The sequence below is a fragment of the Sminthopsis crassicaudata genome, chromosome 2 (genome assembly GCF_048593235.1).
Source record: "Sminthopsis crassicaudata isolate SCR6 chromosome 2, ASM4859323v1, whole genome shotgun sequence".
Lineage (NCBI taxonomy): Eukaryota > Metazoa > Chordata > Mammalia > Dasyuromorphia > Dasyuridae > Sminthopsis > Sminthopsis crassicaudata.
In genome coordinates this window covers 337,455,441-337,692,554 of record NC_133618.1, presented here as the reverse complement: position 1 = coordinate 337,692,554, position 237,114 = coordinate 337,455,441, and the positions used below count along the sequence as shown (strand labels likewise).

The following is a 237,114-nucleotide window of genomic DNA, read 5'->3' as shown; positions in this document are numbered from 1 at the left end:
TCATGGTGAATAGCTTCAATTTTTTTCTGTAAAATAAGAGGCAAGGTTCTCAACCTAGACAGTAAAGGGGAGAGGAACCATAATAAAAAGGCTTGGGGAAAAAAAGGTTTTGGAAGAGTTGCTGTGAAGAATGAGATAGTGAGTTGATAAGGGAAGAGAAAAGATATACAAAGATCACCAGTAGTAATCAAATAGATGTGCAAAAACCAGAAAGAGACAAAATAAACAAAACAATTAAACAAAAAAACCCATCATCATTGCTCTTAGTGTATCATGAGCTCAGAAGACTGAGGTGCAGCAAGGCTAAAGCTGATTTGGTATCCTCAAGAGTCCTGCACCAATTTAGGTGAGACTCTGGAGCAAAAAGTGCTCAAAAAAGTGGGGTTATATGTTGCCTGCCTAACTGTCTATGAAGGGGCCCAGGCCAAAAAAAAAAAAGAGAAGGAAAAAACTTCTATGCTGATCAGCAAGGAGATCATACCATAGGGAAGCCCAGTTTTCAAAAGAAAGAGAGAATAATTGAGGGAAGAGGAGAGAAGGAGAAGGAGAGAGAAGGGGATGGAAGGAAAGAAGAAGGAAGGGGAAAGGATAGGAAGAGAGAACTTTGGAACGTTTTAAAAACTATGATCCTTGCAACGAACAGTCATGACTACAGAAGATCATTGAATCAAGCATACTTCATCTTGAATGCAACGATAGTTTCAGACAAGAAAAAACAAAAAGATTGTGGATAATTGTACAAGCTGCCATGCCAATTTTGTGGCTTGTTGCCACAGAATGATGAAATGAAGGGCACAGGCAGAAGTGTGTAGCAGTAAAACTAGAGCAGCGACAAATGAATTGTTAAGTGGATCCTAGAGCACAAACTCATGGGGGGTCCTTGTGCCTCCCAACCACATTGTAATGATTAGTAGAGGAGGGAGTTCTGACTGAATGTGTTAGGGATTAGTTTTCTCTGATGTTAATTCATTCCAGTTTTTGAAGTCTTAGTCTAAGGAAAAAGCTGTATGTAATTGCTTCACCTCTTGCATATACTTTTTACTTTGGGGAGTTTCAGGTAGTCATGAGAATTGGAGAAAATGACCATCTTGATGATCATGTGACTTGAACATCCATTAACAAATTTTAATTTGACTTGGTGCTTTATACATGAGATCATTGTCAGATGATCAGTGAATTTACATTTTTTATTTCAATTTTATTTTTTTCCAATTACATGTAAAGATAGTTTTTAACATTTATTTTTGTAAGATTATGAGTTCTGAATTTTTTTCTCCCTCTCTTCCAAGATAGCAAGCAATCTAATATACATGTGTAATCCTTTTAAACATATTTTTGCATTAATTAGTCAAGAAAAATTAGAACAAAAGGGGAAAAAATGAGAAAGAAAAAGCAAGCAAACAAAAAAGCTTTTTTTTTTTTTTTTAAATTAAAGCTTTTTATTAACAAAACATATGCATGGGTAATTTTTCAACACTGACCCTTGCAAAACGTTCTGTTCCAAATTATCCCCTCCTTCCTCCCATTTGTCCTCTAGATGGCAGGTAGTGCAATACATGTTAAATATGTTAAAATATATGTTAAATCCAATATATATATATATACAGTTAACTTGCTGCACAAGAAAAATTGGATCAAGAAGGGAAAAAAACCTGAGAAAGAAAACAAAATCAAACAACAACAGAAGGAGTGAGAATGCTATGTTGTGGTCCACACTCAGTTCCCATGGTTCTCTCTCGGGGTGTAGTTGGCTCTCTCCATCATTGAACACCCGGAATTGGTTTGAATCATTTCATTGTTGAAGAGAGCCACGTTCATCAGAATTGATCATCATGTAGTCTTGTTGTTGCCATGCATAATCTGGTTCTGCTCATTTTATTTAGTATCAGTTCATGTAAGTCTCTCCAGGCTTCACTGAAATCATCCTAAAAAAGCTTTTTTGAAAATGGTGTGCTTCTCATTTGTAATGGAGACAAACTAGAACCATTCCTAATAAGATCAGGAGTGAAATGAGGCTGCCCATTATCACTATTACTATTTAATATTTTATTAGAAATGTTAGCATTGGCTATAAGAGAAGAAAAAGAGATGAAAGGAATTAAGAGTAGGTAATGAGGAAACCAGATTATCATTCTTTGCAGATGATTTGATGGTATTCCCAGAGAACCCTAGAAAATCAGCTAAAAACTACTAGAAACAATTCACAACTTTAGCAAAGTTACAGGATACAAAATAAATCCACATAAATCATCTGCATTTATTATCAATGAAGTCCAGCAGCAAGAGATACAAAGAGAAATTTCATTCAAAATAACTCTTGATAGTATAAAATATTTAGGAATCTATCTGCCAAGGGAAAACCAGGAACTATATGAACACAACTCCAAACATTTTCCATACCAAGTCAGATCTAATCAGTTGGAAAAATATCAAGTGCTCACGGGTAGGCCAAACAAATATAATAAAAATGACAATACTACCTAAATTAATCTACTTATTTAGTGCCATGCCCATCAAACTCCCAAGAAATTATATTACAGATCTAGAAAAAATAATAGCAAAGTTCATCTTGAAAAACAAAAGATCAAGAATTTCAATTAATTAATGAAAAAAAAAATGCCATTGAAAGTGGCCTACCTGTGCCAGACTTTAAACTATATTATAAAGCAGCAATTATCAAAATCATTTGATAGAGTAATCAATCCGTGAAATAGGTTAGGTTCACAGGACAAAATAGTCAATAACTATGCAATATAGTGTTTGACAAACCCAAAGACTCCAGCTTTTGGGATAAGAACTCACTATTTGACAAAAACTGCTGGGAAAATTGGAAACTAATATGGCAGAAACTCGATTGATTCATACCTAAAACCATATACCAAGATAAGATCAAAATGGGTTCATGATTTAGACATAGAGATAAGCAAATTAGAATAACATAGGATAGTTTACCTCTCATATCTGTGGAGAAGGAAGGAATTTGTGACCAAAGAAGAACTAGAGTTCATTATTGATCACAAAGTAGAAAACTTTGATTATATCAAATTGAAAAGTTTTTGTACAAACAAAACGAATGCGGATAAAATTAGAAGGGAAACAATAAACTGGGAAAACATTTTTACATTTAAGGGTTCTGATAAAGATCTCATTTCTAAAATATATAGAGAATTGACTCAAATTTATAAGAATTCAAGCCATTCTCCAATTGATAAATGGTCAAAGGATATAAACAGACAATTTTCAGATGAAACTAAAATCATTTCTAGTCATATGAAAAAGTGCTCTAAATCACTATTGATCAGAGAAATGCAAATTAAGACAACTCTGAGATACTACTACACACCTCTCAGATTGGCTAAGATGACAGGAAAAGATAAAGATGAATGTTGGAGGGAATGTGGGAAAAGAGAGACATTAATACATTGATGGAATTGTAAATGGAACCAGCCATTCTGGAGAGCAACTTGGAACTATGCTCAAAAAATTATCAAACTGTGATATCAAAACTTTGATTCAGCAGTGTTTCTATTGGGCTTGTATCCCAAAGAAATCTTAAAGGAGGGAAAGGGACCTACATGTGCAAAAATGTTTGTGGCAGCCCTTTTTGTAGTGGCAAGAAACTGGAAATTGAGTAAATGCCCATTAGTTGGAGAATGGCTGAATAAGTTATAATATATGAATGTTATAGACTATTACTGTTCTATAAGAAATGATCAGCAGGATGATTTTAGAGAGGCCTGGAGAGACTTACATGAACTGATGCTAAGTGGATTGAGCAGAACCAGAAGATCAGTGTACATGGCAACAATATTATACGATGATCAATTCTGATGGATGTGGCTCTTTCCAACAATGAGATGATAGAGGCCAGTTTCAATGATCTTGTGATGTAGAGAACCATCTACACCTAGAGAGAGGACTGTGGGAACTGAGTGTGGATCAAACATTCTTATTCTTTTTTTTTGTTGTTCGTTTGCATTTTATTTTCTTGTTCATTTTCTTTTCTTTTTGATCTGATCTTTCTTGTGCAGCAAGATAATTGTACAAATATATTTACATATATTGGATTACTTGACATCTAGGAAAGGGAGTGGGGGGAAAGTAGGGAAAAATTTGGAACACAAGGCTATGCAAGGATCAATGTTGAAAAATTATCCATGCATGTGTTTTGAAATTAAAAAGCTTTAATTTTAAAAAAAGAAAGAAAATGGTGTGCTTTAATTCACATTTAGTCTTTATAGTTCTTTCTTTGGATGCAGATGGCATTTTCTATCCAACGCTATTGAAATTGTTTTGGATCACCATATTGCTGAGAAGAACTAAGTCTATCATTGATCCTTACAATAAAAAGAGCAAATGTCTTGATTAAAAAAGAAAAGAAAAGCTTTGATTTCATAATATAGGCCTGTGAGTTTAACTTTGATTCTTGGTAGAATTATAAAATTTCTTGTTAAAAGTTTTATTAAAAGGATGATTAATGAACATCTAGGAAAGTAAGGTATTCACAGTCAGCATGCTTTCATCATCATGATGTCAGATTCATCTCATTTTCTTTTTTGGATATATTTACTTAATTGAAAAATCTAAGGGCATGTTATAAATATCATTTGCCTGGATTTCCGTGGAAAATATTTTTTCACATTATCACAGATTATTTAGCCCTATATTTTGATGTACTCTTGTTAAAACTATTCTCAGCAAAACAAATGCCATTCCATAGAAAAAGAGAGTGATGTGAAGTAGGTGAAAACATAGGTGAATTGGGAGCTGATTGAATGACTGGCTCCAATGTTGTAATCAAAGAATATTAAAAGAGAGGGGGGGGGGGAGAAATCTTAGTGATCACGAGGCAAAGAAGAGTAACGGGTCCTTTCACATTGCATTTCAATTCCTTTTTCCCAACTCATGGAACTTTATGCTTTCCCCAGAGCCCTGGGCAATGAGGTAGGTAATCCAGACGGAATTTGCCCTTCTAGGTAATACTTTATTCCCTGCCTTTTTTTCCCTCCTAAACTTACAATAGAAAGAGGACTATTTCTGGAGTCAAAGGGCTTGGGTTCCAATTTTGTTTCTATAATCTTGAGTAAGTCATTTATCTTCCCTGAGCCTGTTTCCTAATCTGTAAAATGAAGAGGATCTTGATGGCCCAAGTACCTTAAAGTATAAACCCATGAGTCTGTTAACTAACTTTTTCAATAGTTTTTCCTTCTCAAAATGTTTTGGTTTTTTTCCTTTTCAAAATTACTTTGTGTCTATATGCTTCACATTTACTTACCTATGTATACATTGTTTCCCCCTAGGATGATACAAGCTAAGTTAAATTGATTGTTTTATTTTTATGAATTTATTGCTAGCCCTTAGCACAGTGTCTTGAATATTTTGATTTGCACCCAGCAGGTGATTTCATTGGTATGGGGAACTTCTACCAATGCAGTTTATCAACTTCTCTGCATCTTAGTCTGGGAGGGGTTTATTAAAGACGCCATGCAGGTAAATGGCTTTTTCAGGATGACACATGTAATTGGTATCAGAAATGGGATTTAAACCTGGTTCCTTTGACTATAGAGGCAGTGCTCTTTCTACTAGAGTCTTAAAAAAAGGTCCAGAAGGCAGAGTCAGTGGCTAGGATCAGGGACCTGGAATAAGGGAGATCTGTTCAAATATAGCCTTAGATCATAGCTGTGTGACTAGGCAAAGCACTTACTGTTAGTTTCCTTATCTGTAAAACAGAAATAATATGGCACCTACCTCTAAGTTGTTCTCAGGATAGAATGAAATAATATTTGGCTTTGCAAAACAAAGTAGTATATAAATTTTAGCTATTTTCATTATTGTTTCTTCCCAGAAGGGCAAGTATAAGTAGGGTGTACCACCAATTTTTCTTCCTTGGCCATCTAGCATTGTGTATATGATTACTAAGGTTCTTCCTATCTCTTAACATTCTTTGAATCCATAATTCAGTGGCAATTCTTTGTGCTACTCTCCCACCCCTCCCAATTAGCATTAGCATTCTTGGAATTGGTTCTGTGATTAATTCAAAGAATTTTCATTCCAAAATTATCACTTGAACTAAGATCTTCCTGTATATAGTAAAGTGCTTAAAATTTTTTTGTTAAATTGAATTATAAGAGCTTGCTCTTAGCTAATTTGCCATTGAAAAAATCAGTCTGCTATACAAATTTATTCAGAGGTGTCAGTAATAGAAAACATCTTGTATGTGATTTATATTTTAAAAGGGTTCTGGGCAGAAACTAAGAAATCAACTTTGAGTGGTGGAATTTCTGTCCTTGGGACTGACTAGATAGGCGGGGCACCTTTCAAATCATTTTGAAAATTCTTTTGTAATGGAGGGATTGGTCACTGAGAACGAATCTTAAAGTAGGCCTATTACATATCCTTGTGGAGGTTTGGTGAACCTCTTTTCAGAAGTGTATGATGGAGTTGTCATTTTTTGTTCCCACTTCAGAGAATGATTAATTTTTTTTTTTCTGACTGTTTCCTCTTGGCTTGCTGCATGTTGATGAAAAGACTATTTACTGGAGATCCAGAAATAAATAAATGTATTTTTATATGTTTACATATATACACAGGTAGTAACTCATCTAGGTTTTTCAGCTAAAGGAGAAGATAGAAATAGAATGAAGCTCTACAGTCTCCTGTACAATGGAGTCATAACTAACTAGTGAAAAATTGATGAAATAGAGACATTTCAGAGCCATTGGGGAACAAGTAACAGGGAGAAACTAGATACCCAACTACACAGACTACTTACCTGTAAGAAACTGTACACCATGAAAGACCAAAAAAAGAACAAGACCACAAGAGTAGTATGATGACATTACCAGAGGATATTAGTTTCCCTGCAATATCAGAACTCTCTCACGGATATGGGGCTGGGCCATTGGTGTCTCTTATGTGTGCATTACAACATATATTTTTCTTATACATCTTCTTGCTGATGGTGTGTGGTAAAGGCCTTATTCAGGCATCTACAAACTTACCATGTCCTATCCAATGTAAGTATATTGCTAGCTGTCCAGCTGTAGCATTTGTGGACCCTTCCTGTTTTTCTTTAACATCTGAAAATCTCTGTAATTGCAACTAAACTGGGGTTCTGTCCTGGGGGCTGACCTGTGTACTCAGTGTGAATGAATGAAAGTGTATCTAGCAGGATTCAGACAATTTCCCACTTCCAATCCAGCCATCTATCTGACTTTAGACTTTCTCAGTATAGGCATCTCGTGACCTAACTTGCTGCTTTTGTTTCTTTTATAGAATTCCTTTGCCTTTAACTAATTATATTCTTACTAGGACAAATTAAAAAAAAAAAATTGGTTGCATGAGCTATGATTTTGAGTATTCATCAGCAGATCCATAGAGTTCTCACTTTGTATGGGGTACTCACTCACTCTCTGAGTTGGGTGGGTTCTCCAAACTACATATAGATTCCACATTTCTTGTTTCTCAATTACAAAATTAGAAATAACTTGAGTGGGAGAGAAAAAGGACTTCCATTTCCCTGAGTTTTGCAAAAAAAAAAAAAAAAAAAAGAAGTCATCTAATCCAATACAAAACTGTGAATTAGTTGAAGATACCCAGGAATGTTTTGTTTGTAGAAGAAAAATCTTAATAGGAATATGACAACAAGAAAATGGAGTAAGTGTAAGAGCAAATGGACATTATTTTCTTTGTGGCTAGGACCATAGAGAAGAAAATTCCATGATTATATTGTTTTATTTAGGGGTGATATGGAAAAGTGAGAAGGGGAGCTAAGGAAGTTAGTAAATTTATAGAATTTAGAGCTATCTTGCAATTAAACTAATGCTAACAGATATTAAATGACCAGTCTAAGCCCACACAGCAAGTTTGTAACAGAAATGAGACTAGAATCCAGGCAGGGATGTGTTGGTAAATGTTTAACAACCAATTCTGTGAAAAGCATCTATGCACTTTTATTTTTTTTCCCCCCAAGATAATTGGGGTCAATTGACTTGCCCAGGGTCACACAGCTAGGAAGTGTTAAGTGCCTGAGATTAGATTTGAACTCAGGTCCTCCTTCAGGGCTAGTGTTATCCACTTCACCATCTAGCTGCCCCTGCACTTTTAATTTTAACCTGCATTTTTAACATTTTCTCCAACTCTTTTTAAAGTTTAGACAATCAACAAAACAATAAATCACCCTCATTTGTAGTTTCCTGGTTTTTTAGGATTTAACAATCAGTTCTCCCCAGCTGTTCAAACTGGATTTAGCCCATGCCTGAATGCAGCCCCCCTAACTTTGCATTTTTCCTCATTAAATTTATTTTATTACAAATCCAAAGGACGTATAATGAATAAGGCTATCTACCTCCAGAGAAAGAACTGATGGAATCTGAATGTAGATTGAAGCATACTGGGTTTCTTTTGTGTGTGTGTGTGTGTGTGTGTGTGTGTGTGTTTTGGGGGGGGGTTGGTCTTTTATAGCCTGATTAACTTGGAAATGCTTTGTATGATTATACATATATAACCTACATAAAACAGCTTGGGTAGGATAGGAATGAGGAAAAGAATTTGGAACTCAAAATTTTAAAAAAGAAATGTTAAAAATTAAGACCTAGAAGAGATTAGAGACTGTCAAATTTAGCTCCCTCATATTACAAATGAGGAAACTGAAGTTTAGAGAATGCTTTGCTCATAGAAATGGAAATTCAAGCCAGGTCTTCCTAGTTCCAACTTCAATTTGTTATTCAGGGTGCCTTTGCCTCTTTGCCTAACTGTTTTGTCATCTAGCTCACTTCATCAACACTGTCCTCAAAGATAGTGTGTCTGACACAAAAACAGAACCTCATTAGTTTGCTTGCTGGATGCAATTCTATAAATAATATTCAATAGTAGTACCCTGGAGAGACTGTGGAACATTTGTGGATATTTTCTAAATGATTCCTGTCAGCTAATCATGTTTTGAAGAAGGTACTATTTGTCTGTAGAGGAATTTTATTTATTTATTTATCTATTCTTTTAATAATTTTTTTTTCACAGTATATATGCATGAGTAATTTTTTAAAATAATATTATCCCTTGTATTCATTTTTCCAAATTATCCCCCCCCTCCCTCTACTCCCTCCCCTTGATGACAGGCAATCCCATACATTTTACATATGTTATAATATAACCTAGATACAATATATGTGTGTAAATACCATTTTCTTGTTGCACATAAAGTATTAGATTCCGAAGGTATAAGTAACCTGGGTAGATAGACAGTAGTGCTAACAATTTACATTTACTTCCCAGTGTTCCTTCTCTGGGTGTAGTTATTTCTGTCCATCATTGATCAACTGGAAGTGAGTTGGATCTTCTTTATGTTGAAGATATCCACTTCCATCAGAATATATCTTCATACAACATTGCGGTGTACAGCGATCTTCTGGTTCTATTCATTTCACTCAGCATCAGTTGATGTAAGTCTCTCCAAGCCTCTCTCTATTCCTCCTGCTGGTCATTTATAGAGGAATTTTTAAAAAAGCTTATCAGTTTTAGTCACTTTCTCTTGGACTCATTCCATGGTTTATTTGATTATGGCATCTAGTGAGAGACAGTGCTGTAAAGGAGTAGTGGTGAGGTCTTTTCCCATCTGAAGTCATATGGCCTGTGAATGAGTCCTGGTCGTAGACTTTGTCATTTGTTTTTTGACTCTGAGATATTGTGAGTTTGGAAACATTCAGAGAATATGTTGGAATTCCAGCATTTAAAAGAGAGGATGCTTCAGTGTTCCAGAGTTTCAAGTTCACCTTATAGCCTTAGCACTAATGCGCAGAGAAAGGAGCTGCCTTCAGAAATGACTTTCTGGACCAAGGCCAACAGAAACTTAGAAACTTAGATGAAGATTCATCCAGTGGTCATACTATATCTTTCTCCCTCTCCCCCCCGTAAATCTGGTTTGTTGTTTGCTGTGAGACAATTTTACTGACTTGTTGCTGCTGTATTATTATTATAGCTTTTTATTCACAAAACATATGCATGGGTAATTTTTCAACATTGACCCTTGCAAAAGCTTCTGTTCCAACTTTTCCCCTCTTTCCCTCCACCCCATTCCCTAGATGGCAGGTAGTCCCATACATATTAAATATGTTAAAGTATATGCTAAATACAGTTGTCTTGCTACAGAAGAAAAATTGGATTTAGAAAGAAGGTAAAAATAACCTGGGAAGAAAAATAAAAATGCAATCAAACAATAACAGAAAGAGTGTAAATGCTATGTTGTGGTCCACACTCATTTCCCAGTGTTCTTTCTCTGGGTGTAGCTTTCTCTGTTCATTACTGATCAATTGGAATTGATTTGGATCCTCTCATTGTTGAAGATAGCCACTTCCATCAGAATTGATCCTCATATAATATTGTTGAAGTGTATAATGATTTCTCATTCTGCTCATTTCACATAGTATCAGTTCATGTAAGTCTCTTGTCCAAGCCTCTCTGTATTCATCCTGCTGGTCATTTCTTACAGAACAATAATATTCCATAGTATTCATATACCACAATTTATGGGCATTCATTCAATTTCCAGTTTCTAGTCACTACAAAAAGGGCTGCCACAAACATTTTTGTACATATGGGTCCCTTTCCTTTCTTTAATATCTCTTTGGGATATAAGCCCAGTAGTGACACTGCTGGATCAAAGGATATGCACAGTTTAACATCTTTTTGAATATAGTTCCAAATTGATCTCCAGAATGGTTGGATCAGTTCACAACTCCACCAACAGTGCACCAGTGTCCCAGTTTCTCCATACCCCCTCCAATATTTGTCATTCTTTTTTCTGTCATCTTAGCCAATCTGAGAGGTGTGTAATGGTATCTCAGGATTGTCTTAATTTGCATTTCTCTGATCAATAATGGCTTGGAACACTCTTTCATATGGGTAGAATTAGTTTCAATTTCATCATCTTAAAATTGTCTGTTCAATATGAAACATTTATCAATTGGAGAATGGCTTAATTTCTTATAAAATTGAGTCAATTCTCTATATAGTTTGGAAATGAGGCCTCTATCAGAACCCTTAACTATAAAGATGTTTTCCCGGTTTATTGCTTCCCTTCTAATCTTGTCTGCATTAGTTTTGTTTGTGTAAAAGCTTTTTAACTTGATATAATCAAAATTTTCTGTTTTGTGATCAATAATGATTTCTAGTTCTTCTTTGGTCACAGATTACTTCCTCCTCCACAGGTCTTAGAGGTGAACTGTCCTATGTTCTTCTAATTTATTTATAATCTCATTCTTAATGCCTAGATCATGGACCCATTTTGATCTTATTTTGATGTACGTAGGAACCAAGTTAAATATTCAATCTACTCCTTTAATTCACTCATCTAAAGGGGGCAAAGAGAAGGTTATATCTTCATACTATCAGGGGAAAATGTAGTTTGTTCTTGCCTTTGAAGTAAATATCATTTTGTAAAAGCTAATTATTGTTAAATAGTTAAATGGAATTGGGGTTCTATCTATTAGTGCCTGTCAATGGAAGTGTGTGGGAAATAGCCCTGGGGCTTAGGCCTGTGGGGGTAGAGAGATACCTCATCTCAAACCTTCAGGGTACCATAGTTATAGCAGCCTGACTCTGAGAGAGGGAGCTAAGACTGACTTATTCAATATTTTGCTGAGATACAAATCTAGCACCCATTGTAATAGCTGCTCACAAATTATAAGCATTTTCTCTGAATTTTCTGTTAATTTGCCAATGAAAGAGAGAAATGAGTGTGAGAAAAGTGGTTGGCTAACATAAAGAACCCAAATCCTTGAAACTTGGATGTGCTTTATTATTTGGTTAAAGCTTTATCATTATTTCTTCTTCCAATTCTTTTGTTGAGACCTTTTATTTCAGTTTTGTTTTTTTTTTAATTCATGTTTCATTTATTCTATGTGAATATTCTAGTAGACCTTGTGGGAAATCCATTTTTTCCTTTGAGTCTCTATTTGTTAGTCAGTAAATATTTATTAACCCCCCTAAAGTGAGCCAGAGACTGTGCTAAATGCTAGGGACACAAACAAATAAAAACAAAGTTCCTGCTTTAGAGGAACTTACTATATAAAGGAGAAAGACTAGGGGAAGCTTAAATGGGTGGAGGGTGCAGGGAAAGTACACAGCTTAGGGGCATATTAGAAAACTTCAGAAAAGCTGTGTGGCTTGTGGGAAATAGGGAGAAACAGTGTCAATTTCCTTTTTAAATGGAAGACCTGATAAAATGTCAGTATTATGCAGATTTAGAGTCAGCCTTGCAGCATGATGAGATTCTCCAATGATGAGTTTCCTGGATAGAGAGTCTCAGAAAAGTTTAAAAACAGTGTTGGTGGGAAGTGAAATTATTTTCTCCTTCTAGAGGACTCTCTAGATTTACAGTAATTTTTGATACTAGTCAGTGTTGTATTTGGTTTATTCACTCTAGTTGGGCTCTGCTTGGTCTTACTCTGTATTGATCTCCATTCCTAGGCATAACCTCTGTAACGTGCTCTCCTGGCAGTTACAATTACTAGCTTAATAACCGGTAGCGCACTCAAGAACAACCACGTGTAATCTTAAAAGCCTTTATTATACCTACTCACATAATGCCCTAACTGATGCCCTGACTTGTTGGCTCCCGAGTGAACACCTGGTCAGAAGACCCATGTGTTCACTACCAAAACCCTTACCTCTTTTGGCTATCCATCTTGGCTTGGCCACCCAGGCTAGGAAGCCAAGGTGAAGAACGCCAGGTTAAAGAGAGGGCGATTGCTGCCTGCAGTGGGCTTACATAGGGCCTGTGAGGTCACACACACAGCCAATCAGCGAGAGAGCCACCCATTACGAAGCTATCTCAATATGGCCAGGATCCCGCCCAAGGGCAGTCCTAATATCCACAGAAATTACTTCCGGGCCTCAATCTCCCGATGCGTTGTGGCACCCATTTAAAGGCCCCTTACATACCTCATCCTCAAAATCTTTGAAAGTCAGAAGGCTGAATCTTTTTGGCATCTCAGTGATGTGGCTGATGCAGATACCAGATGATGGTAATAGGCACCAAATATTGAGGTTCAGTTATGTGAAGAATTCACAATGGCTGTTCTCTTTGGAGAAGAGGTTACTGACAAAATGAAGAAATACAATAGACATCAGGAATGGTAAATATGAAATAGAGTTGGGAGAGCATAGAAAGGGGTTTTATGGAAAAGACAAGTTCCCAAGTAGAACTTGACATTTACCAGGAAAAAAGAAACACCTCATGAGGTTGGGGCATGCTCTTAACTGGCAGGCTAAATCTTGAAAGAGATTTGTCATCCTAAAAGAGTTAAGTTAGCTATAATGAAGAGAAGTGGGATCAAGAGACAAGAGACACCATAAAGCATAATGGGGTTAGAATAGGCACTACATGGAATGGGAGAAGTGTGAAGTCTGGGCTAGCTCCCTGGAGGCATCAGGAATAGCCAGAGTGTGGAGAAGTAAAAATCCTTGGTCTTCAGGGGGAGAAGTGCAGGAGACAGATAAACTGCCACAAGCTCAATACCAACCTCCCTTCTCCTGATCTTGCTGTCAAGTGAAGTTCTCTTGCCTCTTTCACTTTACCCCCTAATCCTTTCCTACAATTCTCTTAACCCCAAACATTGAGCCAGCATTAACTGAAAGAAGAGAAATTCCAAACATATGCTAATAGTCATTGTCCAATAGGTAATTAGCCTTAAGTGTTCAGTTGCTAGTGCATCTATTCAGAGTTTCATCCCTTTACAGAGAGGGGTAAAGGAAAAGATAACATGAGGCAGAGTGTCTTAGTAGACTAACTCAAAGGAGTTCTGTAAACATGGCATGAGCCATAGGGAGATTTAGAGGGAAAATTTAATCACATGTACTTGACATAATTTGGATTTCTGAATAGATTACTTCCACAGAGGGTGGAACCACAGAACTAAACTGAGACTTCTTCCTGCCTGCTCCAGAGAACAACTTTTATCAATGCTTCAGTTTCTTTCTGCCTACCACACCCACCATTCAGGACCCCATCATTATGACAGAGGACTAGGAATGGAGACCCTTAAGAACCTGGGTTGTCTTATTGTGACGAGATTGAAGTCTTGCAACTGGCAATGGGGTTCAGCATCAAATAATAGGGTTCACTAACCTTTTATATGTGAAGAACTCACAGGGGCTTTCTTGTTGCCAAAAGGTACATTTATTTATGATAAGAGGTTATAGACAAAATGAAGATATAAAATGGATACCAGGAGTGGAAAACATGAAATAGATTTGGGAGATCATACACTTAGCATGGAAAGGGGTTTTAACAATTAACAATGGGAGACAATTTCCCCAGTGGAATTCACATTTAACCAGGAGAAAGGGAATATACTTTGAGGGGAGAATATACTATCAGGCTAAATCCATAGGGGAGTTTAGTATCCTAAAGAATCAGCTACAACAAGGAGAAAGACACCATCAGGCATGGGGAAGGAGGGTAAGGAGAAAAACACTACGAGGCAGAACACCATGGCAGGATAACCCAAAAAGGATTTAGCAAAAATGGCATAGACCATGGACAGATTTATAGGGGAAATTAAACTTTAGGAGTTTGACTTATAATTTGGCTTTCTAATTGGACCTCTACAAGGGATGAGAAGGTTGAACTGATGCCCATCAGTGCCCTTTCCTGATTGCCTCCAGGAGGAATCTTATTAGTAATTTAGGCTTTCCCTGTCAGTCCCACCTAATTACCCAGGACCTCATCAAGTATTCCCACTATACAATTCATGATAAATTTCAAATCATCACAAGTATGATGAGCAATGTACAAACTAGAAATTTGAATAATATTTCATGTCCTTTTCCTCCTATCATTAATATAACCGTCTCTTTTCCCTGTCCATTGTAGAATTTTATTATCATAATGTTTATTCACCCAAACCATAAATCTTTACATGATTTTCATGTAATTTTCATACTGATTTTTTTCTTTTCACTCACTGTATGTCTCTTGGCATGGGCAATATCCACTAGTCCATGTAGATTAGGATAGCTTTCCCCTAAAAAGGCAATGAAAGTGTCCTTGAGACCTAATTAGTTTAGTGGACTAACACTTAAACCAGAACTTTCTAGTTGACTTAAGGCAAATGAGTAGTTCATGCTCCTCAGCCTTGGCAGACTCCTTGCTGCTATAGAAGTTCACAAAATCCTTCTGAGCAGATGCATTACCATGTAAAATATAGGAATGTAGGAAGCTATGACCACCTGAATCAATGCTATGTTTATGCTGCATATCCTTTCCATACTATTGTTAAGTAAACTTATTTTTGTTAAGTGTTAAATGGTCTATGCATTTTGTTCCAATTCTGAGCCTGTACCATCAGAGTATGAGAAATAACTTGGGAGAGGTAAAGTTTAAAAAAGTCTTTAATTGTGCAACAGCAGAGGTGCTATAGAATAAGAATGTTTGAAATCAATTCTCTCTCTCTCTCTCTCTCTCTCTCTCTCTCTCTCTCTCTCTCTCTCTCTCTCTCTCTCTCTCTCTCTCATCTTCTCTCTTCGTTCCCCATTGGCTGAGTACCAACAGAGATCCAACCTAACGGGCTGCATAGTCACCCCATATGAGTATGAATTTACTTCTGATTACATCATTACTTCTCCTTTAGAATGTTTTCTAAAATTCTAAAAAATAAGAACCTTATTGAAATGCAATTCAGTCCTTCTCTGATTCCCTATTGGCTGATTCCCTATTTGAATAATCTAATTCCCTCCACATGAGTCAGTCTCCTCCTCTGATCATATCACTCCACCTTAAAATCCCCACCTCTAATTATATTTTACAGTGTGTTTTTTATTCTAAATCCATTTTGCAAGTCTATAGGGCACATAGCAAAAACTAAGTGTTTGAAGAATACATATAATGGGCAGTCCAAATTACCCATAATACACATCTATTAAATTTGTCCATTAACACACGTATCTTGGGCAGGCATTCACTTAGACAGTGAACTGAACCAAGAATTCAAAAGGAGAACAAATGAAAATTTGTGTAGTACTTAAATCCTAGGCCACTTCTGGCATCAACTCCCATTTTTCTTAATGACATAGGCAGTGTAGATGGGTTTGGAGTCTGGACTTTCAAATCCTAGACTTCTCATTATGTAATTATGAGCAAGTCACTTAATTTCTCTTAGTTTCCTCAAGTATAAAATGGAGATAATGAGAGCATCTACCTCATAAGAATTGTAAGGTATTTAAGGTACTTTGTAAGTCTTAAAGTGCTATAAAAATATTCTCTATTAAGATCAAATTTCTCCTGGTGCTATGTGGTTACAATTCATGGAACATAACAGGTTGATTTTTTCTTTTCTTTTTTATTCAGAACAAAAATTGCATGTAACTTAAAGGACAACAAAAAGATGATTGGTGTGTGGGTTGCAGCATATCAAAAATAACTTAAGTCCAAGGAGTAGCATCAGACATTTCTTCCAGGACACACATGAGTCAGTCATGCCCCCAAAAAAGGATGAGTGTAGAGGGTCACAGTCAGTGGGGAAACTCTGGGTAAAGTATAAGATCCTTCAGCCCAGAGGGAACCTGCTAACAATATCTGATTTGATTCCCCATCTCCCCCAAGGGCTCTTTGTCTTCCTGAGAAGTCAGGGCAGGATGACAGACAGGTGTGTGGAGATTGAGGCAGAATGATACCAGGTGGCAAACTACATACAATAGCAAGTTGTTTATATAGTCCCATGTGCTCAGTGTTGTTTTTGTTACATTATAAAAAGGGAGAAAGCCCTTGAAATAAATGGACTCCATTTTTCCACCATCCTCAGGAGTCCCTCATCACTTCTTCATTAGGAAGGTATATCTTAATCACCCCGGTGTGGGGGCTCTAGAAAGCAATGGTATGTTTTGTTATCCCAACTTGTGGGGCTCTAGAAAGCAGGACACAACATTTGGTGCCCATATTCGGGGCTCTAGGGGAGGTCCTATACAAATCAGCTCAACTGACACGATTGGCCCAGTTCAATGGAGAAGTCCCCAGGAAAGGTAAGTATAGAAAAAGGCAAGCAGGAAGAATTGGTATGGGCTAATTTAGTCACTTTCTTTTTTTAACCGATATGAGGCAAATACTAAGAAATGAGCCTCCCTACTGAGGGAAGTATGAAGTAGGCTTAGGTTAGAAGTAAGGTTTGTTGGTAACTTGAAGGCAGATTGAAGAGGATAAAGTGGATAGCCCAGTATGCAAATGATTAACAAAGTCTTACATCCTCCTGAGAAATCCCTTTCTTATACAAACTTCAAAGGATTTACAGCCTCCTGAGAAACTCCTTTAATATACAAACTTCTCTATATCCTAGGGAAGCAGAAAAGTCTTTTGTAAATACAAATTCTGTTTTATGATCCTGTTTGTGTGTAAAATGAAGCTCCAAAATTCTATTCTTTGCAAATGGGCTTTTCTCCTGGAAGCCTATTGCCCACCTGTGGTGTCCCTATCCTAATCAATAAAGGTTTTGTTTTAACACAGCATTGAGTAGGTGAATTCGTTAGCTATAGATCAGGCCATGGCACTTTGGAGGGAGGAGGAGAGAGAGAGAGAGACAGACAGGCAGAAAGAAACCACTGACCCATCTCTGCCTAGTTTCCCACCCTCTTCAAGATCACTGTGTTCTCAGATGCTCTGGAGTGCACATCTCTGTGGCTTTGTAAGAAGGAGAATTTGGAGCCAGAGATGTGGAAGTTAGTGAGAGAATAACTGAATACAATGGAATAAAATTGGGTTTTAAAGAAAACAAGGAAAAGTTTTAACTTGGGTAGTCAAACCAGTTAGTATGAAGAGAAAAACAAGCAGAAGGTTGGGGCTTGTAGCCCTGGAGGGTACAGCACCTAGGGCAGAGCTAAGGAAGCTTTTTAAAAAGCATTTTACTGATTTCACTTGCCAAAGATTACAGCCTATATGTCTGGCATAGGAGGATCAATAGCAGCTGAATTTGGTGTTGCCAAGTTTGGGATGGAGGTTTGGGGATGGAGCTGGAGATTTTGCTCCTTTTTTAGTGTATATATAAAAAAAAAAGGATCCCAATCTATCTATGGGGAAGAGACATTTTACAACAGTTAGGAAACAATTAAGTACTTCTGCTTTTTAGGCTGGGCTGCTGTAGAAGGCCTGCCAGCACACACCTGTTCCGATTCAATGGAAAATTGGTATACCAGCACGGGTGGAACAGTGTTGTTTGATCAGTGAAAAAATTCAGGTTTACTGATACACTCCTTAAATGCAATTTGGGGTATCTATCCAGATTTTGACTGCCAACAACAGAATCCAGGATCAAGACGCTCCTCCAAAAATAAGAGAGAAGGAGGCACAGATAACCCTAGAGAACTTATAAATTTAACTTTATGTATTTTTTTTTGATCTTTGATGGAGATTCACTGGCTCCAGCAGACAGGCTTCATAACATGCTGGAAGGGCAGTGTCCAATGTGAGCAGATCCACTATCTTTAGATGATCACCAAGTGATGTGGAGAGAAAATGGTGAATGGAAGGGATCAGATAGGTTAACTTTTTGGGGGAGAGGGTTTGCTTGTGTCTCTACAGATGGAGAAAGATGGGTTTCAATGAGCCATGTCCGCCTTGTTCATCAGAGAGAGACAGAAAGGGACAGGACCCTGGGGGTGAAGAAGAGGATCCGGGAGGCATCAGGTGTTTCCATTGCTGACTGTGCCCACCACTGAAGAAGCCTGGCAGTTAACTCTTTGTGTACTCATGAACATCAAAAATAATTCTCAATAAGACTGATGTAGGACTTCAAAACCTGCAGGAATCATTGGATTCCCTGACACTTGAAGTGATAGACAATAAATAGATTGCTTTTGGACTATCTCTTGGCTGCTGAAGGAGGTGTATGTGTAATTGTGAATTTATTTTTTATACCTTCCTTCTGGGACTCATGGAAATCTTTATAGTATTTTGGTTATTCATATTGTTCATTATGTTACTACTTGCTTGTATGATATTATAACTTGCCTGAGTGATTCCTCCCATGGTAATAGATTTAACCACTGGTATATACCTGCTTCAATTAAAACAAAAGAAAGTTAGGAGCATGTAAATTTTTGTTTTTGTCTTTGTATCCCAAATATCTCACAAAATATTTTGCTTATGGTAAGCACATATTTAAAATATCTTATGATTGAATTTCTCTTGTAAGAGAACTCTTGAAAAATTAGAAAAACACAGAGTTTTGAGTGCCACAAATTTAACACCTCTAGCCATCTCTGACATCAGAGGTTTGACACATATGATAATGTCATCAATTATATTTATGACTGAAAAGGTGACCTTTTCATGGAGCTCAAGTGGGACATAACCAAAGAACAGCCTATATTCTCCACTGATATTCTTTTTTTTAAAAAATATTTTATTTTCCTCTTAATTACATTTAAGACTATTTTAAATATTTTTCTTGAATTTTGAGTCCCAGATTTTCTCCCTTCACTTCTCCATCCCTGAAATGGAAAGCAATTTGATATAGGTTGTGCAATCATGTGCAATCATGCACAATATTTGACCATATTGGTCACAATCATAGTGATCCTACTAATTATTAGTAGCTAATTAATACTAAATATCTGGTAGCAGGAAGCAATCCTAAAGTGTCTTTAAATGACTAAAAACTGAGTAATCTTCTCACTTCTTAGTCTTCATCACCACCCTTCCAAATAAATCACTTTGTATATATATATTTTAAATGGACTAATCTTTAGGAAGACATGCTTTCTCAGGACACCAGAAGCCTAGTGCTGATTGAGTAGCTCTAAACTGCTTAGAAGGCACATAATGTTTGGTTCTATTCTGAAACCTATTTAGGCATTGGAAAAATGTCTATAGAATGACTAAAGGAAAAGCTATTTCTCTGTGCAGGTTTAGTGTGTATGGCAGGCCCCTGTAGCTGTTAGGTATTCAGTCTGCACTTGAACTTGTTGACTGTGTGATACAGTGTCAAAAGCATTAAATTTGGAATCAGAAGAAAACACTAGCTCTGCTATTTACTACATACAAAATGATTACATCAATGTAAATGGAAAGAACAACTACAAAACCCCTCTTCCTTATTGCCACCACTTTGTAGATCTTCAAGTAAAGAATATTGCATATAAATATAATCAGATTTTTTTCAATGTATTGCTAAGTCTTGTTGGAAGGTTTTCTTTTCCTTAAAAAAAACAACATATAAACCAATGTTCTTTAGGAGGGAGATGGGGGATGGCATGGGGTAAATTAAGTATTGTAAGAACTAAAGATACCAATAAAAAATTTTACTTCTAATATTAAAGGCTGCTAAACTTATGGAATCATGCTAGGGATTTTCTTCAAGAATTTTTCTTGCTCCAGCGTTCTTTCACCTAATCAAGTGATTTTCTAAAAGAGAAATGAATAATAATACCCGTTTCCTGTGCACAAGCTTAATTTTAGTAAGTCTAGCCAGCCAGCTTTCATTAGTTTCCCTGCAAGCTAGTCAAGTGGCATTCCATCTCCTACACTCCAAACTAGGCATGCTGTCCCCTTGTCTAACACTAGGTGTCACTAGATATCTCTGTTCCCAGGCTTTCAGCATTCATTACTCCCAATTCCTTTATTACACTACCAATGTCACTCAATCTTGGTTTGTAAGGAGTGTCAAGTGGAAGAATCTCTAAAAAATTCTAGCATCCATTCCTAAATTCTGAATCTAAGAGGAGTAGAAGCAAAAGCTGAAAAGCAAGTTTTAATTATCATGGGGGGGGGAAGAAGGGGGGGAAAGGGGAGGAGAGGGCACATCTTTTGTGTATCTTTTGTTCCAGAAAGAAATGGCATCCCCCAAGCCTCATTTTCTGCCTTGGCTTTTTTCTTTTGCTCTCTCACTTGCTTCCCAGGGTTGTCACAGGGCAACTTTTCTGCTGTATTCTTTCTTATTTTCAGGGGTATCTGGCAAGTTTGAAAACAGCTTGGCAATCAAAGTGTCATTCATTTGAGCTTGTATTTGGAAGGATGTATTGAAACAGGACTTGGGGGATGACATGATGGTATACTTAGAGAACCCCAAAGACTCTGCTAAAAAGCTATTAGAAATAATTCAGAATTTTAGCAAAGTCGCAGGATACAAAATAAATCCACACAAATCCTCAGGGTTTTTATACATTACCAACACAATCCAACAGCAAGAGATACAAAGAGAAATTCCATTCAAAATAACAGTCGATAGTATCAAATATTTGGGAATATATCTACCAAAGGAGAGTCAGGAATTATATGAGCAAAATTACAAAACACTTGCCACAAAAATAAAGTCAGATTTAAATAATTGGAAAGACATTCAGTGTTCTTGGATAGGCCGAGCGAATATAATAAAGATGACAATACTCCCCAAACTAATCTATTTATTTAGTGCTATACCAATCAGACTCCCAAGAAACTATTTTAATGACCTAGAAAAAATAACAACAAAATTCATATGGAAGAATAAAAGGTCGAGAATTGCAAGGGAACTAATGAAAAAAAAGTCAGAGGAAGGTGGTCTAAGTGTACCTGATTTAAAGCTATATTATAAAGCAACAGTCACCAAAACCATTTGGTATTGGCTAAGAAATAGACTAGTTGATCAGTGGCATAGGTTAGGTTCACAGGGCAAGATAGTGAATAAAAATAGCAATCTAGTGTTTGACAAACCCAAAGATCCCAAATTTTGGGATAAGAATTCATTATTTGACAAAAACTGCTGGGAAAACTGGAAATTAGTATGGCAGAAACTAGGCATGGACCCACATTTAACACCACATACCAAAATTAGATCAAAATGGGTCCAAGATTTAGGCATAAAGAACGAAATCATAAATAAATTGGAGGAACATGGGATGGTTTACCTCTCAGACTTGTGGAGGAGGAAGGAGTTTGTGTCCAAGGGAGAACTAGAGACCATTATTGATCACAAAATAGAACATTTTGATTACACCAAATTAAAAAGTTTCTGCACAAACAAAACTAATGCAAACAAGATTAGAAGGGAAGTAACAAATTGGGAAAAAATTTTTACAGTTAAAGGTTCTGATAAAGGCCTCATCTCCAAAATATACAGAGAATTGACTTTAATTTATAAGAAATCAAGCCATTCTCCAATTGATAAATGGTCAAAGGATATGAACAGACAATTTTCAGATGATGAAATTAAAACTATTTCCACTCATATGAAAGAGTGTTCCAAATTACTATTGATCAGAGAAATGCAAATTAAGACAACTCTGAGGTATCATTACACACCTGTCAGATTGGCTAAGATGACAGGAACAAATAACGATGAATGTTGGAGGGGCTGTGGAAAAACTGGGACACTGATGCATTGTTGGTGGAGTTGTGAAAGAATCCAACCATTCTGGAGAGCAATCTGGAATTATGCCCAAAAAGTTATCAAAATATGCATACCCTTTGACCCAGCCATACTACTGCTGGGCTTATACCCCAAGGAACTACTAAAGAAGGGAAAGGGACCTGTATGTGCCAAAATGTTTGTGGCAGCCCTTTTCATAGTGGCTAGAAGCTGGAAGATGAATGGATGTCCATCAATTGGAGAATGGTTGGGTAAACTATGGTATATGAATGTTATGGAATATTATTGTTCTATAAGAAATGACCAACAGGAGAAATACAGAGAGGCTTGGAGAGACTTACATCAACTGATGCTGAGTGAAACGAGCAGAACCAGAAGATCATTATACAATTCAACAATGATACTGTACGAGGATGATGGAAGTGGATTTCTTCAACATAGAGAAGAGCTAATCCAATTCCAATTGATTAATGATGGACAGAACCAGCTACATCCAGAAAAGGAACACTGGGAAATGAATGTAAACTGTTATTTTTACCTTCTGAATCCAATTCTTCCTGTGCAACAAAAAATTCGGTTCTACACACATATATTGTATCTAAATTATACTGTAATATATTTAACATATATAAGACTGCTTGCCATCTGGGGGAGGGGGTTGGGGGAGGAAGGGAAAAAATCTCAATAGAAGTAAGTGCAAGGGATAATGTTGTAAAAAATTACCCATGCATATATACTGTCAAAAAATGTTATAATTATAAAATAAAATAAAAAATTTTAAAAAAAAAAAAAAGAAACAGGACTTGGGGGATATTGGAGCTCACACTTCTAACCAGGTTGAGAAATAGCCAAAAGATAAAGATTTCTAATTATCCATAGCAATGTTTGCTCTGAGACAATTAAGGGAAGCTTCCTTAATAGAATGACGAAGTCGGTATCAATTTTCTTTGACACTTTAATGGAGGGCCCAGACATTTTTCTTCAGATCAATAACACTGATGAAGGTATGGTAGCTAAATTTGCAGAGGACAGAAAGCTAAGAGGTTTAATTCACATAACATTCATAGCTAGAACTTACATAGCACTTCAATGTTTACAAAACACTTTACAAATATTATCTCATTTTATCTTCATAACAATCCTGGGAAATAGATGCTATTATTATCCCTGTTTTACATTGAGGAAACCAATGCAGGTAGAGCTTAAATAACTTATTCAGGTTCACATTGTTAATAAATGTTGGAGATTGGATTTGAACTCAAATCTTTCCAACTTTAGGTCCTGTTCTTTCTCCACAGATCCACTTAGCTGTCAATATGATAAATGAAAATCTAATATGAAGAAACTAAGAATAAGTGTAATTATTCTAATTGGTTTAAAAATTTTTAATGTAGGAAATTGGCTTTAGAAAATTTCCTCAGAACAGGTTGGAGACACCCCCCCTCAAAAAAAAAAAAAAAAAAGGAGATCTGGGAGTTTTAGTGGAATATAAGCCCATTATAAGTCAATAGTGTGACATGGAAACAAAAAAAGCTAACAGGATCTTGTATTGAGTTAATAAAATTGTGACAGCCTTGATGTGGGCTAGGTATGCACTGGGCAGGTGAAACTGAGACAGGTTTATCAGGGCAGTTCCTACCCAGCTCTTGTCCTGTTTTCTGTTAGTCACTCACTTTGGAGTTGAAAGATTGAGGTCCCACTTCTGAAACAAGGTTATTTATGTGACCTTGGTCAAGTCACTTAACAGGGATTCTTTTCAGCACAAAATATATGGTCCTAGGAAAATTAAATAATGAGGGAGATCCTCCTCATATGCTTGTACAAATATTTCTATTTAGTGGATTTATATCAAGCTTTCTTCAAACTGCTGAAGAAGACGTAGCTCTCCATGAATTGGGTTCAATATTGCTCCAAAGATAATATGAAATTAATCTTTAAATTATTGGAGAATTAGTGGAAACTCATGGGATCTGCTCTACTTCCTTGAAATTTTCTAGCTCATTCTGATCCTCTGTATTAATATAGCACAGAAAATTGACTTTTCTATAATCACGTGGCTTATTGGACATAAATAAAATTTCTTTTTTTTTTTTTTTTAGGTTGGGCTTAAGTGACTTGCCCAGGGTCACACAGCTAGGACGCTTGTCTGAGATCAAATTTGAACTCAGTCCTCCTGAATTCAGAGCTGGTGCTCTATCCACTGCGCCACCTAGCTGCCCCCGATAAATAAAATTTCAAAGAAAAGATCAATAGTTCCACTCTTATACAGTGCATGAGAACAGATGGTATGAGACTGGCCTTAGGAAGCCCAAAGAAATGTGAAGGTAAACAGGAGGATGTTGGGGAGAATTGAATGATGCATTGATCATACTGTATATAATCAGGTGAAATAGTCTAGAAAAGTAGAAAGGGTTGGTTTCCAAGTGTCTGGGGGCCTGTAGATTACACTTGGGTGATACTTAGCCAGAAGTAGGAGCAATGGATAGTAGTTACAGAAAGGGAAATTTAGACTTGATGTCAGGAAAAACTCACTAAGAATTAAAACTGCCCTAAAAGTGGAATATGCTGCCTTTGAAGGTGGGTTCCCTTTCATTAGAGATCTTTAAATAGAGGGTGAATAAACATTTGCTGGGAATGTTTTAGAGAGACTTCTTAGTCAAGTACAACTTGTACTTGGTAAGACACCAAATACAAGTTGTACTTGACTAAGAAGTCTGAGGTACCTAAACAACTTTTGGATGCTGTATTGATAAATTACTTATTATTGGAGTATTCTGCATGTTGTTCATCTCTGGATTGCCCAATAGATGTGCTGCCCTTCTGCCCAAAGCCACATCCACTCTGGGTAAGTATTGTCTCTTCAGGAGATCCTGAAAAAGGGCAAGCACCCTTTTCCCCAACAGTCTATGGTGCTAGGGACTTAGCTAGAGACTTAGAGTTCCCTCCTCTTCTCTTACAAAGAGGAGAAGGAAGTGTGTCCACTAGAAAGAGGAAGAAGTGTGCCCTGGGTCAGTGGTACTCCTTATTTACAAGCCTGGGATATAGATTATTCAAGGAGGACTAGTACTTCTGGTATGATGGCTTGCAAGCCCTTTTCAGTGTTGTTCAACCACTTTTGATGTCCACCTATTACCTAACTCTTACATATGGCTCCAAGAAACTGTAGTCATGTGTAGAGGCCACTCCAAAGTAAACTATCTTGGTAGGTTAAACCAGGTTGAGGGTAACCAACATACTTCAAACCTATTGGTGATGAGTACCCCAAGCATGGGAAGATTTATCCCTATGGAATGGGTGGATGAGAACAATATGTTCCAATAGCCATGAAGGCAGTTGAAGCAGGTACTATCAAGTGCTTAGACCTTGGTCAGATTTCAAAGACACCAAGGTCTTCCACTGCATTCTGGGGATCATCAGTAGTCATCTTGCCACTGGATTTCAGTGACTATGGAGAACAGAGGCAACTCTGTTTTAAATCCAATTCTCTCAAAAGTCAAAATATCTATGATGTCATTGGTCCTCTTTGAAAACAAAGTATACAAGAACAGAGCTCTGGTTGTGATTAGGCATTTTTAGACTTGTAGCAGATTTATATTCCTTTGTACACTCAAATTTGCCCCTGATATTTAATTCCAGCCACCACTTATTATGTTAAGTGGTGGCTGGAAACACCACTAGTGTTTTAACCAGTAGTTTAAACTTTGTTTAACCAATATTGGCATGCTGTTAGTAAGATCTAGTTTTTATACCACTTGACACATAGCTCTCCAAGGAACATAGTCAACAAACATTTATTAAATATCTATTTTGTGCCAGGTACTTGTGCTGAGTGATAGAAAGGCAAAAAAAAAATGCCCTCAGAAAGCTCTCATTCTTTTTTTTTTTTTTTCTGAGACCATTGGTGTTAAGTGACTTGCCCAGGGTCACACAGCTAGGAAGTGTTAAGTGTCTGAGCCCAGATTTAAACTCAGGTCCTTCTGACTTCAGGGCTGGTGCTCTATCCACTGTGCCAACTAGCTGCCCCAGAGAGCTCACATTCTAATGGAGGATACAACATGTAAATAATTATATACAAGATAGTGGATCAAAGGTTATATAAGAAGGGATGGCATTAGCAACTGGTGAGGGGCTGGAAAATAACTTCTTGGAAGAAGTATGATTTGAGCTGTGTTGAAAAAGATCTGGAAAACTAAGAGGTGAAGTTGAGGAGAAAGAGCATTCTTAGCATGGAGGATGGATGGTCAGTATGAAGGCACAGAGTGAAAGAGTTTGTATAAAAAACAGCAAGTAGACGATGATTGTAGATATCATGGAGGGGAGTAAACAATGAGACTGGAAAGGCAGGAAGAACCCAGATGGTGAACGGCATTAAATACCACAGGGAACTTTCTTTTTGAGGCTGGAGTAATAGGGAGAAGCGGGAGTTTCCTGACCAGAGGGATGATGCCTGTGCTTTAGGAAAATCACTATGGCAGCTGAATGGAGAATGAAGTGGAGTGGCTGAATCTGTGGGGAGAAAGTGAGATGCAGTGAAGATATTGTGAAGGTATAAACAAGATTTGGCAATAGAGTAGACATACCAGGTGACTAAAAGAAAGAAAGTTCTGAATGACACCAGAGTGGTAAGCTTTTATGATGGAAAAAATAGGAAGTGGCTCAACAGAAATGGGGAAGTTCAGGAGAGGGGAAGCATTTTAGGGAAAGAAGATGAGATCTGTTTAGGACATGTTGATTTTGAAATGTCTATAGGAATCCAGCTTGAGATGTTCAAAAGGCAATTGGTGATGTGGAACTAACGGTCAAAAGAGAAACTAGAGCTGAACATAATGATTTGAGAATCATCTACATGAGATGATAACTGAATCCAAGGAACTAATGAGATCACCACATGAGGCTTTTTAGAGGGAGAAGAAAAAAGAGGGCCTAGGACAGAGCTTTAGGAGATACCTAAAGTTAAGTGGGAATTACAAGGAAGAAGATCCAGCAAAGTAAATTGAGGAAGGGTAGAAGAACCAGGAGAAAGTGTTATAAAAACCTGAGTATAGAGTGTCCAGGAGGAGAGATTGATTGTATAAAGAGAAGTCAAAAAGGATGAGGTTTGAGAAAAGGCCATTGAATTTGGCAATCAGATCACCAGTATGTTTAGAGAGCAATTTCAACTGAATGATGAAATTTGAAGCCAGCCATATCTCTAGCTTTGCTACCTTGGGACTGAAAGTTTGAGTTTCCCAAATCAGTATGCTTAGGACATTTCCATGTTGTGAAACTATCCACTGTACTGTACTGACTGAATACATGCTATACTGAAGCTACATAAACACTCAGAATAGGGAGGTGGTTAGCACAGAACTGGGGAAATTACATTTTTTTTTTTTCCCAAGGAAATTTAGTTGCTCAGGCAATTAAATCCAAGGGCTCAGGCAAGCAAAGTAAATAAGACGAAGAGAGATGAAGTGACAAGTTAAAATGTTATACTGATGTGAATGATGTAGTAAATGATGTGGCACCAGATGATGTGCTTCAGGAGAAGCACCAAATGTTGAGGTTCAGTTTTGTGAAGAATTCACAATGGCCATTCTCTTTGGCAAAAGGTAGGTTTATTTAGAAGAAGAAGTTATAGATAAAATGAAGGGATACAATAGACATTAGGAATAGTAAATATGAAATAGAGTAGTGTAATGTTTGGGCTAGCTTTGGTCTCAGCACGATAGACACCACAAGAATGGACAAGAATAGAGTCCAAAGTCAATAAAGACAATAAAGACTGTGTCTCTTAGACAGTCTGTGTCTCTCTTAGTCTGACCCAGTCTCCCTCAGCAGTCTGCCGGTCTGTCAGTCTGACTTCCTGTCCCCAGTTACCCTATTACAATTACATCATTACAGCATATTGAATATGTGTGAACTAAAGAAGTATTACATTACCATGCTAAGTACTAAGTATATGTAAACTAGAGAACCATTGTCTCATCTATTCCACTGAGTTAACACCTTGTTTCAAGTATACTTCTTTCAAGTATATATTTCTACAGAGTAGGAGAGCATATAGTTAGTAAGGAGTTTTAACAATGATGGAAATGGCAAATTCACTACAGGGACCCATAATTAGCCAGGAGAAAGGAAACACTCCATGAGATTGGGGCATGCCCTGAGCTGGCTTATTATAGTATTGAGGAAATAATAGTTTTGTATGAACTTTGAGGGGTGCTCTTTTGATCTTAGGCCTATATTAAAAGGTCTAGTGGCATGTTATGAAATAGTACATTTTGGATAATACTGTCCTTTGAAAAAACCAACAACTTTTAAACCTTAAGAACAATTTAAATTACTTTATTTTGTGTTTTCAACGGGAAGAGGAAAGGGGGAAAGAACAATCCACAGTTCTAACTACAGATTTAGCTAACAAAACAGAACTCTGGGAACAAGAAAAGAGGCAGTTCACATAGCTGTCATCTGAGATATCTGTGAGCAGAACTCATAGTTCTTTCTCTGGATATAGACAGTATTTTCCAATCCAAGTGTTTTGGAATTGTCTTAGATAATTATATTGAAGACGTGTGAGAAATTTGCAATTTCTAAGAAACTCTCAGGCTATCCAACCTTAAGAGTACCACAGTGTTGGCCAATCTGTTGGTCCATTAAACTGTAGAACTCACCCCTGTAGTTACTCAATTGTACATCTAAGCCATAATATTATATCAACCTAATCTTTGTTTCTTTTCCTATAAAATTATCTCCTTGATTCACTTTGCTAAATTCCTTTGGAATTAGCCTGCTGTCAAACAGCACAATAAATCTTTGCCCCTTAACTAAGAGACAAATTGAGTGTGTGAATTCTTTCTCCAAATACTGATCAGGGAACCCTAATCTTGTTGGAGTGTCTTCTGCTTCAGCAATATTTCTGAGAACTAAGTCAGTCATAATTGATCATCCCACAATGTTGCTGTTACTGTGCACAATGTTCTGGTTCTACTCACTTCACTCAGCATCAGTTCATGTTTTAAGTCTTTCCAGGTTTGCACCAACTCCTTTCTGCCTGAGATTAGGATTAACCATAGGTCTAAGATGGTTAAGTCATGGTTTTTCAAGCATGGTGATGGAGGAATCCGGGAAAGTCAATCCAGAAAACATTCTGACACTTGTCCAAATAGCATACAGAGTAGCTAAATTTTTAAAGAATAAAGTAGAGGTGGAGGGCAGAGTTGCTGGTAAGCAGATATATGCCTTGAATTTACTGCCCTGCTCTTTAGCATCTTCCTATTGGTACTATGGTTCAATATGATAAGAAAAATTTCCCTAGCCTCTTTTCTCTCCACACTGAAACCTGTAGTGGATAAAAATAACATAAGCCTTGGTTGAGGAATTGGTATGAGGACAGGTTTGGCCTGGTTTATTTTGATTCCAAACTTTGACTGGAGTCAAACACTAGAGCATTTACATGCCTCTTCTATATAGTTTAGCTATGTCTTATCATTCCTCCCTAAGCCTTCCAAGGAATTTGGGCCCACCCAGACTTGAACTCTGCAAGATCAACAAGAACAGACAAGAACATTGAAAATTAGAGCAGGTGTTTTCCCAGAAGGGGACTTAACTCTTGCCTGGGGATTCTTCAGAAAAATTAGAAGTGAGAGCAAAAGAAGATGTGTGTATGGGGGGAGGAAATTGGGAGATGGGGATTTTATAAGGAGGAGGTATGGAAAAAAGAGAGGAAGAAATGGAGAGAAGGGAAAAAGGCAGTGGAAAATGCAAGGGAATGCCACAAATTGAACTGAAAACAAAGTTACCGGAAATGAAAGGATTTATGAATTAATTATGAGCAGCAAGATACTCTATCCTATTTTACTCCTTTTGGTTCTCTCTCCTCCACCGGTTCTCCATTGTCTAACACATCTGCATAGTCGAGCTTTAATCAATAAATATTAGTGACTAGGAAATGGATCCCCCAAATCACACATTGAATAATAATACATGCTATGGAATTTAGAAATGCCTTCTTTTACATGTGTTAGTTTCTATCTATACTCAAAACAAATTAGTTAATCTCACAATGAAGGACATCTCTGAAAGAGTGAGAGATATTGCTGAGAAGCCTTTTCCAGGTCCAGGCTGCTATCACTTTTTTTTTTTTTTCCTTTGGCAAATTGGGGGTAAGTGACTTGCCCAGGGTCAGAAAGCTAGTGTTAAATGTCTGAGACCAGATTTGAACTCAGATCCTCCTGAATTCAGGGGTGGTACTGTATCTCCTGCACCAACTAGCTGCCCTGCTATCATTTCTAAAATCATTTTCCATCAGGTTTCATACCAAAGTGAGCATGGATAAATCTCATGGTAGATTGGAAGCAGACAAGGAAAATCTGCATTTGCTCTGTGTAAATCACTGAGCAGGCTATATCTCAGCTTCTAAGTCCCAGGATTTCTTAGCCAGTCCCTCCATTACATGAACATTTAAAGAAGATAAAGTTGGTGTTTCTGGACAGTATGCATTAGAGCAGGATGACTGACAGGGAGGGTACCTACAAGGTAGTGTGATACAGGAAAGAGCATTGGCCTTAAGAGTTCCAGGCCCTGGCCTTGAATTTTGCTTTGCTACTTGCTTCTCGTGTGACGTTAGACAAATCGCTCTCACTTGGCCTGTTTCCTCATCTATATAATAAGTCTTTTCTAGCCCCAATATTCTCTGACTCTTATAGTTATTTAGACATCTGGGGGGGGGCAGGAACTAACCAGAACCATTTGTTTGAGTGGGAAATTAGAGAGGGAAGGGATTTGAAACCTTAAGATTCCTTCTTTTTCTAAGACCAAATTAGACATTAGACTTCTTGGATTCTCTACCTGGGGTTATACAATTAATATGCTATAGGATTTAGAAATGCTTTTTACATGTTTTACTTTTTCATCTATCCCTATGAAAAATAGATAATTCTTTTTCACAGTGAAAGGCATCTTTGAGAGGCTGAGAGTTAAGGAGATAAGGAGAGCTGAAGCCTTTTCCCCGTCCAGGCTATCATCACTTCTTAAATCCTTTTTGATGGGAGTTCACAGCAATGTGATCATGAATAAATCACTTCTCTGGGCTCTAGGTCCCTTAAGTGTAAAATGAGAACCAGACAACCTTGGGTTTTCCTTATAGTTCTAAATTGCAAGATTCTCTGACTAGATCAGGAAAATTCAGCCTCCTGTAATTTTTGAATATTTTTGCACAACATAAGTAAAGGGGTTATGCAAAGATGGAATTTGTTGACTAGAGAAGTAACAAAGTCAGACGTGCTTTAGAAAAATCATTTTGGCAATTTCCTAAAGCATGGCAAAAGATTTGCATGAGGGAGACCAGTTAGGAGGCAATTCCAATAGCCCAGGCAAGAGGGAATGAGGACCTGAACTAGAGTAAGGATTATATGATTTGGAGAGAAGGGGGTGAATGCAGAACCTTTGGGGATTTAAAGACAAGTTTCATTGATAGATTAGATATATGGGAGAATGATTAGTTGAGTACCAAGGTTGTGAACCTGGGTGAGGGAAAGATGATGCCCTTGAACAGTAATAGGGAAATCCAAGAGTGAGTTTTAGTGGAATTATCGTGTAATGATAACTTCAATGTAGATCAAAACTCATCCAGACCTAATCCTCTGCCATTTGTGTTCATATTAAAATGAATAAGGGGGAAATGGGGCTCCTAGTCACTGGATTGCAAAGTCCACCTTGTCTCTGAGGGCCACCTACCACAGCCCTCAAGATGATGGGGGTGGAGGAATGTAGAGCTGGTTAGGCAGGGGTGTGTGTGAATTTTCCCAATAGCACCTGTGCAACTTTTGTTCTAAATGCTGGAACATCAGAGCAACTAGAAAAAAACCTCAGCAATGAATTAGTGCAGGAGTCCAATGTTTTTGTGTGAGGAACCCCATTCTAAGAATGTCGTATGCCCATATTCATAATGAAAAGAAATGCTGGATTTCAGTTAAAAAGGTGGGGAAAAACCGGCATATCCACCATGGTCCCCTTGTTAAGCATCTCTAAGTTCTTCACATTACCTTTTGATTGTATCCTGTGGCTGATTCCTTCAGTTGTTTACCAGGAGGCCAATAAAGTCAAGGTCAAATTTATGACTTCCCTGTAAGCCATTCAGCTTAATTATTTCAAGGCCCTACACTGCACTCTTCAGTCTGATTATCCCACAATGCATGATAGTGTCCACCGTCTGCCCATCCTGCGTCACATATTTGCAGCTCCTTTACAATCTTTGCTAGAAATGCCTTGCGGGTTCTAGTCCACTTCCTTGGTCTATTGAATTTCAAAGCATTACAAAACTCAATTCAAGTACCTCCTCTTTTAGGAAGCTTGCCCTAATTCCCCAATCTTACCACTGTAGCACCACAAGTAGCTCAGGGTTTACCTTTTGCTTCCCATGTATAGTGTCAATTCTATCTATTCTCCTGATAATATAAGCTCTGTGATCATAGGGACTGTGTTTGATCCTCCAGCACTCAGTAGTGCTCTGTACAGGTAGTATAAAGTAAATTGGATGGATATCTCTGACAATCCTGTAAATACTTAGCTAAAATCATCTTCACTCTAGCTCATTCATTAACCATGAATTGCATATCAAACTTTTAGCAAAAAATTTCTGGAAAGATCATTCTGCTTGTTCATTTTAAAATAACTTGCTTTTATTATTATTTAGAAATGCAGTTATATACATAGAACAATTAAAATTAAATTAAACTTTGTACAAATATTAAAATACTATCTTCACACCCTTTCAATGTACAGGATATATGTTTATAAAATAAAGCAAAAAAAGGATATCCTGCACATCAATTACATATCTATTGTCTTAAGTCCCACATTATAAATGAGTACCATTCTGCAAAGGATTCCATAGTGGTGCAATTTGGATAAGAACTGAAGAAATTCATGGAAGGCCACCAAGTCTGACAACTCAGTTCCCACACTGTCCCTCCCTGACTCCCTTCCTCTGCTTGGCAGAGGGCTCAGTGAGTCTTTTGGGCCTTTCATTTGAAAACTTCAAGTTTAAGCTGAAAATAAAACACACATTGTTTCCTAGTAAAGTCCAATCTATTCTTTCCTTCTTTTCATGGAAACTATCAGGTACAGTGCTCAACCAAAACTCTGTCTAAAGCTCTCCCCTCTCCCCACCAAAAAAAGTGATATTTGATTCTTTTCCAGCCAACAGGCAATGAAAAGAAGCCAAATGGTTCCTGTGGGAAAGGCAGTTTTGTCATCTCCAACCCACATCTGGAACCTAACTGTAGAGCCTGTATTTTTTCTTTCTTAAGCCAAGACATACTTATGGCATATTCCATTCTCTGTGCTCACATGCTTCCGTAAAAATGGAGGAAGCAGAGGTATGCAAGCAAAGAACTTGAAAGCTAAGCTAGGAGGCAGGAAAACTATACCTTTGTCTTGCTAGGTAGCTTCTCATTAGTAGGAAGGAGACAGGTAAATTCAAAGTATGAAAGCAGAAAAGGATATTAGTTTAGATTTTGTTTTTAAACAAGATTTATAGAATGTACAGTGAGATGCTATATCTAACAAAATCTACTTAGTAGGAAGTAGAATTAGAAGTTTTCCTGGGCAATGCTGGAATCCCAATTCAGAACTAGGGAGAACGGACAGCACAGAACCAAAGTGGTCAAGTTTACACCAGGTGCAATGGGAGGTTGGAAAAGTAAACTGCAGAGATGGCAAAATATTAAACTAAGGCATTGCAAAGAACAGGTATTACTTTAAAAGGAGTTTTCCCTGTATACTGGTTCTCTTTGAAGTAATTATGATGGTGCAAGTCAACAGGACATAAACTTGCACTGAGGCAGACAGAATATTTCTGTGCAAAAAAAAAAAAAAAAGGAAAATTCAAAAACTTAGTCCTTTGGTGCTGTTCATTATCTTCCTAAGACTTGAAAAGCTGACAAATGCTTTTTACTTATTTCACCTACAGTGTTTTGCCACATAGTTTGTCTCATTCCCATCCAAAGAGGGCTCCCTTAGGTACACTTTTTTCCTAGGGACCACCAACAATCAGTCTAGTTGCTCTATTCAATAAAGCATGTCTTTGTTTCTGAGCCAGGACCCACCTCAAAGCAGCTGTGAAACTCCCTGAATCCCTTTGCAGTTGTCAAAGTAAAGCCTATGAGTCCTGGAAACAGTACTAAGGAGGTAAATGCAGGGTGTTTTCCTGCTAAGGATTCATTAAAAGGTTGTTTTGGGGGAGGGAAGGAATTACTCTATTTGAAGCTGTTCTGGTTATTAGCAGCTAACATGTAACCCCAATTCCAGCAGTACAAAATGGGCTGTTTAACAAAAGTCATCTAATTTAATCCAATACAGAGTTCTCAACAACTCTGCCATTATTTTATATTCTGGTATCCAAAGCAGGTGGGGAGAAAGGACTCCTGGATTTATTTTCCTCCTCACTTTTTCCTCCTAACATGGCAGCATGTCTGGACAGGTAGTCAAATGCCTGGGTAGGTTAATGTGTCTGAGCAAGACCAGTGGAAAGGAGATCCAGAAATGGAAGCTTTTCTTTTTCCCTTTTTAAAGGGCCAGCAAAAAGTCCACATGCTCTGTGGTAAGCACAGGGTCCTGGATTGTGTTCTCTGAGGAGAAGATCACTCTAACAAAAAAACAAGATAAAAAACTTCTCTTTATTTCTGGTATCCTGAGCCAGAGGTACATGCAGATATTCAAACAAGCTGAAAGCTTGGCAAGAAGTCAGGATTGTTTCTCTCTCAACTGTTTTTATTTTTCATCATTTTAGGAAGACTGAGAGGAAGGATTTGGGCTCACTCTACTTGTGGCCAGACAGCAGTGATCATGAGGGACTCTCCCTCCCTTCTTCCTGGGAACCAGAAGCTGCCTGCAATTCTAGATAATAAAAGTGACTGTGGAGACAGGGGGTCACTTGATAACCATTCTACTTCATGGCAGGAAGCCTTCTCCTGGCTTTAATTTCATCTTTGAAGCAGCAGTGTCTGGTATGAGAGTCTTCTTACCTGGCCTCTCCCCAATTTTCCATCAATTCACATGGCTTTGGGTAAAAGTTATGTGGGTATGGTGGTAGGGGACAAAGGAGAAGAAAGTAAATGGGGCATATAACAGGCACTTCACTTACAAAATGCTTTGCAAACCTTAAAGCATCATATAAATGTCAGCTACTCAAGGAGGAGACAAAACTGCTTCTTGTTGCTGAAACAATGACAATGCAATAAAGTGCAGTGTATAAGGATGTGTAAGGTTGTTTAAGGGGAGAGGCAGCCACACTGCTGGTTGATAGAAGCTTCTCTTTCTAGTTGTTCTTTGTGGTTATTCCCATTGTCTAAGATAGCTAGAGGTAGTCCCTAAGGCTTTGCTGAGCAGGTTACATAATAGTTGGAAGTTATTACTATCATCCTGACAAGAAAGCTAGGGGAGAAAAATAAAAGATGGTTATCTTCCAAGTCTTCTGCCCCAGCGCTTCTAAAATATTCCCAAGCCTTGATACCTTTTATCCAATGTCTTTCTGAGGTCTCACAATGATCAAATGAAGAGTGTCATTAAATTGCTTTGTAAGCACAACATCAGGGAAGCTGTCTTTGGGAGGCTTTGTCATGCAATTTATAAACAGCCTAAATGCTTGGACTCTGGTCTTTCCTCTAGGAAACCAATGGCTCTGGAGAATGGTGTCTGTACCCCAAACACACATGGCTTTTCTAGAGTACCCTTCTCCCCCTCTCCCTCAACCTAATTGCCTCAGTAGCAGAATATTCACCTACAACAAGGCGTCTGGCTACTGGAATAAGGGTGGTAGCTCAGGCTCTTTCTTAGCCCTTCTTCCTGAGCTCCAAGGAAGACAAGAAAGTCATTTGTCTGCTGTGACAAAGGGGAAAGAGAGGAGGGTGGGGGAAGGAGAGGAAAGGGTCAAGTGGGAAAAGCAGCAGCACTAAGTAGCAGGGTGCTTCTTGGGGACAGTTACTAAGGCACGTGACTGTGTTGACAGGAATGCTCAGGACCCAGGGTTCAGGCTGCCTACAGCCACACCCAAGGCACTGTGAGTGGGAGAGGGGAGGGCACACGAGTTCCTCCAACTCCATAATATCACCACACACCCAGAAAGATGCAACTTGCCCAAAATGCTAGTTGCAAGCCTGGGAAAACAGCATGTGCAGGGGAGGGAATGATGATAGATACTAGATGGCTTCTGACTTTTCTTCCTCTTTCTACAGATGATGGAACACTGCCACAGGGGCCTGAGAAAAAGAAAACAAACCCAGGAGGCCATACATTGCTTTCCATTAGAATCTAGGGAATGGAGGAGAGATAAAAGTCATGGCTGAGAAAGCCAGGACCAGTAAGTGGGGTCTTGCATATTAAAAAGATAAGAGTTGCTGCATCCATGTATTCTCCCTCCCCTCTGAGCTCTTTCCCAGGTACCCCCCTAAAAATGTCAATTAAAGAGGGGTCAACATTGCTGGCCCCTGGACTGATCAACACAGAATTGCTGAAAACTGGCATGATTCTCAATAATCCCTCTATTAAATAGTTAAAGAAGTCACAAATATGTTATCCAAATATACAGCTACTCTTCATGAGGCAGCCACTGGGAGGTTAATACCCCTCTTCTTCATCTCCAATCTCCCCATAATAACTGCCCCTACCCAGCAGCCTTTCCTCACCAGCATGCTCTCAATCTCGAGCTTACTGCTGCCAACAGCAATGGAGGGGGCACTGACCCCATAGACCTTTTGCATCCTGTGCAGCAATAGCAGCAGCAATAGCGCAACCACTCAGGCCAGTGTTGAGCCAACGGCCTGGGGGCCGGGGGAAGGCACAAGAAGACAGCCGCGTTATGGCCTGTGGGGGCCAATGCTAAACAGCTGGCTGAGGGGAGGGCTGAAGAGGCCCAAGGAGGTTGTGAGGGAGAAAAGAAGGGCCCAATCTCAGCTCACTCAAATAAGTTTCAGACAGAGAGAGGCAGGAGAGGCCAAATATGGGACCAGCCCTGTTGGCTGCCCAACAAGGTTTCCTTTGGATGTTTGGCCAGGAGAGACCTTGGGCAGCTGCTCTAATCACCAGGGCAGAGGGGTGTAAGATGGGGGATGGAGGCTGCACAGAGTGCTCAGAACCCAAAGGAAAATGAGGAGGGGGCAGACAGGAATAACATAAGGGGGAAGGAGGCCACATGAAGACAGCAGCAGCAAACTTCATGCTTCTTTCAACAATGGAATATCTAAAAGAGATGCAAGAAAAAAATTGGTTAACACTCTTTGCTTCAATCCATTGTCAAGATTACAGAGTTCTCCATATATAGAGTCTTCTGTCTAAAAGTTTAAGTCACAAAAATAAAATACCCAGGAAGTCCTCTTACTTATACTTCTAGGGAACCAGAGAAGGTATGGAAAAGGACAGCTGAGGATAATCTCACATTTTCCCCATTGTCCACAAGACAAAGTCCAATGTCCAACATTCTACAGAATGTAGAATATAGTCCACCACCCTCTTCCCTAAACTCTCATGTTCTCTTGATATTGCCCTTCAGCTCTCCTTATTGCTCTGGGAACATGCCAATCTCCTTCCCAGGCCTAGAATTTCGTTCTTGCAGTTTCCTTCATCAAAAAGCCAGACTATCTCCCAAAATCCAGCTTCCAAGGCTGTATTTTCACAGTCCACATAGACTACTGAGCTGCTTCTTTCTTAGGACTCAGTACTTGGGGCACTTATTCATATACAACTTTAAAATAACTGTTTCCTCTGTTTTCACAACTATTGTGAGCTCAGGGAAAGAGGCCACATTTTATATTTCTTTTAGTTTTATGTGGCGCATAAAAAGTTTGTTGAATTAAATTCCTGAATGTCTTGGGCACAGACACAAGGGGAGATGAAATAGGGGTCAACCAGAACTACTTCAGTGCCCTATGCAGTAGAGTGACAATAAAACTATAGAAGTTGAAGATACATGCCATATTTCATAACCAGACAACTCTTGAGATGTAATTTATGCAATCTCACTTCAGAGAGTAGGTGTGAGAATCTGATTTCACTTAAGTTTTTCTGGGAAAAGCAATCCATGTCTTAAAAAAAAGCAACAAAAAAAAAATCCAAACAGTAGCTGCAACAAAAATAACTTAAGCCACTGCTACCTGCCTCTTTCCACATATGGAAGCTGTTCTATTTATAAAGAGAGTTTTGGAAATTCATGTTTAAAATACAGGGCAATTTTTAAAGGGCCTTTACTACCTTTCTATCCAATTAGGAGGGACTGGGTAGAACTGAACTGTACCCTTGCAATATTTCACAAATAACTTCACAATTCTTGACTCAGCATTTTTAAGTTTAGAGATGAGAAGCTCTCCCTTCCCAGCTATCTTTTTTTCTTTATGTCAAAATATAAAATGAAAATAAGTTGAATCTATGGCATTGGAGAAACTGAAGGAAAACAAGAAATCTTTTTGTTGATTCTACAGTGAAAGTCCTGAGCAGTCATTTGATCAGTTAGACCACTCACCATCTGTATATTCCTCAGAAGTGAGAGATAAAAGGCTTTGTATATCACTGTTTTCTGAGTCTGGGGCGTCTTTGTGTGCAGGATGGCTGTTTCCTGTGCCAGCCACCCAGGAGGAAGTGGTGGCCTGGTGCACCATCACAGTCTCTGAGCGCTGAGCATTTCGGACCTCACTTAGGCCAGAGTGTCCCGGGGTATCGTCCTCTGCCCCTGAGGAAGAGCAGATGTGGCCTCCTTGGTCTTGCTGCTGCACCTCCCTTGCACTGCTTGGATCAGCTCCTTCAGACAGTACAATTTGTATTCGGGAATTAGAAGGCAGCACAGAGTTCCCAGAGCTGCCATACACAGCTTCTTCATATGACGGTAAGGCCACCTGAACACCATCCACCATGATAGAGATCTGGTCGCCAGATACTCCTTGGTCACGCCTGCAATTCAGGGTGGAAAAGGGAGGAGGGAAAGCAACAATGGTTAGATTTGAGTACTTTACCATCTGTTCATTTATAAATTTAAAAGCTGCAAGAAAACTGTGCCATCTACTTGCCAAAGCCAGACAAGAGAGGGAGGGATGGGACGGAGTCTAGTAAATTGGGTGCGCTGGTCAGGGAGTCAAGAAACTTTAGCTCTTCCCATGATTATACCTCTGACATTTGGTGTCAGCTCTCAGTTCTCTCACTTTACCCATCAGTAAATATAATCCTTCCTGCCATCCTCCCTCATCACAAGGAAAGCTGTGAATATTGACATGGCATCTGTAAAATATTTAGCAATCTTTGAAAGAAAGGGAAATTGTTATAAAAGGGGGCACAGAAAGCACAGCACAATCTATGTAAGCATGAAATGTCATTCATTAAAAGATGGCTCATTAATCTGGAATTATGTCCAAAAAGCTATCAAACTGTGCATACCCTTTGACCCAGCAGCGCTACTACTGGGCTTATATCCCAAAGAAATACTAAAGAGCGGAAAGAGACATATATGTGCCAAAATGTTTGTGGCAGCTCTTTTTGTTGTAGCTAGAAACTGGAAGATGAATGGATGTCCATCAGTTGGAGAATGGTTGGGTAAATTATGGTATAGGAAGGTTATGGAATATTATTGCTCTGTAAGAAATGACCAGCAGGAAGAATACAGAGAGGCCTGGAGAGACTTAAATCAACTGATGCTGAGTGAAATGAGCAGAACCAGAAGATCACTGTACACTTCAACAACAATACTGTATGAGGATGTATTCTGATGGAAGTGGAAATCTTCAACATAAAGAAAAGCCAACTCACTTCCAGTTGATCAATGATGGACAGAGGTAGCTACACCCAGAGAAGAAACACTGGGAAGTGAATGTAAATTGTTAGCACTAATATCTGTCTGCCCAGGTTGCATGTACCTTCGGAATCTAATGCTTATTGTGCAACAAGAAAATGATATTCACACACATGTATTGTATCTAGGCTATATTGTAACACATGTAAAATGTATGGGATTGCCTGTCATCGGGGGGAGGGATAATTTGGAAAAATGAATACAAGGGATAATATTATAAAAAATATATATATAATAAAAAATTATTAATTAAAAAAAAAAGATGGCTCATTTCTTGCACTAGATTTTATGTTAACTACAGCAAAAGGGCACTAATTATGATTAACTGGGAGAAAGTTTGAATGTAGAACTGGTTTTATTTTCAAGTACATAGTTATTCATTTAGTCTAACAAAGTACTAGCTGGTCAATATAATTTGGATTATCTACTTTACTGGAGAGAGAGCCAACCTTGAAACCAGCATGTACTGAGTTTAAGTGCTCCCTCTGACCTATTGGCTGTGTGACTTTAAGAAGTTACTCAATTTTTCAGTGTTCTCACTAAGCAATCCTATGGGTTGAGGGGAAGGTATCAACTTATCCTGATGGTAGGAGTTCCCCTCCAGGGAATTTTCTATACCAAAGAAGTAACAGGTCCAGTCTCTAGCCCTTTTGTATGTTTAAATATTTGGAAATTGTTTCTGCTGTGATGATCAACTATGACATACTTGGCTCTTCTTAGCAATGCAATGATCTAACACAATTCCAATGGACTTTGGATAGTAAAAGTCATCCATAACCAGAGAGAGAACTATGCAAACTGAATGAGGATCAAAGCATATACTATCTTCACCTTTTTTTTCCCCCTTGTGATTTTTTGCCCTTTGCTCTGATTTTTCTTTTTCAACATGACTCACACGGAAATATGTTAAAAATGATTGTCTATGTATAATCTAGATCAGATTACTTCATGTCTTGGGGGGGGGGGAGGTAAGAGAGGAAAAGAAAAAAATTTGGAACTCAAAATTTTGCCAAATTGAATGTTGAAATCTATCTTTATATATAATTGAAAAAAATAAAGTATTTTTTAAATGGCACAATTCTAGGCAGTGAGGTGACAAAGTACACTGGCCCTGGAATCAGGGGGATCTAAATTCAAATCTAGACCCAGACACTTATTAGCTATGTTACCCTAGAAAATAGCTTAACCCTAATTGCCATGTCTCCCCACTCCCCCACACCAAAATGCAATTCTTCCTTAGAAGCTTGTTTTACACTTATTGATATGGTCAACAACTTTTTCTTTTAAACAACAGAAATTCAATCTCAAAAACAATCTCACCTAGATACATAAAGGTGAAATTTATTCTTATCTTGAAGCTCAATGAATGTTGACTTATTTTCTTATTTCATACCAGATGGTGAATTACTGACTGAGGAAAAGAATGAGAGGAGTTGAACTGAGTAAGTGAAAGAAGTGTGTGAAGGGACTTGTTTATTTTGCTTTAGACTGAGAAGCTTCTTAAACATCTTATCAGATCAGAAAAAGCTCTGTAGCCACAGGTAGATTCTGCCGTGAGAAATCACCATTAAATAAATGAGTGAGTTTCAGAATCCTCCTGGAGGGCAGAGACTTTCATTTTGTGCTTCTTGTTCCTGTCTCCTAGCATAGTCTGATTTGGGCAAAATTCCAAGGCAGCTTTGAGTCAGAGCTGACCAATGCCCCCTCAAGGGGAAACCCTGACAGTCTGAAATACTGGCACCTAAAACTATAGGAAGAGATGCACTGTGACAAAGACAGACAGGAAAAGCAGCTTCCCCTTCTATGCTTCTAACCCAGTGGAGCCTCAAAATCAATCAGACTTGAGCAGTCATTTTGAGTAAATATTGTCCTCTTGAACTTTTGGAAATGGAAAGGAAAAATAAGCTTGGGTGAGTTTAGGGCTTTTCTAAAGTTGCATTGGTGAATTCCAACTGTCAATTTTTTCTGAGACACCTACCAATCTCCCCATCCCCACCTTCTATCCCAGCCATGCAGCTCACCTGCTATGATGGAAGGACTTCAATTTTGGCTGCAGCAAAACAAAGAGCACAACTAGAAGAAGAATGAGTGCTACTGAACTTGCAGTGGAGGCCACTATTGACAAGGTGGGCACACCAATCGTTGTGTGAAGGTCTTTGTCTGCAGAAACAAGTACCCATTAGTAGCAGTACATACCCACAAAATCCAATCTATCAGCCCAAATATAAGATGTGTCACCAATAATAAATGTCAATCTCTGAGACAGATGTCAGCCTGTGCATGTTCCACCCCTCAAAATTCACTGCAAACTTTCTTCATCTTGATTCCTAAATATCCAATTATCCTTGCTTTTGACTCCCTATATACCTAAATACTCCGTATACTACTACTGTTAAGTCAGCAGATCTATTCAAATTACCTTCCTCTTTGATAGCAAAAGGAAATTTTAAAATGAATTTTGAACTTTTCCTATATAATAACAACAGTCTATGACAATTGAATTGGGAATGATCCAATGTTCCCTAGCTTCTGTAATAAACACTCACTTTTCTTTACTCCTCAGCATTTCCCCTAAGGTTTCATGGGTTAAACATGGTTTGGGATTAGAAATCCATACATGAAGCACAAAGAGGGATGTATGACACACATATTCCTACAGGCTTCATGTGATTTCCTGTTATGTGAAACACAAGGGGAGAGAGATCTCTCCAATTAAAAGTGCTATTCACATTAAAAAAAAAGTCAATTTCCACTGAAAGGATGGAGTAGGGAAAGAAGTAGAGAACAATAACCACTGTGTCCAGCAGATGAATCTCAAAGGTCACCAGCAGTTGGCTAAGAAAATAAAAGACTTTGAGAATCAAGAGTCTCTAGATCACGGAAATATTTTGGCAAATTATCAAGCATCTTGAAGGTCACACTTCAATTACATGCGGTGGCATGTGTACTAGTCACAGATGTTTTTCAGAAAAGTAGGGTTTACAATGAGAAGAAGGATAATAATATCCTAGGACTGGGATCTTAGATACAGATAGCCTATGTACAGATTATACTTAGGCCAATCCTTAGCATGCCAAGAGGAGCATTGGAATAAGTAAATATGATTTCCCACTTCAAAAAGAGAATTGGAGTTTGTCTGTCATATCTGGGCTGGGCTGACCTTGGCTGTGATGGCAGCTGATCTCCATAGCTGGGTTCCATTCCCCATCTTTACATGTCAAGTATTTGTAATCTCCTTTCAGCATGTAGCCTTCATCACATAGATACTCAATGACACTGCCTGCTGCCAAGGGATCTTTACAGGGGGTTGGGTGGCAGATGAAGCCACCATTTTCTGGTGCTGGTGGTCGAGGACACACTAAAAAGAAAAAAACCCAGAAGAAGCATATAAATAAAGAAATTATCTTAGAAAATTTCAGCTAAATAATACAGCAAGAAGACTAATATCCTGATCTCCAAGAAGTAGAAAACCTTAGGAACTAAGGCCTAAAATTTTGGTGACTGCTATAAGAATAAAGATGCCAAAGTTAAAAAGAGAGATAGCCTGATAACTGGAGAAGTTTAGCTACATTTTTACCTCTACTTTTCCCCATCTTGCATTAAGTTCATAAAATCAAGTAATGAAAGAACAACTATAATATATATCATTAAAACATATCTCACTACTACATTGATTTGGACATAATTACGTTATGCCAGATATAAGTTAATATAGAGGGAAGATATTAATTCTATTCTTCATCACCCATGTTATGAAGGAGTTTCATAGTCTAATCAAAATTCAAAAGGTCAAAACAGAGACCTAGATTTGTGCTTTAGAGGGTTTAAACTATTTTTAATTTTTGAAGTTCTGGTTTCTTTTACCTTTGAGCCAAGAGCTTAGTGGCTGCATTAACCTTTAAGATTGTTCAATGCTCCCTTACCTCAAAACAGACCTGTTAACTGTAGGTTCAGGTTTTAGTATAGTGTGGAAACCTGAGGCCAATGAAAGAAGCAACAAGACATACTGAACAACCAACTGGCAGTTGGAAAGGGAGGAAAGATATGAGAGAACTCTAACAACTTTCTAAAATAGATGAACAGACGCACAATTCATGGTGCAGACACTTTAATGCATGTCCTTTCAGAGAAGGGAAACAGTGAAAAAGAGAAAGAAGCCTCCTCCCCTATGTTTCCTGTTCCTTCTAATCCTCCCTCTTTCCCTGCCTCAGATGGCAGGATACCAGCTAGGAATTCATACACTCCTTTTTTGTAAGGCTTACAAATTTCTTCAAGACATTTTGTTTCTCAAGAGAATTATTTCCAGTACAAGTGAGCTTCTCCCCCTCAAGTTTTTATTTTCCTGAATATCACAGGTGTCATTTGTCTAAAAGATGGCATCTGTCACTTCATGATTTTATCATTCTCTCTTTGGGTAATCGATCTTTGTTGTGACTGTGATAGCTTCCCTTGTATAGAGGACCACACATATGCACACACATTCAGAGACACAGATGGCAGCATACAGTGGAAAAGTGAGGTTGCATTTGGAGCACAGACTGGTGTGAATGTTTGCTCTACTATTGAACAAGTTATTGAACCTCTTTAGACCTCAAATCACCTTCAACTAAACAACAAATGCAATAATTGTTACGTATTGTTATGTTATTGTCATCGTCAAAGAATTTATGATCTAGTTGTGGGGACAGTCATGATTACATAAAAAAATAGAAGGCGGCAAAATAGAAGAAGAAAATAAGAAGGCACATATGGTAACATCAAATGAATAATAGGTATATAAAGGTGCTATAGGCAAGGAAACTAAAATCTAAACTAGATGATCTCTAAGAATCTTCTAGCTCTTAATCCCATGATCCTAAAGGTCACCAGATAGTTCAGAAAAGGAAGAGGTCATCCTGGGCTTGTGTAAGCAGGGAAGTAAAGAGATAGCTTTTGAAAAATAGGTAGGAATTAGGAAGAAAGATTGGGTATATATACAGGGTCATTTCTATTGTTAAAGCCCTCATATTCTGAAAGGAAATAAGCCACAATTCAATTTACTCTTTGGTTTTCTTGAAGTTCTATCATCCAGGCTCCAGTTATTCCACAGAATATGAATACCTTGACAAAGAGCACTCTTAATTCAGTAAAGCAAAACCAGCATGACAAGATCATCAAGCTTAACAAGGTTAGAAAAAGGAAAACAAATTAGGCGACCTTAGACTTGGAATTCCAGAAGCTGTCACCAGTCCAAAGCAGGAAATATGGGCAATTTAAAAAGCCTTATTACTTTAGGACACACCAGGGGCAAAAGAAACAATCTATCATTGCTGCTGACTACCGATACTGAGTCAAGGCCTTGGAGTCCCAGTGGAATTCAATCATTTCTGATGGAGACTCTAAGCTATTATCTTCTAATGGCTGTTTGGAGTGGGTAAGGATAAGGGAACATCAAAAACCAACAGTAATGAATCAGCCCAAACTGTAGGTATAAGGAGTCACCATTTCCGGACTTTATCCATCAGACTGTGTACATGACAATGAACATGTCTGACTGTCATACTGCAAAAGTGAAAGGGAGTGAGGAAGGGGAAAAAAGATCCTGAAGACTGGGAGAAATGAATTTATCTCCCCTTTCTGATTTTCCATTATTGCCCTCAGTCATGTACAACTACTTGCATCTAGTTTAGGGGGAGGGATAAAATAAATGAATCAGATGACCATTCAAGGAATTGTTACTATGGCCTATAGTTACATAATTTGCCTGAGTTCACATGGCTTTTTCAATGACAGAGTGTAGGCTAAAATTCTGGACTGCTTTTGCATAAATCTATGTTTACATCTAGTCATACTAGTGACTTTATTTTTTATAGAGAATCCTAACTATTGTCATCATCTTGCAGCCACGGAAACTGAGGCAGAAAGACAAGTAAGAGATTCATCTAAGGCCACACAGTAAGTCTCTTAAGGCTGTATTTGAACTCAGTTCTTCCCGATTACATGTCCAATCTCAATCTACTTTACCATCTTCAATTCCTCATTTATAAAATGAAGAAGTTGGACTAAATGACTTCTGAGATACTTTATAGTTCTAAATTTATGATCCTAAGGTAATAGTGGTAAAAAATAACTACATTTACATAGTGCCTTTAAAAAAAAAACCTGCAGAACACAAAAGGAGAATTATATGAAACAGGGAATCTCCATTTCATACTATTGCAAAAGCAATAGAAAATAACCCATGTTATTCTCAAAACTACCCTGCTTATGTGTGCTTCTCTTTGAACTTCCTTTTGTTCATTTAAAAAATGTTTTAATAGCTCACTTAAAAAAAAAAAAAAAGATTTCTTAAAATAAAGTATCTAAGTTTAAAAAAAATGATAATTTTCATGGAGCTCAAGGATTCTTAAAATCTCTCCTTGACTTTCTTTCCATTTCAGTTATTTTTGGAAACAGATATTTTATTTTTTCTTCCATTTTTTCACTCTTTTAACTTTATTCTAATATTTCTTGCTCTGTCATTTGATTTCCATTTGGCCCATTCAGTTTTTATTACCTGAGTAGGTCTATTATTTGCTTCTCTAAGCTATTTTATTTTTTACAATTCTCCCCTCAAGAGCTTTTAGTTCATTTTTTAAAAAATCTATTGCTTCATTTCTTCTAGGCATTCAAGTAATTTTTGTGGAAAACCCACTTTTCCCCCTTTAAGTCTCTGTAGTTATTATGTAAGCATTCCCTCTTATTAGCTAGCTGGGTATCTCTGAATTCATTGTAAATTTCTTATACTAGTCTACATATTTTTGTTTTATTTCTCTTTATTTGTCCTGAATTGGGACATTGCATCAAATTTAGTTGTCACCATTTGCTGAGCTTTTTGGGTGGGATGTTTACCTTTTTAGCCTTAATGTGGATCACCTGGGTTGGTTCTCCACCTCAAAGTAGTAGTTTTACCCTGGATCTCTGAAATCTCAAAATGCTAGATCTTCAGGATCCTCTATGGCAGGGTCTTTATCCTGTATTCCATGAACTTGTTTTAAAAATATATTGATAACAATAGTTTTCAACATTTTTTTTAAAATTTGAGTTCCAAATTCCCCCCTTCTTTTATAAAATAAAAATTACTTGCTCCCCAAGATAGCAAGTAATCTGATATAGGTTGTACATGTATAATAATTTTCAATATATTTCTATATTATTCATAGTGAAAGAAAAATCAGAACACAAGGGAAAAACCATGAGAAAGAAATAACAACAAAGTAAAAATAGTATGCTTAGACCAGAATTCTCCATAGAAGTTTCCATAGTTCTTTTTCTGAATGCAGATGGCATTTTCCATCCCAAGTCTGTTGGAATTGTTTAATTGATCATCATAGTATCTCGTTAACAACATTGTTAACTCTGTACAATATTTTGCTGGTTCTGCTCACTCAATATCAGTTCATGTAAGTCTTTCCAGGCTTTTTTGAAATCAGCTTGCTCATTTTTTTTTATTTTCCTTTTCCATATGACTTATATATTCCATATTACATATATGCCTTTTTTTTTTTTTTTAAACTTAACAGCACTTTTTTCTCCATTATAAATAAAGGTTGTTTTCAACATTCATCACTGTAAGATTGTGAGTTCCAATTTTTTCCTTCTCTCATGATCTGTTTGGATCTCATGTCCCAGTAATGACACTGCTGGATCAAAGCATATGAAGCTTGATAGCCTTTTGGACATAGTTAAATTGCTCTCTAGCATGGCTGGATCAGTTCACAACTTTACCAACAATGCAATCCCTTACATTTATCTTTTTTTTTTTCCCCCCTGAGTCTGGGGTTAAGTGACTTGCCCAGGGTCACACAGCTAGGAAGTGTTAAGTGTTTGAGGTCACATTTGAACTCCGGTGCTCCTGAATTCAGAGCTGGTGCTTTATCCACTGAGCCACCTACCTGCTCCCCCTTACATTTATCATTACTGGGGCAGCTAGGTGGTGCAGTCGATAGAGCACCAGCCCTGAAGTCAGGAGGACCAGAGTTCAAATCTGGCCTCAGACACTTAACACTTCCTAGTTATGTGACCCTGGCAAGTCACTTAACCCCAAATGCCTCAGCAAAAGAAAAAAAACAAAACAAAACATTTATCATTACCTTTATTTCTTAGCCAATCTGATAGGTGTGAAGTGGCACCTCAGAGTTGTTTTAATTTGCATTTCTCCAATCAATAGTGATTTAGAATATTTTTTATATAACTACAAATGGCTTTAATTTCTTTATCTGAAAATTTTCTGTGTGTATCCTTTGACCATTTATCAATTGGGGAATGATTTGTTTTCTTATAAATTAGGGCCACTTCTCTATATAGTTTAGAAATGAGGCCTTCATTAGAACAGTGGCTGTGAAAATGGTTTCCCAGCTTTCTGCTTTGTCCCTAAGTCTTGGTTGCATTGGTTTTGTTTATGCAAAAATCTTTTAATTTAATGTAATCAAAATTATCCATTTTGCATTTCCTAATGTTCTCTTTCTTGTTTGGTCAAAAATTCTGCAAAGACCTAAGAGGTTTTGCTTCTAGTATTACCCTTTATATCTATGTCATGAACTTGTTTCGAACTTTATTTTGGTATATAATGTGATATGTTGGTCTATGCTTAGTTTCTACCATACTATTTTTAGTTTTGTCAACAATTTTTGTCAGATAGTGACTTCTTATCCCAAAAGCTGGAGTCTTTGGGTTTATCAGACAGCAGATTATTATAGTCTTTGACTTGTGTCTTATGTACCTAACCTGTTCTACCCTATTTCTTAGACAGTACCAAATGATTTTTAATACAGTTTTAGGTCTGGTATGGCTGGGCCACCTTCCTTTGTACCTTCCCCCCTCTTCCTCCAATTAAATCCCTTGATATTCTTGACTTTTTGTTCTTCCAGATGAATTGTATGATCATTATATTTTGATGTAATTGGTTTCCTTTAAAATTCTATGCATTATATTTTAATCATCAAAAAGATTGTTTCTCTGGAAACTGAGTGGATGTCCATCAGTTGAAGAATGGACAGTTATGGTATATGAATGTTATGGATTATTATTGTTCTACAAGAAATAATCAGAAGGATGATTTTATTTATTTTTTTCCTCACTACTCAAAATTTTTTCTTTATTATTTATTTGGTTGGTTTTAAAAAATGTAACCATGAAGCTTTTTATTTACAAAGCAATGCATGGGTAATTTTTCCAACACTGACCCCTGCATAATCTTTTGTTGCAAAATTTTCTCTCTTTCTCTCCACCTCTAGCTGGCAGATAATCCAATACATGTTAATTATGCTGAAATACATGTTAGATCCAATATATGTATACATATTTATACAATTATCTTGGTGTGCAAGAAAAATCAGATCAAGAAGGAAGAAAAAGAAAACACAATGCAAGCAAATAACAGAGAGAATGAGAATGATATGTTGCGTTCCCACGGTTCTCTCTCTGGGTGTTGCACAAGTGAAACTGATTTGAATCATCTCATTATTGAAGAGCCACTTCCATCAGAATTATCATTGTATAGTCTTGTTGTTGCCATGTATAATGATCTCCTGGTTCTGCTCATTTCACTCAGCATCAGTTCATGCCAGTCTCTCCAGGCTTCCCTAAAAACATCCTTCTGGTCGTTTCTTACAGAATAATAGTATTCCATAACATTCATATACCACAGTTTATTCAGCCATTCTCCAACTGATAGGCATCCACTCAGTTTTCAGTTTCTTGCCACTACAAAGAGAGCTGCCATAAACATTTTTGCACATACGGGTCCTTTTCCCTCCTTTAGGATCTCTCTGGGAATATAAGCCCAGTAATAACACTGCTGATTCAAGGGGTATGAAGTTTGATAATTTTTTGAGCATAGTTCCAAACTGCTCTCCAGAATGGTTGGATCCGTTCACAGTTCCACCAACAATATATCAGTGTCCCAGTTTTTCCCTTCCAACATTCATCATTATCTTTTCCTGTCATCTTAGCCAATCTGACAAGTGTTTAAATTTCTCTGATCAACAGTGATTTGGAGCACCTTTTCATGTGGCTATAAATAGTTTCAATTTCTTCATCTGAAAATTGTTCATATTCTTTGACCGTTTATCAATTGGAGAATGGATTGAACTATTATAAATTTGAGGCAATTCTCTATATAGTTTAGAAATGAGGCCTTTATCTGATGCCAGAAGGATGATTTCAGAGAGACTTACATGTACTGATGTTAAGAGAAATTAGCAGAACCAGAAAATCATTGTAAATGGCAACATCAATATTATACAATGATCAATTCTGATGAATGTAAATTTTTCCAATGAGACTACTGATGCCAGTTCCAATGATCTTGTGATGAAGAGAGTCATCTACATTCAGAGAGGGATTTGAATCACAACATAACATTCTCACTCCTTTTGTTGTTGTTCGCTTGCATTGTTTTCTTACTCATTTACTATTTTTTAAATCTGATTTTTCTTCTGCAGCAAGAGAATTATATAAATATGTTCATATATATTGGTTTTAACATATATTTTACTGGATTGCTTGCTATGTAGAGAAGGGGGTTTTACCAGGAAGGAGGAGAAAATCTGAAACTTACTAGTTGTGTGACACTGAGCAAATGACTTCTCTGTACCTAAGTTTTCTCCTTTATAAAATAATAATAGCAGCACATACTTCCTAGGTGATTGTGAGACTCAAATAAGGCTTTGCAAACCTTAAAGCACGGTATAAATGCTTAGCTATGCTTTGGTGTCCTTTCCACGGCAACATGTCTCCGAATAAACTTTTTCTAGCTTTTCTAGTTTATTATTCCAAATTATCTGGCTGAGCCCTGTATTCTTTCTTTCTCTTCCCCTTTCTCCTTTGCTTTCTTCCTTCATTCTCTCCCTCCATTCTTTCCATCCTCTTTCCCATTTTTATTTGGTACATTGGCTGGGAGTTCAAAGATGAGAAGAAGCATATTTGACCAAAGAAATGGGTTTCTCAGGCTTCTTCCCACCCCAAATTAGTAAAAGCTTTTATTCCTGTTACTCTGTTTCTCATTGAATCAGCTAATTTTTATTAAATGTGGAAATTCTGCTCTGAGGGTGTGTTAAGTTCTGTTTTGCTTTGGTCTAGTAAAGGAGAGTATATTTAATTACCTTCACTTAACCACTGTGGAAGAGTTTAAATGAATTTTTTGCATTTTCTGTTTTTAGGAGTATATATATATACATATATAAGATATATATATATATATCTTATTGACTAACTCATTCTTTTTCTGTGTCTCTTCAATTTGTTTTGTAGATACTTGACATCTACTTTAGGAGAGACTTTTTTTTAATGTCAACATGGCAAACTTGGCCCATGTGAGCTGGGAAAAAGAGAAGCCCTAAATAAACCACTCTCTATCTTTCCCCTTATGTTGTGATGGAATCAAGTTAAGAGTTTCCCATAAAAGAATTATTTTCTTAGGCTTTGTAAATACTATTTAAGAGAAATTAAAAGTAGAGATTAACTGGTGCTCCAAAGTGTGCATAGCTATTTTTTAAACCCCTGGAGATAATTAAACCCTATGGGTCAGTATTTATTCATATTTGCCTTAAATATAAAACTGACTCTTATGTGGAAAAGAGGGGGGAAAAAAGAGTAATCTTTCTTTGACTACCACAGAGACTTCTGAAGGAAAAAAAAAAGCCTAGAATTTTGAAATAGAGTTTTATTTGTTTGAATATGTGGAAGCTAGCAAACGTATTTATTTTCAATTTTTCCTATTAAATTATGTAAGATGGGACCATTTAAATTAAATTAAATTGGGAGTCAGCTTTGTTTTCAAAGATCAATTTTTAAGTTTTTAAACTCTCGTAATTTAATCTATTCTCTTGACTTTAAAGGAGCTACCAGAATTAAAGATAAGACAGTGACAGAAAAGTATAAAGAAAAGACCTCGAATGGATACTGCATACGGAATTCATAAGATTTTAGAAACTAGTTCAGAATCTGTTTAAGAGACTTAAGAGAGCCAAGTTTAAAGTTAGACTCTTCCTTGGGAAAATTTATGTCCATGTTAACTATGTAGCTTCAATTATTTCTATTTCTTTTCTTTTTTCTGTCATCTTTAAAACCAGGCAAGGATTCCTTTTTCTTCAGTTTACATTTTTATTGTGTTTGCAAGCACAAGAGTTGGAGAAAAAATGGGTCCTGTATTTTCTCACTTTTACACAGTGATTCCATTTTAGATCTAGCCTCCATTACTATATAAATTGAACAAGCCTTAGTGTTTGAGTTTCCCCCAAACCAGTCAGTTCTGCAAAGGTAGGTATAGGAAAAGAGAAGTTTCTCTAGATACCCATAGAACAAGATGTTTTGCCATATATATAAAGCTAACTTTGGAGAAAACAAGTCACTTTGTTCTGTTTTTAAGGACAGTTATAGAGAGTAATCAAAAGGGGAAAAATTATTTCTCTTACGGCATAAAAGTTCTGCCACATATCTTATTTGAAATGAGGAACTTTTCCATAGTTTCCTTCCCAAAGGTATGACTATGATGAGTGAAAGGGACTTTGGGAGTAGATTCAGTCTATTTAGCTCAGCAGAAGGGGGAGAACTTTTAAAAACTCTTGTTCTTGTGTTCTCCCCCTTGTGTTCTCTTTAGTGTGTTTTTACCATGACAAAAATAAAAATCAGATACTACAAAGGGCAAGCAATTCTTAAAGAGGAAGTGAACCAGCATAAAAGTGGTTGTCAAGAGTCAGATTATGGATTCTGTATCAAATGGTGGGGAGGAAAAAAGGCGAGTTTCTGATAGTGGGTCTTAATTTCAGAAATGTCTTTTAGGACACAGAAAAATGGTACATCCATATGTTCATGTTCTCTCTTCTCCCACATTCCAACAAGGAAAAAGTGTGTATTGTAAGTTCTGATTTTGGCCCCAATCCTGCCACTAGATGGCTGTGTGATCTTAGACTGGATATTTGATCTGAGCTGTCGTTCACTTGTCTATAAAATGAGGGAGCTTGGATGAATGATCTATAAAATCCCTAATGGGTCTAGAATCCTATGCATATGATTAGATAGATGGTGTTTCTATTGATTTTAGTACTATCTCTTAAAGTGTGTTGTCTCACCTTTATTTTTTTCTGAGAGAAATGATACATGATATAAAGAAACATTTATGTCAATACAATTATCCTCATTTCTGTAGATCCCTGAAGACTGGCTTTAGATTAGAGAAGAGAGGAAGGCGCATAGGGCTCTCCATGCATTCACAGGGCTGTGTTTAAATTTTACTTTCTTAAGGGATAACATAGACATTTCTTTTTTTTCCTCCTCTTCTTTTTGCTGGCCAAGCAAATATCAGAGAATCTTATAGAATCACTTCTAACTCTTTATATAATTCAGACCCACTAAATCGGAGAATCCTGCCTAATATTTCATTTTAGGTAGATAAAGCAGCTAAATTTGAAATATAACTGAATATAATAGAAGGAAAAAAATTTCTCATGCCATTTGTAACCTCTTTCTCATATGAAATAAATCTTCCCAGCAGTCAGACAGGAAGCTCATTGTCCAGCCTTAGATTTCTATTTTCTCACGAAAACTTCCCAGATGATGGGGGCAGGGAAGAGAATCAGCCTGTCAATTCCTTTAGCTGGGGCATGGTGTCAGTGCACAAGATGGACAAAGGGGAAGGAGAAACTATTCTGAGGTCTTATAGCCTTATTTGAACACTTAAATTCCTCTTTAATCTTTTATTGGCTAGACACTGGCTTTCTGGTTTCAGAACTCCTTGGTGGGATGGATAACCAAGAACTCTTCCTCTTCTGCCAACTTTATTCTTATGTCTCCAACTTCTACTCAAAAGAACTATAAGAAAAGTCACTAGATAAAGCCCAAATAAATGTGAGTTGTGACTGTAGGAAGATCTGAATTGTATGGCCATGAGCATTTAAATCTTCTTAGGCCTCAATTTCTTGATCTGGGAACTAAATTAATTGCATATCCTATTAAATTCTTTTCAGGTTTAGATCCTTTAATGTTAAGTTATTCTTTTTAAGTGATTATGCATCCCTTTTAGGAGAAAAGGACTATCATGTCAAGGAGATTTAGTCTTAAATATTTCATCTCTTTCACACCCTAATCCCATAAACACTTCCTAATATAAAAAGTCTTGTCACAAGGGGGAATATATATAGGCAGGACAATCAAATACTGTGCAGAGATACAAATATTCTGTGTCTCTTCTGTGACCTGTTTTCTCTTTTTATATCTGGTAAAACAGCTTGGAAGAACTTTAAGGTAAAAATAAAAGTTTAAAAAATTCCTATCAGTAGACTAAACATTCCCAATGAAAACAAAGAATTTAGATTTCACAAGCACCAAAACCACTAAAAGAAGCAAACTGGCTAAACTAAAACTGGTTCACTGACAAAACAATGCTGAATCTCTGATTTGTGAAGATTTAAATCTGAATATCAAAATGTCTTCTACCCAATGATAAATTATTTTGCATAATAAATTATTGTACATCAGGAAGTCAATATAATTTATTATATTAATATATGTAATATATATGTTTAATATATAATTTATGATATTATGACTTGAATATGTGAAAGATTCTGTCAATGTGGAAAACTCAAGGTGTCGGGAACTCCTTTCATCAATGCCCCAAAAGCCATAACTAGATAATTCTTAGGAAGGCAGCTTATTGAGGTATCTAAAAGTTAAGTGACTTGGTAAAAGCCAGCCAGTGTGAGAGCCAGCATCTGAAGCTAGATCTTCTTGATTCAAAGTTCAACATTTCTGATTAATATGCAAGATTGTCCTTGTTGGAAGACACAATTTTCAGGTAAAGTAATACTTAAACTCTAAGAACTCCAGGTTTTAAGAAATTTCCATGTAAGAATTACAGAGTGTTCCATTCAATATATTCAGACAATTTACTTTGCTCTATTTTCAAAGGCATTAGGACCCATAATGGGCCCATTCTACACAGAACAATAATCGCCCTCCCTCAGTCAGAATGACTCATTCACTACGGTAAAAATCTAAAAATCTATCCAAAGAGCACATAAGCTAAAAATTCTCCCTCTTGAAATAACTCTGTTATTGGGAAAAAGTTAAAAAGAGGAAGCAAAAAGAGATGCTTTGGTGAAGGGAAGTAGTGGTGGAGATGAGATTGGAAAAAGAATCATTTATTACAACCTCTTGCTTTCCATTCCCCTCAAATTTGTAAGAAGTCAGTCCCTTTGCTCCTTCCTAATAGCAGAATATTCTTGCTTTTGCTGGTTGATCAATAAGCCCCCATATAACCTGTCACCCTTTCAGCTTCTGACATTTTCACACTGGTGACTCAAAAAGCCTTAAGGGAACAGAATGCCATCTGGGGATATCTTTCCCCACCCCTCTGTCATTGTTGTGGTGGGGGTGGAGGTGGAAGAAAGGCAGAAGGAAAGAAGAGTCTCATCCATCCTCCATTTTCTAATTGTAAGCACTGCCCTGAACACAACTTCTCATCCTGCAGCAACTTGGATAACCCTATACCCAGTTGCTTTGTGAGAGCCATTATTTGCTGGTTGGTACAGTTGACAGAGGGTTGGAAATCTAGTCTCTTTTCGGGGTTAATATTAACAAAGGCCTAGATATATGTTTTATCTTGGAAAACAACAATGTTGCCTTTGAGATTTGCATTTGCTGTCCCTGGGACAGTGGAAGTAGATGGGATAAGAAATCACCAATGCAAATATTTTTGGACTGTGACCAGCACTTTTTCTTGGCGGATTCTTCATAACAATTTCTTCTTCAACTTGCTATGCTACACAACTCACCAGCTCAAGTATCATCTCTTCTACAAAATCCTCCTAAATCCCTTAGCTGTTAGTGTTTAGTGCTCAAACACATGTGCTTAGCTGTATTTCTGCTGTATCCCCTCCTGTGAGAATGTAAATTCATTAAGAGCAGTATTGGTCCTGTTTTATCTCTATCCCTAGTACCTAAACAGTACCTTGCATATACTTGATGCCACAGACACAAGAGTTGCCAGTAAAATTAGGTACAAGAGGAATTTGATGTTCAGGACATCAGCATTTCTTTCATGAATGACCAAAGGGAGTGATGCAATTGATAAACATGTTGGGAAAACAAATATAAAGAATGAAACTATCTCCACTCTCAAAAATCTTACATTCTAATAGGGAGACAAGTACATATATAAGTACAGAATAAGTGAAAACTAAAACAAAGTAGTTCCAAATATGATAGTTACAGAAAGAGGATTCCCCCACTGTTAGTTAAGGGATTAGGGACAGCTTCACGAAAAAATGGGTGCTTGAGTTTCATTTTGAAGAAATTTATGATGGAGAAAAGAATTGCCTTTTAGACATGGAAGTTAGCTAGTTCAAAGGCACTAGCTAACGTCTTGAGTGAGGAAGAGGCCAGCTGGTCTGGATCATAGTGCACTTGAGGGAGAGATAAAATTTAGCTAAGTGACATAATGGATAGAACATTGAGTCAGAATCAGGAAAACTCATCTTTCTGAGATGAAATACTACCTCATACATTTACTAGATTGCCCTGTTTTCTCATGTAAAATGAACTAGAGAAAAGAAATGGCAAACTATTCTAGTATTTTTGCCAAGAAAACTCCAAATGAGGTTACAAAGAGTTGGATACAGATGAAAAACAAATGAACTTCACTGTGAAGGCTTTAAAGGCAAAACAGAAGAGTTAGTATTTTAACCTAGAGGCAATAGAGAGCCATTGTAATTTATGGCATAGAGAAGTGATATGGTTAGAGCTGTGCTTAAGGAGAATCACTTTAGTAGCTATGAGGTCGACTGATTACAAATCAAAAATATCACCTTCTGTAAGCTGCCCAGGATACTGAAAGCTATCAAAATAAGTCTATTCTGAAAATATAAAATAAATAATCATGGTGGTTGTGTTGGGCAGAGAGAAACTGAAGAACTGATCCCTGAGGCAGGGAGGGAGAAGATACTGATTAGTTTATCTCCATGGTTCTATCTTCTGGAGAAGTTGTCCAGTCTGAAATCTAAGCTATGTCAAACCCCTGAAACCCAAGCTCTGTAGGGGTCTTGAGCAGCCTCATCTTGCCATGTCCTGTCAGAAATCCCAGTCATACACGAGAAAAAATAGAAATTTTATATAGAATGCAAGTCACACTGAAAATGCTGATTGTCTTCTTTGGCAAAAATAAAATAAAATGTGAAAAACAAAAAACAAAAAAACAAAAAACAAAAAGAAATCCCAGTCATATCCCTGAGATTAATTTTTTCCTATTAAGTCTACTTATAGTTATGCTATATTCACTGCCTTCCTTTGAGTTAGTCTGCCACGACACTCTGCCTCATGGTATCTTTTCTTTTACCTCTCTTCTCCCATGCTACATGGTCTCTCTTAACCCTGCCATGTCTTGTGGTGTCTCTTCTGATCCTACTTTTCCTCCTTATAGCTAACTAACTTTTATGAAGGGTTAAGACTCTTTTAGGACTTAGCCTGCCAGCTAAGGGCATGCCCCAACTTCATGGGGTATTTCCTTTCTCCTGGTAAATGGTAAGTCCCACTGCAGAACTTGCCTTTTTTATCATTAACTATTAAAATCCCTTTCTATACTCTCCTACTCTATTTCATATTTACAATTTTTAGTATCTACTGTATTCCATCATTTTGTCTGTAACTTCTTCCCTAAATAAATCTTCCTCTTTGCCAAAGAGAAAAGCCACTGTTAATCTGCTTCCGGGGGTGGAACCAAGATGGCAGAATGAAGCTAGAAAGCTACTTGAGCTCTCCCAGTTTCCCTCAAAAACCACATGAAACCAAGCCTCTGAACAGTCTGATGGAATGAAACCAGATCAAGACTGACCTTTCTTGTAGTTTTTCCAGTTTGTCTTACTGGGGTGAAAAGAGTGTTCAGGGCAGCTCAGATAGATTTTGGGAAAGCTGGTGAGAGGGTCTTAACCATAGCAAATCAGCAAGTAAGACCCTCAGTTCTAGCTCAACAGAGAAGCAAATCACTGGGGCAGTTTCCAGTTCCAGCTCAGAAAGCAAATTCTGGGAAACCAGGCTATTTCCTGAAAAGAGCAGGCAAAGTCACTTCCTGCAAACACAAGGGACTCCTGTGCTCAAAGCCAAGGCTCAGAGCTGCACAGGAAGCCTGAGTGTGTGCCCACTTTACTCCAGGAGCAGAATTCAACTATAAAAGTAAAATAAGAGGAAATAACAAAAGAAATGGAAAGAAAATGGAGCAAAAAACAGAAAAGAATGTTGACCATAGAAAAAATGTTGACCTCTGTCAATGGTGACAGGCAGATCAAAACACAAATTCAGATGAGAACAGAATGTGCCCATAAGAAATCTCAAAGAATAATATGAATTGGGCTCAAGCCCAAAGAGGCTTCGCAGAGTGCTCATAAAAGACTTTAAAAGGCAAATAAGAGAAGGAGAAGAAAAAAATGAGGAAGAAAATGAAAGGTATGCATGAGAGAGTCAATAGCTTAGAAAAGGAGAATGGCTATTGTGAATTATTCACATGATCGAACCCCAATATTTGGTGCTTACCATCATCTGGTGTCTATATCAGTCACATCAATCATTGTATACCTTTATAATGTGTTCCCAAATGTGGATAAGTATAGTTTTTCTTTCTTTTGGTTTCTTTCTTCCATCTCTTGAAATCTGTCCCCATTACTTTATTTTTTGAAAGAAGAGTACAATACAGTACCAAATACATTTTTAACCATTTTGTGACACAAATTTTTATCTTTCTTTCTCTAAACTGGTGGTGTGAAATCAAAGAGAAATGGAAGCCATTAAACATATAAAATCCCTCTGTATCAAATACTGACTTAGAAAACCATATATTAACACTGTAATATACTGAATTTTGTTACTTTAATCTGGTTTAGGCAAGAGAGTAGAGGGCTTTATATTTGATATTTCTGTTCTGAACCCTTTCTGAGCCTTCTTTTTTCTAAGGAAACCTTGCCTAAGTTACTTGAAACTTCAAAAAACCCTCCTAAACTTATGGCGCAATCTAAGAGACTGTATTCTCCTTTTACTGTAATCTGTATCTTGCCTGCCCTTTGAATTTAAAGACTACATATATAATTTTTATTCACTAACAAGCATGTGGCCATCCCCTTCCTCTATTATATGTGTATGTATATATATCAACATCAAAACTGAGATTATCAAAGTTTAAGACTACTAAGACATCAGCAGATAGAAGGGAATCTAGGATAAAGTCCCATTTAATGTTTTCATTTGTTCTGCAGAGGCCAAAATGACTTCCTTTTATTAAGGCCTTCAGTTATTCTCAAACACAAAAGCCCTGAATCTAGTTGTTTGTTTTTTTTTTTTTTTTTTTTTTTGTTTATATTCTTTAATATAGCAATAATCTGTTGCTATTCCAGAGAAGCACAGACACATAGTATAGCATGGAAGCAGGGAAAGAATACTCTCTCTATACTGCAGAGCGCTTGCCCCAACATCCCAACCCAGACCTTTAGGAAAGAATACAAGATACAAAGTTGAATAGCTCTCACTGCAAAGAAGCATTTAAAAATAAAATCGAGTTATGTTAATATGAGTTTTATGGAAGTTAACAATACCAACAAAGCCACAAGCACTCCCTAAAAATCTTTTCACCAGAGATGGAATATACAGGAGGTGCTTTTATTGTGTTGTTGATTTGGGGAGGGAAGGAGTACTGAGGAGAAACTATCAAGTTCCTTCTCTTTTTCACCAAGTTTTAAGTCACTCAGGTAAACCAGGCTGAAAAGAATAGGGGAAAAAAAGGGAAGAAAATAAATTTCTGTAACCTTCTTTGATATTCTTTTTCAAGTTTCTTTTCATACAGGGAAGCAGATGGCCCTATCCCTCAGAGGTTTGAATCCTAGAATGCAGCTGCTACCAGGTCCCAATTCCAGCAGCTGGGGTTAAAGAAGCTCACTGCAGGAGGTAAACATCAGAAAAATAATGGCTACTATTGTGCATAAATGTATGCACACTGAGTCCCAATTTCACTGCTTTCCTAGAACTTGGGGTAAAGGGAAAGATGTTAAAAGCTTTTTTTAAGGAAATCTGTAACTAGAGTTTTAAATTAACAGAAAAGTACAATATGATGAAACACAATTTTATTTAGTTTATTTTGACTTTGGAAGATTACTGGCATAATATGTCTTTGGGGGAGCAAGTGAAGAGGGGAAGGAGGCAAATAATGGTGGCATAAATAAAAGAGCACAAAATATCTTTTGTTATTATCTGTTATCTTAAGCAATTATCTGTTGCTTCCTCCTTTTTACCTTACACTCTAATCCAATGCAGTCTAATTAAATCACAGAGTAAAAAAGAGGTTAGATTTTCATGCATGGACTATAAAAGGGGTTGACATTCATAAAACATAAAAGGCTATGCTGTGTGTATACACATAGATGAGTATAACTATATGATTACATAATTAGGTACATCAAACTATTTATGCTAAATAGAGTAAAAACCCCTACTCATTATCATTTCAAAATTGAAAGGGGAAAAGAAAATAGAAAATGAAGCATCTAATTGCAATCTTCCACAAAGCCAGCCATGCCCAGCTGGTGCCACAGTTAGATTCTTTTAATTAACAGACTGCAAAAGCAAAAAAGACTGTGTGCCTATCATCTACAAACTGGGGCCAACCAAGCATAGCAAAAGTTCGGTAGCATTTTCACAGTTAGAGATAATTTTCTCATTTCCTTAAGTGAATTTAATTGTGTTGTTTATATTAAAAATATCCTTTCTGCTCACTCAGTCACCATCTTAGTTCAGGTCTTCACCATCTCCTCTCTGGAGTACAGCACCATTATCCTTGCTTTCAGTCTTTCCCTCTCCTTACAATGCACACAAAACCCAGACTCTACCAGTTATATACTCTCTAGATACCTCAGGTTTCTTATGAAGCCTAGCTGAAAGTTTAAAATACATTCTTTAATCTGTCTACCTACACCAAACAAAGGCTTTCAAGGCAACGTGGCTTTCTAAAAGTCCAGCTGATGGCTTAAAATACTGAGTTAAGAATACTCTATGAGGGTAAACAAAGGGGACAGAGAAATGAACATAAACATGAATAATATGCAGAAAAAGTACAATGATGATGCTGGACCCAATTGGCATGAGGAAGATTGAGGTCTGAATCTTTCCTGTTATACTTATTAGCTGTATGACAATGGAAAGACAAACTATTTAACCTCTAAATCACTTTCCTCATTTGTGAAATGGGAATACTAATACGTGTAGCAATAGGTTGTTGTGATACTCAAATAAGAAAATGTGCATGAAACATAAAAATACTCTCAAAAGCATTTGTTCTCATCAATAATCTATAATCAACTAAACTAAGCTGTAACCAGTAACTAGCTAAGTTTGTCTTAGGACAAGAATATAAAATTATTATTCCTTGTTCTCAGGGTGTGTGTGAATATATATATATTTGTGTGTGTGTGTGTATAAGAAAATTTATAAGATTGATCCTTGTCCAGTTGATATCAATATAATACACATATTGGGGGCAGCTAGGTAGCGCAGTGGAGAGAGCACCAGCCCTGAATTCAGGAGGACCCCAGTTCAAATCTGGTCTCAGACACTTAACACTTCCTAGCTGTGTGACCCTGGGCAAGTCACTTAACCCCAGCCTTAAAAAAAAAAAATACATACACACATATATATATATAAATAAATATAAATATAAATATATATATATATAAATACACATATTGAATTGGAATAAGGCAAAATCAATCAAGGAGCAAGGACCTAATGAGACTTGCTGACTTTTGTCAATTGTTTAATGATGGCAATCCAGTCTTCAATCAGCATGGGGAGGCAGCTTAAATTTTATTGAAACAACTTGCCTTTGAAAATCCTAATGCCAATTGTAAGAAAACATTAGCTTGGGGTCAAATCAAAAATGTTTTTAGTAGAAATGATTCAAAGGTGTCAGAATATTGGAACTTCTATTTTTCAAGCAGCAGTAATGGCTGCTGCATTAAATCAGGAAAATTTATGATTTAAAACATTTTCAAATTCTTGTAGATGATATAATTGTGGACAATTGGCTCATGTAAGAAAAAATTGTACTACTCAAAAAGTTGCACTTCATCAGATAAACCTTTGACTTTAAGTCCAAAATTCAGGAAGGGCAAACATTGGGCTTCTGAATATCACTCTCAGAATGATAGGGAAGGTAATTTGACTTCTGAAAACTATTCAATAGGAGCTTCACTTTCCCTTATTTCCCCCCTCAAGCAGTGCCTGCAAACAGTACCTTAAATCCAACTTAGTGACAGTAAAGATTTAATGCAAGTTACCCCTGGAAGTGCTGCTTGTCCCTTTCTTTGACACACCAAATTACTGACAATATGGGAATATGTTCTCTCCCCACTGGAGACCCACTTAGGTACTTTTCCTTCTGGTATGCTAGGTCTCATTTTAGGATGCAGTTCACAGGTGTTTAGGATGCAGTTCACTAGGGTTTAAGGTTATGCCTGGAGTAGCAGATTCTGGTTTTTTTGGAAAATATGTATTCTTTGCTATGCCACTACTTGCCACACAGTTATTAATAATACCTTACAAAAAAATTAGGAAAAGCATAAAATTAAGTTAAATTTTTTAAAAGTGGTGAAGATTATGGAGGTACAGTGTTAGGATTACTAAGTGAGAACTCAGGTTGTCTGGACAGTGACAAGGTGAGAATTCACTTAGTAATAATTAGTCACTAATAAGGACAGTACAGGAAAAGAGGCATTCTGGATGCAACCTATTGCAGATTCTAGACCACTTTTAAAATAGAAATTTAAAGGAATAATTTAGTTAATTCTAAAGGGTTATCAAAAATTGTTGAGGCATACTAATTGGATTAAGCTATATTTGAATTTGGGAATACATAAGTTGACAAAAGTATTCAAAATTTTAAGAGGATATTCTAACCTTAATTCAAAAAGAAGTCCGAGGATCAGCTGCAAGCAGTATTTACAGATGCTATTACTAAACAATTAGCTTCTTATATTATATATATATATCCCACTTACTACTAAATATATTTCTAACAACCTTTTTGGCTATACACAGCAGAATGAGTTATATGCAGTTATTACTGCACTGTATACTGCTCAAGAACCTCTTAATATTTTTTCAGATAGCAAACATGCTGTTTATGTGGTTAACACATAACAACACAGAAAAAGCTCCAGCCTGGACATCCTGCTGGTTAAATGAGATTCCTTTGACATTAATTATTTCTATTGTTTAAAAGAATGATTTGTGTTTGCATGATGTTAATAACTGAATAGTCTTTATTTTTCAAGTTTATGACCTTTGACAAAGCTGGAACACTTCTTCCATGTGATTTTTGTCTGTGTCTGTGTCATATTTATTCGGAGAGCTAGATTTTGTTACCTGAAAAGATTTCTTAACATCTTCAATTCCCATTTAAAAAAAAAGGAAATAGACTAATTTTTTCCTGTGGATCCCAGTTCTGGCCAAACTTAGGGCTGCAGAAAATAAGTTAGCTAATCAAAATTATAAAGCTTCAAAAATGACAGCAGATTCTCAAGGTTTTGAAAAAAATTGATTAAGGAATTTGGCAAATAGTCAAAACAACTAGGAAAATAACAACTTTTTGTTAACCCCTTTTTGACTTCCATCTTGTCTGAAGTATCCTTCTCTGCTCTACTCCCTAGAGTTCTGAATGTATATGAATTCCTAAGATCATTAAATGTAGTCCAAATCTCTCTGATAACTTCTCTCATCTCAGATCGGATTATGAAAAGAGAATATTAAAGTACTGTAGAGGAAGCAACAACAGCTGTGGGACCCCACATAACCTTGCCCAAACATCTCCCCAATTTAGCTTGGGGAAATGGGGAAAAGAGTGGAGGTCAGGTTCCATGGCCAGCATTCCCTGAGTGCTGGCACCTGAAGCTGACATCAAAGGGAAATCCTGGCACCAGTTACTCCAGTCTTCATCAAATTCTGTCCAGCAACTGCTTGGGAAGAATCTAGATGCCCCTGGCAGCACCCCAGTAGGGCAGTGTGAGGTAAGAATGCCACTCTACCTCTGTTTTTTTGGTAAACTCACCATGCTCTTTTTCAGTTACAGAAATGTATTAGCTATATAATTTATGACAAATTATTTTATCTCTGCCCAGTTTTCTGATTTGTAAAGATAACTAATAATGATTGTTGTTGTGAAGGTCACATGATTGCAAAAGTGTTTAGCATAAAACAAATGCTATATGAATGCTGCTTTATTGGATAAAATTGCTTTATATTTTATAAGTTCACATAAGTTTTTAGATGTGAATAACATATAATGCCAATGTTGAGGTAAATAATTTTGGGATGTGTGTAAATTAAATTAAGTAAATTCAACTAAATTAAGTCCTTACATGAAGGAAAATACTGCATAGAATCTTTTTCTCTTTCTTCTTTCTTCCTTCCTTCCCTGACTGAAGGAAGGGGTAAGAGAGAGAGAAGAAGAAAATATACATAATCTAAAAGTGTTAACTATGCTCTTTGGAGCTATTGTCATTATGTTAAGCCTAAATCTAATAATTACTGTATATAGAACAAGGAGGAGGAGTGAAAGCCTTACCAGTTCGACTTCAAGTATGAAGGTATCAAACAACAGCCCATAAAAACACTAAGAAGGGTTAGGGTGGGCAATAACAAGCTCAGCCTTTTCCCTGGGGCTTCTGTCAGCTCCCCTTAATTTGTAAACTTGGCAGGTTTCCTGAAACCTTCAGAATAAGCCAGGTTATCAGCCTGTTTAGGAGATATAGTAATACATATAACAAGAAAGTATCTACTAAAAATCTATAAGCTCACATACTGACTAATCCTTTGCACCAGGATGAGTTTAAACATATAAAACAAAGTTAAATAATCTCCTATGTGTCTAAGTTTGGGTAAACTTTTAAAAATTTATCTACTCCTAAGCTGTGATTAGTAGAATTTGCTATTACAGATAAAATCTCTTGGGTCTGTAACTGAAATAAGGGTTGAACAATTTGAGGCATTGGCTCACTGTTTCCCTTAAAACAATTTTTGAAAGACATACTCAGGATAAATTTAGAATAATCTTGATGTAGAATGCAAGTGACAGAAATAAGTCATCACAACTATGTTATTTACATATGACAAATGTTTGCTATTGATAATTTTTGTTATTTGCAACTCTGTTTTCACAAATGCCTTTGTCATTGATAATTTCTGTTATTGATGACCCTGTTACAATAGATATCTTGTTTATTGCTACTTAAGGTGAATTGAAATGTCAAAGTATGTTCTATGCATTAACCCTGAAAGCTATACAGCGTCATCTGGAGGTAACTGTTGTTAATGACACTAGTTTAAAGTGTATATAAATCCTGGAGCTCAAATGAATAGAGAGTGCAAAGCATATCTTCTGCCTGGCCTTGGTTATTCATTCACACTCTCTGTATTCACTGGACCTGGACTCCAACAGTGGGGGGGTTGACTTTGGCAAAGAAAAGGGGCTACCTCTTCTTGTGACACTGGGGTGAAGGAAGAGATGGTGGCAGATGGCATGTGGGCAAAGGGAAATGAGAAAAGAGAGCACTTAGTTTCACTTTTTTCAGTGAAATATCTGGCAAGGTTCTTAGCTGAGTAGAGAGTGGGAAGATGTGACAAGTTAGATGAGGAATATAAAGGTTTGTAAAAATCACTGTGGTGAGTAGGATGGCAAATTTATTAGGGAAATATAAATGGGATGTCTTGTCATAATGAGGACTCAGTTGATATTATATAACATAAATTTGTAGAGGACCTATTCAGCACAAGTTTGTAATTTTCTTAAAAAAAAAAAATTGGATAACAAAATTCCAACATTGCTCTGCTTGTTTGTCTCCTGAATTTCCTTCTGCTCCCTTTTTGTTTATTTTATTTAATGATTCACTGACCTTCTCTTCTTTTCTTTTTTGGTATTGCCATCACCATTATCTCATTACCTCCTCAACTCTAGCCTCTGAATAAATAAAAGTAAAAGCCCTTCCTTCATGCAAACTAAATTTACACATTAGTTGCACCATACACATCTCATTCTGCATCTCTAGTGCATCATTTCTCTGCCAAAAGGTAGTTTAATTTAGTCATTTCTTACTGTTTTTGACTCCATTTAAGCTTTTCTTGGTAAAGATAATAGAGTAGTTTAGCATTTCCTTTTCCAGATCATTTTATAAATGAAGAGACTAAAGTAAACAAGATTAAGTGACTTGGTCAGTATCTCACAGCCAGTAGATAGATGTCTGAGACAGAATTTGAACTCTGGAAAAGGAGTCTTCCTTGTTGAGACCATGGATCTCTTAGAATCAGCCAGAGTCAGGATAATTAAAAGTCTTTATTCTTGGTCTTTTGCTGTCGTGGTCAAGGGATTAGATCTAGCAGTCTCAACACCTCCTTCCCTCTCTCTCCACCGCCAGGAGAATGGATCAATTTCCTCCTCCTACTCCACCCACTGATCTCACTTCCCCTTCTTTGTCCACACCCACCAATTGAGCCAGCACAGAATAGTTGGGGAGGGTCATCCTCCAAACATATGGCAATAGAGAATTGTCCAATTGGTGTTTAGCCTCATGTGCTAGATTACCTTGCATCAGCTCAGTTCTAGCCCTCTACACTTCCTGACTTGGGGCCCAAGCCCAGACTCTATCCACTGTTTCGAAACCTAGCTACTCCCAAGAGGTGGTAAATATGATTATCAGTTTCCTGGACTTGTGACTAATTACCACAATTATCACATTTCTTAAGTCGTTCACAGCTGCTTTTCTTTACAGTCATATTCACTGTATAAATAATTGCCCTAGCTATGCTTGTTTCAAGTGCTCCCAGATTTCTCTGTTTCCTTTTACCATTTATCAGATTTTTTTTTTACCATTTACCAGATAAATTTTACCATTTATCTGTTTTCATTACATTCATATACTGTAATTTATTTAATCTTTCCCCTAATTGATGAACTGTATTCAGTTCCATATTACAACACAAAGTGCTACTATAACAATTTTTGTATCCTATTGAGATCTTTTCTCTTTCTCTTTTTCTTTGATTTCTTTAGGGTAGGAAAGTCAATAGCAGTATTCCTGAGTCAAAAGATATGCTCAGTTTAGTGGCCTTCCTGAGTACAGTTGCAAATTCATTCTCCGAATTGTTGAATCAAATTCACAGCTTTCTGCATAGGCCCCTGGCACTGGTACTCAGATTTGTTGATCTAGCCCTGTCTTTTGCTCTCAGGGGTATATAGTTAGAATCTGTCTCTCTTCTAAATGGCCTGTGAGGGCTAGTTCTGTACTCTGCTTCTCTTCTGACAAGTCAGAGATGGGATCTAGTTTCTGGCACCTGTGGCAGAAGCAATATCCTAAAGTCTCATAGCAAGAGTACCTTTTCCTTTAAAAAAAAAAAAAAAAAAACACTGAACTATTTATAAATTTCAACTGGAGCAGGAGACTAAGACTCAGTCTACTGACAGAACTTGGTTATTTGAATTAAAATAGCCATATGAATTCCAACTGGGCCTGATCAACCGGGCAACAAAAGCAGGTGAGCAGTACTCAGCTGAATCAGTGCAATATCCTTGTTGAATATCCTTGTTAAATATTCTTTTACTATGGCTAAGTCAATCTCTTTTGGCCCTATGTCATATCTTTAAATGTTTTATTTTGTCCAACACTAAATCCCAACTTAGGGGATCAACTACCTTCATGGTAGTTTACATCTCCTCTGTTCAGAGTTCTAGCTGGCTTAGATTATTTTTAGAAGCTCATACTGGCTTTCCTAAACACTTCCTTCTGCTTTCATATATACCAGAATTCATCTCCTAGTACAACCCTCCTAAAACTTTCTACTGTCTTTTTCTGCAGTTCTATGACCTTTTACATCACCATCTTCAAAGGAAAATCTGCATTTGCATTTAAGAAATACAACCTGTCACTTAAATGCTATTCTTAATCCAAGAAAAAATATAGGAAACTAATTAAAGTGAATATGGAATATACATTCTCATAATCCCAAGAAAATGATTTTTAACTCTTTAATGCCCTATCAAAGAAAAGCAAAATAAGAACTTAGAATTGGAAGCTCAAGTTCACATATGGTCCCCAACTCTTACTTCTTAAATCAATAAACTTCTCTGGACCTTAGATTCCTCATGTGTAAAATGAAAAAAAATATCTTTATTATTTCCACAGGATTGTTTTTACAAAACTTTTTAAAATTTAAATCAGTAGAAAAAAAAGTTATTGACATTACTGTTATTCTTTTACTCAAGAAATTTCCATTGCCTCATATAGTATTAGAACGTAACTCTAAAATTCTATGCAAGACTGATTGCATTTAGAAACAGGCCCCACATAAAGGTTATTTTGTTAAGTGTTACACAGATGAGGCAAGTTCAATAGGAATCAACTGATAATATCAGTAAGGACAGCACAGACAATTTATCTAATAGAAATCAGGAATGGAACACCTGGAGTACCACAATGCACTGTCAGTCACTGTTTTCAACGGAAGGGGAAAGTGCCAACACCTTGAGTACTAACCTGAAATGAAAGCAGTTTATTTCAGTGCACATATTTGCACATGAAAGGATATGAATGATTCCTCTCTTCTTTCTTAGGTCCTAAACCAGTCCCAACATGTAAGAGAGTACAATGATGACAGAAGAAAAAGAACTCTTTCTTTGTTTTTCCCTTCTAATGGCCTTCTAAGCCAGTTTGGGAGATTTTATTTTTCATCCACTCTGTAGGCAGCACATGCTAGATAAGACTGATTCAATGACCCTCTGCTCAGCAGAGAGTGGGATGGAAACCATCAGGGATACTCCCTCAAAAAAAAAGCTGTTTTCTACACTGGGCTGAATAAAAGATCCTTCTGGAACTTTTCAGCCAGGAAATCAGGGAATAAAGAATAATTGCCTATAAGTTTAGCCAAAGTACATGCTAGCTAACATGAAAAACTCAAAGAGAAGGACCATTCCTTTAGACCTTGATGAAATGAGAACAAATGATCATAGCACACTGGAGGTGGGTACTTTTGCCTGGTTCTCAAAGGAAAAGCATGTAGAACCTCAAACTGTTTGATTAAAGAACAAAAAAGCACCAGTTTTTCCCAGTGACACAATTTTATTAAAAAGTTGACTTTCCAAAATTACACTTGTTCACTGAAGAGGAATGCTAGGTGTGTACTAAACTTTTTGCTTAGTTCATCTCATTTTTTAGTTGAGTCATTTTGAACCTATTCAAATATTTTTCTTTAAAGAAAGGGAACTTCAGAGGATCATAGATTTAGAACTAGAGGAGATAAGAGTGATCATCTAATTTATCTTCCTCATTTTACAAGGAGGAAACTCAGTTTAGGGAGGTTAACTAATTTGCCCAACGTTACAGAAACAACGATCCAGAATTCAAACCCAGGTCCTCTGACTTCAAATTCAATTGTACATGAGAATGCAGAAATCATTTTGTTAAGAGTGGAAAATCAAAATTATTGTTTTCAACCCAAATAGGCTTTACAGGAGGAAGGTGATTCACTTAATGATGGGCAGTGAAAGTGAGATGCTAGAGGAAATATCACTCTATGCCATTCATTATATATAATGTTGTTTGATGTATATATCCTTAGATTAGTCTTATCTTCCCTATGAATAATCTATTAGTTCCTGGGGGGTAGAGAGGGTCCCTATCTTCTATTTTTTTTTTTTTTCTTTAATTCCCATGAGGCAAGAAGGCATGTACAAAATTGGATTTGAAGTCAGAGGATCTCGATTCTGATTCTAAATCTTTTAGTTACTATCTGTGAATTGGGGCAAGTTATGTAAAATTTGGACTTTAGTTTCTTTATCTCTAAAAGGAGAGTAGGAGAGGAGGAGTTGGTCTCAATTTCAGTTTCAGCTCTAAATGAGAGTTTTTGGTTTTTTTTTTTTTAAGAGAAAGAAAAACCATGTCAGGCCTCTACCTAAACTCAAGTCTAGATTTTTCTGATTCCTTTAAGAAATTCTTGTTTCCAGGCCGATTTCAGAGAGGCCTGGAGAGACTTGCATGAACTGATATTAACTGAAATGAGCAGAACCAGGTGATCACTGTGCATGGCAATAGCAAGATTATAGGATGATCAATGAGATGATTCAGACCAGTTCCAATGGTCCTGTGATCAAAAGAGCCACTATACCCAAAGAGAAGATTATAGGATCTGAGTGTGAATCACAACATAGCATTCTCACTCTCTTTTTTGTTGTTTGATTACATTTTATTTTCTTCATCATTTTCTTTTTTGGTTTAATTTGATTTTTCTTGTATAGCAAGATAATTGTATAATTATGTATGCATATTAGATTTAACATATATTTCTACTATGTTTAATATATATTGGACTACTTGCCATCTAGGGGAGGGAGGGAAAAACTGGAACACAAGGTTTTGCAAGGGCTAATGTTGCAGAATTATCTATTCATATGTTTTGAAAAATAAAAAGCTTTAATAAAAAAAGAAAGAAAATAAAGAGTAAGCCTTGAAGTCATGAAGAATTGGGTTCAACTACATAAAATTGATTACCATCTTTAGGGGAAAGATTAGGAGAGAGAAAATTTCAGAATTTTATATTAAAATAATGTTAAAAATTGTCTTTACATGTGCTTGGGGGAAAAAAGATAAATTAGATTTAAAAAGAAAGAAAGAAAAAAATTCTTGTTTCCAATATCCCATTTATGATATATGCCTGCCACCTTTTATCTGGGAATAGAGCAGAATATCTGCCTCTGCCTGCCTGCCTCCCTCCCTCCCTCCCTCCCTCCCTCCTTCTCTTTCTCTCCCTCCCCCCCCTCTCCCTCACCTCTCTCCCTCACACCTCCCTCTCTCTCTCTCTCTCTCTCTCTCACATACACACACACACACACACACACACACACACACACACACACACACACCCCCCCAGTAGACAACAGATTTCACAATTTCCTCTTCAGAGTCTAAAACCTGTCAGAGGAACAATGTTTAGCAATGTTCTTTGTAAATTTTCGAGAAATAACAAAGCTACTTCCCAAAAGAGAAGGAAAAAAAAATTCCCCAAATAAAATAAGGTCTTCTGGAAAACAAACAGAAGATCAGCTTTTCCTGCCAGGACACGATAGAAAGTATTTAATGTGTTCATGCTTTTTCAGTTCTGGCAAGGAACCCAGTTTGTAAGAAACAGGGTAGCCAAAAAAAAAAAAAAGGCAGAGATTTAAGAGGCAGCAGCAGTGTCTCCACTGCCACCCTTTACAGGACCACTGGAACAGCAGTCAGTTTGAGACCTTGTTTCACTTTCTGTCCTATCTGTCTCAAGAATGATAATCTCAGTTTACAAAATAAAACATCTGAAGAGAAGACCTGGACTTAGACCCTACAGTTACTAAAGAGCCTGCAAAAGTTACATCTTTTTGTTTTTTATTTTTGGGAGCTTAAATCTTAATTACTTTTTTGTATTTATTCTGCTACACATTTGTATGATTTGGGATAAGTCCTTTTATCTTTTGACCTCAGTTTCCTGATCTGCAAATGAAAGTAATATAGTAATAATAATAATAACTAGATTTATATAGATAAACCTAAGGTTTCCAGTTCTAAACTTGTGTCTGCTAGGATCATATCAGTCTCCACTTAACATGAAGTCACAAGAGGCTTGGACAGACATAGGAGATACCAGAATATCAAGCAAAAAAGTGAATATGTAGACAAATGTTTTGTCATTAATTACCTGTGTGTCTGGATAAGTAATATTAAAGCTGGATATTTTGATGTCTTAGTTCCTCTATGATAGGATATTCTGATAAATTAACAAAATGTCTCTAATTGCTGCAATTTAATATCAGAGACACTTGTAAATGCTACATATTAAGACATCAATGATTCAGAGAAGCTTCATAAGGTCAAAGATTCTGCTTGGTTGTGAAATAATAGCAAAAGCTCTTGAATTTTGTCAGAGGTTCAAATCCTAATTGTGCTACTCATTAAGCTTTGGAATGACTGATAAAAATGAGGGGGCTTGGACTAGATAGAGAATATATATCCAGTATTAAGGACTATGAATCCATGAAATTCTTCTTCAAAAACTACACCCACCAGTCACCATTACCCAGGCCATTTATTCCAGACTCTCAAGTACACAAATCCTTCTCTACTTTACCTATTTGGATGGAAGAGCTTTAAACATAGAGCTCTTCTCAAAATAAAAAAAAAAAAAAAGTTCATTTGCCCAATTTTCATCTATGTTCCATTTCCAGATTTCATGAGTTTTGGGGGAAATGGGAAAAAGAGGAAAAGTTGGTACTCGAAGCAGGGGGGGGGAGGGGGGGAACAGTATAACTGGAAAGGATTATATAGGGGCCAAAGCAGAAAGTTGTAAGACTTCTTAATATTTCTCCTCTTTCACTTGGGCCTTTCTTTTTAGATGACAGGGCTAAAACTTCCATTCCATTCCTGCAACAATGCTTTACTAGAACAAAGATCCTAAACCAAGAACCAATGTTGTTTTCTGATAAAGATAACAGCTACTGGGTGAAGCAAGCCCAATCTTTTAATAGACTCTGTTGTTAGGGAAGGAGCCCATGAGAAAAGGGAAGAAATGCAATTCTTTCTCTTTTACAAAGTTAACATGTGAACAACTAACAAAAATTAAGCTTGTTTTTTTTTTTTTTTTTAATATCTTTGCTTTAATTAAAGAAATAATAGGATGGAGTCATAAGTTGTAAAATGAGCTCTAAATGAGTTATTTACTTTTGTTATTGTTACTATTGTTATTTTTAAAAATTATTTTTAAGTTGTTCTGAATCTGTCAAACAATAAACATGAATATTTTCATGTACAAAGAACATGAAAATAAGGACTACCAAGAAAATCTGTTTTTCAAGAGGCAGGAAGCATAATTCAGCAATCTAGCGTTGTGATTGGTCCTTGCATTGATCATACAAAATTCTTAAATCTTTCAAAGTTATATTCATGCTACAACTTGTTCTGGTTCTGCCCATTTTACTTTGGTTTAATGGTTCCAGGTTTCTCTGAAACTAATCCTTTTTGCTATTTTTAATTGTGCACTAATATTACATTAATTTGGTCAATGATTCTTCAATTTATAGGCAACCTCTCTTTACTAACAATTAAAAAAAACTACTATGAATACTTCTGCATATAGGGATACCCTCTCCTTTGCTATGATCTTTTTGGGGTTTGTGCCTAGTAGCAGATTAGCAATTATTTTCACTAATCTGATGGATAGGTATGAGGCAAAAATCACAAAGGCTTTAAAAATTTTTTTTAAAAATATTTTTCATTACTCTTATTATTAGTAATGTAAAGTATTATTTCATATGGTTGTACATAGTTTTTGAGAACTGTTTCTGAGACTGAGCAGAGGTCAAGAAGGCTATTATATTTGGCAATGAAAAGAAGCATATCTGTTACATTGTATCTTTTGGTAGAAAGCAGGGGTTGTTAACTGGGATCTGAGGACTCTTTTTTATAATGTTTTGATAACTATTTCAATAAAACTGACCTCCTTTATAATCTTATGCATATTATTAAAATAAAACACATTAAATAAAATACATGCATTTAAAAAGATTACAATGTGAAGAATCCATATGTTTCACCAGACGGCCAAAAGTCTATGACACAAAAAAAGTTAAATACCCTTAAGTTAGAAGTCCAGAATCTGAAAAATTCTTAGATATAATCAATATATTGATTTGCTTTGCTTAACTACACATTAGAAGAATCAGCTTCTTCTTGGCCATAGGCAGTGATAATTAAAAAAAAAAAAAAAAAAGGTTAAATAAGGCATTTTAAAAGTTAAAAAATAAAAAATAAGACAGTAAAAATGCATTTGAATCTTTCTCAATTGGAACACCTTGGGATGCATCTCTAAGAAGCCACCTTTACCAAATGAGAGGAACTAAGCATGAATTAACAGAAACCTGAGAAATCCTCATAAAAGCTAACTACTTAGATGTTAAGGAAAATAGGGCAAGGGTTTCTACTTGCTTAGTGGGTGATAGTTCTATCCAAGCCAGAAGTTCTTAAACCTGCCAACACAAACACAGGCAGCTTCAGACCATGAAGTAGAGGCTCAAAACAGGATGTCAAATTTGGTTTAATGAACAACTCCCCCAGAACAGTGAAGCCATTCTGTACAACCTAGACACAACTCCAGAGGGGAGGGAAGGGGGAATGGGAGGGTTTCTGGATAATCCCCTTTTTGAAATGCTAATGTCATTACTACCACATAGCCAAAAGACAAGTGGCAGAGTCCAGTTGACAGAAGCTCAGGCAGTGTGCCCTTACACAGATGGCTTAAATAGCATCTTTTGTCACTTCTCTATCTTTCTCCTCCCCCAACTAAGTCTGATATACCTCTAATCACAGGATTCACAGCAGCTGGTTGGCAATTCCCTCAAAGAGCTGATGGCACTGAGAAAGCTGCTTCAACATTTGAAAGTCCATGTGAAGGGAAAAAAACTGTACTCTGTGATATCAGATTATATCTTAAGGATCAGTGATTCCTTTGGTGTAGATCTCCTCCCCTCTGCTGAATGGGATAAAGATAGAGGAAGAGGAATTATGAGCCTGAGATTCACCTCTTGGTGAGCCTCTCTGAACTTAATTAGCTTTGACATAGCTAACTTAGTTGGTTATCTAGGCTGGTTATTGGATGACTGAAAAGGAATACACACTCGGATTGTTAATACTGGTCAGAGGAGACATAGCTTTATTAATATTATTATTTATATTTTTGCAGAAGCAATTGGAGTTAAGTGACTTGCCAGGATCACACAGCTGGGAAGTGTTAAGTGTCTGAGACCAGATTTGAACTCGGATCCTCCTGACTTCAGGGCTGGTGCTCTATCCACTGCCACCTAGCTGCCCCAAGGCATAGCTTTTAAGAAGCTGTATGAAATAACAGACAAGAATTTTAGGGATAAGCCTTGGCATATATGGCATTTAAAATCCTGAGTTTCCTGAAAAAACAAATTGGTAAGCATGCTGAGTATACAATATCAAGGGTGAAGAACTAATAATCATAGCAATAATAATAGCATTACATAGTGCTTTAAGGTTTTCAAAAATGCTTGATAAAATATTTTATTTGTTACCCACAACCACCCTGAGAGACAGGTGCATTAATTATTTCCATTTTATAGATGAAAAAAATGGAGGCAGAGATTAAGTGACTTGCTCAGGGTCACATAGCTAGAGAGTACATGTAGTAGAATTTGAACTTGGTCTTTTTAATATCAGCTCCAATGCTCTGTCTGAAGAAGGGACCCTGAAACTCTCTAAAACTCCTTGAAGGAGAGATTTTCCTAGGACCCTGCATGTGTAGGACCCCTCCCGAGGGAAATAAGATAAACAGTTTCATTCTGTTATCTAGGTGGGGTTGGTTCAGTCTTAAATTGAAGAATTCCAATCCTATTCAATTCTTTTTTCCCCCCCTGAGGCTGGGGTTAAGTGACTTGCCCAGGGTCACACAGCTAGGAAGTGTTAAGTGTCTGAGACCAGATTTGAACTCGGGTCCTCCTGAATTCAAGGCTGGTGCTCTATCCACTGTGCCACCTACCTGCCCCCAACCCTATTCAATTCTAAAATTTTCTCAATTCCAGCTCAAACTGAAATCCAGCTTGTGGATATGAAAAGCCAATTGGGACTCCACCCACGGGCCCTTGGAGTACTCTCTTGGCAGAGGTTCCAATCATGCCAGCCTTACACCTGGCATGCCAAGGGATCTCTGCTCATTGGAACACTGTTTCTGGTGCACTCTTATGAGTACCTTCACCTTTTACTAGTAGATTTTAATTTCATTTAGGTACCCCAAATCTAGACCTCATCATTTGGTTCCCCGACCAAATCCCCAAAACCTAGACATAATTTGGCGACCAAACAGAACCTCAACCTTTTCAGGGCACTCAGAGCCAATCTAGGTTTTGAGCTGTTCATGCAGTATTCTCCCAGGAAGAATATCTGCAGTCCTTCTTTCTTCTGACCCTATCTCTTAAGGTAGTGGGCACCCAGACTGGGTCTGGGCTGTGGGCAGTATTTTCACAAGTAGAGTATTTGCATTTCAGGCAAAAGAGGCCTCTTTTTGTCACACTCTATTTTTAGAGATAGGACCAGGAAATCCGGAACTTTGGACAAGGTAAAAAAGTTTTTTCTTTCCCTATCCTGCAGTGGACACCCAAGCCACTTGGGTCAGGCTTGGGTCATTGTTAGAGCTCTACGCTCATGCACAATTCTTTACAAATTGCTGTGGAGAGACAAAAGGCCTCCTTTTGTCTCTCTATCTCTAGAGATACGAGTGAAGCTGCAAAAATTTGGGAAAACTAAAAGTTTTAACCTGTCTGTAAAGTCCGGGCTAGCTCCCTGAAGGGCTCAGAATCAGCCAGAGTCAGGATAAGCAAAAGTCCTTGCCCTACATTGAGCGCCAAAATGTAACATTTTGTTTCTCTAAGTTATAATCCTTCTGCCTTGGCTTTAGTTCCTGTCGTAATGTCTCCAGCCCACTTCAGTCTCTAGCTCTCTCCGAATCCAAAGCCTCCAGCCAGCACCAAGGTAGAAGTGGGAATGAAATCTTGACTCTGCCTCCAAGAGTGTGGGATTGTGGGTTTCCCAGAATTGTTAAGTACCAGACAACCAATTTAGCACCTAGTAATAATCCTAACACCTGTCCACAATCTAGACACATCTGTCTCTAAAATCCTTCCTCGAGCAGATGCTTGACTTGAGGAAACTCCAAATCCTTCCAGAGACAAAGGCCCTTCTTTTGTATCTCAAGGAATTTCTAATCCTTTTTTTTTTTTTTTTTTTTTTTTTTGGTCTCACTAGAAAACCCTGCACTCAGGCAGCAACTCCGAGACACAAGAGGAAGTGTCTCTTTAACACTTTCCCCCCAGACCAGGAGACACATGACTGTTCTGGGGACCCCCCCCCTCTAGGGGCCCAGGCCAGCACTCTCTTTGATCTGTTCTGGGGAGATAACCAGAGAAACTTAAGAGGAGCTGTGTTTGGAGCTTTCTCCTTCTCCACTTATAAATACAATGGAGTCTGTAATGGTCAGGCTGTAGCCACGAGGAAGACAGGTCACTGAATTGGGGTGAGCTTGGAGATATGTCTCTACCCACAGCTGCTACTCCCTGGACAAGGTTGAGAAGTCTCTCCTTTCAGATCTTGCTCTCCCAGCAAGATTTGAGGGCTTAGATGAGCTACCCCGTCCTCAAATTCCAGTGTGAAATCACAAGAGAAGCACTCGCCATTCGGGATGCACTGGATAAGATGGCATCTCTTTCTCCCCCATCCTTGCTCAGGCCATTCCTCCCTCTCCCCCAGGGAGTGGGGATCACAGAACTTAAGGCCTTTTTAAGACCTCTCCCATATGGCCTGGCAACCTGCCATTTAAATTCTCCTATCCTGTCCCCTTCTTGGGGTATTATACAGTGGGGAGATTGGGGACTCAATCTTAATCTCAGATTTCTGGAAAAGTTTTCACCAACTTTTAAAACAGAACTTTGCCATTCCTCACCTGCTCGTGGAGAGCTAACCTAGTTAAACCAGGCTATGTCTATCTGTCTCTGTCTCTCTCTCTCACTTTCCTACCTAACTTTACAGGTGGGAACTTTGCTCCTAATTTTCTCAAGTCCCAAGACCTTTTGCTGTTAGCACACTCTGTCCTATTTTTCTATACTGGCATTCTATGCCCCTCCATACAATTAAAGGTTTCTTTTCTAAGCTCCAACCCTGGCCAGGTTGCAGCTTCAAGAAAGACCTTTGGAATGATAGCTGGGGAATTAAATTCCAAATCAAGGCAAATTAAAAATCTTTCTTTTCTGTTCTCATTCTCTGACTGCAACAGGAAATGAAGTAGAAGGAAAGATAGAACCTATTTTCAAAACTCCTTAACTTCAATTTGGTGAACGCTTTTAAGAAAAGAGATCTGTCTTTCCTGTTGTCTTCAGTCTATAGTGGGGGACAGTTCAAATTCCCTAGGGGATCACTGGTGGAACTGTTCCCGAGAGTCTTGACCTCATCATGGGTCATCAGTGGTGGTCCTCCCACGAAACAAAGCTCAGGTTTGGATTTGTCAGGCACTGGGGATGTCTGGGGAGACAAATTCCTGCAGGTCAACAAAGTTTCTTTGTCTCACCTTCCTAAAGTCTAGAAAGGTTGCGATAGAAAAGGAAAAGTTTTTGGGCTTGTGGCAAAGGTGGGTCAGCTTCCCTCCTCCATGCCTAGAGATTCTCCTTTAAGCTGTCTCTCTCTTTTTTTTTTTTAATTTTTTTTTTAATAATATTATCCCTTGTATTCAGTTTTCCAAATTATCACCCCCCTCCTTCCACTCCCTCCCCCCAATGACAGGCAATCCGATACATTTTACATGTGTTACAATATAACCTAGATACAATACATGTGTGTAAATACCATTTTCTTGTTGCACAATAAGCATTAGATTCCGAAGGTACAAGTAACCTGGGCAGACAGACAGTAGTGCTAACAATTTACATTCACTTTCCAGTGTTCCTTCTCTGGGTGTAGCTACCTCTGTCCATCATTGATCAACTGGAAGTGAGTTGGATCTTCTTTATGTTGAAGATTTCTACTTCCATCAGAATACATCCCCATACAGTATTGTAGTTGAAGTGTATAGTGATCTTCTGGTTCTGCTCATTTCACTCAGCATCAGTTGATGTAAGTCTCTCCAAGCCTCTCTGTATTCCTCCTGCTGGTCATTTCTTACAGAGCAATAATATTCCATAACCTTCCTATACCATAATTTACCCAACCATTCTCCAACTGATGGACATCCATTCATCTTCCAGTTTCTAGCTACAACAAAAAGAGCTGCCACAAACATTTTGGCACATACAGGTCCCTTTCCCCTCCTCAGTATTTCTTTGGGATATAATCCCAATAGCAGCAATGCTGGGTCAAAGGGTATGTACAGTTTGATAACTTTTTGGGCATAGTTTCAAATTGCTCTCCAGAATGGCTGGATTCTTTCACAACTCCACCAGCAATGTATTAAGTGTCCCAGTTTTCCCACATCCCCTCCAACATTCATCATTATTTGTTCCTGTCATCTTAGCCAATCTGACAGGTGTGTAGTGGTATCTCAGAGTTGTCTTAATTTGCATTTCTCTGATCAGTAGTGATTTGGAACACTCATATGAGTGGATATAGTTTCAATTTCATCATCTGAAAATTGTCTGTTCATATCCTTTGACCATTTATCAATTGGAGAATGGTTTAGTTTCTTATAAATTAGGGTCAGTTCTCTATATATTTTGGAAATGAGACCTTTGTCAGAATCTTTAACTTTAAAAATATTTTCCCAATTTGTTACTTCCCTTCTAATCTTGTTTGCATTAGTATTGTTTGTACAGAAACTTTTTAGTTTGATGTAATCAAAATCTTCTATTTTGTAATCAATAATGATCTCTAGTTCTCCTCTGGTCATAAATTCCTTCCTCCTCTACAGGTCTGAGAGGTAGACTATTTTCTGTTTCTCTAATCTATTTATTATCTCATTCTTTATGCCTAAATCATGGACCCATTTTGATCTTATTTTGGTATATGGTGTTAAGTGTGGATCCATATCTAATTTCTGCCATACTAATTTCCAGTTTTCCTAACAGTTTTTTCCAAATAATGAATTTTTTCCCCTAATGTTGGTATCTTTGGGTTTGTCAAAGATTAGATTGCTATAGATGTACCCTTTTTTGTCCTTTGTATCTAATCTGTTCCAGTGATCTACCGGTCTATTTCTTAGCCAATACCAAATGGTTTTGGTGACTGCTGCTATATAATATAGCTTTAGATCAGGTACACTTAGATCACCTTCCTCTGACTTTTTTTTTTCATTAGTTCCCTTGAAATTCTCGACCTTTTATTCTTCCATATGAATTTTGTTATTTTTTCTAGGTCATTAAAATAGTTTCTTGGGAGTCTGATTGGTATAGCACTAAATAAATAGATTAGTTTGGGGAGTATTGTCATCTTTATTATATTCGCTCGGCCTATCCAAGAGCAATGAATGTCTTTCCAATTATTTAAATCTGACTTTATTTTTGTGGCAAGTGTTTTGTAGTTTTCCTCATATAATTCCTGACTTTTCTTTGGTAGATGGATTCCCAAATACTTTATACTCTCAACATTTGTTTGGAATGGAATTTCTCTTTGTATCTCTTGCTGTTGCATTTTGTTGGTGATATATAACAATGCTGAGGATTTATGTGGATTTATTTTGTATCCTGCCACTTTGCTGAAATTCTGAATTATTTCTAATAGCTTTTTAGCAGAGTCTTTGGGGTTCTCTAAGTATACCATCATGTCATCTGCAAAGAGTGATAGTTTGATTTCCTCATTTCCTACTCTAATTCCTTGAATCTCTTTCTCGGCTCTTATTGCCGAGGCTAGAGTTTCTAGTACTATATTGAATAGTAATGGTGATAGTGGGCAACCTTGTTTCACTCCTGATCTTACTGGGAAAGGTTGCAGTTTATTTCTATTACACATTATGCTTACTGACGGTCTTAAATATATGCTCCTGATTATTCTAAGGAATAGTCCATTTATTCCTATACTTTCAAGAGTTTTTAGTAGGAATGGATGTTGGATTTTGTCAAATGCTTTTTCTGCATCTATTGAGATGATCATATGGTTTTTATTAATTTGATTATTAATATGGTCAATTATATTAATAGTTTTCCTAATATTAAACCAGCCCTGCATTCCTGGTATAAATCCTACTTGATCATAGTGTATTATCCTGGAGATGATTTTCTGAAGTCTTTTTCCTAATATCTTATTTAAGATTTTAGCATCAATATTCATTAGGGATATTGGTCTATAATTTTCTTTCTCAGTTTTCCATCGACCTGGTTTAGGTATCAGTACCATGTCTGTGTCATAAAAGGAGTTTGGTAGGACTCCTTCATCCCCTATTTTTTCAAATAGTTTATATAGCATTGGGGCTAATTGTTCTTTAAATGTTTGGTAGAATTCACATGTGAATCCATCTGGTCCTGGGGATTTTTTCCTGGGGAGTTGATTAATAGCTTGTTCTATTTCTTTTTCTGAAATGGGACTATTTAAGCAATTTATTTCCTCCTCTGTTAATCTAGGAAGCCTATATTTTTGGAGGAAGTCATCCATTTCACTTAAGTTATCAAATTTATTGGCATAAAGTTGGGCAAAGTAACTCCTTATTATTTCTCTAATTTCCTCTTCATTGGTGGAAAGATCCCCCTTTTCATTTGTAAGACTAACAATTTGATTTTCCTCTTTCTTTTTTCTGATCAGATTTACCAAAGGTTTATCTATTTTATGGGCTTTTTCATAAAACCAACTCTTGGTTTTATTTATTAATTCAATAGTTTTTTTACTTTCAATATTATTGATTTCTCCTTTTAATTTTTGTATTTCAAGTTTAATTTTTGTTTGGGGGTTTAAGCTGTCTCTTAATGCATAGACACACTAGGCTTGAGAAAAATGCCTCAATCTCAAACCTAAACTCTGAATAAATTAGCTGAATTCCAATCTCTCTCTCTCTCTCTCTCTCCATCCACCAACTCTCTGGACAAGTCCATCTTTAAAAGTACTTTTTTTCAGGGCAGCTAGGTGGCGCAGTAGATGGAGCACTAGCCCTGAATTCAGGAGGGCCAGAGTTCAATCTGGCCTCAGACAATTAACACTTCCTAGCTGTGTGACCTTGGGCAAGTCACTTAACCCCAGCCTCAAGGGTGGGGAAGTACTTTTTTTCTTTCAAATCCTGGGACTGATTAAAACTTCTGCCCTCAGGCAAAGAGTGGGAGCCAAAACACATCCAACACACTAGTCTCTTTCAAAGCTGAAAAACTCAGCCTAATGAGACCTGGGACCCACCCATCCCCTCAACTTTTTTTCAGGGATCCAAGACCAAGCCAAGACTAGAGGAGCCCATTCTGAGCCCTTGATGTTTCTCTTCCACTCTGCTGCTAACACCTGTGGGTTTCCCTTTAACTCTCTAACCTGAGACTCTCAGCTCACCTCAGGGCAACTTCTACCTCTTGGAAAAAACCACTCAGAATGGAGGTGCCCTTTTAATACAAATCTCTCCCAGACTTAGGCCTGTAGGTGCCACAAAAACTGTCAGAGGAGACCCCAGTCTCTGTCCTGAGTTCAAGCAGGAGGAAAACTGGAGAAACTATGTCAGGGAACATTACAGGGGCTGAACTGGCCCCCCAGCATCCTGCTCCCTGGTAGTAAATTGAGGTGTGGCCCTGTTTCCTCTTTTATCCCAGAACAGCCTCAACACCTCAGGGGCTGGTAAGCTGGGTAGGCAATACTAATGCTTGGCACTCGTCCTCAGACCCCTTCCACCCCTCCCCCCATAAGAGTGGGGAAAGTAGGAGGGAAGGCTCAGGATCTTTGCTTATTGAGGAACCAATTCTTTTTTTTTTTTTTTTTTTTTAAAGAAATGCAGCACAATTAAAAGATTTCTAAGAGCTTAAACAGAATTCTTATCTTGACTAGAAATCAAGGTCTGCAGCCTTCCCCACACTTCCAGAGTCCACACCCTTTAATCCCAACCCCAGGAGAAATTTGCTTTCCGGTAAATTAAGAGTGAAAGGCTACTTAACATCTTTTACTAATCTTTTGCTCTTAGCATTTTCTCCTACTTCTCTTTGATAGTTAGATGGGCCATCAGCATTCTTATAGGCAGCCCACAGAAGGGACCAGATACATTTCTGCAACCATCTCCACCCGGGATGACAGCCCACTTTTAATCAGCTACCCAGATATTTTCTCTAGGCTTCAAACTTTGGATTCTCAACTGCCCTTTAGCCTGGAGAACATGGGACGACTGACTGGGACAAACACCCCTAGATGCTCTGCTGCCATCCCCAAACCCCATACCTCACACCTCACCTCCTGACATGAACCCCAAATCTCTATAACCCTTGTCAGCAGTTAAGAGGAGATCATCGCCCCTTTTATCCCATATGCATTTGGAGGTGATCCTGGAACTCGGAAAATCCTTGAAAGAGAAAATCTTCAATTTTGCCTCAATAAGAGACTCTGTCCCAAGTCTTTTTTTTTTTTTTTTCCCCTTTTCTCTTAAATGAATTTAAGTTTTAACTGCTTGGGGGGGAGGGGGGAGATGATGTGTGTTGTAGTCCCTTTAAGAAACTAATTCTTTCAGATTGATTTATTCCTTTCTGATTCCCAACCCCTCCTAGCTAATGCATTACCAATTCAAGAAGCAAGGACCTTTGATTCACAAATTCTGGTTAAAGCACCCCTTTGAATTCCAATAGGAGATCTGGGCTCTCCCAGCCCCCATCAGTTGGCTCAAGCCAACTTGGGCTGTCCCAGACCAAGATTGTCCCAAGATTCTAATGATCTGCTCAGGTTTCCCAACCCTCACCAAGCAAATTCTAGCCTTCACTGAAACCCATTGAGGAGCCAGGGACTCCACACATGGTTCCCTTTAGCTAAATCTCTTATTATAAAAGAGCCAAGCTGGAGTTCTCTCTTACCAGAGGTTCCAATCATGCCAGCCTTACGCCTGGCATGCCAAGGATCTTTGCCCACTGTGACACTGTTTCCGGTGTCCTTTTATCTCTATCTTCACCTTTTACTAACTAGACTTTAATTTCATTTAAATACCCCAAATCTAGACCTCATCAATACTGACTAGGCAACAGAGATAACACAATATGAGAAGAGATTTAACCTTCAGTTTCTACAAATAATTCTTAAATACAGACTTTGTGCTAAATACTGGGTGAGATAACAAAGGTGGTATTTATACTCTACTAGGAGCACAATTGATATACATAAATGGCTAAAATGCAAACTAATACATAATAAACCCAAAAGAGAAGTGCAAAGAAAGTAAGTACTATCCCTGGTGTGATGAAGAAAGGTATGTTAATTAGGGAGGGAATGAGACTCCTGAAAAGCAGATTCTTGGCCTTATTAGGAATAGATAGTACTAAAAGGGAAAGTGGTTATAGAGCTGGATTCTTCCAGATTGGTTTTGACTTGAGTGAACTCTGTAAAAATTGTGTAAAATAATCACTGAAACTATGTCCCTTTTGATCTGAAAAATCAGGAAATTCTAAAATCTTCAATTTTCATTCAAGTGAGAAATCCTCCTCTTATTATCAATTCAAACTACCCCAGATTTGCTCATAAAAGTGGGTCTTTACCAGTCATTCTCTGCAAAATTGGAGAATGGTTGGGTAAATTATGGTATATGAATGTCATGGAATATTATTGCTCTGTAAGAAATGACCAGCAGGAGGAATACAGAGAGGCTTGGAGAGACTTACATCAGCTGATGCTGAGTGAAATGAGCAGAACCAGGAGATCATTATACACTTCAACAACGATACTGTATGAAGATGTATTCTGATTGAAGTGGGTATCTTCAACATAGAGAAGATCTAATTCAGCTCCAGTTGATCAAGGATGGACAGAATCAGCTACATCCAGAGAAGGAACCCTGGGAATTGAGTGTAAACTGTTTGCACTATTGTCTTTCTACCCAGGTTACTTTTACCTTCTGAATCCAATTCTTACTGTGCAACAAGAAATTCGGTTTTACACATATATTGTATCTAGAATATACTGTAACACATTTAACATGTATGGGATTGCCTGTCATCTAGGGGAGGGGATAGAGGGAGGGAGGGGAAAATTTGGAAAAGAAGTTTAGTACAAGGGATAATGCTATAAAAAAAAATTACCCATGTATATGTACTGTCAAAAAAATCATTATAATTATAAAATTTAAAAAAAACATAAGGAAGGAGAGTAAGAATTTGGAACTCAAAATTTAAAAATAAAAGAATGCAATAAATAAAAAAATAAGTTAAAATATATATTTAAAAAAAGAAAAAAAAAAAAAAAAAGAAAATATGCCCACTAAGGGAAAGCCTCAGTGAAAAATAAAACCTCCTCATTTTTGCCACAGACCTTGGGGTTACTTTCATTTCCAAACCAGAGTCTCCGAGCAGAAGGGATCTCATTCATTCACACACATCATCAGTTTCAATTCTTATGCTTCTATAGAGTACTGTGGTTGGAACAATCCAAAATCTGGATCCCTCATTCTGCACAAATTCACAAGAGTCCCGGTCTGAAGCATCCACTGATCTTTGGAGAGATGGGTGGGGTAAGTGAATTGGTAATAATTAATGTTAACTTATTTTAGGGGGATACGTGAAGGAATGTCCACACAAGAGAAAACAACAGGAATTCAGGAACTTTATAAAGTAACTCAATAGCTGTAAATAATAACAACCTAGCAAGTGATTAGAAAAGAGGATAAGAGTTTGAAGTAATACACACAAACCTTGGATGCTGCTCTGCAAACTTTTCACCATGGCAGAATCTTATACAGAAAACAATACTTTCTGAGAGGAAGGGTCTGTGATAGTCTAATTGGTACTATTGCTTTAAACTCAATAAATAGGGCAACACCCCTAAATAAAACTGTGAAGTAGGTAAATTCAGTCTTTGGAAATCTCACCCCATTCCCACCTTTTAGCCTCTATCTCTCAATACTAATGTAGATTCAAACTCTCTCTCCACCCCTTAAACATTCTCTATCAAGCCCTTAACAAAACTCAAAGTGACTAGACAAAGTAGCAAAAATATTCATTTACTCTAAGGTATAAATGGATATGACTTCTCTTAAAAATATCTGCATTGTAACTGGAACAAAGGAGTGAATTTCTAATTGCTAAATTTCAGGCAGGTATAAATTAGGGGCAGGGACCTTTCCTTGACTTGAAATTATGCCACATGTGCAGGCTTTCTTAGAGCTCACAGGATTTATAACTAGAGATTTAAAGATCATTCTTTGCTACTTGTTCTCTGATTTTGGAAGTAATGATTTAACAGACATCTGTTAAATTAATGATTTGTCATCAGATGATTTCCTAAGGCCTTTCCAGCCTAATATTCTTTCACTAATGGAAAAGACAGTAAGAACACTCAGATTTGGGTCTTATCATTAACCTAAGTTTTACCATTGGTACAATGAACCAGACACTCTGAAGATGAGATGTTAATCTGAAGATAACATCTATAATAGGATGATTCCTACAGCTAAATTTGCATCAATATTAGTAATGAATTAGAAATTACTTAATAGAGAATATTTTTAATAGCAGGAAGAAAGAACTGAATAGTCAGATGTGGAAAAACAAGATGGGAAGAACACCTCTTTTTTTTTTTTTTCTTTTTTCCAATTATTTTTATTTATTTGTTTTTTCAGTACCTCTTTTCTTGATGGTATTCTAAATACCCAGCACTTAACATCCCATTTAGAATCATGACTCAGAAATATCCTAAAGTCTATTTAAAAAAGGAAGTAACTTCACAACAAATACAAAAAGAGCCTAACAGGAAAAAAGAAAGAAATGAATCAATTTATTTTTTAACTTAAAAAAAAATTTTAATGCTACAACAAAACTAAAAGATTGAAAAAAAAAGGAGCAGGGAGAATGTAAAATACAGTCACTCTTCTTTCACTACTTCAAGCATCACCTTAATTTTATTAGTAACCTCACTTTCACTTTCATGCTGGTAACAATGCACATTCTGGTCATGCACAGTAAAGAAAAAAATGAGAGGTAAAATGTGTGTAAATTAGTAGAGCAGTTAATATTCTTCTACTAGGTGCTTCACTGGTGAGGTTCCCTGTGAATTCACTGGAGATCTTCATTGTTTGCTTTTAAAACTTAAGTTTCACAATCTCCAGTAACAATTAAAGGCCTCCAGCAACCTCTTCTTGAATTTTCAGAGGGTCATGGCAGGGAGGTTTACAACAATATAGTACACACTACAACAGCCTCACCTGCAATTTTATTATTTCTCTCTAGGATGCAATTCATTCTGAAGCTTTACCCCAGCTCTGGAATTCACATATTGGAAGTACCTCCTTTTGGAATCCTACCAGAACCTTCATTTAAGGAGAGTTTCCAGGTGAGCCAGGTATCATTCATCCCCTGGCAATACTTCAAGACAATCTCTATCATGCCCTCACAAACTGCTACCTAAATAACCCCCTCCCCACTTCCCACTTCAGCTTCCTTTTATGTGTTTTCCCCCAATTAGAAAATAAGCTCCTTGAGGGCAGTAGCTGGTCCTCTACTTTTATTTATATTCCTAATTCATAGCACTGTGTGCTATGTGTGCTGAGCACACAGTAAATACTTGATAAATGGTAGCTGACATTTAATTTACTGGCTTCAGAGAGCTTTCTAGTCTGTCAATAAGTTTTCAGGTGGGGAAATAGGTACAAATTTTCTTTGTATTTTTGCACCCCCAGAATGCTTAAAAAAGTGTTCTTCATAGAATAGCTGCTCAATAAATGTTTATGGGAATTTTTAGATGATGACTGAAACTTTATCTCTTAAATTTAGCCAAATTTTCTACTGCCTTTTGCCACCCCAGACAATTAAATTTTATATGATACAAATTTAAACCAGTAATAAGAACTTAAATCCTTTTCTCCACATAAAGCATCCAGAGCAGACCAGAGTGACCAACTCATGGGAGGATAGAGACAAAAGTTGTACAGATCCAGCAGGCATGGATAGAGCAAAAATTATGCATCCTTTGGAGGGAGTACCTGCATTGATGAGACCATGTTTACCAATAATAATACTCCATGTTAAAATAAGCAGCTGGGGAATATTATGGTGAAACTGCTAATCCTTGAGTATCCTGACATCCTGGGATTAGATGCTAGTTCCTCCACTGTAGAAAAGGGGGAGAGAGAGGGACCATAGAAAAAAGAACAACACCCAGAGCATGCTGATCTTACAAAATCTGCAAGGGCTAAATCATAGCAGATTTAGTGGATTAATTTCTAAGGAGGCAAAATATATGTTTAATTATGTAATCTGGTAGAGAAGATGTGTGATACAGGTTTTGCCTTTTCTTGGTTAGAAAATTTTAAGGCAAAATAATTCTATGTGATAATAAATAAACATTTGTTAAGCACCTTCTGTTCCCACTGCATCTAGGGTCATCCAGTAATCCTAATTTATATCTGGCCACTGAACTAAGATGACTCTAGAGGAGAAAATGAGGTTGGTGACCTTTCACATATTTCCCTCATTCAAATCCAATGTATATGCATACTGTGGTCATCTTTAAAATAAACAAAACCAAAAACATTCCATTTATTTATATATTTATTTATTTATTTGTTGGGGGGTGGTGAGATAGTTGGGGTTAAGTGATTTGGCTAGGGACACACAGCTGGTAAATTTGTTTAGCGTCTGAGACTAGATTTGAACTCAAGTCCTCATGACTCCAGGACCAGTGCTCTATCCAAGAATAAAGTATAAACAACAAGCACTCACATGCCAAGCACCAAGGATGACCAAAAAAAAAAAAAAAAAGAAAGAAAAAAGAAAATAAAAGAAGACACTTGTTTAAAGAGCTCTGTCTAATAGAGGAGACAACATGCAAACAATTATGTAAAACTAAGATAGATATCTGACAAACTGAAGATAATAAAACTGAGAGAAAGCATTAAAATTAAGGGAGAATGTAGAAAGTTTCCTTGATAGAATTTTAGATGGAACTTGAAGATAGGGAAAACCTGAGGCTCAGAGGAGGGGGAAGAGAATTCACTAGTTTACAGAAAAGTAGTTTCTCACTCTTTTTTCCTGATGCCTAGATACCAAAAGCTCAAAAATGATCCATCCAAACTCTCATCCAAGTCCTCAGTCTTTTTATAGACACAGGTAATTATGCCACAAAGAGATTACATCACTCATGTCAGCAGTGTTTGCAGCTGACAGGAAGATGTTCATGGGATGTTGTGGGGACTACACCCTCAATTAGCAAACAATCTACTAATCTGCTAAAGGCTCTATTGTCTTTCCAAAAATAGAATTGCCTAGATAAACCTCTTCAACTAAAACTAGGAAGCAAACAACCATAAGAGATCATCGAAGGGGAGACTAAAAATAATAAGAAAGGGACACTGGGAGAAAGAAACTTGGCAACTATAAAAGAATTGCTTAAAAAAAAAAAAAAAAAAAAAAAGTAGGGGCAGCTAGATGGCTCAGTGGATAGAACACCAATCCTGGATTCAAGAGCATTTGAGTTCAAATCCAGTCTCAGACACATACTAGCTGCATGACTTTGGGCAAGTCACTTAGCTTGCCTTCAAAAACAACAATCATCCAAAAAATAAACCAAAACCAATGAACACCTGTGATGACCACATTAGCACCCTAGATACCTTAGAATCAGCTGGAGTCAGGATAAGCAAAAGTCCTTAGTCTTTATTCTTGATCTTTAGCAGTAGAAGTGAAGGATCTCCTCGACCTCACCCTCTTCTGCCCAAAAATGACCCTGGCTAGTCTTACTCCACCCTCCCAGTCCCTCCTATTCTTTGTATACACCAAATGATTGGTCGAGCAGAAAATAGTGGGAAGGGCCATTTTCTTTCTAAGCATATTCTTATAGAGTATTGGTAATTAGCCTTTAAGTGCTTGGTTGTCCGACCTCAGTGCATTAACTCAAGAGTTTCAGCCCTTTACACACACCAACCCCCCCCCCTTCCTCCTTGAGACAATAATTTTAAAAGATTTTACTTTCTTCCTCAGAATAATCTCCTAAAAGGATGGCCTGTCATCTCTAATGGAAACCTAGGGAATGGAAGAGAAGCCCTAACACAATAGTGTCACAACCTTCAATATTGTCTCTGCATCCTGGTGGGACGTGGTAGGATCAACTGAGATTCTTTAGCCAACATTATTCTACTAGAGACCTAGTAAATCCAAATCAAGCAAACTCAAACAGTCTAACTCATGTTAATAGGTAAAACCATATGTGTGTCTGTTTTGTGTGTCATATTTAAAATGCTGACATGATTTAATTTTTTAAAATACCCTTTCACAACAGGTAAGAGCTGGAACCTTAGAGACCACCTGGTCTAATCCCCTAATTTTAACAGAGGAAAGGAACATCAAGAGAGCTGAAGTGAGTTGTGGAAAGGTACCTAACAAGTTAATGATGAATCTGGGAACAGAAACTAGGTATTTTAATTCATGGTCCAAAGTTCTCCCTTACTGAGCTTCCCAAATGGTCAAGAATAAAATTCAGTTTGTGATTCATCCCAAGAAAATTACTTCTGAAAACATGAAAGGACAGGGGTGGAAATGAATGTATGGGTATCAGTAAGCCAAATAGCTATGACAGTGTCTACATTTGTTTTGTATGATACCATAAGAGGCACAGTCTACTAATATTTAAACAGTAGCATCAATTAGTATCATGCTTTAAACAAATAGCCTTTGTCAATGGCTAAGTAAATGCTTAAGTATTAAACATGAGCCTAAGCTCAAAAATCAAAGAATAAAGTTTGATCTCCCCTACAAAAGATGATTTGTATCTTCATTTTTCAGCTTTTAACAAATACACAAGATGGCAGAGAGGACACACGCTCCCTACTACCCTCAGTATTGATTACAAAATTCAGCCTCTGAAATAGTGCTTGACTAGAAGAATCCACGAATATTAGAGTACAAATTATCAGCAGAAGATAATTTGGAAGATAGAAAAGGTCTGTCTTGATTGGGCAGATCACGGAGGCCAGCACATGCTGAGTGGACTGGGAGAGAGGTGCAGTCTGGGGGAGAATTTGCAGGAAGATCTCTACCACAGTGTTGGCTGCTCTGCTTTGGTTGCAAAACAGTAGATCAGCAGAGAAGTTACACAAACGCAAAAGGTAGAGTGTACCCCAAAAAGCCAGTTTCACAGGACCTGGCCATACCCACTCAGCACTGGAAGTGACTCAGCCCGATCACAGTGCAGCCACTCTCTGCAGCCTGTTTGCAGGACAGCCACTGTCTGTCCCTGTTCTATAGAGGAAGCTTGGAACCTCCTTGCCCTAAAGACAGACCCCAAGAGTTGTTTTGTTTTTTTTTTTTAATTGAGTAAAAAAGCAGAGTGAGACCTAACTATAGGTAGCTTCTATACTGAAAGAGAACTTCCAACCCTGAAAAAAAATTTCCAACCCTGAGGAGATTAATAGCAGACAGTCTCCAGACAAAACCCCAAAGGGGAATATAATCTGATCTCCACCATACAAAGCTCTCCTAGAAGAAATTTAAGATCTTAAATGAGAGCTAGAAGAAAAAGAGTATGGAAAAGACATATAACTCATTAAAAGAAAGATTTGAAAAAGAAAATAATTCCCTGAAATGTGAAATGGAGAAGGTAAAGAACTCCAGGGAAACAGAATTTATGAATTGGAAAAGATAAAGAACTCCCAGGAAAGCAGGATTTGTGAATTTGAAAAAGAAAATAACTCAGTTAAAAAAAAAAAAATTCTGAAATGGAAAAAAAATTCCATAGAACAAAACAACTCATTTAAAAACTCAATTGGACATATAGAAAAAGAATTTTAAAAAAGTAAATGAAGAAAATAGCTCATTAAAAATCAGAACTGAACAAATGAAAACGAATGACTCAATGAAACATCAAGAATCAGTCAAGCAAAACCAAAAAAATGAAAAAACAGGAAAAAATGTTAAATATCTACTTGGAAAAATCACATACCTGGAAAATAGATCTAGGAGAGATAATCTAGGGATTATTGGGCTCCTTGAAAATCATGATAAAAAAAGAGCCTAGACACTATTTTTCAGGAAACTGCTCAGATGTCATAGAATCAGAAGGTAAAATAGCCATTGAAAGAATTCATCGAACATTTTCTGAGAGCCCCCAAAATAAAAACTCCAAGGAATATTGTGGCTAAATTGCAGCACTATTAGACTAAGGAAAAAATATTACATGCAGCCAGAAAAAAACAATTTAAATACCAAGGAGCCACAATAAGAATCACTCAGGATCTAGCAGCTTCCACATTAAAGGATCAAAGGGCCTTGAATCTGATATTCTGAAAGGCAAAGGAACTTGGAATGCAGCCAAGAATAAATTACCCAGCTAAGCTGAGAATTTTCTTCCAGGGAAGAAGATGGACATAACAGGGGAATTCTATTTATTTCTAATGAAAAAAACCAGAGCTAAACAAAAAATTTGACCTCCAAATATAGGACTCAAGAGAAGCATAAAAAGATAAAAAGAACTCTTGAAAACTGTATTTCTGTTACGGGCATACATAAAGAGTTCATGTATAATTTGATTTTACTATTATAATATTTTAAAAAAGTGGAAAGGGAATTGTATCAGAAAAAGGGAAAAATGGAGGTAAAAAGAGGGAAATTACATCTCACAAAGAAGCAAAGGAAACCTATCGTATCTGAGGGAATTAAGGGAGGGGGAGGAACATTGTGTGACTCTTATTCACAGATTTGGCTATATCTTGCTAAAGAGTAGCAAAGATAATGAAGCAACATCAGTAGTAAACATATATGCACCAAGTGATATAGCATCTAAATTCCTAAAGGAGAAGTTAAGAGAGTTTCAAGAAGAAATAGATAGCAAAACTATAATAGTAGGAGATCTCAACCTTGCACTCTCAGAATTAAGATAAATCAAATCACAAAACAAATAAGAAAGATGTTAAAGAGGTAAATAGAATATTAGAAAAGTTAGGTATGATAGATCTTTGGAGAAAACCAAATGGAAATACAAAGAAGTACCCTTTCTTCTCAATAGTTCATGGAACCTATATAAAAAATAACCATATAATTAGGACATAAAGACTTCAAAATTAAATGCAAAAAGGCAGAAATAGTAAATGTATTCTTTTCATATCACGATGTAATAAAAACTTCATTCAACAAAAAGCCAGGGGAAAATAGAACCAAAAGTAGTGGGAAACTAAATAATCTCATCCTAAAGAATGAATGAGTGAAGCAGTAAATTATAGACACAATTAATAATTTCACCCAAGCGAATGACAACAATGAGAGAATATACCACTGGGATGCAGCCAAGGTGGTAATAAAGGGAAATTTTATATCTCTAGAGGCATTTATGCATTATTGCATAAAACAGATAAAGAGAAGGTCAATGAATTGGGCCTGCAACTAAAAAAGCTAGAAAAAGAGCAAATTTAAAAACCCCAATCAAATACTAAACTTGAAATTCTAAAATTAAAAGGAGAAATTAATAAAACTGAAAGTAAAAAAAATATTGAATTAATGAGACTAAGAGTTGGTTTTATGAAAAAAAAAAAACCAACAAAATAAATAAACCTTTGGTAAATTTGAAAAAGGAAAGAGGAAAATCAAATTGTTATTCTTAAAAATGAAAAGGGAGAACTCTCCACTAATGAAGAGGACATTAGAGCAATAATTAGGAGTTACTTTGCCCAACTTTATGCCAATAAATTTGATAACCTAAGTGAAATGGATGATTACCTTTAAAATATAGGCTGCCCAGCTTAACAGAGGAGGAAGTAAATAGAACAAGCTATTAATCAACTCCCTAAGAAAAAATACCCAGGACCAGATGGACTTACATGTGAATTATACAAAACATTTAAAGAATAATTAACTCCAATGTTATATAAACTATTTGAAAAAATAGAGATTGAAGGACTCCTATCAAATTCCTTTTATGACACAAGCATGGTACTGATACGTAAACCACATAGGATGAAAACAGAAAAAGAAAATTATAGACCTACATCTCTAATGAATATTGATGCAAAAATCTTAAATAAAATATTAGCAAAAAGATTACAGAAAATCATCTCCAGGATAATACATTATGACCAAGTAGAATTTATACCAGGAATGCAGGGCTGGTTCAATATTAAGAAAACTATTAGCATAATTGACTAAATAAATAATCAAATTAACAAAAACCATATGATCATCTCAATAGATGCAGAAAAAGCATTTGATAAAATCCAACATCTATTCCTATTAAAAACACCAGCAAGTATAGGAATAAATGGGCTTTTCCTTAAAATAGTTAGTAGCATCTATTAAAAACTTCTGTAAGCCTCATAGGTAATGGGGATAAACTGGAACCATTTCCATTAAGATCAGGAGTGAAACAAGGTTGCCCACTATCACCATTACTATTCAATATTGTATTAGAAACGCTAGCTTCAGCAATAAGAGATTAGAAAAAACTTAAAGCAATTAGAGTAGGTAATGAGGAAACCAAATTATCCCTCTTTGCAGATGATATGATGATATACTTAGAGATCCCCAGAGATTCTACTAAAAAGATATTAGAAATAATCCACAACTTTAGCAAAGTTGCAGGATACAAAATAAATCCATATAAATCATCAGCATTCTTAAATATCACTAACAAAATCCAACAGCTAGAGATACAAAGAGAAATTCCATTTAAAATAACTGCCAATAGTATAAAATATTTAGGAATCTATCTGCCAACGGAACGTCAGGAACTATATGAGCAAAACTACAAAACACTTTCCCTACAAATAAAGGCAGATCAAACCAATTGGAAAAATATTAAGTGCTCTTGGATAAGTTGAGCGAATATAATAAAGATGACAATACTACCTAAATTTATTTATTTAGTACTATACCAACCAAGACTCCCAAAAAACTATTTTAATGATCTAGAAAAAATAACAACAAAATTCATCTGAAAGAACAAAAGATCAAGACTTTCAAGGGAACTAATTGGAAAAAAAAAAAAAATCAAATGAAGGTGGTCTAGCTGTACCGGATCTAAAACTATATTATAAAGCAAGAGTCACCAAAATCATTTGGTATTGGCTAAGAAAGACTAGTTGTTCAGTGGAATAAGTTATGTTCCCAGGGCAAAATAGTCAATAAATAACTATAATAATCTAGTATGACAAACCCAAAGACCCTAGCTTTGGGGATAAGAATTCACTGTTTGACAAAAACTGCTGGGAAAACTGGAAATTAGTATGGCAGAAACTAGGCACTGACCCACACTTAACACTGTATACCAAGATAAGGTCAAAATGGGTTCATGATCTCTATACATATATTGTATTTAATTTATACTTTAACATATTTAACATGTATTGGTCAACTTGCCATTGTGGGGGAGGGGAAAAATTAGAACAAAAGGTTTGGCAATTGTCAATGTTGTAAAATTGCCCATGCATATATCTGGTAAATAAAAAAAAAAGTTCATGATCTAGGCATAAAGAATGAGATTACAAATAAATTAGAAGGACATAGGCTAGTTTATCTCTCAGACCTGTGGAGGAGGAAGGAATTTGTGACCAAAATAGTAGATCATGATTGTTCACAAAATAGAAAATTTTGATTACATCAAGTTAAACAAAACTAATGCACACAAGATTAGAAGGGAAGCAATAAACTGGGAAAACATTTTTACAGTCAAAGGTTCTGATAAGGGCCTTATTTCCAAAATATATAGAGAACTGACTCTAATTTATAAGAAATCAAGCCATTCTCCAACTGATAAAATGGTCAAAGGATATGAACATTTCTAGCCATATGAAAAGATGCTTCAAATCATTATTGATCAGAGAAATGAAAATTAAGACCACTCATGAGATACTACTACAAATCTCTCAGATTGGCTAGGATAATAGGAAAAGATAATGCTGAATGTTGGAGGGGATGTGGGAAAACTGGGGCACTGATACACTGTTGGTGGAATTGTGAATGCATCCAACCATTCTGGAGAGCAATTTGGAACTATGCTCAAAAAGTTATCAAACTGTGCAGTGTTACTACTGGCTTATATCCCAAAGAGATATGAAGGAAGGGAAAGGACCTGTATGTGCAAAAATGTTTGTAGCAGCCCTTTTTGTAGTGGCTAGCAACTGAAAATTGAATGGATGCTCATCAATTGGAGAATGGCTGAATAAACTGTGGTATATGAATGTTATGGAATATTATTGCTCTGTAAGAAATGACCAGCAGGATGATTTTAGAAAAGCCTGGAGAGACTTACATGAACTCATGTTAAGTGAAATGAGCAGAATTAGGAGATTATTATATACTTCAACAACAATACTATATGATGATTAATTCTGATGGACGTGGGGCTCTCTTCAAAAATGAGATGAACCAAATCAGTTCCAATTATTCAGAAATGAAGAGAACCAGCTACACTCAGCACAAAAACTATGGGAAATGAGTATGGACGACAACATAGCATTTCCAGTCCTTCTGTTATTGTTTTCTTGGATTTATGTTTTCCTTCTCAGATTATTTTTACCTTATATCTAAATCCGATTTTTCTTGTGCAGCAAGATAACTATATAAATATGTGTACATATATTGCATTTAACATATTCAACACATATTAGTATACCTGCCATTTAGGGGAGAGGATGGGGGGATGGAGGGTAAAAGTTGGAACAGAAAGTTTTGCAAGGGTCAATGCTAAAAAATTATCCATGCATGTCTTGTAAAAAAAAAAAAAAAGCTATTTTAAAAAATCCACAGGGGAAAAGAAAACTTTTGGAATTGGTTATCATTTCATCAAGCATAAGTAAAAGTAAATTCTGGCACAAAATACAAAATATTGGATTTATTGAATCTAAAAATATATATCCAAAATGGATTACTTCTGGTTGCAGCCTATGAAATAAATGGAATGCAAGAATAGAATAAATCCCCTCCATGGGTTATATTAAGCTTAAACTCAGCCAAAAATATATTGAAAGTATTGAACAACAACAACAACAAAAAAAGACAATTATTCTGTAAGGAAAGCTGTATCTGTACCATCCAGCATCAGTAAATTGATAGTTTAAAAGTACTGCCAATGCTGCTGCTGCTGTTTAAGATTTACATCGTCTTTTTAGTTACCAGATATCTTCCACCAATTTTTATTAGTTGGTTAATCATAATATCACCTTTAAGGAACCTAAGGATTGTTATTTCCATTTTATAGACAGCAATACATAGAAGCAAAGGATCAGTCCTAGTCCTTTTAACATTGAATAGAGAGATGGTTGGAGAGATGGAAGAAGAAATTGGGGATGTGGGAATTGTCACTCCTCACCTTAGTTAGAAGAGAGAGTACATCTTGCTGGTATCTTTTGTTTTTATATAAATTTCATTTTAAAATATCTCTTTCCATCTTTCTCTACCCAGCAGGTTTTTCTCTATAAAAATAATTTTAAAAAGAACAAAAAGCTCTTCAGTAAAACCAACTAAAACATCAACTAAGACAGAGAGTACGTGGAATATCCTATTGTAAAAGTACAGTCCTCCAGTCTTGGAAAAGAGGGAAAAACATAGGTTTTGGACATTTTTTTTTTTTTTTTAACATAGCCTAAATGATTTTCTAGTGGTTTCAAATTCACATAGAAATGGATCCCTGCAGCCCCATACTGACTTAGAAAACCACAAATTAATGTTATCTAAATTGCATTATATTTTTATTATTTTGTTCAACATTTCCAATTACATTTTAATCAAGAGTTTTATAGGCTGAAGCAATCCTTAGTCAGTTTGATATCTCATTTCGTAAAACTTAAGAAATGAAACAAATATTTTCTTCCTTTCCATAATTTCCAAGATCAAGTTTTCTAAATATTCCTATATATGTCTGGTAAAAGGTCTGCTCAGTAATAAGCTAAACAATAATACTAATAGCTAATATTTCAATTATTATAATTCTAATGCCCAGGAAAGATAGCCTTATATAAAGAGAAGATGGTAAAATGAAAATATTTCTGTAACTTGGGAGACAACAATCCTATCCTCTTCTAATGTAGCTTACACATTCCAATCTTTAGGTGTCAAATTTCTAAGTATAGTAATTGCTAAAGTGTGTGTTCCTGAAGAAAATTCTCTCATGGAACCATCATAACTAAATACCTGCTTAACTATATAAGGCATGCTTTACACACATATGAAATGTGTAAGCAAGTAAATGCACTGTTTATATTTTAAACTAGGGCTATTGAAACTAAGACAGGGCACTCTATCTTTTAAACTGTACCATTACAGAAATGGAAATGGGAGGAAAAGGAAAGTAAAGTGGAGAAGAAAGGAGCTTTTTCTAATGAAATTGTTTTTTCTCAAAAGTTTGCACATCTGGATCTCAGTTTCTCTGAAACTCTCTTGGCCGTGTTCCTCATGGAAGGCATGTCACTACAGGTGTCTCTCCTAGACTTAGGGCAAGGAATTAATTCTCTCTTCTACCCTAGAATAATCTCCTTCTGGGTGTATAAGGTGTTGGGTGTTGGATAAAGGAAAGAGGACTGGCAGCAAAACGGTAGTTCTGAAAAGCAGTGAAATTCCTCGCTTCAAAGACATTCTGTTCTGCCATGTTGTCTAGATATCTGTCTGTGTGTGAGTGTGTGTGCTTATATTTGTATTCTGGGAAGGACAGGGAGGAGGAGAGAGGAAAATGGGGAGGGAGGGAAGAGAGAGAGGGTGGGAGAGAGAAAAGGAGGATGAGAGACACCCAGAGAAACTGAGAGACGGAAAACAGAGGAAAGATAAAGGGACAAGGGGAGAGGAGAGCTGGGGGAGGGAGGAACTGAGGACTAAGAACTGAGGAAGGTAAAATTTGAAGTTTTTCTTTTTTTTCTTCCCCCCTCCCTCTCTCTGTCTCCCTCCCTTCCTCATTGGTCTAGAGCTCTGAGTCTTTCAGACTTCAAGAAGAAAGTGAATAGTGAGTAAAGTGGGGTGAAGTCAAGATTGGAGGGGATAGCCAGGGGAAAGATCAGATGAGTCACAGACAAAGCCTGCCTGGCAGCTGAGCAGAGGGAGAGGACTGCCCAGTGCTGGTAATACTCAGTAATGCTGGGAACATGCCCAGACAAGTCTCCCATACTGAGGTTAGGGAAAAAAAAAACCAGTACGACAATGATTTAATTTTATTTTACTAGGCTTGTGATTTCACTGATATAGAGAACTTCTGATTAAAACTACAATAACCAAAAAACAAAACAAACAAACAAAAAAAAAAAAACCCTAAAATTAAGCCAGGCCATCTTGGCTCAGGAGAGAAGTGGTAGAGAAGTGGGAATTAAGGATGCTGAATGCTGCATACACTGTCAGATGAGACCATTCATTGGTTGATTTTGCCCAATTATTTGTTTTTCTTTGTTACATGGGAAAGGTCACCTGGTCGTAGTAATATATCTGGAAATGAGATGATTAAAGCTAGCAATAAAATTTATTTTGAACAACAAAAAAAGGCAATTTGGTCTAGAAGGAAAATTCAGTCAATCAACAAGCATCTATTATGTACCTATTATATGTCAGGTACTGTGTTAGGTGAGAGAGATGCAAGTAAACAAGTAACCCAAATCTTTGTCCTCAAGAATCTTACATTCTATTGGGTAGGGAGAAGAATAGATATTTATAGATAAGTAAATATGGGATACATATAAATAAAATAAACACAGTGATTGGGAATGAGGTACTAACAACTAGAGTAAAAGCCTCTAGAAAGAGATTGCACTTGTACCTTTAAAGATTCTAAGGGGCAAAAGTCACAAAAAGCACATTCCACACATGGAAGATAAACTGCAAAAGCTCAAAGGTAAGACAGAGAGAATGTAGTTTGGTCAGAGCAGGGTGTGTGAGGGTGAGAAGTGCATAATAAGCCTAGAAAGGTATCTGCCAGGAGCCAGATAATGAAGGGATTTAAATACCAAACAGGAAGAGTATTTTATCCTATGGGGAAGTGGAAAGTGGGGGTTGGGCATTGAAAATTCTTGGGCAGGAGAATGACAGTCAGATGTAAGCTTTGGGGATATCTATCCAGCAGCTGGGAGGGGTATCCGAGTTCTAATTCTGACTTCATCTTTCATTTACCTGGATGACCTTAGACAAGTCACCCCTTTAAGTTTTAGTTTTCTTATCTGTAAAATAAGAAGGTTTGACTACATGATTGTTAGGCCTTCAAGCTCTAAAAATTTAGGATTTCATAAATCCTGAACTTCTCAGAGGTCTGGTTCTAAAATATAGCACTAGTTTTAGATCCAAAATTAAAGGTTTTTGTATTGAAATATGTTTCCAAAATATTATTCTAATCCTTATGAAAATTCTGTGCTTTGTTTACCAAACAATTTGATTTTCATGAGGTTAGCAGGATCAGTTTTCCTTCTACACCCTAAGTATTCCATAATATTATAGAAACATGGAACACAGTGGAGTCAACTCTTCCAGAAACAAATATATTAGGTATTCTTCATATCTGGATCAAACACAAACATGGAGAAAATAGGTGGCTCAGAGAGAGGTATGGCAAATGTTGGACACTGAAGGAAGAAATGCTGAGAGACAAGACCTCTCTGATAACTCTGGACTAAAATCTGACAACGTATGATGTGAATGTGGGAGAAGAGATGTTCCAGGACAACATTAAGCAGCCCAAATGAGTAGGATACGTGGGCATTGGGCCTTCTCCTCCGCTACTTATTCCTAATAAGTACATCTTTCTTTTCATAAATAGAAAGAACATTTTATTTCCCTCATAAGAAACTGTGTGTGTATAGATGCCTGATAATTCAAAAATTGTTGTCTAAGGTCTATATTCCTCATTCATATTTTCATTATTCTGCCCTATTTCTAGTCTCTTAAATCCTTGGCACTGTTATCTTACCTATTGACATCATCTAAGGACCCCAGGGCTACAAGGCCTAAGTACCCTTAGGACCTCTGGGCTTTTCCATCAATCTTACATTAAGGCTTTTATATACTGTCTCTTTCAATTAGAGTATGAGAACTTTGAAAGCAGGGACTGTCTAGCTTGTTCTATTTGTGTCCCTGGCCACACCAGAATGATTCATACTGAAATTATTCAATACAAACTTCTAACTTTATAATTTAGGAAACTGAAGCTCAAAGCAATTAAGATATTTGCCAAAGTCACAGAGATAATAGCAAATCTGAGGCAAGAACTGTCTATTGAGGTAGAAAGTGAGGGAAAACAAGAAAAAGGCATGAGTTGCAGCATCTCCATCAGGAAGAGAGACATGGAGGAGGTACTCCCCAAACAGTCTAGCTTTCTGTTAATCTTCTCTGCTTATACATTCATGGTCAAAGAACAAGAATGGATAGTTCTCAAACTTTTTGGTCTCAGGAAGCTTTTGATTCTCTAAAGCAGTGGTCCTCAAACTTTTAAAATAGGGGTCCAGTTCACTGTCCCTCAGACTGTGGAAGGGCCGGACAATAGTAAAAACAAAACCTCACACTCTGTCTTCACCCCTCAGCCCATTTGCCATAACCTGTCAGGCTGCACATCTGGTCCATGAGAACTCCTGCTCTAAGAGTTTTTGTTGATATAGGTTATATATCTAGTGATATTTACTATGTTAGAAGTTTAAATATTTTAGTATTGTTATAAAAACAAATCTCAGAGGTTAAATGCCTAAAAAGATCTTGGGGACACCTAGACAACATGATTTGAGAATCATAAAATTAGAGAAACTTCTCTTTGCCATGACAAGGGGGATGACTAAAAACCTTTAAAATCTTTTCCAGCTCTAAATCTATAATGCCATGATATGACCTTCCAAAAATCATATTCCCAGGACACTACAAAAGGAACACACTCTAATAATCTGCTGCTCGTAGGGGATGATGAGTCTTCTACTCATCTGCAACCACCTAGTATTCTGTCTGACATTATATCTTCTCAGGATACTGGAAACAATCAAAAGAGAGGTACTTACCTGAAGCAATTCCATTTCCAAGGCAAGTGCTAATAATTATGAATGGAAGAAATAATCCATGTCCTAAGGAGGTAAATGGTGAGGCTGAGCTGCTCTTTGGTGTTATCCTGCCATAGCACATCTTTTATCCGTCCAAGTTTGAAAGAAAAAGGGGAAATAAACCTGCCAGCCAGGTACAAATCCACCTACAAAAAAATGCATAAAAAACTTCAGGAAAGGACCAAAGAGAAACTCTTTATTAACTTGATTAATTAAGCAATCCTATCAACTAGATTCACCTCTTTCAATGTAAGGAAAGTAATATCTAGCTTCTCTTTGGCTTGAGGGGAGGGCAGCATGCCAAAAGCCTCCAGCACACATAGCCAGATTTTTGAAAAAGGATAGTGAAGCAGGAATTATCTCACCTTGAAATCTCTCAAACAGAGTTGAGCTTTGAGGAAAGATCCAATTTTGTCTCACAAGTCATGGAGGCTCTGGGCGAAGAAGGGAAGAAGCAGTTGATGACAAGAAGACTGATGTCTGAATCAGTGAGTCAAGTTTTTCCTTTGCCACGTGCACACTGTATGAGTTCAACTTAGGGAAGAAAAAAAGGAACAAATTTAATGGGAATAAAAGCAATTCCAGAAATACTGTCTTGAAAAGAAATATATCCCTGAGATGCTTGAACAAACCTAGTCACTCACAGTTCTGACTGCATCTGTGAATTTCAAAAATGAAACAATGAACAAATTCATCATACACACCTGCAACCCAGGAAATTATACCAGTCACATGTGTTGACACACCTTCCTAAAAAACAAACAAACAAACAAAAAACCAAAACCCAGCAATTCACTTTAAGCAAAATAGTTAAGATGCTCTCAAATAGAGGAAGTTAACACACAAAAAGAAGATGAAAAGGTAGGGAGTGGGTGCCTTTCTGTAAGTGTGGGGGGTGGATGTAGGAATTCTCCACTATTATCTTCTATCCCAAATACCCTCCAAAGTTCCCTTTCTCAAAAAACTTTAATAGAATCCCACTAGCAATTTTTATTTTTAAATTAATTTAGTGATTTTTAAACAGAATTTAAAACAACTTTTAGAAATCAGGGTGGGGGTGGGGGAGGAGGAGTTATTCATATTGGGAAAGAGTCCAAAACTAAATTTAGTGCTCAAGAGGACTCCCGGGTCTAACAAATCAATAAGTGTGTTGTGTAGTTTTTCTGTCGAAGGTCATAGCTTTAGAATTAGAAAAGATCTCAGGAGCCATTTGGTCTAATCGCTACCCCTCATTTTACAAATAAGGAAACTGAGGTCAAGTGTTATGTTGTTGTTTACTCAAGTATATAATGTAAAAAATTATATGATTCAGACAATTTACAATAATAAAGTCTTCATATAGGACTTTTATATTTCCCCCTTTAATTCAAACTCAGTTCTATGGGCTTCTCAACACTGCCAGTCACTGAAATACAAAGACTAGATACTCTGCTGGGAATACTAACTCAGACTTGATTTGAAACTGATATATAACACTATCAGATCTTAAATTATACTAAAAGCAATAATCATCAAAACCAATCATAACTATTTGATACTTCTTAAAAAGGAAAAACAAAAACACAGATCACTGGAACAGATTAGGCAAAGAAATCCCAGAAGAAACAGGAATAATAGGAATAGAGCAGTGTTCAATAAATAAACTCAAGAATTCTAACCATTTCATAAGGACTCACTATTCAATAAAAACTATTTTAGAAATTAGGCTTAGGCCAATAGCTCATATCATCTACCACAATCCAAGGATCTAGCTTTTAAAGGCCCTATGAACAAATTAGAGGAAGAGAAAAAGGAAATACCTTTTGCAACTACGTATAGAGGAAGTTTTGTTGACGAGAAAAGGGATAAGGAAAATCAGATGAGATATCAACAATATAAAATTGAAAAGGATTTTCACAAACAAAATCAATGTAGTTAAAGAATTAGAAGGAAAACAGCTGAGGAGAGAATGAGGAAGGAGAAATCTCTGCCGCACATTTCTCTTGGATAAAGATCTGATATGCAAGATAGAGAAAATTGATACATTGAAAAGATAATTGATAGGAACAAAAGCCATTTGAACAGACCTGTGTTTTTCAAAAGAAGAAAGGCAAATTATTAGCAAATTAACAAAAATGCTCCAAATCACTAATAAGAAGAAAAATTAAAATTAAAACAGCTGTGAGGTTTTGTCTCATATCCATTAGGTTGGTAAAGAAAAATGACAATTGTTGGAAGACAATGCATTATTTGTGGAGTCAACCTTTCTGGAACTGCACACAAAGAAGTCACTAAAATGAATGTATACCCTTTGACACAATGATACTTCTACCAGGCTTATGTCTGGGAAAGAGGGAAAGAATCCATATCACAAAAATATTCATAGAAGCACTTTTTGCTGTAGCAAAGAACTGGAAATAAAATGGCTGCCCATCAATTGGGAAATAATTTGTAGCATATGAATGAAATAGAAAATTTCTGAACTCTAAGAAATAACAAAAGGGACAGATTCTAAGAAACCTGGGAGGATTCGTAGGAACTTATTCAGAGTAAAGTAAAAACCAGAAAAGTTTATAAATACAACACTGTAGAAGAAAATAACTAAGAAAGATAAATAATCAATGAAAAAACAATTATAACTATAGAAAATTGATAACTGATCATGCTTTCTACCTCTTGGTAGATGAACTAAAGTTGCAGAATGAAATACACATTTTCTTAAATAGCCAATATATTTGATTATATTTGGAGGGTTTTTTAAGGAGGAAAAAAGGAGATAGGGACACAGTAATAATAATATCAAAAAAAAATTAGAAAAAAAAGGTATCAATTATATATTTAAGAAATGCATAGAAGAAAGCAAAGGGAAGTTCCCAATAATACAAAGGCAAGCCAGGTAGTGCTGGATCTATCATTTTATATATATATTCAATACTATACATATATACAATACTACATTGTATTGGGAAGAGAGATGCAGAAGACTGAGAACTGACGGACTGTGGTCTTTTGAGGAATACATATACATATATATATATATGTATGTATGTATTCCTCTTTTTCTGTTTTGTCATATGTTTATGCTTGTCAAATTGATAATAACATTTTTTAAATTAGGGAAGGAGAGGTTGGACTAGATTATCTATCAGGTCTCCTCCAGATTTAAATCTATGATTTATATTTTCTCCTCCCTCCCTTCCTTAGTCACCAAGTCTATTGAGAAAAGAACTTTGTAAATTGCAAAACACCATATGATATGTCTGTTGTTGTTATGAGATCAAGGTTAACCTGCTTTTTTTTTTAATGTTCCTGTTTTTTAACTTCCAGATTAGCCAGTTTTGCTTTAATGTAAAGGACAGTATCAGTCTCAAACTCATAAGTAGAACTTCATCATTGTGCTTTGGCAGTCTTCAGGGCTATCGTTTTCTAAAACCAACTTCTCCTCTTCTCCACAACACAAAGATTTATCTACCATTAAATATTTCCCAAGTGGATGCCCTCAGATACTATAGGGGGTATAGGTTATGGGCAGATTAGAACTAAAGTTTTGCTTCAGTTGTGAGTGGGTATTGTAACTGAACAGAGGGTAATCACATTACTTATTTTTTTCTGAATAGGGAAGAAGGTTCCCTCATTGTCAAGGCCTGAAAGGCCTATACAAATAACTATATACAAGTTAGGATGTAGCAAGTATATATAGGGTCTTCGTGCAGTTTTAAGCTATTAAGTTTTTTTAAAAGCTTAGTAGCTATTTAAGCTTTTATGGGTTTGAGACATCACCTTGCTGACAAAGGTCATATGGTCAAAGGACTATATAATCAAAACTATAGTATTTCCAGTAGCAATATATGGCTGTGTGAGTAGAATTAAAAGAAAATCTGATACAGAACCAGCACTATTGAACTGTGTTGCGAGAGAAGACTTTTGAGAGTCTCTTAGAAACTGAAGCTTAAATAACTTGGCTACATAATGAGAAGATGGGACTCATTGGAAAAGACCCCGATGTTGGAAAAGATTGAAGGTAAAAGGAAAAGGTGCCAGATGATGAGATGAATAGAGTGTCATGGAAGCAATGAGCATAAGTTTGGATAAACTTTGGGATATAGTGGAGGATAGAAGAGCCTGGTATACTATGGTCCATAAAGTCACAAAATAGAATACAGAACAAGGACAAGAGCTTTTGAGATACTTGGGTAGCAGTACAAAGTGCAATTGAAAAAGCTCACTCTCAGAGATAAAATCCAGATAGTATGGTAGAATGTTGAGCATCTAGGTGGAGCAATTCATAGAGTTCAATGGACAGAATTCAAATTTGGCCTCAGACACTTACTAGTTGTGTGATCTAGGATAATTCATTTAACCCAGGGGTCCTTAAACTACAGCCCGAGGGCTAGATGCGGCCCACTGAGGACGTTTCTGCGGGCCCACCAGGTTATGGCACAATCAGACCGGAAGTGAAGTTCAACCTAAACTCGCGTTAGCAACACGCACTTCTAGCACTGGGCTGAGGCGGCGGAGACAGTGTGATATGATACCGAGATGAGGTGAGTTCTCAGGCCGGGGTGTATGGTGTGGGGAAGAGAGAGAGATGCAGAAGACTGAGAACTGACGGACTGTGGTCTTGTAAAGTAACGGAAGCCACCACAACAGACAGGCGCAAGGTGCATGCTGCACATGTCATGGCTGCTGCAGGGGGAATATATGGGCTGTGTCTGCTGCGCAGGTATAGTAACAGTTAGTACTACAAGTCCCAGCTTGACTCTTACCATTGTCATCATGCTTTAATGACAATGTAACGGCTTCCTCTCTAGTACATGTTGCGGTACTGACTGCTACTGTTGCCCAGAGTGAGGCTCCTGGTACCTGGCTGTGCCCCTGTATCCATAGTGACCTCATATCTGGCTGTTGTGGTCATCAGTTATATCATTGTGTGTATGTTCTGTAGTTTCATAAAGAGATGGAATGTTGCTAACATATGTCATCACCTTATAATCACTGGGGGTCTGACCTTAGTGCCCCCCCACTTATCCTGAGTATGAAGGGGTGCAGAGCTGGTGTACTCTTCATCCCCCTCCAAATTCTTAAGGTCCCCATACACTTGTGCAGCTTCAAGTCATATGATGACCCAATATATGATTTGTCACTGAAGCTCATTCTGCACATACAATATATGGCGCAGTTATATACATATATGCACAGTCTTGCCTGCGATTATGATAAATTACGAGTGCAGCATGTATGATTATACAGCACTGGATCATGAGAATTGATCCCAGGATTCAGAAGAAGCAGGGCATTTGGGAGCCACCTGAGCGGTGACTTGTGTGCAGGGAAGGTCTGAAGCAGAAGAGAGAGTGAGGGAAATGGAGGCATCACAGCACAAAGGCAGCTTGGAGGAAGTTGGGCCTTGCAATCTGTATGTCTCTGTGTGGGCAAAGTTATTGCTGGTATATTATTTTTGTAGCGCTGTATATATATGATGGTATTTTACTAATCGCAACTTGGAATCCCTTAGAAATAATGATATCAAGAAAAAAGAAAAATTGGAGTGTAGGATATTCAAAGAAACAGTGGACTTATGATTACTTTTTCATGCAGTACAAGGAAAGAGTTGTATGTCTCATATGCCAGAATATAGTGTCTGTGTTCAAAGAATATAATTTGCATCAACACTATGAAACTCAACATAAAGATAAATATGATTGTTTGGTTGGAGAAGTGAGAAAAGATAAAATATTAAAACTGAAAAATATATTGACAACTCAGCAAAATATTTTTGTGAAGAAAAACAGCTAAATATTTCATCACTGCGAGCAAGTTTTCAAGTTGCCAAGCTAATAGAACACACTGGCAGACCATTCGTGGAGGGAGAATTTGTTAAAGAATGCCTTATTTCTGTTGCCAAAGAGATGTGTCCAGAGAAGGCCAATTTATTTAGTACAATGACTCTTTCAGGACCTACAATTACATGGAGTATTGAAGAAATGGGAGACAATCTGCATCAGCATTTGCAAAACTCTACAAAAAAAATTTCATATTTTTCCTTGGCACTCAACGAAAGCAATGATGTTCGTGATTCTGCACAATTTATAATTTTTATTCCTGGGACGAATGATTATTTTGAAGTCATAGAAGAGCTTGCTGCACTGCAAAGCATCAAAGGAACAAAGGAGAGGATATCTATGAAAAGGTTTGCCAAACTATGAATGTTTGGAGCTGGACTGGGCTAAACTAGCCAGTGTGACAACTGATGGTGCCCCTAGCATGGAAGGGTCTAAGAAAGGAGTAATTGCTTGTATTAACCAAGAGATGGACAAAGATAACCATTCTCATCCAATAGCCATACACTGCCTCAACCACCAACAAGCACTGCGTAGTAAATCACTGAAGTGGGACTCTGTTATGAAAATTGTGATATTTTGTGTTAACTTCATTAGAGCTAATGCAATAAATCACAGACAATTTCAGGAATTTCTATCTGACTTAAATGTTGAGTATGAAGATGTTCTATATCACACAGAAGTCCATTGGCTGAGTTTGAGGGAGAGTTTTGAAACATTTCTATGACTTACTTCCACAGCTTACAACTTTTCTGCTTTCAAAAAACAAAGAAGTATCAGAGCTCAATGATGCAGAATGGAAATGGCACCTTGCCTTTCTGACAGGTGTAACAGAGCTACTCAACAATTTCAATATGCAACTTCAAGTAAAGGGGAAACTCATCTGTGATATGCAATCACATGTCAAAGCATTTGAAGTAAAATTAGGCCTCCTCATCAAACAAGTGAAGGAAAAAACTTCTTCCATCTCCCCACAACTCAAAATCTGTTAGCAGAAAAACTGCTGATTGCATTCCCAAACAAAACAAGTGTGGATTCATTGGAAAAATTGTAAAAGGAGTTCCAATTAAGATTTAAAGAGCTTCATCTCCATGAACAGGACATACAGCTTTTCCGTAACCCATTTTCTATTGACATTGAAAATGTGGATACAATTTACCAAATGGAACTGGCTGAACTGCAGAATTGTGACTCTCTGAAAGACACATTCAAGTCAAGCAGCCTTCATAATTTCTATGCATCTCTCCCCTCTGAGACACATCCTCATCTCAGGAACCATGCACTCAAAATGGCAACCATCTTTGGAGCACTTATATCTGTGAACAGACTTTTTCTAGAATGAAACATTTGAAATCTCCAACCAGATCAAGACTAAAGGATGCACACTTGCATCACGTGTTACGACTAGCAGTGACAAATATGGAACCAGACATTGGTCATCTCATTAGCCAAAAGCAGGCCCATAGTTCCCATTGAAACACTGGTAAGTTTGTTGATTTAACTTTACTTTATTTTAAATATTTTATTTGTTCCCGTTTTGCTTCTTCACTTCAAAATAAGATATATGCAGCGTACATAGAAATTGTTCATAGTTTTTGTTTTTACTATAGTCTGGCCCTCCAACAGTCTGAGGGACAGTGAACTGGCCCCCTATTTTAAAAAGTTTGAGGACCACTGATTTAACTCCTAATCTATGAAATGATCTGGAGAAGGAAACGGCGAACCACTGCAATATCTTTGTCAATACCTCAATAAATTATAGTCAGACCTAACTGAAATGACATGTACACCATCACCACAATGAAAAAAATAGAAAGAATATTAGACTTGGGTTTAAATCTCAGACATACATCCATGTGATCAGGGACAAATCACTTCAACTCTATAAACCTCAGTTTTCCCAGCTGTAAACTGAGGGCATGCAGGAGTATATCATTTATAAAGTCCCTTACAGCTTTAAATTTTATGATCTATGATCAGGCAAGGCTTCATGGAACAGATAGCATCTGAACTGGTTCTCAAAGGAATGCAACAATATTTCAACCTTGAGGGAAGGGGCCTACACTGAGAGGGGTAGGAGTAAAGAACAAAGGTGCAGAGTTGGTAGGGGAAAGGCAGTCTGAGAATAAATCATAATCCAGTTGAGTTAACATGTAGGCTGCTGATTAAAGGAAAGAACTCTGGGAAGATAAGTTGAAATGAGATCACCTGTAAGTCTGGAGTTGGATTTTCCCTTAGCATGTTCTGGTCTAGAACCATATTGTTATTATTTTTTAACTTCCATCTTTCTCTTCAACTTCAACTTGTGGAAGAGTTGAAAGCCTTCACCTACATGTCGAGATTTTTTCTGGCTCTAATACAGACTCTGCCACTAATTCTGGCTATGTGTATTTGTTTTTTGTTTGTTTGTTTGTTTTTTAATTTTATAATTATAACATTTTTTTTGACAGTACATATGCATGGGTAATTTTTTACAACATTATCCCTTGCACTCCCTTCTGTTCCAAATTTTCCCCTTCTTCCCTCCAACCCCCTCCCCTAGATGGCAGGCATTCTCATACATGTTAAATATGTTATAGTATATTCTAGATACAATATATGTGTGCAGAACTGAATTTTTTTTGTTGTTGTTGCACAGGAAGAATTGGATTCAGAAGGTAAAAATAACCTGGGAAGAGAAACAAAAATGCAAACAGTTTACACTCATTTCCCAGTGTTCCTTCTCTGGATGTAGCTGATTCTGTCCATCATTGATCAATTGAATCTGAATTAGATCTTCTCTCTGTTGAAGATATCCACTTCCATCAGACATCCTCATACAGTATTGTTGTTGAGGATCTCCTGGTTCTGCTCATTTCACTCAGCATCAGTTCATGTAGGTCTCTTCAAGTCTCTCTGTATTCATCCTGCTGGTTATTTCTTACAGAGCAATAATATTCCATAACATTCATGTACCATAGTTTACCCAACCATTTTCCAGTTTCTAGCCGCTACACAAAGGGCTGCCACAAACATTTTGGCACATACAGGTCCCTTTCCCTTCTTTAGTATTTCCTTGGGATATAATCCCAGTAGTTGGCTATGTGTATTTGAACGAATCACTTGACCTCTTAAAATAAGAGATCTCTGAGGACAACTGGCAAAGTGAAGATATGTTAGAGAATGGAAGATCTAGGTTCCAGTCCTACCTGTCATTACTAGCCATGGGCAAAACACTTAGCATCTCACAGCTTAAAGTTTCCTCATTCAGAAAAATGGGTATTTTTTGATAAGTATTATTAAGCTTATCAAAGTCATAATAACTAAGGATGTCAAAGTCACAATAATTAAGGTATATGATGAACACTCTGGCCTAAGGAAATGAAAGTAGACCAGTCTTTTGAACTTCCCAGCAGTGGCCTTTAGGGTGTCCAGAGAACTTCATTAACAACCTTCCAAGTGAATTGGTGTGCATTTTTTGCTCACTCGTATAATTATAAAAAGAAACTCAAATAAAAATCTACATAATGCACTTTGTAAATCTTCAAGCATTATTATAAATATTATTTTTATTACATGTATAACCCAGACAATAGGAATGCTTAAAAAGTATTTTTCCTGAAATTTTAACAATATGACTGGAAGAAGGAAGAACAAATTTATTTTCTTTGTTTTGAGAAATGTAAATACCATATTCAGGAAATCCCATCCTAATATCTTTACATCTGAATGAAACAACTTCTAGAGGCCTCACTTTCCTAAAGTATAAACGCACTTGAATAAGATCCTCCCTATGGAGTATTCCTCAAATGCTTTCCAAAATTAGCACCTATATAACAACAAAAAACTCACATGTATATTTATTTAGGTTCATCCATAGCTGTTACCTTTTCCTCTCTCCCTCACCCATAAACTTGGGAAGCCCTGGAGAGAATGAAAGGAAATTAAGGGGTAGTGAAAAGGAAAAAGAAAAAAAAGAAAAAAAAAAGAAAAAAAAAAAACAGGGAGAGAAAAGAACCATTAAGTGGTTGAATGAAATTTGTCTATTAAAATATTTTTTAAAAATTGAGAATATTATCCAGACTTTTGAAACATTAGCTACAGAAATGCAGAAAATAATCCCAAACCCAGATTAAAAGATGTGCTCCAGCCCCAAATCTGCCATGGTCTAAAATAAACCACACTTTTCAGGGTTATGGTTCCTCACATGTAAAGTGAGTAGGATATCTGTGACTCTGTAGAGTAGAAAGAACACTGAATTTTAAAAGATTTGAATTCTCTACCTATTGTATTATCTATGTGACCTTAGTATGTAATGTTCTCTTCTCTAAAAATATAATTGTTCTCTTGGAGCAGATTTCTTGGGATGCTTCAGGAGGCAGCCTTAGTTTTAGTTCAGTTCAATAATCCCACATACAGCCAGGAGTTAAAGTCCAAATCCTTTACTGTCTCTTTCCAAATCTTATTTCCTTCACTTGGGGCTCTGCTAGTTTTCTGGATGCCTTGCAGATCTTGGTTTCAGTGTTCTCCTCAGGACAGCTTGCCACCACTTCTCTGTCTTCCTTCATTTTGCCCGACTTATGAATCTCCTCCACTGAATCCAGACTCTGAATCTCCCTAAGTCCCTTTGGCCCTGAGCGCTTCCTGCTTATATGCTGCACACTGAACACACACCAATCATTACATCACTAGGAAACCATTATTTGTTGTAGGATTAAATCAATGCTAAATTAGATTTAACCATCGTCTCCTCAATTCCACTTAGTATCTTGTTTCAAGTTCTGGCCCATAACATCTCCTTGTAGGATCAGATCAATCAACTGAACCATGCTAAATTAGATAATTATTGTCTCTATCCATTCCAGTGACTTAGCACCTTGTAAGAATCCTAACATTGGTGAAATTATAACTTCTCTAAGCCTTCAGTTTGGGATCCTGGACATTTTCAGAACCATACTATTGTAATGAGGCAAAGGAAAAAAAATATTAAAAAGAGATATGCAACATTTCTATGAGCAGTAAAATTTATAGAGCAGCTAATAAGACTATGAGGTGCTTCACTGGTCTTGTCCACAATACCATAGTAGGGTAAAGAGCTCCCTGTGTATTTCTTATATATTTTCATTGCCTTTAAAACTCAAGTTCTATGTTGCAATTATTTCCCTAGAAGGGTCTGCAGCTGTTGTCTGGCAAAGGACTAGAGTTTTGTGGGTCATTAAACCCCTATTTCCAGGGGGTTTAATACATCAATATTCAAGTTTATTGTTTAAACATTTGTGCCAGTTTCTAGTTATGTTTCCCCTCAAAAGTTGAGGACTGATCGATCAATCAAGGATTGACACTAGCAGAATGGATCCAAATGGGAAAATTTTTGTTTATACTCTTTTTCCGACCACTCAAATCCTTCTTGTTGAGTTTTCAGTCTCGCCTGACTCTTTGTGACATTTGGGATTTTCTTGGCAGAGATACTGCAACGACTTGCCACTTAATTGAAAGAAAAGTTATGGGGGCAGCTAGGTGGCACAATGGATTCAGAGCACCTGCTCTGAAGTCAGGAAAACCCGAGTTCAAATGTGGCCTCAGACACTTAACACTTCCTAGCTGTGAGACTGGGCAAGTCACTTAACCCCAAATGCCTCAAGAAAAAAAAAAAAATTCTCTTAAAGCAAGAACTTCTTTACATTCCCAAAAAGTGTCTATCCCTTCTAGCCCCTTTTCTCTTCTTGGCCAAATATTTATCAATTGAGGAAGAAAAGAAAATGAACTTCAAATATGTTACTTTTGGGGACAATAAGAAAGTCACACTGGATGGGGGAGATTCTGAAATTTTTTAGTTGCCAAAAAATCCTATATATTGGCTTCAGAGACAGAAGACTGAAGATCCAGCTTTGAGAAAGATAATTAGGAAAGTGATCTTGGGTCTCAGCTTCCTCATCCTTAATATGAGGGCATTAGATTAGATAATCTCCAAGATTTCTTCCAATTCTCCTTGTGTCAAGGAGATATTTGAATCTATCTTTTGTTACACCTACCAAAGTTATGTACCAAAAGTGAAAGTCTGGCCACTTCTCTCCCTATTCAAACTCCTAATCACCTTTATGAACAACTATAGATTTCTAGCTTTTAAAGATCTTTATAACTTCCTCCAACTTGCCTTTTCAGCCTTATCATATACTTCTTACTTTCCTATACTTCTATTTCTCCTTCTTGGAATATATTCCTTCTCTTTCCATCTTTCAAGATCCATACTCTTCTTCAAGAACAAATTCAACAACTTAAGTTGTGACATATGATTATAATAGACTACAACTTTGCTATCAGAAATGATGAACAGGATGCTTTCAGAAAAACCTGGAAGTACTTAGATGAACTGATGCAAAGTGAAAAAAGTAGAAAAAGGAGAACACCATACACAATAACAGCAATATTTTAAGATTTTCAATTGTGAATGACATAGCTATAGCTATTCTTAGCAATACAAAAATCTGAGACAATTCTGAAGGGCTTAAGAAGAAAAATTCTATTCCTCCACAAAAAAAGAACTTATGGAGTCTGAATACAGATTGAAGAAACTGGAAATCTAGGTCTGGGGGCAGTGACAACATTGCATTCAACTGAAATTTCAGTCCCAGATTTCCTATTTAAAGGGCAATTTGGGGGCTCATTTCTGGGGGGGAAGGGGATCTGGGAAAGATCTCCTAAAAAAGATTTGAGCGAGTGCTAAAGAAACCCAGGGATTCTAAATGGAGTTGAAGAGTCAGGGAAGACAAGGTATAAGGTCAGCTAGTACACAGGGGATAACAGAACAAACAGAAGAACAGTATTTTTGGACTACAGAATGCATGAAAAGTTAATATGTAAGAAATAGAAAATTAGAAAGGAGTCAGGATGTAGATAGCTTAAAATATCAGAGAATTTTTTATTTTGTCCTAGAGGTAATAGGGAGCCATTGGAGTTTACTGAGTGGTGATGGAAGGGTAGTGATGTATCCAGACTAGTGCTTCAGGCAAATTAGTTCTGTCAGCTGTGTAAAAGATGGATTGATATGGAGAAAGTAAATCTAACAGGATAGTCTACCAATTAAACTAAGAGCTAATGAGGACCTAAACTAAGAGAAGTGTACAACACAGGTTATGGAGATAGAAATATCAAGATTTAGCAAATTAATTAGATAACATTTAGGATTTATACTCTAAATGCCTCCTGATTATAACCCTAACCATGAAACCTTATATTTAAAGAGTTGAGAATGACACTAAAAGTTGACAACCTGGATGATAAGAGTTCTTAGGAGTGACGTGAACTCTAACCACTGTCAACCTTATCACATACAAAGGGAGACCATATTGTTGGGACTGTTATCTTGTGACATGACTAAAGCTTGCTCAAACCATCAAATCAATAAAGATTCTACAAATAAGGTCTTCCCTAGAGCACCCTCATTATCCTATATCAGCATATCTTACCTCCTATGTTACCAGCATGCAATTGTTGACAAAGATATAATATATATGCAAGTTCATTCTCAACTAGGACCCTCCTTAACTCTCTATACCATCCTCATTTCCTCTTTCCCTCTGACCTTTAAATGCCACCCTGCACTCACAGATCATTTTGATTAGTCTGTGTGTCTTTGATGGGGGAAAAAAAAAAAGAGGAAGGGGATTCCTTATGGCTACAATAATGCCTTTTCTGAGTTTCTTTCATTCCACACCACTCTCCAAGAACCTGGTACTTAATTAGTTGGAAGGATAGGGATGCCCTTGACAGTATTAGCAAAGTTTAAAAGAGCCAAATCTAATGTAATAAGTTCTGTTTTGGACATACTAAGTTTGAGATGCATAAGGGACACTAAATTGGAAAAGTTCAATAGGTGAACATTCCAAGCTCAGATTGGTCTGACCAACAAGGCAGTCAGATACATTGTAACAACTCTAATGTAATGATTTTGATCCTTTTCAAGAATGAAGAACAACAACGATGGGACTGGAAGTCTTCATTTCTCTGCAGGAAGCACTGATTCTCCTGATCTTTCTCTACTATGCCATAGTAACCTGTTCACTCTAGACGTTCACTTAATCCAGGGGTTCTCAAACTACAGCCCTCAGGCCAGAGGCTGCCTGCAGAGGACAGTTATGTGGCTGCCGGTTTATGGCAAATAGGCTGAGGGGCGGAGACAGTGTGAGGTTCTGTTTTTACTATAGTCCAGCCCTCCAGAAATCTGAGGGACAGTGAACTGGCCCCTATATAAAAAGTTTGACTTAATCCTTAAACTTCTAACACTGAAGAACCCTCTGCCCTTGTGGCCCCTTTCTCATTCTCTCTAATTAGCTGGCTCCTCTCAGCTCTTCTATTTAAAGATGTCCAAGCCAACAATTGATGTAATATAGTTTCTAGGGGAGACAATAATAATTTGAGGTCCCCTGACTTTATGGGACTTCTGTTCTAACAATAAGTCAGTGATTTTAAGTCCTCTGGCTTTAGAGTTTGGCCCTGGGAACTCCCATACCCAATCTATTCTAAAGTTTTCTGGCCTCAGGATAGTGACTAGACTACTCCTCAGTACATTGCTGATTGTCAGATAATCTGTAGGTCAGTGAGAACCAAATTCCAGAGACCACTCCAGAGACCATCTCTGGGCCATAAAATTAGCATATCGACAACATGAAGAACTAGCTTACATGTGCCTCCTTCAGTTTCTTTGATAATTCTCTTGGAATTTAGTCTGCTTCAAGGGCATTACAATTACAATAAACTTTGCCCCTAGCCTTGGAAAACATTCAAGCCTACAAATTCTTGTGAGACACCTCTGATACTGGTCAGTGACCCCAACCTTTTGGGATCCTTATTTCTTTCCAGGGCTGCACTTTCTGGATATTCTCTATCATATTCCTACCCAAGTGTCTTCATATCTCTCCTTTCATCTTTTTAGTTTCCCTTTCAGAATGTAAAGGGACTGCCTTTCTTCTTGTATTTTTACTCCTAACATTTAGTACAATGTCTGGACCATAATAAGGAATTCAGTGAGGATTTTTTTTTAAAAGATGGGGAAAGACTTAAGTTGTTTATATATAACAGAGAAAACCAGTAAACAAGGAGAGATGATTAGTAGGAGAATGAAAGTGGGGCAATATACTAAAAAAGAGAAGGAGATGAGGTGAATGTTAGGAAATAAAAATGGCTTTAATTTTTTCAGTTAAGTTTGAAGCAAAGTACGAGACCTGAGAAAAAAAATTTTGAAAAGGCTGCTGTGGTGAGCGGTATAGAGAATCATTTAGGAAAGAAGACTGCCTTTGTATTAGATAATAGTGGACCATACCCTCATAATGAACTCTTTTGCTTAATTGTGAGCACTACTTGAGATTCATAGCTTGCCCCTTTCACTATCAGTAGTGTGAAGTGTTGAAAAAAGGTATCATTAGCCTTCACAATATTATTTTCTATATAAGAGAAATAAAATATTTCCAGAAGCTTCATTTTAAGGATATGATCAAGGTAGCCATGTTCACTCCTTCACTGCTCCCCCAGTTCACTCCTGACTCTCTGGATTTCTCCACAATGTCATCCTTCCTCCCCTTCAACTTACTTCTTACTTTAGAATGTAAGCTTCTTGAAGGCAGGGACTTTTTTTTTTTAAAATTAATATTCCTAGGCTTAAAGCAGAGTTTCTAGAGCAAGGAAAGTATTTAACAAATGTTTGTTGACTTAATTAAATCTTAGAAATGCCAAAACAGAGTTTCTCCTTTCCATCTCCCCTCCCCAAAACACATACAGGCAAGTATGCCCAACCAGCTGGTGAGCAATCACAAAACATTTATGAAGGGCCTGCTATATGTTAGGCACTGAGGTAACACAGAAATACAAACACAAAAGCAGTTGAGCATTATGAGATCAGTTATGGGCAAAGGTACAGAGGAGAGAAGTGAAGCATCATGAACACAGAGTAGAAAATAAGCAGTTTGGTCAAAATACAGAGTATATGGGGAAATATTATTTAAGCAGGCCAAAAAATAAGATGGAGTCAAGATTGTGAAGGATTTCCAATGCCAAACAAGAATTCTAGTGTATCTTGAAGGAAATAAGGCATTTATGCTCACTGCTAAAGCTTCTTGAGTAGGGGAGTGCCATGGCCAGACCTACACTTGAAAGTCAGTTTGATAATGTCTATATCTATGGAATGTATGGCTAGGGAAGACAGAGATTAAGTCCATATCCTAATCTTAATATACAGCATTCTGAATTCCAGTGCTTTCCAGTTTTATAGTCCCCAAAATATTTTTTAATCCACAGAAGTCTCTCCAATGTTTTCCTGAATGCTATCTCCTTGAAACTGCACTAATATGCAGTGTCCATTAATAAGATTGGCTAACTTGTAGCTTTGAATTCTGAAACCAAGCCCATACAACAGACTTTCAGGGAGGCAGTGTTGAGGGGGCCTGGGAAGTGTTAGATTGATTCACTTACTCCTCTGGTGGCTAAAAAGCAATGTTGGGCCAAATATACAAATGGAGCCTGTTTACTGAATTCTTTTGCATCTATGAGAAAACTATGAAATCTCTGAATTGCAAAAATGGATATATGCTTCTGGAGACTTCTATCAAAACAAAAAAATCCTTATTCACCAAACTCTAATTTGCATTTCTGAAAGCAAATCAATTTTAAAATTTCAAAACCTCAAAGACTTTCTCTCTCTCTCTCCTTTCTCTTTCCATTTCTTCCTTCCCCTAAACATAACATACCCTCCCCCCATATTCCCCAAGGAATAAAACAGTTGTAAATTCAAAAGAGTGGGTAGCATTACATTCTAGAAAAATCATTAAACTGCTTTATTGGGAAATCATAAAAGGAAAAACATACATCAACACAATAAAATGCATAATTTCATTGAAGGTATATTATAACCAAGATTTTTCTGACAATATTTTTATGCCATAATCAAGTTTTACAAGCTTCCTCTATTCTATACTGACCATCCAATATATGTAATAGCAATTAAATATTCCTATTTTTGATATAGGAGAGGCATATGATACAGTGGAAAGAACACTGGATTTGGAAGTAAAGGAGCTGGATTACAAATATCACTTATATACCTAAAACTATATTATAGTCATCAAAACCATTTGGTACTGACTAAGAAATAGATAAGCTAATCAGTAGAATAGGTTAGGTTCACAGGACAAAATAGCCAATGAATGAAGCAATCTAGTGTTTGACAATCCCAAAGACCCCAGCTTTTGGGAGAAGAACTCATTATTTGGTAAAAACTGCTGGGAAAATTGGAAACTAATATGGTCAAAACTAAGCATTGTCCCACACTTAACACCATACCAAGATAAATGGGGTCATGATTCAGACATAAAGAATGATATTATACAGGCTATCAACACCATTGAAGTGTCAATACTTATAGGAAACAGTTATATAGGAACTGATAGGAGCCAATTATAGCTTATTAAAATACTAGTAAGATACTATGGGAAGCTGTTCCCAATCTGTTTTAATTCTAGTGCCTTCTGTCTCTTGTTTTCTATTTATCCTGAATACAAAATTATTTTAAAATAAAATAAAAAAACAAAACAAAACAAAACAAAACAAAAAAAAAAACATGTTACCTCTCTTTAATAAAACATATTTTTCGTAATTTCTTTTAATATTCTACATATTTTGTTCCTTCAACTGAATTTTGTTTTTTATTTTATCTTGATAGTTTGAATGATGTAACACTAAACCAGTGAATTAGTTTTAGTAGATGTTATTTTTATCATATTAATACAGCATAGCCATGAGCATTGAGGAATATTATTGCAGGTACTATTATAGTTACTCTTATTTTTTTACAGAGTACATTGTAATGAAATTTATATAAGTATTTTGTATGTTTTACTAGATTGAACCCCAAATATTGTTTGTCTTTTATACTTATTTCAATCAGAAATTTTTTTCTGTTATTGTCTCTTGAATTGTTTCTATTATACAGAAATTCTATTGATTTGGGGGATAAATTTTCTAACCTGCATATACAATGAAGTTAATTGTCTCAGTTTCTTTGCTGATTGCCTTAGAATTTCTAAGTAAAGCATTGTATCAACAGAAAAAAAAAAAAAGAATGATATTATAAGCAAATTAAAAGAACCTCTTAAATCTTAAATCTGTGGAGAGGGAGGGAGTAACCAAAAAATGACTGGAACTCATTACTGAACACCAAATAGATAATTTTGATTGTATTGGGCTGAAAAGTTATTGTACAAACAAAACTAATACAGACAGGATTGGATTGGAGGGAAGGCGATGAATTGGGAAAACATTTTTGCATTTAAGAGTTCTGATGAAGGCCTAATTTCTGAAGTTTATAGAGAATTGACTCAAGTTTATAAGAATTCAAGCTATTCTCCAATTGACAAATGGAGATGTGAACAATTTTGAGATGAAGAAATTAAAACCATTTCTGGTCATATGAAGGGGTGCTCTGAGTCACTATTGATCAGAAAGGTGCAAGTTAAGATAGCTCTGAGATACCACTACATACCTCTCAGATTGGCTAAGATGATAGGAAAGGATGATGGCAAATGTTGGAGGGGATGTGGGAAAACTGGGACACTGATGCATTGTTGGTGGAGTTGTGAACGGATTTGGAACTATGTTCAAAAGGTTATCAAACTGTGTATACCCCTTTGGTCCAGCAATATTTCTACTGGGCTTATATCCCAAAGTCTGTGTCTTAATTCACTCTTTGGTCAAGTCCTGTTTGATCTTGGGCTGATTTCCTGAGCTCCTGCTTTTGGCTTCCATTTTCCCTACTTTTTTGCTGTCAAGATTTCTGGTAGCTTTTAGAAGCTCTTTCCTCCCTCTCCCACACCCACTTCCATACTGCTGTAGTTATGATTTCCCGAAATCCTCACTTGCTTGTAAGAGAAAAGGGGCAACATTGACTAGCCTTGCAGTCATCATGCCCTACTTGTCCTCAATAGCCAAAATGAAGACTTTTCACTTCAAAGAAAAAAATACTTCAAATTGTTCAATTACTAGGGAAATAAAATCAGTACCACATAAGATCTGGAATTATCTATCATAAAAAAAAGAGAAGACTTGGGATAAAATACTCCAAAAGCCAAGTGAAATAGGCTCATAATTAAGAATAAATCATCATGAAAAAATTGAATTAATTCTAGAGTGAAAAAATGAACTTTTAATGAATTAAGAGGATTTTCTAGTATTTCCTGATGAAAAGTTCAAAGCTAAACAGGAACTCTGAAATACAAACACATAAGTCCAAAGAAACCTAGAAAGGTAAGTTTAAGAAGAAGAGACTGTATAATGTTGTAGGGAGAAGTAACATGTAACCTTAAGAATCATAATATCTTTAAAGAGTATTGAGGGAATAAGATGAGAAAAAGACCTGGAGTGAATTGGTTCCATTCTGAAGTTTTGAGCAGAGAAAAGAGAAAGGAGGATAATAAAAGTACATTAGTGCTGAAAGGAGGAAGAAGGAAGCAGAACTTGGCTGTTTTTCATAACTGGATTCCCTGAACTATGCAGAAAGAAGGGGAAGGAATGGGCATCAGATGCACCTCATCTTTATCTGAACAAAACAAAGAAGGGTTAGAGATATAGCTGAACAAAATATGACATGTGAATAAAATGTACTATCATTGTTAAGATGATAAAAGCAATTATTTCAGAGATTCCTCAATAGTTCAAACTAATTTTAATGAAAGTGCAAAACCTGGAAAACAATTTATTCAAGGCAACGTTTTAAAGAAAAAACAATTTTGAATGACATAAAAATTCAGAACAAAACAGCAATGTCTCCAGATGACTGATGATGAAGCATATTAGTAACCATATCCTGAGAGGCAAAGGAAACAAGATGTACCAAATGGCATGCATGCCACTATAAAGATTCTTTTTTACTTAATGATGCTTACTTACTATAAGGCCTTTTTCTTTCAACTTTTAATTGAAGGGGATTGGGGTAGGTTAGCAATAGTGAAGCAAGAAAAGGGAGAGCAGTGACATTTTTTTAAAAAACACTGAAGGGAACAAAAGTTCAGAAGGAAACAGATATGTAAAGTAGCTTTGAAAATAATGTGGGATATATTTTACATTCTTTTTAAAAAGTAAAAAGTAAAGTGGTATCAAATGAAGATTCAACTTCATATTCACTATCTTTGTGTTTTACTATTTATAGGAATATGTTTTTAGTTATGGTTCAGAATTTAAAAGAAGAAATCTTTGATTAATTCAATTAATTTCAATTATCTTTTGAGTTCACCTTTGACTAAGCTTAAAGAAATTATTCTTGGAGAGAGTAATTAAAGAGGGATTGAATGATTTTAGTAAACTGATTCTCCATGATTCACCAAAAGATATGATTAATTTTCTGTTTGCTGAACCTAAACTATTAACCTTACTTTGAAATTTTGTTTCTTGTTTGGCATTGCCACAAATTATAGGGAGAAATTACTTATATCAGAGAGCTTTTCAAAGGGAGTAGAAATTCTGTCCCTTTGTAATTTTTCCCTTTTTAAGTACAGAACATTTACAATTATAATTAATAAATTATTCTCTGCATATTTTTCTAAAATGCGGAATGAAATTTTTTTCTTCCACACTAACTACACATATCCTCCTTAAAGCTATTCATTTCTACATCTGTAAATAGGGCATGATACTGTACTATCATATCTACCAGAGAGGGATAGGTGAAGAAACTGCCATATAAACTTTAAAGTGCTACAAAAATGTAAACCACAATGAAAATGTGAAAACATCTGTTATAATCAATAATTTTTTCCCTTGGGTATAAATTTCATTTTGTTACAGGTAGAAGACAGTTATGTTACAGAACATATGGTAGCATATCAGTATTATTAGGAAAGGGGTATTTTGATATCCTTTAGAAGGTAGGGACAACTCCCCCTCCCTCCCACTTTATCCCACTCTGTTTTACTTTTTTTTTAAATATAGCAGACCCTATTACAACAGAACATGTTACTTATATCACACACTATTCCAACTTTTTGACAAGCAAATTAAAATCTTCCCCTATCTGCTCCCTATCACTACCTAAGGGAATCATAGAATCAATAGCTCCCCTCCCAGAAGTCTTTTACAACTCTTCTGGGAAGGGGCAGGAAGTCATCAATACAAAGGTCTACCCTAATTTCCTTTCTCCCCTCTAACCCCCTCTTCTCTTTCTCTTCCTCTCCTTCTCCCTTATCCTTTCTTCTTCCCCTCCCAAGATTCCAAGAGAGGATTCCAAGAGAGAGGTTCCTAAAGGCTCCATCTTCTTTAAGTTAAGAATTTTCTAATTTCCCCCAGTGGAATACATTTGACTCCCCTCACCATCCTGGGTCACTCCTTTGCCTCTAAACACAAGCTTTAGTTTCTCAACATCCCTCCTAAAATGTAATATCAAAGAATGAAACAATATTCCAAATGTGAATTCCTAATTTTATGTCACTACTTATCCAAGTACAGGTTTTTCCTACAAAATCAAGTGCAGCTTAAGTACTACCTAAATTACAATGTTCTCTCCTTCCTTTGTGCTTTTAGCATACATCTAATGATGACAATGATGTTAAATTAAAGTATATTGTATCTCCACAACTAGGCTATAATCAGAGGCGATAGCTAATCTGTCTTTTTTACTTTGTCTTTATTATCCCCTACAATGACAGGTATCCGATAATGAACTGGTCTGTATCAGAAGAGAAGCAAAACTTGTTGCTTATGATAATAAGTTTAAATGAAGCTAGTTTAATCAGTCCTGACTTTTTTTTTTTTTTTCTCATACAAGTATTTTTGTTAGGCTTTAAAGCTTTAAGTCTTTTTTTTTTTTTTTAAACAAAAATATTGGGCTAATAACTCTTTAGGATCATAGGATTTAGAGCTAGTTAAAAGGCATTTCAAAAGTAGAAGAATATTAGATTTGGAGTCTGGAAACCTATGTTTAGGAAGCAAAATAATTTTTACATAAATCCAAACTAAAATGGGAAGAAAAATTCGCAAAACTTAAAGACTATCTGTTATTGACAATCCAAACTGCTGCTCTTTCTTTTGTGTTATTAATTTTAGGATTTGGCTACCCTCATAAAAGAATTAGGCGGGTCAAAATCAATCAGATTAGGATTTCTGGCCACCTAAAAGTGAACACTTAAAAAAGTGAAGGACAGGTTAGTCTCATCATCCTGACTCTAACTGAACCTTTATCCTTAGCTACAAAGTAATGCTGAATGCCTACTCTCTTTCTAGAAAATCTGTATTTAAATTAAGAAAATTGTAAATTGTATTGTGGAGGCAATCAAAGGTCACACTGAAGTGAGAACACAGTCCTAGCACCTCTCAAGCAGCAGTCAATTAGAATAATATAACAGAGTATCATCCAGGCCCCATCTCTTTGTCAAAAGGGAATTTGAATTTGCAGCATTTTAAAGAGAGTTTAATGGTTTATTCTACTGGAAGGCAACTTTCCCTTCCAGTAAAGTGAAGGCCAATTTAAAAATACCTATAGATTAAAAGGCCAATAGGCTTCCTGCTGGGTAATATTTGCTACCTGCCAAAATAATGAGAAGAGTTAAGGAATCATCTTTTAAGGAAAAGGGACTCAAAAATAAGCCCAAAGTGTCTTTCCCTTTTTGAAAATGCTTCCCTGGAATTACTGTCATAATAATTTCTATCAAAGCCTTTCCTCTTCCTCTTCTACTTTTTAATAAAAAGGCTTCCTCTTCTCAGTAGGCAAGTGCATGCAGCACTTGATGACAAATATACACATTAATATTTATCATCTACCACAGTCCAGGGAAATCAATCAAAAACATTTATTAATCATTTATGATGTGCTGAGCACTGTGCTAAGTGCTGGATACAATAAAAGGTAAAAATAGTTCCTTCCCTCAAGAGGATCACATTCAAATGTGGTGTACATATAAATAAATAATTGTTGTTCAGTCATGACTGACTCTTCATGATTTCATCTGGAGTTTTCTTGGCAAAGATACTGGAACAGTTTTCCATTTTCTTTTCCAATTCATTTTACAGATGAGGAAACAGAGGTAAACAGGGCTAAGTGACTTATCCAGGGTCACAAAACTAGTGAATGACTGAGGCTGGATTTGAACTCAATTTTCCTGATTCTAGGCACAACATACCACCTATTTGCCCATGTAAATAAACAATAACACAATATATTTACCAAGTAGATAAGACATGCAATCTCAGAAGAGAAGTCACTGTGGTGGGTTAGAGAAGATCTGTCTGAGGAACAGAATAGAAGAGATATTAGAAAAGGCCTCCAAAACATAGGAGGAATTTGAGCTTAGACTTGAAAGAAAAATAAGAATCTAAAAGGCAGAGGTGAAGTGAAAGAACTAAGCATGGAGGTCAACCAATGCAAAGAGATATCAAGAACCAGTAAAGTATTATACAGATTAGTAAAGTATAAATAGACTATAAGGTAGAAAGAGATAGGTTTTTAAAGAGCTTTAAATGCTATACAGAGGATTTTATATTTGATCCTGGGGGCATTAGGGAGCCACTGGAAATTATTGAGTAGGGAATTGACATTTTCATAGCTATCCCTAAGGGTAGGTGGCTTAGTAGCCATTTTGGTGGCTTTGTAGAGGATTGATTAGAGAGAAGGAAATTTTGAGGCCAGGAGAAAATTTAGAAAGCTATTTATAAGAGTCAAGGCAAATAGAATTACACACACACACACACACTCCTCACATACTCACATATATTTTTAAAGAGTCAAGGCAAGAGGCGATAAAGATCTTAAGATGATGTTGGACATACTGAGTTTGAGACCAAGGAATATCTAATTCAAGATGTCTGAAAGGCAATGAGATGGACATCATTGTAATCTTGGAGCTCAGAAAAGCACATGCAATAAGTGTACCCCAGATGGAAGCCACATCTGCAATGGAGGAAATAAGTATAAAGAGAGACTCGAGACTCTAAGAGGTATGAAGTACCCATTGACCTCAGTTGAAAACTCTCTAAAAACAGATCATTTCAATTAAAATCCAAAATTTTGAATTAATTTTGTATGAACATCTGCTAGCTAGTTTTACCAGAAACTGATAAGAAACAGAAAATGGGTTCCACTCAATAATATCTATTTTAAAAAACACAAAAATGGTCAAAGTTACTTTTCCAGAAAAAGAAATTCTAAAGGCTTTTCTCTTCTGAAATCTCCAACCAGCTGATTAGGTCTTAAATCAACCAAGGATTTTAACTTTATTTTAATTATCTTTGCTTTAATAATTTACTTTAATTAATGGAATATTTAATTTTCTACCCCCCATATTGTCAAAGTTAGCACTTTTAATTTAAGCTGATATTACCTTAGAAGTCAAACTACTTCCTCTATATAGCATTTGTTATAAAGCACTTTCTAGAAAGTTTAATACAATGAAGAGACTTCCACAGTTGTCTATTCATCATCTCGAATTGTAGACTGAATTTTAATGATTTATGATTCTTTTAGAATGTAGAGTATTACAGGAATCCGTGAGACTATCTACTCCAACTTATTCATTTTGCAAATGAAATAAAGAATCAGGAAAAGAAAATGAAGTATCATAAGTAGTGATTCAAAGAAAAGACTTGTTAGTGGCCGTGGCAAAGACTCAGGTATCCAGATGTCCTATACACTATTCTTTCCGTTTCAGAAAAATATTTCCATGATCTTCTTTCCTATAATTTAAACATACATATTAAGCCAAAAATAAATTCAGAAAACAGAGTTTCAACAGAAGACTGGCTTTAAATTAAAAATTCAATTTACCAAATATTTCTTGAGTACATGGGTATCCAGCACAGTGGTGCTAGGGGATATATGTACCTATACCACAGAAAAATGATCCCAAAGTACTCTGATCCACTCTGAGTCTCAAGGGGATTATGTTCTCATTGAGGTGGATTCTTTATTTTGCAATTAACAAATGATAAAAAGGGTTCTTTTGGTAAGTAACTTTTAAAATCTTCTAGAAGAATTGTCTGACAGATGCTAACACTCTGAAGGAAGAAGCCATTGTGCTATTCACAAATAAATCCTGAGAGACCCATTGCCAATGGTCAACCAATTGTATTGTGGAATTTGGTCAAATGTCTGTAGAGGAGACAACATATGGCTGAGACTGAATCTTTAAAAAGGTAGATTGCCTCATCTGTTTCTGATTCCAAGATTAAAACAAATTTGACATGATTAACTCTGACACCCTATGACAAGGAGTTCTCAGAAGCAATGAATAATAAATATAAATAAGGTATTGGTTTTAAATAAGCCTATCACAAGTTCTGTTATTGTAATGAAATCTGGAAAAATGAACAGTAATATACACATAAAACTAAAACTAAATCCAAATGAAAAATTAATCCTTCATTCACCTGTATTCATATTGCTTTCCTGCAAAACAAAAGCATGAAGGCAAGGTTGGGGAGTGGAAGAGGAGAGAGAAGAGAAGGGGGGGAGGGAGAGGGGGAAAAGGCAGAGGATAGGAGAGAACTTAACAATACTCTGTCCTAAAAGTCCACATCCTCCTGTCCCTTCATGATCACATTGAAAACATGAACAAGGTGAAGGCAAGGGAAACTGATAAGGAGATATTAAAAGGACAAAGATGAGAAGAGAATGTGATTTTAATGTTGGAAGTAAAGTTGAGTTGGTTTTGTACTTAGGTATAGTTTTAGTATTAAAGTCCATCAGTATGCCATTTCTCTCTACTAAAACTGTTTCACGAAGTCAAGAAGCATGTCTTATACACACTTCATACTCAAGTCATTGAGTGTGCAATCTGAATAACTTTTTCTTTAAGAAGAACATTTATTGATTACTAAATCATAAAGGATATTTTAAACCATTAACAACTAAAGAAATTAAAACTATCTAACCTTGATTTCTTAAAAACTTAAGTATACTTTACATTTAAAATGATGCACAAGCTAGAAACTGGAAAATGAATGGATGCCCATCAACTGGAGAATGGTTGGGTAAACTATGGTATATGAATGTTATGGAATATTATTGTTCTGTAAGAAATGACCAGCAGGATGAAGACAGAGAGGCTTGGAGAGAGTTACATGAACTGATGCTGAGTGAAATGAGCAGAACCAGGAGATCATTATACACTTCAACAATACTACATGTGGATGTAATCTGATGGAAGTGGATATCTTCGACAAAGAGAAGATCTAATTCAGATCCAATTGATCAATGATGGACAGAATCAGCTGCACCCAGAAAAGGAACATTGGGAAATGAGTGTAAACTGTTTGCATTTTTGTTTCTCTTCCAAGGTTATTTTTACCTTCTGAGTCCAATTCTGTGCAACAACAACAAAAAAATTTGGTTCTGCACACATATATTGTATCTAGGTTATAGTATAACATATTTAACATGTATGAGAATGTCTGTCATCTAGGGGAGGGGGTGGAGGGAAGGAGGGGAAAATTAGGCACAGAAGGGAGTGCAAGGGATAATGTTGTAAAAAATTAACCATGCATATGTACTGTCAAAAAAAAAAAAAAGTTAAAAAATAAATAAATAAAAATAAAATAAAATTATGCACAAAATACTAAAAATACAGAGACACTAGGGAGGGTACCTGGGCATATCCATCAGTATTATTCTCGAACCTATGCTAATCTTTGTATCTTACCCAACTATCTAGCATAACAGAATTGGAGCTTGATAAGTATTTAAAGAATTGAGTTAAATCTGTCTCTCTGGAGACACTATTGACTAATAACTTTTGATCTGTCTAAGGCATTTCCCTTCTATGAATTTAGACATATTGATTATTTCACAATCTAAGCCAGATCATAATACCAGTTTCATTCCAGGACTAGTTAGTTTCAGTTCAACAATTTAACAAATGTTCTTTTAAGAGGTAGGTCTAACACTCACTCATTAAACATCTAAAATATGACCAGCACTATGCTAGGGGTCAATGAGATAGAGAAAAGAAAGCATATATGGTCCATAGTCTATGGTCCATGCTTAAAATTTTACTGGAAAGATGATATAGACCCCTGATATAATTAGTAAATACAAAATAGGTCATCATCAGTGCTTGATTAGAAATGCAAATAGCTGGTCAAACTATGGCAAGGTTGACATCTTAGTAAGCATCTAAAGAGTCATCATGAAAGGGGATTTGAGCTAGATTTGGATGGAGCTGAATCCACAGGTGAGCAAGGCTTGAGCCAACTGTAAACTTATACTACTAAGACTTGAAGAATCAGGTTGGAATTAAATAAGTAGTAGGACTACAAAGGAACTTCATATCTTTCTCATCTGTTATTACCACTTCCTCTCACTATCAGTCTAAAGGAGAATATTTATAGCATTGTTTAGGGCATCATTAGATTTAAGGTTAGGAAGTCAAGATTGTAGGTCTTGCTTGCTAGCTTACTCTATAAGTTTATGTAACACATAACCACACTACAATTCAGTTTCTCCAACTATAAAATGGGCATAGTAAATGGGCACAGTACCTATCTTACCCACTTTTTAGGGTTGTGATAGCATAAAATGATATCACAAATGGAACATATCTTCAAAAATTTTAAAAGTACCAAACAACATAAGATATTAATGTCTTCTCTTTACAAGAAAGCATTCTACTCAGCACAAACCTAAGGCTGTGGTTAGCCCCAGAGGCCTATACTTTTCATATGGAAGGGGAAAGAAACATTTTAGGTGGAATCTAATCCCAGTTGTATTCCCCTACCTTTCCAAATGAGTAGAAAGCAAACACAGGCATCTCTGTTTCCAAATCCTTCTGTCATAGGATTTAGCATTTTTATGTTGATTGCTCCAAGCTGCCATCTTTTTGTCTCCCCATCAAACATGTCACACTGCACACAAATACTTAATAAATGTTTGTTGTTTAAAAAGATGTGCTTTTTTTTTTCTACTTGAAGCTATTTGAAGTCACATAGTCTCAAAGATAACCATTTTGATACAGAAGCACTTCCCTCAAAGATACTTGTCACATACAGACACAAACTCAGTCATTTCAATATATTTTATAATACAAAAGTATATTCCACCTAAGTCCTATTCTGATGCCATATTTTGGCATGGAGATAACTCTAAACTAGCAGGGCACAACTTTTTAGCAAGCCTTACCAAATTGTAAAGGCTTTGATAGATTGTGCTTTTTAAAGAGCTCTCACATGTCCTAGCTCTTCAAGTATTAAAGCAGGAATAGCATCTTCCCAGCCCTCAGGAAATGGGGGCTAAGTGACTTGCCCAGGGTCACCCAGCTAGGAAGCGTTACCACATTTGAACTCAGGTCCTCCTGACTTCAGGGCTGGTGCTCTATCCACTGGACCACCTAGCTGTCCCCAAGCAGGGGACAAAAATTCAAAAATTCTCATTTATACAAAGATAGCTAAACAAGCTATCATAAGTCCTCATAAGAATTCTGATTGAAACAGCATAGTAGAGTGGAGAATATCTAGATTTGAAAAATCAGAAGACCTAAGTTTGAATCTACCTGTCCCACTAATACCTATATAATTTTGTTCAAAATCTTTAGCATTTCTGAGCGTAGGTAGATAAGCTATAAAATGTAGGGAATAAATTATATAGTCTCCTAGGTCTCTTCTAGCTCTAAGACTAAAATTTAACATTTCTAGGTGAAATTGTTAAATTTGACACTTTATGAGAGGCAGAATTATTAGTAGGCCTTTGGTGTATTTGAAAGATCTGGGTTCAAATTCTGCCTCAAGCATGTATTTGTATGATCATGGATAAATCACTTAACCTCTCTGGACTTCTTAACTGTAAAATAAAGAGGGTTGGGCCTAAAGAATGCTAAAGTCCTTTCTAATTCTAAATTTATTTCTAGTTCTAAATTTATGATTTTATAATCCGGATGGGATTCAAGAAAAGAAAGGCCACATAGGCAACAGATCAAAAGCTTGATTTCAGAGAGTAACTGATACATTCTGAGAACCTTAAAGGCTAAGAAAAGACTTCTGCAAAAACAGGCAGCCTAAAGAGGGAAAAAAAAAAATCTGAATTGCATAAGAATTTTAGACAATCTGAATATTTAACTCTAGGACACCTTCTTCTGCTACTGTGACAGTCTATACTCCACTGACTTTACTTCATAATTATATGTGGTTTTTCATTCAAACTAGATGTCTTTCAGCCCTCACTTTTTACCATGCAAGATTTCACTATTACTCCCAGTCACTCAGGCCTGAAACTCCAAAGTGAAAGGAGTCCTAGAATTTGGAACTTCTGGCATACTGCACAGCTCTCATTACATTATTTTTGACTTTCATTTTTTATCCTCTATCTAGTCACCAAATACTGTTTTTCTACTATTCTTTTGAAATGTCTCTGAGATTCTGTTCCTTTTTTCTTCTTCACTGACATTACCTTAAGGTGCCAATAATTTGCCATGTTATCACCTGATTTACACCTCTAGGTTACAAGTTTTCATGACTTTAACATGAAGAGATTTAATATTTTTAATGCTTTATCTCCCTCCAATATGTTAGTTTCCTGAGGAAATGAGACTATTTTTGTATTTTGTCTTTGTATCTTTTAGCCTAGCACAGTGCTAGATGCTAAACACATGGGTGCTTAATAAATTGGATTCCAACTCTAAAAATTCTGGATTTTTATTACCTTGTGCATACATCTCTTAATACTACAGCATGGGACTCTAGCCTCGGCAATAAGAGCCGAGAAAGAGATTCAAGGAATTAAGAGTAGGAAATGAAGAAATCAAATTATCACTTTTTGCAGATGACATGATGGTATACTTAGAGAACCCCAAAGACTCTGCTAAAAGGCTATTAGAAATAATTCAGAATTTTAGCAAAGTCGCAGGATACAAAATAAATCCACATAAATCCTCAGGATTTTTATACATTACCAACACAATCCAACAGCAAGAGATAAAAGAGAAATTCCATTCAAAATAACAGTCGATAGTATAAAATATGTGGGAATATATCTACCAAAGGAGAGTCAGGAATTATATGAGCAAAATTACAAAACACTTGCCACAAAAATAAAGTCAGATTTAAATAATTGGAAAGACATTCAGTGTTCTTGGATAGACCAAGCGAATATAATAAAGATGACAATACTCCCCAAACTAATCTATTTATTTAGTGCTATACCAATCACACTCCCAAGAAACTATTTTAATGACCTAAAAAAAAAACAACAAAATTCATATGGAAGAATAAAAGGTCGAGAATTGCAAGGGAACTAATGAAAAAAAAGTCAGAGGAAGGTGGTCTCAGTGTACCTGATTTAAAGCTATATTATAAAGCAACAGTCACCAAAACCATTTGGTATTGGCTAAGAAATAGACTAGTTGATCAGTGGCATAGGTTAGGTTCACAGGGCAAGATAGTGAATAAAAATAGCAATCTAATCTTTGACAAACCCAAAGATCCCAACTTTTGGGATAAGAATTCATTATTTGACAAAAACTGCTGGGAAAACTGGAAATTAGTATGGCAGAAACTAGGCATGGACCCACATTTAACACCACATACTAAGATTAGATCAAAATGGGTCCAAGATTTAGGCATAAAGAACGAAATCATAAATAAATTGGAGGAACATGGGATGGTTTACCTCTCAGACTCGTGGAGGAGGAAGGAGTTTGTGTCCAAGGGAGAACTAGAGACCATTATTGATCACAAAATAGAACATTTTGATTACACCAAATTAAAAAGTTTCTGCACAAACAAAACTAATGCAAACAAGATTAGAAGGGAAGTAACAAATTGGGAAAACATTTTTATAGTTAAAGGTTCTGATAAAGGCCTCATCTCCAAAATATACAGAGAATTGACTTTAATTTATAAGAAATCAAGCTATTCTCCAATTGATAAATGGTCAAAGGATATGAACAGACAATTTTCAGATGATGAAATTAAAACTATTTCCACTCATATGAAAGAGTGTTCCAAATCACTATTGATCAGAGAAATGCAAATTAAGACAACTCTGAGGTATCATTACACACCTGTCAGATTGGCTAAGATGACAGGAACAAATAACGATGAATGTTGGAGGGGCTGTGGGAAAACTGGGACACTGATGCATTGTTGGTGGAGTTGTGAAAGAATCCAACCATTCTGGAGAGCAATCTGGAATTATGCCCAAAAAGTTATCAAAATGTGCATACCCTTTGACCCAGCCATACTACTACTGGGCTTATACACCAAGGAACTACTAAAGAAGGGAAAGGGACCTGTATGTGCCAAAATGTTTGTGGCAGCCCTTTTCATAGTGGCTAGAAGCTGGAAGATGAATGGATGTCCATCAATTAGAGAATGGTTGGGTAAACTATGGTATATGAATGTTATGGAATATTATTGTTCTATAAGAAATGACCAACAGGAGAAATACAGAGAGGCTTGGAGAGACTTACATCAATTGATGCTGAGTGAAACTAGCAGAACAAGAAGATCATTATACACTTCAACAATGATACTGTACGAGGATGTATGCTGATGGAAGTGGATTTCTTCAACATAGAGAAGAGCTAATCCAATTCCAATTGATTAATGATGGACAGAATCAGCTACATCCAGAAAAGGAACACTGGGAAATGAGTGTAAACTGTTATTTTTACCTTCTGAATCCAATTCTTCCTGTGCAACAAAAAATTCGGTTCTACACACATATATTGTATCTAGAATATACAGTAATATATTTAACATATATAAGACTGCTTGCCATCTGGGGGAGGGGGTTGGGGGAGGAAGGGAAAAAATCTGAATAGAATTAAGTGCAAGGGATAATGTTGTAAAAAATTACCCATGCATATGTACTGTCAAAAAAAAAGTTATAATTATAAAATAAAATTAAAAAAAAAATAATTAAAAAAAAATACTACAGCATGGGAGTAATGGCTAGAGAGCCAGACATTTAAATTCTGCTCCTGTCACACTTTAAACAAACCATATAACCTTTCAATGACCCAGGCAACTCTCTTTTTTTTTAAATTAAATTCAATTTTGGAGGCAACTGGGATTAAGTGACTTGTACAGGGTCACACGATTAGCACTAACTTTTGAGTTCACTTTTGGGAGTTCACACACTCCAATTCTTGGAGTGGTTAAAGCTGGTTTGTATGGTTTTGAGAAAATGATACTCCAGGGTATGCTGAAAATTCAGTGACTATCATTATGTATGATGAAATAAAATATTAACTGAACTTTCACCTCAAGACTATAACTACAATTTTATTTTATTGTGGAATTTTCTCATTTGTCTGGGAATAATACAAACTCTAACTCAAAAGTGGCTTGTATTAGAAAGGACTTTTCAAAGGCAAAGGAATATACCTTCAGGAATTCCTGTGCAGCAATTTGGAACTATCAAACTGCATATCTTTTGATCTAGCAATCTCTTTACTAGGTCTGTATCCCAAAGAGATCAAAAAAAGGGAAAAGGACTAACATGTGCAAAAATATTTGTAGCAGCCCTTGTTGTAGCACAACAACTAGTGGCAAGGTACTGGAAACTGAGTAGCTGCCCATCAGTTGGGGAATGGCTGTATAAGTTAAAGTACATGAATGTAATGGAATATTATGTTCTATAAGAAACGATCAGCAGGATAATTTCAGAAAAGTGTGCAGAGACTTACATGAACTGATGCTAAGTGAAATGAGTGGAATCAAGAGAACATTGTACACAGCAACAACTATGTGAAAATCAACTGTGATGAAGTTGGCTCTTTTCAGCAAAGAGTTGATTCAGGCCAATTTCGATAGACTTGTGATGGAGAGAGCCATCTGCATCCAGAGAGAGGACTATGGGGAATGAATGTGTATCACAACATAGTATTTTCACTTTTTTTGTTGTTGTTTGTTTGCTTGTGTTTTTCTTTCTCATTTTTTCCTCCTTTTGATCTGATTTTTTTGTTTGTAGCATGCTAAATATGGAAATATGTTTAAAAGAATTGCACATGTTCAGAATGTTTGTGGCAGCCCTCTTTGTGGTGGCCAGAAACTGGAAACTACATGGATGCCCATCAACTGGAGATTGGCTGAATAACTTGTGGTATATGGAATATTATTGTTCTGTAAGAAATGACCAACAGGATGATTTCAGAAAGACCTGGAGAGACTTGCATTAACTGATGCTGAGTGAAATGAGCAGGACCAGGAAACTATTATATACTTCAACAACAATACTATATGATGATCAATTCTAATGGATGTGGCCATTTTGAACAATGAGACAAATCAGTTCCAATAGAGCAGTAATGAAATGAACCAGCTACACCCAGCAAAAGAACTCTAGGAGATGATTATGAACCGCTACATAGAATTCCCAATCCCTCTAATTTTGTCCGATTCTTTTTGTACAGCAAAACAACTGTCTGGACGTGTATACATATATTGTATTTAATTTATACTCTAACATATTTAACATTGGTCAACCTGCCATCTGGGGGTAGGGGAAGGAGGGGAAAAATTAGAACAAAAGGTTTGGTGATTGTCAATGTTGTAAAATTACCCATACATATATCTGGTAAATAAAGACTATTAAAAAATTAAAATAAATAAATAAATATGTTTAAAAAAAAAAAAGAAAAGAATTGCACATGTTCAACCAATATTGGGTTACTTGCTGCTTAGGAGATGAAAGAGGTAGAGAGAAAAATTTTGGAACACAAGGTTTTGCAAGGGTGAATGTTGGAAACTATCTTTGCGTGTATGTTGAAAAATAAAAAGCTATTATTACATAAAATAAAAAAGAGAAAAAAAGAATTCCTATGAAGCTCAAAATAAATGTCTGTAAAGTACACTTGTAAACTTTAATATACCATATCCTCAGCTATGATTATTACTGAGCAACAGATTAAGGATGGAAGTTAATCATGTATTATAAGGACCTTAACTCAGAAGCATCATAGATATATATATATATATGTATATATATATATATATATATATAGGAAGGAAGAAAACAACACAGACAATTCACAAAATGACTCAACCTAACCAAAAATCAATTCTTCAGAGGTTTGCTTCCTGAGATCTGTTCTTTAAGTATGGCCCATTTTGTACTTTCACTTTTGGCATCCACATTGACATGTAGAGCAGAATATGAAGTCTTTGTTTTTGGATAGTCATATTTTCCAACAGTAAAATTCTTACAAAGGCACTGTGGTCTAGTGAATTAGGAATCGTAAGACTTGGCTTCTGTCATTAAGCGTGTGACCTTGAGAACAGAAATTTGTTAGCACCTATTAAGTATTGCTAAGAACACCCTGCTACTTAGCATCAGAGGAATTTGTGGGGTTGAAAGACATTAAGAAGGCATCTAAGACTGTGGTTTATTCAGTAAAGGGAATTTACTCATAGAAATTCTTTTCACCAAAGCATATTTCATTAAGTCAACAATTATTTATTAAGCATATACTCTGTGCCTGACACTATGCTAAGTGCTGGAGATATAGAATTAGGTGAACAGTCCCTTCCTTCATTTAAATGTACATGCAAATAAATGAAAAATAAAATAAACTGGAGGCAATCTCAGAGGAAAGGCACTAACAGTGATGAAGACAAGATTTGAGCTGAGATCTGAAGGAAACTAGGGAAGCAAGGAAGAGGATGAAAAAGGAGATTTTCCAGGAAAGAGGATCTAGCCAGTGAAAAGACAGAGTGGGATGTTTAAAGAACAGCAAGAAAGCCAGTATCAAGAGAAGGAAGTACTATATGAGAAGGCTAGAGAAGGTAGTAGAGAACATGTTAGGAGAGTTATGTTAATTTACAGTTTTAGAGAGTTGCCTGGAACACAGAGAGATCAAATGATTTACTGATGGATGGTACAATTTATGTGGACTTGAAACCCAGGTCTTTCAGTATCAAGTTCATCTCTCCAATCATTATATAGTGCTGTCTTTCATTAATGCTCTCAGGAAATTAAAAATTAATGGGGGGGGGGGGAAGAAGAAATATGTGATTCCTGATTACTTTCCACGCTAATATTCTATGATTCTATACGACACATCAAATGTTAAGACTACAGTAGTAAGAAGTTCTGTCTTCTATCTTGTTTGAAAGTGAAAGCAAGATCTACATCCAGAGAAAGAACTATGGAGTTTAAATGCAGATCAGAATATGCTATTTTCACATTTTTTTGGTTGTGTGGCTCTTCCCTTTTGTTCTGGTTCTTCTTTTACAACATGACTAAAGTGAAAATATGTTTACATGATTACACATGTATAACCTATATCAGCTTGCTTGCAATCTTGGGATGAGAGGGAGAAGAAAAAAACCTGAAACTCAAAATCTTATTTAAAAAAAAAAAAAAAAAAAAAAGAATGTTTCAAACTATCTTTACATGTAATTGGAAACAACAATGATGCTGTTTACCAGAGAGAGAAAGAAAAGAATCTTCAAATTATATCTTTTTGAATGCTTAGATTTTTAGGCTATGAGCCATAGCACCAATAGCCATATCAAATGAACAGATAAAGACTTTTGCCTTGCTCCTAGATTTGAAGTATTGGTGGGATTTGAAGGTAGAACTTCTTCTCCTCATAAAAATTAGTGGGTTGGACAACATGTTTTAAAAATCAACTGATGATTTGATGATTCTAACTCAGATCCTCTTAAACTCCCAAACAGGAAATTGCAAGCAACTTAACTCAGAAATGGGGAGTGTCATAATTTTCCTCCTCTCTGCCCTGTAACTAAAAGGACTTCCCATAAGAATTGATGGGAACAAACTGCAGGAAATAGAACGTAAAAAGTAATTAAAGTTGTCAGTCTTAATTTGCTCAGTCAAGGGGTATGCTCTCTAAATGACAGCATAGAAAACACTGTATTTCATTCTCAGAGCCATTAATGTAATCTATACTCCAGAAAAGGAAAGAATTACTATATGCTGTCAAATTATATCAAATAAATGGAGATGAATAGTGGAAAAATACTCACTGTTCAGTGCCATAGTTATTTAGAATAGAATATTAGAGTTGGAAAGTATTTTAGAGATCATCTAAGTCAGAGCTTTTATTTTACAGGTAAAGAAAATGAAGCCCAGAGGAGTTTATTAATTTACTCAAAGTCATAAATGAGTTGGTGGCAGAGTGAGGCCTCTAATCTCCCAGATGGGTACAAATCTCTCAAGGAGAGTCATCATAGGAACTAACATGAATAACACATCATCATCTGCTATGGTTAAGATAACCTTTGTAAACTAAGGTTAAAGGAGCCTCCCCTGTAATATATGGATATGTTAACCAGTTACTTTTTTATAAGGGCTTTTAAGGGTACAAATGTAACTAAGCACAAAACATATTCACTGACTTTTATAAAGAAAATTCTTCAAAAGATTGTAAAGTTTAATTTACTCCCCTGAACAAAGGGAGTTTTTTTTTTATTAAGTAGGCTTTAGTTCATGCTAAATGTTTCCTTATAAATGGCAAATTATTAATATTCATATTTGAGTTTCCATGTTAAATATTTAACTAAAAATCAGGTAACAGTGCTTAGACAGAGATATAGTAATGACAAGATATATGGAAAGGAAACATACTAAACTAGGTAGGAATCAGGAGATATCTGGGTCCTTCATTTGCCACCAATAAATTGAATTTGATAAACTCACAGTAGTAAGAACAAACTTTTTTTGACCTAAGACTTTTATGTCCAGTTTTCATGAGCTGGATCATAGGGCAAAAAAATCTGACTCATTTTTGTACCACAGCAGATCCTCTTTTATTGTAGGAGTTGCCAATCAGCATTTTTGCTGACTGCAAATATATTGAAAGCCTATTATGTACCTCACAAAGCTGCAAGGTGATTACCCATCTCACACATCAAATAACAAAGTCCTGCCCAAATTACAGAATGAAAAGAGAGTTTAAAATTCTATTGATGCAAGATTTTAGTATCTAACAACATAAGATATATCTGTTTCTGTCTGAGAAAATCTTGTTCAATACCAACCTGTTTATTGAATGTAGAATGAGATATTGGCTGGCTACTATCTGATATTTTCATGTTTATCTTGTGTTCTTTGAGGGATGGGGGGAAAACCTATTATAACAAAATAGCAGGTGATAGGTAGCTTCCAAATGTCAGATCTGATAGTTCTAGCTATTCTTGCAGTACTTCCTTGAAGTTGAAATAAACCTTTCTCTATCTGAGCTGCTTCAGCCTTGTACTCAATATGGTATGTATTACAATAGAGATTCAAGCAGAGCAAAGTCTAGTTTTGGTAACAGAGTTACCAATGGCTTGGTGATTTTAAGACACTTTCCATCCTCTCCCAGTAAAGGCTACTAAACTATATAGACTTTTATCTCTTAGGAAAAGAACACTAAAAATACATTTGCAGTTCTATCAAATTAGGAAAGAAAAACAAAACAAAATTATAATGAAGATATGTGATGGTACCAAGTTTCCTAAAACCCAAGATTTTTAGATGATACTATTTTCTCTGAATCCTCAAATTTTTCAGATTAAAACTATCTACCAATTTATATCAGCAACTCTTCTGAAATTAATATCTTAGAGAACTGCCTCTCTCCCCTCTCCCATCACCCATCTCTTCAGCCTCCTGAATCCAAGGCACTGCTTTTCTTTTTCTAAGTTGCCTCTCTGTTTATACTGTACTATGATGTTCAATAATTAAATTATAGCTATACCAGCAGATGCACCCAATACTAATTACATTATTATTAATAAAAACATTTCCTTCTGACAATAAAAATAATAACCTTAAAATCTAATTGCAAATGATGTTTGTGGCAGCCCTTTTTGTAATGGCTAGAAACTGGAAACTGGATGCCCATAAATTGGAAAATAGTTGAATAAATTATGGTACATGAATGTTATGGAATATTATTGCTCTGTAAGAAACAACCAACAAGATGATTTCAGAAAGGCCTGGAGAGGCTTACATGAACTGATCTAAGTGAAATAAGCAGAACCAGGAGATCATTATACATGTCAACAACATGATTATACGATAATAAATTCTGATGGACATGGCTCTCTTCCACAATGAGATGATTCAAACCAGTTCCAATGGTTCAGTGATGAAGAGAGCCATCTACACCCAGAGAGAGGCCTATGGGAACTGAGTGTGTGTGGACCACAACACAGCATTTTCATGCTTTCTGTTGATGTTTGCTTGCATTTTGGTTTCCTTCTCAGGTTTTTTTTTTTTTTTTTTTTTTTTTTTTAAATTTCTAGATCTGATTTTTCTTGTGCAGCAAGATAACTGTATAAATATGTATACATATGTTGGATTTAACATACATTTTAGGGGCAGCTAGGTGGCGCAGTGGATAGAGCACCAGCCTTGAAATCAGGAAGACCTGAGTTCAAATCTGGTCTCAGACACTTAACACTTCCTAACTATGTGATCTTGGGCAAGTTACTTAACCCCAAATGCCCCTTTTAAAAGATTAGAAACATATAATTTAACACGTAGTAGACTATCTGCCATCTAGGGGAGGGGGTAGGGAAGGAGAGAAAAATTGGAACAGAAAGTTTTGCAAGGGTCAATGTTGAAAAAGTATATGTTTTATAAATAAAAAGCTTTACAGTAATGAACTGAACCAGCTACACCCAGCAAAAGAACTCTAGGAGATGATTATGAACCGCTACATAGAATTCCCAATCCCTCTAATTTTGTCCGCCTGTATTTTGGATTTCCTTCACAGGCTCATTGTACACTATTTCAAAGTCCGATTCTTTTTGTACAGCAAAATAACTGTATGGCCAAGTATACATATATTGTATTTAATTTATACTCTAACATATTTAACATGTATTGGTCAACCTGCCATCTGGGGGAAGGGGAAGGAGGGGAAAAATTAGAACAAAAGGTTTGGCAATTGTCAATGTTGTAAAATTAGCCATGCATATATCTGGTAAATAAAAACTATTAAAATAAAATTTAAAAAATAAATAAATGAAAAGCTTTAACAGTAGTAATAATAATAATAATAAAAACCTAATTGCAAGTCTGGGGTTAGTGAGAATCTCTCAAAAACAAAACAAACAAACAAACAAAAACACGCAAATAAGCCAAGGAAAATGATTTCATCAGATACTAATAAACCTGCAGATATTTAAGGCTAGAAGTGAGGTATGACTATCCAGTCAGCAGCTGTTCAGTGGATTCTCCTGTGCTTGTGGAAGAACTGGAGAGTAAGACGAACTGTCCTTCTTTGGGCTTTCTTCACTGTCCCAAGTAAATTTAGCCTTGGAGACTACCTTCCTTTTTTTTTCAATTCTGTCACTAGAGTGAGGAAACTAACATGTAAACAGTATTTAAAGAAAAGAATATTCTGAGTTGACAAGAAGATATGGTCAGAAGTATTACTAAAAAGTTACAGATGGCGCTAAGGGGTAATTTTTTCAATAAGGAAGTTGAATTTGAAAATAGAACTATAATCTATCAAACACTTATCAAGTCATTATTAATAGGCTGAACACTGGGAGGTACAAAGAAGTGAAACAGTTATCAAGAAATTTATATTGTATATGGTGAGACAAAATACGAAGTACACATAAAGAAACATACTAAAGATATACAAGAGGATACAAAAGGAGGAACTAGATACATGGGAGGAAAAGGGACATCTGAAAAAGCTTCATGTTAGACCTAAAGCCTCTTTTATTTGAAGGATAAAAGTAATTCTTCAGTTCTGTAACACTTCAATAAACTCAGAGATGGAAAACTTCATTTCCTGGCCTGTGGTGGGATCTGGAAATGGAATTTCTAGAACAAATAGATGAGCATCTATGCATTATATATTAGATGGAAGTTTTCCATATACACATATACAAGGTGTCCTAAAAGTGTCAGGGTACTTTAAAATCTTTTGGGATCCAAGTATGCAGTTTTTAGTCTAACAGGAGAAGGGAAAACAGAGGATTATTAAATGTAAAAAGACACTTCCTATTGTAGAAGAACCAAGGGCTTTTAACCTTAGGCAGTGGTTCTTAAACTCAGATATAGCTCAAGACTAAACAAAATCACATCAAATTTTCCAAAAGGACCTTCAAACTGGCTTCCCTGAAACCGCTGCACTTTTTAGTAATCTTGTCCCCAACTTCTAATTCCATAACATACTTCCACTTGATATTCCTCTATTCACAGGTTTTTTTCCTGTTTCAGACATGGCAGCCACCCTGTGAAGGATAACCCAATTGTACCCATTCATATCTCGAACTGCAAAAAAAACCAAGATTATGGTTTTTTTCCCCTCTTCAGAGTCTCAAAAAACAGGAAGTGATTTTATCGAGACACTAAGATAATAAAAAAGTTTTCAAGACTGAAGCGTGAGATATTGACAGCTTCCTCTTACCATTACAAGGTTTCCTCAGGAAATCCTCAGTACAATTAAATCAAACTGCTCGCAACCATAGACCAAAACTGAAGCAGGATCTAAAACGCATTAATCAGGTCCACTGAGGGGGGGCATAGGTGAGAGCGGTGCCAAAGGAGCCGGAAAGGCTTCTCCAACAACTTCTTACATAGAAGGTTTCTTGTATTCACTTGGAGGACCCAGACAAGCCCGAGTCGCTAGTTCTCAGTTCAAACCTCAGACTCTATTAGAGATCTATAATAGAAGTGCTTTTTGGGTTTTATTTTGTTTGCTTTTCTCGGTATCTCCGGGGCTCGAGCCTGGTACACAATAGATGCTCGCTGATTTTAGAGGACTTTTTGTCCTCTCCCCCCACTCCACCTCCAGCTTTGTACTCCTCGGTCTGGTGCAGCCCTTGGGTTCCCAGGTCTTGTTGTGACATTTTGCCCCGGACGCCTCTTCCTCCAATGCCCCGGCTCCCGTGCTGCGCAGAGGCTCCCTCTCTCCGAGAGAAGCTCCCAGGAATTCCCCGGCCTTGGGTTGCATGTCCCCCCCACCCATCCCATCTAGTGACAGCTGAGACAGAGTCTGAGGAGGAGCCCAGAACCAAGTTCTCCCACCCACCTGCCTCCTTCTCCCGAGGGAAATATGCATCCGGTGCCCAGGACAGGCCTTCACCAGCCGCGTAGCACCCAGCCCAGGAGACTACCCCCGGACAAGCAAGGAAGGTAAGGAGGAGACGGTGCCGCCTCCGGCAGCTCCGGGGCCGCTTAAGGGACACAAAGCCCCCCTCCCCCCCACCCCGGTCCCAGTCATCTCGGATTTCCCTTCCCGGCAGTGACAACTCACCCGGGAGCAAGGAGGCAAAGAGCAGGCGCGGCGCCCTCCGGCCAGATGTCGGCTGGTCCAGGCTGCCCGCCTGCCTGCCTGTCCGCCCGCCGCCGCCACCGCCGGTTCCGCAGCCCAGGCTCCGCGTGCCCTTGTCCGTACGTCTAGCGCAGGCTGTAGCTGCGGGAAGGAGGGGGAGGGGCAAGAGCGTGAGGGGGAGGGGGAAGGGAACTTGTCGCAGGGCTCAGAGAATGGAAGGTGGCGGAGGCAGCCGCGTCACCGCCCCAGCTGAGCAGTACTGGGCTGGGGGCGGGGAAGGGCCTTTCGGGAGAAAAGCCGGGAGGGCGGGGTCCGAGCCGGGAGTGGAGGGGGAGTGGGCCGCGACGCAGACTGAGCAAAGAGAAGGAAGGCCAAGTGGGGGGCGGAGCACCAAAAGGGACGTAACAACTGCAGAACGTTTGGGCTCCAGCAGCCAACCAGGGTGAGACTCCGCTCCGGCTCCTCCTCCGCCGCCTGCACGCACGCACTGCTGAAAGACGCACACGCTGTCAGAAATGGGGAAGGCCTTGTGGCGCCTGCTCTCTCGGCAGTCTGGGGTGGGCGAGTTAACTAGGTTTGGGTGAAATAATTAAATTAATCGGCATATACAATAAACTTTGCATCTTTAAAAAAAACAAATCTAACATGCAGTATATCTTTTTGCTGCTATATTTGAGTTTTGGATTTATGAGATTTGGACAAATTTTTAATTTTTCTCGAAACCATGTTTTTATCATGTATATTAAGTGCACCTTTGACAAGCGTTTTTTTTTCCAAATATATCTTTAATAATAATATCTATGTTACATCTATGTCACTATGTTACATATTACTAATATATAAATACGTATCATTGTCTGTGATAGTAGAATAGAATGTGTTTCCAAGAGAGAAAGGTTTGCAAAGTACTTCACAAATATCTTACTTTATCCTCACACACTCTGGAGAAGTGGATGCCATTTTACCGATAAGGAAATTCATGAAAATAGGAGGTAAAAGGGCAGCTAGGCGGCGCAGTGGATGGAGCACCAGCCCTGAATTCAGGAGGATCAGAGTTCAAATCTGGTCTCAGACACTTAACACTTCCTAGCTGTGTGACCCTGGGCAAGTCACTTAACCCCAGCCTCAGGAAAAAAAAAAAGAAAAGAAAGTGACACCCAAGATGACTCAGTGTCTAAGGTGGATTTTGTCCCTTAGCAAACTTTATAGTTTAGTTATACATGACAAAAATTCACTATTTTATTTCACTATTTTATTTTAGATCAGGCTGGTTTCTAAACTTTTGAAGAATCTTTATCTTGATTTCTTGGATAAGTTTTTAATCTTTCTTGATATGTGACCTGGCAAAAGATTATATAGCTGTATACCATTTCCATTTGGGATTTTAATTCCAGAACAATTCTAGTATATTTGTCGCAGTTTATCATTCCCTCAAAAGACAACACTTTGAGAAAGTAAAAAAATATATATCCAATTTATTTTAGGGGTAAAAAATGAAAGTTTTCAGGCTCACTTGGACTTATAATAGTTTGTAGAGTGTTAAATGAAAAAACATGTTTCCTCAATAAAATTTATTTACAGTAAATAGTAAATAAATCCTTCCTGCTACCCAAATCTCTCTAGAATTATTTTCTTATTTTCTGAAGATTCATTAAAATATTTTGTAACAGTAGCTTGACAGCTTTTGTTATTTATTTTTAGTCATATTTAACATTGTGCTTTGGTTTAACTAAATCCTTTTTCATTGTGGGTTTGATTGTTGAAATGGTATACTTCCTCCCACTAATAATCCCATATCTTTGAAAGTCACTGAAGTGTGATCTTTAAGAGGTACAACACGTGTATGTTTCCTTACAGTAGGAATCATTTTTTAAAACAATTAAAAACATGAAAAAAGAACAACGAAATACCTGTGTATGATTTGAAATCCAGCACTTAACTGACAGATTACTAAAGAAAAGTAGGGAAACCAGCTGGACTACTCTGTTCAAGATTAGATGTTCTGAGTCAGTCTACAGTCAGAAGTAGCATAAACAATGGCCACTGCTGTCATAAAATGAAATAAGGCAATTTGCATGCCCATATTTCTACCAAATTCCTGTGAAGAATTCTTTGTTTCTTAATCATTACATCCCTCAACTACAGAGAATTAAATTAACTTAAACCTGCAGGTTTATTTTACAGAAATGATTTATTACTCGGTTTTTGCGTCTCATTTTTTATTTTATAAGGTATTATATGTTGGCACTGTTATTTCCAAGTGTATTTCATTGAACAAATAGTATTAAGTGGCTCTAAATTTCAAAGTATAATATTAGGTGCTGTAGGCAGTTTGAAATAAGGCATTGTAGTCCTAGATTTTTAGTTTTAAGTGAGAAAAAAAGATGAATTAATAATAACTCAGATTCATATATATATATAATCTTGTTCCCACCCAAGCTGAGGGATGGAAAGAAAGGCACTCCCATGCATATGACAGTGTACATGGAAGGAGACATGACTCCAAATGGTGGAGAGAATGCTAACCTGTTGCTTCAGACCTATGTAAAGGGAAGAGTTAATGTCATAACTTTTTGGGGACAGATGTTCCAACATGGACTCTCTTTAGGAGACACATGGAAATATTTTGGAAATTGCAGGTATGTTGACAAACCAACTTTCCATATTTTTAGCACTAACATTTTTTTCGCAGGTACCCAGTATTGCTACAAATCATGAATATCATACTCTCTAAAGAATCAAATTAATTGATGATCCAAAGAATAACGGGCAGCCTATGATGGGTATAAATAGACTGCCATCTGTTATAACATCAATAGCTTACACAAAGGTTGGGACATAAAAGAAATCTTGTAAGAGATATATAACAATAAAAGGAAGCAGGTGGTTTTTTAGTGAGATGGGGGAGATAATAGGCACACAGGTCAAAGATTTTACTGGTATACACTTGATGCTGAAAGTCATAGTGGGAAGTCTTTAGTCAGTTGAGTAGATCCTTCATAAAGAGTTTGTGAGAGGACGATTGTAGTTTAGGATGAGAAGATTTGGATGGATTGGGGCTGGGAGCAGTTTGAGCTGGAATCAGAATAGGGTTAGGAGTGGTCCTGGACTCAACCTGTAATGTTCTCTTCTCTAAAGTATAATGTTCTCTGGGAGCAGGTTTCTTGGGGGGCTTCTGGGAGCAGTTTCAGTTTAGATTAATAATCCCATATGCAGTAGGGATTGAAGTCCAGATCCTTTCCTGTCTCTTAACGATGAGAAGAAAAACTGAGGCTCCAAGGGGAAGACAGTTCAATGCTTTCTTCTCCTCCAAAGTACCCAAGGGGGGGGTCCACTTAACGAAGGAATTCGATACTCAATGCTGTGTTAAAACAAAGTCTTTATTGATAGTAAAGGGATAGACAGGCATTTGGCCTCTAGGTTGAGAAAGGCCAAACTGCCTGGAAAGGGGACAACAGAACCAAAATTGGCAGACACAAGGCAAGGAGACCAAGTGCAAGAAATATAATTATAGAGATTCATTTTATACATAACCAGAATCATAAAATAAAGTTTGTATAGAGATGTTATCCAAGAGGTTCTGGAGAGATTTGTAAATAAGACAGGAATTTCTCTTAAGGATATAAAATTCTATTAATCATTTGTGTCTCAAGTTATTTCCTTTAACCTCTTCTAAGAGGTTAATTTCCTGTTAATTATTTGTATCTTGGGCTATCTCCTTTTATCCTCTTCATTATCTCCTTCATTTGGGGCTCCACTAGTTTTCTGGAGGCCTTCCGGATCTTGGTTTCAGTGTTCTCCTGCCACCACTTCTCTGTCTTCCTTTTTTCTGCCCCACTTGTGAATCTCCTCGACTGAATCCTGGCTCTGAATCTCCCGAAGTCCCCAGCCAGCACAAAGGTGGAAGTTGGAAATGACTCCTCCTCCAAGAGTGGGGTTGTGGGCTTCTGTCCTTTGATTTGTGAATCTCCCAAAATCCATCCTAGTTGAGGCTCCTAGCTTATATATGCTCTCTCAAGATGTGAATGTGTGAATTAATGTGTGAACTCCTTTAAAGGTGTGAACAAGTACATAAGCATTAGCACCTTGTTTCAAGTTCTGGCCTATAACACAACTAGTCTCACCCAGATAATAGAATGAAAACACTTAATCTTGATTCCCTAGGGCGGGTCTCTCAGGGAGATCTTAGCATTCCCCCCAAAGTCAGAGAGAGAGAAAGAGAAGAAGTTTTGGGGCTTCCCTCATCAATATAACAACATGTTGAAATAATGAAGTAGTTAATGATTTAGGGCAAAATGCAAGTATTATTGTTGTTTAAGACAAAAGATTAAAAAAAAAAACCTTGTATTTGTAAAGCACTTTATACTTTGAAAATAACTCCTATTTATATAACCTTTTAAGGGATATAAAGAGTTTTCCTCATCACAACTTTGTGAGAATGCCAACTCCTCAAATTATTCCCATTTGCAGATGAAGAAATAGACTTAGGTGCAATATCTTATTTTCATATGAATTTTGCCTCTTAATTCTCACTACAACACTGTAAAAAAAATGTCAACAGTATCCCCATTTTACGAAAGAAGAAACTGTAACTAGGAAAATTAAGTAATTTGTCCATGATCACCCAGCAAGCAACTATTCTATTTATCTGAAGCCCACTATGAGTTTTAGAGTGGGGAAGAGAGGCGAAGAATGGGAGGAAGAGTTTGATTGCTTTTCACTTCAATAATAAGAATCCCCCAGTAAAGGATGAGCAGGTTAGTCTGGCAACAGCTGTCTTCCAGCTCACTTGCTTCATCTCTATCCACTACATGAGTTTCCTTTTGGCCATCTATGACTTGATTCAGTACCTAAGAATGTTCTTTTAGGTTAAAAAAATGAGATAAAATTTAGTTCTGGTGAGCCAATAACTATAAGGTCTGGGTGCTCAGACCTTTGCATAAGTACTGTAGGGTCTTCTATGGCTTGGGGGTCCTCAGGTCACAAACTGTGGATTCATTAGACATCTACAATTCAGTTAAGGGTCTTATAGACTTACAGAATCTAGGTACCCTATTTGTTTATTAGTGTATATAATATTTGTAATAAATTTTGTATCCCCACAGGGACTTGCCTATAATAGGCAGTTAATAAATGTTTATTGACTTGTGAGCATTCATTATAAAGATATTGCTTTTCTTTAGTGCTCCTCATATGTCATTAACAAGATTCTTTACAATTGTTTTTATGAATCATTCTTCACAATGTGAGGTGAATGAGTAATGGGGGTGGGGGAGAAGAAGATTGGGAGACACATACTTATTAAGTGCCTATTATGTGACACACACTATGCTTAGTACTTTACAATCATTATCTTATTTGATCCAAACAACAATCCTGAGACTATTCTTAGTCCCACTTGGAAATTGAAGCAAACAGAAGTTAAGTGGTTTGACCCAGGTCACACAGCTAGTAAGTATCTGAGGTTGGATTTGAACTCAGGTCTTCCTGACTCTAGATCTATTGCTTCAGCCAATGTCACCAGCTATCTAGTAGCTCTGTTTTATATACAAAGAAACTAAGGACAACCAATACAAATTTGTAGAGCAAATCAACTGTATACAGTTAGGATAAGAATCCTAGAAAGAGAAGAGGGGAATTATATGGGTAAAGATTAGCAGAAGAATTATTCCCATCTTACATTTGAGGAAATTGAGCCTCTGGGAAATGAAGCATAGTAAGTAGCTTAGCCCTGACTCCAATCTATTATATTTCAATCAGAATGAATATCCTACTTCTTTTCCCTTGATCTTTTCTCTTCTTTTATTGAAGTCTGAGCAATGGACTCAAGGAGATGCAACCAGAAAGAGAAGATGGCTATGATGATAATATGGAATCCCCAAAGACTCTTCTAAAACAATTACTCCAGAAGATGCTCTCCTCCCAACCCTCCTTTTCCTTCCCCTTTCCCATCAATCAACAAACTTATTAAATTTAAAAAATTCTTACTCTGCCCAAGTATTGTTTGAGGGGCTGAAGACAGAAATAAGAAAATGAAACAGTCTCTTTCTTCAAAAAAGTCAGTCAGGATCTAGAGTCAGGAAGACTTAAGCTTAAGTTCTCCATCAGATACTTACTAGTTGTGTGATCCTGTTCATTAAATCACTATCTACCTCACTGTTCTCAATTGTAAAATGGGAATAACAATAGCACCTATCTCTCAGGGTTGTTGTGAAGATCAAAAGAGATGATATTTTTAAAGCACTTAGCACAGTGCCTGTTAAATAATAGGCACTTTAAAAAATGGCTTCCCAAAAGTCCTCAAACCTTTGCAAATCTTCAATATAATAATAAGAAGTTCAATATAAATACTAGGTATTATTAATTTATTTGAGGAATATAACATGTTCAAGAGAAGCAAATATAGGACACATACAAACTAGATACAAGGTAATTTGGGAGGAGGCGCTAACAACTGGGAGAAACTGTATACATAATTCTTAAAACTGTGCCATCCAGAACTTGAACCACTATCCTGCCATTTTGTAGATATAACTTTACCTTCATATTCTATCCAGTCAAACCATCTTGCCATCTGCCTGTTCCTGGATATATATCGCCCCTATTTCCCGCCCCTATCTTTTGTTTTAAGAAAATTACTTCTGGAAAGGATAGATCAGTTGATTGCCTTGAGAATCTACTTACTATCCTTATTTATACAAAAAATAAAAATTCTCTTTCCTGGACACCTACTCTTCTATAAGTTTTATTTTCCCCTATTATAATGTATGCTCCTTCAGAAAAGGACCAGGATTGTCATAATTTTTGAATTTGTATCCTCAGTGCTAAGCATAGTCTCTGGCACATATATAAAGTACTTAATAAATGCTTTTCATTTATTCATTCAGTATTTCAGATCCCATTAGCTTTTTTGGCTGTGAAATCACACAGCTGAATCATATTGATCTTGCAATCCACAAAATTCCCAAGGTTTTTCTAAACTTTCACCTGACAATGCCACCCCCATCCTGTACATGTGAAGTTGATTTTTGAAGCCAAGCATTAAGACTTTACATTTATCCCTATAAAACTTCCTCTTAAAATTGAGTCTAATCTTCTAGCCTGTCAAGATTGGTTCCCAACCCCTCCTGAATACCAATTGTTACCCAGTTGTGTTAACTATCTTTCTTACCTTTTTAAACAAAGGAAATTGAATAGGACAGGTAGAATATGCTATCAAGGACTAGAGACTGAATCAAAATGGAAAGCTGTTTTCAAGGTCAGTAGAACAAGGTGGGGGGTGAGGGGGGGATTGGAAAGGGGGCACAGTTTGCAGCAAACATCTGGCCTCAGATCAGGTTTCCCTCTTAGCCAGTTGGGGACCATGGCACACTTTGCTTCCTTTGCCCTGCCTTAGATTTGGAGATTGTTGGCAATATTCTAACACAATTCAACAAAGAATATGTTCATCCAACAAACTAGTCAAAAGTTTCAAATAAATTGAACTCCATAAGCATTTATTATCTATAATTTTTAAGGTTAGTTGTTAGGGATACAAAAACATCCTTGACATCAAGAAGCTTACACTCCAGGCAGCTAGAGCACCAGCCCGGAAGTCAAGAGGACCTCAATTTAGATGTGACCTCAGACACTTCATACTTCCTGGCTGTGTGACCCTGGGCAAATCACTTAACCCCAGTTGCCTCAGCAACTATCATGCTATTTCATCTTGATTTCAAGAACTTTGTGATTCACATTACTCCCAGTCCCTCCTGCCTGATGCATTATCAATTCAAGAAGCTAGGACCTTTGATTCACAAATCCTGGTTAAAAGCACCCTTTTGAATTCCAATAGGAGATCTAGGCTTGTCAAAGCTCCCACTAGAACTGAGCCAACTTGGTCTCTCACAGCCCCCATTGGATCTGAGCCAACTTGGGACTCCACCCACGGGCCCCCTTTAGCTAAATCTCTCATTATAAAAAAAGGCAGCCTCTCTTTGCAGAGGTTCCAAACATGCCAGCCCTCTTGGCACCCCTAGGAGCTTCTGCCCACTGGAATACTGTTTCTAGTGCCAACCTCTCTTTACTCTCATCCCTTTCTTACCTAGACTTTAACTTTACTTCCAATCCCCATGATAAACCTCTTTTTATCAATCTAGGTTTTCAGGTCTGTAAATTCTTTTACAAGGGACTCTTGCGCCGCCATTAAACCTCATTTAACTCCCTATCCTTGTGCCGAATCCTGAGGGGTGGCAGGGGAGCTCCATTTGATTCCCTGAACCCCAAACTTGCCACTAGACTTCATTTACCAGAAACCCTAATTTCATTTGGGTACCGTAAATCTAAATCTCATCATGGTGATGGAGTGTTGTCTAGTTCAAGAAACAGCAAGACCAGTGTTATTGGATCCAAGAGTATGTAGTCAAAAAGAGATTGGCTGAATAAATTGTGGTATATGAATAGTATAAGATATTATTGTTCTGTAAGAAATGACCAGCAAGATGACTTCAGAAAGGCCTGGAGAGACTTACATGAACTGATGCTGAGTGAGATGAGCAGGACCAAGAGATCATTGTATACTTCAACAACAATACTATATAATGATCAATTCTGATGGACGTGGCCCTCTCCAACAATGAGATGAACCAAAGCAGTTCCAATAGAGCAGTAATGAACTGAACCAGCTACAACCAGTGAAAGAATTCTGGAAGATGACTATGAACCACTATGTAGTATTTCCAATCCCTCTAATTTTGTTCACCTGCGTTTTGGATTTCCTTCACAGGCTAATTGTACACTATTTCAAAGTCTGATTCTTTTTGTTCAGCAAAACAACTGTTTGGTCATGTATACATATATTGTATTTAATTTATACTCTAACATATTTAACATGTATTGGTCAATCTGCCATCTGGGGGGCTGGGAAAGGAGGGGAAAAATTGGAAAAAAAAAAGTTTTGGTAATTGTCAACGTTATAAAATTACCCATGCAAATATCTGGTAAATAAAAACTATTATTATTTAAAAAAAAAAGAGATTGATTTTTTTCTTAGTTGGTGGTATTTTATGAATATTTGTTTTGTTACATTATCCTGAATGTCTTTCCAACAACATCTTGCATAGTTTCATCATGGACTACTGATTCCATCCTCAGTCAGAATCAGTTCTACCTTTGGAGAGATTGTCATTACTTATCAAGACCTTATCTTGAATTTATTTATTATTGTTAGTCTTTATAGGCAGCCAAATGTTTCAGGTCCTTTGAAAGCCAATAATTACAACCCATGTTTGTTGTGGCATAGTTCTTTTCTAATTGTTCTGACTCAGTTTCTCTAATTGGTTCTGCCTCAGTTTCCTTAATTGTTCTGCCTCAATCCCCTTACTTGCAAGTCCACCCCACCCCCCTCCCATGCATTAAGACTGGTATAACTCAAAGGTTATAAATTGTTAATGTCTAAACTAAAAAAGGGGGAATCCAGACATTCTGTCTTTAGCCGGACACTTTCTTACTTACCAGTTAGTAAGAATTTATGGTCCTACCTCCAACCTGTCAGAACCGAATTGATGGTTCCTGCCTGGAGATTCCTGCTCACCAGAGTTGGACTCCCCTGTTGCTGTGTATAAATATGTCATGGAGAACTCACATTGGCTGCTGGATGCTGGCTGGATGCTGGATTCTTAAAGACAATAGTCTCATTTAGCCCTGGGACCAAACCATGGATCCATTTCGTCCCAGTAAATCTCTCCCTTTCAAATAAAATGTTAAAAACTTTCTAATCTTTATCTTGCCTCAGTTTCTCAGGTATTGCATGTTGAGTGATTAGAGCTGAAAAGAATCTTTAGTATTCAACACTATCTTACAGAAATTGTGAAGATACTTTAGTGGCAATGAAGGAGTATAGCTTCAAGAGAAATATAGTGGTGATTTTGGGGGGCTTCTGATTCCAAAATCCTCTGGCTTTGTTCCCCCCCCCCAACCTAGGAATGTTATTGTTCTGACAATCTAATTCTGAATAGACCACTCCTCAATTCATTGCTAATTGATAATCTGTTCATTGAGAACCAAATTCCAAAGACCACTCCTCTGGGCCATAGAATTACCGTGTCATTAGCTGGATAAATGTGTCTCCTTGCTTCTGTTTTTCTGCTGAATACTCTTGGAATCTAGTCCACTTGTAAATGGCATTACAATTACAATAAATTTTGACCCTTGACAAGGAAATATGATTCAAGCTTGCAAATCTTTTAAGACACTTTGTGATATTGGTCTGTGACCCCAAACTTTTGGGGTCCCCTTCCCCTTCCCAACCTCAATATTTGGTGGCCTGCTACAGGGAGAATCTGGCTTGCTCTGGCTTGATTCCCTCCTTGTCAAGGTAAGGCCCCCATTTTTTTCTCCTACAATTCTATAGTGGGATACTCCAAGCCACTGGGAGAAAGCTTATCTGGGTAGTCATGACCTCCATGCTCAGCAAGTTTTCCTTGACTAGAGAGGAAACTATATTGGGAAATTCTTGGAATTTTCAGCAAATTTAACTTTGTCACCCTTTCACCTTCTTTTGGCAAAGATGGCAAAGAGGGGACCTTCTTCTTCTGAAAATCCTTGAAAGAGAAAATCTCCTTCAACTCTGCCTCAATAAGGAACCCTGCCCCAAGGGAGAAACATTTATCTGGGTGGGGTCAGCTCAGTCCTGAAACTCATTGAATTCAATTCAAATTCTAGGTCTAGCTGAAACCCAGTGAGGAGCCAACTTGGGACTCCACCCATGGGCTCCCTTCAGATAAAGCTCTCATTATAAAAAGAGCCAAACTAAAACCCTCTCTTTGCAGAGGTTCCAAACATGCTAGCTCTATGCTTAGCATCCCAAAGAGCTTCTGTCCACTGGAATATTCTTTTTCCAGTGCCATCTTCTCTTTATCCTCACCTATTTCCTAACCAGACTTTATGCCTTTCTGTCAGGAATTCCAACCTTACTTTCAATCCCCATAACAAACCTCTTTTATCAATCTAGGTTTTCGGGTCTGTAAATTCTTTTACAGAGAGCCACTGTGCCACCAGAAGGGAGTCCCCAAAATTCCCTACCCTTGCGCCGAATCCCAAGGGGTTTTAGGGAAGCCAAAACTCTCCATTTGGTTCCCTGAATCTACTAGACCTTATCATTTAACTCCCTGACCACCAGAAATGCTAATTTCATTTTGGTTCCCTAAATCTAAACCTTATCAATGGGATAATTCTCTTTCTTATCATTTTGTCTGTGTCTACATCTCTGTGCAGAACGTCTATGCCATCTTTGTTCTGTGAGCTAGATTTTGTTACCTAGAAAGATTTAAAACACAACCAGCAAGGAGATTAATAGTTAGAATGTTGGGAAATTTTCCTAAAAAGCCTCTTTTCTATGGACTTCAGCTCTGACCAAGCTTGGGGCACAAAAAAGTTAGCTAGTTAAAATTAAAATAATATCTTAGATGCTCAAAATTTTGAAAACAATGATTAAGAAGTTTGGCAATTAGTGATTTTAAGATTGCAAGAAAAATTCCTGAAACATTGAGGTCCAGGAATTTGCCCCATTTTGAAAGAAAAGAAAAGGAAAAAAAAAAACAGGTAAATATCAACTTTTTGTTAACCTTTCCTTGACTGGAGTCCCCATTTTCCTTTGGGAAAGCACTCCAGAAAGTATTAAGGAAACCTCATATAGCCCAAAGCTCTCTGTTTTCTAACCCCTTATCTTAGATCAGATTGAAATTCACATTCTGCCTCCCCTGTAGAAATAGGGGAAGCAGCTGTGGGGACTCCACACAACCTTGACCAAACACTTTCCCAACCCAGTTTTAGGGGAATGTGGGTAAAGCCCAATGGTCAACATTCCCTGAGATTTAGCACCTGAAACTACCCTCAAAGGGATATCCTGGCACCACCAAGCATGGCAGTGTGAGGTGAGAAAGTCCCTCAGCCTCTGCATTTGGTAAGATTCTCTGTTTCAATTATGGATATGTATTAGCTATGTAACTTATGGCAAATTATTTTATCTCTGCCCAGTTTTCTGATTTGTAAATAAAAAGAACTGTTGTTATGAAGACCACATGATTACAAAAGTGCTTAGCATAAAACGTGCTATATTAATGTTAAAACTGCTTTATCAAATATAATTGCTTCATATTTGATAACTTTATGGGTTTGTTTTTTTTTAATGTGACCAACAGATAAATGATTCCTGTGTGTGTGTAAAGTAATTTGGATATGATAGTAAAAGCAATTTTAAAGGAGCTCTAATTAAACACCACTAAAAAGATCTATTTGCACTGATAGTGTTAACAGAAGAATTTGGGAATTTTAGGAAAACAGAAAAGCAATTTGCTACTCCTTTAAAAACTCTAGTTATTTAGAATCATACTTCTGAGGGCCCTGTTAGAAACTGACACCTTTTCTGGCTCACAAAAGAGAAATGATTTGCGTATCTTGGAAAATAACCGAATTGAAATTTAGTCTGCCTAGAACTAATCAGAATCTAAACTAAAGTTAAGTCAGTTTTAAAATCTGTTTTATCTCAATTTTAAGAATTTTTTTGTTTTCTACCTAAACCAAAAAGGAAACTTATTTAAGGGAATAGAAACTACAGCTAAGAATATTTGTTAGTCTTGTCAGTTCACCTCCATGTATGAGGTGTGCAACATCTTTCCCTCTTCACAGAGCGGGGGTATCCAACAGCACAGACCATGAAAACACTAAGAATAGTTGGGGTGGGCAATAGCAAGCATAGCCCCTTCTCTGGGGTCTCTGTCAATTCCCCTTAATTTGTAAGCTTGGCAGTTTTCTTGAAACCATCAAGGTAAGCAAGGTCATCAACCTTGAGAAATAAGCCCTGTTTAGGACTTATAGTTTCTAAACAAGGAATGTATTTACTAAGAAACTATAAGCTTGTATAATGATTGATCCTTTGCACCAGGATAAGTTTAAACATATAAAACATGAGTTTAAGTCTTGGTAAACTTTTAAAATAATGTATCTAGCCCTAAATTGCAATTAGTAGAATTTGCTATTAGGAATAAAATCTCTTGGGACTGTAACTGATATTCTTTTGAGTTCTGAATTTGATTGCCTGATCATTTAGTCAGTAGCCCACCATTTCAAGAAAAATGCCATAAATTACACATAGAATGCCTTCCTGAAATGTCTAGGTGAACTTCTTGTCTAGATTAAGAGTTAGAAAGACAACCTTAACCTCTGCTTAAGGTGGGATCCTTCTGACTCAGTTTCCCAGTTCTGTTTCTTTGTTTCCCATCTGCTTATTCCTGAGTCTGGCTATGAGATGAAGTTATTATTGCATGATCAGTTGTCAAATAGATATAATTAAGGATGATTTATCCCATCATGTATGTGCTCTCAGGCTTCAGCCTGAAGGACCTGTTTTGATGCTATTATAATTATGTCCCTGCTTTTTCCTCTTATAGCAAATTTCTATAATCAGAGCAAATAGTCAGTAGAAGCCATAAGCAACCCAAGAGACAAAATGGTTCTCTGTTCTAGATCTTAAAGATGATTTCTTTTGTATACCATTGCATAAAGACTCATAATTTATTTTTGCCCTTAAAGGAGCAAATCCAGGGGAACATAACTCCCCACCAACAGCCAGTATGGATTAGATGGTATCTTGATCTGCAGGCCCACCTGAGAGGCTTCTCTGACTACAGCCATACAAACCCTTAACTTCCAGTCCCTCTCCCTTCCACACAGGGCTATGAAGTTTTTGGGTATTTGCTGGGGGGGTGGGGAGTCTAAAGGCTCACATAGTCTTATCAGTTTGCTAAAACTCTGAAAGCTAAAACTGATCTCTTGCTCCAACCTTAGCCCTACCTACCTTTTACTCTGTATGGTGATGAAAGGGGAGGACAGGCCCTAGGGGCCTTGACTCCAGCTCTTCAACCCTATCCCAGATACCTTGCTTACTTCTCAAAGAAACTTGGCCTGCCTCAAAGCTAGCTGCCACAGCTCTTCTAATTGAGGAAGCCATTAAGCTCATCCTAGGCAACCATTGGAGGTTCTAACCCCCTCCCCCACACTGGGTTCAGACCATTTTGCCTTCCTAAGAGTTTTAGAATTGGGGAAAGGAATGAGTGAACATCTATATACACTCCAAATATGCCTTTCATATTTTGCAAGGAGATTATATGAAAAAAAAGGGGGGACTTTTGACAGCAAAAAGTTCTATTAAATATACAAGGGAGATAGGCTTGCAGATTCAGCTTCCTGTGTTGCTGCCCATTGGCTCTTGACCATGGTACTAAAATCTAGCTCCTTCTACCCCTTATATATAACTCCTTGCTAAAGAAAGGGGACACACCCTTTTTCCTTTGGGTGGTTTCAAACACTCTCAGGCCAGCTTCTAATCACAGAAATAAGCCAGTAGTAACTTCTTTCTGTCCTGCCCAGTTCTTTGCAGAGCAACATAGGCCCAGCCTTCACTTCTCAAATAACTTAAAAGGTGGCTGAGGCACTTAAGATCAGCTTTCTTTTTAGTTCTTGCTATTTTCCACTTTTTCCAGGCGTACTTTTAATTATACCTTGAGGATGAGAGCTTTGCTCTTAGTATTTTCTTATCAGCTCTCTCTGTGTCATTCTGTGGGCCCCTGCCAATGGGGAGATAACTCCTTGGTCAGGCTAGTGAATTCCACAGGGAGTGGGGCATTCAGGATTGTTGGCTGTGCCCTCAGTATCCTCCAGGCAGCTCCCATAAGCAACCTGAGGCATTATTTGCAAAGGCCCCATTTCCAAATGTCACCATTCCTACCCTGGGTGCCACCCCATTTGCACTACCTCCCCCGTAGGGGAATAACTTTAACCTGTTTTCTTTTTAACCTCTTTTCTTTTCAGAAAGGTACTCTTACCCACATAATAACTATAGGATATCCATTCCAAAATTATTCTGGCAAACTGGCTCATAAATGCTTCTACACCACCTTCCTTGAAGCTTCTTTATGACTTCCTGAGAACTAACATTGCGATTCAGATAATAATGTCATGTAATTATAATCATCCTTGGGGACAACTAACTAGAAAGCTACTGCAAAACTTGACCAAAAGTACCGTCTGTGCAGCTAAGAGATATGCTTTTCTTTATAAAATGTAAAATCTACTTCAATGATTCTGAGGGACCTGTTATGGTGCTTGCACTCCAAGTCATCTGAGGACTCCTTTGCCTGTGTATAATGCCACTGCTTCAGACATTGGCCCCATCCCTTCGAGGAGACAAAAGCAAGGATTCTTTGGTATTTATCCTAGGAAAAGCTGTTTGGATGGGAGGCTTTCATGATAACCTCATCACCCTCCCTGATGAGGTTTTGGTTTTGGGGTTCCCTTTCAGGGGCCCAAATAATGATGTCTAGATTTAGGGAACCAAAAGGAGATTAGGGTTTCTGGTGGTCAGGAAGTTAAATGATGTAGTCTAGTGGCAGATTCGGAGTTCAGGGAACCAAAATGGAGAGGTTTGGCTCCCCTACACTCCCTTGGGATTTGGCACAAGAGTAGGGAGTTTTGGAGAACCCCCTTCTGGCAGTGCAGCGATTCTCTGTAAAGGAATTTACAACCCCCAAAAGACTAGATTGATAAAAAGAGGTTTATTATTGGCATTGGAAGTCAGCAAGAATAGAAAGGCTGAATTCCTCAGTGGAGGAGTTCTGGCAGAGAAGTGAAGTTTAGAAAAATCCCAACAGAGGGGCATAAAGTCTCGTTAGGGAAATAGGTGAGGAAGATAGAGAGGGTAACACTGGAAAAGAATATTATTCCAGTGGGCAGAGGCCTCCTTGTCATAGTAAGCATGGAATAGCCGTCAAGTCAGGATCTCTGCAAGGAATTGTTTCAGGAATTGGCTCTTTTTATCTACAAGCTGGGTTTCAGCTATAGCTGGAATTTGAATAGAATTGAATGAGTTTCTTTAATTCAGTAGGGTTGGAATTCTTTTGCTCAGGACTGAACCAAACCCACCTAGATAAACCACTTTATCTGATTCCTTGGGATGGTCTTCTGACTGAGGCAGAATTGAAGGAGATATTCTCCATCAAGGAGTTTTAGAGTTTTAGGGGTCCCTTCTTCATCCCCAGTCTTTGTCTGGATGGGGTTCTTGGCTATTGTCTCTACTAACTCTGATTATAATTATTTTTTTGCTCATATTTGGCCCTTGCATTTTTAACCTACTAGTGAGATTTGTTTCCTCCAGGCTCCAAGGTATGAACTTCCACTATTTGTTTACCCTGAATACCTTTGACTGATTCTGATGCCCAGCACCCCTCTGAATGCTGCTGCCTCCATCTTCAAATCAAATGCCCCACTAAGCAGGAACAGCTCTACTCACCCTATCAGCATGGAAGCAGTTCCAGAAGATGAAACTTCCATTCCTTTGACCCAAATGAATTTGAGGGTTCAAACTGCTCAAAAGGGGAAATGAAAGACTAGGAAAAATAAATAGGGAAATAAACCGATGATTTTGGGGGGCTTCTGTTCCAACACTCTGATTCCGTCCTCTGGCTTGGCCTCCCACACCAACCTAGTAATGCTATTATTCTGAAAGTCTGGTTCTGAATAGATCACACCTCAATTCAGTGACTGATAATGACTGATAATCTGGTCAGCAAGAAACAAATTCTGGAGACCACTCCTCTGGGCCATAGAATTAGCATGTCAATGATAGAAAGCTAGATAAATGTGTTTCCTTGCTTCTGTTTTTCTGCTGAATAATCTTGGAATTTAGTCTACTTGTAAATGGTGTTACAATTACAATAAACTTTGCACCTTGACAAGGAAATAGGTTCAAGCCTGCAAATTCTTTTGAGACACCTTGAGACACTGGTGTATGACCCCAAATTTTGGGGATTCCCCCTTCCCAATCTCAACAGCAAGGAGACACCTTTGGTTAAGGTATTAATTTTTACAAACCAAAGCCTCTGAACTCAAAAGAGATTTATTAAAGAATAGTATTTAGAGTCCCCTGAATTATAAGAATGGATAATGTGGGCTCCAAATCTTTATTCAGGCAATAACAGTGTGGCAACTACAAAGACAAATGTTTAGCTTTTCCTTTTTGTATATAACAAGTCCCATTTCTGACACATGTTAAAAATCTTCTCTGTAAAAATTAATGACCAAACAAGAGATAGAATGAATTATGGAATATAAAATAGATAATTTTGATATTACATTAAAAATTTATTGTACAAACAAAACTAATGCAACTAAGATTAAAAGGAAAGCAAAAAGATGGGAAATTATCCTCAGATATGTTTACTGTAAAGTCTTCATTTCTCAAATGAATACAGAAATGAGTCAAATTTATAAGAATACAAGCCATTCCCCAATTGATAATCAGACTATGATTAGGCAGTTTTTGGATGAAGAAATCAAAGCTATCTATACTCATGTGAAGAAGTGCCCTAAATTACTTTTGATTAGAGAAATGCAAATTAAAGCAACTCTGAGGTACCACACCATACTTAATTAAAGTGGCTTATATAAAAATGATCAATGTTGGAAAATTGGAACACTAATGCACTCTTGTTAGAGTTATGAACTGATCCAAACATTCTGGAGAGCAATTTGGAATTATGCCCAAAGGGTAATCAAACTGTGCATCCTCTTTGATCAAGCAGTACCACTATTAGTTGGTATCTACTTCTCTGCCACTAGTCTTTCTTCCTACAGCCAAACTTCTCCTGCTTTCCATGTTATAAGATCTCCCAAGAAGATCACAAAAAAAAAGCAAAAAGGACTGACGTGCAAAAAATATTTATAGCTGCCCTTTTGATGATGGTAAAATATTAGAAAATGAGGGGTGGGGTACATGTAACTATTGTGTGATAAGAAGCTATGAACAGGCAGATTTATCAGCAACATTTCATGATGATCAACTATGAATAACTCAGCTCATCTCAGTAATACATTGATTCAAGACAAGTACAAGGGAAAATATTAGCCATATTAAGCTAAAGCTCTGATAGAATCTGAATGCAGATCAAAGCATATTTTTTTTCACTTTGTTCTTTATTGTATGTTTTTTTCCCTTTTGATTCGTTTCTTCTTTCATAACTGTGACTAATATGGAACTTTATTTTATACGATAAAATATATAACCTAGATCAAATTTCCTATCTTTTTTGTAAGAGGAGAGAGAGAAAAAAAATTTGGAACTCAAAATCTTATAAAAATGAATTATCTTGATATGTAATTGGGGGGAAAATAAATACTATTTTTAAAAAATCTTCCCAGCATGGTTATTTATATAGAATAAGATATTAATTGCTTCCTTCACTTCCAGATCTATACTTTGGAATCTTTGACTGTAGTAATTGACTGAGAGAGACAAGAATATATGATTGCAATGTTTTCCTATTTACTCAAAGATTAGTAATATGGGAAATATGGAAGATACAGTGTTATTCATGGCACAAATTGTGGAGCCTTTTGGATTTGGGAAAAGCAAAAAGGTGCCATACCATTTACTTTCTTCCCAACCCTATATCTCCATGTTGGATCCCCTGGAAATTACCTCTCTGAGTTTAAGGTGTTTATTTTGTAGGTCCTCCTTCCTAGAACTATAGCTCATAAGACCCCATGAAAGGGAGTAAGACTGAACTCTGGAATAGATAAGGTTTCTTCAAATTATTACCAATATAATACTCTGTGATTAATAGACAAATCCTCAGGAAGGACTTTAGAAGATGAAAGTGGTGAAGTATTGGGAGGTGTCTTGCTTTCTAGATAAGAGAGAGGTGAAATTGCACCCAGAGATAACAAGATAAGACATATTTATTTAGCATTTACTGGTACCATGCTGATATTGCTAGATACTATGGTAAGTGCTAGAGATATAATACAAGCAAGGAGAAAAGATTCTACCTGCCCTCAAGAAGCTTATATTCTGATGAGACAATACACCAACCACACAAAAGACAACTGAAAAGGAATCAGATGGGATTGATGGGGACTCCTGAAATTCAAAAGCAGAGGCAGAAGGAGACTAAAACATGGTATGAGTCTATCCCCAAATTGGATATTTGGAGAAAAGTCCACCAATAAGAGAAGGGAGTAGGAGAAGACAACAATAGTTCCAAGGAAAGAAGGTACTTGATTCTGAGAGGAAGTTCCAGGATAAAGGTAGTTGAGGCATGGTAGTGAAGTTGTAAGAGTCAAAGGCAGAGCTAGGAGGGGAATAGACATGGCCTAACAGTCTAAACTCTTTTTTACACTTCATTTGAGATCTTAATCCCTGTTGTCTCTGTTTTCTACTCCTTATTTTCTGTGATTTTGTTAATTTGGCTGGGGAAGAAATCCAATTCTTTAGCAGTACCCTTATCAATACCCCTCAAGAATATAAGGAAGAATGACAGTTATAGGATACTAGCTAACTGATGCAGGCATGAGTTTAGGAGGAGGGCTAGATAGGATGGCTTAGATATGTAAGGAACTTGGATATGTACAACAAAGAAGCATTCCCCGAAAGATAAATAGTAAAAGGAGGGGGCAGCTAGGTGGTGCAGTGGATAGAGCACTAGTCCTGAATTCAGGAGGACCCTAGTTCAAATCTGGTCTCAGACACTTAACACTTCCTAGCTGTGTGATCCTGGGCAAGTCACTTAACCCCAGCCTCTGGGGGGGGGGGAAAATAGTAAAAGGACATAAATAGGCAATTTTCAAAGGAAGAAATTCAAACTAACAATAGCCAATTTTTAAAATTGCTAATAATTAGAGAATTCAAATTAAAGTCAACCTGAGGTTCCCCTCCCATAATCATCAAACTGATAAAGATGACAAAAACCAAAATGACAAAATTTGGAAAGGCTTTTGGAACCTGACAATACTAGTACAAGTGGAGCTTGTGGTGGAGCTGCACATATCCAATAATTCTGGGAAACATTTTTTTTTTATTATAGCTTTTTTATTTACAAGATATATGCATGGGTAAATTTTTCAGCATTGACAGTTGCAAAACCTTTTGTTCCAATTTTTCCCCTCCTTCCCCCCATCCCCTCCCCCAGATGGCAGGTTGACCAATACATGTTAAATATGTCAAAGTATAAATTAAATACAATATATGTATACATTTTTTTTTTTTGCTGTACAAAAAGAACCAGACTTTGAAATAGTGTACAATTAGCTTGTGAAGGAAATCCAAAATGCAGGTGGATAAAAACAGAGGGATTGGGAATTCTATGTAGTGGTTCATAGTCATCTCCCAGAGTTCTTTTGCTGGGTGTAGCTGCTTCAGTTCATTACTGCTCTATTGGAACAGATTTGGTTCATCTCATTGTTGAAAATGGCCACATCCATCAGAATTGATCATCATATAGTATTGTTGTTGAAGTATATAATGATCTCCTGGTCCTGCTCATTTCACTCAGCATCAGTTCATGTAAGTCTCTCCAGACCTTTCTAAAATCATCCTGTTAGTCATTTCTCACAGAACAATAATATTTCACAATTTATTCAGCCATTTTCCAATTGATGAGCATCCACTCAGTTTTATGGGAAACATTTTAGAACTATAGTCCCAAAGTTACTAAACTGTGCCTTCTCTTAGATCTAGTTATCTCATTATTAGGCTTATATTCCAAAGAGAACAAAGCAAGAGGAAAAGACTTACATGTTAAAAAATATTTATAGCATTATTTTTCATAGTAGCCTTATAGAGGGCTGAAACTCCAAAAAGATATGCTTGAATCAGACAACAGCACTTAAGGCTAATTACCTATTTGATATGAGACAGTGACTCTATTAGCATATGTCTGGATAAATGACTTTTCTCACCATTAGTGCTGGGCTGAATGTTTGGTGTTAAGATAATCATACACAAGAATTGGAGGGCAGAGGGAGAGGGGCCAGAGAGGCACTTGGCGGCAGGACGAGGAGAGAATTGGTGACTCTGGACTATTGAATCCAGGATTTTGCTTGCCTGCCTCTTTCACTTCTCCCTCTAAAGACCAAGGACTTTAATTTTTCCTGACTCTGGCTGACCCCGAGGCCCTCCAGGGAGAAAGCCCATTCCTTACATAGCCCCAAACTAGAAACTAAACCATTTACTGAGGAGGAACTAAACAAATTATGGTATATGACTATTATTGTGTCATAAAAAATGGTAAAATGTATAGTTTCAGAGGAAAGTTTTAGAACTCTGATCAATATAAAGATAAACCAGGAGACCAGAGGACTGAAGATGAAACACATCACCTACTTCCTATCACAGAAATGAAGGACTGAAAATGAAGACTGAAACATGCATTTTTTGGAAATTTGTTTCCGGAAATATGTGTATTTGTTGAGTTTTAATTTTATTTCTAAATTGTTCTATGGGGAAGAAAGGACAGTGAGAGGTAGAGAGACAAAAAGATTGCTTTAAAAGAAAGAGAATGGCCTTGGCTTTTTCTCTCAATTGAGGAATCCATAGCTTTAGAGAAGAACTTTCTCTCTTAGGATTTTATATATCAGTGCTAATTTAGACTCCACATGAGAAGGTTGAATAAATTACTAATAAATAAAGATGCTAATAAGGCCTAACTTATAGTTAGTTATAAATGGATATGTCTATTTTTATTCTATAGTAAGCAATATCAATTTATTTATATTTCCCAGGTCAGAGAAAGATAACACTTGAGTTACAAAAATCTAAAAAGTGAAACCATATCCATATATATTATTGATAGGAGCATTGAATTATAACCCCTTCTACATCACTGCTTTTTTGTGACTGAGGGAATTATATAACTCAATGAAACAATGAGCTATGCCATGCAGGGTTACCCCAAGACAAATCATAACAGAGAGTTCTTATAAAAGGTGAAGAAGAAAATGAAGAAGAAAATGTCAAACCACTCCAGTGTCTTTGCTAAGCAAACCCCATGGACAAAATTAGAATGATAAATGATGTGACACTAGAAGATAACTTAGGTCAGAAGGTGTCCAATATGTTACTGGTGAAGAATAGAAGACAACTAAAAGTAGCTCTATAACAAATAAGGCAAATGGGCCAAAACCAATTGGAAAGTCAGCTGTGGATGTGTCTGATGACAAAAGAAAAGTCCAATATTGTAAAGATCGGTATTGCATAGGAACATAGAACATAAGATTTACAAACCAAAGTAAGTTGGATGTCATGAGACAGAAGACGAAATGATAAAACATTTTAAGTGTCAGTCAACTTAAATGATGAGAAGGAGTGAATTTAATTCAGGTGACCATTATATATATATATATTATTGTGGATAAGAAAAGGAGTAACTTTCATTGTCAATAAAAGGGTGAGAAAAGCAGTACTGGGCTATAATCTCAAAAGTGACAATGATGTCTATTTGAATCTAACATCTTTAAAAAATAACACCAAAAATATCATATAATATAAAAATATGTTTAACAGATTACACTTACTTAACCTTTATCAGATAGCTTTCTGTCTGGGGGAGGGGGAAGGTAAGTGAAGAAGACTGAAAAATTTGGAATACAAAGTCTTACAAAAATTAATGTTGAAAACGATCTTTACATGTATTTGGAAAAATAAAATATTGTTGAGAAAAAAGATGTCATAGTCATCATAGGGATTAGAGTGATAAAGTAAGAAATTTAAAAATAATTGTAATAACAGGCAAGATTGGTTTTAGTGTACAAAATGAAGTATGTCAGAGACTAATAGAATTTTGTTAAGATAACTCATTTATCGAACCAACTACACCCAGCAAAAGAACTCTAGGAGATGACTATGAACCACTACATAGAATTCCCAATCCCTCTAATTTTGTTCACCTGCATTTTGGATTTCCTTCACAGGCCAATTGTACACTATTTCAAAGTCTGATTCTTTTTTTTTTTTTTTTTTTACAGAAAAACAACTGTTTGGACATGTATACATATATCATATTTAATTTATACTTTAACATATTTAACCTGCTATGGGGGGGGGGGGGAAGGAGGGGAAAAATTAGAACAAAAGGTTTGGCAATTGTCAATATTGTAAAATTACCCATGCATATATCTGGTAAATAAAAACTATTAAAATAAAAAAGAAAGAAAGAAAGAAAAAGATAACTCATTTATCATAGCAAATATTTTTTCAACAATTCAAAAAAATTCAAAAACTGGACATCATCAAATGGTCAATATTGAAATCAGAATGATGATATTCTTTGTAGTCAAAGGTGAAGAAGCTCTATACGGTCAATAAAAACAAGATCTGGAGCTAACTGTAGCTCAGACCATGAGCTTTTTATTACAAAATTCAGACTTAAATTTTTAAAAGTAGGTATAATCATCAAACTGTATAGATATGACCTAAATATCACCCTTATGAATATGAAGTGGAAGTGATGATAAGGTTTATGGGATTATATCTGGTAGACAGAAGGCATGAAGAACAAAGAACAATATTGTGCAGGAGACAGCAACAAAAAATATTCCAAAGAAAAAAGAAGAGCAAGAAAAAAAAATAGTTGTCTGATAAAGCTTTACAAATAGCAGAGGGGAGGAAAGTGAAATGTAAAGGAAAAAGGAAAAGATATACCCAATTGAATGTAGAATTCCAGATAACAGCAAAAAGGGAAAACCTTCTGGTTTTCTTTTTTCTTTTTAAAAATTATTTATTTATTTTTAACAAATCATTTTTAAAATTGAAACTTATTTTCAAAACATATGCAAGGATAATTTTTCAATATTGACCCTTGCAAAACTTTGTGTTCCAATTTCCATCCCCTTTCCTCCTTCCCTCCCCTAGAGGATAAGTAATCCAATATATGTTAAACATGATAAAAATATATATAAATTAAATATAGGCATACGTATTTATACAATTACTTTGTTGCACAAGGAAAATCTGATCAAAAAGAAAGAAAGATGAGAAAGAAAGAAAAATTTAAGCAAACAACAACAAAAGAAGTGAAAATGCTAAATTGTGATCCACACTCAGTTTCCACAGTCCTCTCTCTGGGTGTAAATGGTTCTAATCATCACAAGATCATTGGAACTGGTCTGAATCATTTCATTGTTGAAATTGATCATTGTATAATCTTACTGTTGGTGTGTACAATGATCTCCTGGTTCTGCTCATTTCACTTAGCATCAGTTCTTGTGAATCTTTCCAGGCCTCTCTGAAATCATCCTGCTGAATGCTTCTTCTAGAACAATAATATTCCATAGCATTCATATAACAACTTATTCAGCCATTCTTCAATAGGCCTACACTCAGTTTCCAGTTTCTTGCCACTACAAAAAGGGCTGCCACAAACATTTTTGCACATGTGGGTTCTGAAGGATTTCTTAAATGAGCAATGCAATCATCATCACCAATGCAAAGAAATAGAAGAAAATAATAGAATTGGAAAGACATGAAATCTCTTTGAGAAATATCAAGAGAATATAGAGATGTCAAGGAAATACTTTATACAATGGGCCACAGATAGTGGGGAAACTCTGGGTTAAGATATAAGATCCTTCAGCCCAGAGGAAACCTGATGACAATATCTGGTTTAGTTCCCCACCTCCCTTTGGTACCCACCTATCTTCCTGAGAAGTCAGGGAGGACGTGATCACTTCCCTTTGGTGTCCTCACCTTTTCCTGAGAAGTCAAGGAGTGTGTGACCACCTGTGTTCTACTTGAAGCAAGGGATACTTACAGCAAGAGGTATTTTACATATCAGTGTGCTTATAGTTAGCACATATGCAGGGTGATTGATGAGATAATGGTTCTCTAGTTTCCACATACTTAGTGTGCTGTAATGATGTAATCATACTGAGCTATTTAAGGGCTGAGAGGACTGGAAATGAGACATTCTATCTTTGACCATCCTCTTGGTGGCTCTCCTGCCTCATGCACTCCTACACTGACACCAAGACCATTCTGGAGGTTCTCCAGAAAGCTAGCCTGAACATTACTATAAGGACTTTTTTTTTTTTTAATTTTCCTGTTTTTTGCTTTTTTTAATTTCTTTTCTTTTCTTTTTTTGGCTGAGGCAATTGGGGTTAAGTGACTTGCCCAAAGTCACACAGCCAGGAAGTGTTAAGTGTCTGAGACCAGATTTGAACTTAGGTCCTCCTGACTTCAGGGCTGCTGCTCTATCCACTGAACCATCTAGCTGCCCCCAACTATAAGGACTTAAAAGAAGTGGAAGAGGTGGTAAGAATGCACAAAAGAACTACATAAAAAATATCTTAATATCATCAATAATATGCAAGCTGGAGAATGAAGTGAAATGATCCTTAAGAGGCATGGCTAACAATAAGGTTGGTGGAGATTATGGAATCCTAACCACGCTATTTAAAATTCTAAAAGATGATGCTATTAAAGTGTTATACTCAATATGCCAGCAAATTTGGAAAATTCAATACTGGCCACTGAATTGGAAAAGAACAAGTTTATGTCCCAATCCTAAAGGAGGCAATGCCAAAGAACATTCAAATAGCCTGATAATTTGTTCTCATTTCACAAGCCAACAAGATTATGTTTGAGATTCTACAAGCTACCCTTCAATAATATGTGAACTAAGAATTGCCAGGAGAATTAATCTCTCACATCTCTCAGATTGGCTAAGATGACAGGAAAGGATAATGATAAATGTTGGAGAGGATGTAGGAAAACTGGGACACTAATGCATTGTTGGAATTGATCCAATTGGAGTTGTGAAATGATCCAGCCATTCTGGAATGCAATCTGGAACTATGTCCAAAGAGCTATCAAACTACTGGGTATGTATCCCAAGGAAATCATAAAGGAGGGAAAAGGACCCACATGTACAAAAATGTTTGTAGCAGCTCTTTTTGTAGGAGAAAAGAATTGGAAAAGGAATGGATGCCCATCAATTGGGGAATGGCTGAACAAGTTGTGGTACATGAAGGTAATGGAATATTATTATTCTTTAAAAAATGATGAATAAGCTGATTATAAAAAGACCTGAAAAGATTTATATGAGCTGATGCTGAGTAAAACAAGCAGAATCATTGTACACAATACATTGTACACAATAACAGCAAGAATGTATGATGAGCACCTATGAAAAACTTGGTTCTTCTCAGCAATTCAGTGATCCAAAACAATCCCAAGAGATTTGGACAGAAAATGTCATCTGCATCCAGAAAAATAACTAAGGAGACTGAATGAATATCAACACATTTTTTGTTTTTTGTCTTTTGTCTTTTTTTTTTTATTTCTCCCATGGTTTTCCCCTTTTGCTCTGATTTTTCTTTCCCAACATAATTCATAAAACAATGTGTATTAAAAATAAATAAAAAAAATTTAAGAGAATTACCAGAGGAGCAGGCTAGTTTTCAAAAAGGCAAAGGAACTAGAGAATAAATTACCAAAATCCACTGGATTATAGAGAAAGTAAGAGAATTTCAGAAAAACAACTACTTCTGCTTTGTTGATAACACAAAATCTTTGATTGTGGGGGAGCAAGATGTGGGAAGTCCTTAAAAATATGGGAGTATCTGATTGTCTTACTTGACACCTGAGAAACCTGTGGATGGGTCAAAAGCAACATTTCAGGTCACACATGGAATAACTGGTTTAAGAATGGGAAAGGAGTAGGACAAAGTGAATATTATCACCTTACTTATTTATCTCATATGCAGAATACATCATCTGAAATGACAGGCTGAATGAATCAAAAGCTGGAGTAAAGATTTTTAAGAAGAATATCAACAATCTCAGATATGGAGATGATACCACTCATGGCAAAAAGGTGAAGAATTAAGAAGCCTCTTGATGAAGGTGAAAGAGAAGAATATAAAAGCTGATTTGAAGTTTAGTAGTAAAATAAACAAAACAAAACAAAACAAAAAACAAAAACAACTAAGATCTTGGCAACTGGTCTTATCTTTGGCTAATAGAGAAAAAATGGAAGCAATATCAGATTTTATTTTCAAAGATACAGATAGTTATTGTAGCCTTTAAATTAAAACAAAACAAAACAAAATATAACACCAACAATAACAACAAAACACTCCTTGGAAGGAAAGCTTTGGCAAATCTAGACAGCATACTAAAAAGCAGAGACATCACTTTACTACAAAAAAAGACCCTGATATCAGGAAAGATTGAAGATGAAAGGAAAGGGGATAGCAGAACATGAGACAGATAGTGTCACAAACAGTTGAACTTAAAATAACAGAATTAGAGACCAGATAATATAGAAAACACAAAAGCATTTAAACTTTTTGTAGTCTGTGATGTTCTGTTTCTCTAAATTGTAATCATTCTCTTGGGGGCAGGATTCTTGGGGGGCTTCTGGAGGCAGCCTTAGTTTCAGGTCAGAATAATACTCCAAAATCCAGGCAGGAGTTAAAATCCAGATCGTTTATTCAAAATCCTGAATCTTTTCCTGGGGCCTGCTTAGTAGAGGCCTATCTCTCTTCTTGGTTCCCTGAAAGCTCTTGTCAGAATGTCTCCAGCCAGCCCGAACATCGAAGTGGGAATGAATCAGATTCCACCTCCGAAAGTGTGGGATTGTGGGTTTCTGTCTTGTGAATCTCCCGGAAGTCCATGAACAGGCTTTTCCTTTAGACTTGTGAATCTCCTGGACTTGCTCTGAATCTCCTCGAGCTTCCCTGTTCTCCCCTTCATTCCCTCCTGACTCCCAGAGAGTGGGCTTTTATATGCTCTCTAAAGGTGTGAGTCTAATGTGTGGACCAATGAGCGAACTCCTTTAAAGGTTTGAACTCCTTTAAGGTGTGAACCAAGTACATTAGCTTGTCTCAAGTTCTGGCCCATAACATCTATAAGAATCCTAACAGTAGTCCTGCATTTAAACTTTTTTTCTTTAAATCCTGTAATAATCTTACAATATTGTGAGAAAAATACTTTCTAAATCTTAAAACCTTTTACAAAAGTAAACTAATTTTAATGCAAGCTATGACTAATGTGAGCACTAGAAGAAAGAACCTCAAAAAATGATTTAAAGAGAGCATATTCCAGAAACTGGAAACTGCGTGGAAGCCCATCAATTGAGAATGGCTGAATAAATTGTGGTATATGAATGTTATGGAATATTATTGTTCTGTAAGAAATGACCAGCAGGATGATTTCAGAAAGGCCTGGAGAGGCTTACATGATCTGATGCTGAGTGAAATGAGCAGGACCAGGATATTGTTGTATACTTCAACAACAATACTGTATGATGATCAATTCTGATGGACATGGCTCTCTTCAACAATGAGATGAACCAAATCAGTTCCAGTAGAGCAGTAATGAACTGAACCAGCTACACCCAGCAGAAGAACTCTGGGAGATAGCTATGAATTCCCCATCCCTCTATTTTTGTCCGCCTGCATTTTTTACTTCCTTCATAGGCTACTTGTACATTGTTTCAAAGTCCGATGCTTTTTGTACAACAAAATAACTTTGAACATGTATACATATATTATATTTAACTTATACTTTCACAGATTTAACATGTATTGATTGGTTAACCTGCCATCTGGGGGAAGTGGTGGGGGGAAGGAGAGGAAAAGTTGAAACAAAAAGTTTTGCAATTGTTAATGCTGGAAAATTATCTATGCATAAAATTTTTGTAAAAATAAAAAATTTTTTTTAAAAAACAGCATATTGTAAAGCTTCAAGTGATTTGTTGATTAATAATCATTTCTCTTTCCCTAACGTTGTGTGACTGTGTTGTGTAATGCCACTTGGCATCTTTGGGCCTCAATTTCCTTATCTTTAAAATTAAAGAGATAAATTAGACCCTTCCACTTCTGAAGATTCTTGATTTTTAATGCCAAAGAAAGGAATTATTTGTTCAATTTTCTGATAAGTAGGTGCCCTCTGGTGGATAAAAAGAGAACATAGGTCTGTTCACCAGGTACTTCAGAATTTCTCACCTTTAGCTGTGGGTAAAAATAAATTCCTTTGTCTTATTTATACATATATATATATATACACTTATTTATATACTTATATATATATTTATTTATAATTTATACATATTAAATTATAAATAAATTTATAATTTATTTATATATGTATATATATTTATATACTTATATATATACTTATTTATACTTATTTATATTTATACACCGTAGTGTTAGGCTACTTCCTAACAGGGTGGTACTCTTCCTTATCAAGGACTCTTCGAACATCTCCGGATATACGGAACGAGATAGTCAGTCACCACACCCAATGAAGGTACATCAGGCACACTTTATTTGGTACAGCTCATGAAGTCTCTCTTTCTCCCTTGTCCCTTATATCTTCTCCCCAGATTTCCTCCGTTTACCCCAGGCCACATGCCTCAGCGACAGTCCTTACAGTGGAGGGGAGTGCTTGCCCTGCTCTTGGCACATACTCTATGCATGACTGTTTGTGACTTATTTCTCTTGCTGGAACACCAAGTGCACACCTGTCAGCAGAATACACACCTGGGTGCCTCAACCCAATTCTGGTTTGTAGTGTTAGCCAAGGCATTGTGTTATAGGGGTCATGGAAAACAGGTGGGGTAGAAGGTTTCAGGGCCCAAGACAGTGTTTGGTAAGGTCTGTAGCACAGCAGAACTCTTCAATATGAGAAGCAGAAAATCAGATATGATAACTAGGATGGGAGTTAGAATAAGAAAGTTTTGAGGGTACTGAGAGAAAGATGCGTGGCAGGAATCCTATGGGACAGTCATTTAGGCACTTTGTTAGCCTTGAGACAGAATGTATGCAGGAGAGAATTCATAAGTTGATGAAAAACCTTGGAATGACAGTAAAAATTGACAAGAAGAAATATAGTGTATGTTGGCAAATGTTTAACAATTGGTTCTCTGAAAAAAACAAAAACTTTTAAGTTTAATTTAGTAGAGAATTTTGGGAAATGGGTGAATAGGTCAGAAAATTCTGGGCTCTCCAAATTTCCTTCATAAACAAGACAAAACATCTCCTTAAAGTGAAGAGTAAAACAGTTGTCTTCCCAAGACTGTGAAAAGATCTCAGGAAAGACTCAACTAATTCTGTCTAGAGTAAAGTACAAACACCTCCAGATAAATAATGCTGAATCAACAAACAACAAGTCTTGCTGTTTTGTCTTGGGGACAGTTGGGTAGCTAGTAGCCTCAGCCTCAGGAAAACTTACCTCATAGACAATGTGGGAAACAAACTTCAGAGCAGGGAGGATTGAAAGATGCTCCACTGTTGCTGGATGCCAGGCCCAGCTGTGCTGACTACATGTAATACTGGGGCTGTGGCTGTGGGCAAGAAGGAGCAAAGTGCAGTAGCAAAGGGAGCAAAGATTCTGTTGGCTGTGAGTTCTAGGGCAGAAGGAAGATCTGAAATTTCCAGCTGTAGAAAGGACTGAAGGGAGCAATAGATGGCACTTGTGGGGATGGCCCAACTCAGGGCTCTAGTTATAGCTTAGGCTATAACTGAGGCCTGGGGCACCATTCCTCATACCACAGGATTAGAACCTAATTACAACAATAAGCTGCTAAAATTAAAATAAAACAAAATTTGAATAAAAAACTCAATAATCAAAGGAGGAAAACCCAACAATAGACAGTTACTCTTGAGAATAAAGAAGATCTAGGTTCATATTTAGAAGAAGAAAGGAAAATTTTTAAAAATCACTCCTACTTCAAAGAGAAACATCAAAAGATCACAAGCCCGAAAAGAGTTCTTGGAAGAACTTTAAAAAGACATCAAAAATAAAATAAGAGAGATCAAAGAAAATATGGGGGAAGGGGGAGAGAAAGCAATCCAAGGAAATCAAGGAAATTATGAAAAGAAAGTAAACCAATTGAAAAAAGAGATCCAAAAACTTAAGGAAGAAAATTAGAATTGGGCAAAGGGGAAGCAAATGACACATACGATTCAAAGAAATAATCAAATAAAAGGAAAAAGAATGACAAAATAGAAGAGAATGTGAAACATTTCATTAGAAAAACAACTGATCTGAGACAAGATAGAGGAGAGACAACATAAGAATTGTTGGACTACTGAAAATTATAATCAAAAAATGGATCTTGATAGAATATTACAAGAATTTATTAAGGAAAATTGCCCTGAAATTCTAGAAGAGGGGGATAAAGTAGAAATAGGAAAAAAAAAAAAATCTACTGATTAATACCTGAAAGAGAACCCAGAAGAAAAACTTGCAGGAATATCAAGTTGTTGTTTTTTGCCTTTGTTGTCTAGGAGGGCCTTGACATCAAAGAGTTAATACCATGACATGAATATGAATTGAATTGAAGAGAGGGAAATCTGTACACAATTATCAGCCTCACTTTCTCCTCTAGAGCACAGAAGAGAATAAAAGAAAATGTAAAAAGAGATTTGAAAATGACATGTAGTACTTTTTATATAGAGGTTTTTTTGTTTGTTTGTTTTTAAGTAAACAGTATGAAATGTAAAGTCGTGGTTTTATAGTAAATCTTTTTAGGTTGGGCTGTGTACATGGAAATATTTGGTTTTTGTATTTAAATTTAAGATGAATAAAAAAGGTCCTTAATATGCATTATTGCTATTTTTTTCAATTTCCTAAGTATAGGCAATTTGAAAAAACAATAAATCAAGCCCTAATTTGTAGTGTTTGCCAACTTTCTAAGTATTGGGGAAACAAATCTCTTTACTCAAAAAGGAAAGGGCAACATGAACATAAAATATTCCAAAAAACTAAGACTTTTGAAATGCCTTTTAGAAGTAAATACAAAATAAAATCAAAATAAATAAGTTTTCTGCGGGGGGGGGGGGGGGGAAGCATGGTTGCTGGGGAGGAAGAACACTAGAAATTTTGGGAATCAGGATAGATGTTCGTGCTTGAGCTGTGCCTAGAAGAAAGACAGGAATTCTATGAAGACTTGTGAGTAGGGAATGCACTCCAGGTATGTGAGGTCTCTAGTGCACAGAGATTGGAAATATGAGGAATAGAGAGAAGGCCAGTTTGCAATGATTGTAGTGTTCAGGAATGGAGCTAACAATGGAGTCTGCAAAGACTGATGGAAGTAATCTTCTGTGAAGAGCTTTAAAAATTAAAGAGAGAAGTTTATTTTTATTTTAGAGGCAATAGGAAGCCACTGAAGTTTATTGCGTAGAGGAATAACATGGTAAAATAAATACTTAAAGAAAATCCCTCTGGCAGCTGTGTAAAAGATAGATTAGTGTGGAGAGAGATTCAAGGCAAGATAGAACAATTAAGAGCCTTGTGGCAATAATCTATCTGAGAAGTGCAATGGCCAGAAATAAGATGATGGCTGTGTGGTAGAGAGAATAGATTGGATTTGGGAGATGTGGTAGAGGTAAGAATAGGAAGATTTAGTTACCAATCGTATGTACTGTGAAAATGAGAAGTCTAAGACACTTATCCCTCCATTGAAACTGTTATCTCCAAAGCTGCCTATTATCTTTTAATGAACAAATCTGACTCCTCCCCTTCCCACTCCTGGCATATATATTTCTTTTTTTTTTTTTTTAATTATTATTATTATTACTATTTTTTGGCAAACACATTTTTAAATTCATCTTTCTTAACTTCTCTGATGCTTTTGACATTGTTAAGCATCTCTCTTCCTGAATACTCTCTGCTCTCTGAGTTGTGATGACATTACTCTATCCCACTGTTCTATTTCTTTTCAATCTTCTTTACTGATTTATCGTCTATATCCTACTTCCTAACATGGATTTCCCCTAAAGTTCCATACTGGATTTTCTTATCTTTTTTCTCTCTCTATTTTCTTGATGATCTCATCATCTCCCAAGAGTTTAATTATCATCACTAAGCAGATGACTCATGGATTTATATTTCCAGGGCAAATCTCTCCCCTGAGTTTCAGACTTGCATTATCAATAGCCAGTTGAACATTTCCAAAAAGATGTCTTGGAGTCATATAAAACTCAACATGTACAAAACAGAATTTGTTTTCTTTCTCCTTACCTCTTCTCTGAATTTCTCTATTTCTCTGAGGGGCACCATCATCCTTTCAATCTTGCAAGTTCATTACCTTGACATCCTAGTATTTTCTCTCTCACCTTATGTATCCAATCAGTTACATAGTTCTCTTCTCCATATCCTCTATAATACAGCCAGACTGGATTTCTCTTTGTTATGCATAGACAGAACTCCATCTCTCATTCCTGGAATGCTCTTTTTCCTCGGCTCAGTCTTATGGAATCCCTCTCTTCTTTTAAGAGATTGTTTGAATATCTTTTCTGATCCCCTTTTTCTGATCTCTGAACTGTAAGTGCCTTTCTACTAATTATTTTGTATTGAATTTATATTGAATGATAATGCTGGTATGTTGTTTGGGGTCTGAAGAGGAAAACCAGGTGCTCCCCCTCTCTGATTCCCTTTTTCCTGTAGATAGAACCATTTTATTCCATCTTCATATGATGACATGGATGTGACTTTACCCTTAGAATTATTCAATACAGTTCATGCTTCATCATTGCCAGAATAGCCCTGGCTACTTACTGTTCCCTGCTGCTCAGTTGTATAATCTGGGGAAAGAATAGAATCCAGGATCCAATTTTGATCTCTGCTTATGGGGACATTAATAATATGTATATCAATAAAATATTATTTGGTTTTTTTCAAGCCCCAGCCAGTACAAATTGCAGCAATTGAATTAGAAAGAATTGAAAGAAAATGGAAAGGAAACCTTTCCTCTATGGCTACATCCCAGGCATTCATAGCCTCCTGCTTATCTACTTTTAATTTTTCTCTAAGGACACAGATGCAGACAATGAATGTGATCTCCTTTTTTGAGAACATCTAGCAAATATATAAAGTGCTCAATTTATTAAAGGAATGAAGAATGGGATATACAGGATCAATGAGAGAGAGCCATAGTGAGGTACAAGATAGAGAGCTCAAAGTTTCACAAATGTCATTCTTAACAAATATGGGAAGCTAGAATCTCTTCCCTATATCTCTCCATAACACCCTACCCATTAACAATAGAAGTAGCACTATCCTTGGGATCATTCTACTTTCATCTTCTCTTGTTCCCCTTCTAGTTGCGCTTAAAATTGAAGCTCTTGGGGCAGCTAGGTGGCGTAGTGGATAGAGCACCAGCCCTGAATTCAGGAGGACCCAAGTTCAAATCTGGTCTCAGACACTTAACACTTCCTAGCTGTGTGACCCTGGGCAAGTCACTTAACCCCAGCCTCAGGAAAAAAAAAAAAAATTAAAGCTCTTGAGTATGGAGACTGTGGCTTCATCTACTGTGTTTGAAGTTGCTTGAGTCAGTAATATGTAGCAAGCACCCTGCTTCCATACTATATCCACAGGTTCCTGGCCAACCCTTAGCTTGCACTTTATTTAATGTTATTGCTTCTGGATAGACATCTTCTCTTTTTTGTTGGGGAGACCTTTCAGTCATAATATTAAAACTCTCCAAGACTCAAATAGATAAACATTGATGAGCTCCTGATTGCATTCATATATTTATTCTGTATTTATTGTATTTATTGTAATACTGTATTCTGTACATAGGAGACTAACACATGAAGATGAAGGAAAAAACATTTAAGAAGTACCTATTATGTGCAAAAGTATTTTACAATATTACCTCATGATCCTCAGAACAATCCTGAGAGGAAATTACTATTATTATCAACCCCCATTTCACAACTGAGAGAAAATTGAGTTGACCAAGGACACACAGATAGTAAATGTCTGATGCAGGATCTGAACTCAGATCTTGTCTCCAGACCCAGTGCTCTATTCCATGCTATCTCACTTCCCATGAGCAAAAAACTTTTAAACAAACTTCTTATTTGAAGAGAGTTTGAGCCTGTTTATAAGAAAGCCATGATGACCTATAATGGAAGGTTTTTGAAGAAACATTGGAGAATAAATAGACATTCTGTAACTAATTCCAGTCTGTGCTAAGCTATGGGACTCTACCGAGAGGGAGTAGTGAGTACTTGACCTTTTGTGCACAATAAGTTTTCTGCCATGTTGTTGAGAAAAGAATAATGATTTGTGATTATGGGAATGAGTGTTGAGCTGGAGAGTCACAGCTAGTAGCTTGTAAACAGGGATGCCTTGACAAGGCCTCTTGCCTGTGAGAGAGTTGCTAAATTGCTGGATTGGCTCCTGTTCACATGCTGATCACACTTGCAAAAATGTATATCTACAAGGCTGTATGGCATAATAAACTGGAGCTCTTTTCAACTCTATTAGTTTCCCACCTCATTCACCTTTGAGATCAAAGGGCTTATATACTTTGAGCTCTTAAAAGATGGCCGCAACAATTATACTTGTGGCAAACCAGGACACTTTAAGAAAGACTGTCTTTCCTAAAGAAAGAAAGCAGATAATAGGAGTGGACTTAAAACACCATGTCCAAAATGCAGAACAATGGGACATTGGGCTTCAGAATGCATGCCCCCAAGGGACCCCAAAACCAACCTGGGGAATGACTGTGAAGTCCAGACTAACTCCCTAGAGGCCTCAGGGTCAGCCAGAGTCAGGATAAGCAAAAGTCCTTGGTCTTTAGGGGGAGAAGTGAAGGAAATGGACAAAACTTCCAGGAGTTTTGCCAAGGATCCCTCCTTGATTCTAGTCAGAATCTCCACACTTTTCTCCTCACCATCCTGTGGCCAAGTAAAGTTCTCTTGCCTCTCTCACTCTACTCCCTAATCCTTACCTACAATTCTCTCAACCCCAAGCATTGAGCCAGCATTAACTGAGAGAAGAGAAATTCCAAACATACTAATAGAGTTATTGTCCAATAGGTAATTAGCCTTAAGGGCTCAGTTGTCTGATTCAAGCACACCTTTTAAGAGTTTCAGCCCTTTACATCTCCTGCTTGCTTTTGTTCTAGAACAGAGGTGTCATGGCCCCCTGACTTCTCAGGAAGGGAAGTGATTGGCTAAGATGACAGGAACAAATAACGATGAATGTTGGAGGGGCTGTGGGAAAACTGGGACACTGATGCATTGTTGGTGGAGTTGTGAAAGAATCCAGCCATTCTGGAGAGCAATCTGGAATTATGCCCAAAAAGTTATCAAAATGTGCATACCCTTTGACCCAGCATTGCTGCTATTGGGATTATATCCCAAGGAACTACTAAAGAAGGGAAAGGGACCTGTATGTGCCAAAATGTTTGTGGCAGCCCTTTTCATAGTGGCTAGAAGCTGGAAGATGAATGGATGTCCATCAATTGGAGAATGGTTGGGTAAATCATGGTATATGAATGTTATGGAATATTATTGTTCAGTAAGAAATGACCAACAGGAGAAATACAGAGAGGCTTGGAGAGACTTACATCAACTGATGCTGAGTGAAACGAGCAGAACCAGAAGATCATTATACACTTCAACAATGATACTGTACGAGGATGTATGCTGATGGAAGTGGATTTCTTCAACATAGAGAAGAGCTAATCCAATTCCAATTGATTAATGATGGACAGAATCAGATACATCCAGAAAAGGAACACTGGGAAATGAGTGTAAACTGTTATTTTTACCTTCTGAATCCAATTCTTCCTGTGCAACAAAAAATTCGGTTCTACACACATATATTGTATCTAGAATATACTGTAATATATTTAACATATATAAGACTGCTTACCATCTGGGGGAGGGGGTTGGGGGAGGAAGGGAAAAAAATCTGAATAGAAATAAGTGCAAGGGATAATGTTGTAAAAAATTACCCATGCATATGTACTGTCAAAAAAAAAAAGTTATAATTATAAAATAAAATAAAAATTTAAAAAAAAATTAAAAAAATAAAATTAAATTAAAAAAAAAAAAAAAAAAAAAAAAAAAAAAGGAAATGATCACACCCTCCCTGACTTCTCAGGAATAGAGATGAAAAACACCAATGGGAAGTGGGGAGTCAAGCCAGATATTGTTAGTGGGTTTCTTGGCTGAAGGGTCTTACTAGAAACAGGTATACACAACCCATCAGCATGGGGAGTACTATACAAGGACATAGCAATAAACATATTAGCATATGTTTGGGAAAGTGGCCCTTCTCACAGTTGATGCTGGCTCAATGTTTGGAGTATACAGATAATTGTAGGCAAGTATTAGAGGGTGGAGTGAGACAAACCTGACTCACTTGGTGACAGGATGAGGAGGAGAAAGGTGGAGATTCTGGACTCCAGAGTTGAAAAGAGATCTTTGGGTAAACTCTTGGCAGTTTAGTTTGCCTGCTTCTCCCCCTAAACACCAAGGACTTTTACTTGTTCTGACTCTGGCTGATCCTGAGGCCTCCAGGAAGCTAGTCCAGACTTAACACAATTCTATTGTAATTGCCTTTAATCACCTTTGTTGAAAAGAGCCATCATGATAGTTTATAATCATATAACCTTGTATTACTGTGTACAATGTTCTCTTGTTTCTACTCACTTCACTTAGTATCAGTTCATATAAGTCTTTCCAGACTTTTATGAAATCAGCCTACTTATCATTTCTCACAGTCATTTAGACTTTGGTGTGAATAGAAGCTAACCCCATGAGTACAAAGGAAGTAAAAAGGGAATAGTCTGATCAGTGTAAGAGGCTCTTTGGTCAATGCTAAAAAAAGTTATATAATCAGCAAAATTTATAGTAACATACATACAGGCTAGTATGGACACTTATTTTAAAAAGATTTTTGATTACCACAATTTTTTAAAAATTAGAAGATCAAAGCATAATGGGGTTAGTTATATTTTTGTATATATTCAGTGATATCATGAATAAAATACTTAAATATTTATGGGGGAAGGAAATAGCAATTGTCAGATACTCTGTGCACTCCTTGTGTCTACACTATCAATATTCAATTCAATTTAACAAAGGGAATCCTGTGACCTATGAAGGGAATCAGTCTTTTTATTAGCCATACTAGAAGAGGAAAGGAAGGAGGATGACTACCTAGCACTTTCTGGTCAACATTCAGTTATTCTGGATTTTTTTAAACTGCCAGCACCTAGACTGTCTACAAAGGGATTTAGCTGTAGAGGGTTGGAACTTTGGAGAAGCATACTTGAAACAAGGTGTTAACTCAGTAGAATTGATGAGAAGATGATTCTCTAAGTTCATATGTATACTTAGTACTTAGTATGGTGATGTAATGGTTCTTTAGTTCACACATACTCAGTATACTGGAATGATGTAATAAGGTATTTAAACTGGGGACAAAGTCAGATTCAAGGGGAGACTGATTGAGACTGGCAGACTGGCAGACTGCTGGAGAAGACTGGCTCAGACTGAGACCGGGTCAGACTATGACAGAAAGCTAGCCCAAACATTACATTTGACCCCAACCAAAGTAGTCATTGCTGAGTAGCATGTTGGTGGGAGGGGAGAGGAAACCAGATAGGAAACAAATCTATTTCAACCTCACAAAATCCATCTTTCCTGTTGCTAAAGTTCCTTTTAACTCTAAATATATGATACTATCAATGTTAACTTTTTGGTTTCCAGGTTGTTGCCTAGAGAGCACCGACAAAGCTCATTCTTTGGAAACAACCAAAATAGATTCTATTTAAGAAGTTACTAAGGGAAAGCTATATGGCAGTTATATGGTTAGCATATTGGCTTTGAAGTCAGGAGGGCCTGAGTTTAAATCCTGACTCAGATACCTAACACTTACTAGCTGTATGATCCTAGAGGTCACCAAACTAGTGACCATTTTTTCTCAACTTGACTTTGGGACCTGCCTGAAAAAGAAGTCAAAACATCATTCTTTACAGATGCATCTGGTTCCTGGATGCCTACACTGCTGCTCCCATTCTTTAGGATTCTGAAGGGCTGAAGCTATAGGACATAAGCACTTGGGACTGCAGGATACTTGCTACTGACCTCAGCCTTCTCATAGCTCCATATGGAAGGAGAGATAGAATGCTGACACTCTCAGGTTCTAGCCAAAAATGGCCAGGGTTTATGGCATTTATCTCTGTGTGCAAGACCCTTTTTCTAAACTAACTAATCAGAGACATCTTCAGGTACAAAGAGAAGGCATTTCTTTTATCCCTTCAGGGAGAGGCCCAGCATACCCAGGAGGGATCCTAGCTCTCATCATGCTCTGGACCCCACCAGTAGGAAGTAGAACACCCAGTTAAATAGGAAAAGACCCAAGTCTTTTTATTGGATAGACTAAAAGGACATAACCATCCTTGACCAATGGTCACCAATGTTGCCTGCTTCCTGTGGGTCATGTCACTGACTTGGGTCGGACCTTTAGACCTTTAGAGACTTATGTAACTTCCTGAAACCTGAGGTGCTGGACCTCATCTTCTGACTCTAGGAATAGGAATCATGTGACTTAATCTCAAACTGAGAAAACTTCATTCAATCAATCCTAATCATCTCAATATCATATTATTTCCTACCTCCACTAAGGTCCACACCTCTAATTGTAAAGCAAGGTTCTTAATCTGGGGGTCTCTGAATTTAGTGTTTTTTTAAAAATCATTTTGATAATTATATTGCATTATAATTGACTTCCTTTGTATCCTATGCATTTTATTTTAGGCATTTAAAAGCAATATCTGAAAATTAGTACATAGGCTTCATTGAGTAGGATGGAAGACTTAAGTAGAAAAGCAGATATTCCTGCTGAACCTAAGACCCCTGAGAACTCCTGAGTCTGGGGTTTGCCTCTATATTGTATAAGGGCTGCCTGGGCATGGGAGGAGCTGAAAACACGTACTCAATAGGTAATAATATATATTTGGTTTATTCCTTTCCTTTCTGTTGGTGCAAGTAAAGATTATATGTACAATTAAACCATTCTCATGCAATTAAGTACATTACCATGTTCATGTGATTTATGGTCCATTGAAATGCAGTAAAAAAGGAAGAACAGAATTTTCTCAGTGGAGGTGGGGGAGAGAGAGTCAAGAGAATAACTGAATAAATACCATAGACAGCTAATTGTCAAGTGGATAAAGTGCTAGGCCTGGAGTTAGACTCATCTTCCTGTTCTCAGACACTTACTACTTATGAGACCTAGGCAAGTCAGTTATCTCTGTTTGCCTCAGTTTCCTCATCTGTAAAATGAGCTGGAGAAGGAAATGTCAAACCATTCCAGTATCTTTGCCAAGAAAACCTCAAATGGGGTCATGAAGAGTTGGACAGGACTGAACAACATTAACAATACAGACTAAATCCACAGTGTAATGAGATAAGCATTGATATCCACAATGCCCCATCAAAGGGTCAGGGCCAGAGGATAAGAGGTCACCAGATTTTGATAACCATAGAAAACTTGGTGTTTCTCCTGAATGTCTTTTGCTGTAATGTAGATCAAATAACATCATGGGATTAGCAATCTCTGGACTTCATCTACAAATAGGTTCAGATAACTGGGAAGCAATACCCACTAGTAGTTTTGATGCTGTCCTAGTGGCAGTACAGAGAGTTGTGGGAATCCTCTTCTTGGTCAGAGGTACATGTGTCCCATGTAAAAAGAATTCACGAACCCAAAAAGTTTGGATTGAAAAAAAGGGAAGCTTATTGACACTGAGAAGTCAGCTTTGCTAGGAAGGCAGACGTCTGAGTGGCAAAGTCCTGTTAGGGAAATGGAGAAGAGAATGTCTTCACAGCAGGCAAAGTCCTGGTAGGCAGCTATGCCAAGAGGAGAGAGAGGTCCCTGGGCAGAAGCATAATTCCTGCTTTGGACTATTGCAAAGATAGAGAGTTTAGAATTGTCCTTTATAGAAATCTGAGGCTAAAGTTCCCAGTTGAAAAGAGCCAATGCCCCCAGGCCTAGATACTTATCTTGGAGTTTCAGCCACTCAATATCAGGCCCAGATCTCCAATTGAATTAAAATCACTTTGAAGGCTTCCTAAATGGGGATCAGGCTACCCAGAGGATCTATGGAGGGGGGGGAGAAGGGGGAGAGTGATTTGCCTTAGAAAAAGCCCAGTCTGGAAAATATGCCTTCATCTATACTCTCTGGAGTCTGGAAGATCCCAAATCAAAGGGGATACAACTTCAGAGTGATTATTTTACAGATTAAAGAGGGCACAATTTCAACCCCATCAGTTTAACTAGGTTATCAATTCAATGCTTTAAGAAAGCTAGCCAAAAGATGACAGGAACAAATAATGATGAATGTTGGAGGGGATGTGGGAAAACTGGGACACTGATACATTGTTGGTGGAGTTGTGAAAGAATCCAACCATTCTGGAGAGCAATTTGGAATTATGCCCCAAAAGTTATCAAACTGTGCATACCCTTTGAACCAGCATTGCTGCTATTGGGCTTATATCCCAAAGAAATACTGAGGAGGGGAAAGGGACCTGTGTGTGCCAAAATGTTTGTGGCAGCTCTTTTCGTAGTGACTAGAAACTGGAAGATGAATGGATGTCCATCAATTGGAGAATGGTTGGGTAAATTATGGCATATGAATGTTATGGAATATTATTGCTCTGTAAGAAATGACCAGCAGGAGGAATACAGAGAGGCTTGGAGAGACTTACATCAACTGATGCTGAGTGAAATGAATAGAAGATCGCTGTGCACTTCAATGTTGTATGAAGATGTATTCTGATGGAAGTGGATATCTTCAACATAGAGGAAGATCCAACTCACTTCCAGTTGATCAATGATGAACAGAAATAACTACACCCAGAGAAGGAACACTGGGAAGTGAATGTAAACTGTTAGCACTGCTGTCTATCTACCCAGGTTACTTATACCTTTGGAATCTAATACTTAATGTGCAACAAGAAAATGGTATTTACACACATATATATGTAAAATGTATGGGATTGCCTGTCATCAAGGAGAGGGAGTAGAGGGAGGGGATAATCTGGAAAAATGAATACAAGGGATAATGTTATTTAAAAAATTACTCATGCATGTATACTGTGAAAAAAAATTATAAATAAATAAAATTTTAAAAAAAGAAAGCTAGCCAACACCTATGACTAACATAGCTATTATTGTTGTTGTTACTTCATACTTCTCATCTTTATTATCAATTATGTTCAGAGAGTAGTTTGATCATGGGACAACTTGATATCTTAACATTGTTTCTTTAAATCTATTATTTAGTGAGCAAATAACTCATTTTTTATAAAATGAAATTCAGGGACATAAACTCATGTTCTGTAAACTCAAGAAAAGCATCTGGGAAACAACTTCACCAGCAGACAGCACAACAGGGATGATATATATTTCTTCTTGTTCTCGCAATTTTGAATTCTTTCATTAGGTCTCTATATTTCAATAGCTTTTTATACCATATAGTTTGGAGGTTATGAATGGCATAACAATATCTCTTTTTAAAAAACTATTTAAAAATAATTAGCCAACATAATTAAGGCTTTGAAGGAGTTAAAAAAAAAAAAAACCTTGGTTTTAAAATAAAGCAATATTTTGCATCTACAAAATACATATTGGATATTCATAGTCCTTTAAAATATAACTTTAACTTTCTTGTCCAACAAGATATTAAACTTTCCTTTTTTAAATAATAGGTTTTTATTTTCATAATACATGCTAAGATAGTTTTCAACATTTGTCCTGCAAAACCTTATGTTCCAAATTTTTCTCCCTCCTTTCCACCTTCCCCAGACAGAAAGTAATCTAATACAGGTTAAATATATAATGCAATTCTTCTAAACATATTTCCACATCTTATACTGTACAAAAAAAAAGATCAAAAAGAGAAAAAAATAGCAAGCAAACAACAACAAAAAAGGTCCCCATAATCCTCTCTCTGGATGCAAATGGTTCTCCATCACCATCTCATTTTTGAAAAGGGCCACATCCATCACAGTTGATCATCTCATAATCTTGTTGTTGTTGTGTACAATGCTTTCTTGGTTCTATGCTGGAACTCTGTCTTCCCAGAAATCAGCTGGAGTCAGGATCACTAAATGTCTTTATTCTTGATCTTTTACAGTCAAGGTCAGAGGCTTAGGCCTAGCAACCTCACACACAACCTTCCTCCCTCAAACACCTGGAGAGACTGACTCAGTGTCTGAGTCTCAATTCCTCTTCCTCCTCCTACTCCTCCCACACTTCCCCCTCCTTGTCCCACCAATCAAGTCAGCACAGAACAGCTGGGAAGGGTCAACCTTCAAACAAGTTAATAGGGAACTGTCCAATTGGCAATTAGTCTCATGTGCTTCATTATACAAGTGCATTGCTCAGTTCTAGCCCTTTACAATTCTACTTACTTAATTTAGCATCAGTTCATGTAAGTCTCTCCAGGCCTTTCTGAAATCATGCTGCTGATCATTTCTTATGGAACAATAATATTTCATTACATTCATATACCATAACTTATTCAACCATTCCCCAATTGATGTGCATCTGATGGGGGTTGAGGTCCCTTTAAGATTCCTTTCTAATTGCCCAACCCATGGCTGACCTTGATTCACAATCCTGGTCAAAGGCACCCTTTGAATATCTGGGCTCAGCCCCATTATCAGCTCAGCTTCCCCCAGCCCTTACCTGATCTGAGTTAACTGAAAAGCCCACCAAGAACTTGGGGGGTATCGCCCATCATCTTCTAGGTATAAAAGAAAGGAGCTGGAGCGCTCTTTTTTCAGGAGCCCTCCCAGCCAACACATGGTACCCTTCTAGCCATGTAAGGGTTCCTGCCCGCCCAGCGGCCACCTCTGGCCCTGGCGTCTTTCTAACTGAGCTTTACTTCCAAATTTCTACAATAAACTTTTTATCTAGGTTTTTGGACCTGTAAATTCATTTACAAGGAACACTGAGCCTCATGGAATTATCTTACTATCTATGAGCTGAGAAATGGGGTTCCCCCTTTTCTTTCCCTCATTACATCCACTCAGTTTCTAGTTCCTTGCCACTACAAAAAGGGTTCCTATAAACATTTTTGCACATGTGGGTCTTTTTTTTTAATTATATCTTTGGGATAGAGATCTAGTAGACACATTGCTGGATCAAAGGATATACACAGTTTGATAGTCCTTTGGGCATAGTTCCAAATTACTCTCCAGAATGGTTGGATCCATTCAGTTACATCAACAATGTATTAGTGTCCCAATTTTCCCACATCCCCTTCAACATTCGAGATTATTTTTTCCTGTCATCTTAACCAATCTGAGATATATGTAGTGGCATCTCAGAGTTGTCTTAATTTGCACAAAATATTAAAGTCTCTCCTTCAAGTATTCTAAGTTCTAGACAATTTGTCTTCTATTTCTATCCTTAAATTATGACTTGCCTCATACCTGGAATGGCTATACCTTTCCTCTTTCCCTCAGCAACTATATTCCTGTCTTCTTTAAAAACAAAACTTAGGTGTTATCCTCTCCACCCTTCCAAGCCCTTAGTTGTAATGTTCTTTCTCTAAAATATAATGATCTCTGAGAGCAGGTTTCGTGGGGCCTTCTGGAGGCAGCCTTAGTTTCAGGTCTGTGTAATAATCACCCCAAATTCAGCCAGGAGTTAAAATCCAAATCCTTTATTGTTCCTTTTAATTCTTGTCTTTTCCTGGGGCTCGGTTAGCTTTAAAAGAAGCCTATCTCTCTCCTTGGTTCCAAGAGCTCCCTCTGAACATCTACAAATCTAAAGGTTTGTTCTTCAGCCTCCAGCCAGCACAAAGGTGGAAAATAGAATGAATCTGACTCCGCCTCCAAGAGAGTGGGCTTGTGGGCTTCTAGGAGTTCCTCCTTATATATGTTCTCTTAAAAGTGTGAGTCTTGGAGAACTCTAGTAAGTACATGATTATTGTCTCTATCAATTCCACTGTCTTAGCACCTTGTAAGAATTCTAACACTTAGTACAACGAATGACACTTAGTAAACACTTAATACATGCTTGGTTATTCATTCACACCATTTTCTTATATATAATAGTTGTGTGTGTGTGTGTGTTCATTCTGTTCCCCTATGAGTAAGATTCCTGGCTCAAAAATCCACTCTGAGATCAGAAAATCAGAGAAATGTTACAAAAAATCTTTGACATTGTCTCCACCCACAGTGTCCCTTAGAAACATTAGAATTTGATCCTTTTTGCACTCAGGCTTTCCCCTGACAATATCAAAACTTAACTTGTGTTTTGTTTCACAGTGCTCATGCTAGCATTCTAGCTAATAAGATAGACTTTATTTAAACTGACAAAAATGAAAAGGGATAGTTCTGAAGTCCCTGTTAAGCTTCACTTTGCTCAGGGACTTCATACTCATAGTGTTACACTAACCATCTTCCCCCAAAGGGGAGACACTTGAGATTTTTTGTCCAATTGTCCCTTCTGATGAGCCCTATCTTCCTCTGAGAGACTATATAGTTTCACTAGATTTGTGGAGCCTCCACTGACGTTGAACACCAATACCCAAGTGGAGAACAAGCTCGAAGATGAGACATTTAAGCTTCCCTACTTCTATCCATCTGGAAATCTGCAGAATCCACATAACTTACAATAACAATAAAGGCAGGGGTAGCTAGGTGGCGCAATGGATAGAGCACTAGCCCTGAATTCAGTAGGACCAGAGTTCAAATCTGGTCTCAGACACTTAACACGTCCTAGCTGTGTGACCCTGGGCAAGTCACTTAACCCCAGCCTTAGGGGAAAAAAAACCAAAAAACAATAAAGGTTTGTTTATAGCTTTTTATCTCTTTTCCTTTAGTCAAAATGATTCCTGGTTTAAGAGATATTTGACTTGGCCCCAGGAATTCCTTGCTGCTTCAATGCCACCTTTGTCCATTACCATCCCTGGAGTCACTTGGTTCTCTGCAGAGCCTTGGTTCTTCCCAAGAAGAAGGAATTCTATGGATGTACAGGTTTCCTTCTAGGAAATTCAGTCCTTTTTTCATATAAATATGTGTGTGTGTGTGTGTAAAAAAAAAAAAATATATATATATATATATATGTATGTGTGTGTGTATATACATATATATATATATATGTATGTATGTATGTATAATGGGATGTCTGTGAAATTATGATTTATTATCAGTAAATCAGTATATCTATTTTATATACTTGAGATCACCTAAAAACTTCTCTGGCAAAAAAGAGTGGTCAGTGGAAAATGTTTGAAAAACCCTGTGGAATTGAAAGAGTTCAAAGCATATTACTGGTATTATTTCATACCTTTTGAGAAGATCTGGGAAAGAGGGGAAGAGTTGATTACTCTTAATTTTAGGAAAAAACTACCACAGATACTTAGTAAATTATCCAATCACATAGTAAATTAGGGTGTAATTGATTACAACTTAGATCTGTTGATACTAGTCACAAGGGTATAACACCGTTTACAAATCAAGGCCCATAAGCTGCCAAATCCTCTTTTTCCTCACAATGCAGTTGCAGCTTGAAAAGGAAAAGTTGTCTTATCTGAAAATAACATCCTTCATAAAACAGCACTCCAGAATTTTTATAGCTTGGAACAATCCTACAGAAAATACCTTACATCAACATTCACAGTTGCATCTTTTGCCACAGCCCATCTGAGGACTGACCAGGCTTCGAATATTTTCAATATTTCTTTACTAAAAAAGGGGATAGGGGTAGAATCAGACAGGGTCTCACGACTTAGTTGGGGCCAGCCCCCATCTGGCAAGCAGAGGTTGACTAATCGATATGGCCAACAAGGTTTCACTTGACAATACTTGACAGTTTCTAGATGATGCTTTTTCCTTTTCTTTCCTTTTTCCCCTTGAGAAAACTCATCACGGCACTCCTCCTGGAGAAGCTGGGGGCGGTAGAGAACAGACCTGTGCAGACGTAGGGTTTTTGTTTTAATTAGGGGCCGAAAGATGCATTCGAGATAGAGCTGTTCTTCCTTTTTTGAAAAGTGGTGTGAAGGGGGGGAAGGAAAAAACTGTTATTTTAAGGAGGAATTCTAGCACTCCCCCTCCCGCGTGTAGGTCGTGTGTGCGCAAGGTTTGCTGGGAGCCATGGAGAGGTTTCTGATGCTATTGCTATTGCCGCCGCCGCTACCGCTAGTGTTGAGGCAGCTGCCTCTGGTAACCTGATCCTGCTACCAAACAGATTGCTGGATGGGCTGAAGCCAAATCAAGGGACCAGGGAACAAAAGCCGTAAGGGCTTCCTCCAGTGCCCGGGAAAGTGCAGTAAGTAAATCGCGTTTGGGATTAGGCTGCATAGTCACTATTTTAGGCTGCATAGGATCCCATCCCCCGAGTACCTTTTGATCGTCTCCTTTGGAATTCTTGATTGGGGTGTGGGTGGAGAAGGAGGCAGCATTTGGGGATTTGTGTAGTGTGGTCGGGTCCACCGGTTGCCGTGCTGTGGGTTTCAATTAGGCGGTTCCTAGGTAGTGTGCGCATGGAAGGGTGGGAGAGATTTCTCAGGGCTCCTGCAGTGATCATGAGATGCCTAGGAAACAGAAGGGCCGCCTGCCTAGAAGGTCGCTTTGTAGCAAATGTCCGCTGCATCAGTTGCAGGGGGGACTGGGGGTCCCCTTCTCCACCTCCAAGAAAGAACCTGAGCTGATTTGAAATACATTTTGAAGATTTGTAGGTTCCTAAAGTGTCGAGTCACATTCATTAGCTATTCCCACCCTAGCCTTCCTTCCTTAGGCTCTTTCTAGTCCTAGAAGACATCTGTAAACTTTTTCTTCAAATAGGGTAAGGCAGGGCATTCTTGCATAAATGCACTTTCTTGATCTGAAAGAGATTATTTATATATTTATTTATTTTTGTGAAGCTGCAGCCTCTTTGCATTTTAGCCATCAGATTTAAGCCCTAAAATAAATACTGTTAATCCTCCGGAGAATCCTCTATCCCTTGGGGGTGGAGGTAGTGGTGGTGGCGGAATAGCTTCACCTTTTCTCCAGTCATGATTTAGCAACTTGCAACTAGGAAGGAAATTATATTCAGTGAACCCCTCACTGCTACTGACTGCTCCTTGAATTCTGGCATTGTAGGATCCCAGGCCTTGAGAGATAGAGATTCTGGATGGAAGGGTGTTGGGAGATGCTTTTTGCCTTTCTCTTTCCTCCTCTCCTTCCCCTCTTCCAGTTTAGTTTGCCAGGATACCACTATTCATATATCCTTTCTGCTAGTCTGCAATATAATCCATTATCGGATTAATGGTAGTGGGGGTGGAGTGAGGGTAGAGATGGAGTTGAATGGAGTAAAAGAGGGGCAGGGAATGCATTTAAGCACATTTCTCTTTCAACAAACAATTATTGAAAAGACTGAAATGTTGAAAGTGGACTGAATGTCCACTCTAATAAAGGTCTATCCTGAGGCTTTAGAGGTTTCCTTCTACACTGTCTTGGTCACACTACATCTGTATACAGTAGCACATTTTAGAAAAGACATCAACAAACTAGAATAAAGGTTGGGGTGTGCATTTTTATGGTTATTCAGTCCTGACTCTTCATGCCCCATTTAGTGTTTTCTTGGCAAAATACTGGAGTGGTTTGCCATTTCCTTCTCCAGTTCATTTTACAGATGAGGAAACTGAGGCAAATAGGGACTTGCCCAGGGTCACATATCCGGTCTGAGGCTGGATCTGAACTCAGGTCTTTCTGACTCCAAGCCTGGAGCTTTATGTACTGTGCCTCTTAGCTGCTGGAGGCGTACAGAAATGTAACTAGAAGAATCTGGGTTGACTACAGGATCTAGAGCTGGAAGAAACCTTAAAGATCAGTTTCTTCAATCCTTGATGGAAAATTAAAAACAAACAAACAGACAAAAAACTTGTTTGCAAAAGAGGAAAGTAACTTGTTTAAGGAAAAGTCAGTAAGTAGTAAAATAGGGAGTTGAAATAGGATTCTCTGGCTCCTAATTATATGCTATTATACCAGGTTGTTTCTACTTTTATACCTCTCTTCAAATATTTGAAAGGTTATACAGTAGAAGAGGGATTAATTTTTTTTCTGTTTGGCCCCAGAGATCAAAACTAGACACAAGAAGAGGTTATGGGTAAGAAAATTTTAGCTTAACAAAAGGAAACACTTCCTTCCAATTTAGTTGTCTTAAAAAGGAATGAAAGCCTAGAGTTCTCCCATAACTAGAGGTCTTTAAAAGGAGATAAATGATAGATTGTCTAGTAGTTTGTAATCCTGTAGGATTCAAGTTATGGTCAGAGATTGCACTAGGTAAACTTTGACATTCCTTCTAATTCTTCAGTTTGGGGAGACATTGCTTTCTGTGAATACGTCCGAATTGTTAAAAAGGACTTTTCCTCCTTTTCCACAGCTGCTCCATAAACTGGACAGGGTTGAACCATGGTGGACCCTGTGCCGGAGGAGGAGGAGGAAAAGGCAGAAGCCTCAGCTTCAAGTAGAGCTGGAGAAGATGGAGCAGCTGCACCTGCATCCTCCATCCCTACTGATGCCCGGCAACTGTTCACTTCAACATCTTCTGCCCTCCAGAGTGTACCCAGCAAAGCTGAGGGCCTGGCAAGCCAGAGAGAAGGTCAGCAGCGGGAACAGTCGCCTATGCTGCACCTTGATCTGTTCAACTTTGACTGTCCAGAAGCAGAGGGCAGCCGCTACGTGCTCACCAGTCCCCGTTCTTTGGAGGCCTGTGCCAGATGTACAGTTAAGCCTGTGGAGCTGCTGCCTCGGGCTTTAGCTGATTTGGTTCGAGAGGCACCAGGCCGCTCAATGCGAGTAGCTACGGGGCTTTACGAAGTATATGAAGCCGAGCGCCTAGTCAAGCTACAGCAGTGTCGTGCTGAACGTGAGCGCATCATCAAAGAGGAAAAACGGCGTCTCTTCACACCTCTGGGCTCCACCACCACAGTCCCGCCTGCGGGCTCGGTCCAGACTGCAGTAGCAGGCAGCAGTAGTAGCTGCAGCAGCAGTGCCAGCCTCCCAGCTTCACCTGCTCCTCGTGCCCCTCGTGCTCCTCGTGCCCCTCGTGCTCCTCAAGCTCCTCGTGCTAACCAAGCTCCCCGTGCTCCCCGCAAATCCTCTTCCTCACCCGCCCGGGCTCGGACCAAGCCTCCTCCAGCTGGTTCCCGTTCGGGCAAAAAGAGCCACTCACTAGATTCCCTGTCATGCAGGCGAGAAGGTGCCCTAAGCTCGGAATCTGGGGCCTCCTCCTCCTCCTACAGTGGTGATAGTCTAAGGGAGCACTGGCTGCTTCGAAGCCCCGCCGCTGGTGGCCTCATGGCAGGCTCTGCCGCTTCGGCCCCCAATCCCCAGACTCGGCCATCTGCCCTCACCTTGACGCCTCTGTCTGGTCGCAGCTTCAGCTTGAGCGATCTATGCCATTCGCCACAGACTGCCCGCCATGTGGAGAGAATTGTGCGCCAGGTGCGGGAGGAGAAGGGCCTCCGTGGGTTACCAGAGCGTGACCGCAAGATTGCTGCCCTTATGCTGGCCCGGCACCAGGAAGAAGAGCTGCTGCGGGAACAGCAAGCGTTTGCCCATAGCCAGTGGGAGCTGCAGCGGAAGAAAGCCTTGCAGCAGCGGGAAAAAGAAGAAAAGGAGAAGCAGCGGGTCCTCGCGCAATGCCGCCAGGCCTGGACCGCACAAGTAGAAGAGCGCCTGGGGAGGCTGGGCCACAAGGAGCGGAAGGCTGCCCGGCGGCTGCAGATCCAGTACGCAAGGGATGAGGAACAGCGGCTTGAACTCGTGGAGAGGCAAGGTCAGCTTCGGCTGGAGCGAGCTCAGAGGGCAGCCTTGGAAGACAGGATGCGTAAGCTGCAACAAGAGCACAACCTCAAACTGTGGGAGGAGGGTCGGCAGAAAGAGCGAGAACGGGTTGAGCACGCCCGGCGGGAGAGGGCAGAGAGAGCAGCCCAGACCAAGCGGAGACAGGACACTCACTTACAGAGGGAGAAGCAGCAGCTCAGTAGAGCTGAACGGGCTCATCACGAGGCACTGCTGCAGGGCCTGGCCCGGAAAGAGCGGAAGGAACAAGAAGGGCTGCGGTTGTCCCTGGAAGCGAGCCTGGAAAGGGCTCAGGAGAACTACGAGCAGCTGGTGGAACAGCGAAGCCGCCATTTGCGAGAAAGAGCACGCAAGGAAGAGCTGCAAGGCAGGCGGGCCAAGGAGGTAGCCGAGCGCAAGGGGAGAGAGCATCAAGAACACCTGGAAGCGCTGGCCAAAGCTGGGGAACAGCGGATGCAGCACGCCACGCAGGTGGTGTCGGAAGCGGTGCAGCTGAAAGCTCGTCGAATAGGGCAGAGTCGGCTGGAGAAGGAGCGGGCCCAGCGGGCCAACAAGGAAAAGGTGGACCGCGAAGAGGACAGCCGCAGGCGGGAGCTACAACAGGCCATTGAGCGCAAGTGGGAGCGGAGCGAGCGCCTGTCCCGAGAGAGGCGCAGCGCGCTGGAGAACGCCCGCTCCACCGCCCGAGCTTCTTTCCACGTGCGAGAAAAGGTGCGTGAGGAAATTAACACGCGTACGTTTGACCGCATGGCGTTGGAAGCCAAACTCCACGCCAAGATGGGCAGGAAATGAGGTAACTTTAGATGAATGACTCTTCCGGGCACCCTTTCACTCCGCCGGCAATGCCTTTGGCCGAGTCTAAAGAGCACTGAGAGAAGGGAGCACAGCGCGAGGCTTCTCACCGTCTCTCTGAGGCAGCCTTCCACCAGGAAGAACGCATCAAACTTTCCACGGAGTTCCCCCTTACTTTCTAAGGGGCTCCGGGAGCTAGGGCTCAGCACACGACCACCCTCATGGAGCTGTATCTTCCTTTGTGCTTCCGAGGGGATTCTTGCTAATCAGCAGGGAGGAACTGGGGAGAAAGGGTATCCTAGCAATCGATGTTCCCAGTTTCTCCATCACTTCCCAGGTAATAGCACAAAAAACCACTACCGCCCCGCCCTTCCTTTCTGTGGCAGCTACTCTCTTTGTAAACAGGGTTTTGATTTAAGTGCTGTGACTGTCATTGAAAAGGACTCTTTCTAGCCCTCTTCTCATCTGAAACAAGAAAAGTACGGGAACAGTGTTCGGGATACTCAGGAAGGAAAGCACTACTAGAAATTTCAGTGCCACACAAAGTTACACGGGAGGCTGCATTCGTTTTTTCTTTTCTCTTTTTCACTGTAGACGTGCAGGACCTCGGAGGACTCCCGTTCTCAGAGACCTGCTGGGCTCTATCCTGATGAAGCATTCCAGTGAAGAGTGCTAGTGGTCAGGGATCTGTTGAGAGACCACCCAATGTGGAACATGGAAAGAACTTGTAACCAAGTTACTTTAATACCACCGGAGAGCAGTCATGCCTTAAATAACACAGCCGTCCTCGTGGGCTGCCTTAGCTCCTCCCTGACCGTTCTTTACTGCTCCGCCCTCAGAATATCAGCTCCTAGGCGGCCGGGAATTTGGTCTCTGTGGGAGAACTTGAACTCCCTGCATATCTGTTGGCGAGGTAGTACTCTGGCACCACGTGTACCACTTCAAATCCGGAATTGCTTGTCTGCAAAGCGGGACATTCAGACCTATTTTTTAACCCATTTACTGATATTTCTTTCCCTTCCTATGGTTTATGGGGGGGTGGGGGATTAGGATTGTCTGTCAACCAGACACTTCTGCATAGGCACTCCTTTTCCCTTCCCCCACTAACAAAAAGAGTTTTGTTATCATTATAATAGGAGTGCCCAAACTCTTCTTAGCTTAACATCTCTGGTTCCCTTGAAGTTATTTATCCAGTTTTCCTATTTCATTCTTTCCATCTGCCAAATGGAGAGAGTGGTACTTGTTTTCTAGCACCTCCAGGGCTCGAGGATTAGAGGCACAGCACTACTATTAACTATCAGTATTTTTAGTGCTTTTTTTCTGTAGCTAAGGAGGTACAGAAGCAGGAGAAGCTGTGTCACCCTAAGTAATGTTGGGGATTGGATCTGATAACATTGATAGAGGGAAGTCCTAGATAAAGAAATTCCCTCTACAAATGCCAGTCAGCATCTTTTCTACACCTGGTTTTAGAGAATTTCCTAAAGCATCAAGAGGTTAAGTGAGCTGCCCAGGTTAACACAACTATCATGTATCAGAGGAGAGATTTAAACCCAGGTTTTCATGGCTCTGAGGCTTTTTATTCCATTTACCAGGGCTGCTTCACATCATCCTAATTCTTTGCTGAGAATAGAGATATCACAGAGTCCTAGAGATAGAAGGAAAGGAAATCTGATTCAGGAAGCTCTTCTGCAAGATGATAGTTCATTATCTGGCCTCTGCTTGAACATTTGGTTTTAAAACTATTTATATATTGTGTCTTTACATTCCTTTCATTTGAATATGTTACTTCTTTCTTGCCCAATGAGCCATCAGTTGTAATACATACAAAAAAAGAGGGGAAAAGGCAGTTTAGCAAAATTAATGCCAACTTGACATTACTCGAAGTCTGCAAAGAAGGAAGATAGCATACAATACTTTTATAGGCAGATTATTCCATTGTTAAGAAGTATTGAATAAAAATTTGCTCCCCTTTGAAAAACATTGGTCCTTGTTCCATCTTCCTCACAGAAGGAATATGGGAAAGTATTATTCTTCACATTTAAAAAAAAATCAGGAAAAATGCATCCATTGCATTTCGGATAAAGTAATCAGCATGGGTCAGAATAGAACATGCTGGACTGAGATTCAGGGTTCAAATCCCACTTTTGACACTTTAGCTGGGATACTGGATAAGTCACATTTAACTAAGATTTATCATAATGAATTGCGATCTGCCTCAGTGGAGGGAGTTCTTCTGGGGAGGCAGAGTGCTTCCCACTAATGAAATCACAGATGCTTCAAAAATATAGTAGGTAGACCTGTTTCTAGAAGGTTTTAGAAAAGTGCTGACATCTATTGACAATATATGTAGGAGAAAATTATCTTTTCATGCTGAACTTAAGACCTTGTTGAAATGAGGGAATATATCAGTGTTCCCAACTTTGTTCTGGAAAAGGATTCCATGGAATTTTTCCTTATTGGAAAGCTTTAACTAAAAGATTCTAATGCAGTTGTCGCTATTTACCTTCTTTTCCTTTACTGAATGTTAAAAGGTTTTCCAAACTTTAATGAAAAAATTAACTCAAGATTTATTTTTCCTTAGGTACACCTCTTTCTGTCTCTTTCTTTCTGTCTCGTTCTCTTTTTGTGTGTATATATGTATGTATATACATATATTCATACATACATATACACACATGTCTATATGTATGTATATTCCTATATGTATTCAAAATTGAAAATTGAAACAAGGTTTGTGGGTAGAGCAATAATAGAAAGATAATATGATCTAGGTTCAGTCCAAGGTTGTCTTTATTTACTTACAATGTAACATTGGACACATCACCTCTGTGTGCCTCAGTTTAGCTACCTATAAAACAAGGATAATGATGCCTGTCTCTCACCTATTTCACAGGGACATGAATGAGAATTTAAGTTGTACTCCATTCTTCCTATTCCCCAATTATATTCTGACACAGTATTTGAAATCACTATTCATTCCTCCTGGGCATCTAGGTGATGCAGTGGATAGAACACCAGTTCAAATATGTCCCCAGACACTTAGTATCTATGTGACTCTTGGCAAGTCACTTAACTTTATTTGCTTCAGTTTCCTTATCTCTAAAATGAGCTAGAGAAGGAAATGACAAGAAAACTCAAATGGGATCATGAAGAGTCAGATGTGACAGAAACAACTGAACACCATTCACTCCCCAATGAGCTACATAACTACTATAATATTTTATGGAGCTTATTTGTTTTATGTGAATATTCTGATATGATAATTTTTTAGTTAGGTGTCTCAAAAACATATATCTTCAGTTTGATTCACATATATCTGGAGAACTACCAACTGAATGTCACTTAATTAGGTGATGAGTTTAGAGCCCTAAACTTAGAAAAAGGTCATAAATAAGTGCAAAAGTATTGGGTTTCTTAAGAATAAAAATAATTGCCCAGCATGATTACAATGAGCAAAAGATAAAGTCCAAATTTAGTAATAGTAAAGCTCTGCCAAGTTTATTGTTGACTATCACAAAGGAGACTTGTGTGGTGTTGTAAGAAGAGGATTGAACTTTGAAACTGAAGACCTAGACTTAAAATTATAGCTCTGACACTTCCAAGCTGTGTGACCAAGGGCAAGTAATTTTAACCTTACCAAGCCTCAGTTTTCCCATCTGTAAAATCAATGATAATAATGTTTGTCACACGTCCCTCATAGGGTTTAGCCAATTTTTACAGCAGCCCAGCTTGGGTATCAGCCATTGAAATTAATGGTCAAGCTGCTCTCTGGGTGAGGAGGTAGATAGTCCAAGGAGGTACAATTCATTTACAAGCTCTCTCATTTTATAGGTGAGGATACAGAGACTTAGATATACAGGATATAGAGAGATTGTGATATAAAAGGGTGAAAGTACTTGTTTTCTTCATGGGCCAAAGGGAATATGGAGAATTAATATGGAAATTCTAAAAGAGCAATAAATAGAAAGAATGGGAAAACAGGTCCTCCTGGCATATAAGCCCCAGAGGATTCCAAAATGTTACCATTCCCAGTTGGAAGATTTGTTCCCATGGAAGAGAGGTTATGAAAAGGATCGAGGGAAAAGAGGTTTGCCTCTATTGGAACTTGAGGTCACGTCTTTAGTTTCAAAACCCAGTGCTCTGCATGTGAACTTGCAGTCCTAGATTGAAAAGAAAAGCTTATGATATGTCCTGAACATGACAAAAACCTAATATCATAAGAGGGTAGAAAGGAGAAAACTTTCTCCTGAATGTACAAAGACTATAATTCTGCACAGTTTTATGGTTTGGCAAGTATTATGGAATCATAAATTTAGGGATTAATCAAAGGTTTCCCATCATAAGGACCAAATGGGAGAGAATTTGACTTGGCTTTTTTTATAATTTTTTTTCATATGAAGAAATGAAATATGATATAATGGGGAAAAGGCACTGGATTCAGAATTATAAGAGCTGCATTTGTGACCTGGTTCTGCTACTCACAACTGTGCCTGCCTTGCCTACCTCACAGGGTTGTTGTGAGGATCAAAAGGAAATTGTATATATGGAAAGGCTTTGTAAGGTATAAGATATTCTATAAAAGTTAAGTGTATAATAACTGTAGTAATGTTTACTCTGCCTCCTCCCTCCCCCAATTCCCTACCCTGTGTTTTTTTAAATGATAGTAGAAATTGTAAGTACTTCTATACAAGATATGTTCTAAGAAGTAAACAGCAAAGAGACACCAAAATTTAACAGATGGACAGAACTAGAGCACTTTGATTTAGAACTCAGTGTGACAAGTCAATAATTTTCTAGAGTTGATGAAAAAGTTGATCTTTTAATAAAATAACTAGTATTGGGCTTAGCTACCATATGACACTCAGGAATGGCAAAGAGAGAAGGAATCATAATAGTAATGATAGCTGATATTGATATAATATTCTAAGATTTACAATGTATATATGTATAGGTGTATACATATGCATATGTATACATTTGTATATATATATATGTATATACTTGCATATATATATATATATATCATTGTAGTTTGATCACTTCTATTTCCCTTCATCCTAACACTGATTTATTTCCTCTATGGGTTGCATAATTTAAATATTGTCTATGCTTTAGGAAATAGTTTAAAAGGATCTGTAATTCTTTTTATCCTTTTGTTAGCTCTGAGCCCCCAGTCAGGGAAATTACTTTCACAAAAAAACAAACACCCCAGTATTATTTCTGTGCTTAAATTTTCTATTTTCTTAACATTAAGGGTTCTTCATTAGAAAATCATAGCTTTGAGTAGAAAGTATATGAAGAAAATGAAGATACTTCAGAGGAAAGCAAGAAAAATGATGAAAAGAATGTGGAACAAGACCTATGGACAAATATTAAAAGACTTAAAGGATATTTTTTTTCCTAGAGAAGAGAATGTTGATCCATATCTGTTCTCAAATGTAAAGAAAGATAGTGACCAGAGAGGGAGTAGGATTTTTGCTAAACTCCAAATATAGTAGAGCAAAACAAAAAATAGACATAAATTACAGCAGAAGAGAATTGTGTCATCTATAAAGAATTTTTGGACAATGAAGTTTTTAGACACAGCAAGATACATTCTAGTATGAAGACAGGGAGGTAGGCTAGATGATCTCTTACAGGTGATTTCTGCTCAGTATATTTGTGGTTCTGTGATTTTCATTTCATTTCCGGGCAGCAGAAAGGAATGAGAAAGTTGCCAAGGAACAGGATAGAACCAAAATAATTATCGTACTGGTGAGGCACATTATTTCAATCTGTTTCTTATAATAGTTATCTCCAAAACATATACCTCATAATGATGCAGTGCTAGTGGTGTGAGAATTGAGGTGGGGAATCCTCTCTGGTCGGAGACACAGGTCCAATGTGAAAGAATTCGCAAACCCGAAAATCTGAAGCAAAAGAGAATTTTATTGGCGCTGAGAAACCAGCTTTGTTAAGAAGACAGGCTTCTTAGTGACAAGATCCTGTCAGGGAAAATAACAAAGGTTAACACTGAGAAGAGAGTATCTTCACAACGGGCAGGAGTCCTGGCAGGCAGTCTTGCCTAGAAGAGAGCTTCATTGGCAAAGCAAATTTCTGTTTCAGACTTCTGTGGAGATTTGGAGTTCAGAAGTATCTTTCCTTCTAGATCTGAGGCTTGGGCTTCCTTTCAAAACTGACTAGATTTTGAGTTGAAAAGAGTCTTGGAGTTTCAAGTCACTCAAAAGGAATATCAGGTTGAGATCTCCAACTGAATGAGACTACTTAAGAGGGTGTAGTCTGGGAGAGTTATGCTTTTCTCAGGGGAGAGCTTGAGAGCCCAATCACCCTTCTTTTACAGATTAAAAAGGAAACCTTTTCAAGGTTCACCCCCGTCAGTAACAATCATAAATAGAATACCTACTAGTCCAGGATAAGTAATTTAATTTATTGTTCTCCTTAAGTATTTCTATTTACTAGAGTAAGTCTGACATCTAAGCTTAATGCAGAAAAACAAATTTCCCTGCTCAATATAGAATAATCATTGAGATCCAATTGAGGTTTAATGAAAAGATCCAAAATATATATATACATACTGCTTTTACTGCCTCTTTGCCTCCTTGTTACCACCCTAAACAAAGAAAACCAAAGGGAAACACATGTTTTCCAATTTTGCTTCTGTGGGGTATTCCTATACATAATCATTAAGGTAAGAGATTGTAGCAGGCCCTGAAATAGAATACTGGCAACTCATTATAGAAAAGATTTATAAGGGGCAGATTTACATAAGCAAAAGAAAGTTCAGTTTCTGATTGATTGCAAAGGATAAAACTAAATCTGAGATACTTGAGAGTGGGTATAGCCAAATCTTAATCAATAGAGGAGGAACCAGTTGCCAGAACTTTGAGTTGTATGGTCCTTAGGCCATGATCAAGTTTGGAGATACATTTGAAGCATTTGAATTTATGACATATAAGGATTAGTTAAATGAAATGGACATATTTAGCTTAGAAAGAAGACTCAGAGAAGACATAACTGTTTCCAGCTATCTGAAGGTTGTCACATGGAGGAAAGGTTAGATTTGTCTTTTTTGACTCCACAGGAGCAATGGGTTAACAGTTACAAAAAGGCAAGTTTAGGATTGAAGCTATTGAATACCTATTGGAGCTATTGAAGAGTAGAATGGACTGCCTTGAGAAGAGGATAAATTCCTCTCCTTAGAAGACTTTAAGTGGCGGCTGTTGGGTATGTAATAGTAGGGATTCTTTTTGTGCATGAGTTGAACTCATGGTTGGAAGAGTCCCTTCCAGTACTCAAATTCTGTGATTTTGTGATCAGTGCTTCAGGCAGTCTACTCTTATTTAATTAAGTCTTAATTAACTCTTTTTTTTTTTTTTTTTTTTTTTTTCCCTGAGGCTGGGGTTAAGTGACTTGCCCAGAGTCACACAGCTAGGAAGTGTTAAGTGTCTGAGACAAGATTTGAACTCAGGTCCTCCTGACTTCAAGGCTGGTGCTCTAGCTGCCCCCTTAATTAACTCTTAATTAAATTGACTCAATACTTTGTTACTCATGAGGTTTCTCAGAGATAGAAATTTTTTTCCTCTAAAAATTTCCTTAATACTATCCCCCAACTTTTGGTATATTGTCTCGTTGTTAACATCTTTAATGAATTGTTTAGGATTAAATTATTTAGTATCTAATTAATTTTTTATTCTATCAACAACTCTAATTTTTATCTCTTTGTGGTCAGTTGAAGAAAGAGTTGGACTGGTAGGAGCTTTTCAAAATGTATAACTGCTTCAGGGAGTGTAAGGGCTAATTTGTGAGAAAAGAGTAAACAATCTAAACCCATAAAAATTCAGTAACAAGGAAGGTAATGGAATGGTCAGAGGCTAGAAAGGAAGGAAAGTTACAAAAGTAGAAAAAGAGGTTATGCGCTAGCCTTGGCAATAAGAGTCGAGAAAGAGATTAAAGGAATTAGAGTAGGTAATGAGGAAACCAAACTATCACTCTATGCAGTTGATATGATGTTATACTTAGAGAACACCAGGGATTCTAATAAAAAGCTATTAGAAATAATCCACAACTTTAGCAAAGTTGCAGGATACAAAATAAATCCACATAAATACTCATCATTTTTATACATCACCAACAAAATCCAACAGCAAGAGATACAAAGAGAAATTCCATTCAAAATAACTGTCGATAGTATAAAATATTTGGGTATCTATCTACCAAAGGAAATTCAGGAATTATATGAGCAAAATTACAAAACACTTGCCACAAAAATAAAGTCAGATTTAAATAATTGGAAAGACATTAAGTGCTCTTGGATAGGCCGAGCCAATAGAATAAAGATGACAATACTCCCTAATCTATTTATTTAATGTTATACCAATCAGACTCCCAAGAAACTATTTTAATGACCTAGAAAAAAATAACAACAAAATTTATATGGAAGAACAAAAGGTCGAGAATTTCAAGGGTATTAATGAAAAAAAAATCACATGAAGGTGGCCTATCTCTACCTGATCTAGAACTATATTATAAAGCAACACTCACCAAAACCATTTGGTACTGGCTAAGAAATAGACTAGTTTATCAATGGAATAGGTTATATTCACAGGACAAAATAGTCAATAACTATAGCAATCTAGTGTTTGACAAACTCAAAGATCCCAACTTTTGGAATAAGAATTCATTATTTGACAAAAACTGCTGAGAAAACTGGAAATTAGTATGGCAGAAATTAGGCATGGACCCACACTTAACACCACATATCAAGATAAGATCAAAATGGATCCATGATTTAGGCATAAAGAGCAAGATCATAAATAAATTAGAAAAACATAGGATAGTTTACCTCTCAGATTTGTGGAAGAGGAAGGAATTTGTGACCAAAGGAGAACTAGAGATCATTATTGGTCACAAAATATAAAATTTTGATTACATCAAATTAAAAAGCTTTTGTACAAATAAAACTAATGCAAACAAGATTAGAAGGGAAGCAACAAAGTAGGAAAATATTTTACGGTAAAAAGTTCTGATAAAGGCCTCATTTCCAAAATATATGACTCTAATTTATTTTAAAAAAACTGACTCTAATTTATAAGAAATCAAGCCAGTCTCCAAGTGATAAATGGTCAAAGGATATGAATAGACAATTTTCAGATGATGAAATTGAAACTATATCCACTCATATGAAAGAGTGCTCCAAATCACTATCGATCAGAGAAATTCAAATTAAGACAACTCTGAGATACCACTATACACCTGTCAGATTGGCTAAGATGACAGGAAAAAATAATGATGAATTTTGGAGGGGCTGTGGGAAAACTGGGACACTGATATATTGTTGGTGGAATTGTGAAAGAAACCAACCATTCTGGAGAGCAATCTGGAATTATGCCCAAAAAGTTATCAAACTGTGCATACCCTTTGATCCAGCAGTGCTACTACTGGGCTTATATCCCAAAGAAATACTAAAGAAGGAAAAGGGACCTGTATGTGCCAAAATGTTTGTGGCAGCTTTTTTTGTAGTGGCTAGAAACTGGAAAATGAATATCAATTGGAGAATGGTTGGGTAAATTATGGTATATGAATGTTATGAAATATTATTGTTCTGTAAGAAATGACCAACAGGATGAATACAGAGAGGTTTGGAGAGACTTACATCAACTGATGCTGAGTGAAACGAGCAGAACCAGAAGATCATTATACACTTCAACAGTGATACTGTATGAGAATGTATTCTGATGGAAGTAGATGTCTTCAACAAAGAAAAGATCTAATTCACTTCCAGTTGATCAATGATGGACAGAATCAGCTACACCCAGAGAAGGAACACTGGGAAATGAATGTAAACTGTTTACATTTTTGTTTTTCTTCCCAGGTTATTTTTACCTTCTGAATCTAATTTTTCCTGTGCAACAAGAAATTCGGTTGTGCCCATATATATTATATCTAGGATATACTATAACACATTTAACATGTATGGGACTGCCTGCCATCTAGGGGAGGGGTGGAAGGAAGGAGGGGAAAATTCGGAGTAGAAGTGAGTGCAAGGGATAATGTTGTAAAAAATTACCCATGCATATGTAGTGTCAAAAAAAAAGTTATAATTATAAAATTAATAAAAAAAAGAAAAGGGGTTATGGTTTAATGGAGAAAACAGAAAAATGTCAAGAGCAAGTAAAGACTTGCCCTTGGACTGAAGCTGTTTCTTTGACATTTGAGAGTGGTTGGATTATCAAGTAGCCTTCAGAATAAAGGAAGCTCATCAGTCAAATTTTTAAAGCCAGTTTCCCCCCTAGGGAATTAGATGATACACTTAAAAGTGTTGAACTTATAATCAGGAAGATTTATTTTCAAATCATACTGTAGACACACTGTCAATTTCTCTCAACTCCAGTTTTCATCTGTAAAATGGGGATAAAAATCACCTACCTTAAAGGTTCAAACGAAATAGTAAATGTAAAACATTTTGTAAACTTACAAGGGTTATTACATAGTACTGAGAGTAATAAGGAAAAAGGAGTTAGTTTCTATAAATATTCAGGACTTTGGAGAGCTTTGCTTTTTTTTTTTTTTTTTTTTTGGTTGATTGAAACCCAGCCATTGTTTATATGATGCAGATGTGGCAGGCCCTGAGGAGAGAATGGTATAGCCATACAGGCAGGCAATCCAACTTAAACATCTCAAACAATAAGTGCCCCATACACTGAAGTCTAAAATTAGTATAACTGTGAAATTGCTTGCAAATTTCACATGAAAAACAAAATTATGAAATGCATTAAAAAATACTTGTAAGACATTCTGCCTTTAGAATTTGACTTGACAAAAGGAAAAATCCTGAATAAGAAAGCAATACAAATTCCCAGTGAGTAAGGAATTTCTTTCTCTGCTTAATTGAAATCAAAGCCAACAATACTGACTTTTAAGTCATTTTCTTCATTTCTTCATATTTGTTCATATGCTGGACTTATTTGTAAATGGTCAGTTTCTATTGTATTTTCATGGGATCAGAACTATAGATCTGGAAGAGACTTCAGAGTTCAATGAGTTAAACTTCCTAATTTTATGGATGAGGAGTCTGAATGATGAGGTTCGGCACAGGTCAGGGAGTTGTGGGAACTTCCTTCTGGAGGTGCAGGGCCTTCGTAAATGAATTTATAAACCCGAAAAGTTAAACTGGCAAAAAAAGTTTATTATTAGAACTGAGAAGTCAGCTTTTGCAGGCTGAAAGTTTCTAGCAGAGAAATCCTGACAGAGAGGTAAAAAGGAGTAGGGTCCTGTTAGGGAAATAAGTGGGAGAGATAAAGAGGGGGCTTTGTGCAGTTTGAATTGGAATCAGAATAGAGAATTTTGGAATTGAATGAGTGTCCCCTGACTTATCTTCAACTCAATGGAGTTGGATAGAAATCTGGATCTCCAGCTCCTGCTAAGTAGGAGTGGTCCTGAACTCAATTAGTTCCACTCAGATAACAGAATGAAACCACTTTATCTTGATTTCCTGGGGCAGGTCTCTCAGGGAAGACCTTCTCTTTCCCAAGTTTTCCCCCAAATTCCTAGAGAAAGAGTGAAAGAGTTTCCTTCTAGCTCTACCAACTCCTAGGTGTGTTTGCTGCCTCTTTGCTTCTTGGGTACTCAGTTCTTAGTCCTCAACTACCTCATGAGCCGCCTCTTTTGCTACCTCTTAGAATAGGAAGGCTAATTTACTGATGTCTAATCAGCTCACTCCGGGGTCTGGGGAAACTCCATGGGGGCTGGAGAGATTTCTACCCTACATTAACATCTTCAACATCTTTTACACCTTTATTCTTTTACTTGAATGGATCTGAGGGGTTGACCACCCTGCCAGAACTCCTTGAATAGAAAAATAGAATTTTCCCCATATTAGTGACTTTTTTCTATAGTTGTTGTTATTCAGGCCTAATTCTTCATGATCCCAATTTGGGTTTTTTTTTTTGGCAAAAATACTAGAGTGGATTGCCTTCCTTTTCTAGCTCGTTTTACAGATGAGAAAACTGAGGCAAATAGGTTTAAGTGACTTAGCCAGAATCTCATAGCTAATAAGTGTCTGAGGCCATAATTGAATTCAGATCTCCCTGATTCCAGGTCCACACTGTATCCATTGAGGTTTGTAGTTGTTCCTTAATGCAGAAAATGTTGCTTTAGAATGCATATTTTGTGCATACCAAAGGATCCACAACGAATCAACAGATCTTTTCTGTTGAGAATATCAAATGTCAATCAGTATAGTTTCTCTAATTATGATTAGTTTTCTATTTAATGTGTGCATGCATATGTGCATGTTTCCTAGATTTGCTTGTTTCTATTCTACAACAAAGAAATGAAACAAAACAAAAATAATAAAATGTATCATCTCAGAGCTCATCAGTACTCAGATTTTTCTCCATGACAACCAGGGTGGTGAGATGGGCTGCCAGTTCAGAGTCAGTCTAGCATAGGACAAAGATATTTTCAGTAATACCCTCCCTTAGTGAGAAGTGAGGAGATGGATAAAATGAGCTTTTATTGATCAATAAAGGGTTATTGACCTTTTAAGTAAAAATGTTTGGGAGAAAAAAAGGACTTTTTTAAGATCATGAATAATTATGTTTCTCAATGAAGATGCAGTTATGTTTGATTTGGTTACATGGTTCTCTCTTCCTTCAAAGTCAGCAAGTCATATTGCCAAAAGGCAAGGTTATCCTAGACTAAGTAGGATCTTGGGTAAAATTTTTGCAGTGGGGTGAGCCAATCTATATAAACAATTTGATTTAAAATGTAATATAAATTATTATTAAAATATATTACAAATTTCATGGATCCATGTAAAGTATACTGATTTGCTGATGATGATTTAGAAAATAGGTAGAGAATATACTTATTGTATTTGTTTATTGATTTAGTGAATGTAAAGATTCTTCCTAGTGGATGGGTAGAGCTTCAAGCTGCTTGTGGGGGGACAAGGGGAAGAAGAAATGAAGGCAATTTCAACAAGATGACAATGGTATTCTTTAGGGTATTTGGTCTTATATCCTTGATCTTCCTCAATGGGTGGGCAAGGCGACTGTGGCTCCCAGAGCAATGTTGAGATCTTCAGGTTGATGCAGTTGATCTGCACCTCCCCTGAGAATAGGGCATATGAAAGACAGAAGTCAGCACAGACCCCGCAGGCAATACTAAGACCATCTCCTTAGGTCCAAGCCAAAAGACCCAAGGCAGTCCGGGGAGTTAGGGTTCAAGTTAGGCACCAGATTCCAGACAAAGGTCTAAAATGGAGGATTGGTGGTGATATCCTTGCTTCGGATTAGGCCAGATTCTCATTGACAGCAGGTCAGAGTCACTAGGGCTCTGAGTTGTCTTCTAAAGGGATCACCCCTTTGAGTCAGAAAACTGGGGACCCTTTGCCTGATTCTAAGAAAGGTATTGTTGAAAGGTACCCTAGAACTACTAAATCAGGGAAAGATAATTAAAAGGAATAGGCTTTTCTAGAAATCATCTTTTTTTAAGTGACTTGTCCAGGGTCACATAGCTACTGTCTACGGTTGGAGTAGGCATTTCTAAACAGACTTGAGATATTAAATAGGCAAATTAATAAATACTTTGGGTAGGATCTGTTTCTCTCAAGCCTAGTGTTAAAATGATCCAAGGCTTAATGAATCAATCCATTACCTGGCATTGATTAAGGTAGGGAGAGGGAATAAGCATTTCTAGAGCATTTGGAGTCAGGAAGACCTGAGTTCAAATCCCGACTCAGACACTGACCCTGGACAAGTCACTTAATCTCTATTTCTATGTTTCCTCAACTGTAAGATAGGGAGAATAATATCATGTATTTCCCAAAGTCATTATAAGAATAAAATGAGATAATAATTGAAAGTGCCTAGAGTATAATAACTGCTATATAATTTTTAGCTATTCTATGTGCCAGGTACTGTACTCAAAAAAACTTTCATTCTATTTTAAGGAAGAAGTGAGGACAGAGGTTTGTCATGGAAAGAAAAGTAGGGATGTGAGATTATGTAAAACTTGAAAGTTTGGGTATACATATATGGTTCCCCATAGCGAGGCTTGGGATTTTGCTGAATGACAGAGACATACTACAGGCAGGGATCAGTCCTGCCAAAGTGAACTTTCATAAGTGCAGACCTGACTCTGTTACTCCCCTCCCCAATAAATTCCAATGCCCTCTATTGCCTCCAAATTAAAAAAATTTAACCTAGAGTCTATAGATAAATTTGTCTCTATCTCAGGTGAATATATCCAGGTTTCCTGGATAGATTTCAGGAAGTTTGTGAGCGTGGATAAGAAAAAAGGATACCAGTAGGTCTCAGAGGCAGGACTCAGAGAAACCAAATCATCTTGACTCTGAGACTGGATCTTTATCCATTATTGCATAGTGCTATTTGGATAAATATGTAGTTTATAACTTACTGGGTCCCAGAGAGATTGAAGCACTCAATTTCTTACTCTCCTACTGAGGGGTCCCTGGTTTTAGAACCATGGACATAGACTAGGTTCAGTTCTAGGGAAGCCTTGCTTTTGAAGAAAACTCAGTCAAACTGAGATCTGTTGAAGAACTCAGCTTTAAAAGGCCAAAGCCTTCCATTGTACATAGGCCACCTCCAGTCGCCCTGATCTATATCTGGTCACTGATCCCAGATGACTCTGGAGGGAAAAGTAAGGCAGGTGACCTTGCACAGTTCTCCTTCACTTAAATCAAATTCACTTGCATGTCATGGCATCACCTTCCTGATGTCATGGTCCTCTTTGAGAATGAAAGACAAACAACTTTACATTCCAGCTTGGATTCCTAGGGAAAATCACTTCAAGCTTAAGTTGCTGGCTCATGCCTAGAATCTCCCCGCAAATGGGGATAGGACAGCTATTTATTCTACTACCCAAGTGAAATGCTTAACACATGACTCTTTTTTAAAATTTTTTTTTTATTTTAATAGTTTTTATTTACCAGATATATGCATGAGTAAATTTTACAACACTGACAATTGCCAAACCTTTGTTCTAATTTTTCCCTCCCCCCTCCCCCAGATGGCAGGTTGACCAATACATTTAACACATGACTCTTAAAGCACATAGAGGAAAAAACTTAAAGGAGGAGGAATTTATAACTTTTATTGCACTCTTCTAATAGATCGATATTTCAAAGCAATAAAACAACTTTTAGGACTCGTGAATAGGCATTTCAAATTCACCTTTGACCATCATTATTTCCCTAAAGGTTTATGTACATTGGCAAGTAAGGCAGGAAATTGAAATTATTCTTCTTTTCGGGTTCATCTCCTTCAAGAAATGATGTAGGAATTGTAAGAACTACCTCCCATTGTGCATCTGGCATTGTTTAAAAGAGAAGATCTCAATACCGTGAGCTCATAAGATTGCTTCTGAAGGCAGATATAAGCATCTCAGAATTGTTACACAAAGCAGAAGAGGCAGGGAGATCTTGGACTCAGCGGTAAGCTCATCTAAGACTAGCACATGTGCTACTGCTTTGTTCTATGAGTTAGTTATCATTTTTGCATGCCCTTCCTGAATTCAAATTTTACCTCAGACACTTAACAACACTTACTGTGTGACTCTGGGCAAGTCATTTAACCCTATTTGCCTCAGTTCCTCAATTATAAAATGAAAAGGAAACTAGTATCTTTGCCAAGAAAAATCCTAAATGGGGTCATGAAGAATCAGACACATCTAAATTGACATAACTGTTTTGAGTATTACTAGAACAGAATCAATTATTTAGTGCTGCTAAGTGAATCAAATTTGACCTTCTCTCTAAGTAAACTCTCTTTTACATAGATGTTGAGTCCCTACTATTAGACACTGCTGCTTCAATGGGTGTCACTGTGACCACAGGTTAACTCTGTGATGGTACCTCCACTGGAACCTCTAGATCAGGGGTTCTCAAATTATGGCCCATGAGCCAGATGCGGCCGGCTGAGGATGTTTATGTGGCACAAGGGGTTATGGTAAATGGGCTGAGGGGCGGAGACAGAGTGTGAGGTTTTGTTTTTACTATAGTCCGGCTCTCCAACAGTCTGAGGGACAGTGAACTGGCCCCCTATTTAAAAAGTTTGAAGACCACTGCTCTAGATCTTTGGAATTCACAAGGCTTCAGGACACGTCTCTCTAAGTATTTACTCAGGATATGATATGAAGAAAGAGCAAACACAAATTGAGGTAAAGTTGGCCAAGAACCCCTTGTACAAATTCAAATGATCTCTGTCATATAAGTGATACTGATATGATTTGCTCTTCTCCTGTCAGGAAGAAGCCCAGATCCAGTTTATATAAAGTAATGTGAAGTCAGAGTCTGTCCTTCATTCATCCATCTCTAATCTAATTAGCATCTTTTAAGACATTCCCAACAACCTTTGAGACAATCTTGATGACAACTTTAGCTTTTCCAGATTATCTAGGAAGGAACTCTTTTTTTTTTTTAATTTTTTTATGATAGCTTTTAATTTTTCAAATACATGCAACGATGGTTTTCAGCATTCATCCTTGCAAAATTTTGTGTTCCAATTTTTTCCCTTCCTTCCTTCATCCTCCTCTCCTGACTGCAAATAATCCAATGTATGTTAAACATCTGCAACTCTTCTATACATATTTCCACATTATCATGCTGCACAAGAAAAATCAGATCAAAAAGAAAAAAAAGAAAAAGAAAAGAAACAACAACAAAAAAAGATGAAAATACTATGTTGTGATCTATATTCAGTTCCCACAGTCCTCTTTCTGAATGCAGATGAAATGGATTGACATGAGATAGACAGCTCGGACCAGATTATTCAATTTAAAGCATCATTTATTAGCCGGCCAGCGACTGACCCCACTAGACAGGCTAGTAGAGATCAGCCCCAAATCTTTAGTGAGGTACACTTTTAAGCCTGTTTGCCACATCCTGGTACAGCCTTGCGGTTACAAATTTCGGAAATCACCGACATAGTTTCTCGTTTACAATGGGGAAATGTCTGGATGTGTCTGGAACCTGTCGACATGTTTTGCAATGTTGTCCTGACTCTGTTAGACACACACTTCTTGAAAAGTCTAGGGTCTCATGAACCAGGGGATAGGACCCAGACTGAACATAACACTTCCCTTAATTTAGTTTAAGCAACATTTTCCTATAAGCCTGAAGCCCCTTGACCCAGGGATGAGGGGGCCAGTCTTTTGTCCATTTCACAGATAGCTCTCTCCATCACAAGCTTATTGGAATTGGCTTGAATCATCTCATTATTGAAAGGAGCTATGTCCATCAGAATTGATTGTTGTATAATTTTGTTGTTGCTGTGTACAATGTTCTCTTAGTTCTCCTCACTTCACTTAGCATCAGATCATGTAAGTCTCTCAAGGCCTCTCTAAAATCATCCTGGTAATTGTTTATTATAGAACAATAATATTCTATAACATGATTCATATACCATATGGTTTAATTTATTCCATATAATGTAGTTATTTAGCCATTCTCCAATTGATGGGCATCCACTCAGTTTCCAGTTTCTAGCCACTACAAAAAGGTCTGCCACAAACACTTTTGTACATATGGTTCCCTTTTTCATGATCTCTTTGGGATACAGACTCAGTAGAGACATTGCTGAATCAAAGGGTACGTATGCACAATCTGATAGCCCTTTGAGCATAGTTCCAAATTGCTCTCTAGAATGGTTGGATCAATTCATAACTCCACCAACAATAGATTCTTCCAAATTCCTTTCCTTTCTAACCTTATGTCCTCCCAGTTCTATTTCATATTTGCCACTCTTGGTATTTATTGTATCACCTCATTTTGTCTGTAATCTATTCCTCTAAATAAATCTACCTTTTGTCAAGGAAAAAGGGCATTGTGAATTTGTACATGATGAGGTTTGGTGCCGGGCAGAGAGTTGTGGGAACCCCCACTGGTTGGTACAGCTCCTTTGTAAATAAATTTATGAACCTGAAAAATTAAACTGACAAAAGAAGTTTACTGGCACTGGGAAGTCAGCTTTTGCAGGCTGACTTCCTTAGTGGCAAGGTTCCAACAGAGAAGTAAAGGTCTAGGAGAGATATCCTGACAGAGAGTAAAGAGGGGTATAGTCCTATTAGGGAAATGTATGAGAGACAAAGAGAGGTTAATGCTGAAAAGAGAATGTATTTTCAGTGGGCAGAGAGTCCCTCTTAAGTAGCTATGCCAAGAGAGTTCCCTTCCCCTGGCATGATTCTTGCTTTTAGGTCCTCTGCAAAGAATGATCCCCGAGTTGCCTCTTTTTGTAATTGAAACTTTGGCTAGAGGCTGTGGGGCAGTTTGAGTTGAAATCAGACAGAGATTTTCGGAATTGAATAGAAATTTTCCATTTGAATGAGTGTCCCTGGACTAATCTCCAACTCAATAAAGTTGGATAGAAATCTAGATCTCCAGCTCAGGCTAAGTAGGAGTGGTCCTGGACTCAACTAGTCCCACCCACGTAACAGAATGAAAACACTTTATCTTGATTCCCTGGGCAGGTATCTCAGGGAAGAGCTTTTCTGAGGGAATTTCTTAAGCATTCCCCACAAAGTCCAAGAGAAAGGGTGAGAATTTCTGGGCTTCCCTTGTTAATATGTTTATTTTTGAACTAGATATTACTATCCCAACCACATCAATATCATCATCACACTGGGATGGATAGGAAGGACAGTGTTCTTTATGTGATGATGGATTGATGTCACATCTGACTTACCTTGAGAGCTGAAGTGTCAGCACTTCCTTTAACAGATTTTCTGAGTGATCAGCTTTTCCGGTTCAGCAGCTAATTAGGGGACTCTAAGCAATGAGTCCTATAGGACCAGAATCCAGTCCGACAGAGCTCCCACATGGTTCCACCAAAAGCAAGCAGAAAATTGCATGCTCTGTACAAACCCCAAATTCCACCAGTATTCTACTTAGCTGAAGGTAGCTGAACAGGCAGTTTAGAAAATTCCTTAGGGATCAACAAACTTCAACTAAGAATTATACCAAGAATACATTGAAAGTGTTTCCAATTCTTCCTGTGCTCAAATGATTGGGACTTTGCCTTGGGTCAATTCATGGCTGAGTGTGAATGGTGCATTAAATTCAATGCCAAGAGTCCAGTCTTAGAGGGTAGAAATGCAAGGAAGTAGCAAGATAACTCTCTTATAACTTGGAACACACATTGGTATCCACTTCCTACAGAGATAATTTCTTTTGAGAATATGAGAAAAGGCAGAATTCACAAGAAGGCTGGATGCCTGCCAGAGCCCTTTCTAAGGCTGTTGCCAAAGTCTTAGAGCATTGGATAGTGTTCTTTCCACCCAGGAACTATTATTCTGATCCACTCAGACTATGTCCAAAATTATTAACCAAAAGCAAGACACTCCTGATAAAAAGAAAGAAAAGAAAGTTTATACAGTCTTTTCCAATTAAATTTGATGTTTGTATTATTTTCACCCATAAGCATTTCTGAATTTTGTCTGACTCCTGAGAAGCAAGAAAACCTCCTGAAGGTACCACCTGTCCTCCTTATCTTCTGATATTTGCTCTTATTAACTTATTTATAAAATCCTTAATTTGTACCAATCATATGTGGTGGTGGTGGAGAGAGACAAAAACATAAAAAATCATTGCTGTAAGGATGAATGTTAAAAACTATCTTTGCATATATTTTGAAAAATAAAAAGCTGCTTTAAAAAAAAAATTTTTTTTTGAGGCTAGAGTTAAGTGACTTGCCCAGGGTCACACAGCTAGGATGTGTTAAGTGTCTGAGACCAGATTTGAACTCTGGTCCTGCTGAATTCAAGGCTGATGCTCTATCCACTGGGCCACCTAGCTGCCCCTATTTTTAAAAATTTTAAAAATCATTGCTATAAAAGAATTAATTTGGTTTTCAGTGGTTTCCTATACACAAGGGGAAAATACCTTGAATGTACAAGTAGTTCTCATAGTCAGGTTCTCCAACCAAATTCAGTATGGCTGACTAATTTATTTTCTTAAAAATGGATTGAAAAGACAAAAGAATAATTTGAAGTGATATGAAATTGAAAAACTGGAGAAATATAATGCTGTAATTGGGTAATACAAAGTAAGGAGACTGATTGTTAGTAGGACACAGCAACCTAATTAGGATTAGAACATTCTGTGAATTTAGTGTTCAAGCTGATCATCTGTTTGATCTTATCCTGCCTAGGGGCAGCATTTTTTCCTATAGAAATATATTTCCTACAGTTCTGGGGTTTTTTTTCCCAGTTAGTAATTCCTAAGATACCCACAGGCAACAGTGATACCAGTTACCCGCAATGACTTATCCACAGTGATGCCAGTCTCTCTAGAAACACTACTAAGACATACTTTCTGAGACCTGATAGATCTTGAGAATCTGAGAATTATCAGCATAGAAGAGATAATCATTGAATCCTTGACAGCTGATGAAATTGTAAGAATTGTACAAAGGTCTAGTTTCCACAGAGTTATATGAAAAAAAAAAAAATCAGAGAAATAAAACTGAAACCTAAATCAGGATTATGTGAAATAAAGAAAGCAAAATGTATACAGGGAAGCTATTAATTGGATTAAGACACATGCTATTAAATGCAGAAGGGGTATATATACACTCAAATAAGAATAAAAGAAAATAAGGGTTAGGGTTGCTGAAATGTGGGGAATGAGAAATGTAATCAGGGATATGGACTTATACTTACATGAGATAATTAGATGCTCTGGACAGACTGTAACTTCTGTAGTATCCAGCCAATGGAGAATACGGGAAAGGACTTGTGTTTGGGGGACATTGTATGAAAAATCATATTTAGTGGATTTTAAGGTTTTCCTGCTTTCAGATATCTGGTCTTGTAAGATTGTGAATAAAAATCTTTTCCGGGCTAAAGAATTCTTGGTAAGATGCTTGTCTCTTATAAGATCACTAAGTAAAATGTTATAGAGGGAAAAAAGAATAGAGCTCAGGATAGACTTGTCAGATGCCCATGATTAGCAAGAATAACCTGGATGAAGATCCAAAACAAAAGAAACCAAGGAGGAGTCAACCAAGTAAGAGAACCAGGAGGGAGCAGTATGATGAAAACTTAAAGAGAAGAGTAAAACAAGAAGAGAACAATTGACAATGATTGTCAAAAGCTGAAGAGAGGTCAAGAAGGATGAGGATTGAGAAAAGCCCATTAGATTTGGCAATTATGAGATTATTGATAACTTGGAGAAATCAGATTTAATTGGATGATGAGGTTGGAGGTCAGATTGTAGAGAGTTAAGAGAAAATGAGAGGAAAGTAAGTGAAGATTTTGAGGAAGGGGAGCTATAGAAAGTTTGAGGATGGATAAAAAAAATTTGGAAAATCCACTGGGACAAGGGACTAATTAGGGAAGTCTAAAAGGATTGTTTTGCCCCAATGAAGGACCAGCTGAGATTATGTAACATAAATTTGTTGTAGCCCTGGTCAGCAGTTTTGTGATTATCTCCATTTTCATTCAGCAGTATTTGAAAGGAAAGCAGAGGTTTGGGGGCTAATTCAAGGTTAAGGCTTGACATAGTAAGATCAGAGATTGAACAAGAGCACAGAGTAAAATTGACCTGGTTCACCAAGGGGTCAAAATGGAGAAGGGAAGAAAGTGTACCAAATGCAGATTTGATGACCTGGGAAAAAAGCTGAAGAATAGAAGGATTGGAGATCAGGGTAAAGATGAAGAACAGAGTTTGGGGAGGGAGAAATGGAATGACAATAGATTATGATCAGATAAAAAAATTTCAGAGTTTGAGAATTTGGTCTGAGTAACAAGATCAAAGCTCTTGAGTAAGTTGAACTGGGAGGGTAGGGTGCTTGAGGGAACATCAACTGAAACCCCCAGTATGAAGAGCTAGGAATAAAATTTGGATGATAAATATGGGATTTAATGAACCTATCTGGAGAGATGGAATGTTCATTTTGAATTTGAAAGTCATTCTTTTTACATTTCTATGTCACTGTCTTTTAGCTTCAGTTTTTGCCTAAATCTCTTGGGGAGACTCCCTTTTACTCATTTGTAGAGTGATAGTGGGGAGGAGAACATTAGTGAGCAATGGGATCAGAAAAGGCCTTATTTTGGTAGTGGTGCTTGAACTGGGCTTTGAAAGCAACCAGTCTATTGACAGGGGTTGAAGTCCCTTTAAGATTCCTTTCTGACTGCCCATGGCTGACCTTGATTCACAAATCCTGGTCAAAAGCACCCTTTTGAATATCCAGGCCCAGCCCCCGCTATCTGCTCAGCTTCCCCCAGCCCCCACCTGATCTGAGCTATCTGAAAAGCCCACCAAAAACTTGGGGTACCGCCCATCCCCTTCTAGGTATAAAAGAGCCAAGCTGGAGCTCTCTCTTTGCCCTCCCCTCCCCAACACATGGTATCCTTCCGGCCATGTAAGGGTTCCTGCCCGCCCAGCGGCCACCTCTGGCCCTGGTGTCTTTCTAACTGAACTTTACTTCCAAATTCCTACAATAAACCTTTTATTTATCAATCTAAGTTTTCGGGGCCTGTAAATTCATTTACAGGGGTCGCTGCGCCTCATGGGATTATTTTACTATCTTTATGCCAGCAAACGGGGTTCTCCCTTTCCTTTCCCTCATCACTATGATGTTGGATGGGGGTGAGGGCGGGGTTCATTTCAGCCATGGAAACAGACTGTGCAAGGAAAATTGAATGTTGATTAGGGAATAGAAAGCCAGTTTGGTTGGAATCTAATCATAACAATTTTTGTGGTTGAGTGTTTTAGTCATGTGAGACTCTGTGACTTTAGGATTTTCTTGGCAATACAGGATACTGGAGTGCTTTGCCATTTCTCCAGCTCATTTTACAGAGAAGGAAACTGAGGAAAACAGGGTTACGGGACTTGCCGAGGGGCATACAGCCAGCAAGTGTCTGAAGCCAAATTTGATTTAATGAAGTTGAATCTTCCTGACTTCAGGTCTGGCACTCTATTTACTGCACCACTTAACTGCCTAGTAATAATAAAATGTGCATCGCTTTTAGGATTACAAAGTGTTTTAAATATATCATTTGACCTTCACAACAACCCAGTGAAGTAGGTGGTATTATGATTCCTATTTTATAGACAGGGAAACTTTATCAGAGAGCAATCAAATTGCTCTCGGTCAGATAGCTAGTAAGTGTCTGAAGGTGGGATTCAGATCCTGCTCTTCTTGAGTTTAAATCTAGCATTCTGTGTAAGTTTATTCTTTGGGATTTTTTTTTTTCAATCATGTCAGACTCCTCTGATGAGTTTGAGGTTCAGCATCAAATGATGAGATTCATAGATGCCAAATGATAAGATTGGTATAAGCACGCCAAATGATGGGGTTGAGTAGCAATTCATATGTGAAAAAGAGCTTTCTCACTGCCAAAAAATTACATTTATTTATGAGAAGAAGTTATAGATAAAATGAAGAGGTAAAGTAGGCACCTGGAGTGGTCAATATGAAATAGATTTGGGAGAGCATATAATTAGCTTGGAAAGGGGTTTTAGCAATTAATAAGGGAAAAGACAAATTCCCTAGTGGAACTCACAATTAACAAGGAGAATGGATTATGCCATGAGATTGGAGTATGCCATTGACAGGCAGACATTTATCATCCTAAAAAAGTTAATTATAACAATGAAGCCTGAAGTGGGTTGTGCTCCCTTTAAGAAACTAGTCCTTTCACATTGATTTATTCCTTTCTGATTCCCAGCCCCTCCTGATAGATGCATTATCAATTCAAGAAGCTAGGATCTTTGATTCACAAATCCTGGTCAAAAGCACCCCTTTGAATTCCAATAGGAGATCTGGGCTCTCACAGCCTCCATGGGATCTGAGCCAACTTGGGATACCACACACAGGCCCACTTTAGCTAAATCTCTCCTTATAAGACCCAAGCTGGATTCTCTTTGCAGAGGTTCCCAACATGGCAGCCTTACGCTTGGCATGCCAAGGGTCTCTGCACACTGGAATAATATTTCCAGTGTCCTCTTCTCTTTACCTAACACCTTTTACTAACTAGACTTTAACTTTGCTTCCAAACCCCACAATAAACTTCTTTTATCAATCTAGGTTTTCGGGTCTATAAATTCCTGTACAGGGGACTCTTGCACTGCTACTAGACCTCATTTAACTCCCTTTCCTTACGCCGAATCCAAAGGGGTTGCAGAGGAAGTCTATTTGACTCCCTGTACCCCGAACCTGCCACTAGACCTCAATTATCCCTAATTTCATTTAGGTACTCCTTATCTAATTCTCATCAAGAGGTTTGTGACAAGAATGGGTTTATTACACTGAGAAGAAATCCTGTTAGGACTTTTGCAAAAGGTCTGGGCCTGCAGTGTTCCATTAAATTGGATCTTCTTGGCCCAGAGCTGAGGGACCTTTTAATAGAGGGTGCTCCTGGCAAGATCTCTAGTTGAATAGGAAATTACTATCTGGGAGTTTTCCCCATAAATGGATGGGGCCCCTCCACGTGACTGGGTTTCCGAACCAGGACCACCCTTCCCCCAAAGATTCCTTTCCAACTGTTCCCTACCAAAGATCTCAGTTTATATCATCAGCACTAAGAGGGAGAGAGTATCTCATAGTGTACTTAGTCCTGAAAAGGATTTAGCAAAGATCTTCATTGTGAGTACATGTTTTATAAAAGAAATATAACTTAAGGAATTTCTCCAGGGAGGAGGGGAAGTCAGGAACAAGGATATATATTGAAAAGTTGAAACTGATAACAAGATAAAAGTCGATAACTGATTACAAAGGCAGTCAGGAAAAGCTTGGGTTCCTATCTAGGTACCTTAAAGATGCTAATCAAGGTAGCTTGTGCACATCCTATTTGCCTTAAATATGGTAATAAGACAATCTGAGAAATTAAGTTCCCAGGATGAACATTTTAAACATTTCCTGGAAAAGGGAGATTAAAAACCTGATTTTAAGATCCACATCCCTATGCTTTTGAAGAGGTACAAAGGTTAGTGGTAGTGAAGAGGTGCGAGAATTGGGGTGGGGAATCCCCTCTGGTTGGAGTAGGTCCAATGGGAAAGAATTCACAAAACTAAAAATCTATATGGCAAAAGAGAATTTTATTGTTGACTAAGAAGGAAGCTTTCTTAGCAGGCAAAACTCCTCATTAGGAATTTGGCAAAGGTTAACACTAAGAGAATATCTTCCCAGTGGATAAAAGTCCTGGCAGGCAGCCTTGCCAAGAAGAGAGCTTCCTTAGCAAGCATAATCCTGTTTCAGACTTCTGCAAAGATTCCGGGGTTCAGAATTATCTTTTATTAAATGTGTGAGGCTTGGCTTCTATTCAAAATTGAATGAGGAGATTCCTTCAGTGTTGTCAATGCTCTGGCCTTAGATCTCTAAAAGAAAAGAGATCACTTATTTTAGGAGTTTGAACTACTGGGAGTGGTCCCAGACTAATCTTCACCTCAATAGAGGGTGTGATCACATCTCTGGCCAGATAACTAGGTGTTATCTGGGAAAGGTATGTTTTTCCCAGAGGAGAACCTGAGACTCCAAATCACCCTTCTTTTACATATTAAAGGGGACACAATTTCAGGGTTCATCCCCATCACTTTGATTCATACTTAGTCCAAATCTGTTGGAATTGCTTGAATCACTACACTGTTGAGAAGAGCTAAGTCCATCACAATGGATCATATAATCTTGTTGCTGTGTACAATGTTCTCTTAGCATCAGTTCATGTAAGTCTCTCCAGGCTTTTCTGAAATCAGCCTATGACATCATTATTGTTATGAAATGATCATAACAATAATATTCCGTAACATTCATATACCAAAACTTATTCAGCCATTCCTCAGTTGATGGGCATCCACTCAGTTTTCAGTTGCTTGCCATTACAAAAAGGCTGCTACAAACATTTTTGCACATGTGTGTCCTTTTCTCTCTTTTATTATCTTTTTGGGATACAGGCCCAGGAATGAGGATAAAACTGGAAAACTATCTCACAAGATGGAGACAGTGTTATAAAAACTGAGTGAAGGTCAGCTGTGCCCCAGGACCTTTGCTAATTCCTATCAGGAATACCTGCTGAGGAAAGTTGTTTCTCAGTGAAAATATATCCTTTTTCCCCCCCAAAAAAAACCTTGCCTGCAGATTGGGACTGTGATTCTTTCACAAAAACCTATGACACCGCCCAGGGAACCTATTGCTATTACGGTATCTCTCACTCCTCATTTCTCACACCCTGAACAACAGCATTCAAAGTCCCCTTCTAATTTTCCAATATTCTTACACTTTACCCCCTGATATGTATACTTTGATCCAGTGGCTTTGACTTCCTGGCTTCTCTATGAAGAAAATATTCCATCTCTTGGCTCTGGGCTGTCTCTGACTATTCCTTCTCCCTCTCCTGACTAAAATGCTTTCATTTTTCTGCTCCACAAAAAAATCTCACTTTCTATAGGAAATTTTCCCCAACTTCTCTTAATTACAGTGCCTTTTGTCTCCTAATTAATAGCTTGCTTCATCTACATTTGCATATTGTTTCACCCATTAGAGTGGAAGCACTTAGGAATCAGGGATTATCTTTTGCTTCTTTTTCTATTTCTAGTACTTAGCATGGTAATAAATGTTTATTGATTGTTAGATTAACTCACTCCTATATTTAATATTATCATCCTGAGTTTTAAAATAATCTAAGGATATATTTATATCTTCATTAATTAATAGCATTTTAACATATCTCTCAATAAATTAAGATAAGAGCCTCCAAACTAGTTCTTCAAATATTTTTTAATTTAATAAACTAGGATGTATGGGTATCAGGAAAGACTAGTATTTCTGGAATGAGGATTGCTGAACCTTTTTTCATGGCTTTTTTTTGACAAGGGGAGCCCCAAAATTCTTTCCCTTTCTCTGTCTCTGACTTTGGGAATGAGTCATGAAATAAAGCACTTGAAACTCCTTGAAGGACAAATTTTCCTTGAATCCTGCCACTGTGGGGACCCCACCCAAGGACAAGCAGCTTCATTCTGTTTTCTGGTTGGGGCTGGTTGAGTTTGGAGCTGGAGATTTCAACTCTATTCAATTGAAGATTTTCTATTCAATTCCAACTCCAACTACCAGCCTCATCAGGAAGGGAAACAGGTCTTGGATTATAGCCAAAAGCGTCTAGCAATTTTAAACTCATTTCTTTGCAGAGGTCCTAACGTGCCATGTCATGCCATGCTATGCTATGCCATGCTATGCCAAGGAAACCTCTGCCCGCTGGAATAATATTCTCTTCCAGTTCTATACTCTTTTTATCTCCCTCACCTATTTCTCTAATGAGATTATTATGCTTCTTGGTCAGGATTTCTCTAAACTTTACTTCCCAATAATAAACTTTTTTATCAGCCTAGATTTTGGGGTTCCTAAATTCCTTTACAAAGAATCTCTGTGTTACCAGAAGGGGGTTCCCTAAAACTCCTTACCCATGTGCTGAATCTCAAGAGAGTATAGGGGAGCCTAACCTAATCATTTGATTCACTGAACCCTGAACCTGCCACTAGATCTCATCATTTAACTTCCTGACCACCAGAAACGCTAATCTCATTTTGGTACGCTGAATCTAATCTCATCATTTGGTTCCCTGACAACCCTAAATCTAAACCTCATTATATTTTGGTTCCCTGACCAAAGGGAATCCCAAAACCTAAACCTCATCATTTTCACCTTTGGTGTTCATCACTCAACTCTTACCCATGGCTCCAAGAAGCTATAGCATGTGCCATTGCACATCAAATGGCTACATTTTGGCAGACTGGCTAACCCAGGTTGAGGGTAACTGACAGGTCCCAAATCAGTCTATGAGTTGGGGAAAATCTACCCCAAGAATGTAAAGACCTCCCTTGAGGAATGGGGGGAACAATTTGTTCTATTGATGTTGTAGAGTACCTAGAGCCTTGTTAGGCATCAAAGACATAACAATCCACTGCATCTTCTTTATTTTTGTCTTGTCACTGAATTTTGTTGATGCTGAAAGAGAGATGTAGACCAACTTAGAATAACTCTGTCTCACTTAAAAACATATATATATATATATATATATATATATATATATATATATATATATATATATATATATATATATATATATTTATACATGAGTCAAAGATATCACCTTTACTATTTTACCATTTTTACCTACCTCAAAGTCATATGGTGACTGGCAAGTGACAAAGCAGTAAGTACAGATATGTTGAGAGCTGTAGTCACAACCCTGCACACATTCGGCCCAAGCCATAGGGTTGTCTTCCCACTGGAAGTATGATTGGATAGCCTCCTAGGTTTGTGAGCAGACCACGCTGCTGGCTTCCTGGCATGAGGAAGAGGCTAGAAAAGGTGCTCTAAAATTGTTTGTTTCATCGAACCTAACCCTGGGCTACTTACTACAACAGGTGAGGGATCCTACCCTGAATTCAAAACACAAAAAAATTATAAAAATTTTTGCAAAGATTATTCTATTTGTCATTGGCTTACCAAAAAAAAGTTCATATAGATTATTTGTTTCCATCTTATGATAGAACTTTCTGAGTTTGCATTGGTCTAATCAACCACAGTTGGACACACTGTACTTAGACCCCAATATGCCATTTTGGTCTTCAAGCATGAAGGAGCAACCCTCTATGTGATAAACTAGGAAAGTCTTCAATAATAGTTACTCATACCTTTATATCTCTTAATCTCTTGAATTTAAATAAATAAGTTAATGAAGATATAATTTATCAAAATTAAAACAATAATAAAATAGATATGGAGAATTATTTACAATTAATGGTGAGAAAGATCACAGTCAGTCATTTCAATTACAGGTGTAGATAACTTTTTTTTTTTTTTTGGGTAGCAAAACCTTACCCCATTTAGTTCATTTAAGATAATAAATATAGTCTTTTTGCAAGATAAAAGATACAATAATTTCACAAAGAAAGATGTTACTATTTTCTCAAGATTATCTCTAGCTGTGACAGGAAAAGTCTCTAGCTTTCCTCAAGTCCTCACCCTTAATAGTCTCTTTCTAGACTCATTTCTCGTTTGACGGGGGAGGGGAGGCTATCAAAATATTTTGGAGGCACCCTGTTTCCCAGAACTAAGGCTCAGCAAGCAGGCTGTGTCCTCAGCTTGGCACTCACTTAGGATGATATCACCCTTTAGCAAAATATATTGTTTGGACCAATATGAAGTGTTCCCTGATGGATTTAGTGTCCCCTCTTCCCCAGGGCCACCTACCATGTATTCAAAATCTCTGTTCTTTGTCACTAGTAGGTACTATTCTCCTGTACCTGTTGTAGAACTCTGATTCTGTGGGCAAGACCCAGAAGATTTGAGATATAGGACCTGTGGAAATAGTACAAGACCTAAAAATGATTGTGTCATAATCCAGTCCAGGTGTGATTTATAAAACTTGCTTTGGTCTAGCATGTTAAGCCCTCCTTCTTAAGAGAGGAGACTTCCACCTATAGGTGTTATTTTTCCTCACTCTGAAATTAAATTTTTATTTGTATCTTGACTCTCCTGTCTCTAGTGTGTTCTAGGTTAGAGGCTGATTCTGGGATAGTTGACAGGGGGAAACAGTGAAAAGACTTCTGCTATTAGATTCCCAAAGCCATATCATCTCAACTCTTCTAGTAAATTAAATCCATTTGGGTAACTGTAATATTCTAAGTATCAGGCAGCAGTAGTCCCTGTGGGTAGCTCTTGGCATCTTTCCTTCCTGGGTAAACTACACACTCAGCAGCAGCCTGGATCTCTTGATCTGTATTCAGACTCAGATTAAATCAAAGGCTGTAATCAAAGTTATAGTCCCAAGAGGTTCCATCCACACAGAATATTCTATTGCTTCCAACTTTAAGCAGATGTGGAATTGGTTGGCCATGGATTCCATAATAATTAGTAGTCATATAATTTATCATATAAATAATTTCTTTATTATATAAAATGGACTGAACTTAATATGCTGCAGAAGAGGTGCCTGCCATTCCTCTCTTCACTGGACCTAGGGAGGAGAGGTATGTGTGTGTATGTATATGTGTATGTAAATATGCATGTGTGTATGCATCCCTCCCCACCCTGACTTCCATGCACTTCCAGGTAAATCAATTTCTTAAATTATTCAGTTTTAGGTTACAAATTCAATTAGGTTACAAATTATAAGGCCTAACTTGTTTTTATGAATATTCCTCTCACAGCTAACTGATAAGTCTTTATTACCTATTCAAGATTAGAAAATTACTGTTTTTGAAAAGAATTAACTCTCTAAAAGTTAATTCTCATATAGGATATCTGCAATTAAGCAGAAGAATCATTAGGACAAACACATCCTCAAATCTGGGTTATCTTGGCTTGAATTTTGAATTACATCTAGAGATATGGCAGCCAGTATGCAGGGGAAAGCATAAACCCAGAAACCAATTTCTGCTGTTTTTAACATGATAGGAGGTATTGTCAACAGGAAATAGCATGGTCCTGGTACTCTTCACTAAGACAAAAGGCAATTTTTCTACTGACACCTCATCCTAGTTGGATGTTAACATGACTTTCTTTCTTCTTCTTTTTTTTAAATTAATTTTATTATAATCTTTTTTGACAGTACATATTCATGGGTAATTATTTTTTACAACATTATCCCTTGTATTCACTTCTTTTCCAAATGTTCCCCTCCCTTCCTCTACTCCCTCCCCTAGATGACAGGCAATCCCATACATTAACATGACTTTCTTACATATTAGTGAGATTTCTTTAACCTTTTTGGACACAGAATATGCAAAGTTCATTTTAGCATTATATTATTCCAAGAGGGAAATATCTGGTGATAATAACATACTTATATCACTGGGCAGTAGAGAAAAACTACAAAACACTTTCCACACAAATAAAGACAGATCTAACCAATTGGAAAAACATTAAGTACTCTTGGATAAGGCAAGCAAATATAATAAAGATGACAATACTACCTAAACTAATCTATTTATTTAGTGCTATACCAATCAGATTCCCAAAAAATTACTTTTAATGACCTAGGAAAAATAACAAAAAAATTTATCTGGAAGAACGAAAGGCAAGACTTTCAAGGGAACTAATGAAAAAAAAAATCAAATGAAGGTGGTCTAGCTGTACCAGATCTAAAACTATATTATAAAGCAGCAGTCACCAAAACCATTTGGTATTGGCTAAGAAATAAATTAGTTGATCAGTGGAATAGGTGAGGTTCACAGGACAAAATAGTCAATAACTATAGCAATCTAGTGTTTGACAAATCCAAAGATCCCAACTTTTGGGATAAGAATTCACTATTTGACAGAAATTGCTGGGAAAATTGGAAATTATAGGGTCCATTAGGCATGGACCCACATTTAACAGTATACACCAAGATAAGATCAAATGTGTTCATGATTTAGGCATAAAAAATGAGATTATAAATAAATTAGAAGAACATAGGATAGTTTATCTCTCAGACCTGTGGAGGAGGAAGGAATTTGTGACCAAAGAAGAATTAGAGATCATTATTGATCACAAAATAGAAAACTTTGATTATATCAAGTTAAAAAGCTTTTATACAAGCAAAACTAATGCAGACAAGATTAGAAGGGATTCAATAAGCTGGGAAAATATTTTTACAGTTAAAGGTTCTGATAAAGGCCTCATTTCCAAAATATATAGAGAGTTGACTCTAATTTATAAGAAATCAAGCCATTCTCCAATTGCTAAATGATCAAAGGATATAAACAATTTTCAGATAATGAAATTGAAACTATTTCTACCCATATGAAAGAGTGTTTCAAATCATTATTGATCAGAGAAATACAAATTAAGACAATTCTGAAATACCACTACACACCTTTCAGATTGGTTAAGACGACAAAAAAAGATAATGACAGATATTGGAAGTGATGTGGGAAAACTGGGACACTGATGCATTGTTGGTGGAATTGTGAATGGATCCAACCATTCTGAAGAACAATTTGGAGTTATTCTCAAAAAGTTATCAAAATGTGCATAATCCTTTGATCCAGCAGTTTTACTACTGGTTTATATTCCAAAGAGATATTAAGGAAGGGAAAGAGACCTGTATGTGCCAAAATGTTTGTGGCAGCCCTTTTTGTAGTGGCCAGAAGCTGGAAAATGAATGGATGTCCATCAATTGGAGAATGGTTGGGTAAATTATGGTATATGAAGGTTATGGAATATTATTGTTCTGTAAGAAATGATCATCAGGATGAATGCAGAGAGTTTGGAGAGACTTATATAAACTGATGCTAAGTGAAATGATCAGAACCAGGAGATAATTATACTTCAACAACAATGAGAGGATCCAAATCAGTTCCAATTGATCATGATGAACAGAACCAGCTACACTCAGCAAAAGAACATTGGGAAATGAATGTGGATCACAACATAGAATTTACATTCTTTCAGTTATTGTTTGCTTGCATTTTTGTTTTTCTTCCCAGGTTATTTTTACCTTTCTAAATCCAATTTTTGTTGTGCAACAAGAGAACTGTACAGATCTGTACAGATATATTGTATTTAAAATATACTTTAACATGTTTAACATGTATGAGACTGCCTACCATCTAAGGGAGGGGATGAAGGGAAGGAAGGGAAAAGTTGGAACAGAAGTGATTGCAAGGGTCAATGTTGAAAAATTATCCATGAAAATGTTCTGTTAATAAAAAACTATAATAATTTTTTATTAATAGTTTTTTATTTTCAAAATACATTCAAAAATAGTTTTCAACATTCACCCTTGCAAAATCTTGTGTTCCAAATTTTTCTCCCTCCCTTCCTTAAAGAGCAAGTAATCCAATATAGGTTAAACGTGCAAATCTTTTAAACATATTTCCACATTTATCATGCTACACAAGAAAAAGTCAGATCAAAAATGGAAAAAATGAGAAAGAAAAAAAAAAGCAAGCAAACAACAAAAACAATGAAAATACTATGTTGTGATCTACATTCAGTCTCCATATTCCTCTTTCTGGATGCAGATGGTTCTCTCCACAAGTATATTGGAATTGTCAGGCCTAGATTACTGTAACAGCCTGCTAGTAGGTTTGCTTAATCTCTTTCCATTCCACTCCATTCCATTTTCTATTCAACCACTAAAGTAATTTCCTAAAATCCAATCATATCATTTCTTCAATTCAGTCAGCTTCCTATTGCCAACAGGAACAAATACAAAAATGCCTTGTTTGATATTCAAAACCATTTTTAACCTACCCCACTTCCTACCTTTCCATTTTTTCTTATACCTTATTATCTGACATGTACTCTTTGATCTAGCAATGATGAGAGTTAGGGAAGGGGAACCCCTTTTGGTCGGGGGCAAAGATAGTCTTGTGAAGGGGCAGTGTCCCCTGTAAACGAATTTACAGGCCCAAAAACCTAGATTGATAAAAAAGGTTTATTGTGGGGATTCAGAAGTAAAGTTAAAGGTAGAAAGACGCCAGGGCCAAAGGTGGCCACTGGGCAGGAACCCTTACATGGCCAGAAGGATGCCATGTTTGGGGGGAAGGGTTTCTGCAAAGAGAGAGCTCCAGTTTGGCTCTTTTATAGTTGGCTTAGATCCAGTGGGGGCTGGGACAGCCCAGTGATTAGGATTTGTAAATAAAAGGTCATCCATGGGGGGGGGGTTCTTAAAGGGACCTCAACCCCCATCAGTAACACTGATTTCCTAGCGGCTCTATGAACAAGAAACACCATTTCTTGACTCCGGCCATTCTCTTTGATTGGAATGCTCTTCCTTCTCTGCTCTACTATCTTCCTGACTTTCTTTAAGTCCCAACTACCTTCTATAGGAAGCCTTCCTCATACCTTCTTAATCCCAGTGCCATTCCTCTGTTAATTTTATTTAATTATTTATCCTGTTTATAATTTGTTTTTATGTATTTGTTTACATGTTGTGTCCCCTGTTAAATTACAAGCTTCTTGAAGACATCAATGCCCAACTCCCCAGCTCTTTCTTTTATATTGGTATATTTTTTTTCATGGACTCCAACTATAAGAAATATTAAGTTCTATTCTTTTCTTCTACCTTTCTTTTCTTTTTCCTCTACACATCTTCAGAAATAAACCCAATCTATCTTGATGACTTTTGTTTTTCTTATTTAACTTCTTCAGTTCCCTTTGAAGACATTAAAGTTCTGAAGGGACTCATTTCTTTTCCCTGTATTGGATTAGCACAACTTCTTCCAATTGCTCAAATAAATTTACCTTTGTAGGTTTCTTTGGACTCATAAGTGTTTGCATTTCACAGTTGCTACTTAACTGGTCTTTTCATCAAAAATATATGAAAGTCTTTTATTCCATTAAAAATCCATTTTTGTGAGACACTGATTGTAGTTCCTCTACTTAAAATATCTTAAAATTATCTAAAAACACTTTTTAACATTTGTTTTTAAAACTTTGAGTTCCAGATTCTCTCCCTTCCTGCCTCTCCACCATGACCTCATTGAAAAGGCAAGCAATTTGATGTCATATATGTCACGTAAAACATTTCCATAATAGTCATGTTATGAAAGAAAACATAGACCAAAAAGAAAGAAACTCAAGAAAAATAGAGTCAAAAAAAGTATGCTTTACTCTTTGTTCAAATACCATCAGTTTTTTCTTTAGATATGAATAGCATTTTTCATCATAAATTCTTTTCTGGATCATTGTATTGCTAAGAATAGCTGTCATTCACAGCTGATCAATCTTACAATATTGCTGTTACTTTATACAAGGTATATTTCACTTTTTATCAATTCATGGAAGTCTTTCCAAGTTTTTTTGATAGCATTCTCATCATTTCTTATAGCACAATAATTTTTTTTTTTTGTAACATTATGTATTCTATTTTATGCATTTAAAAACACAATTCTGAGACAGAGTTCTTTGGTTTCAGAGATTGCCAGAGAAGAATATGACACACATAAAAAAATAAATGGTTAAGAACCTCTAATTTTAAATGTACATCATATTTTGATTGAAGGACACTATGATAAGTTAAATACTTCTTGATCAAGGCATAATGCTACAATATTTTGACCTTCTATATTTTTGATGAATTCAGAAATTATTTCATACTTACTTGATTAGTAGATGGTCTTGGAGAGTTGTTATGTCCAAAAGGAAATCTTTACTTTATATCCATTGGGTTCTGAACATTATATTCTTGATAAATCTAAGACCGCACCAGCTTTTATATTGTTCTTATAATCTACTAAAATCCTAACTAGGAATTACAGAAATTATTTCTGGATATTTAGCAGTTTCATTTAATCCAAGATAGTGACGAAATGAATTACGGTTTACTTGTTTCATCAGGGAGAATGCTTCTAACATATGCTATAGTCATGTAAGTACCCCTGATTTTTTTTCAGCACCAACAGAAATCCTAAAGCACAGTCTAGCTGTTTCCTCAAAGTAGAACTGAAGTGAACGATACTTTGATTCTAAATTATTTATGTTATTGTACACTCTAAAATGGCACTCCTTTATCCCCAATTTTTCAATCATTCTCTTAAGACATATTTCTAATTATAATAAAAAAGACAGGAAGAGAAGTGAATCATTGTATAGTTATTAGAAATGGACACTTGAGAGGAGGTGTATACTTGATAGCACAATAATTTAAACACATACCAAAATTTGTTCAGCCATTCCCCAGTTGATGACCATCTCAATTTCCAATTCTATGTCCCCAGAAAAGAGCTACTATAAATATTTTTGTACATATTTTATTTTTAATTTTTTTCTTGAGGCAATTGGGGTTAAGTGACTTGCCCAGGATCACACAGCTAGGGAATGTTAAGTATCTGAAACAAAATTTGAACTCAGATCCTATTGACTTCAGGGCTGGTACTCTATCCACTGCGCCTTTTAGCTGCCAAATATATATATATATATATATATATATATATATATATATATATATATATATATATATATATATATATGTATATATCCTTTTTATTTTTATTTTTTTAATTTTTTGGAATACAAACCTAATAATGGTATTGCTAGGTCAAAGGTACATGCATGATTTTATAATTCTTTGGGCATAGTTCCAAATTGCTCTACAGAATGGTTGAATCAATTCACAATTCACACCAACAATGCATTAATTATCTCATTTTTCCCACATCCCCTCCATTGATGAGGTCTTCAATGTTAGATGTTGTTAGCAGAGGAAATGATCCCTAAGGAAGTCAGGAAGAAGGCTCTGATGAAGATCAGTTTAGTTCCATGGTCCCACCCTCTGGGAAGGTCCACCAGTCTAAAATCCAAATTATGTCAAACTCCTGAGACCTACCCTCTGGAGAGAGCAGCCTCACCTTGCCATGCCCTGTCAAAAATCGCAATCATGTCCCTGAGGTTAAATTTTCCTTATAAAATCTAGTTATAGGCCATCTCAAGCTGCTGCCTTCCTTTGGGTCAGTCCACCATGGCAGGCACTCTGCTTTTTGATGTCTCTCTCCTTCCCCTTCCCTCATACTGATGAGGTTTGGCTCTCCTCAATTCCCGGTCAGGAAGCCAAAAATGATAAGGTTTGCCACAGAGCAGGGAGTTGTGGCAACCCCTTTCTGGCTTAAAGTTAAAGTTAAGCTGGCAAAAGAAGTTTATTATTATTATTAGAACTGAGAAGTCAGCTTTTGCAGTCTGAAAGTTTCTAGCAGAGAAATCCTGACAGAGAGGTAAAAAGGAGTAGGGTGCTCTTAGGGAAATAAGTGAGAGAGATAAACGGGAGTAACACTGAAAGAGAATGTCTTTTCAGCAGGCAGAGGGTTGCAGATATGCCAAGGGGAGAGAGAGGTTCCTTGGCATGATTAGGTCCTCTGCAAGGGATTGAACTGAAGGAAGCTTATTTTATGGGCACCTTGGTGGGGGTTGTGAGCAGTTTGAATTGGAATCAGAATAGAGAATCTTGGAATTGAATGAGTGTCCCTTGACTTATCTCCAACCCAATAGAGTTGGATAGAAATCTTGATCTCCAGCTCTTGCTAAGTAGGAGTGGTCCTGGTCAAGTCTGACAGTAAGAGAGTGTTTCGGGGCTACTCTTGTCAATACTGTGTGGTATCTCCCCCAACTCCAGTATGTTTTTCAACTTCACTTTTCCTCCTTACAGCTATCTAACTCTATTAGGTGCTAAGTCCCTTTCAGGGTTTAGCCAGCCAGCTAAGGGCATGCCCCAAATCTCAAGGGGGTAATTGTGAGTTCCACTGAGGAACTTGTATTTCATATTCTCTCCCATTCTATTTCATATTTACCATTCCTAGTGTCCATTGTATCTCTTCATTTTGTCTATAATCTCTTCCCTAAAAAAAAAAAAAAAAAAAAAAAAAATCTACCTTCTGCCAGAGAATGAAGATTGTGAACTCTTCATATGAGCAAACCTAACGTTTGGTGCTAAACCCCACATTATAAGCCATATCATCCACTATTTGTTATTTTCTTTTTCTGTCCTATTAATCAACTTAATAGATATGAGATAGTACTTGAAATTGTTTTGATTTGTATTTCTACAATCAATAGTGAGTCAGAACTTTTTTTTTCATATAGCTATGGAAATTTTTTATTATTTCTTCTGAAAACTATTTATATTTTTTGATCATTTATCAATTGGGGAATAGTTCTTTTTATAAATTTAACTCCATTTTTTATGTTTGAGAAATAAAGCCTTTATCAGAGAAACTTGCTTAATTTTTCCCCCTAATATTACTATTACTAACTATATTCTCTCCTCCTCCCAATTTATTCTATTCTTTCCCTGCTTTCAGCCTGTCCTTCCTTAAAGGTGTTTTGCTTCTGATTACCCCTCCCCCAATTTGCCTTCCCTTCTATTACCCATGCTACCCTTAAATCTCCTTTCCCTCCTACTTTCCAGTAGGGTAAAATCGATTTCTATATCTGATTGAGTGTGTATGTTATTTCCCAAAGAGAAATTTCAAAAGCAAGATGGGTTTCTGTTTATTTGGATTCTAAGCAGAAATGCTTAGATTAGATAAATCCAATTAATAAAATTGTTTCTGATAGGTTTGTCCCTAAATTACAGCATATTGCAGTGTTAAAGAAAAAACACTGGTTACCAGTGGAAGTGGCCAGTGAACAAAATATTTTTTAAAACTTTTGTTTTTGTTCTAATCTGTTGCTTTTAATTGAAATTTATTTACCTATCAAAATGGCACACTCACCAGGAATTCTGACCAGATCTGATTATTCATATCTTTGAAAAAATTATAGATTCTCTCCTTGGCTAAAGCAGTGTTTGGGGAGACATAATACTCAGCAGGAGCTGAGATGGGGTAAGAGTCAGAGAACTCAAGTTTCCATAAGCTACCTATACCTCTTAATTTTGCTGGAATTCCCACTTATATGTATCCTAGTAAGTTATAGGTTGCCAAGGGAAAGTATTAGCTTAGGCTTGGGTATTGGGTGGTCCAGCTTCCTCCCACTACCACTTTTGCACCCAAGTCCAAATCAGGACAAGAAGTTGCCCAAATACAGCAGGAAAATTGAAGGCTCCAAACTGATTAAGTCCGATTGACAAAGCCAACCTATCTCATGCTCTTCCTAATGGTTAAACTTAGGAACTACATCTGAGAACTAGAATTTTACCCATTTGTTTGCTATTATGTAATTAAAAACATCTCACTTCACAAAAATAATTTTTATTTTGAGTGAATTATTAATTCACTCACAGTTTCTTGAATTTTTTGGAAAGTTTTTTATTTTTACTTTTTTGTTGTTCAATTATTTTTCAGTTGCGTTCTTGGTAAAGATATTGGAGTGGTTTGCCATTTGCTTCTCCATCTCATTTCATAGATGAGGAACTGAGGCAATCAGGGTCATAGTGCTAGTGAGTCTCCAAGGCCAGATTTGAACTTAGGAAGATGAGTCTACCTGATTTTAGTTTCTTTGCCAAGAGAATCCCAAGTGAGAACACAAAATATGGAACACAACTAAACAATAATAAAGTTCCTTCTATTTCTAAATTTGTGACCTCATGAATTAGTAGTCATCCTTAACACAGTGATTCCAGCTTTCATCTCTATATAAGCCTCCTGATATTCCCAACTTTTCTGAGGGGTGAAGTACAGTCCCCTAAGAGTTCTTGCCTCTTTCCAACCCAATTCTCCAGCCCTTTTGTTTGTGCCCTTCCCCAATTTTCTCCCCAGTTACTTTATATAGATTTCATATTGATGTATGTTCTCCTTCCCTTCCCCTATCCCTACCCCTTCCACTGATAAGCTCTATGAGCAGAGACTGTTTCATTTTGTTTGTGCATCTCAGTAGCCTAGCACATCATAGGCATTTGATGATTATTGAATAACTGAATTAAAAAGGCTAATGGGCTCTTTAAGGGAAAAGGTTCACTATGCTTTGTTGCTGTCAAAACATTTATGAACCAGTGAAACCCAGTGACTCTCTTTTCTTTTCTTTTTTTGCTGAAGCACTTGGGGTTAAGTGATTTACACAGAGTCACTCAGCTAGGAAGTATTGTGTGTCTGAGAACAAATTTGAACTCAGGTCCTCCTGACTTCAGGGCTGGTGCTCTATCCACTGCGCCACCCAGCTGCTCCCTGACTCTTTTTTCTAAGGTGTACAAGGAGAACTAACACATCTGGGTGAAGACTTGTTGAGTCATTTTCAGGTCTGCTCCTCTGCCTTTGTTATCAAAGGCCTACTCTGACCTGTTGCTCAAAGAAGGCACACACAGTGGCTTGCCCCTCCCAGGGGCTAAACCAGACTGAGGATAACCAGCAGGCTTCATGCTGTTGGTGCATCAGGGGGATGTCTACCCCAAGCATATGAAGACTTTCTCTGGTAGGATGGGCAAGGAGAACAGTTTGCTCCAGTGGCTGTGAAGGCAGCTGAAGCAGGTGTTGTAGAGCACTGAGAGCTTGGTCCAACAAAAAGATGCCAAGAAGATGCATCCTGGGCTAAGAGAGATAGTCTCGATTTCTGTTTTTCCACTAGACTTCAAAGTCTCTGGAGGAGAGAGTGAGATTGGTGACTGTGCTACTCTGCCTCACTAAAAAGCAATTTACTGGAAAGTCAAAACATCACCAGTGATGTCATTGGTCCTCTTGGAAAACAAAGGGCAAACAACAATTAAGCTACAATCAAATTCAGGCTAACACAATGGAGAATAAACCTCTGGGCTTTATTTCAAAGCTTGGAGAACTTACTTTTTAGCATATAATTTATTGTCAAGATAGTTGAGGCAGCTGGGACTTTGAAAGCAGAACAAGAAAGAGGTCCTCTTGGGAAGACCAGCAAGGCTGAGGGGCATGATAAATAGGCCTAAGATGATGGGCAAAGGGCCCCTATTTGCTTCTTCCTGTGAGCTTGAAGGAGATAGGCTGGTGCTTTGATGTATGCGTATGCACCTGGGAGGAACTGCTTGACCTCCCATAAAATATTGGATTGTCCAAAACTTTTTTTAGCTAACATTAGACATTGCTGCCATATCCAGAGGTAAGTCACAAAATAACATTTAAAACACTATTTATTAAATGCCATGTTTCCCATACAGAGTTCTATAGTGACACTAATTTATTTGGCTCCCAACCAGCTTTCTTGGGTTTTGACAAGGATAAGGGATGCATGGAGAAGGGAGGGGTTTCCTAAGCTATTATACCCTGATAACTTTATATCAACAGAATGAAAGAATGGGGAGTGAGATTAATTTGGAATCTATAGAGCTCACAGAGTTATATAGGAGAATAATAGACAAACAACCAGCATAGGGTCAGATTGATCACAGATATTATTTCCTACCAATATTCTCATTATGGCTTTTTTTAAAGTTCTGATTTTGATAACCTAGTATGGTAGCCCAGGTTTAGGAAAGAGAGGGGGAAGAGAGTATGGAGAGGATCAGTGACACCAGGACAGAATGATATTTGGAAAAGTTTGTACAGCACTGCTTCCCCAGTCCCCCAATTCATTTAAAATATTGAATGACTAAGGGTTTTCCCCATTTAGATAGTTCCCTGGAAGATGGCAGAGTTCCATTGGGAAATAGAAGGTGGAGTTCAATCAGCCTTTACCCAACCTTGGAAATGCAACCATTTAACTTCCAGAAGTTTTAGGGTCTCTCTGTTTAGTAAAATTAAGCCTTTCTCCAAACTGTGCTGCTCTCCAGTGGCCAAACAAAACTAAGCAAACATAATAGATGACTTTCTGTTGTCATAGAACCAGAGAGGGTTTCATTCACCTACTGATGCCCTAGAAAATGAAAGGAGTGAATCTCCATCGGAGATGACGGACTGGCAATTCCATTTACTTCCCCCTCCCTCCCACCCTCCCTCTCTCTCTCTCTCTATCCCTACCCCCTTCCCTTCTTCCCCGCCTTGAAATGCCATGTTTAGGTTTATAGAGCTGGGAATGACCTTAGAAAATATCTGGCCAAATCCCCTTATTTGACAGATGAAACAGAGAGCTTAGTTACATCACTAGGGTTAAGGAAAGACTGAATTATAAAGATACTGTTCAACCCTGCTTTTTGGAGGCAGAAAAAATCATTATAATTCCTCATTACAAGTCCCTCACATGAGCATCTTGGGAGCTTGCTAATGTCAATTTGTGATTATGCCATCTTTTTTTAAGGGTTTTTTATGCATTACAGTTCCATTACTTCATTCAATTGGGGAAAAAGGAAGCAAATACCATTGACTGTTTTCCCATGTTCAGGGTAATGCAAATCAGAGGCAAACGTTTCACTCCCTTGGTAGAAATGGGAAAGAGAATTCTACTTCTGACATTTCCCACTATCAATTTACCCTGTCAATATCTTATTTGTAGAGTTATTTGCATATTTTCTCTCCTATTAGACTGTTAATTCCTTTTTTTAAAAAATATTTTTTATTTTATAATTATAACTTTTTTTGACAGTACATTCTGTTCCAATTTTTCCCTTTCTTCCCTCCACCCCTTCCCCTAGATGGCAGGCAGTTTTATACATGTTAGATATGTTATAGTATCTCCTAGATACAATATATGTGTGCAGAACTGAATTTCTTGTTGTACAGGAAGAATTGGATTCAGAAGGTAAAAATAACCCAGAAGAAAAACAAAAATGAAAACAGTTTACACTCAATTTCCAGTATTCCTTCTCTGGGTGTAGCTGATTCTGTTAATTTCTTTTTATCCCCTGCACTTAGTATCATGTGGAACACACAGTGGCTGTTTTAATAAACACTATTGGCTTGTTGAGTGAGCAGAACAGGTTAAAACAGGGAGTTTAATTCTCAAAGCATAACTCTGCAAAGTCTGACCCATTCTGGGCTAAAGCCAGATAATGGAAAAAAAAAAAAAAAAAAAAAAAAAGGACAACAGTTCCTCTCCCACCGTGGATGGAAAGATCTCAAATCTGGGTATTCTCTACTTTCTAAATTGAATATTTCTTTAGAACAGGTGAAGAAGTGGTGCTGAGATAGCATGCTGACAGATAGGTCAACTTTTTCCCTCTGGCTCTCTCCCTGATTGGGAAAGAGCCCTGCTGGATAGCTTTCTTGGACAGGTACATCTAAGACCTCAGGTCCTGGACATAGACAAGGAATCTAATAAAATGTGCTGTAATGGGGAGGATTATATAAGACAGAGTCCAAAAAAAAAAAAAAAAAAAAAAAAAAAGAGAAAGTGCTGAAGGGCCAGCTCAGCACTGTACTATAAAGTATACACCATAGATTATTGAGAGATACTTTGAGAGAGTCAAGTTTGTATGTGGCCTGCAGGGAGCAGCATTCTTCCAGCAATCACCAACTACTTTTTTAGGACTGCATTTTTAGCAAAGAAATATTTTTGTTTTTAAAAGTTAAAAAACAACCCAGAATGTTCTAATTAGACAATTCTTTTCCCCCAGAGAGGTTGGTTTTTTTTCTCCTTGCTTCCATAAATAATTGTAGGTAAGTTGATTAGAAGATGTTCCTATCTGGTTGGGACAGTGGGAAGTGCACACTGCACATAGAGAAAATAAGTAATAAGGCTGGTTTCTGAGCACAGAAAAAAATTTCATTTCCCTTTATGTCCTTATTGCTTTCTTGCCCAGAAAAAAATTCATGTAAAAATTTCCAAAAAATATTTCCCTAAGAGCAATGTATCCATTCA

General features: G+C 37.2%; 2 protein-coding genes across 4 annotated transcripts; one reads left to right on the top strand and one right to left on the bottom strand.

Annotated features, from left to right (window-relative positions):
• Positions 1–32,970: 32,970 nt before the first annotated feature.
• On the bottom strand, positions 32,971–156,781 carry SUSD6 (sushi domain containing 6). 2 transcript variants are annotated; one of them, XM_074290491.1, is made up of 9 exons: positions 156,645–156,781; positions 152,303–152,465; positions 142,793–142,951; positions 102,171–102,339; positions 101,767–101,951; positions 43,304–43,501; positions 42,165–42,303; positions 38,827–39,251; positions 32,971–37,551 (listed from the first exon to the last, which is right to left on the bottom strand). In XM_074290491.1, the coding sequence occupies exons 5-9, from the start codon at positions 101,885–101,887 to the stop codon at positions 37,526–37,528; spliced, it is 909 nt and encodes a 302-aa protein (XP_074146592.1). In that variant the 5' UTR covers positions 101,888–101,951; positions 102,171–102,339; positions 142,793–142,951; positions 152,303–152,465; positions 156,645–156,781; the 3' UTR covers positions 32,971–37,525. The 2 variants fall into 2 exon arrangements, with proteins under 2 accessions (XP_074146592.1, XP_074146591.1); XM_074290490.1 differs by lacking the exons at positions 152,303–152,465; positions 156,645–156,781 and having other exon boundaries at positions 142,793–143,146.
• CCDC177 (coiled-coil domain containing 177) lies at positions 142,157–198,632 on the top strand. 2 transcript variants are annotated; one of them, XM_074290489.1, is made up of 2 exons: positions 142,157–142,671; positions 191,820–198,632. In XM_074290489.1, exon 2 carries the CDS (start codon positions 191,849–191,851, stop codon positions 194,033–194,035), a length of 2,187 nt encoding a protein of 728 aa, XP_074146590.1. In that variant the 5' UTR covers positions 142,157–142,671; positions 191,820–191,848; the 3' UTR covers positions 194,036–198,632. The 2 variants fall into 2 exon arrangements, with proteins under 2 accessions (XP_074146590.1, XP_074146589.1); XM_074290488.1 differs by lacking the exon at positions 142,157–142,671 and adding an exon at positions 189,194–189,722.
• The last annotated feature ends 38,482 nt before the right edge of the window (positions 198,633–237,114 follow it).

Bases quoted from the DNA above. Each gene is read 5' to 3' on its own strand.
- SUSD6 (XM_074290491.1), bottom strand. From the start codon at position 101,887: ATGTGCTATGGCAGGATAACACCAAAGAGCAGCTCAGCCTCACCATTT. The intron at 43,502-101,766 runs GTAAGTACCTCT...TTTTCTTTTTAG, and splicing joins TGGAAATGGAATTGCTTCAG to TGTGTCCTCGACCACCAGCA. The intron at 42,304-43,303 runs GTCAGCCCAGCC...TTGTTTCTGCAG, and splicing joins CAGCTGCCATCACAGCCAAG to ACAAAGACCTTCACACAACG.
- CCDC177 (XM_074290489.1), top strand. From the start codon at position 191,849: ATGGTGGACCCTGTGCCGGAGGAGGAGGAGGAAAAGGCAGAAGCCTCA.